This window comes from Larimichthys crocea, chromosome XIII (assembly GCF_000972845.2).
Source record: "Larimichthys crocea isolate SSNF chromosome XIII, L_crocea_2.0, whole genome shotgun sequence".
Lineage (NCBI taxonomy): Eukaryota > Metazoa > Chordata > Actinopteri > Sciaenidae > Larimichthys > Larimichthys crocea.
The window spans coordinates 31,170,489-31,458,846 of NC_040023.1; the positions used below are offsets into that span (position 1 = coordinate 31,170,489).

Consider the following 288,358-nt stretch of genomic DNA (forward strand, 5'->3'; position numbering starts at 1 on the left):
CATGTTCTACGTATAAACTATTAAATATGATGCCATTATCTTTCTCTTTTATGTTTACATTTACATCTTTTCTGATCCCATTCAAGATTTTTTCAAGACTTGGAAGGGAAATTCAAACTTGTCATGTAAATTCTCAAAACCGTATTTTGTTTAGTTTGAAAAAGGGTATAATGTGTAGTTTAAATGATGACTGATAGATTACATGGTTTTAAAATCAGCTCTTTGTGATTTCTTCGGGACGGTGGTGTTATTTTCATTTTTGGATGATGGATATGATGAACATCTGTATATCTTTTTCTGACATTCTCACTGTTCTGCACAGTCACAATGCTGGAGTCATAAACCTATCATTAGTCATCATTAATCCCCGGGTCTCTCTTTAAACTGGCTGCTCTGCAGTCTACCCTGGAGGTATTACATTGCCCATAACTACCCTTGGCTTTTAGGATATGACAGAAATTATGACCTTAATAAAGCCGACTTTGCAATATTTGCATGCATAAGCATCTTAGAATTGATACAAAAAGACTGTCTGGCTCTCTTTTAGGGCTCCCTTGGGCGATCTCTTGGCAGGCGGTGGATGTCTTAACGGGCTGTCAAAGTGACTCAAAAATTCTTCGAGAATAAAGTCCAACCGGTTCAGAAATGCCACTCGTCACTGACCTTTTAATGTAAAAATAGTAGCATTCTCTATGTTCTGTTGCAGTCATCCCCTTTAAAATTGAACAAAAACCCTGTGGGTTTCCTAAGCTCTAAATAAATATTTAGGTCAGAATGAATCAGCTAATTGTAGCCAGGTAAAGCTTGTATTCTTCCACTCAAATAATGTACAAATAAAACAAACTGCCTGTAAGACAGTTCACATTTAAGCTGTGGCTACATCTCTGTTTTTCTTTGATGGCAGATGTCAAACTGCATCACAGGCCGTCATGACGACGAAGTGATGATGTGCTATTTTCAGTGTTCTGGCTCTGTTTATTTCTTGGCGACTAGACATGAAAACAAACAGCCTACAGTGTAACTTAATTCTCATGATAAATCCTTCAGCAGGATAAGTGTAGCTGGATGTGACTGGTGTTTATCCAGTAGTCCTTCTCCTTGTAACATTGTTGATAAATGTCACAGTCACAAAACAAAGATTCCTGGTCTGCATGATCTCCAACAAGTGTTGTTTGTGGCCCCCTATTGGATAATAAGGAAAAAGGAAGGCATTTCTGATATTTAGGCATAACACTTACAACATGTAATATACACTGAATATATATTAGCATGGACAACAGTCCTAAAGGATTGTTATTCAATTGATTTAGGTGTTATATTATTTTACAGGATAAATTAGCGGTATGACCTTATTTATATGAGTGAATCAAAAAGATTTCTTCCATCTTTTTCCATCTCGGAGGTATGCTGACAGAAACGAGTGTTGCATTTCCAGGAATATTGAGAAACCATATGGGTTCAAAAATCAAAGCGAAAGTCTGGAGTAAATAAGTGCCTTTTGTACGCTACAGAGTGATCTCCTGAGCTGTGTCTCTGCTGCCAGGTTTAGGCATTTTTAAGTTCAGTGTGGTTTACCTGGTTGAATAAATGTTGTATAAATGAAATAAATGTGAGTCCAATGTGTTGTCAGATGACTTATTGCTTCAATTTGCATAATGCAAAGTGAGATTATCACTTCATTCAGAGACTTACCTGTGTTTATCTTATATGATGGAATGAAATAATGACTTTATTTTATGTTCTATTTTTTATTTTATTTTATTTTCTCTCCCGTATAAAGGCCCAGTAGAGGAAGAGCAATCTTTATCAAACCACCTCATATGTGAGACCATGTGAATTTGTATACAATATTAGCTGTTTAACAGCAACACTACTCAAGTCCACCGCAGGTTTTTCATCTCTCAGTGAGCATTTGAGGGGTGGGGCCTGTAATGCCCGCTGGCAGTGCTGGGGTTTGGATGCAAATATCACGGCTTTGTAACTACTTGCCTGAGTTGGATGCAGTTCGACGCTCCAAAGTGGATTTAAAAAAAACGCAAGAACGCAAAAACGCAGGAGCTTCAGTGTAAACACGTGTTCTGACTTATTAAGAAGACCAAATAAAAAGTCTGAGTGACTAATGTCATCGGAATATGTTTTTTTTATGCATATAATCTTTGACTGGAGGAATTTATTTTTAATGCAATGCACATTTTCTGTCTTGTGCATCCTCTGCACAGTCTTTTGAGAAGTTGCCTCGAAATTGTGACAGATGTGAAAGAAATGAACTCATATGTCTTTTTAAATGATGACAGAGAAAGGTTGCATGGGGGTATCCTGTAGGAGGAGTTCTTTGTGACCAAACAAGTAACGGATTTTCCCTTATAAAAAAGGAAATTGAGTCCGGACCGCTCAATGAACAGCATTTTTCGGCGACTCCGATGTATACAGGTGGGTTGATTCTGATTTTACATTTTATTTTTTTCGGATTAACTGATTACATTTTGATTTGATTTATTGTAAATAAATATCTTGATTTGGGTTTAAAGTTTGTTAGAACGAATCTATACATTTGTTACTTTATTGTACCCTTAACAAATGTCATGTTGAATATGTTAAATGTTCATTATTATAATAATAATTATTGTTATTATTATTATTATCATTATTATTGTGACGACCCTAATTCATTTTATTTTGTTATCAATATTATTTTCCCTGTTGAAGGGTTTAAATTTGAAACCCATTTTCAGCCATAACAAGTGCTGATCTTTTGCTTCTGCTGAACTTTTTCCTGAAATGCATTTTCAGACGTACCCAATATTTGTCCAATTCACTGTAATAATACTGCTAATTAATTCTGGCACGTCACATTTTGGCAGTTCTTTATAGTGGCTAAACCGAACTGAAGTAGGATAGAGTGTACATGGTGTTTGTACAGTATTTATCCATACACTCACACCACATCAGTTCATCGTCATCCCCTGGAACTGCATAAATGTCAAGCTCCCTAAGTGCTTCAGAGTGACAGTGATTTATTAAAACAACAGATTGGTGACGTGACAGCGAAGATGCTGGACTTGGGACAGGTGGAGATCTGCATCTGATTTTCATTTTCCCTGAAGAGCAGTGCAATGCAAACAGCTGTGATCCAGCATGGTGTGCAAGCCTGCGAGACAAAGCTGAAATGTGCTCAGCTGAGCTGTACAAGATCAATCCTTTGACGGCTCGAGATGAAAAGAGAAAAGAGAAAGTCTGGTGGTGGTTTTTGTTGGGAGGAAGAGTGCAATGATGCTCCTCTACGCTTTGAGCGTCGAGTGTGTTTCAACTGCTGCAGATTTGATGTCTCGCTGTCTGAACTAACTCTGCAAAGAGCAGAGGAAATGATTAACAAAATGGTTGAGGCTTCTGTGGGTGCTAGTGGTGCAGCCAGGTGTTTCTCCACACTTTGCAGATAGCCGAGCTGGACAGGCTACTTATCATCTCCAGATTTAGATTACAAGGTGTTGAGAGCATTGGTGCATGCATTAGGATGATGATGACTCTGGCTTGTCTTTTTCTTACAATAACCACAGTCAGCACCTCTTTTCCCCGCTCCTTTTTTTTCTGTTATATCTCTCTGTCTTGTTTTTCTCCCATTTCTTATTGAGAGCTTTTGGGTTGGATGTACAAGTCTTGGTGTTTACTAACCAAAATAAATTGAACGTTCGCTATGGGTGAAATCATCCACATATTATTAGGTTCTTGTTGCTTTGTTCTCTACACGCAAGCAGCTAAATTAGGGGAGCAAAATGTGTTCGTTTACAAGCCGGATTTTACTGCTAATTCTACTTTCGGAGTCCAAGTCGCAGATGCAACTTAAAAATGATTTCATTTTGAGGTTAGCGAGGGGCCACATGTTGCAGCGGAACAGGGAAAGGTTGACTTGTTGAACAGTTTGGTCATTCCCATGTGAGTAAAAAGATGTAATGACCTCACAACGTAACCCACGAAGGTTGTGCCTTTTTAATCCTTTCTTTGCCTTCTTTGCGGTCTCAGTCTTGCTCCGCTTGCAAATACGGCTATCCGTCCTCCCTTAAGATTTGCAGTTTGTGTGTGTGATTAAGGCTTTTGGACAGATGTTATACATGTTGATGATCTTTGCTCTTAAATACGTGTCAAAAATCCAGTAGGTTCAGACAGGCACAAAGTTCATCGACAGGTTGCATTTGTAACTCTGAGCTCAGAGTTGTGGCACCTTCTCGAGTTCAATAAATTCCCAGTGTGGGAGCTCCCTTTCAGTGCTTGAATAATTGATAGATCAAACTTAGGACTTACAAAGGAGGCAATTTAATCTCCTGACTATTTGATGAGTGGGGCTTAGTTTCACTGGGCTCAGCTGAATGTGGCTGACGGTGAAGAAAGGTACTCAGTTGGGGATGAGGGAGCAGTGACAGAAAACTTTCAAAACATACAGGTGCCACAGTAGTACCACGGTGAAATGACTGCATGTTAAAAAGAAAAAAAAAGGAAAAAAGGCCTTGCAATGCAGACGAGCAAAGACCAAAACAATCAGTCTTCTCAGTAAGTTAACAGCCCCATCCTGTCTCTTATCTCCATGCTGTGTGAGAGCAGACATAGATGGGCTGAGGTGGGCTTTTGGCAGGTTGCACAGAGTCGTGTGGGAGTGCTGCGTTATGAAAGAGTCTCTGGCACATGTCTTGAGTTACTCAGTGCTGGAAAGGTTGTGTTCTGAGTGATCCAGGGACTTAGCATGTCCCATTCTCCAATCATCACTCTCTCAAGTAACCAACAGGTGCTGCAGATGACTGGCTGCGCCACTCTTTTGGCTCTTTCCTGTAAATATGAACTTTAGTTGAGAGGTGTCAGTGACATCGTGAGTCATTATGGGTTCAGAAGTAAATAAACCTACTGGTGGAGAAGAGTGTCAAGTGTTTCCCAATTAGGAGATGAGACAAATATCCATGTCATCTGTTAGGTCTCAAACAACGCTGTGGAATAATGATTAGAAAAGGAACTGAAAATGGGTCTTTCAGAAGAAAAAAATCCTCTATTGTTGTGTCTATTGTTTTATTTTCCGCAGTCATTTATCACCGGCAGATTTGGCAGATACCTCCATTTATCAGCACCTCTACTGAACTCCATTTAGCTCAAGAAATTAATTAAATTGATGTTTAACAGTAAAAAGACACAAATTACTTAGGGACTCCTTTTTCTCTCCACGTCAATGATGGAATTGAGTGCAGCTTGATACAAGACAAAGACAAAGTAGTTATTATGGGAACAGGAAATCAGCCTGCATTTATTTGTGGTCATTTGTTATTAGGAATTAAATGAAAAAAGGATGTGATTGTTATCATTTTAAGGATAGCACATTATTTATGGTGTAAAAGCATATTCAGGATGTTCAGAATATTTTGGGTCAGTCCTGCTAAAAGGAACATGGTGAAATCTGAATCAGATTTTCTCACTTTTGATTTACACTTTAACAAAGAATGTAATGTTGCCTGCAGGAATGTTTAGATGCACCAAATGGCATTGTCCTTAGTGTGATTCAGAGCCACAACCAACTCAACAGCCAAATATGGTCCTATTTTTCTTTATCGAGCTGCGAGGGAGGACCTCCCATTGCTCAGATCCTAACATGTTCTGTGTGTCCTCTTCACACAAGAGCTGTAAATACAGGCAGCGTATGACACTATCTAAAAAAGATCCCAGCAACAAATGTGACAAAGGCCTCCAGTCCAGAGAGAATTGATTTATTGTATTTTCAAAGGACAATATATTCTCAATTTATCATTCAAATCCAAACACTGTACAACTTGAAATACCATGACCCTAAAGTATTTGTGGTTTCTGGTTTTCCTCGTTCCGTGACTGATCATTTGAATTGGCCAGTCGTGAGTTTAGTTCTTCAGATTACAGAGATGTAGAAATGTAAAAGTCATAGTTGAACCGATACCTCCAATGCTAAATCTGTACACAAACTGAAGGCAGAAGGCTACAAATTGTGGTTTAAGCTATTTATTCTATCTTTTATCATAACCATGAGGATGCTGAGCAACTAACAGAGAAGAAGCAAAACTGAAACTGGTCATTTCACACCTCAGTTTTGTACCTATTTAACTAAGAAGATATAACATGTTAATTAGTACACTTTAGAGGTGCTGCTATGTGGATTTTATCATCTTTAATCAGAGACAGGCTGGCTGTTTCCCCTCGTTTCCAGTCTTTCTCCTAAGCTAACAATAAAGATTTATCAAGACATTGGTTCAAGTCTGAATCCCCAAGTCCCAAGTCATTTTTCCTGACTACATCAAGTCAAGTCAAGTCTGGTCAAGTCACTCCCACAAGATACTGCAGTCTTACCTCATTTGTCACGTCAAGTTACAACTCATCAAAACAGTGATTCAAGTCGACTCCAGTTCACATCTCTGGATTTATACACAGACATGCAAGAAGTAAATAGACACCTTCATTCAAATTCAAATGAAAGGTGTCTATTTACTTCTTGCATGTCTGTGTATATCTCATACAGTCATGACAGAGGTATTGAGCTTCTCATCTTAGTCTCATCAAGAGCACAAATAATTATAAAATGTTGAAGTATTCCTTTCATGTTTAACCTGTTATCCTTCAACCACTTCTGACCTACTCTGCATCCTTTTTTTTCTTCTCAGCAGGTTCTTGTCCAAGCAGATGTGTTGTAACACATAGTCAACAACCTGCATCCATATTTTTTCAATCTGCAAGCCCTTATTTTCGTGCCTTCTTAGATCATCTTTACACATGCTTGTGAGTTTAGACACTCACTGACAGCAATCCCTCCTCAAACAGCAGGTCTCCTGCTTCCCTGCCAGCCCACCCCAAGTTTCATGGGTTGAACTACCAGAAGTTTAACAATCTCCTCTCCATTCTCTCCTCCTCTTCATCCTCACACTTACAAACAGGCACAAACCCCTCGACCCCCCCACTCTCCCCTCCCCACCCCCCTTCCACCCTACAACGCTGCTCTGTCTATTCTACTTAGCCAGTACTACCGCCAGCGTGATGGCTCGTTGTGCCTCAGGCTTGTTTGGACTTGCAACCGCAGCATCACCCTCCACTACACAGACTAGCCGACGCAGCAGCCACTAAAGTGACAGAGACAGAGAGACAGAGGGGGGGAAAGGGAGAGACAAACAGAGAAAGAGAGCAGTGGCGCAGGAGAGAGGAGGGATCACCCGTCCCAATAGCAGAGGGATTCACCTGTCCCACAGAGCAAGGGGCCCCCCCCCTCACCTGATCCATCTGGTCGCAGGGGGGGACCCTGCGTGACCAGGAACGCAACAGGGACTATGCAGCTGGGACTGGTGGCGCTGGCAATGGTCTTCCTCAGCTCCATGGGTCACAGCGATGCTCTAAAGCTCTCCAAGGCGAGAAGGCAGAGACGGGGTGAGTTCACTCTTTCTCAGCTTGTTTTGATCCTCGTTTTTTTTTTTTTTCCCCCTCCGCTTCCCTTTCAGCACTGCTGCCTTTCGTTTCTGTGGTCTGAGTCACAGTGGTGGCTGTCTTGTAAAATTTAACAAGAAAAGTATAGATAACATTTTGTTTATTTTCTCATCATTCTTATTTGTTTTTCTAGGCGGGTTATGTTAGGTTCAGTGTTTCCCCTGAATGGCTCTTCTTTCTTCCTGCTTTTAAGATTATGCCTTTCTCAGTTTATGTAAAACTTTTATGGGTATTAGGGTTGTTTATAGAAGGGGTTTTGATGGATTCACCCTTAAAGCTATCACTCTTTTTGTGTCTGGCTCCGTGGCCACATAATGAAATGAGTACCTGACAGTTCTAAGCTCTCAATTGGACCGTGCTGCCGGTGTTGTTGTAAGCATTTTTCTGACCTCACGCAACCACAAAGATGGTGCTCAGGCCGACACGCAGTATATCTCTGGCCTCAGAGCCTCAGTGCTGGTGTTACTGTCAGCTTTGAAATAATTCTTCCTTTACACACAAGGAGCTTTCAGCCAAATGCCAGCCTCAAACTCAACCTCAGTGAACCAGAATTCACACAATACCATGACTGGCCACAGTAACAGATGTGGTGATATTGAGATAGCACATACTGGAGAGGTAGAGTTATTTGTGACTGTTGTTTGTGTCATGAAAACAGTGTTTTCACAGTAGATACGCTCATTTATGCAAGCACAATGACCTTACACGCAGTCACAGTGTGTCATGTGCCAATACAACGAGGACAGAAGCATTAAGGTCACTCATTATATATGAACACCATCTATCGCGTCACACTCAGTTGAAGGCTTCAGCCCTCCAGATATGGAAAGGGTTTGCAGGTTACACCTTTGATTTAGAGCTTTTTAGAGTTTTCTTCAACCTTTCCCTCCTTGTAGGCAAATAACCATGTTGGGTTTCTCCTCTAAATTCATACAGAGATCCAACTGAAACCATCAGAGAGGAGAGAAGCTCATATAGCTTGTGATGCTTCAGGCAGTTTACAGTTTACAACACCACATTCTCCCTCCCCTCTGCTATGGTTACTCCCCAGGGCTATTATTACTTTTTTATTATTATTAGTGATAGTGGGCAATAAGACCTGGCTGTAATTGCTGCATTTGAGGTTACAGTGACTCACACATGGTGTAATCTGTTCATGGGAGAACCCTTTTAACACTTTTACCATCCGATTTATCTCTGGGAGGCAGGACGGCAGATGGATTGCTGCGTTAGAGAATGTATATTTAGAGCTGATACAGGACAGGACTGTAAATCAACTCCAACGACTGTGGTTTTATCTTTGAATGGCTCCCAGAAAAAGGATGTGCATTTTGACATCCTTTTCCTAAAAATGATTTAGGTTACTGCTTATGTGCCTTTTTTTCTTTTTGGAAGCTGGGGGAATTGGATTAATGCCTAAGTCTGGGATTACAAGGATTTGAAGTGTACATGCGTTTTCAGATTTAGGATGGAGGACATGGTCTACTTTTTTGGTACTGCCATCAAAAATCCCTGGCAGTATTTGATTCTCAGCTATGTCCATCACGTTTGCAGTTTTCTAATGCCCAGGTCATTTCTGACCAACCCCAGGGGAGGCCTTGTGTGATGTTAGTTGACTGATTTTGACTGGCTCTCCTCTGTCGACCCAAATTACCCGGGTTTCTCCAAATGAAAATCTGTTAAGGATCTCCGGCAAGCAGTTTGAAGTAAACAGTGAGTAAACGTTCAAACAAAGATGTCTGGCCTGGCCCCTGGCTAGATTAAGCTGCAAGCATTAACCCCTGCTTGTGGGAGTGATAAAGTGCTGACAGGTTTATGGCTGGATCTGTGGAGATGTCAGTAAAATATTAGGTCCCTGATGTTGTTCTCACATGCAGAATGTTGACAAATCCCCTTTTTACTTCCTCTTTAAATTCATATCTGTCTGGAAACAATTTATGTTCTTTTGTGTGAAGGTATGCCATCTTGTTCCTACCTCAACCTGGCTGATCCTTTCTCTCTGTTTATGTTTCCACAGTTAGTACTGAGGGGCCACCATCTTGCCCCAAAGGCTGTGAACGATGCTCTGAGTATAATGGCTGCATTAAATGTAAGCCCAAGCTCTTCATCTTCCTGGAGCGCAATGATATCCGTCAGATAGGCGTGTGCCTCGCCTCCTGCCCCATGGGATACTTTGGCATGAGGAACCCAGAAGGCAACAACAGATGCACACGTGAGTTTTGCTTTGTGTTGTAGAGTCAGTTGGCACATTAGATTTGTAGATACATCTGGAATATTCCAAATACATGCAGGCTCGAGTGAAACTTGCTGCCAACCGCCCACTCTTAAAAAAAAATAAAAAAAAAACCCAGCTGATGTCAAATCAAGCCTGCAGAAGTGTAAACGATCTGTTTATCTTTGGCTCATAATCTCCTGTTTATGTACAATATGAGGCAATTTGGAGGAGCAAAGGGATATCCTCCTAGTTTCTATGTCTTGTGTAGTTTGTATGCTTAACAAAGACCTAAAATATTGAAGAACATAGGGATTCTACCTTAATCAGTATTGTCAATATGCCCCACCCTCCGTTCTCCTATGTCATTCCAATGCTGCCTCATCTTTTTAAAACCAATCTGTGCTACTATTTTTCATGCCTGTAAGTGAATAATATGCAACCGCATTACTGAGTGCACATTAACAAGACACAAATGTCCAACAATAAGTAAATGTTGGTTGCCACTTGATTTAATCCTTCTGTTATTGATTTTTATCCCTGTGGAAAAGGGCACAAAAATAGCCACCATATCCAGCGAGGTATTTACTGAACTGGTAAACTGGATTTTTTATTTTTTTTTTTAAATCAAACTGGTCTTGATTATGGTTACAGGCAGGTTTGGCTCATTTGGAAGTTGGGTGGCCACACTCACGCTACTTATCAAACCTACTTACTTGGTTCTGGTGGCACCAGTCCCGAACTGTTAGCCGAGCAGTGCCAGCACCTCCGTCTGTTGTCTGTTTCCTCTTATGTGTGGGCAGAAAACAGGATTGGAACAAAATCCCAACAAAAACATTTCTAATGCATTGTTGTTTGTCTGTTTTTCTGGGAGGACGTCTGTGTTTTTTATTTGGCCCTTATGTGCAGGGTTCATGCCAGGCCACAATCCATGTTAGTTATTCTTTCACTTTTACACATATTTCTATTCTTACTAACTGTATCATATACAGTCTGTTTATATCGTCTCTGACCATGGAAAAGGTTGATTTCAATGTGAGCCAGAGTGAAAGGACTACTGATTGTTCTTTGCAGAGTAAAACATGTATCACCTAATTAATTAACTCAAATTCTTACCTCAGGTTTAATAACATTAAATGACATTGGCTTCAAGTTAGTTGAAAGTGTAGATATTTGGTGAGCAGCCACAATGCTCACAGCCTGTAGTGATTTTCTTCTACAGGAAGAAAAATGCAGGCTATTCTTTTCTTAAGATGTTTTGGTTGACTGCCCATTCCGACATCACATAATATCTGTCAGATGTGCAAAATAATTTTTTATCTCAAGTTTACATAACCCCAAGGCAGATAAAATACACCTAACTGATGCAATATTTTTTAGATTTTGATATTTGTTTGAGCCATGTGTTTTTCAGAGTTCATCTTTACAGGTAGACATATTATAGAGAACATGTATAGACAACAGCTTTTGGAGTCTTTCAAGACGTCTGGTTTATATCGACCTGTGTTTGTAATTATCCAGATTTCAAGAAGTTGTTTGTTTGACTCGAACTTGTGAAGTTTGTTGCAAAAGTGCAAATGAGATTTTTACAGTTGTATTACAAGATTTGATGATTTTCAACTAAATTTAACCCCATATGTTGCAGCTTTCCATAGCAAACCCAGGCCCCCAGTGGCTAACCTGACTTATTATCCAGTCATCTAACTTTATACATGTCATCCCAGAATGTCTTGTTAGCAACATTTGTCTTACATTATATGGCTGAAAAAGTCAGTACTGTCAAATTTAGCTGTCAGAGGCTTCAAAAGAGTAATTGGGAGCAGGAGGCAAGAACATTAAAATCCCAGTGAGGATTCAGCGTTAGATCATGTCTGACCTTGGCATCGGACCAGCTGCAGAGTAGATTCTTAAGTTTAGTACACATGAATACAGTGAGTCTAGATCTGAATACATTTCCTGTATAAAACTATTGACACAGGACAAACGCTGTTTTTCATGAGAACAAGGAAGTGCCTTTCAAGATGAAACCAAAGCTTTTTGGAGTCTTTCAAGATGTCTGGTTTATATCGACCTGTGTTTGTAATTATCCAGATTTCAAGAAGTTGTTTGTTTGACTCCAGAGTTTAAGATTTTAATGAGTCTGAGGTGTGGAGAAACCTACTCTTGAGAAAACCCACTGAACTGATATAGTGGCTGTACTCATTCGTGCACACTTTCCAAAAAAACAAGGCCTGTGGTGCATGTGTTTTTAAGGAAAGAGTGCTACTCCCACTAAATAGACCACGTGTTGTTTAATCAGTAATAAATCTCTTAGAGGAAACAAAATACAAGTTTCTCATGTCCTCTCCCTTGAGAACCAGAGACAAAAAATATGAATATGAATATTCCAATAAAAGAACATAGATTTATGCGATTTCACAAGACTAGAACAAGAACACAAGACAATAACATGAACATTCACCAGCACCAGACTCAATGTGACTTTAAATGATTTGATCCTTTCATTTGATCCTGTGTTTTTGTCTCTCCTGTGTCTTTCAGAATGTAAAATAGAAAATTGTGAAGAGTGTTTCAATCGCAATTTTTGCACAAAATGTAAGGAGGGCTTGTATTCACACAGTGGGCGATGTTATGTCAGCTGCCCTCCAGACCAGCGCACCGTCAATGATACCATGGAGTGTGTCGGTGAGTGACCTGTAACCTTTAACCTTAACTGTTTATTCACCAGCAAGGACCACACCATCAACAAGACACATTAAAATGATTTATTAACAAAACGAAAAGATTATGAGTGAAACGCGAACTCTTGGTACTTTTCTGGTCTGTTGCTGCGTTATGAAGTAGCATCCACTGTAGCACCAGGGCACAACAGATACCCAACACCTCCAGTTACTTGAGACAAGACGGGGCAAGATCTTTCTATCTTTCTATCAACCATCCATGATTTGTATTAAGTGCTCTGGGATGCTATTGAGATTGAGATGCCGAGGTGACAACTCTGTTTCTAACCTAACTGACTGCAGGAGTAGACAGGAGAAAGCAGAGAACATGCAGAAGAGCTGATGGAACCAGAATCAAGTAGCAACTTTTCTTGAGTCAGATGAAGATTCAGCTGTGATTGGACTTCGAAGATGACCAGATTTATCGATTTGGTTCACTTTAAAAAGAATGCAGTGGTGTTGTCTAAGACCAGTCAGAAATACAGTCTTGATGAAGTGCAGGGTAGAAGCTGTGAATTTGGAGCAACAACGGAAACGAAAAATAAATAAATAAGAACATATTCGAGCAAGTTGGGGGTGCTATTTTCACAGTGGATGGTCTGGACGTACAGCAAGTCCGTAGTAAGAGGGAGACAGCAAGCTGGCTCCTGCATGTAGACTTACTTCCAGAAGTGAATTTATCTGAGGGTGGTTGGTTGCCAGTTGTTTGTCTTATAAGAAGGTCATCCTGTTCCAGTCAGTAGGAAGCTGACCCAAAGACAGAGTAGGGCACGGCTTGGACCTCCTTCAATTGCTTGAAGTGGATGGCTTTCAGCACTAGCATCCCAGTGCCAGGAGCTGGGGCTAGAACAAGCTCCTGTGGTTTATGGCATAGCAGTGCCTGGAGCTCCGTTAAGAGCAAGCTACTGTGATTGGTGGAAGCAGTCGGCAAGGGTGCCAACATCCCGGTGCTGTAGATTCCGGCTGACATGAGCTGCTGGGAATGGTGAACCTGTGAGATGGATGGTCCTGGCATCCTTACTAAAAGCCTGCTGATATGGTTGTTGGGATTGGAGAGCAGTGAGGCTGGCAGGAGGTAGTGCCCTGCTTGAGTGAACTGCTGCAGTTCTTGGAAGTGGGCGGTGGGGGACAGAGGTGACCTGGGAGACATGACATGATTCAACAGGTAAATTAAAGTTGTCTTGCATATTGAGGAGAGATTATTCAAAACATGGAAGAGACATGTGTAGAGGGCTGATTTGCTTCCTTGAATGCTTTTGGATTATGAAAAGCGTGGCCTAAGCCACAGAGGCAGCAAAATAGTTTTCAGCTTCTGTTCTGCTGGGCCTGCTGGCGTTGGTCGATAGAAACTTTGAACGTGGTCACTTTGAAATGGCCTAAATAAATCATTGTCCGCTGGGCATAGTAAGATTTTCAAAATTAGATGAGTGGATGGATGAATTTGTTGCTTGATGTTTGGTGATTATGTATGATTTGGCGCAGAATGCGAGAGTCACGGTTGAGGTGTGGTCCTGCTCCTGAAACTTTTCTGATGGCTTTAAATAATTTCAAACTGTAACCATAGCATCTCTTAAAAGACCAGTGTGTAGGAATTAGTGGCATCCAGTGGTGTAGTTGTTGATTGCAGCTACCTTGTCTTTCCAAGAGGAAACTACGGTGCTGCGAAACATCCTATCTAGAGCCAGTGTTTAGTTTGTACATTCTGGGGTACAATAGAAACATGGTGGTTCAGTGCGGTGGACCTGCACCTAAGGTAACAAAAACAATAACAGTTCTTATTTTCAGGTTATTATACACTAGTGGAAATATAGTTATGAATAAAATATTCCATTTCTGACATATTCTGTAAATAGTGCCCCCCTACATCTAACACACTGGACCTTTAAAGCTCATGTAATGAACCGTAATATATTACTGAAGTGCCTTTCACTTTCTGAAGTAGCTCATAGGTAGGAGCTCAGCCCTTATTATCACTTCATCTAAACAGCCAAATATGTTCGATTGTGTGGCTTGGAAATGGGGAAGTGAATTCTTCTGAGCTCTCTTGAGCTTTCCTTTCTGTTCTTTTTTCTTTTCTTCTTTGATTTGTTGTTAATTCTGTTAGAAGTTAAAATCAACAGCATTGAAAGGGAAGCCCAAGCATCTTGGCTCAGCGTGGCAAACACCTGGAGAACGGACTTTTTTTTAATCAGTTATTGTTTATTGGTCTTACTTGACCAGCCTGGTCTCTTGTGACTAAACTAACACTGCCATGAGCAGTTTACAGTATACTATAGCCAAATGCTTTGGTATACTCTATTTTCATAGCAACCTTCTCCATCTGTCTCTCGCTAGTCAAAAAACAAAAAAGATAAAATTGCTTTCAGATTTGGAATCACTTAAACTCATTACTCTGAGCTAAAACTGCTGAGCTGTAAAAAGCAAACAGGAAGGCTGTAAAACAAATGTAAGATGTTGGAGCTGTGGACCATTCACTCATTACCCCAGTCTGTCACATTTCTGTACCCAGGTCAGCGCCCTGCAGAGTGCGAACTGGGCGAGTGGAGCCAATGGGTTTCCTGTATGAAGAAGAACAAAACATGTGGATTTAAGAAAGGCTCGCAGTCTCGGGTTCGTGTGCCACTTCCACAGATCCACAGCCCAGACACCTCCCCGGCCTTTGTACCCTCACAGACCTGTGTTCCACAGACAGAGAGAAGGAAGTGCATTGTGACCAAGACACCCTGCGTGAGAGGTAATGCACATAAAGTACAGAAAACACATACATATGGCACACTTATAGTAGTTATGATAAGATGATATTACTCCGATTACAGATGAACAAACAATAAAGTTCATGTACTTCATGAAATGCCTCTACCAGTTAATATGATGACTGATCGAACCATTACTCAACATCCGAAGGTCTTATTCCCGCCAGTGTGTCTGTGACCCGCAGCGTGTTGATTGGGTTTGGTTTGGCTGAGCTCACAGAAGGATACAGAATCTCTTGACTTCTCAGCATGTAAACAATAAACTCCATCTATGAGCCAAGCAGATGAAGGGCGTGCATTACGCACTGCAAAGCTGGACAAGGATCAGAGCTCGAAAGAGCTATTTGTTCTGAGGAACCATTGAAGCGTGAGGTTTACACGTCCATGACATGTTTGCTTGGGCTCTTATCATCCACACAGCAGCTTGCCCTCCAGCAGGTTAACAGTCATTCTCACCAGTCAATGGCCATTATTAACCTTCATAACAGCCTATTAATCGCTCTTGGACTCATTTACAGATAAAGCTAAGAAATGACGAATCCTGCCAGTTGGTCCAGAGTTTTTTTGGATGGAAATTGCAAACAAAAGCACAATGATCTTGGTTATCTGCTTTGAAACCTTTTTGTCCTTAGTTGTGAGACAAATAAATTAAATATTTACCAGCAGTGCTGGGATGATAAAACTTATGCAACTCAGAAATAAAACCAGAGCTGTTGTTTAAGAGGTAATTTGAGCTTTTTGCGTTTGTTCTCTTGAATTGCAGAGGAATTGTTGCTAAAAGATTCATTAGCAAATCTCTTTTGCATAATGTGCCAATTTTAACAAGAGTTGAGCACTTATACCTATTTACAAGGACTTAGAGAACTGTAAAAAACAAAATAAACAACAGTATTTAAAGCCTTTATTATACGGTGGCACGCTTAGGGGCAGCATTGCGTAACAATATCCGCACGGTGTTGGCAACCATAAAGATGTTGCAACATGTAACAGATGATATGCCTGGATATATGTGAGTAAACATGGAGGAAGCCTGCATATTCAAGCACTATCCTCTAATCTGTAGCAGTTCCTTTCTGGCTATGAGTCTAAACAACAGAACATGATCTGGCATTGTCTTATATAGATCTGTGGTCAATGTCTAGAGGGAAGGAGCCGGGGATGGCATATTAAAGCTTAGTGAAGAGTGGGCTCTTCGTTAGACAGGCTGTAACAGCAAAATATGAGAAATGAGAAGCAAATTTACGCTGTCTGACGCCTGTGTTCTGGAAAGAATTTTAGTCATGGGTTTCCAAAGAATAATTAACAGTGAAATATTATAAACTGCCCTATGAAAACTGCTATGTTAGACTGCCAAATCTCTAAACTTGGAGCAAAGGTAGGTCATATCAGAAAGGCAGGAATGACATGTGAGGTATCAGCTGACGAGTGATGAGTCATAGAAGCTTCATGGATTGTGAAATGGTCCACTGTTGTTGATGTTAAGAATACTTTTAGTCCAGTTTTTCTTCTACTCTGTTGCTAAATACTTTCGTATGAAAATAAGACACATGCTGTACTACTGCCAAAATGCACAGGCATGAATTTTCCTCTGTGAGGTAATTCATGGGTGATGGTACCATGGCTCTGGTGAACCAGTTCATGTGGGTAAACTCACTCTCTGCAAAAAGAGCGCAGCTGTCGATTCATCTGTGGGAGTTGGCTGGCAGACTGGCTATATAAAACACAGGGGGCAGACCTTGTATAACATTAGTGATTTAGAGGTCTGCAGATCTCACGCTTTGTGTTGATTTGGCCGCAAATTTTTTCCCCCTTTTTTTTCCTGAAGCTCCACAAAAGGGTCTCACGCGAAAACAGAATTTTCTGGATGTGTTATTGCATTTGTCAGGCAAAATTGTTTAGCTTGGATGGAGAGGAGGTACAATCAAGCCTGTCATAAACTGATGGAGTCCCCCTCTCTTGGCTCCATTAGTGATTTGTTAGAAAAGTAATTAAGTCTTTAAACAATAACCACATCAGCTCAGATGCTGCGGAGTGTGTGTGAGTACTCAGAGTACTTTACTCAGGCTCTCGTTCGTCGTGTCTCATTCATATAAATTGAAACTATAACCGCCCGTTATTAAGTGCTTGTTGAACGGTGGTCATAAAAGCTTTGAATTATGTTTATTAATTCAAGAGAATACATACTTGTTACACATAAAATCATCTTATGTGATTTGATCCAACTGGCCAAATGATGTTAGCAGTGATGTTTTCATGATTGTGGCACTAATGGCTCTTTTGTGTACTACTGTGTGGGACTGAGCCTTTTAGTTTTCAGTTGAGAGTAAAGCAATTGTGACTCTGCATGGGTCTGCGGTGAATAAATGTTTTTGTGTTAGGTCTCCCCGCATTCAAATACACTGAATCTACTTCACCGTATAATGATTTTCACTGACTGGTGTAGAAACATGTTTTTGGTGAAATTTGAGAAATACTGTACCTTTGGACTTGGACTTTTAACTTTGCACTTAAACCAACGAATCATAACTGTTTGTATGACAAGTTTCTGGTAGGAAAAATAAACACAGACCTACAGTTATTACTGGACAGCAGTAGACAAACATGATGGCGCCATAAGCCCTGCTGTTGTCAACTGTGTAGTGAACACTGTCCAGCCCTTGGCATGTGTTCACTCAGTTTCCAGGATGTGCAGAGACTCTCAACGCACAAGTTCATAACAAACATCCTCGAGCGTAACTACACTCACTCAGATATACAAAAACGAATACTTTTGAGTGCTGCTTAAACAATAGCCATCTGACACTGGACACAGTCCATTTTAACTTTATGACAACTCTTCGTGGGCCATTATTGAGTCCTTGACGATGTTTAGCTCATTATGCCCGAAGTGATTAGTGATCTACGTGACAGAAAATGGTGTCACTCGACTGTCCTGAGTGCACTTGTAGTCTATGCATGTGCTGCGTTTTTTAAATTAGCAGCAGAGCTATAAGCTCTCTCCTCTCCTGATTGGGCTGTGTGTGGACATTAACCACACCGCGATGGATGTTTGTATTTAGAGAGCTCATAAACGCGGGGCAGGTGTTAATTCTAGTGCCAACAGAGAAGATAAGTGTTCTGTGTGAGTGTGAACTGAAAAGCTGTTGAAATAGAAATTAACAAGACTGAAGCCGTATTCACACAATATTACCAGGAGACCTCATGTGTTTTAGAAATTACATTTGCACAGGACAGCAGAGTCTGTTTTTTCTCTGTATTATCCCCTGGATATGATGTCAAAGCTCTGCATAACGTAACATAACATATAATAACCGTTGAGCCTATTGAAAGATATACCTTAATATTTATATACCGAAATATTTACCTTACCACATGCTGCCATGTACGTCATCCATCTCAGCATTTCCTAATTCATTTTTCTGATGTATTTAAGCTTGCTCTCTCTGCAAACGGGTCTCCATGCTGTGTAAAGAGATGAGCCACCTGAATTTCCACCCACAATGCTGCCAAAACTTGAATTTATTATTGCCAGTATTACAAACACAAAGTACAGCTGACATTAATGGGTCAGTAGTTTTTCACGTATTTGCTTATAAAGTATCTGACAAGTTAAAGTTGTGAACTGAAGCTTTCCTCTAGTGCCACCACACTAGAGGAAAGTTTAAGGGATCACCAAAGTCATTAAAATTCATCCTGAGGGGGACACGAATATCTGCACTAAATTTCACGGTTATCCATCCAAATATTTGCCAAGATATTTCACTCAAAACCACAAATTTGAACCTCATGGTGTTGCTACGAGGAAAAAAAAAAAATCAGCATTCAGCCTCTGGAAATTGAGCCAACAGTTGTTGAGATATTTCAGTCCAGACCAGAGTGGTAGACCAACTGATCATCCGACTGACCGTATTATTAACATGGCTAAAAACAATTGTTTTGCAAATGTTTAGTATTATTTTGTCTTATTAGGTTTTCTTATTATTTGTCAACCACATGTGGCACACTGGTCGCTGCTGTGCATATCCTGCCAGCATGGCTAAACATAGCATTATAATCCTGGTCTGAATGTGCATGATGTACACTTGTTTTGCCTGTATTAAAAACCACACAACCACAACCACAAGTCTTGATCCAACACACATCCCTTATCATCCACTCTCATCCCCCAAGAATCCATGTCTTTAATTGTGTTTAGCCGAGCAGAGGCACTTCCACAGTCAACATCCGATGATGACAGATCTCTTACAAGAGTTTATTTGAGTAGTTGTGTAAACTATTAATCATCACATTTTCTATGTATGCTCATTTCAGAGAGGAGAAAGGGAGACGGACAAGATGATACAAACAGGAGAGAGAATGCACGCGGGCGAGGACGAGAAGGCAAAGGAGGAGGAGGCGGGGGAGGAGGAGGAGGAGGAGGTGGAGGAGGAGGAGGAGGAGGGGGAGGAGGAAGAGGAGGCGGTGGAGGAGGTGGAGGGGGAGACGGAGGAGGAGGAGGGGGAGGTGGGAAGAGGAGAAAAGGCCAGAGCAGGACCACCACTGTTCCCAGCATCACAACCAGCTCTGTCTCCTAAACTCCACCGCCTGCTGGATGAGGCCGAGAGAAAACAAAGACAATGCCTCACCCAGCAGCACCGGCCATAGACAAAGATCAAAGTGATGAAAGAATTGATTAATGCTGCTATGCATTGTAGAAGATGCAAAGAGAACTGGAAGATTGCTGCAACACAAAAGGCTCCTCTGAGCCTTTTTGAATAGATTAACATATCTGGAAGATACTGGTTTCTTAGTGATACTCAGAAAAGGATCTTTGAACTGTGAGGGATCACTGTTGGACTGCAAAGCCACGTTGAAGATTGTGGTTGGACATGGTCCGCGCCATGAACTAAGAACAGATTCCTGTGTTTCAAAGGCAGCATTCAAGCTGGAAGTTTTGATATTGAATGAAGGGTCTCTTCAGTCTCCCCTGGTCTATGATGTATTTTGTTCCAGTCCGGTTTTAATCGCAATCTGTTCTCCATTTGTTTTTATGTTTGTGAGAGGTGGCAGATGGATTTTCTCAACAGCCGCTGTACGTGATGTTAAGACAGTGAATAGTATTAAGTCTTTGTACCTTTATTTCTTATTGTGAGATGAAACAAAAAAGAAAGGCACTGGAAATCATTTGTGGTTGTTGAGGACAGAAGGTCTTCGATGTATTATTTTGAGGAGGGAATCTATTACAGAACAAGAAGAGGTAGAGGAGGATTATCGGGAGCTCAGCTCATATCCTTCTCTGGCGTCATGACACAAACCTTTGCCATTTGATAGCTTAGTTATTTGTCTCTATCAGAAAATAACTCAGCACAGAAAACGAGGAATAAAAACATGAGTATTTGCATGTGTACATGGTTGCATGTGCGTGCCTTTGTGCATGCAAACGTGTGTGTGCGTGTATGTGTGTGTGTTTGTCTCTACCTAAAGTCTGGGTGTTTGTGTACTTTGTATGCATTTCTGCACGGAATCAAGTTGTCGACGGAACTTAAATGTTTGTACATGTGTGTTTACATTTGCACATATGTGTTACTATTAGTCTCATAGATTGAAGGAATATGGTCTGGAAAACAAGAGGAAGGAAATGTAAATGCACAGTGATATATCAAATATGCAGTAACTACAAGCCACTGATTATTATATAAGCCATCAAATCATCAGCTGCTCAGTAATCATGTCTGTTTGCAACAGGGTCTGAAGATTTTGCACAACTATAATGTTTCCTACTGCTAAGTTTCAGAACAATCATAGCATTTTACACATTTATACTCCAAAATCTGGCTTCATGACATTGCAGATACAGGGAAATGTTTTTTTTTTGTCCGAGAATGTTTTCCATGCATCTGTTCGCTTTACACAAAATATTAGTTTCAGGAGAAGTTACATGCTACATTATTCATTCATACTATGGATTGTGATACCATAAACTGTGTTTATCATCAAACAAGAAGTATTAGTATCATCATGTATAGCTTATTCTGTGAAAGCCTAAATAAAGTTCAGATGAAGCTGATGAAACTTCAGTCATACACTGATTTTGCTATTAGTTTGTTTGATTTCAGTTAGAATGACTTTCATGATTTTGTCTAAAAACGATCCACGATCATTTTTTATTCAGATTCGTCTTATGATATTCAGTCTATACTAGTGCTACATATACACTGCATGTCTTCATACTGTATATGAAACACTGTATATGAACAAATTCTTATAAAGACTATATATTTTGTGGACAATTATATTTTACAATTTTAGATGTATTTTTTATATATATTTTTTACAATATTCTTATTATTTTAACATTGTACTTGCAATCTTAACTTTTGTAGTTGCTGACTGCAACTCCCTCACCTCACCCTCGTATTCCTACCATGAAGAAGAAACTAAGGCCCAGTCTAGAGCTAGTGTTTTATTCAGCCGTTCGGGGCCCATGGCATTCATGCATAACAAAAACATAACAAATCTTATTTTCAGGTGATTATACACGAATGAAAACATAGTTAAACTAACATATTAAGTCTCACACACTGGAATAAATCTGGAAATCCAGTCTGATGTTGCAAGAAACCCCGAAAAAGTTACACAATCATACAGGTTTTAAACAACCCCCCAGGTTAGCCAGACTGTTTGGAAGAAAAACAAAACAAAAGCAAAAAAAAAAAGGTCAAAACATAAATGTTAGTTAGCTAATTAGTTGGTTTGTTACTTTATTGTGGAATCCACCACATAGCATTAACAACACAGGACAAGGATGAGGGACACAGTCATCAAACAACAGGATATATGAACATGCAAAGATATAAATAAAATGAAGTGAAATGAAACAAACATACAATTAAAATAAAAACTCTGAGAATGAGGGATTATTACCGACGTTTTAAGTGCACTCCCTTGTGGGTTCGCTTCTAAATAAAATGATTCAGATCATCTGGATAAACTTGTTTACAGCGTGTCTGATTTGACCACTCGTGTTTTTGCCAGGGTCAGATTCCATTGTAGCAATGCCGCCATGTTCTCAGATGTCTGCAATTACTTCACCAATTGTACAATTACGTAAATATATTACGCAGAATATGAGACTTAAGTCCCAAATTGCAATTAATTATCAATCTGTTACTGATGAAACAATAACAGTACTCATTTTTCATATAACAAACTGAGCAGACACGTGCAAGGGCGCTTAGTCTCAATTAATTAATTAAATCCTGACAATTTCATGGCAGGATTCTTCACAGCAGATCTGCCTTCATAATTCTGTGAAGAAAGCTTGTAATGCTAAATATAAATCTCGTATTCGCTGTCCTGATCTCTTTAAAGCATGAGCTGTTGGGAGTACAATATCTATATCCAATCTATAGCCCTCACTAGATATGGTATGGCCTTCCTCGGACAACAGGAGGCCATCTTGGGAGGTGGAAGAGCTTATGGTGTGATGGTCCCGATCACTGGCCAAATGCTGGCGCCTGGGCAGGGGTCGTAAAAGCAGAGACAGAAATAAAAACTAATGGTGTGTCATAGCCAGAAGGGAGGGGGTATACCATGCCTTGGCCCTACAACAAAACAGCCGTTTCTCATTACCAAAAGGGAGGGCAGGGGGAATGGTAGAGTATGCACCGTAAATTACACATTCATCGCTCTTCCTGACCATAAATTCTTGCCCTGGCTCCATTGGACAGAGCTCTCCCTCACCTCCCACTCTCTCTTTTTCACTCTCTTGTTCGCAACTCCCATGTTTTCCAAGAGAAATGAATGGTAAATCTTTGGAGTATATGGGTACCCTTGATTTGCCAAGATCCATAACACTGAATGATTTCATTACTTTAGTTTGGCCTTTAAGCCAGACCCCAGGGAGTGCATCACGTCAATGGAGAACACCAAGTCCATGTCTGCTTGACTTAAATGCACAATTCCCGATCCAAATGTAAACAAAGAGATATCACTCCAATATCGACTGACAGGTCTTTAAATGCTAATAGACTACAATTAAATCTAACTAATTCATGTTTTCTAATTCTGTTAATGGATTGTGAAGTGTCCTCATCTGCCTCTCCCAGTCTTCATTAGAGAACAGAGGTGCTGTGGTGGAACACTGACTGAAAGATGCAGTTGAAGGTCTTTGAGTTGACATTTTCACCATCGACGGAAAAAAAAAAGGATATTGTCCAAGACTAAAAGAATTGCAGCAGTGCGTCACAAAAAACTTACACCTACACAAAAGTAAATACAGAAGTGTTGTTTTCTCACACATACTGTTCCCAAGGTCAAGAATGAGCTCGATGCTCTTGTATATTGTTTGTTTGTTGCACCGGTTATTATTTTAAACAGAAGAAGAAAGCCAATTATATATTTTCAATAATGATCATTTAAAAGACACACCAAATTCAGATTATGCTCAGCAAAGTACTCAGCTTTAAAACTTCAGCTGCATAATAGATTTACAGAAATGTATATATACCTCTGGATAATCGACAGAAAAGGAACTATTTCCTTTTAAATGTAGCGAATGTCTACAGGAAGGTATATAAATTATCTAAGATGATGTTACGGCTGAGATATTCAAATACATTTGCTCAATGCTGTGAGATGCACAAATAATAATTCATATTCATAATTCTAAATCCATTCACCTCCATTGACCTGTATTGGTATGTAAGTAAATATGCAAATATCTCCGTAAATCTCTCATTTTGGGTGACCTGACCCTTGAAACTCTTGCTCTGGTTTCTATTCATTATTTCAGTGTTGTCTTACTCAAAGCAGCAGCATTTTGAAAACTTTTCAGTTCCATTATAATGCACAGCATCAATGACATAACTCTCCATAAGATGTTCTGTCATCATCCGGGTGAATAAGAGGTCTGGGGTACATGAGGCCACTGGATTCTCCAACTGAGTCACCAGTGACTGCCAGCAGTATCTACTGGACTCATCCCTCCCAGTATAGTGGCTTCCAGCTCTTTAAAGATTAGCCTTTGGAGATATCCTGTCAGCAATCCCGCTGAGCCATTATAATTTCCATCTTTAAAGCTTCACAACCACACTCTCTCTGTGGCTCAAGATCTGAGAGGTTGAATCTGGACATCTACAAAGAGAAAATGTCTTCTTCGATTCGAAAAAATATTCCAAAGAATTGTACATCAACACTGACAGCCTGGCATGTTTGCTCAGCAACAGATATCTATAAAAGTAGGGCTGCTAAATCAAAATAATAAAAGTATTTCTTGTTTTGAGGAAGCCAACACTCTTGTTTTGGGGAAGCCAACACTCTTTTAGAGGGACAAATCTACATCTGATGATAGTTAAAAGACATAATTCACTTGAAGTGGAAATCATAACCGAGGCATGAGGGTGGTGTAGTGAGTGCAAATTTGGCAAACATGGGCTCAATGTTCCTTGTCAACGCCAGATGTTCAACTGTCCTTAAGAGATTCATTGAACTTCTACAGCATCATCTGTAGGGTCTGTAGCTCACTCTATGCTCGACACTTAGTGCAGAAAGAAAAGAGAAGCAGTAGGATTTCCCAGGGAGAAACAATGACGTATCAAGCCATTTTTATAATAAGCAAGTAGAAAATCCGGGGTATGCATGGGACAAGCACACTTAATGAGATTTAGTTACTATTTACAAAGCTTAATTTATCCCAAATGTGTCCTAGGCTGAGAAAGGGGTCAGAAACTCCTGATACAGGAGAAGAAAAGTTGAGAGGATGGTGTAAGAATGGTAGATGATACTTGACATGTACTGCCACCTTTTGGAATCACTCAGCACTGCATGGAAAGAAAAAGGCAAACGAGGAAATCTGCTGTTACAATAATCACACCCCCTTTTCACATGAGTCTATTCATAAAACATATAAAAATGCAAAGAGTTTATTTATATATGCGGTATCATTGTTTGCACAGTGATGAAGTTCATCCCTGTGGAGGATTTTGGTGTATCACAATCAAAATCAAGTTTATTGCCAAATAAGTTTTCACATAATGCCTCAGAGTTTTGATGCATAATGAAAATATAAGGTAGAAAATAAATGTATATAATACATTTAATATATAAAAAAGATTTTAAAAAATCAAGTATTAATATGTCAAGAAGCATAAGCAGGTATAGGCTACAAAGTACAAGTGTTTAGTATAAACCATAGGTTTACGAGCCAGTCCATGGAAAAGGACCAGTTTGGTGGACCAAGGCCTAAAAACTGTAACAATAAAAACAATAAGATGTTCAAAGTAAATTAAAGTCCATTATGTGAATAAACACAGGATAAGAAATATCAGAGAGGATTGATTGATTGAGGCTTAATAACTCAGCGGTAAATGATGAGGCACTGTAAATAAAGCCAGGCTAAAAATAGTTTTTTCTTTTTTAATGTGGATCTGATGGTGAAGTCCCTCAGATCAACAGGAGGAGCACTGAGCTCTAGAACCACTGGATGTAAACTCATGGATCACAACTTTACACTGTTATGACATTATTAGTTCATGGTTAAGAGTCTTGAGGTAGAGATAGGTGCAATTTCATGTCATGCTTTTCATTTTTCTTTTTCTTTTTATCTCGTAGATTGTGGTGCACTTAATGATGAGTATATGTTTGCAATGAAACAAAGAGCCACAAGAGGGAGCCATGAAAACATATTACAGAGTTTACAGTTATATATGTAGAGACAGGCATTAACTTGAATTGATGCTTGGTGTCCCATAACATTTTAAGATTATGTAAAGAGGACTAACAATGAATGAGAATTTTGTTGTTAGAGTCAATCACTCATTTTTTATGATTAGTCTCTGTATTTTAAAGAATCTATTTTTTCCCTATATTAAACAAAAATCTGCCACAAAAAGCCAAATTTATGCCTGCATATTAAACAAAAATCTGCCACAAAAAGCCAAATTTATGCCTGCATGTTTTCTCACTGTGACAGCTGGCTTTTACTGGTGTCCTTGCCGAACCTTTGATGACAGATGTGTGACTTCTGCCCTGACCATTGTTCTGCGCGTGCCTTTGTGGCAGTGTTTTATGGCAAAAACTTAGTTTGGAAGAAAAATACTTTGTTGATCAGGACTTTGAAGAAAATAATGAAGCTGGTGCAGACATATGCATTCTATTCATCCATTAATTACAACGTCAATAAATTATACATTTATCATCTCGATAGTTTGTCTGTCAAAGCAAATCCTCAGATGCCTCATATCAACTGTATCACACATCCAGACACGTATACAAATTCTCTTTTTTAGACTTAACAGACGCAGGAATCAGATCACTCCTTCACAAAGAGTTGGGGAGCTTCACTGTTTGTTTGTTTTTCAATGCTAAACTTTCCTGACGTTTTGAATTATACAGTCAATCATGGTCAATCCACTCCTCAAACGTTTTACATTCCAAACATCTTATCTCCAGACAACTGTTCCAAAAGAGCTGCCAAGCTGCCAACAGTAGAGGACTTTAGTTACACTGGGCTGGTCCAAGATATAATGCCACAGCAGGAATATCAATTTAACCCGGCTTTAAAAAAAACGGTATTCTACTTTTAATCACATCTGTTTGAAAATCCAATGCAGATTCAAACACATCCTGCAGAAATACAATGTTTTCATGGACAACCTTCAATCCTGTTGAAGCGGAAAAGTAATCAGGAGACTTCTCATTTCATGTCAACAGCTTTGCCTCATTTGAGCCATCTTTCATCTTCCTCACTGTGAGCCTGATTGTGACTGCTGTATTCCTTTAGCAATCACTCGAGAACCACTGAACTGTGAACCGTGCTCAGCCGTTGTCATGACAAGTTGATTCTTCAAACACCACTCAACCTGAGAGATTAAAACTCTTTGACTCTTTTTGACAGAAACAAAAATATCTTTATTTGTTTTACTTGCCGAATACTGACTTTACTCATGCCAGACTTTTGTTTTGAGTCTCCAAATTTTCTTGCCTCAAAATCAGCGTCACTGACTTCATCACCGACCTTTGAAACATAATTAAACAAATCCATCCTCTACTACAGCTCTCCAACTGGACAGAAATAGCAGGAGAAAAAATATTGTAAGCTAATAATCTGCTGACACAAATTGCTTTTCTCTTCAGCAGCAGAGAAGACACTTTTATTGCATACTGTATATTTCAGGGACTATATTTTTTATGGTTTTCGCCAGAGCAATTGCCAAGAAGGGCAAAGCTCCAAACCACAATCAGACAATAGATGTGACTAATACCCTTTTGTCCCAAAGATGTCCTTGTTTTATAGGAATTCATCAAATTCCTGCACTCCCACATTAATAAACTGTTTTTGTTCCAAAACCACACCAAACCATTAAAAGTGTAAAAATGTATGAGGAGGGATTAAATGGCAACAAAACAAACTATTTGTCCGACTCCTAACACATTTTGCACTACAGAATGTGTGACATACAGTGTGGGAAGTGAAATCTAAGCACAGACTGTACACAAAACATGTACTGGTGTCAGGTATGCCTTATACAAATATTAAACAGTACACAGAGTAGGATGCCATCCAGAGTTGTAGTTGTCATCAGTCATCCTCAGGAAAGGAGGGATTTTAGCAGAGGTTGGATCAGAGCGGTGGACACATCCGACCCTGAACTCTGGAAAAACAAGGCCTTGTTTTCCTGCTGAGATCGCTCATTACAAGACAGCATAAGAGCTTCCCACAAGCAAGTACAACTCCTTGACCTCAGATGGGAGTGAATGGAGAGGACGAGAGCTCGGGCCAAGCCGCAGAGGCAGACTCCAAACCTCACCAACAAGCACCAGCCCCGTGAGTGTCAGCTTGGGACACAGATGTATGTTGTTTTTTTTCTCTTTCTCCATCCACAGCACATAGGCCTTCAGTACACAGACAGCTGGTCTGCCGTGGAGACTTACTATATGTTGTGGTGCAGTACTTCAGCTAAAGGAACACAAAACAAAATTTTTTTGACAAAAATATAACTAGTAGATGAAGAGTCTCTTTTGTGTACACATCAGTGCTCTGGGAATTGCCCAAATGGAAATGACATGGTAACTTAAGTACTTATTCTTTTGCCAGGTCTCTGGAAAGCTGCAGGTGGTGAACAGAATATCCATCGACCTTCACATAAATGATAAATGTGAAGTCATGGCAGGTTAGAATACAAAGTATCGGATACAATGAAATTCTTACCTGATGATATTGATGAAAGAAAAGTTTGTCTGTTAGTCTGTGCAAATTCCATGGCAATAAATCAAATATTTGTTGAGAAATTCCACAACAAAACCACAAATATTTCATGGTGGAGCCAGAAGAAAAGTCAGGGTACACTAGAGTCATAGGAATTTATCCTCTGGGGACCATGAATTTCTGTGCAATGAGTCAGAAAGAGACTTACTCAAAAACTATTTTTAGCCAAAGATTTTTTTTTCTCATTGTTTGAGTACACACAGTACAAAGAGTTCATATTTAATCATTTCAGTATATAATTATTTGACTTATAGCGCAAAGGAGAAACAGCGGTTGCCATAAAACGTGGAAAAGGCTTTATCTAGAGTCTTCTGAAACATGGAGTCCATGAAAGAGGACCTGTGGTGTCTTTACTTTTGAAAATATATACAGTTGGCATACATTTTTCATTAATTTCTAGAAGGAAATTAGCAAAAGGGGTTTAGTTACATCAATGGCCTGTATTCGCACCATACACCAACACTAAAAATATTGCAATATAAAGGAGAAATAACTAGTAATCAAAAAGACACATGGAGATGATTGCATACAAAATGTTGAAGGAAAAAGCTACACTGCATGCCCCAGTGCTAATACGACTACATTTCAGCGTTTGACTTCAACTGTAAACTGACGTACTTTATAACTTAATTTCATTCTGACTCTGCATCACGCCATTCTCCAGCCTCTCCAGTAGCAAACGTACAGTTAAGTAGTCACTGAGGTATGCTGAATTACCAATGAGAGTATAATCTCTCAGACATTTGGGGTTAACCTACGTCTGCTGAGGTTACATAGTACAGACATGATTGCGGTGGACCAGTGCACTTTGTCAAGTGAACACCTAACGCTAAACTGAGTAATGACACAGGCCAGGGGAGCGCAGGAAGAAACCTTGGAAATGTATGGCCCTGGTTTAACTTTCTGTCTTTTGACAGCTGTGGCAGCCTCGATGTTCCACGATGGAAAATTTTCTGTCAAAACTCATAGCCTGTCTCTTAAACTGCACACAGTAAACACCACATATAACGTGTTTCTGATTAATTCACGTTTAAACTCTTTTGAGCTACTGTCTTGTTAATTCATAGCTCTTTTATAGTCACAAAAATGTCTTTGCTTGACCTATAATCATACATTGTGTGGTCAAAAGGCTACCACCCTTAATGTGATTCTTCAGTTTTTTCATTAAATGAAAATCCCAGATAGTGGAATTCAAGGTAATCCCCTTTACAATGCAGTGAACAACAACAAACGACCACAATTTTGATTCCCACATAAATCAAACTTGTCTCTACAATGTTCATGTTTTTTTTTTATTACATTGAGAGTGACTCACACAACCAGAGAACAGAAACTTAGTGCTGTGTCTGGTGTGAAAAGCGAGCTGTTCCCTCCCTCGCTGCCTGTTTTTCAGCTTTTGTTATGCGTCACTGCTGATAACTGGGCTGTAGACTCACACACTTCCAGTTATACTCTTTGCGGTTGGATTAATAAAGATTTTGTATGACACTCCACCTGACGGAGCTTCCAATAGACCTCTCTCAAAATGCCCCTCCGACTTTAATCCTTCATGAGGAATCCAAGTTTCAACATTTCTAGTGACGCATCACATTTTGAGATGTTTCCCCCTTTGAATGAAATTTCCAAAACTGCTCTAACTCCATTGTTAAAACTCCATCAAGGTCAAGGGACCGCTACTGTTTGTTCAGAGAACAATTAATTCACAGTAACATTTAAATTTCACTGAACTCCTTCAAGCGGTTTAAAACACACAGACAAAACAAGTAACACATCTATACGCATCATATCACTCAGACAAGCGTGTTTCCCAATCAGTAATCAGGTGTGTCAGTTGCTACTATTCAGTCATAGTGAAACTAAAAACAATGTTTTAAATAATAATCATTCTGAATCGAACAGACAACATTTTAAGGGACTAATGTTGCCATGTGTTTTGATACAAGGGGTCATACTGATTGATCAAATCAAATGGATGATTGATGGTGTATTGGCTGAAGTACTTGGGATATAACAGGCTACGATGTGAACAGCATAACTGACTCATTCCCTGTTGTGCTTGTCTAGACATCGAACAGTACGTGACCTCAAGTTACCGCAACACAGCTAGTTCAAGCTTGATCACGTTTCTTTAATTACGTCTGGCTCGATGATTGGCAAATGAAAAACAGCGTTCATTTAATCTTTTATTCATTCATTAACTCACTCAGTGTGTTTGCCACAATTCAGAGTCATGGGGTGTGAAGATGGATACATTCAAAGAAACACACTAAGTAGGTTACCATAAAAGGTAGCGTAGATAAACAATCACATTTGCACCAGTGGAAAATCAAATATCTCATCATTAGAACTGACAAGGGAAGAGGTGTTTTATTTTAAAACCACGTCAGCCAAGTTCGCTTACCTTCTCACCTCTCTCGAACCTTAAATATACTAAAGAATAATATGCCTCCATTTATAATCAATGGGACGGTTCATGTATAAAACTAAAACTGGACTAAAATGACCTTGAATTACAGCTTAGTTTGACACTTTGGGAATCTATTTTCTGACATTTTGGGACATTTTGTGTTAATACAATACCCAGCTTGCTGTGCAATTAATACACAAAGGTTTCTTAGCTTATTCAGAAACATTACCTTCCAGCTGCTTTAAAGGCCATACACACTGACACAGGTGTTTCCACTTAATGCAGCTTATTGGTAACTTTGCTTGGCAGCTGCACTTGCAAGATCCCAAAATCATGCAAGAATCCATCTTGCCAGGCTTTAAGCTATGCCTGAACACAGATGTTTGGACCAGTCAGTGTCCTATGAGGAACTACTGGCAGCTACAGCTTGCGCTACGGGAGTGGTTTTTGTCACAACGTGTTTGAGAAGTGACTGTGAGGGTGGCGTAGATGGTGCTAGCATCAGTTGAGAGTATTTCTTCATGGTTTGTTGATCTCATAGACTTTAAGTATTTTTTTTAAAAGTGTCTGCCCTTTTCCAAACAGTTTCCAATTATGACTTCCCAGATGGTTCTATGCAACAAACCATTTGTTGCAGTAGGTTAATTTATTAGGCATCTGCTCAGTTTTCATATTGATGCCAAGCTCTGCATGGGAAAAAACTGCAGGACCAGAACATTATCTTTTTTCATTGGTTTATACACACATCGATTCAGTTTGAATGAACACGACCAAGAACATGAATGACATGGATTAAGTAAACTGCTTTCTCATATCACATCAGGCATCAGTTCATTTAGGCTCCACACAGTTTAATAGACACTGAAACTAGTTTTTGTTTTCAGACAGCTGCTCAAAAAAGTTTTTATGAAAATGTTTTATTGTTTTATAAACAATTGTTATAAGGCTTCTGTGATTTAACTTAATCGAAACATATAAACGTAGATTTTAAATTAAACGCAAATCCCAGGAGTTATGTAAGACAGGAGCCATAAATGAGCAGTAATAACTCTTAGAGGGCTAAGATTTGTTAAGCTCACTGCTATTTACAGATGAAATAACACTTTATCCCATCACCTTTACCTTCTGAGGATTTCCTTCCCTCTGAAACTGTGATAAGTGGTTCTGATTTTAGGCTGAAAAGTGATCCAGCTGGGTGAAAACAGGGCAGAGCAGACATCTGGGAATGATACGGACAGGGTCTGTGCTAATCATCCCTCACTGCTGTTTTTATGGAGCCAACTTTCTATAAACCTTTGGGATCTGAGCCTGTATTAACATGATTGTATCAGCCTCACTCCCCTTCTGAGCTTCTTTGGTTCAGGCTACCTTATAAGTAGCTATTCAGGAGCACTGATTCACACTATACTGTGTTGTCATATACAGTATAACTGTAATCTGTTACTTTTTAAAGTCATGGTGATACATGGCGTGGTAAGACTCAGAGAAATGTTTGTTTATATTCTAATAGGGTATTAATTCACTACTTTAAAACATATGTATGAACTTTATATACTGCGTTTTTGATTCACTCGACCTTTAAGTATAGGTTTTGTTTAATCTGTTTATCAAAAAGCTGCACCAAGCAATGCTACATACTGTACCGGGTACCAAATGACCAATAGAAGTAACTAATATTTGACTTGACCTTAAACCTATACCCAATCCTGTAACATTCCAAACTCTAACTTTATATACAATCTATAGTATGAACTGTGCCAGTCTGTACTCACTTCATACAAGAAAACACATATACTACTACACATAAATACACTCATAGAAGAAAACTAAGTTGAAGTGTCTCAGTTGAAGTGTCCTTCAGGAGTGATGTTCCACTTTGTGATTTAAGATGATAACGCAAGTTCAGTTTTACACACCATATAAACTTTCACATGTGCAGCTTTGCTTAAAATAAACTGAGCTGTGTTTTGGGGGGAATTGTAAATGACATTACTGGCAGATAGATAGATTGGTTGATGGAGGGCTACTTGTGTTAATCTAGTCATATCCAGAGCCTACAAGTCACACTGTTTGTTTTTGCATGAAGGGTTGACGTTTTAGTGAAATGTTAGGCCTAGCAGCGAAATTGTGTGTCTAATATATTTTGTGTGAAGTGAGCAGCCTCTTGTAAGAGAGTGAGAAGCCGGCTGTGCAGCTGTTTGAAGCCAAGCGAAAGGCCATACTTTCTCAGACATGTCCTGCATTTGAGGGACTTCTATTGGGTAAAACTTGATTCTGGGCGACGGTGACGACAAAGACATGAGACAAATTCAAGAGTGTGACATTGTTGCTGAAAATCTGAAAAGACCACAAGACAGACGGCAGCTTTTCAAACCAATAAGCACATTTCCCCCTCTCACTAGTAATAGCTGTTAAAATTGGTCCCCGGGTGCATGTACCATATGATACAGTTAACATCTCCACAGCTCTTCCTCTGACCCTTCCTGCTAGCCGTCACCTCCCCGCTCGCCTCCTCCCTCCAATAAATCCAAAAGGGGCCGTGTGTGGAGTCTAACCCCCCAGTGAAAGTGCCATGGAGTAACTCCAGATGTGAACATCCTCTTTCTCTCTCTCTCTCTCTCTCTCTCTCTCTCTCTCTCCCACACTCTTTTCTCTCCCACTTCCACCACCAGTCAACCCCCCCTCCTCCTCCTCCTCCTCCCTCCCTCCCTCCCCCATGCAGCTACGAGTTTTCCATTTCCTTTTTTGGTGAAAAAATTTCAAACGGAGGCAGGGAGGAGGACATTTCACCAATGCCGACAGGAGAGTGTATTTGGCAGTCTGTGTACGTGCGCTTCATCAAGGCGATGAAACAGTCGACTCAGCATAAACAACAGTATATATATACATACATATATACACAGATATGTCCCAACCCACCCCTCCCTTTTACTCTCAAACAGACAATCACAAACATATCTTAAACCTACAGACACACAAACACTCTTTTTTTTTTATTACACACACATGGTTTCTCTCTCTAACACTTTCTCACACTCACACACTTTCATGCCCTTCCCCCCGTGCACTCACTCAGTCACACACTGAACTTTCCTAGAAAGACTTAAATACACCAGATGGGTTTTCTCTGGCTTAGACAGTAAACACAAGTCCACAGAAAGTTATGACTTCATTAATAAGTAATGGATAGTTCAGTATAACCACAAACACACACAGAGAACAGCAATGATCGGTCAGTGTACATTTCTTTAATAAGCCTTCACAAATAAAACTAAACATGTAGCATTTAGCCATATCAATTTTCTTTTTTTTCTTTTTTTTTTTACAGTAAGTTCATACTGTTAGTGCCTCAATGGCATATTTTCCATCCTAAAATGTATATTTGCAAACTCTGACTCACCAGCATCAAAGCTGAAATAATGAAATACAAGTTGTTTTTTTTGTTTGTTTGTTTGTTTTTTTAGAATTTTTCACATACATGTAACTAACAGTGAAAAACAGAAACACTAACAGCGGTAACAGCAACAAAATAATTATTTAGGCGACTCATGGCAGATGAAGACATGCATACTCCTGCAATACACAACGATATTAGATTTCATTTCAGCTTCTTTAGGGTTATAAATGCAGGCTCTTTGAGCAATGGTGATTAAAAAACAAACGGGAAAAAAAAAGATTCATTACAACAGATGAAAAAAGACAGAAGTAAGAAGAAACTTTATGTCAAAATAAGTGTCATCGCAAAGTTCAACAAAAGCAGATACATGACAAAAAAAAAGTGGTCTGTGTGCTGTTTTTTTTTACTTTTTAAAATGTGTTATTATGTGCACATAACATGGTAGCAAGAGAATATCTTCAAAGTGCAAATGACTTTATTGATCATAACTACCATAAACTGACTATAGTTTTTTTTCTAAATTATCTTCTTACTTTTACTTTCTGGCATATTGTAATTAAAATGCTTAAAAAATGCAGTAATAAGAGCATTACAACAGTACCTCCACCATACGTACACACTGTAAGGTTTACATATTATACTGTATCAGTGTTCTGTGTCCTCTCTTCTAACCTCTGCCTGAAGTGGCAATTTTTCTTTCTATATAAAAAATATGAAGGAATTTTTTGCAAAGTGACTCGCATTTTGCATTTCTTTGGTTCAATAATGCATTACATACAAGTAATGTGTATTATTAAGGCACTCCATTAACTTTGTTTCACAAAACTTTTTGGTTAAAGAGGAAATCTTTGTGGTCGATCATTTAAGCAATGCAGCATCAAAAGAAGGATTTTGCACACTAGCTCCTTGATGAAAACATGACCCGGAAAGGGACCACGAGGAACTGATCTCTTAATATAAAAACAACCTGAGAGGCAGCATTTGTTAGCCTGCGTTACCTTCCTCGGTAATGACTCGGGGTTCTTGAAATGCTGTGACGGAGAGTGGAAGGTAAGTCAAGTGAAGGGTGAGAACGTGGTTGAATGACTGCTCTATAGGTTGCTGTTGCAGTCACGGCACAAGATCCTGTCACCGTCAGGGAAAAAGCCCGCTCCCACCAGTGAAACGGAGCACTGGGAGCAGGTGAAGCATGGCTGATGCCACTGGCGATCCTCAAATGAGATGTACTTTCCTCCTCCAAAACCTAGCACAAGAAGAGCGATGAGATGGAGATTATTAAAAGTTTGGGTGTGACATAGTAAGAGGCTGATCAAGAAGTTTTCAGGACATTTCATGAAGATATTTTTCTTATTCTGGAGGGTATCAACCTTTATTTGACTTTGCACTGTAAAGCAATCTTTCGAGATTTATTTAAATCTATTAAGAGTATTTATACAGTATCCATTTTGTCGCGTAGGACACGGCGATGTAATCTTGCCTGTGATTGGTTTGCTGCAGGCCTCACACTTCTTGGCGTACAGGCTGCCAAAGCACTTGAGGCAGTAAGGGCTTTCGTCTCGGGAGGTGAAGTGTTGACCTGCCAGCTGTGTCTTACAGCTGGTGCACACAAAACACTCCTTATGCCACGGCTCATCCCGATAGGTCACACCACCTTTAGCCAGGGTCTGAAAATGAGACAGGTCAAAGGTCATGTGGAGATCACCATAATTTCACTTCCCAAAATCCATCTCCATGTATGTTTCTTTTGATTATTTGATCATCTTACTGACCTTTTTACAGCGCGTGCAGCGTGGAGCGAACTTGTCCTCATAGCAGGAAACACAGTAGTGTTCATCCTTGTCAGGGATAAAGGACTTGGAGCCAATGGGCTGTTCACAGCTGTGACAGATGAAGCAGCCCTCGTGCCATGTAGAGCCTGCGTACTCCAACTTCCTTGTACCTAGCAGAGAGGATGACAGATGACAAGAGGAAGGGAGAAAGGAGGATGGAAAGAATGACAGAGCAGAGGGAGAGTTAACTTTTTTGTGTAGAATGAATCTTTTTACCATCCTCGTTATGGCCATTTTGGTGTTTTTTGGTGGTAATTTTATTGAACTATGAAATAATACACTCGATTCGCATGAAGGCATATAAAACTAATTTTGTTTTACTAAGATTTATTTTATTTTAAATCATAATACCACAGGCCCCACACTTCTTTCCTACTGTTGGAAACTGGCGGCAGGCCTTACAGAAAGGGATAATGCCATTTTTCCCTCCGTGTCCCCAACCAATCCATCTTCTATCCCTTGGCTGTTGAGTTTTTTATTATACTGGTTGGTTTATTCTATGGTGACGCAGTGGTTTGTGTGTGGCCGACATTTTGCACTACTGCTGTCTGCACTGCTGCTTGCTAACGCTCAGGCTGTGTGCTGCGGTGTTCTCTTAAAAAAAAAAAAAACATTCCAGGTTATAAGCTTACAGGAATTACAGTGACTCAAGGAGGACAATAGCAGCATTTAGTTATGAGTATTATAGTACAAGTAGAATGAAAGTGAATGGCTAAATGCAGTACAGCTATTTCAGTTTAAAGAGCTTTGAAAGTGTTTTCATATGATTAAATAGATGTAATATATAGTAAGACGCCAACAAAACACAAACACTCTGCACAGAAAACAGCACACAATAGATAATGCAATTTTTATTAGTATTTTATCTAATTAATCTACTCAATTACAGTCTTTTCGTCCTCTTGTCCTTGCACTATCCATGCATGTATTGTAGGTTTGTCTTTTCATCAGTGGATTGCCTGTATATATTCTTGATAAATAAATAGTTTGAAGCCCTCCCAAAAATTGCTTGGTCTCAGTGGATGGTGACAAACACGGAAATGTTTCAAACTCAGTGACAAGAGAAGAGAGCACAATAAATCGGCAATGTCGTTTTATCAGAGAAATCTATTTACATGGTGTTAAGTTTCTTCTTCCACAACATAAAACAGCCAAACATCCAGTTGTTAAACAAAGATAAGTGTGCAGTCTTCATAAGAAGACATGAGAATGTCTACTGTAGAAATACTAGGGAAAGTCATACTCTTCCTGGAATCATTTTCCGCTTTATGAGGGCTGTGTAAGCTGCTACAGGGGCGCTGAAATAACTGACTTGCTTATCTCTTCATATCATCAGTCTGTTGGCAGCCCACCAGCCCTGGGGATCTGGCTTACACACAACAAGTCAAGCAGACTGGCAATTACTCTGTCACATTCAGCCCTGGCTGCCGCTCAATCGCGGACCCTCGCCTTCGTCTTTTTTCTCCTTTTTTTTTCTAAAAACTCTTTCCTTCTCTATCTGCTTGATCTGTTACTTCATATTTTTCATTTGTCCCTGCTTCCTGGAGTTTGCCATGTCATCATTTTCCAAAGTCATGTGCCTATCTATCTTGAAATTTGAATTTGTACACTACATGGAAAATATAGTGTGGGGGCAATGAGACCAATGCTTAGTGGGTGAGTGAAGTACCATAATATATGGCACTGTCAACTGTAAGCTATTTCACAAGTCACTCCATGTTTATTTTATTTCATTTTAGTCAAATCTCTATCCCTGGATTTTAAACTAAGCTAGTTCATTCTTCAAAAAAAGCTGAAGCACAAAAAATAAAAGGTTGGGAAAAGAGTCGTTCAGAGAGCAACACCCAAATCTCTCGACGCACAAATGCTTTGCACCTTTACCTGGCATGACGATCTTGTCACAGGCTACACACTTGGAGGAGAACTCATTACAGTAGCAGTCATTGCAGAGCAACGCGTCATCCTGGCTGGTGAAAGGCTCATCTGCCAACGAGCGATCACAGCGGAAACAGCGGAAGCAGTGCTCATGATAATGCCGGTCCTCATAGAAGAGCTCCTGGCAACAGAACAAGAGGAAACAACAATGAATTAAAGATAATTTCATAAATACATTACAGAGAAGAAATTCCCTCTGTGTTACTGTTTCAGAATTGGAGAATTAGAGCTGCGGCTATTAGTACTGATTAGTTGTGAACTGTGAAATTAATTAGCAACTTCTTTGATAATTAATTCATCCTTTTAATTTATTTTTGATGAAAAAAAAGTCCAAATCCTGATTTTAGCTTCTCAAATGTGAATATTAGTCCTTTAAGACAATAAACTGAAAAACATTCAGGTTCTGGACAAAACAGGATATTTTAAAATGTCAGGTATCTATCTTCGTGATCAAACAGTAATCAACATCTTTCATAATTTCCCTACATGTTCTGCACAAAATAACTAATTGATTCATTGAAACACCAGCAAAGATTGTTGTTATTTTGTTTTGGTTTTTCGTTACAACTGTAGCCAAGAGCAGAGCTGGACTGGTCTGGGTCAAACTGACACATGCAATGTCTGCTAGAGAGTAAGAGGTATGTGTTTACTCTGTGTACGTGTAGATACAGTGCTGTACTTGCGTGCATACTTTTGTTTAAATAACGTCTCACATGGATGTTGAATTGAGTATCCAAGGGGCACAGAGCCAAGAAAATACTGGCTTTATTTATCATCCACTGCCCACGAGGGTGCTGACAAGTCATTCGCCTTCTTAGCTAAGCAAACTAATAAGCACTGTAGCATGCCCCATTCTGTAAGTAGCGTATGTCAGTCTTAAATGATCCGCTTCATGTTAGTGTTTTCCATTAAGGGAAGATTAAATTTTAACTTGATTGTGGGGGAGACATTCCCTCATGCTACATTTTTACAATCTTAGACAAAATTAGCTGTTGGCTTATGTGGACTTGGTGGAAATTGCCTGTATAATTGTATGTTAAATTAGCCTTTACCACGTCTTCCCACAGATGATATATAGAACATGCCTCATTGAGCATGGATTCTGCATCATTTGCATGACATAACTTCTGGTTAAGCTATCCAAGACCATGTCAAGACATGGTGAAAAATGTCTTAAAGCTAATTAGGGCAGATGTTTAATGTGCTTTATCTATGTTTAAACTGTTAATATGTGGCCCACAGTGTGGAAAGACTACATGTGGGATTCATTCTAGTGCAGGTATTAAAGAAAACAAATGCTCACAGAAATATTTAGGTATGTTTTTTTTCTTTGAATAAAATCTATCAATTGAAATCCTTCTTTATGTAATGCAGTAGTTACTGTTGTGCAGCAGATAGCTGATTGCATGCCTGATCATGTTAAAATGGATGCCTCACCCTTGCGTCATGGCCGATCAACTCTTTGCACTCATCACATGTGTTTGAGAACAGGCTGTCGTAACAGGGGATGCAGTAAGGTCTGTCTTTTGACTCGATGTACTTGCGGCCATACAAGGACTCCGTGCAGTTGTGACAGTCAAAACGGGTAGCCATGGTAATATTCTGTAAGCCTAGAACACAGAAAGGAGAAACTCAGGTCAGCAACAAAACATCAGCGAATCCACAAGAGTTGAAGACAAGAACAGAGGGCTGAGACAATAGGGGAAAGAAAAAAAAAAGGAGGTAGACTCATGAAAAATGATTCTGTCACCTTTTCCGGCACAGCAGTTGGACATCACTATAGACTTTCACTGCCAATATTTATGCTGTAAATACTTCGGCTTGTACCAGCAATGAAGCTGAGCTCAAACAAAACACGCAGTGCAAGTGGGAGCAAGTGGAAAAAGAAAAAGAGACGGGGAAAAAGAGAGAGAGAGAGAGACAGCATGACAAGAGAGGCAGTACAAAATGCCTATTAACTTTTATTGCTTTGTGATGAAAGTGCGGTGGATGCGGAGGGAGGGGACAAGAGAGGGAGCTGTCACTGTGCTTTCTCTTTATAACTACCGATCTCATCCGCTCAAAACCTGCAACCTTAAGATTAAAGCGCCACTGCAAACCCGAGCTGCCTGGCTCATGACTAAGCGTACACAGTGTATCTTTGCATGTGTAGCTCGCACATCATACACACTGGTAAATATTTATGAGGCAAGAATCTATTTGTGAATAGAGCGCGGACCACCAACAGATACAGAAACCCCATGAAGCATTTGTGAGAGTTTGTGTGTGCACAGACACTTGAAGCTGTTTGAACATGACTCCCTAACAAGTGGCTTCCTTTCAGCGTGTAGACGTAACTACAGTAACATGCATATACAGATACAGTATACATGGCTTTTACTGTGCGATGGGCCCCTTGATCATGACTGAGCACACAACAAAGTGACAGAATAATATTGTGAGAGCATTGTGGCAACAATATCAGATTGCCAAAGCATTACAGCATGGCTGGAGAAAAGCCCAGTGATAAGCGATACAGCCCTCTGGCAGGGTACACTGCTGGCTATTCATTCCCACCACCCAGTAATAATAATCACCACTGATATAGAAAATCAATCAAACTTTAAACTGGCCCTCTGCTGCCTGTCTTACACCCCCAAACACAGGCAAAAAAAGTGTGCCCAAACAGTAAATACACAAAGCATGTAGGATGTATGCAAAAACACAGAGCGACACAGAGAAAGGAACAAAGACTAAAAGCCAAATCACACAGAATCCATCATCAAAGAAAACATTATTCTCAGACTCTCATGTTTCCTCTGTCTCAGCCCTTTGCCAGACAAAAGCTCTTAATGAGTCGGGGTGAGAAAGTCAAGATCCAACAGACCTCACCTGCTAACAGTCCTCATATTTAACCCAGTGACAGGCCTTTTGCTAACACAACACCACTTCCCCAGACTAGAGAGAGACACTCTCAGCCTCTTTTAGATGACCTTAACACATATATTAGAATGTGTTAATGCTTAACAGCCCTGCAGCCATGGCTCACACCGCCAGTCTTATCGCCATATCTTTATCTACTCACTGAATGGATACATCTTTAGTATCTGATGTCTCATATTATAGTATCCATCTGGAGGTCATAGCTAAACATCAGAGTAAGCTACTGTGGTAGGTATGTGTTGTGCATCAAGGTGCTGAACAGTGATTTCTGTACATGTGACACACAATCCTTCAGAAAATTCCAGCAACCTCGTCATCAGCCCACATAACCGCAACGTCAAGATTAGATCAGCAGAGCATTAAGCTAGAAATGAGCTCTGTGACTTTAATGTTATCAGCATTGCCAGGTAGGTATGTGCTGCCTTTGCTTGCCAGGTAAGAGAACTAGACGAGGCAAGATCCACAAAGCCAAGAAGCAAGAGCTATGACGTCTGTTGTCAACATTAATTTCCAAAGCAAATCAGGCAGCTGCCAATTACCCTCCCCGAATTCGTATGTATCAGCCGTGTATAAACATACTAAAAGACTGCAGAAAGTAGGTCATGGACTTTTTTCAGATACTACAAATGTCAAACAAACGTTGCTGTACCTGAGATGGACCATCAGGGTGTTCCTGGTCACAGTATTTCCCCACTAGTCCCATGCAGGCTAGTTTCCCTATCCAAGTGTTTTTGTTTCAGAAAGATGTGTTTTTGAGCCAGAATAACTAGTTTGCCAGCAATCAGGTTAAGATAAAGTAACAGCGAACTCACTAAAGCACAGATGGGAACGCTACACTCAACTGCAAAGATTCCAAAGCCTGATAAATAAAATATGTAAATCCAAAGAAAGGCTTGTTTTGTAGTGTTTCCATTTCAGAGAGATCCACTTTGAGTATCATTGTCTGAGTGGCCAATGTAGAGCCTGAAATGAACTCCTGATGGCATAGCTTCTCACAGAGCCGGGCATGACGTCAGTGCACTGACCCCTGGGGGCGATGGACTAAGACGTGACTGCATGCAGAAACTGCACTGACCCAAAACCCACTTTCTGAAATTGAAGAGAAGAGAAGAGAAGAGAAGAGAAGAGAAGAGAAGAGAAGAGAAGAGAAGAGAAGAGAAGAGAAGAGAAGAGAAGAGAAGAGTTGGATCTGGGTCACAATGAACTCCGGTCCAGGAGGTCAGTTCTCACAGCGCTTTATATCGACTACTGTGCACGCTAACTTCCCAGCAGAGGTCCATCTCCTTCATGTCCAGGACCCAATGACTAAGAACCCCACTCTGGGTTAATAGTGTTCCAAAATACCAGAGCTGTGACTGAATTCAACCCCCCGGGAAAAAGTGTGGGCTTCAAGGAAATCACTACTGCCTCCACACAGGACAATGGTCCAGAAATATTTCACTGAGTTTAATTATAGTATTTCAGCACAAAGTAGGGATCTGTGTTTAATATAGTGCATACAGTCCATTTCATTCACTATGATGATTCAGAGGAAGTTCATCTGAGAGAGAGACTAAAATATATATATAAAATGCAGTTATTTGGGTCAGCGTGGATGACTCTGCAGAACTGTCTGGTTTCCTTAACCCCTTGTGTATCCACCAACAGCAACTGAAAAACTGGACAAAGAGCTTCTCAGTGAGAATCAAGCGAACTTAATTTAAGGCTTTCAAGTTTGTGTGAGTCTGTCCAGTGGTCAGAGCAGGAAAGGGAGGACTTTTAAAATGACATAAGCCACGGTGAAGCAGAAGTTATGAGAGGAAGTTAAGGTCCCTGATGGCGTGTGATGGAAAAGAGAGAAATTTAAAAGCTGGGGAACTATATTCTATGATTTAACAAATAAAAAGCGAGACTGTGACATCCATTCAAATCATGAAACATACAACTTGTTGGGTTTTATACCTTACTTATTATTGTGGGGTGTGATGAACTTTGCCTCTTCCCCGGGCTGCAAAGTTTTATTTGTTTTAACACATCTGTCTATAAGATAGCAGAGGAATGCCGAGGCTACCTTCTATTAGTCATCACATTCCCTGATTGGCATAAAGGGGTGAAGTTCAGGGCCAACTGTGAGACACCACAGAGCAGACCGTATGCTGTTGCCAGGCAACACAGTCATGGTTGGTTACTGGAGGGCTAGCAGACACCCAGTCCAGTCCAGTCCCACAGGCCGGCCTGTTAATCCCCAGCCCAAACTTTGCTTACGCTCTGGTTGATTCCAAATGAACAGTCCGCACAGCCTGCTGGGAACAAGTCTGCCAGTTCTTTCCCCCGTTCCCTGCTGTGTATTAGTAGAATCTGCTTGTAAAATATCTGTTTTACTACAGGGTAGACAAAGCACTTGACATCATGTTACATCAACAGAGGAGAAAAGATCAGCGTGACCGCAGCAGCAGATGGCTGTGTATTGCACAAGCAAAATGACACCATAACTACAAAATGTCTGCTTATCTAATGTCTCTAAAGTTCTGTGACTCAGGGAGGAAAAAGATTAAACTAATGAGAAAGAGTTGTATTATAAAATGCAAATAATGAATTGTCATGGTATAAGTCATGAAAAACAGACTTACTTTAGAAGCTGTATTATCTCTTAATGTCTAGTTCAAGGTCTGAAGACACAGCGTGGCTCGAGGCTACCTAACAATGAAAACACAGCCTTGGGACAAGAGCTTATCTCAGTGAAATCACACCAATTATACAGATTAGTCAACTGGTGTTCAGTGCTATTCAGTATACAGACATGCCATTATGTACAGTATAAGCGTCATGTAAGTTCACATACACGTATTGCTGACTCTAAGAATTGTAACCGGCAATATATAAATATGTTTGTTCTAAATCAATTTAATGTCTACTGGATATATACTGTATGTAAACGTCACTGATGTACGATTTTTATATTGTGATATTATATATAGCAACAGTGGGCACATTTCCATTATGTAATGTTCATTATTTTTTATGTACAATAAAATGAATACCTATTTATTGGGTAATTTGGATATTGGAGTCAATAAAATTAATTTGAATGGAGCAGCTGTTACAGTAGCTGCCAGTTGTTGACATTATGTCAATAAGGGAGAACGGTGAAGTCTGTTTTTTTTCCTTCTTTGCAACAAAAAAAAAAAACATTTTGTGGCTAAGATATTGCAGAGCCAATGTAAAAAAAAACAACTAAATGTCTAACATTAAAAAAAGTACGGAAGTGGTGCAATTGTATCCACCCTGATAAGACAACATGACCACTGGTGGAAATAGCATCAGAGTCTGCCAATGCCTTGGCAGACGTTTTTTAAAGGTTTACTTTATTGCCAAGTGGGAAACGATACAAAAGTTGCGGCTATGCTGTAGTACTGTATGAGGTCTGCAAGCAATACAGTTAAGAAGGAACTTTTCAATAGCAGGGCAACTGCTCTATTTGTTAGGCCTGTGTTTATAGGTCCACTGTGACTAGTGTGCTTTTATGTCCAAGTGGATACTTTAGAAAGTGTGGATTTTACTGTGCATAGCAAGGTTTGATTTACTTTAAAAAAGTAGAGGCTACAAAAGCCACTCAGTCACCTTCAACTATCTGATCTTTTGGCAGCAAATACATTTACACGAGTACACGACTCTGTTTCTTTTTATATAGGTCGCAGAGAGAGTGATGAAGGAACAGAAGAGAAATAAAACAGCGGGAAAAACAACATTTGAATAAGGAGACATATAGAGCCAAATGAATGCTGGAGCAGGGACTTAAACCTAGGACAATTCTTAAATCAAATTTGGGGAAAAGTGAAACGGCTGCGTTTGGATAAACACATACCATCACATTGCCCTTTGTCTGGTGCATGGACATCTTCCAGACACAGTAAAGCTTCTTGGCTGGGTTTGAAATGGGGGGGAAGGAAAGCACAGCACTGGACACTTAAGTATATCATTTGAAGGCCTGGTTGAGCATATCAAAAATAAAGCACAATGTCAAAAGCACACTTCAGAAAAGATCGTTTGTGTCACTTGAAAGCAGTCTGATGAGGAGATGTCTGATCTTATTTATTCCAGCGCCTCATGACCATGGAAGACTTTCCATTTGATGACTAATGCGAAAAGGCAAAGGCATGAATTGCACAAGCCTTTTTTTAATGGTTCAGAACTTATGTTTATGACACAATGTCAGAGGGATTACATTCACGTTTTTCTTCAAGGGACTGGAAACCGAGGTCAGGTCCTTTGGGAGAGGCTTCCAAATCCACATACTTTGTGATACTAGTCACTCCACAAGCTAAATGACATGAGCAAAACTAATTGTGTGCATAAACATCATTTAAAGTGAACAGAGAGCAGAAAAGTTGGACAGTGGAAATATATTTGTTATATTAGTTTGGTGTGCTGGTCCTGCTGGCTTTCACTACATCAGATAAATGAAGTCCAGTAATCGAAAGGACACGCCGAGGCAATGAAACTTATCACAGGAAGAGGAGGAAATTGCTCATGAAGGAGAGATAATGCTGCAGCCCTATACATAAACAGATGTGCTTATTTAAACAAGCTTACAGGTCATGCTTATGGAAATAGAAAAAACATTTTAATTCTGATGCTGAGACAGAATTTTTGCTTACTCCAAAGGTAAGAAAGAAAAAAGCTACTACAATGGCAGTTTAGTAAAGCATCATGCTGTTTAGCGTAGCTGTGACACTGATTCAAAGCCAGAAAACCAAAACTGCAATCATCATCATGACATTTAAGACACTGAGCAATCTGCGGTCATCGAAGTTTATAGGATGGGATTGGCACTTAGCCACTGTTAAGATGCTGTTGGTAAACAACCAGTGGCTCTACTATGAGTGCTGTCATCTTTCTGTCCTGCATTAGAGGAGAACCTTGGACCACCCACGTTCTCAAGCCACTACACGAGGCCATAAGGAGGAAGCTACTGAGAGCAGTTTCATTTACTGAGTTTCTTTGAACAACATCAACGAATAAGCTGTGGCAAGGCGGTGGGGTGTAAAGGGGGAGGGCACCTGAGACCGCTCCTCTGTGGGAGCCTGGGTCAGCCTTGACGATAAGAGTACAGGGTGCAGGACCAGACACTGGAACGCAAACCTGTTATTGTCCCTGAGCGTTTAAACACCGCCTGGTGTGGAGTGGGAGGCAACACGGGGCCAACATCATAAACATAAAGGAGGAAAATGACTACCTGCAGCAGAAAATGTCACCACGGCCTTTGTAATTTGTCCTTTCTTGGCAACTTTTAATGACTATGCAAGTGTAGGGATATGGCTTGATGTCTTTTAATATTAGCCTTGATTCTGTTGTGCAGCACACACTGCAGCATTAGAGCAAAGCTTCAAGTGAATAGCAGCTGGCCTGACAGAACTGTACGTCAATCCTTCTGGGCACAATTATTACAAGGATTTGATATGGCGATTTAAATGTGTACAAAAGATAAACAAAAAGCACAGCACAAGACCTGCACTGACGTGTGTTTAGTTATACTTAAAACATACATTTGTCATAATCTGACAGCCACTTGGCACACGCGAGCCGCTGAGAACTCCATGTGCATACGGATGACAACATTTTCTGAAAAAAAAAAAGCACAGCTGAAAATGCAATTGTCACATCTCATCTGTCACCTTTCACAATCCAGTCTCAATGCCGATGTCCCACAATTCTCAACCATCACCAAACAATAACATTGTAATTATTCTAAATCATACAGTGCTGTCCCAACCAACCACGAGGGAAAGTTTGGAACTCAGGAATGAATCTAAATTTATTTTTATATCACTGTGAGCGGATGGCCAAAAGACTGCATTTTTGGCCTACATTTGTCTCCCTTTGAAGAAAAAAAAAAAAAACGCTGCCATACATTAGTGCTTCACATCTGGTTTGCATTGGGGAAACTATGCAGTCAACTCCTGTGTGCCAATGGAGGTTTTGAGGAGTCACTGCCTGGAGAATGCAAGAAAGGTTGTCTTTTTTTCTGTGTGTGTGTGTGTGTGTGTGTGTGTGTGTGTGTGTGTGTGTGAGTGTGCCGGTATTTGCCGGTAAATGTTTGGATGGCAGAGAGAAAACTGGAGCGAGAGTGAGAAAGGAGAAAGCAAATCTTGAAAGCAAGCAAGAAAAGAAAAAAAAAAGAGTCTTGACAGTCTGCTAGCTGATCTTTGGATAAACTTTGAGATGGTAAACAGAGTGGTGAGAAGAGAGGAAAGGTAAGGGATGAAGATACAGCGGGGTTAAAGAAAAACGTGAGATCAATAATAATTCTACAAAAGGATTAAAGGCTGATGCCTGCTGAACAAAACTGTGCCGTCACGCAGATAAACATAAAGGAAAACTGAGAAAAGTGCTGAAAGATCGCAGGGTAACAGTTACAGTTTCTGGGGGTCGCACTCTGTGCTTTGGTGTGGCTGCTGGTTTTGAGTCAGGTTGTTCTGCAGACTCTGTACTGTACAGCCGTATGAAAGGAAGAGTGTATTATTTCTCTTTGAACAAACATAGCCATTTATCCCTGGAACCTCTTTACTCCAAAGTTTCCCAGGGCAGATTTGTGCCCAAAAATGGCTATCCTACTCACTGTCCTGATATCTTCACATCCTCTCTGTCATTCTCTACCCTGTGATCCAAGGGATAGGGCATCCCTTTGAAATCTGAAGCCTTCACTGTTCACTGGAGATCTCCATTTTGACACCTGCTTTGTTTTTTATTCCTGAGGACTGTGGACCTGCACACTGTTTAAATAAACACACTGTATTTTAAAGCACCCTGCCTTACACACATACTGTACTTAACATGTGTAACGCAGCCCGGTCTCCATTCAAATCGACGCAGAATGAGAAGCATGCATAGTGAGGTCAGGGTACTCTCGCTTGCAAGCTGGGTGATTCAGTTACTGGTTTGCAAGCCCCTGGAGAGGATGTTGTTTTCACAAGACCAACCTCTAGAGGGGGAACAAAAAGAGCCCTTCTGAGGCAATATTTTCAGTGGCAAAGCAGAAATATTAACTTTTGTCTTTGCTGCAGGCCAGGCAGACGCAGCAAATGTCTTGCATGTCACCACAATGGAAAATTACCTCTGGTCTGCTCTGATAAAAAAAAAAAAACTTCTTTAAACTGCTGAAGCCAAGAGATTTAGGGGCCAATCTGGCCTTCTTTGATTTATGAAGCTCCTAATATGGATTTGAGGCACGTGCCTTTGAGCTCTTGCTATGGAGACCATGAAATCCGATCATAGAGGATATCAAGACGCTTTGACTTTGTTGTAGCTCCTTTTTGATACGATAGAAAATCGCTCACGGACTCTCTTTTTCCTGTCTTACTGCTATGGCTAAATGCCTTTTGTGTATGGCCAAGTGTTTGTTTTACAGGTTTGTGGCCTTGATGTAAGCCAAAATACTGTCAGTTGTTTCTGTGCTGCATCAGTGGAAAGTTTTAACATCAGGTCAGACAAATACAAAAAAAATAAAGTAAAATAAAAAAAAACAGGACTAAAGCAGATTCTTATTTTGTCCTCTGAACGCAAATTCGGGTTAATGTGTGATATGTTTCCAACACAAATTCATACTTACAAGATGACGATAATAACTGCATCGTCATTATGACTTAAACATGTCCTGACCACTGCTGTTTACCAAGCAGCTTCACGAGTAACCCACAGGAACCGAACACCAAGGCTCACTGTGAACCAAAAGACACAAAATGGCTCCCATGGACTGGTCATTCCCAGGTGGTCTCCTAATGTTGCTGAGTCAGCGCGACTAGCTCGGACTTCAAGGAACTGGTCTAAGGTTTCACAGGCCGCACACTCAGCAATCTAAGCATGCCACACACACAACTGTGCGGTAACACACCCACAACTGCTAGCAATTATTTATAACTCATTCAGACTTGCGGCTCGTGGCTGCAGTGTTGGCACCTGACCCTGAGGTTAATGCCCAGACAAGAAGGGTATTTTTTTAAGCATACATCCCAACATCCCCAGACATGAATATTCAGCATGTTGTTACAAGCAGGTGGATGTTCCCGATCACTGGGTGCAGAGGGCTTTCATGGGTATTATACATTCTGAGCAGTAAGAAGAATCTACATTCTTGACAACAGCTGCACGAATTATCTCCCACAACCACAACAGACAGAAATACTCACCTCTCCCTCTGGCCGACTGTGTAACCCTGAGAAGATGGGTTCATATGAATAAGAAGAAGAAGAAAAAGCATTACGTTAGCTCAGAAAACTGAGGGCTGCTTGCCAAATGTGAAACGACTGGGATGAATATCTAAGAAGTCATTTCCAGTATATGCAGCCATTTTTTCCCTTCACAGGCACATCTCCCTGGCAACACGTAAACAGTGCCCTCATTCCCCAGGACCATAAACCTCCTGGCAGTGAGGTTTTAGCTCTCGTTTCATCCTGCGCAGCGTTGACTGAGGGCACAACCCAGCGTTTTATTAGGGCAATGTGAAAATTGATGTGTCTCGCCATAAAAAAATATTGAACCCATCAGGGAACTCGCTATATTAATACAACCCAAACTTAGATTATTCAGAGAGATTTTCTTTTAGTGAATGTGGCTGTAAAAAGTCAGGTCAATTGTACCTAAAATAAATTTGACAACTCACCAGTGCATACAAGTTAAATGCATACCATTATATGTGTTTTAAATCACCACACAGCATAAAACCAAGAGTCTAAAAATAGATGTGAGAATGTGGGCTGACCTCTGAAACATCCATTTGCACCATTTTCCTGTCATAAAAAAAAATAATGTCTTCTTCCTTTGCTTTGGTATGTGCTGTGAGAACGAAACGCCAGTTCATTTCCTACTGGACAACAACCCCTTTCGCCAGTGTGGGCTTGATAACAATGAGGAGTCCAAGCCGGTCTGCAGACACACACTGTGCTTCTTCCTGTTACCCCAAACAGAGACAGCTCTGGGACTTCTCAGAAATGCGGTCACACACATTTGCAAACACACAGTCACAATGAAAAACAGGCATTATTATGTCTTAACACACTGACACAGTCCCGCAGAAGGACAAAGTCGCAGAGACGCGGACACACCTGCAGCCACGTGCATGCGTAGTCACACACATACAGTGGTACATATGTGAACACACAACGCAGAGGGTAGATAGAGGGATCAAACAAAAAAATAAACAGCAGTCAAACTGGGATACAATGGGTGACTTGTGCAGGAAGTGCAGACAGTGAGCAGTGTGTTTAAGTATCTTTGTGGGGACTTCCCGTGGAGTGTAATTACCGCTCATATTCACAATCCCCGGCTTTTCTGCTCACATAAATGGAGCTGATAAGATCAAACAATTTGATGTATTTAGGAAATGAGTTTCAAACAAAGTGGGAAGATATTGGTTATAGCAATCCAAACACATCGGCTAGATGATGGATTCAAACCAGACTGAAGCACTGGGGCTGACTACTGCCAAGCCACCATCCATAGTCTTCAGTCTTCACCAGCAGAACAGATGATGGAAGCTTTACTTCTTCAAACAATGATGTCATCACTGGAGAGAGGGAGAGAGATTTAAATACGGCAAAGGATGATAAAAAAAAATCAGTTTCCATTCAGACTCTACTGGAGATACTATAAATTTCCCCTGATAATTCTGCACACTGCAGCAAGAAAAAAAAAGAAGAGAAAACTAGCTGGACTCTGTAGGAACATATCTCTGTTGACCCAATTTTTATGATCCCAGAGAAGTACCACCTCCTTTTCCTCTTTGTCATTCTCCCTGTTCGCTTTGACCTCTAAGTAGGTTACTGAGGAGTGAGTCACGTGTCCGTTGGATGCTCTGGCAGCTCATTTCTGCTTGTTGGAAACCAAACACACGCTGATGAATTGCCACATAATCAGGAAGTGCATATGTGAGTGGTACACTAGTGGAGGTTAGTGACCTGAGGGTCATTTATCCCCTTCTGCCGTGCCGCCAGGAGAATGTCCCTGCTCTGAAATGCAGCAGGCAGGCCGTGTGGCTGGAATGAGCTCACTTCAAAGGTGTCCATAAATCATGCTGCCATGCATCCCAGGACTGCCTCCACCTTCCACACCCCTTACCTCCCCCACCCACAGTCACTCATCCACCTACCCTTTTCTCTTTTTCTCTGCTGTCCTCCAATCTAGGTTCAGACCTTTGTGCGTTGCTAGTTCTTACTTGTTATTTGTGATTTGAGCTTTTTGTATCCGCCCATACTGCCTAGGTAGTTGAATTTGATTGTGTTGTAACCTGGCAGCGTGCAGGTCAAGTAGAAATCAATCATAGCAGAAGAACAGGGGAGTGGAAGGGTGGCAGCGGTAGATGTAGACGTGTACCAACCCAAAGCTGATTAGCATTGGTATCAAAAAGCAATACTCCTTTTTAGTAGACAATGGATTTATCTGAGGTTTATATAAGCATCAAGAAGAGCTGCAAGTTCAGAAATCCTATAGCTAGTTTCTCGACTTTGCCAGAAGAGCGCTGCAATCCGTCAGGTTCTTATCTCCCAGTGTCACACACTGGGATCTCTTTATCATGCAGCCATGCAAAACGCCATTCATCTTCCCCACCTAATTCATTATCAGTGATAAAATGCAAAGTCCTAGCTGCAGTTGTTAAATGGAGAGACGACGTGAAAACAGGTGCTTTGGTAAACACTGATAGCGTGGTTGAATTATGTTGCTTCCCAAGCAGACCTGTCTATCTCTTTCAATCTATTAACCAACAACACTCGCCCGGCTCTTGTCCGACCTCATTCTGCTTTTACCCTGCCTCTCTTTCCTATATAGGAGTATTCTTGGCTTCGGGAACGGCGCTGAACACAAAACAGACACAAACAAAGTGAGAAGCTCGTTGAAGGCTCAAGGTTCTCGTCACGGCTCCACAGCCTCTTCATCGATCAAGCGACGTGTAAATGTGTGTCTCCCGTCGTGTAAATTAACAGAATATATGGCTCTGCCTTGATTATTGGACTAGCTGAATCTAGTGGCGCTGGTAGATAAATGTTAAAAGCCACATGGAGTACACACAGTGCAGTACAGAGGCACTCTAATACTCCCATGACAGATCACCACAAGCATGACATGGTATGACCAATGACTATCATCTCGTATGACTTCTCAAACTATAGGACACTTTTTCTTCAGCAATCATTAAACCTTAAACAGTTTCCACTCACCACTTCTCGAGAAAGCGTGCGATGGGATGAGGGATGGGGTTTTTTAAGGGGGGTTGAATACTTCCACAGTGAAGTCATGGTGCTTGTGTCATTGGCCCTCTGCTGTGCTTTGCTCACCGTCTGGCCCCCATTTTACCCATTGATTTAATTTCCATTGCCAACATTGGATGTGGTTCTGTTTGAAGCTGAATGTTTCGGCCCATTAAAGCACTGACAGAATTGCAAACGTATGGTGGACCTTAGGAAAAAGTAAAGAAGAAAACAACTTAGTGATGCTTGCCAGACTCTTGAGAGGATTTGGATAAACACAATGTACAGTTCTGAGCAGCGTTCAGTGAGGTGGGAAAATCAACGACCCTATTTACACCTGGTGTTAACGAGCATCTTGCATCCTAGCTCTGACCTGGTTTTAATAAATGTTTGGCATGAAAATGTAACAAAATCTGAACTCTCTTTCCCCCGTGAGATAACAAATACAGCATTGCCTCTTCTTATTACAGTCAAAATTAAGAGTTCATCTGTGTGCTCTTCTTGTTGGGTCAGCATGTCGCAGTTTATATCCACTTATATATCACATATATGTAGATTGCTGGCAGAAATGTGTTACATTTGCACTTTGCTGCTGCTAACGCGGTCAAGCGCCCTCTCTGTAGGTGGTTTGGCTGGCTGCCCGAGACATGTACACTACATCAAGCTGCCAGTTGTAATAGGAGTCTCTATCTGTCACATAATTCCTCCAAAATACCAGTGAGACGGCTTCATTTCTATGCGAAACTGCAGAGAATTATGCAGGCATTAATGCTCAGAAAAGACAAAATACACCAAACTATTGTTAACTTCAACCTGACTGATGGCTTTATTAAGTGCAGAGTGTCTGTTGTTGCTTTAGTGATGTTCCAGAAGAAGAAGACGGTTTTAAATAGCAGGATGAATTTTCCATTGACACAAAAATATATTTCTTTTTTAAAGCTGGAGCTAACATTGGCGACAATGAGGTCCAGACATCTGTAATTTTTCCCCATCGAATGAAATGAAATTGCTACAAAAGCAGACCAAGTCACTGTTCTTCTACTTCACTGTACCGTATGTATTACTGTACCACATGCACGGCTCATGTGTGTACCCATCTATGCTTTTCCATCTGTGGAAGAGACACGGGAGGCTATGGTTTGGATTTTTTCATATACTTTTAGGATTGTGCGTGTGTATTTTTGTAATCTCTGTGAACTATGGTGACAACTGAACCAGAGAACTGTAGCATCCCAGGACTGCATTTCATATGTAGCTAAAAACACTGAATCTATCTTAAAAATATAATAAAACAAATGTTAAAATTCTTTATTGGATTCTGTATTTAGTAAATTCAATAGAGAATAGGTTTATATGCACAATTTTGGGTAAATACATCTATTATAAGACTTCAGATATTTCCCAGATGCATATACATAGTAAAAATATATCAGAGAAATGCAGGGGATAGACTTAAAATGCAAGAATAGTGTTTTTTTTTTTATCTTCGAGGGTCTACCAACACCAGATGATTACACTAAATAAGACTCAAAGCAAAGCAACAACAACAGTATTCTCTGGCATGGAGGTCTGTGAATCATTTGGTAATTATGCTGAATGTAAAAGCTCTGATCTCCCTCTGGACCGAGTTATGCCCGATTACTACAAACATCCTGGGTTCAGTATGATCTGTTGGTTGTGAACGCGCTGTCAAACAAAGCACTACTTCACTGTAATGATCTCACAGCATCACTTTCGAGAACTTTAATTACATAAGGTGAATGAGAGCTGACGCTGGATACTTTGGGGGAGTCACAACATGTTCTTTAAGGATAAATAGTTCTTGCACACTAATAGATAGAGAAGTGGTAAGCACAGAGTAAACTATACACAGTTGGGACTTAATTTGTCTTTGATTACACATTTCTGTGGCAGTAATAGTGTGCTCCGGCCACTCCTCTCTTCATCTCATCCTCTCATTCTCTCTTTTAACTTTAACTGAAGAAGCCAAGAAATCCCTCCTTAGATCTCTGTTACTTGTCGCTGTCGTAAATTACTGTCATCTTCTCGTCGAGGGGCTGACGTCCTTTTATAGCCACACCAAGGACACTTTCTGCCATTTATGGCTCCTCCAAAGGAACCTTAAGAGGGCCGGTCAGTATCCCATGAAGGTGAGAGAACACAGGGAAGCAATGGAGGCCAAGAAACATCTTCCCCACTTCCTACTCCTCCTCAAGGCACCTTTGACAGCTTTACAAATTAGTGCCAAAGTGTGCCCGAACAGTGCCAAGTGCACTCTTCTTTGTGACTGACATAAATCCACAACTCAGTGTATGTAGCAAGTCTGGCTTGTCTCAGCCTGTCTCCTACACTATTGTCCCTCCAACAGAGCCATAGAGACGAAAGTGAGAGGGTGAGACAAAGTGTGCATGTGTGTAAGTGAGCAAAAATATATAGAGGAAGAACAATGATGGGAGAGAGATGGTGTAAGATATTCTGGGTAAGGAGTCACATTCTTGTACGCTCACTAGTTTCATCATGCAGAGCAGGCATTTTAACAGTGTTTACTTACAGCGAGGGGAATGCTCTCGCTCGCAGCTGCACTCCAAATAAACAGTCATGTATTTATCAGTGACAAGATAATACACATCTAATCTGAACAAGCAACAGCTTTTCATGCAGTCCCAACAAGTCAGGTCATTGTGGTTCATCCCCGGAGGACAGTTGTGCAATACTCAAGAACATTCACACACACATTTGAATAATAATGTGCACATACTAAACGCAGACACCTTGACATACACCCACACTCTCATGACTGCATTTCCTCTGCCATGATGTCACAGTCTGGGTTCATTCTTTGCAGATGTGGGAGCCAAACCTATTAAGTGTTTGGGAAGCAATCAACACTAATGCAGTTGGCATTGTGGCAAACTGAAGTTACAAGCCATATAAAGACAGAACTACCCCAGCAGCAGGGGGTGAATGTGAGGATACAGTAGTGGCATGGTGGAACAAACAACGCACGTACACAGTGCCAAGGCTAAATTACGTCTCCAAGACATCTGTTATGGGAACAGAGTCCTGCTAGGATGTTGTTGCGGAGAAACACTTTGTTAACAGCCCAGTCTCTCTGGGTTTACAGTGTTTTGAAAGGTGACATTTTGAGCCCCGGGCATTGTTGCCTTGTTTGAGGCCTGCTGTGTATCACTGCGTGGTTAAGGACTGTTTGCCACATGGTCTCAAATTATTGCCCAATTAAGCCAGTGTGCAAGAGCATCCGAATGGGAAGGATGACGACATTGCTACTCCCATAGACATAAAACCACTCTGTCAGTCATATGTAGGCGGATGGTTTCCTAGTAGATTATTGTAAAATGAAACTAAAGATGCCATGGTAGGAGTGTAGGGGTGCCAGTCAGAGTCAAAGATCAAATAATTTGTTACTGAATCTACAATAAGTAAAGCACACAAATTAATAGTGTTCCACATCTCACAGAGTCCATGTGAATCCTTCCAGAAGAAGATGCCAGATATGAAGATGTGGTGTCACAGTATAAGGTTTAAGCCATGGCTCTTTACTGTACTTAAGAGTACTGTACTGTCATCGCTCTTCGCAGAGATCCATCAGGGTGAAATAACATTTATTACCTTGCGTGCTGGAGACATTTTCCTCACCCAACATTCTTCTTCTCAAGTGCCTCCATTAACTATAGGTTATCCTATGATTTAGCCATTAGCCACAGCCCAACATACCCATTAGTTATACGAATTCATAATACATATCGCATTACCAGTTGTACAAAAACCACTGCAATTTGTCCACAGTCTTTAAATTTGTGCTCCCCTCTCAGTCCTCCCCTCTCCCCGCTGCTTGATGTGACTTTCTTAGTTGGTTTTGGAGACCAGTTTGCTGACAAAATATATCCAACTGTCATGCTTATTTATGGACTTTTGCGACGTTTACTCTGTGTAGAAATGTACATTTTTTATGCATATTTTAATAGGAGCTGGTTTACTATTGAATAAACAGTAACATTAAGCAATTATAGATGGATTAGCACACTTTTTGGCAAAGAGTCTTTCACCCCACAGCAAAGGTGGGGGAGTTCCAAGGAAATGCAAACAGGTTTAACTGATCCAGATCCCAAGAGCAAATCGAGGCAGGTTAGGCACATGTAGGAGAATTTGGTAACTGTTGCACGTTTTGCATCATCAAGTTCTGTGAATCTGTACATGTACTATACCCTTGTGTTGGTGCCTTCCTCTCGTACCTCTAGGCAAGGGTGCAGGGGAACAGTCATGGCTGACTCACACGTTTCTCTCACTCATGTTTATAACATGGCACAATGTGATGACGCAGAAGTGAATCCACAGGTTTCCTGCACCCAAACAACATCTGTTTAAGGTGAGACATGCAAAGGAAACCCTGATAAGGACGAGGTGCCATTACTTCAATGTGGCAATGAAAAATAACAGATGGAAGAAGCTAAAAGGAATAGACCGAGTAAAAGGTTTGTGGCAGGAGGAGACCCATTCTTCCATAACATATAATTAGTTTGTATTAAACCAGTAAGTGTGTAGTTATGAGGCATCTGCAATTCTGTGCTTAGAATTTGGTATTTCCTTTGAAAACAGCACTTCCTTTGAGAGTAGCAGGTAAGTGCTAGGTATAGACCTGTAATTGTATGCCTAGAAGAATGTAATTACCCCATTAGCACAGAGTCAGTTACCTTTTACACTCCTTAGCCGCCTATATAAAGTTTACATTCTTTTTACATAAAATCTCAAATGGAGTGGACACCGTGGCAGAGAGTGTACAGAGAGTGAGAAAGAAGAGACGGAAAGAAAGCGAGGCAGGATGACTGGATTGTGAGGAGGGGGGGCGGCATATTACCTCCCACAGGGGCCCTGACTCAAAGGATCAAGTTTCAGACGTTTACCAACAAAGCATCCATGGAGGAAGTCTTGCGCCCCTCACAATAACACCACAGCACCTGGCCATCCCCACACAGGAAACCTGAGGTCACTTCCCCCCTTTCAGGGAATTCAGACACACTCCTGCTGCCAGCCACGCGCCCCCACAGCCTCTTCAATAAGTTCTGGGGGCGCCAAACCCCCCACCAAAAGGACTAACAAAAGGAAAGACAATGAGACACACATACAACAACCTAAAAAGAACATCTGATTTCTGAGAAAATATACAGCCAAAACCATGAGATTTCCCAGGTTTTCTCTGACACAGTTCACAAATGTGCATGGGAGTTGGATGCCAGGCAGGTTCTGTTAACACTAAAGCAGAAACAGCTTCAATTTCTCTTTTTCGGGTCTCACATGTACCACAGATGTGATGTTTTTTAATCAGTCCGAACAGCTAAAAAGCTGGATCAAGCGAACCACATCAATACGGAGTTGAAAATAAGGTATGTGCCCTAATAGCTGTGCTGGAATGTCCAGATTGTCAAAATCTAAGCAAAAAATGACGACATCAAGACACAACAAAGAAGCGAGCAAGCAGTTGATGATTAGAGAGAGAAGGCAATTCTTTTAGACTTTGACAAAACAGGCTTTGACTAAATGTGTTTGAAATAAGCCGAGGAATTATTATAGTATGAAGAAAACTCAGATATGAACATCAGATATGACCAGAAGTTTGGACTCCAGCAGGAAAACTTCCTGACTGAACACAGCCTTACGCAGAAATGTGACAGAAAGTAGCATAAACAACACAAACTGTGTCCCGCTTCCTCTGAAACACCACAGAGGGACAAACAGCTGCAGAACGCACAAAAGGGAACTGCTTCAACACAAATCTAAATTCTGCTCCCTAACCACCTGCAACCACTTGACCACCGATTCTCCATCATTATCGTTGGCCCGGTTTCAAACGATGCCAACCCATGAAACCAGCCACAGCCAGTCCGAGTCATTTAGTTGCAGTCCCACTGCAGTTTAGAGCTGGCCAGGGTCCAACCACCACGCGGGGCTAACCTTTGGAAAACACTGAGACCTCTGAAGAATGTGACCATGGTCAATGAAACAGAGAGAGAGAGGGAGGAAGAGGAAGAAAGCAAACAAATACATTATACAGCCCGTGGGCTCTGTCAAGGCAAACTTCCCAGATGCTAAATGGGACCGAATGACTGGCTTTTAGGCTGCTATGGGATTATTTCTGCTCGTTACTGACAAACAGTTTGTGTAAAAATAACCTGTCAGTCGTGAAAGCACAGCGTGATGCCTAAGAGACCAAATTCCTCCAAGGTGTAATTTCTGTAGTGACAGGCAGGAAAGAGAGGTGCGGGAGCAAATTCTCCCAATGTGACTTCATATTTGCATTGTTCAAGTCATAGCTTTAGAAATGGCCATGGCATACAGCTGAAGGAACATCCTAAATCAAAACTGCCTGAATCTCTGAATGTTAAAGATCAATTAAGCTTCACTAATTAATGTTTTGCATTAACAATGGAGGCAAGTGGTTAAACCGGCTGCTCACAGAGAATTATCACCCAACTTTCAACTGTCTTTCAACTGATTGTTCTGTTTATGTTTGTCAACCTCATTTCCAACAGCAGCACACAGCTGATGCTCTAATAAATCCACTATATGCTACCACTGAACCCTGAGGTTTGGAGAGACTAAATTAAGCACTAGCTGGTGAGCATAGTGGCGTGCTCATAAGCTAAAGAGTCAGATATTCCCCTATAGGAATGGTAGAGACCAAAAAGAGAGCTAAAAGGAGTGACTATTAGTTCAGAAACATGACTCCAAATGAATTATAATAATGATTCATAACTGCTAGGTGTATAAATAAGCAAACGCTTGCTTAAAAGGTTATGATATGTCAGTGTTGTGCGTACAGCTTCTTTCCGAAAGTGGCCAAAAGAAAGGTTATTGCAGCTTCAGTATCTCAGACCTTGAATGTTGATATATTGTCAGCATAACTGGTAATGTGTGCTTAAAAATGAACTGTAAACTGTAAAATCTGAATACTTACTTTTGTTTTCTGACAAAATATTCTATTTGGGTCAGGACAGATGACATCAAAAGTACTTTGAACTGGAATCAAGACAAAACACATGACAGTCTTTGAGAGAACTCTCTAGGCTAAGGAACAACTTCTCTATCCTTTAATCCTCCTCTAAGGTATTGCAAAATAACCCATAAGGTAATATTTTCCCAAGAAAACATGTGAGATCTTGATCATTTTGTCCCTTTTTGGCAATCCCAGACACTTTCCACCGGATGACGCAACAGGTGAAACACCAAACAGTCGTCATGAGGATGACACTGCTACTACTATGCGCTTGTGATGTGATGATGTACGCCCAAAACAAACCTAGAAGCAGCGGCGCAGACACACCCATCCCAGACACACACTGCCATATCCCACTTCCTGCTGCCGGAGAAAAAGACAAGTTTAGCCCGAGGGACTTTGCTCTCTGAGGCCTTCACACACTGCTCAGCTGGGAGCTTCTGTGACCCAACAGTTGTTCCTTAATCCTTCCTTCGCACAGATCAATGGGTCACACAGTCCAATGCAGTCTGTTCCTTCACTGATGAGATGTTATTTGTTGTTTTTTTTTGCCCTTACTTATGTTAGTTTGGTTTACATTACAGAGGGACATGAGTGCAGACTGATTAGCAGAAAAGTTAAAAAGCAGAAAGCAGAAAAAAAAAAAACACACAGGTAGACAGAAAATGTCCAGACCCCCTCGCTCGTCACAGGAAGTGGTTCCTCTTTTGTCAGGGTTTTACTTTGCAGGCTTCTCCCCAGGCGGTGTGTTTGACTAAGGTGTGAAGTATTAAGGCTTGTCATGATGTCAAGCCCACGCCTGCTTTCATCTTCACACTCACAGATTTTTACTAAACAATCAAAACTCTTACAATGAAAAGTATAGAGTAAATATGATCTTAGGTGTTAAATGATACGTGTATAGATCATAATTATCTGGAAACTACCCGTACTACGCCTACTAAGCCTACTACTACTACTACTACTACTACTAGTACTACTACTACTACTACTACTGGGCTACTACAATAGTAATAATAATAATAATAATATAGTCTCAAAATGATATTATTACTTTTAAACTTTTGATTTAAGTCTAAAGAAACAAAGTTTCCTCTGAAGACTCTTTCCAGTAATTATAGATAAATACTTAACACTTACCATAACTAACTAACAACAGACGTCTTTATGTCATTCATTTCCATTTGAAACCCTACAATCACTATAAAGCTCTGAATGACACACTAGTTCATTTCCCCATCAAATAAAAAACACTTTCCTTTCTTAATATTCGAGTCAGAATAAAGTATTTCCGTCGCCTTGTGAAGCCACAGGTGAACAATGAAAACGTGAAAAAAAAAAAAAAAAAGTCTGGATAGGTGTATATAAAAAAAAAAAGTGCAGTCCTACCAGGAGTAATGTCTGAAGTCTGGAGTCGGTAACCCGCCTCTCTCTCTCTGTCAGCAGGCTCGTTCAGGTCGCTAAAGTCCGGGAGCGTTCAGGAGCGTCGCCTCTCCAGCCAGTAAAACTTTTTTTTTTTTTTTGCGTTTTCTTCTGACAGTAGTCAGATCTCTGCGGCGGAGAGTGATGCAGCTTGCCGGCTACATTTGTCCTTACTACTGAGGAAGTTGCCTGTGAGTCACAAGATCCCGCCCCCCCCCCAAAAAAAGCATTCCTCCCTCCTTCTTTCCAGTGACTTCAAACGAGAGAAGTCCAGGCAGATAGGAGCTCCCAGCAGGGCCCTGTGGCTATGGGCTCTTATTTACAGGCTTTTCTAATAGAATTATGTTTTATCAGTGGGTGTTGGTAGATAGGCCAAGCCTGCTTTTCATAAAGCTACTGATTAAGGGAGTGTTGATCACGTAAAACTAGATTTCAACTTGGATTGATAATCTGTTTGAATTCAGGTATCTTTTATGGTGGTGGAGCTTACTCCGCCCTGATCCAACAGTGGAAATGGTGCAATCATTATTGTTATGTGTGGGTGATTGATGATGAGAGCAACTAATCACCCATAATTGGTCACAATCATTTACTATCAAGTGATTAATCAATGCCAGTAAAATGTAAAGCGTCAGGGATTGGCTTTATGATTATAAATAGGTTTAGGTTTTAAGTTCAGTACAAGTTAAGGTTGGGGTTTAATGTTTAATGTCCTTTAGTTTAAATGGTTTTGAAACTAGATAAATATTAATGTAAACCGAGCATTAAATTGAGCTAACATCTAAGACATATCAGCATTCAAACTTCCATATCACTTGTGTCTCTCTGTGTCTGTATGGTTTGCCCTTAAATGACTTCAGCTGACTATCCTTTGTACGGTCTGACATTACCAAACAGGGTAAACCCAACCCTAAATTTCACTTCCCCATATTTTACAGTGTGGATCCTTTCTCCAGTGTGGATGTTTCATTTTGTCATGACTCAACATGCGCTTGCGACCTTTATCCTGGATGCAGTTGGCTGATGTTTTGTCACACATGGAATGATTCTTACATATGATCATTTGAGTCAGAACTGTTAATCACTCTGTGCAAACACAGCAATGTTGAGAAGAAACAACATTGTTCTACTGCTTCCCATGACATTATGAATTCAGAGTGGTTGCCGGTATTTCACTAGTCACCATGTACTCTGTGGTTTGTCTTTCCAGTCTTATCTGCTGTAATTCAAACAGAACAACAATAGCGTTTGACCAGTATGAGACTTGGTAAGCTGATGCCAAGACTGTAGTCACCCAGAGGAAAGAATTCAATGCTGAACAAATAATCGTGTTCATGGATGAGTAACAAAACATCTACAACCCACTGGACTATGTTCCTACAAATATAAATGCCCAGTGTGTAAGACTTTTAAGATTTAGGAGTCTCTAAAAACAGAATATGGCAAAAATGTATTATGATATTCACAAGTGTATAATCACTGTTTGTTACCATAGAATAAGCCCTTTATATCCACAGAGGGAGCGCTCAATGGGCAAAACCAAACACTGGCTTAAGATAGGGCCTTTTGCATTTTTCACAAGTTTCACCCAAAGTTTCTCCTACACAGTGGTTGGAATCCACAGCCCCACAACTAGATGTCTTTAAATCCTACACAACAGACGACCACCAGGCAAAAGTGTTTATAGATTGTTCAGGATGGACGTAAAGGAAAGCCAGGTGAGAAATGAAAAGTCATTCATAATGTTGCACTTGTTTCTACACATGAAAAGTGCCAGAAACAGCTGTGTGAAAAATGAAAATTTCTTGCTAGGCACCCCAATAGCTCACCCAGTAGAGCATGTCAAGGCTGAGTCCTTACCACATCCGCCCAGCTTTTAGTATAGCGAGATGACATACATCTGCGTCATCCCCTCTCCCTCCTGTACACCAAACGGAAATAGATTAAGCAATTCAACTACTTTTGCCTACACCTTCGTACACCTGGCCATGAAGTGAAAATGAATATCATACGCCGTCTTTCAAAAAGCACTCTGTTTATACCACATCACCTCTGCATGAGCTGTTTTGTTGTGTTTTAGGAAATGAAGAAACAGCTGCAACATGTTACACATGAAATATCTTATTAAACACTGACCTTTTTTTCTTTTCTTTTTTTAAACACAACTGCCTGAACATGTGACTCTTATCTGTCATGGTCCTGTGACATCTGAAAGAGTACTGCTGTGACCCCTGTGTTTCCCACAACCCCCTAATTATAAATTCTAAATTTACACTCTGAGGCGTGGTCCTGTCAAACTGCGTGCAACAAATTAGAGGAAAGACGCCTGTCGATTTATCATGACAGAAATGGCCTAATGACTCTCTCACTGTTTCTTTCAGCTTAAAAAGGTTAAGCCTCTTTTTTTACCTACTACACACGCCTGCAATTAGTCTTGTTTTAGTCTTCGAAAACAAGTTAAAAAGTTAATAGGGGTTAAGTGAGTAATCGGTTTAAAGCATACAAATTTACACTGAAGAAAACACATAAAAATGAACAAAAAAACAAAAACAAGAGCCAAAATAGCAACTGTAAAAGATTTCTAAATGGAAAAGCTAGTGAAATGTAACTTTGTTAGATATTTTTACCTGAAGTGAAGCACACAATACATTTAAAACACAAACTTTACCTTATGAAGCAGCATGGTGATGATGACGTCTCAGATAAGGGTCGTGCTCTGTTAAATGAAATTAAAATTAGTGCTACGCATTAAACCTTAAACTCTTTTCTTGAGCATGTGGTTTTTAAAATTAACTCTAATGAGCATCATGGCCCTGAGCAGCAAACTAATGAGGCAATTAAATTGTTAAAAGACCCACTTAAGTGATCTGTAGGTATGACTTCTAACTCAATGTCTATTTTCACCACCTACTTGAGGGTGAGAGAAAATTGTGGCATGCTGCTATTATGTAACAAAAACATTATTTTAGAAATCAAAGGGTGTATGAATAGAGAGCGTGCATTTACCGTGCATATGTGCCTTTAAGCATATAAAGATGATACAGACGGACATGCTGAATCATGTGCTGGCTTTGAAAGATAAGCTCAAAACAAACCCATCAAAAGACCATCGACTGTAAGATCCATTTGATTATATTGGTGTTAATAGTTTTTTTTTTTCTTCCCCAGAGCACTTGAAATATATTTTCCTCATCGGAAAGCCATCCACTTCTCGCCACTTCACCGCTGTGATTGTCTAAGAGTATAAAACAGGTCATGCTACAATATACACTTCAAAACTCAAGCAGGGAAAATAAGCTCCGTATTGGCACTTAATTGTAGACAATTTTTGTTTTACAAGAGTTTGTGGTTAAGGGACTATGGTGAGAATCCCACCCAGGAGTGCACCTACTGTATGGCTCGGGCACTCAGAAGCAGAGGGGAATATTTGGAGGTAAGGCTGGGGATAGTATTCAGATCCTTCACTTATGTAAAAGTAGCAATAGCACAATATTAAAATACTTATAGACAGTACCATATACTACGACAGTGTTTGCAGTGGTTTCCAGTCTAGGAGTCTTCCTTCCTCCAAAGGGTCACATAACAATTAGGCAGTTTTCTCAAATCTCTTTTTATGAAATCGTGGATCCTTTCACCTGTTTGGGACTTCAGCAATTATTAATTACCATTAAGTTTAGAGTGAAAAACACTCTTGGTGGTACTGCTAATACTGGACAACACACATGTAAAATATGACACATGGTCTATGGAGACACTGCTAGTGGAGTCACAAGCCAAAGATGCTGAGAGGCTTGTTCTGTTTCTTTATGTAGGTTCTTAATCTGAAAAGTAACAAGTAGCTGTAGTTGTTAAATAAATGTAGTAAAGTGAAAAGGATAATATGTCACTGCTGTCAATAATGAGGTATTTAATAGGTGGACTGATGTTGTTTTTCTTCCTTGTGTTAATTTTAGGGGATGCAACTAAATAATCATACAGGAGGAACTTCTGGCTCATGCATTTTTCAACTGGGCTGGCCTAGCGGCTCGCTGCATATGAGGACCAACCATGGTCAGGGGAGACATACCAAAGTCCTGAGATCAGCCCAAGTGCAGCAGTCGTACAATATGTCAGCAGTGTTATTTTTACAGGGTCATATTAGAAAACCAAACGGATCTGCATCTGCCCCACAAGGGCATTCCTCCACTGCTGACCCTGAGCAAACCCGCAACCTCTTGTCGTCCTGCTCTTGCATCAGCTTGTTACAAGCCCCTGATTTCCAAAGTAGTATTTACCCCTGTGGCGGCTCACCAGGCATTTCACTTGTAATGATAAATACTCCTATGAATTAAACAGCAAGGAGCCAACTAAGGCAGAACGCAGACATTTAACCCGTAAATCCTGGTTGCCTTCCGCGTCTGCCTAGTTAAACACATTCGTGGGTGAGTGGATCAGTCGGGCCTTGGGCTGAAACCTTCACAGGAATCGGGGTCATTAGCCATCAGACTGATAAACAAGCCTGTGACATAATGTGGAAACACTGATCCCATTCATAGGTCTAATCACCCGCAAAACATTCTGCATGCCGTGCAAATCTCACACATATAAAACAAATTCCTTGCGGTTGGTGGGGGGATAGTGAGCTGCCACGGGGGGAAAATGGCTGTTTAGTGGAATATCACTCTCTGTCCTACAGGCTTCTTCTCACATCCACAAAGAGTTGGGAGTCTGGGTGAGATTAGGGGTCTGGTGCCGTTGTGGCTTTGTCTTTGTCTACCCTCTACCCAAAATATCATGTCAGGAAGTGGATAGTCTTTTCCCCCAGAGTGATGACCCCATCATCTTCCAAGTTCCTGTAGCCCTTTTTTCCTCCCAAAGTGGAGGGAAAAAAAACTGCACATTCACATTCACTGCACTGAAATCACAGTCGGCGAGGATACAAACAACAAAACATTTAAATGAGAGGGTTGGTTTATCTTCTCTTTGCATGTGTGCAAATGTCTCAAGAAATATCACAAAGTTTCTGTAATCTCTTTTAGGTCTATTGGTCTGGACATAAATCAAAACAGGGGTCTGGAACCCCAACGGAAACATGCAATAAATGTCCATGTTGGAAAAACATGAACTTGTTACCAATTAGTGTTAACTGTGCACCCTGGCAAATGCAGGCCCTCATTATAATGACCAAAATCATTTAGTGTATGAACAGTGAAGCCAAAACATATTAAGTCAGCAGCACTGTGATAACCCTCACTTTTTAAGTGGTTACTGTGCCAAGCCCAGCTTGTATACAACTTGAAAATTGCATTGGTCTTCTACTTGGATAAACATAATTAAACCCATTTTCCTTTGCCAGTAAGCATTATATCTCAACGTTTGTGGTCTTGATTATTAAAAGCCAAATGAAATATTACAGGGCTATGAACTACATTGACATGAGGTTATTCAATGAGAGATATTATTAAGGAAATGGGGTGATTAAGTTGTTCAAATGTTATCTTATTTCCATCCATTTATTCATTCATAAACCCTTAACTCTTCCCAAATGCCGCTGACCTCATCAACAAGGCCTCTGAGACAGACTGACTCTCACCGTGCACCCCAGAGCCTACATGTTACATTAACACATAACATCTTTTACGTTTAATAAATACGATGCACATTTCATTATTCTGCATATACTGTGAACTTTTGCACATTACCTGGTGAATATTTTGCACATCCCTGCATAAAACTGTAACAACTCTTGTCATTGTAAAAGCATATTGTATGCACATTTATATCTTCTAGCACTTGATATTTTTATCTTTATTAGATTTTTTACTACTTACTCGGCAATAAACCTGTGTCTGACTTCTGAAGGTGATAGATAGATAGATAGATAGATAGATAGATAGATAGATAGATAGATAGATAGATAGATAGATAGATAGATAGATAGATAGATAGATAGATAGAGTGCAGCAGCAGCATTACACACAGTGACTTAGACTTAATTTACATTGCACATAAGAATAAAAATATAAAGAACTAACTATACATAATAAAATATCAAAATAGCACTGGTAAATAAAATATATTGTACAAAAGTATATACAGCAAATATACAAAAGGTAAAGTAGCATAAAACAATAAAACACAATGCAAGTAAAGGTACAAGAAAAGCTGCAAATGTGCTCAGTTACTACTTACAACTGCATATTACTTCTTACTTTGATCCTATAATCATACAGCTCGTACAGCTCACAGGGGTAAATAAGATTTTTAAAAACGTGTGCAACAGCACCACCTACCGTTTGTTACGCGCTTCTACAACACGTATCACGAAAAGAAACTCGCTTTATTACATGGAGAAAATTAAGTCTTATTGTTTCTGTTTGTTGTCGAATAACAATGAGTAGTTAGTTGTATTTTTTATTGTTAATAAATTATTATTATTATAACTCATTCTTTGATTACTCCTGTGAGTTGCGAATCTGCCGTCCGGAAATGGAAACAAGCTGAACCCACGTGTTCAGCTACCAGGAAAGCAGCAGCAGCAGCAGCAGCAGCAGGGAGGTTTCAGCTTAGATTAATCTCACATATATCTGCTTTCACTGATCTGTTTGGCTGTATTTACACTTCACGACACCTTTCCGAGATGTCTTCGTTCAGGAAAGCGTTGAAATCCCGGCAGAAAAACCACCAGGAGAGATCTCAGGTGAGCAATTCAATGTTTTGCTGCTTTAGCTTGTTAGCCAGGCTGTGTGACACACACACACACACACACACAGTTATGAATACTCATATTTAATGCCACACACACACACACACAGTTATGAATACTCATATTTAATGCTGTCATTTTGTTCGACCAGCCTGGGTTCAGGAAACATTTGGGATTGCTGGAGAAGAAGAAGGACTACAAACTTCGTGCAGAGTGAGTTGGAGACATGTTTTGTGTGTGCATATAATGTCAGACATGTTTGAGGAATAAGTCTTATTATAAGCTTTTATTGTTTTACAGTGACTACCACAAGAAACAAAACACACTCGCTGCTCTGCGGAAGAAAGCTCTGGAGAAGAACCCGGACGAGTTTTACTTTAAGATGATCAACTCTCAGCTGCAGGTAAGTATCAGCTTCATCATTTAGAGGAACAAGATCTCGATCCCAAAAGTTGCTGCTTACCTTGTGGCTTGTTTTGTGGCATGTTGACAGGATGGAGCCCATGCACCAAAGAAAGCCAAAGACGAGGTGGTGGAGGTGACGGAGGAGCAGAAGAAAATGATGAGGACGCAGGACATCAAATATGTGGAGATGAAAAGGGTTGCAGAGGCTAAGGTGAGTTTATATTCTCTGAGAGATCATGAACCTCTTGTACCAGACTGAGTTAAAGGTCCAGTGTGTGAGATTTACAGTCAGAAATGTAATATAATATTCATACGTATATTGTGTAATCACCTGAAAATAAGACTTGTTATGTTTTTGTTACCTTAGATGAACATTTTATATCCACAAATGCCATAAGTCCTCTTCCATGTTGAACCATCATGTTTCTGCGGTAGCCCAAAACACTGAATCTATAAGTTTTGCAGCCGTAGTTTCTCCCCTCTATGCTTGGAAGGAGAGAGTGAGACAAAAGGCAAAACGGCAACTAAACCGCTAGATGTCACTAAAGGTCCTTTTTTTTAAGACATTGTTTAAAGACCACAACAAATCTGGACTTGGATAATTAGCTGCAAAACATTTATGGTATGAATTGTTGGTCATTGAATTTCGTTTAGAGATGTAATAATCTAACCTTCTACTATGAAATGACTCCTTTTGTGTGTTAATCTTTTTGTTTGCAGAAAATTGAGAGGATGAAAGGAGAGCTCCATCTTCTGGATGCAGACAGCAAACAAAAAAACAGCCACACGTTTTTTGTGGATTCTAAAAAAGAAGGTAAACATGAACGTACGGTAGCTGGTCGCTTGATGTAAACAGACATCATTAGTTATTAGTTTCCCCGCGAAGCTGAGAAGGTTTAATCAAAGTTTTTCCTGTGTCCTCCTCAGTGCAGTCATTTGACCTGGCACGCCACCTCAAAACAGCCCCTGAGCTGGTGGACCGAGTGTACAACAGACCAACTCTGGAAACTCTAGAGACTAAGAGCATCCAGGGAGCTGTAAGGGCTCGTAGTATGAAGGTCTGTGTCTGATGTAGATATGAATTGGACTTAATGATAAAAGTGCATCTGTCATATTGTGACTTAAAGGTTCCAGTTTCAGATGCGTTTCAGTCCACTGATGGTTCATGTTTTTCCTCACTCTAACTGTAGACGATGGCCAAGCAGAGGAAGCACCAGTATACAATCCTTTCCCAGAGGATTGACAGAGAAAAGAAATTGTTTGTAATCAGCCAGAAGATTCAGACTCGTAAGGACCTGCAGGTGAGGAGAAGACATCTTCAATCACAATAAGCGCTTTGTTTTCAGTTTCAAGTGACTGCGCTGTATGAACTTTTAAATCGACATCGTTTTTATGCTGTGCATCCAGGATAAGAACAAGAAAGTGAAGGTAAAAAAGGAGACGCCCAACGCTCCTGCTATCTACAAGTTTGAGGCCAAGAGGAAACGGTGAGAGAGGAGAAATCGTCAGGCCGAGAAGAGATCACCAACATTTCCACTGAGATACTGGTGAAATAATGGACTTCACACCTAGACCATACACATGGAATAACTTTCTTTCCCTCAAATATAAATGCAGACGTGCAGTTTTGTACATATTTAAGACTTTTTTGGTTTCTATCAAATAAATATCAGAAGAACATGAACATTTATGTGGTTTCTTCACTTACATGTATCTTGTGGTTGACTTCTTTTGGGAATAGATTGAAAGTTTTCTCATGGTTTTATTGTCAATCAAGGACTCATTGATTTGAGGACGTTGTGAGCTCCAGTCAGCCGAGCCGTTAAAATTGTGGCAGTAGATTGTATTTTGGTCTCGTACCAGTAGGTGGCATTAGTGTTCTTTATCACACTATTTGAAAACGGCACAGGAACACACATCGAGAGTAGACTTAAAGCTTAAAGTCAGCCAGTTGTATGACCCAATATGTAGACTTTTAATTGTGCTTTTGATGTTTTCTGTATGATGTCACTGATGTAATATGTCTTTGCGTGTGTCACAAACGGCTCCTCGGTTTAGTAGGTTGTGAATTGAGGAGCTGAACTCCTCATTCACATTTCAAACCCGTCATGATGGACGGCATTTCAAAGGCTTCTCCAAAAAGCAGCTAGGAAATGCATTCTTCTTCAGCCAGAATTTGAAGTACACTACTTCAACTCCATCCAATTCACATCCTCATCTCATAGGACCAGGTCCACACCATATTCATATGTGGTCATCTGGTAAAAGACATGATGGGGAGCCACTCCGAGGTGTAAATAGTTGAAACCAGCTTGTTGGTCATTTAAAGGTAACTTCCTCAAGATAAACCTGAAAATGTTTGACTTGACATTTGATATGGAACCCTCAAATACACTGTTAGCTCAAGTGTCTGTGTGGCTGGACCATCTTCAACTTAAGTTCACCTTTGCTGCAGCCCCTGATGTTCTGTAGGATGTAGCACACACCTCCATCAGACCCTTTTCACATGTCACAGCAGGGTAGACACAGCTGCAGCTAATAAAATTAAGTGTCAGTTAGAAAGCATTGATAATAATAGTATTGTCTGCTTACTCATTAGCTCACTTTAATCAAAATTACCCATTATTAATTTTATTAGCTGCAGCTGTGCTTACGCCAAAACACCTCCGTTTAAAAAAAGGTAACGTAACTTGTTATAGCTCCATCCATTTCTACAGTTTATTCTCATTCACCGAGCTATCTCATCGACTTGATGCTTCCTTTTAGATTTGTCACATTGTTTATGAACTAAATTAGGAACCGAACTCAAGTTCACTATGTGGGGGATCGGCCTTTAGAGCAAACGTTTTCACACCTCAGCTGGAAATGCAAAGGTGCCGCTAATAACGTTAATGACGGCTCTGTTCTATGCAGGTGTCTCATCACGCACGATATCAGGAAACAAGAGAATGAAGCAGCTAAATGGAATTCAGTCATCTTTCATTTCATTAATTAACACCTGTGATTTTCCCACTGTGACATGTCAAAATGGATCCCATGATAAAGACACTTTGTGTGTCTCACTCACGTCTTTCTGCTTTCACAAGACTCTCCAGCTCACATAGATTTGTGGTCTTTGGTTAATTAGACTTGTCAGGAAAGTGTGTGTGCTGATCAGCTTGCCTGAGTGCTATGGTGGAGCAGGGATTAGCTTAGATTCCTCATTGTAAGATCTTGACTGTAACTAAGGCCAGCTCCTCTGCTGATTCTTCTGCCATCAATCGTCACCAAAATCCAGAAGTCAAGACTTCACATTTCAGGTGAGTTTAAGCACACTCAAATTCTCTTGCATCCCTTTCTAGTTATTTATAGTGCCGTAGAGCTCCATCTATGTGGCCATGTATGGCCATGTGTAGTAAGTACAAACAAACTGTATGTGTGGTTCCTCCAGCCGATAGCGTGAAATAGACTGAAGACCTGGCACCCAGCAGCAGATCACAGTGACCCAGGTTTGATTGATCACTGTGGTGGCAGCAGCTTCATAAACAGGGCCCATCCATCAGTCTCTCCTGGGAACCACTGGAAGGCAAGAGGGGAAAGAGAGGAAGCCAGGCAGAAATGTCACCAGCCACAGTGAGAGGTGGAGGGGCTTGAGGAGAGAGACCAGAGGCCTTGGCCCAAACACTGCTGACCAGAGCAAAGGTGAGCCAACACCTCAGGCTGGGCCAATACAGGGGAAAGAGTGATGGTCGGTGTCCACTTCGACTGGTTGCTCTCATTTAAAACACAGTGTCAAGCTAAGCGCAGTTTCCTAATGGCAAGAAATGTTGAGGAAATGTTTTTAAATATATATAAGATTATGTGGATACAGAAGTAGTACACAGAATATGCATGCATGTGTGGATTCCACTGTACACCACACAAGTACGCACGAGACCCGGCAAGGTCCTTCAGTGGCATTTCAGTGTTGACCATTCATGTCAGAATTGCGTGGTGCCCAGTAAAAGAGTGATTGACGTCCTCCGCCAACTCTCCTTCCCTCCTTCCTCACGCCTTCCTCTGCCCTCTGCTACTGCGTCACAAAGCTGAGAGAGCGTGCGTGTACTGGGACCCTCGGGGCCCAGCGTCCATAAGCGGAGGGGGTGGAGGTCGCTGAGGAGAGCCCAGGGGTCAAAACACTATGTGCGCAGTTCCGGGACCCCTATCAGACTGTGCGACCCAAACACAGACAAGCCACTGTTCCTCCTCAAGCTCTCCTTTCATTCCCCCCAGCAACGGGACTCTTACGCCGGGGTGCAGTGGCAGCGCTCAGGGGTGGGCAGTGGGCGACCTTCTGATTTTAAAGATATAGACAGGCATTTCTCTATTGTCAAAAAGCCTCGTAATTCATTTGACGACTCGCACAGGCCATCCTGCCACCACCCTCCCACCCCAAATGGCATCTCTAAAGTTAATGACCCTGGAGGTTTGCAAACGAATAGTCATTTTTGGAATGGTGGTGGCGGGGGGGAGCTGGAAGTGGAGTGTTATGTGGTAGTCACACAGCTGCAGGGTATGACATTGACCCCAATATATAGTAACTGTTTGAGAGTAAAAGTGTAGCCTGGTTAAGAAGGGGTGCAGTACAATAGGTCTTTGTTCTACAAGTTTAGTTATAAAACATATTATGGAAAATGGCCACTCCTTTTAAATAAGGGGGAACCTTTTGTTATCAGTTTTATTCAAGTGTATTTAATGCTGTATACGGTACAATTTAAAATGAACTCACATTGTTCCAGCTTGTTAAAACGAGCAACATCAAGTGTTAGTCATAGCGAAAGCAAGAGAAGAGTTTAATACTGGACACTGAATTTATTTTCAAACATATAAAACATATTATTCTCACTTCAACATGCATGTAATTGACCAACACATGGGTTTTAAGATTTATAGTCGATGTGAGCAACATTTTCTTGCTTGCAAAAGATTCGAAGTTATTCTAGATAATCTACAGACCTTGTTGTGGACTGTTTTCATTGGAACTACTTTCTATTGAAGAAAAAATCCCCATGAAAGCTGTTAACAGTATGTTCTGTGCAGTATCCAGAGTGACAGGGACACTGTTTCTGGAAAGTGATATAGCTGTTAAATGTTTTAAACGTAATATTTCAGTGTTTACTTCGTTTGGATTAGGGTGGCAAAAATCTCAGAGACAGTTTTATTGTAATTTTGGTGACCTTATTTTTTTTTTAAGCAACAGCAGGTGATCTCATCATTTTCAAGATGATACAGAATACAAATTACTATCACCCCCTCCCCCCTTCCCTGCATGGTTTTAACCTGGCACTTGATCTTTGCTAACCACAAATGCGGCACCTCCACCCACCTTGTTCACCAACATGGCTCCGCCATTCTCCAAAGCCGGCGTACAGAGCCGAGGTTAAGGATGGTTAAGGACAATACTAATCGATCCCCCAATTACGGAGAGCTGGAGAGCGAGAGGTGGGGAGAAGAGAGTGAGAGAGGTGGCCTGGGGATTGAGTGTTGGGGAGGGTGTCTCTAGAATGTGAGGGGTGGGGGGATGAGAGGTAGTCTTTATCTTCGGATCCCTCTCTCCTTTAACTTGAAGCTGGGTGTCATGGGGCTTTTGAAGTAGTGGATAGAGAGGAGGGACAGAAAGGGGGGAGGACGAGGGGAGGAAGAGGGGGGTTCGGTTGGCGTGCAGGCAGGGTCTCTCTCTATGCCAGGGGGAAGGCGTCTGAAGGAAAATCTTTACAGCCTTGACAGTGCCCCTGACGTGTGCGCATTTTTGTGTATTTGTGTGTGAGTATTCGGATACATGTGTGTATCTTAGCATGTTTGTGTGTGTGTGTGTGTGTGTGTGCATGTGTGCCTGAGTTGAATGTCTGGCTCATGCAATGAGGTGGGGATCACAGAGCCCCCTTTTTAAATTGCCGCTAATGAGCCCTGGCTGGCGAGAGGTACTCGAATTGATTAAATTTGCATGGGAGCCTAAATCATGACGGGGGCCTCATACTTGTGCCCCCCACCTCTAGGTGCACACACACACACACACACACACACACACACATACACAGCACCTCTGGCCCCCTCCCACACCCCCATACCCCCAACCTCCACATCAGACCTACAGGGGGTATCTCTCTGCAGGAGAGAGGGGACAGGATAGAACAGGGGGAGGGTGTGTACATGTGTGTGCGGTGTTGAACGGGGCGTGGAGGGCACCCATCTGCCCCGGTATTACTGTCAGTCCATCATTCAGGGGAATGCCAGGCGCGCGCCTCGGGGACGTGTTCATTACGCTTTAACTACCGGATCTGTCCTTGTCTCGCAGTCTCCCCGTGTCATTGTCTGCCTGAGATTGCGTGTGTGTGTGTATATTTATGCATGTGTCTGCTTGCATCACAATTGAACGCACCCACTTCTTGTGTATGGGGGGTGGGGGGGTGGGCACGGTTGTTTGTGTGTTTTGAAATTGAGTCAATATTTTGGCAATGCACACACTGGACACTGTACTTGATTTGGCACTGTAGGTGTGTAAGTTTTTTGAAAATGACTAATTATATTAGTTTTCTTTCTTCCGTCAGCCTCTTTTCTCTTCATTACAATATCCTCACTATCTTCATTTCTACTTCTGTCTGTCACGCGAACACACTCTGCTCCCGACATGCACGTTTTTGTCTCCCAAATGTGTTTAGTGTGTTGCTTCTCTAATGGTTACCTCTCTAATAGCAACTGTGTGATGAGAGGCACTTTTTGTGTACTAGTGCGCCTCGTATCTGTTCAGCGGCGTTGAGTGTGCACGTGTGTGTGTGAGTGTGTGTGTGTGCTGGTCGGGGACAGTGCTTGTGCGTGGTTAGCCTGGGTGATTGCAGTAATCAGATGGGGGTGTTAATCAGAGTTTGTTCGTCAGTGGCCTGATGAGGGGCGATGAGGGCCGCTGATTGTAATGCGATGCTTCAATCGGTCTCTCTGACGACTACAGAGACAAACCACCAAGAAAATCATTATCATACCGTGCACTTTCTCTCCCCCCCTACTTTCGGAACACCACGACAGTGTAAACAAACAAGCAAAACACCACACTTCTACGTGCATGGAAGTATGTCACTGGGAAGATGCGGACTCAATTATTATTATTATACAGGATGTTTTCATTCCAGTGGACACAGTGAAGCACTGTGACATGATAGGTTATATATCACTATTTAGGTGTCAGTGTCACCCCTATTGAATAACAAGAGCAGGGGGAAGGGATGCGTTGGGGTTAGAGGGGAGAAAAGACATAGTTGAGAGAAAGGTTGGGGGTGGGGGAGGTAAATGTGACCCCGTGGTTTATAGTCCTGTCTTGTCACAGAGAGGCTTGCATCAGATCTTTTTTCCCCCTTTTCTTTTTCTTTTTCTTTTTTTTTTTTGCAAGGTGGGGGTGCAATCGCTGATGCTATTATGGCTGCCTCATCAGCCAAGTCCCTACAAGGGCTGATACAAATTAATTAACCTAATTAGGGGCTGCGATTGCGGGTGTGATTATAGGGGCTGGAAGGGGAGGGATGGAGGGATGAGGCAGAGAAGGGATGGTTCATGGAGGTGGGGGTGTGCTGGCAGTCAGGGCCCAGGCGATGATGAGCTGGGAGGTGTGGGAGAGGAGCCAAGATGCTCTGCATGGCTAATGAGGAAAGCTAGCTCGCTTCAGCCTTCTCTCCCCTTCGTCTCCTTTCAGTTCTCCAACTTCTTTTTACTTCCGTTTTTTACAAATATATTTTACTTCTGTTATGTAATTTCCTCCTCCTTTGCTTAATTGTAATTTTATATAACTGTAATCTTTACTCTTTCTCATCTTCTGGTGTTTGTTTTGAATTAAGTAGGTTTTTATATATATATATATATTTTAGTTTTTGATGACTGACTTAGGCTATAGAAACTATCTTGTGCACCTGTTGCAGAGCACAGTTGTCTTTTCCAAGTAGAGGGTCAAAACCATTGGCCAACCTCATCCAACTACAGGACCTTGTTTTTAGGTTAAACATTTTGGAGCATTTCCAAAAGTAAAAGAAGGATTCCAGATTCCTCTACAAAGCTGTAGTCTGCCTTTTGTTGATGTTCTGTAGTATCACACTACATAGGGTGCAGTGCAGCACTGCCTATTGTTCACTTTAACTGTACTCCACACAAGGAACAGAAATACCCTCTGGGAACACACATAGTGTCACGCACACACACACACACACACACACACACATATGCAAGCTCACACAATTTCTCATCCTTTCGTATGCACAACCAATCGCGACTCAACACACAGATGCACACGGTACACTCTCTCTCTTACTGCCTCCCTCTCTCTTACACAGCCACACAGGCACACTCCAGAGGAGCAATATTTAAATCTCCTTCTATTTGTATTGGAAACAGAACAAAGATATTCTTCAGACCGAAGCAAAATGTGTTTTCTTGCCGGCATCAGCAATTCTAATGTTTCTAATGAGTTGGAGGAGTAGAAGACGAGCGGCTGGAAGCGGTTAGGTATCAGTAAATAAAAAAAGAAAATCAAAGGAAAAGAAAAGAAACACCAGCAAAAGTTCCTCAGGAGTGCAGTTTTGGGGCTTCTACCTTCCTGAAAGTAGAGGAACCCGTGCCAGTATTGTCCACTGATTGCAATGTCACCTTTGAATGTTGTCGCTGCATCGGTGCCATACTAAGCATGCAGTGGATTGTGGTATTTGATTTCCAAGATTGTGCCTTTAGCTGCCTCACTCTCTCTTTCGCTATCTCTCCTTTCTCTTCTTCTTGCTCACCCTCCTTCTCACGTTCTGTTTCTGCCTCAGTATCAGTTGCAGGGATGTGATTAGGAAGCCACTACGAGACAGTGATAGGGAGGTGTTCATATCACCGTTCTAATCTGGAGCCCCAGGAATAAAAGGCCCCTTCTGTTTTCCTCTCCCAAGGATTCTGCATTGTAAATGGCTGCGAGGCTCCTCTTCATATATGGAAAAAATGCAAGACAGATTTTTATCAAGCATAAAGGTTAAAAATAAAAGCGAAAATAGAACATGTACGATTTAAAGCTGCCATAATCAATATATTTATATTGGAATAGGATAATATTAATATGAAAGGGGAACAGTAATGAACCCACAGCGAATTCACCCTAGCCTGCAGTTTTAGTGTCTTTCAGCTCATTGTTTCGGTACTGCTGCAAAGGAGTACATTTTTTATTCACTCCCACCCTCTCCAGAGAACTGATTCCAGACATTTCTAACTGTTCTCAAGGAAAAACGCAACTTTGCAACAACCTGGTGATCATGGTGGAACATTTAGCGGCTAAAGAGCCAGATGTTTCTCTCAGTCGAAGAGGCGAAAGGAGTGTGATTATAGGACTTCATCAGCCATTTCAAACATTCCAGGTTTGATCTAAAACAAAAGCTAGAAAGCTAAATATCTTCATCAGGACAATGTTTAATTTCTATGGTGTGTACGATCGGTTAATTTTCCAACTTTTCCAGCAGTTTATTTCAACTCTGTTCTGCCCTATCTAGCACATCCCAGCCAGTCTTGCCAGTTTCATGCAAAATTGACCATATCAAATTCCACAACACTTTCATTAAATCTTTTTTGCATTGTCCTTCCTTTTACTGTTCTGTGTAGAACAACAATTGATACTTGGTTTGATGAGTTTTTACACTCCTTGTTCTAAACACCTACGTGTCAATTACATCTTTCCAGGGAAAAGTCCTCTGGCACACAGAAAGTGAAATGTTCCAGCAACTGTAAAAAAAGACTTTGTTTGTTTGGAATTAATGGCAGCGTAATTAGCATGAATCTCTACAGCCACATGACTGAACATAAGAAATTCCCCTTTCATGCACTGTTATGTTGTTTTGTTTTGTCTTAATGAGGTGTTGCGAATGTTGATTTAGTTAAACTCTTTGTACTTACTGTATGTTTCATTAGATAATTTAAATTCCTGAAATTGAGAACTATGCATTTGTATTCCATATGCATGCAAACAGTTTCGAGTGGCATCACGAGATTGGTGACGTTCACATCGAGGAAGCGTGTGTGTGTGTGTGTATGCACATGTGTTGAGGTAGAGGGACCCGAGCTATTACTCAGGCCTTTGAGAAGTCCCTGTCTCTTGGCTCCGCTACTCTCACCTCACTGATAAGCATGAGCCCTGTCAGAGGGAAGGTAAATACGGCACTTAAGGATTCCTCTCTCATTTTGTAGTCACACTTACGCTTTAATTAAAGCCAGAGCGAGAGAATGAGAGAGAGCGATAGCCCTGCAATGAGCTTGATGCTATCAGGGGGCCAGGCAGGTAGAACCACCAGGAGATGTAGAGCAGATACCTGGCCTCTGACCAGTGCATGTATGTGTTTAAAAGGGAGAACAATACAGTACATATTTAAGTATGTGTGTATATTTATATGATATCTATATATATATATTTATCTGTGCACATGCATACACAACCCACTCAAAATGTTTGTTTGTGTGTATGTGCAAGGCTCTTTACGTTGCTCTCCCAGCTAAACAGCTGTAGCGAGGCTGCTATCAGATATTTATAAGCGGCTCATGAATATGGATGGGCGGCAAGATGGGACTGATGTTTGTCCTCTAAGAGGGGATGAAAGGAGAATGCGCTCCCTTCCCTGAGAGACCCAGTCAGGGCCGCTCATAGAGCAGAGGATGGGAGCTCTGGATTGGGAGTAAGATGAGGTTTGGGGTGGGTGCTGGTAGTTCAGGACAGATGGTAAAATTTAATGAAATGTGATTTGGATGCTCAAGGCAAAGCATTTCCCTCGTGGATTTCTAAATTAAAAACTTCTAGTGAAGTATTTACACTATCATCAGTATGAGTTCTTGCTACCTTATTCTCATGCCATACATTTAAGATTTTGAGATATTTGCATTCTTATTGATGAAATGCAATTGTCAATACGATACCAGAAATTTGACAGTGTTGATCAGCTCTAATGGCCTAATAATTACATATCTAAGATGTTTGGCCTTTTCAAATATTTTTGGCATGTCTGTCTACTTTAAGTGTGTTGTATCAGAGGATCAGAGCCCAGGATGTACAATTTCTACATTTACATGCACATCCTACGTCCATTTACGTAGCATAGGTGGAATAAAACATGCCTTCCCCTGTTTCAAACCACAATCATGTCCTTCCGGCCAAATGGAAATTAAGTATATTTTTAAGCCTTCCAAGAAAAAAAAAAAGTCAAATTTCTTTGTCATTGTCACAGTAAATAACGAATGTCCTTGTCCTTAGCGGTCACTCTGATTCCCAGCAGCAAACATTTGGTCAGGGACATGCATAACTGACCAAAGTGTCCACAGTAGAGGTCACCACATTGAGAGACGGGATCAGAGGACGGCAAGCACGGGGCAAGCGGCAGTGCTGTACTACAATGTACCTTTCAATGCTAATCACTGAGTCATCTATCAGAGCTAATACATGGGCGCTAAGCAACCTGTACATGCATTAGACCTCCCCAATTACCATAATGGGTTGGTTTTTAATATGGCTAATAGGCTGGCACGACCTTGCCCATTCACTCAGCAGGTACATGCACCCAGCCGATGTGAAATGGACATATTTACAGACTAAATGACCATTAGGGACTTTTACCTGTTATGGGTGCATAGCTGCATCTGAAAAGGGAAAGATGGATAGATGACAAACAGGAACATTTGTAGGCAAAAGATAATAAAATGAGAGCAGAAAAAAGCTAAAGTGGTGATGTGTGTAGAAGAGAATGGATATTATTGTTGGTTTTGCTCTTTGGGAGTACAAAACACAAAATGACTATTTTATGGGCCAGCATTTTGACCAAGCAGCCTTTCTCATCTCTGAATGCGCTGGTGTAGAAGTGCCCGTGGGCACCGCTGGGAAGTGCGTCAGTGTGGGTGCGATGTGGTACCGGGAGGGCGGATGGGTAGAGAGGAGGAGAAGGGGCAGAATCTGAAATATGTGCCTCCGCAAAACCCCGGGGGGTTAACATTTTGATTTTCTCTGAGCCTTTGTGGTAGTGGACAAATGATCCCAGGAGTCGGACAATAATGTTTTTATGGGACTCTAAATGTTGAGCTCAACAAGGTCATTGTGGGAGTGTAATGGCCAACACGTGGCCAGGCTTGAACTCCAGCAGTCTCGCAGTTGGTCCGGGGGCCAGAGGGGAGGAGAAGAGGTGGGAGGAGAGCAGGGACTCACCCCTTCAACAAGCCCGCACTTTGTTCTAATGGGAGACAAGAGCCACTCAGAACATAAAGTACCTAGATGACCAAACTGTGCCTGGCCAGGCCAGACTGGGTCTTGTAAACTGGCCCAGAGAGATAATGTTTCCCTGTAGCTAATCTGTGCCTGGATGCCCACGCCCTGGCATCTAGTGAACAATAACCCCTTCCTGCTTCAAACAAGAATCCTTTTCTTAGTCTCTCTTGGGACATGTTGGACTTTTACTGTCTGTCGCTCCCCTGTGTGTGAGTGTGTGGGTAAGAGCTGAGTGATTTATCTGTTACTCAGGATAAAGGACTTCACTGTAGTCTGGTTGTCCACTTCACTGTCACTAAAAAAAGAAGCAGATGGGAGCTGTGTGAACCTCGATTGAAACTCAGGTTTAGACACAGAACTTTTAAAAGATCGGCTCTCATGTAACTACTAACAAAGACGTGTTCTTTCTCTCAAGTGTTTGAGTGCTCTGTGAGTTGGTGTCATCTCACATGGTATGGCTGTTGTTGAGTCATGTTTGTTGTCCTGTTTTCCTATTGGTATTGACAGTAAGTGAGGACATCCCCACACCCGTGGATTGATCCTGTAGACTGGCGGTATATCTTTATTTGTATGTGTGCTCTCGTTTACGTCTAACGTCGACAGTACTGTAAAGTAAATCTAGGGCAAACTGATTCACTCAAGTCACATCAGTTGATCTGAAAAATGCTGATTTGTGACGATAATTTCTGAATCCTCTGAGTCACAAAATGCGCTCGGCCAAGCATCGACGTCTTAGATTGATCGAACAGATGTTTAATAGGACAGAACTTGAAAAGGCAGCCTCATCTTGTCTCTTCTTTGTCTCATAGTCCTGATCGCTGCATGGCAAATAGATGGACCTGTCAGTCCCTCCGAGGCCCAAGCTTCACAGTCCCCTGAGTGAAGCTGTATGTCTGCTGTTAAAAAGGGCAGGAGCACCAGACGGAAAATCAATAGATCAATCATAACATTTCCACTTCTAATCAATTATCCCATGACTTACTATCCATCTTTGTTCCTTTGTGTCAATAGATTGTGGTTCGTCCTTTTAAGAATTATGTGATTTACAATTAAAAATGACTCATTTTGTTTTTTATATCTATCTATACAGTAAGTTTTGATGCTCAACAACAATTTTAAAGGTACTATAAAACGTTTGCGTCACAATGAAACTGTCAACACAATGAAAAATTACAGCTACATTTACAGAGGGGTTATGATTCAAAGCCAAAGAAGAAAGAGTGAGAGTGATAGAGGGAGATAGAGAAAAAGTAATAAAGAGGGCACATTGTTTCCAGTCTGCACGCATGAGCTTGTCTTTTCGACCATGTTGAATTCCAGCCATTCAGATGACTGGAGTGCGTAGGCCAGGCCTCCAACGCGTTTCCCCGTCACCATCACAACAGTTGCCATTCATGAGGCTCCACTGGCTGTGGGGACATCTGCACCACAACTCTTGTCACCTCAGCCCCCCCCCTCTCCGTCCTTCCCTTCTGCACACAGCCCCACTGAAACAAACACACATACACTGACACACGTATATACGCATACACACACACACTAAACTTCTTCAGCTAAATGCCAACGGAGAGAATCAGAAGGGCATCAGAGATGGCTGTTGTCTGCGTACGCCCATGTGTGGGTTTGTGTGAATGGGACCCAAGGGTGGGGAGGTCTCTGATACCACGGGGTGCACATTGCTTGGCCCGCTCGGGTGTGTCACGATGGTTGGAGGGTTGAGCGGGTGACAAACCCAAGGTTTTCAACCAGAACGACCCCCCTGGCATTCCACACTGGCTTGTTACACCACAGTGACGTGGGTGGGCCAGGTGACCTTTGAGCCTATGGAGCTCTCTCATATGTGTCCATTGTGCCATGGATTCTGTATCAATTTCACACATCTACACAATATGGATCACAGTGGGTTCCTATTCAAAACTTAGAGTTCAGACACAGTACTGAACACTCTGGATACAGCCAAAACTAAAAGTTGTTCAGATGACTCGTGACTTCATTTCTCGATATGTTCAACAATAAATACAGCCAGTCATCCCTGTTCAGTAATTGTTTTTAGTGTGTAGAGTTAAAATCACTGAAATATGCCTCAATACAGGAAAGCATTCTATAAAGTCCCCATTCATGATATTCCCAAGCTGGCTCTTCTGCTGGTATTTCACACCATTGGGTACTGGGCGTCAACACAGGGGTTTGTTGGATAAACATCCAACGCTGAGTAGGAGCGCCAAGCATCACTGTTATTGTTACTGCTTAATGCCATGCACCAGCATTGTTGTTTTGCAGCAATCAACACATACATATGTAATAAAGCTGAGAGGCAGTGGGACAATACAAGCTATTGTAACACCAAACTCAGATCAGCACAAAAGGCCCCCACCAGTCTAGGTCGAAAGCTGACACTAGCTTTGCATAACTGTTTTCCAGGACTGGAAATAACAGTTTTCTCGTTGGGAACGCAGACTAACGCGATTGGTCTCTGTTGGGAGTTACCTGGCATTTGTCGTTATATTGGTTTAGAGCCATCTGTTGAGCGTGTTGGCATTTTTGTGAATGATGAGGTTTGATGGATGGTGATGAGTGTTCAATGGAGGGAAGGACAAGAGGTGACGGGACATTTTGGAGTGACTGCAAGGATGTGGATTGTCTATATGTGTCTTTGTATATGTGAGTTTGTGTGTGTGTGTGTGCGCGTCTAAGGGCAAACAACGTCGATGACTGTGTCAGGGGTGAGTGATAACCGTGGTCTTTTCAGCACTGCAGGGCGGGTCAGACGGATGTGATGGATGGTTAGCAGTCTGGCCCCCTTCTTCACGCCTCTCTCCAGCCCCAGTGTCTGGGCTTGGGTGGAGGGCTGTATGGGCTGGGCTGCTGGGTAGTTGGGGGTGAACACGTCTGGCCCTTGTTAGACAAAGGTTGCCTGCACTCAAAAAAAAAAAAAGAGGCTAGGCTAAATTGTGTTTAATAGAACGACTGCTCTCAGCTAAACCACTTGAATTTCAGCTGTCAGTTATTCAATATAGCACCTGGAATTGCTCTCAGTTTTGACGTTGACAGCTAGCAGACAAAAACGTTGTTGTATGGAGAGGTGCTTTTCCTACCTCTTTTGGTTTTACCCCTACTTATAACCTGTGAATTGCTACGTCTTAAACATGTCAATATATGATAAACAAAAACTGGTAAAGAGAGTAAAGGTAGTGAATTTGTCACAGCTGATATGGAATATTTAATATACTTTCAAACGTTTTTTATATATTTTTTCCAGAGATACATTTGCAGAATGTGCTTTAGGAACAATTGCAAAAAATGTTCCCTGTTGTTTATAAGAACTGTCTGATATAAGCATAGTGTTGGGAAAACAGCTGTTTAGCCTGATCCACATGAGGTAAAGTTCAAAATAAAAGTAGAAAAATAATGACAACGCTTTTTTCTTTGTTCTCCACGTCTACTTTTTCTGTGCCTTCATTTCCTTTCCCCTTCCTTTTTCTTCCACCTCCTTGTCTCCATCATCATCCTCATCTACCTCCCTTGCCTTTCTTGTACTACAGTCTTAGGATTTCTCCCCTTCCTTTCCCTCCTTCACTGACATACTCTACAAACACCACACAATATACATAGACTGTATGTACACATCTCAGGGGTCATCTGTCTTTCTGCACTGGTAGAGGTGACGGTGTATCTGACACAGCCATCCTTTTTACTGACGAAGGTTGGCTTTCCATGGCCAGGCTTGTGTTTGAAGGCTCTGTGGACACTGTGGTCTGCTGCTTCAGGCCCAGGCAGGCTTACAGAAGGGCAGACAGCAACCAACACCCCAGAGAGGCACTACAGTAACCTGCCTTGTGTCTTTTTCTCAATATTCAAACATGGGGGAGGGAGGGAGAGAGAGAGAAAGTGAAAGAGAAGCAACAAAGGCTCATGTGAAAGAGCACAAGGCCTTCGCACATCCAGGCTCACTAATTGACGGCTGCAGGGAGTGGGAGAGACAGTGGGAGAGATAAGAAAGCCACCAAACCCTGCTTACACTCTGCACATAATGCATTCAAATGTCCATACTGGAAAAACATGGACACATATACAGAAACACATGCACATAGCACACATTTTAAAGAAGGTATGTTTTAAAATCTTCAGTCTCATCGTTCACTTTCCTTAAGTCTTTGATCCTGCCATCCGTGTAGTCCTTCCTCCCAGTATTCACACCTCATAAAACAACCTCTGCAGACACGTGCAAAATTTGTTTCATCTCTATGGCATATGCACTCATATGTGGGCACAAGTATGGAGAGAAAGGCCCAATTTGCTGCTTTGTCACTGGTTTAGTAATAGCAAACTGAAGGCCTAGGGCCACTATTTAATTGCTTTGGCCATGTGCACCAAAGAGGTGCCACACCAATTAATCCCCTTGATGGCGCAGTGTCCTGTCCCATGCCTGCACCCCCTGGTAGAGTTGTCCCGCAGGGGAGAGGTGGGTGGGGTAGAGTGGGTGGAGAGGCACATGGGAACCCCCTACCAACAATGGGTACCAAATCCATACCCTGTGCTCCACTTCACTATCACCACCACCCCCTCAACATCAATGGATCACCTTTCATCTATATATATATGCAAGTAACGCAAGCTCATTGCACCACCAGTTCACACATTACGGTGCTGCATCAATCATATTTGAATTGTTGAATTGGGGCGAAGGTGGAAGCTTTAGAACAAAGATTTGACTATTTGTATTTATTGCTAACAATTCATTGCTTCTTAAGTTTAAAGGGGCAAGGGCACCAGGTAAAAATACTTCAGTACTGCATTCACAGTTTTACTTGTGTGAAAGTATGTTAGTAAGTAAAATGATTCATTATGCAGAATGGTACCTGTCATTGTTACATGATGCTTTAACCTATAACCAGCAGTCTTTAACACAGCTTCGTACTTTATGAGCTCATAGGTATACGAGTAACTATTCATGGTTGTGATCCATCACTGGCTAACTAAAGTGACAAGTGACAAAATTACCTCCAATAATACATCATGCGTGCAATGTGAAGGGACTGGATTTCCCCTACCCCTTCCTTTACCTACGTACCCATGGGTCATGAGTCTTTACCCCGACAAAGGACCTGTCACCTCTGCCCATCATCCTCATTCCCAGGCCCCTTGACTGTGACTGAGGAGGATAACCTAACTTAGCCTCACCACTGCGGGGAGAGCAGCAGGTGGACAGGCAGATTTGAGGGAGAGAGACAATTGTGTGTTTGCCTCTCTACATAGAGGGGAAAGCATAGGGAAGCAGCATAGGGGGGATGGAGAGGGGAAGAAAGGGCTGAAGAGAAGACGAGGGGGGGGGGGCAATGGGTGGATGCAGCATCTGGCTGATATGCAGCCGTGTACTGAGGCGATGAGGCGCCTCCAGCCCAGGAGGAGGTAGGGGAGTTTGTATGAAGCCAACACAGATAGCCGAATAGATAGACAGTGACAACAATAGCCTCCTGTAGCCCACAGCACCAGCCATTTGCGCCACTTGACAAACCCTCTCGACCATATCATCCTGTGAACTTCCCTTTACATCTTATCTTAAACTTTGCTCATCCTTCATTCAGTTTGCGGCAACAAGACAGAAATTAGGATCCATCACGAATAAAGAAAAACCATCACGTACATGGAGGGAGATCACTACGAAGAGGGGTCAAGACACAGACTGACCTTTTCTCTTATTTAAAAATCAAAGGGGTGCCACTACCTGCCCGTAGGGAAATAGAGGTGGGTTGACTGGAGAAACCAGGGTTAGCGGGGGTGTCTGGGTGTTAATCCATGGGACCATCAATGACCCTTGACCCCTGGAGGCATGGGATTGGGGTCTGCCAAAATGCGTCTGTGAAACTCAGGCCTTCCCCTCTGCGCTTCAGGCAAGCCAGATCCTCCAAGTAATGATTTATGGGGCAGGGTGCGATCGACACACGCTCAGCCCAAGGGATGGTCCTAAATGGTAGTTTTGACACCACTGAGAGACGGGGTTAAAGGTGATCAATAACAAGCCACTGGAGGAGGAGAGACAGAAGGACAGATAGAGCGAGAAGGAGAAGGGGAGGTGGTTGATGAGAAGGAGGAGGGAGCAGCTCTGTTTTTAATTGGCCTCTGCTCATTACTTGGGTCTTTGTAGACCATCGCCTCTTTTGTGCATGTCCCAGCCTCTAGCTCCAGGGCACATATGTGTTGGGGTTTTAGGTGTTTTTGTTCAATTCTTCTTGAGCTGACCTCAAATGCAGCTCTCTCAAAACACTGGTTTGAAGTTTGACCTGAAAGCGACTGAGGGAGAAAACAGTGAAAAAATGTTCTTTCATGATATTCTCGAATCCTACTTCCAGTCAAGTAGCCTATATTATTACCCACTAACTGTATGATAGGGGCTCCTGCTCTATTTCTCTTTTCATTCTCCCCCTTTATCTTATCCTTCATCATGGCAGTCTGTCAGTCCAATACTTTCTATACTGTACCCTCTGTTCCCCACATTCGCCATGTGTTTTCATTATTAAGTCTTTGACACTGGCACAGCAGCGAGGGTTCATAACACATGCAGTACATGCGGTTTTAGCTTCATCTTCTCTCAATGGTGGCCTTAATTCTCATCATGAACAGATCTTGCATATGTGTTTGCATGTTTAAAATTAAATGTGTGCTCATATCCATTCCTATGTGTTCTCTCTAACTTTATGTGCATTGCTGTCTGTATGGCAGTTTTTTTCTACTGTACCCTCCCAGAGCTTCTAGAGAGGGGAGAGATGCCTAGTAGTGTGTTACACCCCTTCTACTTCTACTAGACACACACACACACACACACACACACACACACACACACACACACACACACACACACACACACCAGCAGTCTTGGAGCTCTCAGAAGTGAGCTGATTATGCCTAAGACTGGGGACTGCTTTGCCTAATCATATCGCTGCATCCAAATCATCTGTGTACATTTCTAATTACATCGTGGCACGCGGTGTCCTTGAGCACAGTGGCAGGTCTCCATTTCATCTCTTTGCTGCGTCTACCCCTCCCGCTTGCCTTATTTTTTTTTCTCCATCTCCTCTCTCTTCTGTCCTTATTTATTTATTTCCTTTAGCCTTATCTTTGTTGTTTCAGTTGACTGTGTGCTGAGCAACAGCACTCATTTGCCCACCGATCTTCATTCTTTGAACTCAGCATCGCAGGGCAAAGTCGACTGTCATGGGCAGCGGGATCATCTTTGATGATATGTTTATTGTCCTGCACCAATTTGCAGGGGTGCACAATATAATATCCATTCCGGCATGCATAAAACGAAGGATCAGTCATGGGTAAAGGACAACAACAGCAAAGAATATTGTTTGGGTTTCGTTTGTAGGACTGACACACAAACAGTGTAGAGCAGAGCTGGAAATTCCTTGGTTACTATTTACTAGTACTGCCAATATCTCTGCGAGAATCCTTGCTATCCTTTCCTATATTTGTCCATAAATCTTCTTAAAGAAACAACTGAGATGCTCAGTGTATGCAGAAAGATGATCATTCAGCTGCTCTGCCTATACACTTGTGAACTCTGTATAGCCATTTTTTTTTTCTTGTTGAATATCCTTGATGAAGGAAGGCCATGAACATCTGAGCGTGCTCTAGGGTTAGATGGCCTTCCTATTGTTTCTCAGTGTCTGTCTCTCTACTGCAAGGCCTTGTATTTTCTTTTCTTCCCCTCTCTTCACTGCACTGAACCTTGTTATTGAAGCCAGGAGACATCGCAAAGCCATACGGTTGACAAAAGCCAGGTTTGAAGGTGAAGAGAGGTGACTACCTTTAACATGGGAACGTCATGTACTTTAAGGCGTGACAATTAACTTTGCAACCTTGTGCTGTAGTTTAAAAGGCCTCCTCAGCAGCTGTGCCGTCTTGAAAAGGGGAAAAAAAAAAGAATTATTATTATTACTGCTTTGTTTGGTTAGTGTACTACCCCTAATATGTTTCCTTGGGCTATTTGCAACCTTTTGTCAGACATCCTACAAACTGAAGGCACCTTGTGCAGTACAGATGATTGCATTTATCTTGCCTTTCGCACTGTGTTATTATCACCTGCCACAGCTATATCAACCAGCTCACTGAATCAGTAGTAATTGCTGCTGCTGAATGCCTCTTAAGAATAAAAGTATGACTTTCTTCTCATTGTATGGCACCAACAGTAACATCTATGCGCTGCCGCCCGGAGGCAAGTTCCTGAGATATTAGTTCTCCACTCTCAGAACTGTTAGTCACACTGACAGACACCTGAGGCGATATAAAATGTCCCTCAAAGCCATGAAAGAGGAAGACGGGCTACTTCTCTTCTTCAAAACCTGTGAGTGAGGAGCAAAGGGATGCAGTGGGGAGGGGAGAGTAACTTTCTAAAGCTGCACTTAAACCCCTTCGCATATGGGGGCCATACCTTGGAGTAGACATGAAGAGGGAACCCATATAGCTACAAGGCCCAGTATCATAAATAACACAAGACTTCTCCTCTGCCGTCTCCGTCTCCTCCAGTTCACTGCTGGAGTGTTTCATATGGTAACTAGGTGTTCACTGTGTGGCCACATTGTTGCCCATCTTTCAAGTGGCTCAGAGGAGGAAACCTCGAGGTAGAGGAAGAGAAGGAATTTTTGATGAAAAAATGCATTATTCTGTTCTTTTTTTCCAGTCTCCATCCCCCCTTTCTCTGCCACTCACTGTGGGAGGGGAGTATTTATTACATAAACGGTAAAAAGAGGAGAGGAGAGCTCGGCTGGAGGAAGAGGGTAGTAATAGAGAGTAAGAAAGCTACAGGCTCTTTCACATGTCAGGTTAAAAATGTGGGTTAGATGGAGGAAAGAGCACTTTTTCCCCTCCTCTACACTCTATCTATAGAGCAATATGTGGCTCTGCAGTGATGTTTATTATAATTACTGTCTCTGTGCAATCTTATCCATGTCAATCATATCTTTGTATTGATCCAATAGAACCTCGACGTTACCTTCCATAAAATGAAAAGAATGCAAAGGAGAAACTGCATTTAGCTGTGATTGATGGCTGCTATGATTTATTAACAGTGCAAATGATGCGTCATATTTTTTTAGGGTGAGCTTGCCATCTGTCGAGCTAATCAGCACTTGATGAGGAACAAATCATTTATTAATATCTTACAGATCAAGCAATTAAAAGGAACAATTATTGGGTTTCCAGGTTATGAAAGCTGCACACTTTTTGGGTTTCACTATGATAATCTAATAAATCTGGAGATGTTAATGAGGTGACTTTTGGTCCTGATGCACTTTTTCCTCCATAGTGCAACAGATCAAATATCCATTGGCAGGTGGAGGAGAATACACACCAACCAAAGTATTTCACAGGTTTACCACCCAAAACTTGTTCTTCAAAATGGCTTATTAGTAATCTATAAAACAAAACCTTAACAAAGCCATTAACGATATACAGTATAAACCTCTTAAAGCATGCCTCATTAGAAAGTGGTACCCAGAATACTTCTCTCCCTACCAGCTTGGCTCTCAGCATCACCTCACATCTCTGTACATGAAGATGATCTGCAATCCCAAGAATCCAAACCAAGTAAATTATTCAGCCGCTCCCGTTATTTCCATAATTGCGAGCATTGTAGTGGTGTTTGTAATGTCATTAATAACAGGCGTTGGCGTATAATATGCTTAATGTTATTTATCTGTTGGCAGATAGCTTGATGCTGCTAATCCTCATTCATTTGCTGTGGATCAATGCAAATCCGCTGGCATGAGTGAAATCCCCCCTCCCCCTCTCAGAGCCGATGGTTCCTAATGTATTTTCCCACCATTAACCAGCCATAATCCCTGCTAATCATCACTAATCCACATCTCCTGTGTGTGACGATACTTCCCTGATGAAGGGAGGCATCAGTGTTCACGAGCGCCTGGGCACTGCTGAGGCTGGCTCTCCTCTGCAAACGCTGCCGAGGGCCCACTCAGTGTAGGAGAGCAGACTGCTGAGAGGGGGGACGAGGAGGATATGAGGACAGAGTGAACTGTGGTGATTCGTAGGTCAAATAGCTGGGTTTTGCTGTTTTGTGATGAGTTCTCCTCATGTATTATTGATTTATTGGCATAATGGAGGTTGTGTCCCTCCATACGGCACAGAATAAAAATTGCATATCATCAAAAAATAACAGTTGGTAGCAGTCACCACAATCTCTCTTGTCTGGCCGGACTGTGGACTCCTTCTGTCGCTGTAGTCCTCTGTGCTTTGCACTGCATCTCAACCCATTTCTAGTGGTCACTTACAAACCCTCTGTGGCTTGTCCTCCTGATGGTCTGTGGCTGTCCTGATACTGTGAGAGGTTTGATGGTTGATCCCTGACTAAAACTGGACAGGGGAAAAGTTCACATAAACAACAGGTTACCTCCAACAATGTCATACAAATTAAATGTATGTATTAACTTGATATTCGATAAAGGGGAACTTCAGTACAGGTGCCAAATATAGTAATTACGCAAGTGGAGCTACTTGTTATGCATGTTTTTGAGCTCTGTGTGTTTACACATGCTGATGATGACATTATTTCTAATACTATATTATTGTTTTTGTTATTATTATTCCTTTCTATTAAACTTTGAGATAGTTTGATGTTGCAGTACCCCTGTCTTGACAGCAGGGGGTGCCTGTGACCCGCTGTTCTCTGGCAATTGGTTTGCTCCTTGGTGTTGGCCTCTTCTCCCACAGTTTGACCACCGCAGCCAGTGCAAAGACACTTTTTTTCCCCCCTCACTTGCACCACAGCAGCACAAAGGGCCGATTTCGGCAGGCTTATGTTGTGTCTTCTAGTTAGGCTTATATTGTGTTACTTACAGTTTTTTATTTCAACGCATGGCACAGCTGTACAAACGGCGCGCACACACACAAATAAAGAATATTTAAAAAAAAAAAATCGCATTACGCAAAATGAAGTTTGAAAATATTCGTGGATATTTGCTGTCAGAGATGTTTAAATGGAATAAAAATGAATGACAGGCGGGTAAATGTATGTCTCCATAATCTGAGCTGAGTTTTCTCTCTGGAAACTGAACGCTGCTTCAAACTTTATATTGCGTATTCATGTTTAATAACGGCACACTTCAAGTGAGAAAGTAACCTAATACAACACAAATGCGCACAAACTGTGAACCATCTTAAATAACTTGCCTCTGATAATAATAAAAATAATGTCCAAAAATCTGGACAAGTTTACGCATCTTCAACAACGCAAGACTTCAAAACTGGTAAGCTTCGTTAATGTGGAAATGTAATGCTTCTGTAGGCCTGCAACTTTTTTATTTTTTTCATTTTTAACTTTTCACGCTTAAATACAAACACAATAAAGAAGAATGTGTTGGAGGGATTTAAAAAATGATCAGCGCCTGCAGTGAATCGCTCCATGGAGCTCAATTGTATCCAGGTCTACATGTGTATGAATACAGAAACAATGCGCACTGCCGCTGTGGCCCGTGATTACACGGATGACATAAGGGCCTAACTTTAAGATTATAATAATATATGATTTGGATGAATGAAATATTTATTTAGGTGCTAAATAAAATGAAAAAATGTTGCCTTTTAAATCTGAGCCTGTCTTCGCTCCTATTAAACTTTAGGGCCTGCCGTTTTCGTTTATCCCATATGTCTTTTTTCCCTCCTCTTTCTCTCTCCATCTTTGGAAAAGAGGCAGATTTTTTGCCTGAAGGCACTTCTGTCTCAGATCAAAGATTCGTCACAATTCGTCTTTCAAAAGCTTAAAACATGACAAGTGATGGTTTATGGTTCATGTAAGGAAAACAGCTCAAATTTCAGTATGATTGAAGAAGGGCCTTTTCAGGCTATACTCTGTATAAATAAGACTAATAATACTGATGATAATCATGATGATAATACAAAAATAACCACCACTCAATGAAAAGACAATAATGCCGTATTAATATTGCACAATTTAATACTGCGATTATTACACAAAGATGTGAACAACGTCAGAGACTGTGTGGACTTAGCAGGGAATGCCTGAGGTAAAATACTGTTGTCTATTCCCTTTAACAGCACATGTACACAGCTTCTGATTTAAACGACCCCCTGTTACATAACGAATCACTGCTATTTAAACTGAACACATGGTGTGCTGACCACTTCCCGATGCTCAGCACACTGCACAGCATTCAACTTTATGCTCATGTTTATCTTGTTTGCCTGGTGATGCTACAATAGACAGCAACAAAGGACGAGTGGTTTAGATCTTAATGAAGACAAAAGACCATTTCTTGTATATATGTTTTATGTAAGTAATAAAATATTACTATAACATAAATATAAATGTGACTTTGCAGTCTACATTTAGCAATCAACATACAACCAATGTAGTAAACAAAAAGAAAAACATACTGAAATCCACTGCAACATAACCATTAACAGAGCTAAACAAAAAAGCTCCAAACACGTTTAAGAAATAAATATATATATATAAATGGTCAGATTCATAAATGAAATCATATTAAAATATCTTCTTGGAATTAGTAAGTGTACAAAACTGCCCGGAAAGAAACAAAAACAAAACAATATCTCAGAACAAATACAAGTTTACATATTGGACATATTTACATATCGGAAATAATCCTGGCAACATTTTTCTCTAAAATCTTTTTTTTATTATTATTCTTTTTTCTTGAAAAAAAAAAATCTTTTTTCCCTCATCTGTATTGAATAGCACTGCTGTAGGCTTTTGGACTGGTCCAGCATTGAGAAATGACACACAACGCATGAGATTTGTCAGATTTCCTTTTCAGGTCAGAAAAAAAATAAATATATCTAAAGTTAAGTCCCTTCAACGCTTACCCTTAAGAAATTATTATTTTCTGTACTCCGAATCCAGCGTTTTAATATATAATACAATGGATATATGGGACAAAGAAAAAAAAACGGTGTGGTTGTAACCAGATTAAAACACAGGAACAAAAAAGAAAAAAAAATCATGTACAGGCGTGATATTCCGACATGGGGCACTGAAGTTACCTGAGTTATTATTACTTTTCATTTCGTATTTGACCAATCTCTCTTAAAATGTTTTGGAATACAACTGGATAACAGGCAGTAAGCAGTGTGAGCTGACAGCGCTCTGTGGTGATAACCAGGAACCTGTAAACATGGGATTTATTGTGTTTTTTAAGCCTATGGAGATTAGCTCCACTCACAATTTTATTCACAACTATAAAATTGCAATAATAATAATAATAATGATACCAACGAAAGAATAAGTGCTACATGCAAAGGAAACAATAATTTGAAAACAATCACCCCCCTCCCAATTAAAAGAAAATGCGTTTGTTGTTGTTTTTTTTTTAGACTTGCCCTTTTAGCGTCTGGTGCTGTTTGCAAATGTCGACGTGGTCAGCTGCAAAGCTTTAAATATCTTTTTTAAGGCATGCAGAGCAGGACTTAGGCGTCCTGTTGCATTTGGACATTTTCTGAAATGTGTCTGACCTTTTTTTAAAATTATGAGTTGTTGTTTTTTTTTTTTCGGGTGCCATAATTTCCACCATCAACTCCCACTGAGTAAACAGAAAAAGAAAGAGAAAAGAAAACAGAGGCTGCTCTGATGAGTTACAGTACCTATAGCAACAAAAAAATAAAATAATAATAATGAAAGAAATCATAAGACAATCTGCAGAAAGAGAGACACTGAAGTTAAAGTATTTTTCCAAACCAAAACATCACACTTAATATAACAAAGAAAGTATACACTAATATTCAGAAATCTGGTTAATCAGTTTAAGCCTGAAAAAGCAAAATGTTCATTCAGTGTAGGCTATTCATCTCCAGTGTTGATCATTTTCAGGCAGCCACCTCATTCTGGTGAGCGCAAAACAGTTCATGGTACACCAGGAGGAGATGGCCTCAGTTGCCACATTTAATTACTCCCCCATTAGAAACAGCCATGGGATTTCAAATTTACTTTATATGCATGTCTCCTCCATATAATTTTGGTAAATAAAGATCTTTGTTTCACTTTAAATGCGCACGGAATCAGTAATAGCGAATATTTTTTTTTTTTTCAGTTTTTCTTGATTTTTTTTTCTTTCTTAACATTTTCCCTCTTGTCATCTATTTGTTGGACATGACGATCTCCGAATACTAAGGGCAAAAAACTCATCTGTTCAACTTTTCCATGTCTCTTTTCTCTCAGGAAAACAAAAGCCAAACTTAAATACTGTAAACTCCATAGTCCCTTTCCCTTTTTCTATCCCCCCGCGGAAATGCTGGGATTGTTCATGAAAACAGTCACTGCACAGGACTCTGTAGTGTGCGGTGTAGAGGAGGGGTCTCTGCTTGGGAATATACGTCCTCCATATTCGGGTGAGGGACCCCCACTGGTGTCATTCTTTTCTCTTTTTGTCTTCTGTTGCAAAACCAAACACGCACAACCTCTTTTTCCAACTGCAGAGTGCCGGCTAAAGTGCTGATTTCATGAGCAGACGGCTTTGGGCATTTTAAGAAATGATTTTCCAGCGCCCCTTTCACCCCCACTTCAATGGAGGTCCTCTTCTTTCTTTTCCTGCCCTGCGCAGCAATCTTGTCCAAATTGGTGGGACTGCCCGTGTTTGAGTCTGTCTCCTCCAGCCACTTGTTTAGGAGCGGCTTAAGTTTGCACATGTTCTTGAAGCTGAGCTGCAGCGCCTCAAACCTGCAGATTGTGGTTTGAGAAAAGACGTTTCCATACAGGGTGCCTAAGGCCAAGCCCACGTCCGCCTGCGTAAAGCCCAGTTTGATCCGCCGCTGTTTGAACTGCTTGGCGAACTGCTCCAGGTCGTCGGAGCTGGGCGCGTCCTCGTCCGAGTGGTCCTGGTGGTGACTGAACGCCTGCTGGGGCGACTCCATTTGGTTGTCGTGGCTGCCCGAATCGTCGTGGAGCGGGTCCCGCATGCCATGGTGCAGGGAGCCGGGCTGGGGACTCAGCATTGCGTTGAGATTTGTGTATCCAGGCTGGGAGTAGACCAGTGACTGGTGGCCGTTGGATGCTGGGGACAGCGGGGACAAGTGGTGGGTCGTGGTAGGCGCCCACGAACCATGGTGACCACTCTGCGTTTGCTGGTGCACCAGGTGAGATCTGTGGTGGAAGCCGCTGCTCAGGTCCTCTCGGGTCGCCTGAACGGTGGCTTTGTGCTCCTGCTGTCCGATGTGGGTGCCGCTGGACCAGTCGGTGTTGGAGGTGGGCAGCCACTGGTGGTGCGTCAGGCTCATCGGGTGTCCCGTGTTGGTAGCCGCAAGCCCTTGCAAGTACTCGTGGTGCATCATTTTCTGCACCTCTCTGTAGGTCGTCCCCTGGTGCATCCTATCCGAATCCGGATGCATGAGCGGGTTAGACGGTAAGGAGTTATTCCTCGGAATATACTGAGCTGTTGTCGCCATGGCTCCTACTTCGAAAACTGACGATCACTTCGGAGGTCTCCAGGCTTTAGAGCCAGCACGCACAACCTGCTCTGGGAGGTCTTGGAAGAGCGAAGACACGCCTCCCTTCCGCTTGTATTGGCTCCTCTCCGATTCAAGCCCACTAGGGACATATTCAATAGGCGCAGGGTTTCAGAGCATGGTACAGCGCATTTTTCACACAGGACGGATAGAGCTCCGATCTTACATATGTTATAGAAAAACATATGTTCTATTTATTAAATGTCTCTTTGGGTTTTTTTAAACAGTAGGACTCTGGTTTTCGTATACCTGCGCACAGATAACCTCCCGTCTGTCTGTTACATTCTCCCTTTCCTCTCCAAGGAAGGTGAACGGGGGCTGCAGCAGCGGGGTTTGATTAGGTTTCCCTGAGTTTAGATCGGTTGTTTTGCAAATAACCACGTGGGGGAGTACGGTGATCTTTTTGAAGGGTCCCCCCCATCACCAGCACCAGCACCACCTCCTCCCAACAGACACACATGCACTTCCAAACACACACCCCGTGCACCTTCTTCCTTCTTTTTTTATAATAGGTCACTGATGATTATAGCGCTCCTCATTTTAAATAGATTATAAGGCGCCGTGCTCCAGCTCTGCAGCCACCCACACACAACGAGAGGCGTGTAAATAAGCGTGTGTGTGTGTGTGTGTGTGTGTGTGTGTGTGAACGCTGCTGTAAATGTGTGACAAATTTGAAAGCATTTGCTCTATTTCAAAGCCTGCGCGTATGTCATTTATTTGTATTGTCTCGGTAATTTTCAATGTTGTATGATCTCATCATCACCACCCACTTAGTTATGATAGGCCAAGAGACTCTCTCTCCCTCCCTCTCTCTCTCTCTCTCCCTCTCTCTCTCCCCCTTACACACACACACACACACACACACACACACACGCACGTATAGTGCAGGTGACACATTACAATCAATTTATTCACATCATCCCGTATCTATTTTGAAATCCTGATCACAGTCATGCAGCTTCAGTGCCACATCCGATAATAATCATTCATAATTTATCATAAAACAATCTAATTCCATCTTTATGTGACATTGCATCCTCTCTGCCAGGCTGCTGCACTTGTGTTCTGGATCTTCCAGCAGCCCCCCTTTTGGAAATTTCGATTTAACCGATTCAAGAAAATAAAAACAAAAAATTGGCCATATTCTTATATCATTTACCTCTCGGAGCATTTTTTTTTTTTTACTAAGCAGCAACTTGGAGAGAGAAACCTTGTGTTTCTTCCTCCTGGCTCCTTCCTCACTACCTCTCCCGGTTGATCTGATTATTTTTCCCTTCACGTTTTGTCCCAATAGCAAATTACCAATTCTATGAATTGCAAAGCAGCCTCAGAGACGCTGAGGGGTAGAGAGAGAAGAGGGGTGGGGTGGTGGTGGTGGTGGTGGTGGTGGTGGGGGGAGATGCGAAGATTGAAAGGGATCTTTGCAAACACAATCACGTTCTTAAATGGAAATGCGGGGCTTTAAACAAATCTTACATCTCTCCCGTTCCATTCGCCTAAAACTCTGCAATCAGGCGCATGTTCCACTCCTTCTAAAACAGGAGCTTTTGGAAGGTTTTTCCAGGCGCAACAGTCCCATTTTAATCATTTACCTGAAAGCAATGTTTTGCCTTTTTTTTTTTTTTCTCTCTCTCTGCCGCGTGTTTGTTTGTTGTCATCTTCCCCAACACATGCGACTATTTTCTTTTTTTTCTATTTACAGGACGACTCAACTCCAGTGTTCATTTTAATCCGGGACTACATGACTAAAAGGTAAGTTGTCTCCTTTCTGGCTGTGACCGCGTCCTTGCTGTACTCTTGTCTCCAGCGTTAACAATGTAGCGTGTGTGTGTGTGTGTGTGTGTGTGTGTGTGTGTGTGTGTGTGTGTGTGTGTGAGTGTGGAAAATGTTGTCGGGGTCACAGGTGCTCGTCATCATCTCTTGAAAGGCGTGGTTTTTGTCCACCCATCCTTTATATATTTATTTTGGGATGAGTGGGAGACGATCTGCGCGAGTTATCTGTGTGTCATTTTGGGAGGCAATTCATTAGGAACAAAGTCAGATTTTAAGATATGTGATGATTTTTTTTTTAATGCTGTGCAACTTTTATGGGCGGTATACGCAAAATATTTAACACTTTTAATGATTTATACGTTGGATTTTGCGAACATATTTTTCTTTTATTCTCTAAAATGAATACATTTGAACATGGAATAAATTGAACTATAATAACACCATCTACCAATACATATATTTATGGACCTAAACATTATTTATGCGTAATTAATGTTTGATTGAATGACCCAGGAGAAGTCGTATAAAATGTAAAAATAACACCTAAGACAATGATGGACAATGCTTCTCTAACGCGACTCGTTAATGGGAAGTCCCAGTCAGGACATTTCTTATTGTCACTGTCTTTTCTCTGCGCCTTAAACTCCTGAGAGACCTCAGTGGCTGTGTGTCACTGCTATAAGGGACCGGAGCTCCATGCAGCTCTCAGTTAATGAAGATGCGTTAGCCATTCAGTCATTCTTGTCTCCCAGTCTATAAAAAGCAGTGGTTTCTGCCACACAGACCCAGTCTTGTGCTTTTTTTTTTTCTTTCGCCATGCCAGCGAGGAGCTGCTTGGAAAAGAAAGATCCAGATGCTTTGGCCCTTTTGTAAAGAATATGGCCTTGTGTGCGCTGAGGTGCATTTTTGCCAGGACGCACTACGTTTCCATGGTGCGCTCGATGAAAGGGATCACACAGAACTTAGTGGTGAATGACAGGCCGTACAGGAAAAAGCGGCTGGAAATGAGCACGATATGATGGATATAAAAAAAAAATAGAATGGAAAAAAAAAGAAATTGCGACGCACACTCAGCATGAACCGCAGAGATGAGTGTGGAGGAAGTTGGGTGACCCCTTTTTACCAGAAATAAGTGTGTGCACAAGTCTCGCCTTTGTCGCCTTCACCCTGAAAACGCAATTCTTTGATTTATTCTTCACTTTCACGCGAGTTTCTTTCCTGTGATGTCTTTAGAAAGAGAATGGAGAGACACTTTAAAACTTTAAAAACACATCTAAACATGGACAGACCAACAAACACCTGACCAAACATAATTCACTTACTTTATTTTATGGAAATGTTTCACTAAATGCAGCGAATTTATTTCTGTGCTGCTGTAATTAAGGAGTTTATTTATTAGAATAAAGGGCTTTTTTTTTTCTTTTTCCAGCCAGTCACGTGATAATCTCCCCTCCAGTCTACTTAATATGCAGCAGTTATTGTCAGGACGCACCTCAACCAATAGGACCCCATCGCCTCTTCAATTAACCAACTTTCTCTCTTCCCCTCTCTCTCTCTCTCTCTCTCTCGGGTAGCTACAGTAAGGATGCAGTGTAAACAATAAATAATGATCCATGACAAATAGTTTAGAGGAGATTGCGAAATTATGTCACAGCATTTTCTTTAACTTTTAGATGAGATGGTAAAAAAATAAATAAATTAATAAATAATGCAGAGAAGAAAAAAAAAGATAAATTGTGTTATTAACCAGAAAACCTGTTTTACATAATTTACCATCTATTTTAAAAGATGAATTAGTCGTGCAGGGTATTTGAGTCCTCATTCTGTATGCAAATGTGAAATTTCAAAATAAAGTTTCGGGTCATCGAGGTTTTATTTCCACAGGTACACCTGAAATAACACACTTACTGTCTTAAAACGGCCTCGGCCTCATATTAGATGTTAAATACAAGTCTCCCTCAATTCCAGTGGGAATATGTCGACCTGCCACAAGCTCTGTTTAGATTTTAAAATTCATGTGATGTACCCCCAACTACAGCGAGTAGAATAATATCCACCAACTCATTCAATCAGATAATTGTATTTCGTTTCCTTTTTTTTTTTTTTTTTTTTTTTTTGATAGACATGCGTAATAGGCACTAAATATGCAATAGAGAAAAAAAACTGTTTGCCCATCCATTTTGAAGACCAAATCGTCCCGTGCTTTTCAGGTAACTTTTTTCCCTTTCTTTTTTTGGCTAATGAACTTGGGCTATTCTGCCAGCATCCCCCTGAGAATGCGACGGAGGGGAAACGCTTCTCTTGTGGTAAAAGGTGCGAGTTTCTCCCTCTATCTCTCAGCTAATTAGGCGGGGTCTGAAACACACCAGAATGAATATTCATGAAAGGCACCAGCGCGCAATTAGTAGTGGAGAGAGTTCCCAACTTCAATCCCCAAACAACGCAGCTTGCAGAGGAACGGGGTACCGGTTCCCCCCTACTCCATGTGTCTCTGCTTCTGCTCAAGCACTCTTTGAGCCCTCACTTATACTCTCAATTCTTATCAGCCAGTCTCCTGCTTCCATTTCCAAAAGCAGTCACCAACATAAGTGATTTGTCCACTTCATGTAAATCTCCATGTTGGGAATAGTAGCTAATCCAATTAGATTTCTCAATAACTTCTGAAAATAGTCAAAAGAGATATTTCCCGTGTCAGCTGATGTTATTCTTTCACTTTCAAAATGTCTATACCCGTAAAGTAATCCGATATGTCTAACACTCACTCCATGAGGTTGAAGATCTGCATTTGTGGCATGAGGCTGACACACAAATAAATGCATGCACATGCAGAAACACAACCTGCACGTGCACCCACCACCTAATGACGCATATCATGTAACACCGCACAATTTCATAAGCATCACACCTCACTATTCCAAATCCCCTGAATTGCCAATGGCCCCTGGTGCACACATCTGCTCCCATCCCCTAAAGCCTCCCTCTACCTGTCTCGTGGTTTGTGTGTCACGCCGGCGTGAGCCTTAGCCTGTGTGGCTGGCTGCCTGTCCATCCGCCCGCCGAGGACCCACAATCCTCTGCTTTGAATTCAAGGTGATTCTTATCCCCGACCCCCTCCTGCCCCAGTGCGTTTGCCTCTTGCCTCCATAAAGACGTGTTTATGTATGTATGTATGTGCAGAGGGGAACACGGGGAGGTTTTTCAAGGGTTGGGGGGAGATAAGCAGAGGAATTTGAGGCCGGTGAATATGGATGGGGTCTCTGCTTTTAGAGAGCACCGCTGATAGAGAGGTAAACAGCTCCTGGCCAGGAGAAGGAAGAAGGGGGAGAGGTGGCAGAGGTGGTTGATGCATGCACTGGCATACATTTGGGGCCTAACTCCATATCCCTCGCTCTCTGTTATTCACTCACCATCTCTGAGGACTATCTATCATTATTTCTTCACCTTATTCTGTTGTTATATCGTCGAGCTTTTTGCTTTTGGACAATCTTGTGGGTTTCGACAATGAAGTTCCATTATCAACGCGCAGAGAGCGAGGGCGTCTGCAAACCTGATTTCGGGCTCAGAAGTTTTTCGGTTTCTCATCGCTGATGTGACATTTTTAAGAACGGTAAATTCAGGCTGTTTTTGTGCATGCGAGCTGTCAGCTATTAGTGCCCGTCGTTATCGTTATGATTGTCGCCATCCTCATCCGGCATCAGTCGTATCTCTGGTAATCCTACTAACAACTCCACGCTCTTCTCCTTTCTTGACGACAAGACTGGTATCACGATGATCTCAGACGTCTGACCATCTCTTGTTTTCTCTCTCTCTGCTCTGCTCTCCTTTCTTCTCCCAACAGATTCTACGAGGCTCGCCATCACCAAGGCCTCGACCCAAATGGGACACAGCAGGAGTGAGTCCACGTGTCTCACATGTTGTCACAATGTGTGTGTTTGTGTGTGCAAACGTGCAAACATGCTGCCTGGTGTGTCGTTGTTCACGACTCTGCTTAGCTCCATTCCAGCATCTTCACCTTTTTTCATTTTAGTGTTTAAACTAAAGTTTTGGTGAAACCTTTCCTATATGAAGGATTACTGGGCCACTTGTTGTTTTAATAAAAAACATCCTTCAATGTTGAGTTCATGGATTTTAAAGGACTGTTTTCTAAACCAGAGATGCATGTTCACGTAGCAAAGAAAAAAAAAAGTCCTGAGTGTTCCATCACTCTGGCGGTTCTCGTGGTTTTTAAGACACGTTTTCATCAGTATGAACACATTTCTATTTTGTTTGAAGGTTTTTTTCATGCTTTCATAGCAGTAGAGAGATGACAGGAAACAAGGGGAAAGGGGGAAGAGATGGAAAATGACTCCAAAACAGCCCCAGTCTGATTTGAACCCAGGAAGGTGCAGTTAATGGTTGGCACCTCAACCACAAAACCTCTAAACCACAGAGGTTTTCTGATTATCGTTTGGTTGTTTCACAGATTTTGCTGTTGCAGAATTAAACAGCGAATTAAAGTTAACTTTATTTGGCGAATAACATCTTTGCATTTGGCTAATTCGGGGGTAGTTGTGTTATTCCACAGGTAAAGCCCTCTCAGGCCCCGACTTTCCTTTGGGGCAGCTGCTTAGTTTTATCCCACTTGATTGCTCTCTTGGCCACGACACAACACAGCTACTCTCTCTCCCTCTTACACACAGACACACACACTCCTGAGAACTTCCACACTAAGGCCCCACCGCAAAGTTATTAATGAGCTGTTTAATTTTAATTAGATAGTAATTCATGTTAATGCCTGCTTAATGGAGCCAAATAATTCCCCTCGGTCACTCTGGGTCTTTATGCTTCGTTTACCAGCCCCTGCAGTTATTCTCCGGCTTTTGTTTTTATATTACATTTCCAAGTCTTTTTTTTTTTTTTTTCCAAGCAATGAGTGAATGATGAAACAGTAAACGCAGGAAATCTATGGAGTGAGTGATGCATGTGAGTGTATGAAAAAAAAAAAGTGTCTGTGTGTATCAGAGAGAATGAAAACTAGCATTCGCACTTCTGTCTATTTATATTTCATTTTCATTTAATTGATTATTTCACTGTGTTTTTTTTCCCACAAATGTATGTCTGCATGTGGGAAAAGTTGAAATACTTTGCCACAGACACCGACTGACTTAATGCACAGGCCACTACAGTAAATGCCTTAAGTCAGACCAAAGAAAGGTCAAACTCAGTATTGAACACTAAGCAGGGTTAAACCCTCAGGTTGAAGTGCAGGTACCAAGACATTTGCAAGAGAGAGGTCATGACCTCTGTGTCCAGGCCAGGCCTCGAGGTAAATTGCCGTTGCCTCTTGTCACGTGTGCATCCACTGTGCTGCTGCTTACCTCGGGGAAGCATTTGTTTGAGACCCCCCCCTCTTGAGGTTCAAACATCGGTAAGGCTGTGTAGGAGTGACCACGCCAGCTCAGACCACCGTATGTGTGTGTGAGAAGGAGCGGAGGGGTCAATGCTGTTGAGTCTGTCTCGGTTCTGTCTGGGTGCCTCGGCTCTAACGGAGCACTAAGCTGAGTGGTTGAATTGAGTTAGTGGCTACAGACAGGCTTTTAATTGTTGATTGACCAGTCTGAGTGCTTCCTGGGCTGGGGTCATTGCAGAGAGCAGGCGAGGAGGTCCCCAGGCCCCAGCAGCAATTTCAGCCACGCACACCTAAGCGCCGCGGAGGGGCGGAACGAGAGAGACGGAGAGCAGGATGGTGCAAAGGTACTTAGGACACGATTGAGAAGTGCTGAGAGACTTCAGAAAGTTTGAAAAAAAAAATGTTGTGCCTTATTCTTTTTTTTTTTTTTCTCCACGTGAAGTTTGATCTCGGGATTTACAGTGGCCGTGCGATTCAATCAAACAGAAACACATATTGGCGACAGCGTTGCAGTCGCTGTGAGCAGAGCAGGCTTTGAGGTCCATAGATTAGCAAGTTCAATGTTTACTCCTCTACAAAATCTCCTTCATCTGTTTGACAATTACAAATTTACTTTGTGCCCGTTCCATTCACTTCTTTGCCCCTGCGCTCCCTCCCTCTTTATCCTCTCTTCTCTCTCCCCCTCTCAGCCCTCTTTCCTCTAATTCTGCACGGGGCCACAAAAGCCCATTCTGCGGGTTAGTTCTTCTCTCCTCTCCTCCTCCTCCTCCTTCTCCTCCACCTCCTCCTCCTCCTCCTCCCAGCTCACAGCAGGTGCCGGTCCTCGGCTAACATTTGTTATCTCTAATCCTGCAGGTTCGGCGCACAAAAAGAGCGTAGTAAACTCTCTCTCAGACCTAATCCCACCACTCCTTTTTTGATGGCGCTCCCCTCGCCCTCCTCTCCTCTTTTCTCCCTTCACTATCTCTCTTTTAGGCTGCTGGGGGGACACTCCACTTCTCTGATTGCCACATAGCTTTTTATCACCATGGCCTTCAATTTGGGGGGCAGCTGTTGGTGGTGGGGGTGTCCTTTTTCCCCTCCGTTTCTTTATACCTTCAATTCCAACTCTTTCCTTTCTCTCTCCCTCTGTCTCCTATTTTTTTGCCCCCTTCTCCCTCTCTCTCTGTATCATTTACAGTCATTTTCTGGCAATTAAAATGGAGCGCTGCTGCAGGATTTTCGCCTGCAGTGCAACACTACAGTGCTGATGAATAATTCTTCACCCTGCAAACTGGAAAGCTAGCCTTTCTTTCATGTCGGCCCTTTGTTGATTTACCATTAAAACTTACTGCACCGTGCTATGAGTGGAGGGCCTGGCTCTGCGGGAACTAACAAAAAGCAAAAATGAGGATGAAGCAGATATGTACATATGCTTTGGGGTCTTTTTTTTCTTCTCTCCAGCCTAGGATGAGGAAGTGGAGTTACGTATGTGAGTCATATATATTTGTGTTTATGGTTTAGATTTACGGTGCAAGAGCCTTTTCATTTATGTCCACTGTCTCGTTCTGTAGCACTTAGGTTTTATGTTAATTTTTCTTATCAACGGTTTTCATTATGGGGCTTAGCTGTATTGTATGAGTGATGTGACGGTCATTCATCTCTGTTCCTCTTTCTCGCACACACTGACACACGCTCACGCAAACAGCATGCTGTGACTGATGTGTGGATGGAGTGTGTGGGGTGGTAAAGCTGCAGAGGTGGGGTGGTGTTGGCACTATGTTAAATGATGTGGGTCTTCAGGCCAGCCCAGTTTTCCACTGTTTTCTGTTAGCAACCTGGTGCGGACTATTCTCTGCTCTGAGTATATTAGTTTAGAAGAACAAGTTTATTGTCCCAGTAGGGGAAAATAAAAGCTTATATTTGCCTTATTAAGTGTCACAATAATAAATAAAAAGACAATAAAATAAATGGAGTAGATCTAAGGAAATAAAACATGCAAGATAAAGAGGACAGTGATCAATCATCACAAATTCTTGAATTCAATGGGCCTATATCCTGGACTTTATTGACCCTGCTTTAAATAGTTTGACAAATAAGTCAATATGGAGTATTTGAATCTCTTTCTGTAGAGAATCTGGGTTATTTATTCAATCGACATAAACAACACAACGTGACCACTTGCAATTTAGCAAATGGGATTTTTATTTTTCTTTCTGAACAGCTTAAAACAAACTATATTTGTATTGTTGGGTTCTTAAATGTCCGCAAAGAGAGTTTGACACTAAGCTTTGCGTCCCATCTTTTACCAACAATCAACGCTTTTTTAAAAATAACAAAGCATTAACGCGATCTGCCTCTGCCTGAAGTTGAATTAAAAAAAAGTGGTGCTGCAGTGTCTTCGTCCTACCACTGGGGGTGCCAACAAAATGCTCATTTCACTAAATCTGATCGGAGCCCAGAATCACAAATATCGAGGTGAAGGCATCATTAATGAGCTACTTCTAAAAACATTTTACATTTACCACTCAGGGATTTGCCAAATATCAGGAATTTATTTGTACTATTATTTACTTAATTAGATGCATGTTCAAATGAAAGACGGTGGCGCTTAACAAACTTTAACCAAGTGCAAACATGATCTTATGTGAGACAGATCCACTTTGTTTTGGTACAGATGCTATGAACAAAAAAGACTTGGTGTCAGTAAAAGTACTGACACTAAGTCTTTCTAAGTCTGATACTTTTTTAGGTATTAATCTGCCTATCTGCAACCTGCAGTGTGCTGTTTCAGCTGTTGGCTCTTCTGTCCTCATAGAGCAGCAGGTTCAATTCATTTTTACAAGAGACGAGTGTAGCTGGATAGAAGTTCGTCGACATTAATAATTATAATAAATGAACCAGTCGTCCAAGAGAGAAAAACAGAGAAGTTTAAGCAGCCTTAACCCTGGCTGGAGGGGTTGAATTAGGGCCTTCCCGCCATGTCATCTGGCTCAGTAGTTATCTCCCAGTCAGTTATATGGGCTTCAGCATATTGAACAGCAAATATGAACACACGCTCACTTGGATCCACTGACAGGCACACACATGAGCAAGCAAACACTCGCGCACACACACACACACAGTAAGTAAACAAACAAACACTCTATTTTTCACACTGTCACACTCACATGGACACAGTCACGCGCTGAAGAGATAATGGTGGCCAGAGGCAGTCTTAGTGCTCTGCCTCTCTCTCTCTCCCTCAGTGTCTCTGAGGCAGAAAGCGTGCTCCGGTCCTCACTGTCTGTTAGATTTGATCACCATCACCCAGCTGCAACGGACAGTGCACTGCTCAGCTCAGCTGACGGCTCATTGGCACACACACACACACACACACACACACACAGCTACTGTGCCAGAGAATATTACATGCAGTGTCTGACACCTCTAAATAACTGTTTACTGTGTGTGTGTGTGTGTGTGTGTGTGTGTGTGTGTTAGAGTGTGTGTGTATCTGTGCATGTGTATTTGCCTCTGCATCTATAACTGTGTGTGTGTGTGTGTGTGTGTGTGTCAGGCAACAACAGGCCTATGAAATGTATCCTAAATGATCATCACCCCATTCCCTGCCTCTACATGGCTGTCTCCATCATTAACAGAGGCAGCATGTAACTCCTTGAAGTACAACTGCTCATTTGAATTGACAATGTCCTCATCATATGTATAAGAAAGTGAAATATAATTCTACTGTGTAATGATTAAGCAAAGTGATCTAAATAAAAAAAAAAATGTGAATGAATTTCTCTCTGATGTGTTTTTTTTTTTCTAGGTCTGGCGTCACATTTCTTTAAACATGATGTGTTTGGTGTGAATGTAAACACATTAATTTATCGTTCATCTGCATATTTTTCTGTCTGTTGGCCCCCCTCCCCCCACACACACACACACACACACACACACACACACACACACACACACACACACACACACACACACACACACACACACAGCAAACTGTATATGCATGCGTGTGTCTGCACACGTACACACGTGCATGCATGTATCTCTGTCTGTTTGCAAAGAGGTTTTAATAAGACAAAAAAAAAGAAGGGGTACAGTAAATCCCAAATCTGAGCACGCCCATCTCAGAGACCCGAGGGTGCCATGCTATGATTGACAGGCCTCCTTTCACTGGCGCTGTCGGACGGGGAACGGATTAGGACCGTCTCGCCCTAAAGGGCCATTGTAGCTCCACGTCTCCCAGCTGCTTCACTATGCACCCCTCTCCACGACCAAGGAGGGGGCCCTTGTGAGTGTGTCTGTGCGTCTGTGTACGTGGGTGATGGGTGGTGCGTTGCATGGGTGCGCTTGACCTTCGGTCTTAATTCTCTGTGCTGTTAAAATAGCAGGATGTTACCCATTTAGTCAAACATTTTGTTTTATTGCTGAATATGTCTCGATTTTTTTTCAAGACTTTCAAGAAAATGTACTACATGACTTTCAAATCCTGACAGACCAAATGATTTTTAAATTTAACTTCAATGAGGGAATCTTCTAAAATAAATTCACCCCTAAACCATGAAAACTCATTTTTTAACATGTTGTTTAATAATGTCAATTCTCTTTTCAAGATTTCAGCCAAATTTCAAAGAAGAAAAACCCAAAACATCTCACTCTAGACTTCTCTTAAAGTCGTGATAATCTGCTGAGAAGACTTTAAACCTTGTTGAGTTAGTAATTTTTTAACAGTTTTGAGAATTGGAAACAAATATTATGAACATTATAATCACTGCACACTCTCACATAGACTTTAGAGTCAAACTACAGTTTGCAGAGATTTTTAACCCACTTGCACAGATTAGAGACCCATCTCTGGGTATGTTTTTGACTCACCTACTTCAGCAGCTACAGATTTTATAGAACAGGTCCCCGTGCTATGACATGAGTCATTGATATAATGCATGTGGGGACAGGAGACGCTCAACTAGCCATAAAAACCAGGTGTGCTTCTATAGTCGCCTGCAGCTCTGACTCAATCTACTCAGGTATGGATTGGAGGGCTGTTAAATCTTAAACTGGTTTTGTTCCCTCTTAAAAAGAAGAAAAACATTTTGCTGATTTGTCTACTGACTCTGCTCTTCTCTCCTTGTTCTTGTGTATGACTTGATTTTTATATTGGCACCATTTTTTATTCATCATAAATCATGTTTGATATAATATTGAAGATGAAAATACAGTACGGAATAGTATTTTTTTATTATTATTAAAAAGAAACAAAGTCCTAACACTGATTATAGCTATATTATGCTGTGTGTGTGTGTGTGACTATGAGAGAGAGAGAGAAAAGGAGAGAGTGCACTACACGCGTATACATGCCACTAATACGACCTTTTCAACCTTTCTGCTGCTTCCCTGGGGTTTCCCATCCGTTTCCAAAGAGGCCTTATGGGGAGTGCCCATCATGGGGGATCCTTTTGGGTCATGAGACCCCTGGCGTGGATGCAGGGCAGGGCGGGCTGGCACTGCGGCAGTACTGGCACACAGCTTTGCCAGGAATGGGAATGCCAGAGGCCTGCCACACTCCTGCTGAGAACCTCCCCGGCAATTAGACTGCTGCGGTTATGAGCTGCCGTCTGAACTGTAACGCGGAGGAAGAGCGAACAAGACCAACGATTAGCAATATATGACAGTTTGTGTCGACACTGTGTTGATATGAGCTAATAGACTGAGTGTAAACAGACACATTGTTTCAGGTTAAAGTGAGCATATTTTTAACATGCACCCCGAGCTATACTTGTAAGCATTTTGCTCTCAAAGTGTGCGCAACATGATAAGTCCTTGAAAGAAGAGGCTTGATTTGATATGTACAAAGGGTGAAAAAAGTTGCCCTCCTTCTATCCATGTCCCTGTCACCCCAGCGGAAAAAGGAGTGTATCGCTCTCACTCTCACTGTCTCTTCCTTTCTCTCTTCTCCATTTCTCTGTCTGATGAAAGAGGAGCTATGATCGCTTCGACAACAAAGGGCCCAGCCGCCTGTGTTTGGATGAGGCTCTCCTTTCTTCTCTCCTTCCTCCTCCTCTATCTATCTCTTCTAACCCCCTCTGATCTCACTTACTCTCTCTTTCCTCTATGCTGCCCTCCACACCCCCCTCCCTCCACATCCCTCTTTTCCCTTCACCCTCTCCCTCCCTTCCTGCTCTATCTCTTGCTGCCTGATGCCACTCACTGGCGGTGTTCCTCCGTTCTTCGTTAGGGCCTCAGCGATACAATCAGGGGACGGAATTAAAAATCAGAAAGTGTCCTTGTCGAAGAGACACCCCGGATGGTGCACTTTGATGTCTCCTCGGAAATTTGAAATTCATATGTTGTCACACTTCATTTTATTCCCCTCTCTCTCTCTCTCTCTCTCTCTCTCTCTTACACACTCACACACACTTTCTCCTTCTGCTTCCTCCCTTTCTTCGTCTTCCTCCTCCTCCTCTTCTCCGTCAAGTGCCATCATGTACTATTCAGTTAGAAAGATAGAAACGAGGGGAATGGAGACGAACGTAAAATGCATTGAACAAGTGTTTCTGAAAGCCCTTTCTTGTCTTTTATTTTTCATGTTTCTACTTTGTGAAGAAGGCGGGAAGATATAATGAATCATTTACTTTTCTTTTGATTGTATGGTACTGGGTTGCGTGGGCTTAGAGGTAGATGACAGGGAGTAAGGGACGACAGGACGGGATGGAAATGTGGCAGCGGGCCACTTTGATGCCATTTCAGAACCTGCCGCCAAGTCAAAGCTGTTTGACAGAGTGAGGAAAGTGTGGCTGCCACACACTCTGTAGTACACACACACACTCAGACAGGCACATAAACTCTCTGGCAGAAACCCTAGCCTGGTCCCCAGTGAAAACAAATAAATGCACATGCCACACAGTTTCTCTCCGCCCATGATTTCCCCAAACCTTCAAAATGAAAGACGGGACTTTGGACGTAATCCTGTTAGGGTTTCAATATGGGAAACATCAAAACATGTTAATTTTACACTGAATAGCGTGTGAGTCACTGTATGAGTGTGTTTGAACACATTGTTGAGGCTTCTTATAAGAAGTGTAGAAGGCTAATTAGTTTTGAGCCAATGACATTAATAAACAGTAGCCATCCAAAAGACATCTCAAGAGCTGGATTTGGAAAATGACACATTTCTGGACACATTTCTCATTCATGAAAATAAGGGGGCACATCACCGGGTCCTTGATGGCCCCCTCCCAAGACAGTTACAAATGGGCATGAAGGTGGGGTGGCGAGGGCTGGGGATTGGGTAAAGGGGTGGGGGGAAGGTGGTGGATGAAGGAGTGGGATGGAGACGGGGATGGGGAGTCCCTCTGGTCCACTATACCCCAGATTCATCATTAATCACTCCTGCTGAGCCCCTCAGACCCTCCCACTGCTCCTTACCACCCCTGTCTTCCACCTATAAGACCCACTCCCCAAGGTGGTGGCAACCCGTCCCTCCTGCTCCCCCCTCCCACCATCAACACCACCCACAACACTTGCCCCTCCTCAAAACAACAATTTCTGATATCTAGCACCTCAGAAAATTCACCCTTCTTTGTCTCCACATCTCTTTCTCTCTGTTTATGTCTCTCTCTCCCCCCCTTCTCCCTTACCCCCTCTCTCACTCTACATCTGTGTCCCCCCACCCCGACACCCACCCCACTACTTTTTTCTCTCTCCTTTTCGTTTTCTCCCTCTCTCTTTGTGACAAATGGGTTTTAATAAAAGCTGACAGAGCGATGAAATTAAAGGAGTGCATCCCATGGCCAGCTATAGCTCCAGCCTGAGCGTGGCACTGACATATTTAAAACAGGGCCTTAATTCAGTAGCCCGCCTGTGTCTTACATCACCGGGGCTCCTCTGTGTTATCAGCATCATTATTACTGCCTGACACTGTATTGTTGTTGTAAAAAAAAAAAAAAAATCATATAGCTACAATTGGCACCAGAGGAGGAAAGCATTTAGCAGCCTCTTTGTCCTTGTGCCAACAGTGACCCCTATAAAATAGTTTATTCCATTGACCCTATTAGCAGATATTAGGCCCCATCTCCCATGTTGCCTCATTACAGCCCTGCATCATAAAAAAGGCGGTTAGGATGGAGGAGGTGGTTGGAGACAGAAAGCGAGTGTGCGTCTTTTCTGAGGGAACCCTTCCATAAGGAATAACTGACATGAAGGACTTACCCACGCCTCGGGAGCTCTCACTCAATGGTAGAAAGCATTGTTTTGTTGGATTACAGGGTTAGGAGGGGAACCTAATCCCCTAATTTTTAATCTCTCCTGATTCCAGAAGGATGCATAAGAGACTGGGGGGGCTTCCCTGACACAGCTTGGGTAGGTGGGTTACAGAGAAAGGGGGTTATGGGAGGGGTGAGGGGATAAAAGAAAAAGGGAGGTTTCTTAACAAAGAGGCTATATGATATTCTTGGTGGGGCATGACTCTTTAAGAAACTGTGAGGACAACATGAGAAATATTTAAATGTACCAACACAGGCCATGTTTAGTCACTTGAAAGAGAAACTTAAAATCATACGATGATAACAAAACAAAAAAAAATAAAGTACAAGAACAGTTTAAAAACTGAAAATATCAAAAATAAAATCAAGAGTAAAAAGACGTAACAGAAATAATTCCAATCCTATTTGTAGGCTGTGCACTACACAACGTTTAAAATCTTTCTGTGACAGTGATAACATATCCTTCTCCCAAAACATTTCTGCTTTGTCATTTCATACCCTCACCACCATGTGTCTGGCTGTGTGGATAATTTCTCAGACAGCTTACAGTGACAGGCTTTTGGGACGGAGGGATAAGTTGTCTGGGAGCTCATCCCTATAATCTGTGAAGGATATACAGGGTCTCCCCAGGCGGGATACAGGGACTGTTCACCTGCAGCATTAGCCAAATAAGATTAGGAGCTGGACTGGAACCCAAACACTCGCTGTGGGCGGAAATATATATATATGTACAGTATATAAAAAATCTGAAAGAAATTTGTTAGAAATTTCTGAGCTAGAAAACACAGTTTACACATTTTGCAATGGGAGTTTCAAAATCCAGTTGATGCACAAAAACATATGAGGAGAAAGTAGGGACATCAAACCGCCAACTGGGTTCAACTGAAGGCCTCTTTCAAATGTAAAGTTAGCTACGGAGCTCGCGGGAAACGGAGCAGGAGGGATGGAAACAGGGATGGAGAAGGGAGGGTGGTCGGCGGACACAGGGAGTTAGAAATCATTGCGTCCATTGACGAAGTAACCTTGGGCGGCTTCCAGCATGACTGAGAGAGTGAGTGAGCGACGGGGTCTTGGAGACGGGCCAAGCAGAGCCTTTTGTGCCAGCAGCCGCCACATTCCAATCAGCCACGGATATTTATACTCTGGGCCTAATTGAAAGGTTGGCTTGTGAACCATCTGCATGCACCCACACTCCAGCTCCCCCTTCAACACACACACACATACACCCACACACAGAGACAGACACTCTCCTTAGTGCTTTACTACCACAGACACAGCCAGCTTTGACCCAGAGAAGTGGGAGGCCAGACACGCTGCATCTGTGATGGCTTGCATCCCAAGAGGCCAAAAATGCAAAGGGTGACTTATGGCAAAAGCATTTCTGCCAAAGGTTAAATTCAGAATTTGTTTGTTGTTCTTGATATTTACTCCTCCTTATGAGAATTATGTGAGAAGATGCTGGTAGAAGAAATGGGTCATTGCCCTGAGCCACTGGGCCACATATGACATTTATTAGCTTTAAAAACGCAGCTGAAACAAACAAATATCTTAAAACGGAGTTAATCTGTCAAGTGGCTATAAATAATAAGCCCAACACTGCATTTCAAATATCCTATGTTCCTTTCAGCAGGATTACATTTTTCATTATAGCAACATACAGCAGAGAGACATGGGAACTTGACTTTTTATCTCGTGGTAATTTCTACAAAGTGAGCCAAAAAACCTGTAGTCAGTAATACTGTGCAGCTGAGGGAGTCTGGCAGTTGATAAAAGGAACTCAGCACCAGTGTGAGATAAATGACTTGATGATTGATTACTGCCTAAAGCAGAAAAAATGAGCAAACACAAAACCAGTCACCATCGTTGTCTCACAGCACCTTCTCTACATAACAGGGTACTTAGGGTGACTACTGTATTTCAGGTCATGTTTTTAATTAAAAGGTATCTTTTTACTGTATATATTGAATGGCTTTACACACATTCTTTGAGTATATTCTGTCTATACTCATATTAGTTATTTTTTGACTTTACTCTCTAGTCTGAATCTTGCAACTTCATGTGGCTGAAAAGTTGTAAATCCACTTGTAGTCAATGTAGTTGGCTGAAACAAATTATGTAAACAAGATCTGAATTGATGTGTGAATGAATCCAGTACTCATCTGACACACTTTTAATAGCATAATTGGTTTTGAATCTAGCCAGCATTCACCTTACCCCTAATCCTCACTTTAAATCTAATCTGAAAATCTCAACGACTACAGGTTTAACCGACTGCCTAACCACACGCCAGACAGCAAGCCAAAATTGGGACTCTGGGGAACCGCGGAACAGTGAAACACAAATATCAGACTTCTGTTTCACAACCACTGAAATGCACCACAGGCTCATGGGATCGGGTAACTAAACCCACTGATTAATGCACAATTAGTGTTGTGTTGTGTCAGTTAACAGGATGGGCTGATGGAGTTTGCAGCAATGGTGAAGAGTGTGTTAAAGCTCTCGGCGGGCATCCAGCTGGCCCCTCGCTCATCTCTGGGACGTGCTAAGTTTTCTCTGCCAGCTGGCACTGGAACACACCGTCATGTTCATTCATGACAGGCATCTCCAAAAAACCTCATGATTCCTGAATGCTCCTTTCACAAGATCCTTTCAAAAAGGGAGAAAAAATCCAAAAAAAGAAAGAAAGAAAGAAAGAAAGAAAGAACACCTTTTCATGTCTTCTAAGCCAAGGACATTTGGGGTAACTCAGAAAAGTTTTTTCAATATGCTGGCCAGAACATTATTTATGTGTGTTGTGTATGATGCCTCTCACATTTACACTGCCATAAAAAGGCAGTCAAGACAGAAAAGCTTTGCCACGTACCCAGAGTCTCTATCATGTGGAACCATGTATGCTAATTCGATCCGTGTTCGGGGTATGTTAGGTATGTATGTTTTCCTAAAATGCCTGAATTACACACACGACACACATACTAAAATAGTTCAGTTTTTTTAATTAAATTTTTTTTTTTTTTTTTTGAGAAATGCCTTAAAATTAAAAATAAGTGTTGTACTGTATGTGACATGTGATATTACCAAACCTGAAATGAATAGATTTTTGAGTTGGACTTGAATTGACTGTCAACGCACGCCTTTTATCATCCCGGTCAGAAGAAAGTGGTACACTTTAATGTTCTTGCTAGTAAAAAAGCTTTTAAAAAGCGAGAGATAATCTAAAACATTCAGAAGTATGAAAATTTAAGTTCTTTTAATGGAGAACAACCCATTTGAAAATAGAGAATGAGAATATTTTAGTGTTTTAAAGGTCCAGTGTGTAAGATTTAGGGGAAACGTTCACAGAATATGGCAGAAATTGATGTAAATATATGCATAACTATGTTTTCATTTGTGTATAATAACCCAAACATAAGAATTATTATGTTTTTGTTACCTTAGAATGAGGCTTTTATATTTACATACAGTATGGGTTCTCCATATTTCTACAGTAACTGAGAACAGAGAACAAAATAAAAACAACAAAAATTGAAATATTCAAGTCAAGTCTAAGTTCTTGAATAAACGTTCTTAGTTACAGATCAAAATAGTGCACTGTCAACATTAGTACGCAGTATACACTTTGGAGTATTTGTTTACAGTTTGGAAAAAGGACAGGGTGATGCAGCATGTGGACAGAACAGGCGGCTCTATCCAAGGTACTGAATCACTGAATTCACCAGGAAACAGACCCATTGGCATGCTGCTGCGGAACGGGGACAGCCTGCCAAATGCAAAATCATCCTCTGTTCTCCCTTGGCTTGCGCCTGTGATAAATCAAAATGCCGAACAACAATTAGCACTCTGTTGACACTCTATTCACATCCAACAGTTGAGACAGGAAGTGGGCCAAATGATGTAGAACACATCTTATTGTCTTGCCAAGTGCATCTGCTATCATCAGCAGTGGAAATCCATCCACTTGTTATATGAGCTTGTGAAAACAGGTCTACAGATTCCACTTAGTGCCAATGTAAACTGTGTTATACAATAGATTACTGCTACTGCAAATTTACACTACATACATACGGTAGTAAAGCACAAGGGACAATTAATCCCCAACTGATTATATCACTCCAAGTATATGAACTCGCTGTATATGCCTTACAGGTCAAACATACAGAGGCATGTCCCCCTTCTTTACATTCAATAGGAAATCATTCGCTCAAAGCAATCATAATATACTTCAATAACAACAGAGAAAAACAACACTCATCCGGTCTAATCTCTCTGCGGACCACCCAGCTCAATCAATTAATTACCTACTCTCTGTGTTTTACTTCGGGGCATTTGTAATAATGTTTAAATATTAATTTGGCTTTGTCCAGGGACTGATAGAAGGGCCCTGTTGTTGTCTTCTGGATTTCTAGCTGTCGAGTGAGTGTCGCTCTTCTGAAGGAAGTAAACCTGAATAGCCAGAGGAGAGTTTAGGATGTTTGGCCAGCATGTGCAAAGAGAAACTACACAACTGGGACAAGTATTTTTTTTTTCTTGAATTCTGAAAGATTTCATTTTTAAGATTCATTTTTTTTAGAGACAAAAGTTTTGATTTGTGGTGATTGTTTTGTGTTTTTTTGTTGTTGTGGGTGGCTCATGTTGTGCTGAGTAAGAGAGTGCGCCCGCTATAAATTGTTCAAAGGCCTGAAGTCTGAACTGAGAAAGACCCAATTCAACTATATCCTTTGATCCATTTTATTAGTGTTGTCATGTGTTCGCAGTTAATTTTGAATGCGTGTTCTAGACTTGGATGCAGGTGGAATAAGTTTTGTTTCTTTGCACAATAACCTGCTCATGATTATGTCAGCTTTGACTATCTTTCTAACCTCTAATCTAACTTTTCATTTGTCTGAACTAAATAGATAAAACAGAATAGGATAATTACGATGAACTGTCTAAAATGATATAATGAAGACATGAACACTTACAGTATGTGTCTCCTGACCACCAGTGAGGCAAACAAACAGGAATCACAACAACATCTGAGTTAAGAACAGACTTGTGGAACCACCAGATCTTCAGAGGATAGTATCTATCTTCGTTTAGGCTGTATTTAATAATTAATCCAATACATTTATTTATTACTCTCTACCACTGAGATACCCAGGTGAGTTGAGTTTCTCTCGGGATGAATGCTCAAGGGAGGGGAGAGAGTGGAAGATTCCTCTCCTTTTTTCTCTTCTATCTCTTGCTCTGCATCAATGTTTGTAGCCCAGAGCAGAGGAAGCCAGGAAAAAACCCAGATTTGGCCTCTGTCCACCTTACCTGCAAAATATCCTACATCAGCATATTTCCCAGAGTTCCAATGGGCCAAAAGCAAAGAACGGTGGGGGAAACTGGAGAGATGGCGGCTCAGAAGCTAATTGGCTGATGTATTCTAAGTAGCCTAATTCCTGTTTTCGTTTAAATGGCACATGGATATGAAATCTTTGTACGGTATATTTCTCTAAAATGATTCATTTTCTCAGCGTAAGAGTCAAGTCAGGTAGTAAAGCTGAGGAGGGGCCCGGTGCATGATAGCTCTGCTCAGTTTCAATATTTGTTAGATCGTAGATCTTCAATCCCACCACATGCTGTGATCAAAGACTCCTTTCAACTCCAACCTATACTGAACAGCACAGCATTTGCAGAGACATATGCATAAGTTTTTAAGTATGTGATCTTGGTGTAAAAAGATATGGGTCAAAAGGTGTTGTAAATACAAATGCATATACAGTATCACTGGAAATATTTTTGATGCATTCATCCCTGCTTTGTTAAGATATCCCCTGAACCAAATTCAAGGTGCGGTATATGCAATTTTCTGTGATCTTGGTATATCTGGTGCTCATCTTGACATCCAACCGCAACTTGACCACGTGCCAAGTTAGGGGTGAAACCGGCACAAACAGGGAACAGCTTAACAAATTACCACTCTGCTGCCAAGTCCTGGGAGGGAGGAAGCGGCACAGCGGCTTAAAGAACTAACTAAAACCCCCTGCTACAGAGACAGAGAAACCCCAGAGGGCAATGGGTGAGGAGGAAGAGAGAAAGAAGAGCGAAGGTGGGTAAAAGCATATCAAGAGAGGAAGTGGAGGGTTAAGAACAAGTGAGATAAAGAGGCAGAGGGAGATGGAAAGAGTGAGAGGCAGAGCAGAGTACAAAAATGAGGGAACAGAAGAGGCTTGATATGATTTCAATGGAATGTTTGTTGACAGTGCTCCGTGGCCCGGGGCCTTGGGATAAATGATTGAACACTGCGCCTGTCAAAGCCAGAGGATTTCTGTGGGTTTGTGTTTCTCGCTGCGCTCTTTTGCTGGAGGGAAGGTAGCAGTCAACTAATTGACACAGAATTAAGCATGAAACGCACTAAGCGCAGCCCTCTTCTGCCATGGCTGGCCTCTCCACCAAAGAGGGGGTTTCCAGCCAGTTAAAGGCTACAGATGAAACACACACACACACACACGTGCACACACAAATACACCAATACGCCAATATCAAGATGAAATCAGACGTGTAAATATACAAGCGTGAATACATCTGCAAAAAGAAAAAGGAACAAAAATGAAGATAAACATCTGAGCAGATGGCCCACTGTTCAATTACACTAAATCAGTAATTCAACATTTTAACACCCACACATAAGCAAGCGCACGCAAGCACATAAGCAGAGGCAAAGAAAGGCAGAGTGCAAGGGGATATGCACAGAGTACATAAGCAAACAGTATAGACTTTTCCTGTGACAAATTGCTCCATGAGAAAGTAATCCGTCAAGATTAACAGTGTCATTCTCTGCCACACCTTGCATATTATGCTCAGGGGGCTGCGGTCTCAGCCGCAGGCTTCTTGTAAATGGCTTACCAGGTGTGTACTTGTACTAACTGTTTAAACAAAAAAGAGAGACTAAACTGAAAGGAGGACAGAGCTAACAATCAAAAATAAATTGTGAAAGAAGAGGGAAAGCGGTGCAAGGAGAGAACAAACAACAAAAATGTCAAAGAAAATCTGTGTGGGTGGATTGGAAAGGTAATCCACGGCACTGTGCGCAGGTATACAGGTGGGCCTTTTGTTTTCCATACACTCGCCTGTGATTGAGCGATGCATGGGTCGATTAAGGTTGAACGGCGTAGACCTTCAGCTGTAAATAAACAGCACCGCCTGCTGAAGCCCAGCCAGTAACACGGTGGTAAACAAGGAGTCTCACCTCATTAAAACTTGGAGCTGCGACAATAAAAACAACATGACTAAGCAGCGGGTGTGTGGGGTGGGGCACTTACAAAAACAGAAAGAGAGTGGAGGAGGGTTTGTGCACCTCCCACAAAGGTTGCGGTAATGGTCTCCGCTCATCTCCACTGGCCGCATCGCCACGTGGATGCCCTTGTGAAGTAGCTGGAGACAGGAAGAGGAAGGGAGAGGCACTGAAGAAGGGAAGGGAGGCTGCAGGGTCAAAGGGCCAACACCATCCTGCTGACTACCACCCAATCAGGAGGTGTCCTGCGCTGTCTTGAAGGTAACAGGAGGGGGGGAAGAGAGGAGGAGGTAAAGAATAGGAGAGAAGCAAGGAAAGGAGGGTGGGTGGACTGCAAGGCGGATCCCCAGGGTCAATTATCCCCGGGAAGGAGGTACTGTAACCAACACTCTGCATCTCATTTGCAAGGCAGCAGCAAAGGTGCACCTGAGCACGGCTAGTGAGCGTCCTGCCAAAGCACCAAGGCAATTAATGTCTCCTTTCAATGACATGTGCTTCTCAGTGTGACAGTGGCTGGGCAGCTGTGGGCTGGGCCAACTGGCTAAAAGAGAAGGCCTTAGCAATGCCTCTTGTCTTCCCACAGAGACTAATTTCATGTAGAGATCCCCGCCTCTGTTTCACCGACAGTCTGAGTTGGAGGGTTAAGGGTTCGAGTCAAAACACACATACACACACATGAATAAGCGCACACATGCAAAGATATGTACTGTATGTCTAAATCAACCACAAAGCTACATATAGGCAATTTCTTTTATCCGTTTTTCATACATTTTTATTTAACACTAATACAGTACTGGATTTTCCTAAATTGAAATTTAAAAACTAACAAGGCCTAAGTATATTCTAGCTCACTCTATTCACACACACCCAAACACTGAGACAGTCATTCACCTAAGAAGCAGGTTCAACGACTTGCCAGACGATTTTGATATTCTTAGAACCTCACCACTACTGTGGCCAAAAAAAAAAATGTAAATTTTGTCCTGAGGATGATGCTGGAAGAAAGCTGGGTTCAAAATAGAAAGAGGCTGTCCTCTCGGGAGAACAAATGTGCTCAGTCAATATCATACATATTTGTTGTGTACAAGTAAAACTTTTGGCCTGATGGTTGTACTGGAAGAAAGGTCAGGGGTCGCCAGAAGGATATCATCCTCAATGGGCTATCGATACCAAATTTCATGGAAAGAAGTGCTAAGATATCTTTCCTCAGGCTAAAGTGTTGGACGGACATCAGCATCCTTAGGCCGTACCATCAACGGGGCAAAAACAATCGTACCAACACAAGCTGAATTTGGATATCTTGTGCTTTGATATTAAAAGAAGAACATGCAATAAAAAAAAGTGGCTATAAAATTAGCACAACAGCACAGAAAGCAATAGGAACAAAAATGAATGTTGATGACAGAGAGCACAGCGTACCCTCAGGCTCTTTTGTCTTTTATACCCACATCATTAAATTAAAGACAAAAGACTGAAGAACACTTCAGATGTGGAAAAGATGTGTCATTTAAATAAAATAAATTCTCTGCATCTTCTTTTAATATAGTACTGTATGCATTATGTTTCATATGTTAGTAAAACGAACATTTAAAGTGTACTATCGGTAAACTCTTTTTTCAAGCGTTTTTCAAGTATTGATAAGGCAAATAATAAAAACACGATGAGTTCATAATCCATTAGAAATTACAACGTTTCCAACGTATTTTGCTCCGTTAGCAGTATTGAAACTGTACGGAAGATATTTGCTGCTTACACACCGATGTCAGCAAGTGCATTACCATGTAATCAAGTCATGACCTTGTATGTGACCCCATTGCCGCAGGGCATTGCAGCTAGCAAGGCTAACATGAGGCTAATGAGTGTCATTCATTGCATTTGGGAGCAAAGGAGACACGGAAGCTCGCTCACGCGCACACACACACACACAAACACACAGAGACACGTATTCAACAGATCCAACCTTCCGATCACTGCTCCCTATAGCCCTGAAGCTCACAATGAAACCCAGTGTCTCCCTCAGTGGGCAGTCTGTGCTCTCCTCCCTGACCATTCCCACTCATCCGAGACAGAAATAGACATCGCTTTGCTTCCCTGCTCATTCTCCTAGTCAACTTGTGGTTGACACACACTGGATGAATGACTACTTCCTCCTGCTCGCCTCAGCCAACTACTGAGGTGCAGTTCCGAGTTGTCGAGCTTGCCACCGAGAGAGAAAAAAGAACAAGGGGAGTTGGATTCAGCTCGCGATGCAGAGCGGGGGGGTTGAGAGAAACAGAGAGAGAGAGAGAGAGAGAGAGAGACTTAGCTGTGCTAGTTTCAGCAGACACGTCCTGCACACACACACAAACACACACACTCGCACACACACACTCACAGCAAAGCTAGCTGGCTTTTGACAGTGGCAGAATTATTATGGCGAGGTGAATATTACCCCCGTGGGACTTCATTTACCTCCAGCATATTCACTGAGTTTCTCTGTGTTTTACTGCTCCTCATAATCCGAGCCAACCACACACATGCATACGCACACATACTTGCACTCATATCACCATATCACACACTATTTTTATGTCCATGAGTGTTGTCAGGGTTATTATTGAGATCATTATGGGATGTGGATAGTATTCAGATGCCCCCCCCCTTCTCCCTCAAACCCCACCCTTTTTGTTGCAGCTTTGAATCTTGGAGACCTCTCATGAAAGGTTACCAAAGCTTTCCTATTCCAGCTTATATTTATCAATAAAGCATTATATAGTCAATCATAAACACACACACACACACATACATACACTCACAGAGGCAGTTTTGCATTTTGCAGCTTGTATTATTGTAATTCTCCTCTTAGTATTAAGCTGCTAAAGGTCACTGATGGACTTCTTTTGTTGTGCTGTTTGAGGTCTCTTTTGCTCATTGTGTTAACAAGTCATTAAAAATTGAGGGAAGTAAGGCAGACCAGGAGACATTGCATATGTTTGGAAGCATTATTATTATTAAATAATCATGTTTGTCTCCTAAATTGAGAGTGACTCATGCCACAATATTGGTAATTAGATAAATTATTGATGAGCTAGCGGGTGGGTGAGAGGATGGTCGGTGGTGGAAATGGAATTGCCAAACCCAATTACTGTCTTTTTCTTAGAGTGGCCCCATTAGGGTTGTCACTTCGACCACTAAATGGCGGCACTAATAAAACCACAACTAGCACCCAACCAGCTTAATTAATGGTAAGATGATTAATATTTTAATTGCCGCAAATTAAATACCGCTCGCACCGAGGGGGGAAGCTTTACAAGAACGGGAGCTGACGTCCTGTTCGCTCCGCTTTAAAATGTCGAACATGTCCTGTTTCACAACCAGCTTTCTCTCAGTGACTGGCGACAACCTCAACACAAGAAGAAGCAACAGTATTTCAGGTCAGAGCACTTGATACTTTAGCAATAACAAGAGGACTGGTATGACAGTCCACATTTTAGTCCCACTTACTTTAGTTAATTTTGATGTGCTGACTAGAAAATTGATTTTCTAAAACAACTTGTATCCCTAAAACTACTAGTTAAGAGTAATTACAAGAATTATTGATGACTTTATCTGCTTGCTACCAATCTATGAAAAGGTTGTCTCTTGTTATGTGGCAAATGGCTGCATATATCTTAATAATTTGAGATTGAGATAGTATTCAACTTGCCCTCTGCACTTCAAGAACAGACTGCCCCCAAGCAAACACAATACCCCTGGGTTCATGTATACGATCAGCGCTATGAGGCACCTGCACACACACACACACACACTTGCGCTCACGTATGCCACAATAATAAAAAAAAAAAGCGACTATCCCTCTTCCGCTAATACCCATCAACCCCCTCTCTCAAGAGGGCATGGCGTCTTCCATCCCCAACATGAATAAAACAAGTTGTTATTCTTTTCTAGATAAACACCCTCCAAGTGCCCGCAAACAAGAGGGGGAAACGACGCCAAGCTTTGGTTTTCCTCCAGCGATTGCAATGGAGATGGGCTCCCTAGACACTTGCTGGGCTCTGCAGAGTGGTCCTACACTGTACAAAGTGTCTGCTTTGCCAGAGGCACAGGATGGAACTTCTAAGCACAAACAAAATCTACTAAATACCTAGCATGGCGTGATTGCCATTTGAACAAAGCATATTATTCATTCACTTTGTCGATTCCTTATGTACATGGTATTAATCAAATTCCCCGGTGAGATTTGAACTGTTGTTTGTTCATTTGAATCTACAGAATGACTCCACTTGGTAAGTGAATCATTAAGAAGCATCACTTTGGCCCAGATTTGACAAAGCGGCTGTGAAGGTGTACATTAGCCGACGGAAAAGGTTAAGCATGGTAAAATGAGAGAAGAAATGTGGCGGACAAATTGAGAAATTAGCAATGTGGGTGTGGGGAAAGTCTCGGAGGACCCGACGCTGAGGCGAGACCTATTATGGCACATGGCACCAGGCAGCTGGGTGGGTAATTATCATCATGTGTTTAGCAAGGCGCCCTTATCCAGGGCAACATATATGACTTGTGCTTTAACCACTTAGTTGGCCCATTTAGCTCTGTCCTGTGATGTGTATGTGTGAGCGGAGAGGGGGGGGAGATGAGTGCACATTTTCAGTTGTATGCTGCTTTAACAGTAGGCGGCGTTTCCCCTCGCTGCAGGTGCTGGCAAGTCAGCCGTAGTTGGCACCTTGGACTGTGATGCAGGTGTGTGACCCGTACCGTGGTGACAGGGTGGCTGAGGTGGCCTCGCTGTGAACGGGTGTAGCTTGACGTCCTTGGGGAAGGTGAGAGAGTGACCCCATGAAGATCCAGCTGGGAGCATAGTGAGCAGGGGGCCCAGATGTGTGTGTATGTGTGTGTGTGTGTGAGTCTTTTAGTGTCTCCATGTGTGCCCACTGCCAGCTTGGTACGAAACAGCTGGCTCCCACCATCTGCTACTCCTCTACATCAGCAGCCCCAGAATGTGTATATGTTGTATGTGTGTGTGTGTTTTTCATGTGTTGCAGGCCTTTTTTTTTCTTACTGCAATCCACAATTAGATATGCCCGCCTAAATGTAATATCATCTGATTTAAGAGGTTATATTGTGGAATAAACATGTCATGTTAGTACTAAGGGAATCTTTCAAATACTAGTAAGAAGTCCCTTTTCCATTTATTTTTGGAATGAAAAAAAATCCAGTGGATATACATTTCTTTGAAAGCTGCGCTAAGACTACCTAGTGTATGTAGCTTTTCCCTTTGGTTGTTAATCATTTGCTCCAAGCAAGCTGAGTCTATTGAACAGACTCGGGGAAAAAAAAAGAGAAGGATTGGGAGGTTGGGGAGAGGGTTAGTATGCTAAAATCCACCCAAAACAAGACACATGAGACATACGGTTCTAGTGTTAATTAGGGAGCCAATATTATAAGATAAATCAGAGATGGAGGGAAGGTTGGGAGGAGAGGGAGATGAGGGAGGCGGGCTAGAGGAGGAGGAAAGGGAAGGAAAAGAGAGTGCGAAAGAGAGAGAGAGAGAGAGAGGGACGACAGGGTGTTGATTTGAGCAGGGCCTGGGGGCAGCCTACAAGGCAGAAAGGGGAATGATAGACTGGCTAACCAGGCGTTGAGCAGGCCTGTGCAGCTCTCTTCCTTTCATCAATAGTGAACAACTAAAGTGGGAAGAGAAAGTCTGTTAGCTGCACACTTAGCTGCTTCAAAGTCGGCGTTAAACACCATCAAGTGTCACTCAGGTTTAAGTTAATCGATTATGCATTTTGATCTGCTGATGGCTGAAACTGTATTTCTACGAATCAGTCCTCAGAAAAGGATTTTCTCTTATGAAAACTGATGCCGTCTGCAGTACTTGTGCACACACTGCACACTGCCGTCAAGTATCATGTTGCTCACAGAAGACAGTAATGAAAAATGATGTCCCTCTACCTCCCCAAATTTCAAGTCTAACAGCGGCGGCAAAAGTGAGTAATCTGTAATCGGAGCGATGTGGAGGAGTGCAGCACCGCTAATGCGACTAGACCCCGCTGTTCTCTGAGGAAGACAGCGCTGGAGGGGAGGAAGAAGAGGGAGAAGAAGGGGAGGCAGAGGGATGAGCAGGAGGAAGAACACACACCGAGGGTAGTTGGGGGATCGCTTGCTCCAAACATGGCAGAAGGTACGGAACAAGGCGCTCTGTGTGGGCCCCATTATTTTTACTCCCCATTCTCTTTTCCCCTCTCTCCTTTTGAAGACGGCGGGATTTTTCTCCTCCTCCCTGACATAAAAGTAAACAACGTTGCCTGCAGGCACAATTTTCCAGGCAACACAATAAAATGTGCAGTGAATTTATGATGGTCATCCATTAGCTCTTACCAAGGAAACATCACCCGTATCTGTCGTCCATCATTATAATAGAGGGTTAATGCACTGAATTTACATAAAAAAGTCATATTGTCTGCATGAATTATTTACACCCTCAGCTGTTTTTTCCAATTTCCCTCTCTTTTTTTTCCTCCCTTCTCCGTCCTCTCGTTCGTGGCGAGGGGCTTTTTGGTCCAGATTCTTGTGGAGAAAATCTGACAGTAAATTCCGCCGTGAGGTGGTCCTGTCGCCGCCACCTCGCTGTCCCAATATTTCTCTCTGTTCCTCCCTCCTTTCACCCCTCCTGCCCTCCCTCTCGTACTCGTCTTCTGTCTATGTCTATGAGGGACAGTGAGAGCTAGGGCCATTGTGATGCGCTTGTTTATGGCTCAATGGTTGTTATCGAATCACTGAAAAAACACTGAAAATCTACCGAATTCGGAGTAGGTTTCACTTATGATCAAGTAATCAATATGCAGCATTTGACTGTAATTATTTAGATGAACAACCCTGTAATGTGAATATAAACAAGGAACTTATTAAACATATAACACACAAAAAAGATTGGCCAATCCATTGTTCACAAATGTATCTAAAAAATGAGCTAATCCATTAAATCAAATGCTACAGTTAGGATGATTTCACCCTAATTCTTTTGTGGCTTAATCCGGTAATGCACATAAAATGATCACAGAGCTAGTCATCCTACTGTAAATGAATTATCCTAATATCACACCCCTGTAATGAAGGCTTGTACGGCGTTAACAGTTGCCTTTCAGACCCCAGGGAAAGGCTCAGTGATTGAGCAATTATGACAAGCTCAATTACTGTCATCATATTATCATAGCTAATCCAACTCCGCCATGCTGCGCCTTCCACTGCACTGATCACAGCGCCTTTTTCACTGTCACTGAGGTGAGAAAGTGCTGTCACTGACACCGCTTGTGCTCCCATGAACACGCTCAAATGAATATGTGGCAAATATGTCAATCTACTGGTGCCTGTCTCTCTTTCTATCTCTTCTACTGGATGTCTCCGGGATGGATGTCTTAATTTTTTCTAATTCCGCCTGGCAGTGCCACAGGCGCCCTGCGCTAAATTCGTGACGTGCCTTGACAGACTGCAGGTTTTGTGAGTTATCCTCTTCCCTGATATGGCTAACATGCTTCTAAGCAATGATCACAGGCAGGCAGAGATGCGCTGCTGTCTCGACTCGTCCGGGCTGTGCAGTGAAGCGAGTGGAGGCACACAGGGGGCTGGGAGAAGTGAGAGGGGTTCAGGAGTAGGAACCTATACAAATCAGTGACCTCACAACCCTTCAGATAATCCTCCAGCAGTGGGAGTGACACAGGTCAGTCAAACAGATGTAGATGAGCAGGCCAGTGTTGAGGAAAGTCAAAGACAAAACTTGCACATGGCAGGTGTTTTGCAGAGACAGTAGGAGTGATGCCAGAGGAGTGCGGAAAGGTGAATGGATCAATTGGAGCTGAGCCTCAGGTATAACCCATTCTCATCCATATAACATCCCTTTATACCACCTCTCCCTCCCCTCCACACTGCTAACGTTGTGTGTTTTCTTCTCTCTGCAGTCTTGTTTATTCCACTCACTGGTACACTTCTCCTAAGGGGCCTGATCCCTGCTTGCCTCCAGGCCTGTTTCTCAGTCCTGTTAAGGAGGTGGGGATTAGAGGTCAGAAACACGGCCACCTTCTCAGCCTGCATCGATCGCTGTCCACATGTTTCAGGAAGTCGTGAAGGCAAGAAACGACCTGTTGAGGTGTAAGATTAGGTTTGTGACCTAATGACTTCCTCTGTGGTCTTTCTTGTCCGTCAGACAGTCATCTTACAAAACTCAAGTGGTTCTTGTTTTGAGTTCTTAAAGACTTTTTATCAAATATGTGGGTCCACAGCTTTTTCTGATCACAACATAAATATACTATATGTTTCTTTGAATGCTGGACTTATATCAAATAAATTGCCGAAATGACTTATTTTAGATTTAACGATTTGATGAAGATGTCATAATAAAAGTTTTTTGTAGACTTTGGTCAGCCAACCAGCTTCTCCTCACTTAACACAAGTACACCTACTGACTGACATCCTAAAAAGACTTCTTTCAGTTTTAATTATTTAGACAATCATCCATGACAAAAAGCAGCAACACTAACTCTAATCTAAATATTCCATATTCGAAATATGTGTACAAGAAAATATACAAACACATTATGCTATATCTCGGGTGTGTCTGCGTTAAAAGTATGTAGATTAATATGATGACACTACAATATTTGACTTGAAAATATGTTGTTTTATTAGTTTTGTGGAAAGTCATATTGTTTTCACAGTTGTTAAATGCTGTAAATTTGTGTGGTCATATTGTTTTCACAGTTGTTAAATGCTGTAAATTTGTGTGAAATTCAGTTTTTGTGACATTTTTGTTTCATTAATTATGATTGATTGATTAATCAATTTTGTTAATTTACATAACGAAATGATAAATTATAAAATAATAAATGCAATATTTTGTACTACTAGAAAACTTTTGCCTTTAAATGTATTATAAATTTTAACCATAGAAGGCCTTGGAATAGTTACATATTCACGCAGGCCGCTGTCCAAATAGCGAAGTCAATAGATTTTTTTTTTTTTTGTTAGGATAAAATTCAAGTCATGTCAAGCTTAAAATCCTTTTTTTTTTTTTACAAATAGGAAAAAGCAAAGCACAGCTACCACTGGACTCATACTTTCACACAACTTGCCAGGAAAGTAAACTAATCACTCACTTTGAAACAAAGTATCCCATGATGCTGAGAAGTGCTGAGAAGAACGCAAGCAGGTCAGCTTACTGTACAAATAGGGTTGCAAACAAATTTGCATGTCAAAATTAAAAATCAATGTGTTCCACCTCACCTAATGACCAATCTCCCTACTGCTGCTCTTGGGCTCTGATTAACATTCAGGGGGGTTCAGGAGAAAATGTTAGAGCAAAGCATTAATCTCTCTCAGCAAAAAAGCTTGTATCTTCTGACAGGTGGGTCAAAGTTGCCGTTTAATCTAGCCCATAATTTCGGAAATGTGCTGACAGAGTGTATTTTAATACATTAAAACCTGCCCGTGTTTGAGAAAGCTCAAAGCGCGACACCTCAGCAGGAAGTCTGTGTCCCCGGCTCGGAGTTACGGCATGTTGGGAAAGATGGGAGGAATGCAGCATAATCCAGAATCTGAGAGTGGGAAAAGGGTTCATTGAAGATGTTTGGTGGGTGATGTCAGAGTTGCCTGGTCTTACATACAAATATAAATCTAAATAATTTGGATTTGAAAAAACTCTTACTTGTTACTTTTAATACCACCCATGGATAAATGTTCTCTAACATATAAAATACAGATCAGCCTAAGGCAGCATTACAGATTAGTAATAATAAAATACTATAATCACTAAATTTTAGAACTCCATTACTAATTCATAAATGAAGTTATGATTTTTAGTTTGCAGAAACTGAGAGTGTGAGATATTCACTTGTGCTGAAATTTCAACTCCACAACTTTTTTTTAAAACCAACAGTAAAAGTGCCTGGATTTTTATCAAGCCCTTAAAGACCCTAAACCTGCCACAACTATTTATTTGTTCGATGGCCTGCACTTGACTTTATTGGCCATTGGCAGGAAGGTGCCTTCAGAGGTGTCCTGCTTGCCGATTGAAAAATGTGTCTCTTACCTCTTGCCCAACCTAGTGGAAATAATATCACTCACACTGAGAGATCATGGTGTCAGGGTCAATTGTCCTGCAAAAGATGGGGGAGATGGTAGACATGTATTGATTTTTCATTTTGTTGGGGTAAGCAAGCATGTTGTAGCTGGGCGCGGGTGCAATGAGGCAGACACAATGTGCTAGACTGCTCTTGCAGCTTGTCACCCGTGAGCTGTGACGGCTGAGAGACACCTTGAAAACAATTATCACCAAAAACTATGAAAATGCTATCAGTGTGTGCTTTTTTACATTTAAAAATGTATTTTTTTTACCTCTTCTCATTCAAGACAGCGTGCATGCTTGGGGTAATACCGCAATTGATTAAATTATTCAAAGCAAAGAGAGCTGGTGGAGAAAATTTGGCTGAGGATCCAAAGAGGAAACTCAGCCAGCATCACCCCAGACAGGGATGAACGAGAGCTGGCAATCATACACCATGCTGGGCCTTGCAGGTCGGAAATGCTTGTCAAACACATTACATGATGCCACAGGTCAAAGACGCATCCCAGCAGTCCAGCCCCTGCCTAACAGCTACAAACAATGAATGAATGCCAAATCCAACAACCTCTATGAACCTTACTTGGTGAGTTCAGCTCAAACCATATGAAGTGTTTCATCACTACACAGAAGATGAGGTTTGATAAAGAAAGCAAGTGATTCCTATCAACTCCTCCATGTTTCTGTTCTCTTTGACTTTGCAGCAGAGGACACTGATCTCATTTTGGGTCATAACCCACAATGTATCTTTGTAAATGTTCCTGTTGTGGTGGGACACAACAAAATGTCTACAACTCATTCTGGAACATGGCAGGGTTCAGACGCCCTTAGAGTCAGTTCAGTTCCTGAATAAACATCACCTGTTCGGAGGCTGTTTTGTGCTTCTCCATCTCTGTATTCCACTACTTCTCACGCTCCCTTCGCAGCTCATGCATTTTGTCCATCGTCTCCCTGCTCCTCATTTGCAAAGGCTACGGTCTCGACGGTGGTCAGAGGCGTTACGACATGCAAGGTGGAGAGCACAGCGGTCATCTGCTGCCCTCTCTGCGCTCCAGTCACCTTGATGACTGGCGGTCGAGAGCTCGCCACCCCTCTACTGTGCACCACCTTCTCTGCTGTCTGTGATGTGAGGGGTCAGAGTTGAATGCTGACAATATGAGCTCATCAGTATACCTAACACTTCCTGTTAAGGTGCTGGCTAGGTCCTAAATATTAATGCAATCCATCCCTTGGTTAACAACAAACAACAAACATTGGGTGCAGAGAAGACACATGTGTGACACTTGTGGACTGTCTGTCATTTCTGCAGGTCAAAGAGGAATATATCAGGAAATGCACCTAGAAACTAGCCACTCACATAGAAAAGACAAACTTTTGTCCTGTATGAAGGCCGTGTACACAACACTACATTTGAGAACCTCTCAAATCAAACAAAATAGGCAATGACAGAAATAAAAACAACATTTGTCTTATTTTAATTGTTCCATCATAACACTTTATTGACCAAGTTAATCGCTGACATGTTGGGATGCAGCACTTTAACAGCCCAATGGGAAGATAAAAAGCCATGATCATAAATGTTGTAAACAAACTACAAGATCACTCAAAGAGGCTAACATCAAGGATTTGACCATTCATGGCAAATGGGTACTCAGCTAGATCTGACGGAAAATGCTCTGCTCTTTGAAGAAGCTTAAAAGCAATGAGGATTCTGTTTGGAGAAGAAATCTTCCTTATTAACACATAAATGAACATTAGATCTTCGTCAGATCAACAACACCAGAAATGTGGTGCAAAAAAAACATTAAGTTAGAAATGCGAGGTTATAATGACCACGCTGTATACGGATATGATTTTACTTTACCAAGCAGCAGGAACATGAGGCCACATTGTGAATGAAACAGCTGATGTCGATAAACAGTCTGTGCAGACTTTGCTGCTCGGCCTGAACTAAGACTATTCTCCAGCCGTATCCTCACCAGGGTCACGGTGGGGCTGGAGCCTATCCCAGCTGACTTTGGGCTCTGAGATGTGGGGTACCTCATCACAGGGCGCATAGAGACAGTCAACCATTCACACTCACATTCACACCTATGTGCAATTTAGAGCCACAAATTAACCCACTGAGTCTTTGGACTTTGGACTGGAGGAAGCCAGAGTACCAACACAAGTGTCCAGGTGGCAGTGACTACAGTAGGTAAGTTTCCCTTCGCTTTCTCTTCCAAACAACACAATGTGTCTGACCTTAAATGTTCCTTGTCCTGCTGAACTACAGATGCACCCGTTTTTGCGTCCTCCAATTTCAGCCACGTCAAAGTCTGTGAATTATGTGTCAGTCTAACTAATGGGAATGATGAGTGAAACTACAAAAACATGCGTGAAGGAAATTTTCCTTTCATTAATATTTAAGTGGCCTTTCAGTCTACTTTGTCGAAACTCTTATGTAAGGATGGGTGCAAAGGCTTCCTCCCAGCTGATGTAAAACTCCACCAGTTTTAGCTATAAATCAAATTCCAATCACAGCGTTTCAGACTTTGAAAAGTCTCCAAGATCATACAAGCTTCCTTACACACCTGCTAGGCATGTCAATGTTTGGGTGAGGCTGGGTATGTTATCACACACTATCCCACAAATACACACATGCACCTGTGGTACTTCCTGCCACTAACGCTGTAAGTGTTCCAGTTTCTTTCAGTCAGAGCGGGTGAGAGAGGTGAGAGAGGGGGCGACCCAACAGCTGGTTACCTTGGCTGACTCTCACACCTGTTAAGGAAGGAGGCACATATCACACTATATTACAGTGTTAACGGCCTGTAATAAATGGCTGATGCAAGCCTGCAGTAATGGCCAGCACAGCCTTGGTTTCTTGTGTACTTATTCTGCCATTAGTGGAAAATTTATCAACCGTTTAATCCAAAGGCAGTGACCAGAGCATGTCGGTGTCACAAGAATTTCTGCTCCGCACGCTGCATTTCATTTATGAAGACCCCCTTGTGTGCCATACATGTCAAAATCTTACCATTTGATAGATTCTTGCTTGTGTTTGGGAACAAAGGATTCTCTCTTTTTTTTATTCCATAGCAGAGACTGGAAGTGAAAATTCTTTAAGAAGTAGTTCAGATCCAAAGCTCAGTGTACCAAACACTCCATTTGTCAAATTCACTTTCTGCAGAGTGACAGGGCATATTACCCCGGTGAGCGGCCAGGCTCAGCACAGAGGCTGAAAGTGTGTGTTTCTTTTGTGTGTGCTTTTATGTGTATATGTAAAGATCTATAAAGGTTTTGTGACATAAAGCAGCCATGTGCTCTTTTATAGGAAACTGCTCATGCCATGTGTCACCCGCATTGATCCAGATGTTTTCCTTAAGTAGAAACAGCAACAACAACAATATTAGTCATGCTTAATGAAGTGCATAAGTATCAACTAAATGTACTCAGTGTTAAATTAATGAATGAACTAAATTCTGTGTCTCACAGACGACCATACAAACACAAATGTTTTCCAATACAAAATGAGCAATATAGATTTTAGTATACATTATTACTAATTATGCAATAATGTGTAAGTGCCATTTTAATGTTGTGGCTGGTTGAGCTGGTCGAGGGGGGGTAATTTTAACTACTTCATACACTGTTGGGTAGGTTAATCGTTCACAGTTGGTCATTTTTCATAACTTGATGTGTTTTGCATGTAGAACATTAGTCTACACAACGACTAGCAACAGTTGTGATATAAATGGACTTGAGCAAAGAATGCACATTAAGTATAAAGTAGCATAAAACGGAAAAACTCATGATTTTAGTATCTCAGAGCTCTACCTAAGTACATTACTTAAGCGAATGTACTTATTTTTTCCACGATACCTCCTTGCATGATGCCGCCATGTGCTTTCTGCAAAGCCTGTGTTCATTTTATACTGTATGTACATGTTTGCGTACGAGTGTGTGCTAAAGTTTGTGTAGATTTCTGAATAAGCTCCAGTGGCGTCTGCCCTCTATCACCAGGTCTGTGGTGTTTGCAAATACTGCAGTGTGTGTGTGTGTGTGTGTACCTGTCCGGCTAGGCCCTGCAACAAGCCCTTTACTAGTTAGTGTGTGTGTGTGCATGTGTGTGTGTGTGTGGTGCTTGTGTTTAATAATGCATGGCCCCAAGCCCAGGACGGGCCTTTTGATAAAGTACAGCTCCGCGGCACATGCATAAGCAGCTCCAGCCATATGCAGAAAGGAGAAATTGATGGGGGAGATAAAGTCTGTGCTGCTGCTGTTTGTGTGTATGTGTGTGTGTGTGTGTGTGTGTGTGTGTGTGTGTGTGTGTGTGTGTGTGTGTGTGTGTGTGTGTAAAAAGGAAAGAGAATGAGACAGAGAAAGATTTATGGATTGTATCAATGTCTGTATGCGAGTGTTTGATCAGGTGGCAATTTGAAGCCTTTTAGGATGAGTCTTTGTGCTGTGTGAACATGTTTGAAAATTGGTACTTTTTTTGTAATGTTTGATTGGCTGATACTGAACAAGCAAGCAAATATGGAAATGTGCATAAAGAACTGAGGCCATGCTATGTGTGTGTGTGTGTGTGTGTGTGTTTGAGAGACGGAAAACCGTGCAAGTGAAAGAAGATGAGTGTGTCTGTATCTCTGTGTCATGATCAGTCTTGTAGATACTCTGTTAGCGTGTGTGTATGTACCTCTGTGCAGGTGTGTGTTTGTGAACGTATTCTCTCAGACTTACTGTACAAGTGTGATGAGGTGCCAGTCGAAGTCGAAGGGGTCAGGGGCCAGTATGGCGGTCCAAGGTCGCTGCCACCCTCTCTCCCGCCTCACCACGGACCTATATTACAGGCAGGAGGGCAAAAATAAGGACGAACATTCACAAACAAGCTGGAAAGGTATGCATGTACATGCAAACAAGTCAGTGTCTATTCATTCACTTTCTCAATAGCATGCATGACCCCAGACCCTTTTAAAATACTGATCTGACTCATGTCCTTTCTTTGACTTCTCTCTCAACTTCTTCCTTGTGTTTCCCTCCAAGTGTTTTCTTTCTTCATACCATGATTTTCATGTCTACACTCTCTTATTCATGCGTCCTATCAACTTTCCTTATCTCACCTAGCTCTGTGTGAGTTGTAAAATTGTCTGGCTCAACGCCATGACCCAAAGCTGTGACGGCACAAACCTCTCTTTGCCCCGAGTCATTAGACATGTCACCCTGTCTTTATGTGCCACCCACCTTCCTCACCTCCTCCCCATCTCTATTCATCCACCCACTCCCTCTCTTTTTCCTCCCCTTGCACCTACTGCCACCCCCTCACCCAGTCATAAAACATAGACAGTCAGATATACAGGAAGAGACGGAGAAAACCCTATCTCTTTTTGTTGCAGCTTTAATTTACTTTGTGCATTAATATTTCAGGGCCGTCTGCAGGCTTGGTGCGGGAGCCAGTGGGAGCTACTGTGTGTGTTGATGCAAGTGTGTGTGTGTGTGTGTGTGTCACATTCCAGCTGTAGGAGGGGAAAGGATTAATATTTTAACGGGCCTTATTGGAGACCCCTGTACTGGCTCCACCAAACCACCATGGCATGGGTGCACGGCAGTACAACAGCTCACCTTACTGCTCCAACCTTCGTGTCTTTGTGTCTCTACTCCTGTTCTTTTTCCCCCACTCTTTCCTCTATCTTCATTTCTCATGTTTGTACATGTGGCATGTCACTTTAACATAAGCTTTACTTTCCAAAATTAGTGTTAACCTTAACTTAGTCTTATAAAATAACTGATAATCCAAGGTTAAACCAAATGTCAAATATCAAGGTGAACGCGTAACTTAAGTTCTCTGGCAAACTGGTGGATGATTTCTCTTTCAAATTCTCTGTAATCATCTGCTTTACTTTACTTTAGACTGTTAGCGCCATATTCAATACAAATTTTGCCAGAAAACAGCACAATAAGCAAAGTAGTTTTAAATACATGAAATGTATTTAATTACATTAATTTCCAAGCTAAAAAGTCTATTAATCCATCAGTCGATTGAAAGGAAAATTAACTGGTAAACTCGTATCAGCAAGCAAGTGTACGAGTACAGTTTTATTATTACTAACAAGAACAGGCAAACAACAGAAATATGCTAAAAAACAAACAAACTACAATAATAAGAATACTACCCTTTTTCAGGTGCATTTAAAGAAGCAAATATCAGGCAAAATATGACCTCAAACAAATGTGTCCTAGTACATGAAGGTGCAGTGCACCAAGAGGAAAAAAAAAAGACCACTAAGCAATTTGGAGGAGTTGGAATTGGATTTTGAAGTTGGAAGAGGATGATGAGGATGCAGGGGCAGCTTTTATCACAGATCAGTGGGTCTCTGAGCGGGGGTCTCCCGGTCGCTGCATCAGGGGCGCCCGGCAGGATGCCATATTGAAATGAGGTGCCTTCCCCCAGGCTCTTAGCCACCCCTGACATTTGGGCGTTTGTGTGCGTGCGCGTGCATATCTGTGTGTATGTGTGTGGAGTATTTCGGGTGAAGGGTGGGGGGCTTGTATTTCCGCCCAGAGACCCGATTGCCTCCGCTCCCCTGCTACTTGTTTCCCCCTCTTCTACCCCTACCCTCCGTCGCCCTCCTTCGATTGGACCCTCTTTCTCATTTGCCTATTCATTTAAAAGCAGAAAATGCCTACTGAGATCCAATATGGGGTTGAGGCAGGGGGGCCCGAGTGGGCCCTCAGCAGGGGTGGAAAACACAGCAACAACACGATGAAGAGAAGGAGGAGGTGGAGAGCGAAAGAGAGAGGTGGAGGATGCCCAGACCTCCGACAGGAGATGGCTTCAAATGGCTTCCTGGCTCCCTCTCTTCTTTCCATTCCTCATCGTCTCTTCATCTCTCTCTCTCTCTGTGTGCATTCACTCTTTTTGTTCCCTTTTTTCTGTTATTTCTCTGTTTTTCCTCACTGATGCTCTGCTCACCAGGATAGTGCTCAGATTGGGAAGTGCAGCCCGCTTGACCCTGCTGCTGAGACGAAGCAGGGGTTCAAACCAGGCCCAGTGTGTGTGTGGGGATGGTCTGCTTTTAAAGGAACCACCCTCTGTCCACCTCTCTGTCATTATTTCACACTTTGTCTTTCGTTTCTCTGGCCCACCTGAGAGACTACCGAAAGCACAAAAAATCCAAAGCAGAGCCGAACTTCTGAAAGTTATTTCTGTGGGTTTGAAAAGTCAAAGAAGATCGCACTTTGTATAAATGCTAAAGGAAAACGTGGTTAGCCCTGAGTAGCAGCGCGAGCACTGTATGACATGTTTTATGCATGGCCGCCGGGTCTCTCAGGTCGGGGAGTTTCACATCAACAAAGTGCGGAGGGTGGCTAAAGGTGAGGAGGCATACTGGCAGAGGGCATTGGAGGGGGGATGGAGGAAAGGAAATGAGGAATGGGTCGAGATGAAGACGACTCTGAGTAAAAAGTTGTAGATTCAAACAGTAAGTGAGGGAGAGAACATCTTTTTCTGAAAGAAAGGTCATTTAACTGACATACAGAGCAAAGAAAATGTGAGTAAGTAAGTTTAGACATTTACATTAAGAAAATTAACATCAAACTCCACTCCATTACTGACTATGTAACAAGACCGTCATAGTGTCTGATTATAGTGACTAGCACCACTTACCCACCATTCATTTAATATATGAGAGGAATTATTTGACGACCACGTGGGTGCTGAATTATGGCCGATATGTCAAGTGGCTGACCAATCAGTGCAAGCAAAAATGACACTGTACAGAACTGTGTCAAGCACAAGTGAAAATCAGCAGCCTAACGTCATAAGAGTAATGTGCCAGGAGTTCTTCTGGACACTTAGGAACTAAAACACAGAACTAAAAACAACTGGTGACCTCTGATGCTGCAGTGTTGGTGGAATACCAAGAAGGGCAAACGGCCAGACCGTCCAATGAAGGAACTGGTCTAGTGCTGAATGTCCTATTTAAATAGTATGAGGAGGATTCAAGACAGTGAAGAAACTGAATGTTTGCTCGGTAAATGCTACAAATCTGTGTGATTAAATGAAGTTCAAGGCATGTTAGAAACCCATGATAAACTCACTGTTTGTTGTTGCCAAGCACCAACTAAAAATATAGTTCAAGCTGCTCTTCAATGTCCTTTCCTGAAAAAATGTGGCAATCTCAGTAGACAATGGTTGTGGTGGTGAAAGTTTCTGATGAAAACATTGGAGAACGGAACGAAGATGGAAGCCTCGGGCCGGGTAGCGGCTGCGCCTAACGATGCTGCGAACACTTAAACGCCCTCTTCTCTGATCTCTCACCTTATTCTTTTATCTGTTGAAGTACACATAAACACAGGCTCGCACACTGCACCAGGCTAATTGCAAAGGCGAAGCAATTTCCAGAACATAAACAAAATCAAAGGGAGCAGCACTTTCTCCTTTCCACATTCCCTCTTTAATGTTATTCAGTGAGTGGATTCGGGTCCACTTCACAGAAACGCGTCTTCCAAAAAAACACAAATTATCATTAACCAGCTTTCATTGTAGCTCGACCAAAGATGGCAGATCCAGCAACCAATCCTAAAAAGTTACTGTTTAAATGACGATCTAATTGCTTCACTAAATCACATCCATTTCGACAGTGAAAGTTCACCACGGCATTTCATGCTTCCTTCATTCCTCCCCTGCAATGTGTGGTTGCTCATTTCGGGTGCTTTCGCTGATGTCGTGTGTGGTGTTTATATTCCATGTGAATATTTAAAGTGTCAAAATGGCGAAAGCGCAGCGTTTAGAACTACATTGTCCCAAAACACTGCAATCAAGAGATGATCTCACATATGCAAAAAAGGAAATACAAGCGGACCCCCTCGCTTTCACGTTTGACAGAGTACCTTTCCCTGTTGAATACATTAGAGGACCCGTAGAATGAGAGCAAATGAATGCCCGCTCACTTCTCCAGCGCCCAGCCTCATGGCAGCCGGGATGGAAAACAACGATTCGTCCCCATTACATTTTTCATCATACCTGCGTGAGCGGATATCCACCTCCCCACCCACCATGAAACAATGCTCAACACATATCTGCTACCTATAGTAGCTTCCTACACACCGCATTTGCGCCTACACATAACAATATTGATGAATAGCCACTGGTTTTTAAGATTCAAAGCCTTGCACGTAACGGGATCATCAGGAGCAAAAAGAAGAAAAAGAATGACAGACAGACAGAAACAAACACAAGGAGAGGTGATGGAGGTGAGGGGCGAGTGGAGGGGGCAAGAAGGACATCTATCCTCCTTTAAGCCCACCTTATTGGCGAGTGGTGACCCTGGACGTGGGGCTATTGTCTAGGCTCCTTATCATAATGTAGGCTGTGTTGTCTTCTCCATTACACCTCAGCCATTCAATTAGCCCCCATTACCATAGTAATAGAGCGCTGCGTTGCTAGGGTCAGGACTGACAAGGGGAGGAGGAGAGCGGTCAGAGGCAGAGAGAGAGGCACTGAGAAAGAGATGTCAGTATACCTGTAGGCAAACCAATGTCAGCCTCTATTATGGCCAAAAAAAGGTGATGGGAGGTGAAATCATACAGGTCTTACAGGGGGGGGACCGTGAAGGACACTGACAAAAGTGACAGATCTCACTGAAAAAACACTTAACAGCATTTTAAGATAACCGAGACTCACTCAGGGCCAAACTGGGCTGAGTAGTCTCTGGAAGGGAAGTCCCTTGATGTCACCTTGGGATGCAGACATTTTGATGGATGCAATGACCTTGTAAGACATTGCGCATTTTGACAAAGCAATGAATTTATCATGGAAATTGAAGGAGAAAACAAAAGACAAACGGCCAACATGATGCAGCCGTTTTCCAAGAAGTCAATAGTGACTTATAATGACTGGCACTACGTGGTAGCGATTACCGATAATGAGTGTTGCAAAACAAACGGTGCCACGAGAAGACTCCTGTTGATAGAGCATTTTTCAGAAGGGGAGGAAAGACGAAAAGGGCAAATGAAGACGATGACATCTTTCTTGCTTGTTTGTTTATTCGGTTGCATTCCCTTTTCTTTTAGAAAGTAAGGATAAGTAAGGAAAAGCAGATGGCAGACGAGAGGTTCCAGGTGAAGAGATCTATGCTAGCTCAGCAAAGATATTAAGAAAAGGAAACAACTTAAAATACTGATTGACTCGTCAGTGGGTGCCACAGCTCTTTCCCTCTCACTATCTCTCCTGCATTTCGCCGCTCTATCACCATTGTTTGTCCTGTTATCTGTTTCTTCTCCATCATCAGTCTGTCTAAAACTCAATAATGTTTCTCACTAGGTCATCCTTCATGCCCTCATTTACTTGTTTTGTCTCATCATCTCCAAGATCCCTTCACCCACAAACTCTTTCAAACTTTCACTCTTCCTTTTGCCTCATTTTCTCCCTGTCGGTGCCCGTGCCAGGGCGCGTGCCAAGCAACCAGTGCCTGCCTCTTGTCCCTGTCTGCATGTTGCCCTGTTGTCGCTGCCACTTTCTGGCATTGTACCCATGTGTGTGTGTGAGAGAGAGAGAGAGAGAGTGAGAGAGGAGGGGGGAAGAGAGATGGTGAGAGAGAGAAAGAGACAGCGAGAAAGGCGAGGGGCAAAGAAGAAAGGCAAGGAAACAAGGGAATGCATGCAGATGCAGAGCCCATCTCGTTTACAAATATGCAAATGCTGTTGCCTTTGTGATATGCAAATGAGAGATTACAGAGCGCTAATTAGGGTCAAAAGAACTGTTCACGTCAATTAGGGGAGAATGAAAAAACGATCCCCACTCTTGCTGGCCCCCAGCCCCCAACCCCTGCCACGGATATCCTCAGCTTTTGTCTTAAAAAATGGAGACATGAAAAAGACAAATAATGAGAGACATGTGTACAAGGGGCAGAGCACCAGCATTTGGATAACCAGCATGCATCCCGAAAGGGCAGAGGTCCAGGTTTGTTTCCGTGGAAGGACATGGTTGGCTTTTTAGTATAAACATAATAGGCACACATGACAAATCCATCTTGGTTTTGTCACCAAAGAAATGTGGTTCGGATATTCCTATGTATCTGGATTTTAACTCCTCAGTTCTTCGTCTCCAAACTAATGTTTAAAATTAGATTCCAAAACTGTACATACTTCTTTAAAACAAACAAACAAACAGGCTAATAAATTCCATCACATATTTAAGAGTACAGGGCTCAACAATGACACTTGGGGTGATGTCCAGAAGCTACAGCTCCTTGCCAGTACGTAGTGCAGCACATAACCCCCTGTAAACCTGCAAGATGTCATTTTTACATTTTCATTTATGCAAAACGCAGTTGTTTAGGGTGAAAATGTGATTGCAGGTATGTCCTGTCAGCAAAGGCCAACTGTTCTGTCTCTGACTGATATGACATAATTGCTAAGCTTTGTCCTTGAACCAAAAAGCCCCTGTTAACATGCTCCATGTTTGGCTTCCTTTCCAAGCCTCTTCTTGTCTTTAGCCAATGCTTGTTGTCAGACAGTTACAGGGGATGAGTCAGCCTCGAGGTTTAAAATTTTCGTTACTGAATATGGGTGAAACTCATTGCACACTTTGCCACAGGTTTAAAAGCAAGGCAGAAAAAAACCTTTTTTCAAAAACATCAAGTTTGCAAAATATGTTGTCATTAGTGATAACCACTCAGAATTAAACAAAATAATTTGTAAAGAGGCAAATAAAAGTTGACTTTGGGATCAGATCAAGTAAAGAAAGTTAAAAAAAAAAGTTAATCCTGCATGTATGAATGTATTCAAAAAGTTTGGTGTCACATTTGTTATGTCCAAATATAATATTCACGACATATCATAATCCTCCACCACCTGCATGCTATTCTTTTTCATTTGAACATTCCTATGAACACTGGCGAATATCCAGATTCACAAATTGAGATTTTAATACACAACCTGATTCCAGTCAATTCATTTAAGGGTATGAGGCCTACGTAATGCAAAAAAAATATTTAAAATCAAAATGCAACAAGACCTTGACAGTATAACGACATTAGAATATTCACATGTAATGCCATAACTGCTAATCTCGTAGTCCTTGGATCCCAACACCTGTCTATTGTATCTTAATAAAATATATCTCCTCGGTTTAGTGTGAGCAAGAATCTCTTGATCTGGTCAAGGCAGCGGCATATTTAGATTAGAACAATAGAAAAGCCTACATTAGATTATACAGTAAGTAATACACAATAAGGGCGACAAAAAAGATCAGAAGGTGAATGCCAGAAAGAGGCAGACTCTTTCTATCAGTCCCTCCTTTGTCTGTCTAGTGAGTGCAGGAGGAACACACCGTTATATTTGCATCCTAATGACCCCTCCAGTGGCCCCCGAGGCTGGGCCCTCTGCATTACCCAGAGATCAATTAGGGCCAGGGCCCGGCGTCTGCTGTGCCCCATTATAAACCCCTACCAACTTTCTCTCTCGCTGTCGCTTGCCTCTTTCTCCCACACGTGTCCTTCATCTCCACCTCTACCTTCACACATCCCCTACATGTCTACCACAGTTTACGCATGCACAAGCATAGACACACACATCGGCTTGTTATACAAACCAATTCCCCATCACACACACACACATTGTTAAAAATACACACAAAATCTACCCTCGCATATGCACACACATGCACATAGCTGCTGTCACTCTCTCTATGAGCCTCTGTGGTGTAGTGGTGAGGTGAAGGATGAGTAGGATCGGTCCGCGGAGTTTTCTCCCTGTGCGATTCCATCTTACCCATGTTGCCGGGCAAAGCCGCACAAAGACCAGGTTGTGAAATGTACATCATTTTGACAGAGCTGGGTGTTCATAAGGCTCTCGTGGCTGCCAATCACACTGATATAAAAGCACGGTGATTCAACTGGGGGATGAAGAACTTGACTGAGGATGTACAGCACTACAATTCTCCTTGGTTCTCCACGTGTTGAATGTGAGCTACAGCCAAGACGAAGACATAGAGCTGTTTGATCTTTCCAAGAACTGTAAACTCATGCTGTTCCAGCAGATAACATGTTTAGATGTTTGACAAGTTCTGTCTGACCACAATACAGCTGATAAAATCATACAAATATATCACACAAGTATGTTTGCACAGACACTGATCGCTCTCACCCAATGCATTACAGGGTTGTAGAGCTTTGGAGTTGAGGCCAAGGTCCATGGATCTGAAAGTAAGACCGAGGTCTGGATCTTTGACCCCAAACTGCAACACAGATTCTACACATACAGTGCTACTTATACATTTCTCGATAGATACAATCTCTGAACTCCCAGAAAAACACTGTAAAGCTCTATTCTGTATAGTGTGTAAATGTTTTTACACTTCTAAGCCCCATACCCCTGCACCACAGTGTAGTATAGAGAAGACAAATGCATTATAAACACTGCATGTGTAGAATAACCAAGATCATTACTTAATTTATGAGCTCTCTCAGCAGGGCTTACACAGGTCCCAATTCCCACCTCCTATGTCAAATTCACCAGGAGACAAACACAAGTATTTACAGGCACAAACATCTTCTAAAGCGACTAATTCTTTGTGTAGCTCTTGCCATACTTTTCTTTTCGAAATGCTTTATTTGTCTTATGATCTGATTTATTGCTATTCTCTACTTATACCACCACAAACTGACTACATTTACCATTATGTAGGTCAGACTCAGCCAGCAAAACTACATTATCCACATATACAACAATCTTTTTACATCCAATTTAATATCATACAAAGATATGCCTAATTATTTTAATCCTGTAGAGAAGGTATTCCTAAATATTGTAATTTGTGCTTCTCGGTGATATTTGTTATTTTCCCCAAAGACCTAGTAAAAAGTTGTATTTGTTATTTAGAAATCAACTTTGTGTGTTGGATTGGATGATTTCTTGGCAAGGTGCAGTAACCACTTGGAGTGATGTCCAGAAGCTACAGCTCCTTGCCAATACATAGTTCAGCACATAACCCCTGTAAACCTGCAATATGTCATATACAGTTGTTTGGGGGGAAAATGTGATTGTATGTCTTGTCCTCAAAGGCCAACTGTCCTGCCTCTGACAATGACATAATTGCTAAGCTTTGTACTTGAACCAAAGAGCCCCTGGTGTGCACTGTTAAAATGCTCCATGTTTGGCTGCCTCTTCAAGCCTCTTCCGTCTTTAGCCAATTGCTTGTTGTCAGACAGTTACAGGGGATGCAGGCAGCCATAACCGGTGAGTCAGCCTTCTCAGGTTTCATTTGACTGGCCTGGCGTCTGGCAGGAAGAACGCCAAACACTTCCCTCTGCTGCATTGTTAGCCCTCGAGAGTTTGGAGCTAAAGATGGCATCCATCCTAGGAAAAAAAGCTTCAGGAAATGCAACATCTCCCACCACTGTGTGTTGCATTCTACCTGGTTCCATTGCTCCAGGAGAAACATGCACCTGCATGGTTTTGTTATCCATCTCTCTATCTGCCTCTTCACTTGGGTCATAAAACAAGTGTGATAGAAGCTCAGACACTCCCATCACCTGCCCTTCAAATTGTACAGCAGTAAACTTGTAGTTCATATGAGCAAATGCAAGCAGCAAAACAGAACAGACCCTTCATAATTCACATTGTGACTTTCAGATTTTACTGGTTTCCTTATTGTTATGGTATGTGCTTGTCATCTATCACTCTAATCAAATTTTAAACTTATTCCAAAACTCATGACTAATTTTCCCCCATGATTTTTCCTTTGTATGAGTGGATGGCTTTCCTCTCATTTGCCCTGCAGATGTCCATAACACATGCACATACATAACAATGTCTGCTCTACAAGGCATCAGCAGTTGGATAAGCTAATCAGTCTTTATATGTCATGCACTCTTCAATAGTCTCACCCCTTGGTCTGATAGAAGACAACAGAAAGAATAGAAATGTTTCAAGATCTTGTGTTGAGTTCATCCATGCACCTTGCAGAGGTGAGTCGTAATGCAAAGTCTTATAGTGTTTGTCTATATTATGCTACATTTGGGGGACTATCTGTAATTTGATCTTTGCAAGTTATGAACAATGCAAAAGTGAAATAGCTGTGCCAGCAAAGGCAGAAACAAAACTAAACAAACAAAAAAAAAGACCTAACAATGCTTTTTCAATGTACTTTGCAATCGCAGTACAGTTGCACTGGTATAAAGTAAAATAGATAAACTTGATTATTTCTCTTTATTATGCAGACAGTCCAAATGCTGATAACATGCAATTATTTGTGTTGCATGAGAGTGACTGAGTGGCATGTCGGTGAGAAACAACAAAGAAGACAAAACTCAGAACTCTATGACCAACTAATCCCACCAAGGGTTACGATTTAAAGGTGTTAAAGAGGTAGGAGAACCCATGGTGGCTGGAAAACTTGCAAAAAAAGCAAAACACCCAATCTGTATTTGGTTTGGACACAACAATATTTTACCTAAATAAAAAAAAGCCCACCTCAAATAAAGGTAGATAGGTAAAACACTGACCTCATACAAACCCACTTCAAAATACCCAAACTATCCCTTTAAAGTGTGCCTTTTGTAACTATCACACTAAATCTTTCTATGACAGAGATAAAGTGTGCTACATACAAGAACGCCTGTGTTGTTTACCACTATGTCACAGCTAGTAACTGTTATTGCTCGCCTCCTCAGATCTTCATCCATGGCTGAGAGGACCTGTTCCATCTGACGTGGATGCATTCAGAGGCAGTTAAGGTAATGACTTTTTATCCAGTTGTTTCACCAGGTGGTGAAAAGTCCCCTTGTTATTTCCTCCTGAGATTAACTGGGTGTGCACAGATTCTGTACTGCTGCCTCAGCTGCAATGCAACCACCCTCCTGCAATATTCATGCACATATCTGGGCCCCGCTGATACAAGATTACACCTCTTAGGGAATAATACTGTTTTCTATAGCCAGTTTCAAGAGTCACAAAAGGAAAGTAATAGATGTCAAGTTTAGAAAGAAATGTTTAATTGTGCTGCAGTTGTATTGTATTGAGATGTACATGTTCATGTATGTACATGACATGTACAGGGTGTTTTCTTTCAGATATTTGAAGACTGCAATTATAGTGCGAAAAAAAGCTGTTATTTTAATTTTGCTGAGTTGATTCAAAATGTTTAAGGTGTTTCTGAGTTGTTGATGAACCTGCTATCATCAATGCAACTGTAAAAGGTCAACAACAGTGACATTTAACATGCACGGATAATAAAACAGCATGTTACAGCTTTTGCCTACGGTACATTTTCAAGTAGAGTCTCTTTATTACTTTCTCTTTGCATTCGCTGCATTGCTGCCAAAGGAAAAAAAAAACACAGTTTCCTCACTTCACCAGGCAAGTGTGTTTGTGTGTGGCAAAGAAAAGACACAAAAGCAATGATATTCTGTTGAAAGATGCTCTGGGATTTTGCAATACCTGTGATGACATTGAACTGACTTGTGTGGACTCTAAAGCTGGGTTTAATAAAAAGATTTTCTCATTCAAATTGATGAATACGAATGATCCAAATCTTAATTTGAAAGATCCTTTATCAATTCATAAAATTCAGATAACAAACTCACTGCTAGATGCCACTAAATCCTACACACTAGACCTGTGAGTCAAGTCAAGTCCAGTTTATCGTCATACACACAATCACACTCAGTATAATGTATAGCGAAATTTGTTTTCTGCATTTAACCTGTAATGCTAGATAGTATTAGGAACAGTGGGCAGACACTGTGCAGCACCTGAGGGCCGACTCCTCCTGGGCCAGAGCCTTGGGTCAAGGGCACTGACATGTTTTAATGGTGAGAGGTTAAGAGGAAAACCAAAGCAAACACGGAGAGAACTTCCAAACTCCACACAGAAAGGCCCAGAAACTGGAATTGCACCTGAAATATCCCTAACTGAATTGATATTGAATCAGAAATGAAATTGAACTTTGGACTTTGTGAATCACAATCGAATCAATTCAGGAAATCACTGGCGAGAACCAGCTTTCAATTCCTTTTAAGCCTGATCTGATCAATAACTACTAATCCTGAACTTATTCTAACTCTTCCTAAAGACAAACATTAAACATATTGTGACTACATCAGACAACTCAGTGTATTCTCCAGAAAATCATCCCCTAAAAGTCTTGTCTTTGACTGCAGACAGCTCTGTTTGAGCTGAGGGACAGACTGGCAGTAATACAGTGGTTTGTATTGTGTGTGTTTATCTGAGTGTGAATGCCTCTGTGCTCATGTGTCTCATGCAAATCTAGTGCACAGACACACTGATGCACCATGAGTATATTTGCCAAAAGACATTTGTATGTGTGTGTGTCACTTACACTTCCCACAACATGTCACAACACTATTTGACTTTTAGCTCTGACATATGAGGGCCCCACAGACAAAAAGATTTCCAATCAGCATTTCTCGGCCTCCGCACGGGCCCCTCAGCCTGAACTAGAGGCGGAGGAGGAGGAGGCAGGCCCCCAGGACCCGGGGACTCGACCCCTGCAGCCTGCCTTCTCATCTCTGCACTGAAGGTCCCTTTCCACTTCTTACCAGCTGTCAATCAGAAGCCACAGATGGAAAGTGTAGAGACAGACGGAAAAGCTAGACAGCGGTTTAAATGTGTTTTAAGATGGTTTAAAATATATACCTGTTGCCTCACATTTTTATGTGAAACCTAGAAAAGAAATGAGGGTCGATGCAAATGCAAATGTGAGATGATGAAAAGTTCCCATATCAAGGATAACCCAGTTCAAGTGTCAGTATAATAAGATTTTTAAATCGATTGCGGGTACGTATTTGTATCTGCATTAAAGTCACGGTAACAAAAAAGAAACGAGGCTGTGCTTGTGCTTGTGTGAGGTTTATTTCATTAAGTTTAAGCTTAGAATTAGAAGTGTTTTAGCGTAATGGAATTTTGCACTGGGTCACAAATTACTCCCTAATCGAATAAAGTGTTTGTCCATACTAAATGTTGTTTCATTGTAGTTGCAGTGAGGTCGAACCAGTGCCTTCAGTAAGTGCTAAAAAGACCAACATCTGGTTAGCCAGAGAAGTTAAGTCATTGTGCAAATTATTGGACTTCGGGGGCCCGCTGATCACTGGCATTGATTCCTGCCTCTGCAGTCAATTAGATCAATGGGGCATCTTTAGACCCTGCTTAGCCATGTGTCAACTGTCACACCCTACTATTCCCTTCATTTGTACTCCGGCACATGCTGCCAGTGCACAGATGGTAACCTACACAGTCCACTACAGCCTGTAGAACAATGATCTGAAACTGATGAACAAAGAAGGTATTGAGAATTGAATTAAACTACTTAAAAAGGGAATTTTATTTCTAGTATGAATGTAAATAATATTTTTTAAGTACTTATCAGTTGGTAATAATAACAAAAGTTTAAAATTAAAATAATACAATCAGTAAAATGTAATATTTTAACGTAATTTTGTTGAGCCACATCAAATTTGCACATTTTTATATATTTTAATACCACCAAAAGACAAGCCAAATAAAAAGTCTCAATGTGTGTTAAAACAGGGAATATGTTAAAAGGGCACTTAAATAACTACTGACAACTACTGCCCTTGCAGCTGTGTGCAAGGGCAAATTGTGTTGTCAATTCTTGCCCTTGAGCAAGGCCACAACATCCAACCCCTTCAATAAAGCTATTCACGTTTTATAAAGGACATTGCAACTCTTTGATTTTCTGAGAGTACATTTTGTCGAGGAATATCCATATGATTTCTGTAACTGGAAAGCAAAATTTCCAGGTTTTATATGAGCATAGGCTTGTAGATTTGTCATGATTTAGTTGTGGTTACAGTGCTTGATGTGGGAAATTTGTTACATATCTGTTAACAGAAAATATGTCCAGATACGTCTTATAATAAAAACCAGCGGGCTGAAGCATTGTTCCAGTAATGAATTTCCAAAACACAAACTTGCAAATGTAGACCACATGCCAACACTGGAGTGCTGCTACCTTGTGACCTCTTTGCCCCTCAGCAGCCAACCTGTGTGCACTCACACCCCCCGCACACACACACACACACACACACACACACACAAACACACATTTCGGCCCCCTCCCAACAGTGGCCTGCGTCAATACCCTGGGAGACTGACCCCCCCCCTGCACACCCCTTTCCCCTCTTCCATCTCCACTCCCACTGACCCCCTCAGCGACGGACCATTGTTTACTTTCACTCTCCTCCACGGCCCTGCTGGTCTGGGGGGCCGGCCGAATCGTTACATTATTGTCTGGTCCTCCCTTGCAACCCCCTCCCCTCCCGACCCGGCCTGACCCCATTCACAGTCCTCAAAAGCACCATCTGTATCACCCAACAGTCAGGGAGTGAGAGAGGGAGAGATGGGGCAAGAAGGGGAAAGAAAACAAGGCGGGGAGAAAGGAGATGACGGCTGGGGACGGAGGGGAGGAAAGGGAGAGAAAGGGAGAGAGAACGTGAGGCATCTGAATGGGTGTTGCGCTGTCTGTCGGAAAGTATCTGTCAAATAGTTTTCACAGTGTGAAGGCTTCCCTGCTGCTTTCCTTTCTTCAAACATGGTGCTTATTGATTTTTTTTTTTTACTGCCTCCTTTTATATCTTCCTTCAATTCCGACTTTCCACCATTTTCTAATCCTCCATGCTTTTTCCCACTCTGCGCATTTCCTCCCTTAAAGTTTTCTCAGACTATCCTATATCACTGTTCCCTTGACCCGCTTCTCTGCTTTCCTCCCTCCTGTCTCCATCCTTCTCTCCACCACCACCCCCCCTCCTCCTCGGAGTACATCCTTCATCTTGCTGTAGTGTTGCACAAGCATTCCAGGGCCTCTTGTATAGCTGCATGTGTGAGGAAGGCGGATTTTTCCCATGGGGCCGCAGGTGAAAACTGGGACTCACTCTGTCCGCTGAGGGACGCCATCTGTCCCTGTCGCCGCACTTGCTAGAGGGGAGCCCTGTCACCCCTCCTCCTCCTCCTTTCCCCTCCATCCATCCATCCCACCCTCTGTCCATCCACTCGCCGTCCCTCCCTCATGCTGGTCTACCATGCTGAATCACCCAGGAATGTGCTCCCTCTTTCCCTACCCCCCCCCTTCTCCTTTCTTCCCTCTCGTTCTCCCTCCGTCCCGTCACTAATTCATCCCTCGCTCCCCCTTCATTTCCCTCCCACCTTTCCTCCCACTCTTGCCTGCTTTCGACTCACTTCCACCCACGTCTCCCTCCTTTTTCTCCATCTCTAATCAATCATCCATATATGACACCAGTGGCAAAATTATTAAATTATCATACATTTGTGATGAGCCTAGTGAGAACAAGGGATACTCTTTTAATTGCCAGCCCATGACCCCTAATTATGCGTATCAGTGTATTAGTTTAATATTTAGAGAGAATCAAGTCAACCGAGTTTGACATTTTCCAGTAGATAAAGCAATAACATGCAAACAAATTGCACAACAATAGCATGGCATCACACTAAGCTGGGAGACTGTCTGAAATGTTAAGGAAAGGTGTTACCCATTTGCCTTATTAAAATAAAAATTAAAGATGATGAAGATTAAATATATGTAGAGCAGCGTTTGTGGGATAATTCAAAGCCTCAAACGTGTTTTAAAAATAGATTTTTTTTTCCCTTTTTGATTATGCTGTGTGCACAAAATGGCATGCGGTGTAATTAGTGCGTCAGACTCAAGTAAACAAACCCATGAGGTCACCAATTGGGCTGCTAGCATGGGAACCAGAGGGAGTCCCTGCGAGGTGCTGTATGCCCTGCGTCTGCAGACCTGGGCCCAGCTGTCAGCGTCTGTGTGTGTGTGTGTGTGTGTCCGTCTCAGCTCCGGTTCTGGACTGCTGTGATGCCCAACGGTTATTGGTCAAGTGCAAGAGGACAGTGAGAGCGCACTTTCACGTGGGAACCTGGTCGAGGCGCGCGGACAAACAAACGCGGGGCAGCTAAGTGTGAAACCTCCAAACTGTCACGGAGAGGGTGAGAGAATAAGTGGATGAGCCCCCCTGCCCCCAACCCCAACCCCTTCCTCTTCACCCTCACACTTCTTCCCCTCGACTCTCCCATCCTAACATCAACCCTCCTCCCTCTCCCACCCACTTTGGTCCTGAAAAACTCCCACCACCTCTTCTCCCCCCCACAAAGCATCCAGACAGACATGCACAGGGGCACACAGTCACTTTGCCCCCCCTCCCACCTCCTGAACACACAGACACACACGCACACATACACCTTCCACGCCCCCCTGTCAATCAGACAGCTGAGTGTCACGCAGTCACAGACACCGTCACAGAGAAAGGGAAGATGAAAAAAAATGGCCCGTCAGTCACTTTTTCACTCTTTGCCACCTCTGTTCTCCTCTCCAGCAGACAGTACAAAGAGGGGCGAGAAAAGAGTGTGAGGAGAGCAAATGAGAAGGTGATAGGTAAGGAAAGGAGAGTGGAGGGGTTGGTGGAGAGAGGTGGACGCAGAGGAGAGTTAAAGTGTCCCAATTTTCTCACTGGCCGACTGCAACAAAGAGCCAGGCGGGACACTCCACTGGGGTGGCGGTTTTTTGCCTGGGCCTCCCTTCGATCCCTACCCCCCAAGCCTCTGAGGTCACCCACTGACCCCGCCTCGATTGTCTCCCATCGCTCTGTCAGCTCTGATTGTTGCTGACTGGTTAAATGGCTGAAAACCAAAAATGGAGGAGAGCTGGGGGTGGAGAAAAAAAAGTGGAAAAGAAAGAGAAGGAGGGTGAGGATTTGGGAAAAGGGATGGCAGGGGTGGAAGACGCCCCCTCTTCTTTTCCCTGAGATAACTGACTATTTGACCCAAATAAACAATCTCTCTCAACCAAAAGAAGTGGCAGGAGGAGGAGGAGGAAGAGGGTTCAGAGGGTTTGAGGTTCTAGTTGTTAGGTGAAGATGGAGAGATAGCGCCCCCTCTGTAATAACAATTATAAGGGGGAGAGGGGTGACCAGGGAGAGGAAGAGTCAGTCAGGGGCTAGAGGAGTCCAGCAGGTTTTTTGGAACAAATATTCAGAGGGATTACGGAAATCCTAGAAACTGAACATAGGCTAAAGCGTCACTGAGCTGATTAAATTAGACCAATAGAAAAAACAAAAAAACAATTTTGCTTGAGGCATTGCACATGACACCCCTATAGAGGATGTCATAATTTGTCTGTCATTGTTGGAAAATCTGTTTTATGATCTGACACTGCTAAAGGGGGAAATGGTTTAATTAGGTTTTTGATGGAAGGTGGTGGTAGTGAGGGATTGTTAATGGGGGGATTGTTAAAAGAAACAAATATTGGTAGGTAACTATTGGTAGGAAATTGCAAGTGAACAGTCCCTCTTACCAAGTGCAGTTTTATTGACTCATCCAACCGCCCCAACCTCCTCCCTATTTATAATTTCTACGACTGCTTGAAGGAAAACAAAGACGAATGGCAGGACTATACAGTAAATATTAAAAACTGAAAGTGAAACCTATTGCAATGTTTTAAAGCTGATATATTAACATATATTTGGTACGTCCTGTGGTACCTTTCAAACACCATTAGTGATTTTCACTCTTTACACACGCAACAGCTGACTTTTTAAGAGATACATACCCACGGGACAGCAAATGTGTGATGATGTTATAGATTATGATGCATTGTGGTAGATTAAACCACCCAACAGTATATAAAAGAGGTCAAAATTTGCAACCTTCTACTGTTTACAGCAGCAAAATGCAACATACACATGAACACAGCAGCAATATTAATCCAAAAACATTATATATGATAACAAAATTAAGTTTTCCTGAAACAAAGGGTCTAAATACTTTTTCCACCACTGCCCTTGAAATGCTTTTCCCTGCAACGTTACTGCTTTCATTCACAACACAGCTACACAGGCTTTTACCGTGAAATGTTACGAAGTCTTGAGGTGGGAAACTAAAAATACAGATTTCCCCTGAATATGAATACCTGTTTTCCATTCACACATGAGCCCCATGTACAAAATAGTCCGACTGCATGTTTGAAAGGGGATTACAAGTACAGCAAAGTGTCTAGCAAAAGCCTTAGGATCTATATATAAAAAAAAAACCTTTCCATTCTAGGCAACAAATTTCCTTAATAGCAACCTGAATAGCCTAACTATCTGACTTGGATGAGATAAGTGTTTAAAGACCTGGTCCTGATCAATTATGCAAGCATATCCATTCCCTCCGCTTCCTTCCAATCAAACAGCTAAATAAGCCGCGGTCTGGATGGACCTTTTGCTCTAATTGGACAAATGGCTTGCTTAATTGATCATTGATTGATGATCAATAAGGAACATGTGTTCTTGTTCTTTACAAGGCAGGTGATTGAAAGCTAGCTATAAAATCAGTCAGATAGTTTGACAGAAGCCAATGAGCTCTCATCACCTTACTGTAAGGGGGAGAAAACAGAGCGTGAGGGAGGTTGCCTTTTCTTTTGCAAGCTTAGTTGAGATGTTCCTGCCTGTGAACGAACAGAACAAAAGCATTCACTTAATGCTGTGAGTAAAAGAGATATGAGATGAGAGGGTGAACCACGGATTGAATATCTTGTATGGGAAGAAGAGCAGAGATGAAGACAAAAGAGAGGATTTGGACTCATTTTTTGTTTCCGTTTGCCACTCCATATATGTGTATCACTTATCAGTCAAGACACCTGTTTGGAAGTGGGCAAGTGTATGTGCATGGAGAGAGGAAAGGGGGGCGGGGGGGGTCTCAACAATCGTGCTGTCCTGCTGACAGAATAGGGGGACATCATTGTGGATCCCTTTGATCTGCTACTCGTAGATTCTCTTGAAAGGATCATGGGAGAGAGAGAGAGAGAGAGAGAGAGAGAGAGAGAGAGAGAGAGAGAGATGCAGACAGACACAGAGAGAGAGGAGACACTTCAGCCAGGCATCAGTAGGCCTTCGTCCTCAGCCTCAGGTACCTATCCTTGCTCTGTTTCTGAGCCAGCTCTATTAAATATGAAACGCTAAGACAAAAGGAGGGAGAGTGAAAAGGGAGGGAGCGGAGGCCACAAAGGGCACCACTCAATGCCTTTGAAGAGGCACTGAGACGAGGGGTGTCGTGAGCGCAAATGTATGCACCTCGCACACACGCCGTACACAGACACATACACCGACCCTCCAAACGATGTGGGTGGATAGGATAGCGAATATCCACATTTGCATCTTGTGTTTTTCAGATCACTTTTCACAGATATACCACAAAAGGAGCATCGTCAGTGAAATTAGACCTAAAAGCCTAGTTTAGCAGATGATAATACATGCATACGTGTTTAGAGCGGTGTATGTGTTTTAATGGATATTACAACAGCGGAGATTAAAGCGTCTTTAAAGGTTGGAAGAGGATGGGATGTGTAGCAACAAAGATTGGAGTTTTTCCATGGCAACAAATAAAGAATCTAATTGCACAGGGGACAGACTGTTGGTTTTCATATATTTGAAGGGTTAATTGGTCATGGCATTATCTGTATAGCAGAACGTGAAGCTGAAATTCTAATTTAAAGACTCTTTCATGCAGTTTTTGTTTTGTTTATCACTTCTTTTTGTTAAATCAACTTTTCGCCATTTGATGCGTTTTCGCCTAATTATTCATTTTTAACCAAAGAACAACCTTTTAATTTCAAGGTCTTGAATGCTTTTGTGCTTATTGTATTATAGATGTGAAATGATCAGAATATCATCTCATTTTAAGTGAAGAACGGTGGACTACATCTACACTGGTGAGTAAGTTAAAAACATACACACGTTCTTCACGAACGAAAAACAAGATGGTCCATTATACCACTGTGGTTTGAATATGTAGAAAGTAACTGATGTTGTTGTTTTACTTTCATATTTCTACTTTCTTAATAAATATGGCACTAGGATTGTTGCTGTTGTTTCTTTCCATATTTAATTTTTACTGATAATAAATGCATAATAAAGTATGCAGACATCTTAAAAAATAATAAAAAAAGTTCATGTTAATATAAACAATTATGAAAACTGAAGCAGTCTATGTATTGTTAACACATTTCTGACATGACATAAGACCCTTGGTACCTAATACCTTAATATGAAGTGTTACCTTATTACATGACAGTGTTATGTCTTTCAATGTTCAACTGCAAAGTTATTGCGTGCTGACACATCAGCAAGATATCATCGCCTCTATGGCATTATTCAATCAATTTGACAGGGAGGAATCATCTTTCAGTGACACTTAAACACCATGATTTGCTTTTAATTCTGATAGCAGTTTACATGAATTAAGTCATTACGAATCCCAAAAAAGGTTGAAGTTAAATTTAGCAAAAGGCTAGGCCATAAATCCCTCATTTTCAAACAATCAACACTGTTAGAGGAGGGAGCATCAGTGACACAGACTGATAACTTAGCCTCTGAGCATGTCTTAAACTAAATGACCCCTATCAGACAAACTTCAATGGGCTGTCTTTGGAAAACAATCAGCAATGTGCTCCTCCCTGACCTTTAGCGACTCAGCAGGCTCAGTCCAATCACGGAGTATTGACATTATCCACCACACGCCATTTATAACGTCAGCCGCTGTCCGCCTCAAAGGTCCGGTTGAAATACCAGCACAGTCATGTTGTGTTTTGCTTGTGTTGAGTTTGAAGGAGAAAGGTGGTGTGTGCGGGCGATTCGGGTAATTTTATGGGCCCAACATAGGTGATTAGAAGTTCAGTTCCATGTTTAGCTTCATAGTTTGCGCTCTCTATCTTGAGCAGATAAACACACATTCATTCAAAATAAGGTACATATACACACATAGGATATGCATACATAAACCCAAGTCCGATGCACAAACTCATGTACCACAAACTCTTTCTCATCCACCCCAAGCCCTGTGATACCATCCAAAACAATGCCCCATTACCTATCATCCACCCAGTCCACATAACTTACATCAAATGCAGACTTATGAGGAAGCTTGGAGGTTTGGGTGTCTAACTTTGGTCACCAGATCCTCTAAAAGCACCTCAAGGCCTCGTCAATCCTGCCAGATCACCCATTTCATCCCCATCTGGGGGTGATCCATCTCAGCGGGTCCAGCCAGGCTCCATTACCCCCAGACGAGCTGTGAAATGGCCATTATGTGTGTGCAGGCATGTGCGTGGAATGGGCTTCTATGCCGGCCGTCAGCCTTTACCAGCCAACAAAGGGTCTCATATATGTGGTTGAATACCCTGCTAAGGCCACTAAATACAAATACATTGATATAGCTTTGGCATGACAGCAGTGTTGAAGGTTGAATTTCATCAGATTCAAGGAATGTAACTCCTTGACTAATATGTTTGTATTTATAGATAGCTTATACAAACATATATTTTGTATTGTAATTAATTCAGATCACTTTTTAGAGATCCATATCACCCACACCAAGATCACTAACTATAATGACAACAATGCGAGCGTCCACACTGATGAACAATAACAGTCTGTAAACAAACAAAACCGTTACTCCTGTACGTTGTGCAGAGAAACAAAAAGAAATCTGGAATGTGCATGAAATTCTTTAAAGGCAGGTCTAACCATCATCTTTCATCTGAGTCAACACCAATCTGACTGTAACCTGGCGATCAGTCAAACTTCCCCAGACTACATCAGTGCCAAAGTATTGCCTCAGGTAAAATGAACTGCTTTTATGTGTAATTTGCAACCTACTATTAAGTTATATAAGCATTTACAAAGTTGTACAGAACAATAGTGTGTACAACTAGCCAAAAGTGATTAGAGTAGACCTAAACGAACTTGTAAATTTGAATGGATTTTGATTGCCCTGATAATGATTCCAACAATATAGTTCGCCACTCTCGTCGTTATAGTTGTGGTGTGGACGACCATTCACTTGACTGAGAAGAATATATTTATAGTTATTAGTTATATAGTTATCGTACTTGGTGTGAACAGCCTTTAAATCAACTTTGATTCAGTGTTGTAAGACAGTAAAACATTAAAACTGTCAAGGGGGTGAATAATTTTTATAGACTCTGTAATTCACGGGTATAGGGATTCAAATTAGTATACTGCATTAGCAGAGCAACTAACAATTATTTTCATTATTGATTAATATGTCTATTTTTGTTCAACAGTAGTCAATTTTTCAACAGAAACCACCCAATCCACCGAGAGTTCATCAACTCTACACTCCCTTGTCTAACGTCTCGGGGATGGCATATCATTACCGAGTCACAGTATCAAGGATTACATGACACCAATAACATGAAGGAGGTGATAAAGACAAAGACAGGGGAGAAGACAAGAAGAAGAGAGCCACTTCCCCTGAGAGCTCTCTCGTTAGCACTGAAACAATGTAGGCTTAATGCCGAGACCAAGGGCTTGCTTGTCACACCTAAAGTGCTTTGCATTAATTACACCCCATATACACTCTATTAATAAGACTTCCATAAGGTCGCAGCACGTGGTCTGTGAGTGCCTTTGTGCAAATTGTGGATCTCGTAGTGTTTGTTCTGATGTCAAATGTCCTTTATCAGAGGGGCAGAGCAGATGTCACACTAGAAATTAGAATAACACGAGGTTTGATGGTTCAACATAATCCTGTACTTTCTGCAATTGCATTGAGTTGGCTGTACAATCTGCAGAGCATGCCTTACACCTAGAACATGCAAGTGCGTTGTTAAAAACGAAGAGCACCCGGTTGTCCCAAGCAGCAGCATGCAACCAAGTGAATCAGACCTGCAAGAGGATAGGAGAGGACTGAGCACATGAGCAAGAAGTTGTCTAACTCAAAAAATATAAGTTACATTTCTGATATCCTTGTGAGTGTTCTGTCTACTGTGGATCATCAGTAACAGAAAATAAATCAACAACACCAATCATACCTGATAATCAGTTATTGGTCTGAGGCTGCATTTTTATTATCAATTAATCCACCAATTAATAATAAGTAATTTTCTTGATTATTTGACAAATTGTTTTGTCAGAAAATAGTCGAAAATGTCTGTTACACTTTCCCAAAGCTCTCGTTAAAGTCTTCAGATTGCTTGTCTTGCCTGATCAACAGCCCACAACCCCAAAAATGATAGAATGAATGATGAAATAAAGCAACTTTGATAAGAAAAACAAAACAATTAATTCAAAAGACAACTGACTAATTATTCCATTATTAAAATAATCACTAGTTGCAGTTCTAGTTCAATCCATCTGGCACTCACTGAGATGACCTGCGATAGAAAGATTTATTTTTAATTTAAAATTCTTTGTGCGTGTATTTATCCATGCCTGCGAATGTGTTTGAGTGACAAGCAGAACGAAAGCACGTGAGCATGCAGCATCATTTAAATTTATTAGCACATATGTAGCTATCTCCATCCTTGCATATGGATGTGAATCTGTGTGTGTGTGCCTGTGTGCAGTGTGATGTATCTTTTAACTGTGGATAGATAAACAGTGGAGACAAACATACGCTGCATCAGTTTAATGACCCATCCCTGTAGAGTCCCTCTACATTCAATTAGCAGGAAGATAATTAATCGGGCCAAGTCTCTGGCTGCTGAGCTGGCTGGCGGACTGGCAGCGGGAAGCCAGGTGGTCTTATAGGAAAAGTGTGTGTGCGCGCGTGTACGTGCATGTGTATGTGTGTGTATCCTTGTATGTGATGCTGCACAAAGGGATGAAAAACTACGACAGAGTCAGTGATAGACTCTTCGTCTCACTCTCTCTCTTTCTCCCAAGACAAAGGCCAAAAACAAACATTGGTACATAAAACAGCTAAACAAAGGGGCTTTACATATGAACAACATGAGACCATAAACACATGCACACCTCATCATTTGTGTGCAGACACACACTCACAGGTACATTGTAACACGAATCCATGTTGACTGACATACACATATCTCTTGGACTCTGTCTATCTGTCTGTCTGTCTGTCTTTCTCTCTATCCCTACTGGTCTGTCAGTCTTTCTCTCTCACTTTCTCTCTCCTGCACACAGACACACACACACACACACACACACAGACAATACTGTGATCAGTAAGCCCCTGGTGGCCACATGCTATCACTACACAACGGCCAGTGTGCTGAGGGAGCATGTGGCTCTCCCATCAATCTTCTGCTGACTGATGGACAAGTCTGAGGTAAACACACCATAGGGGTTTTTTGCTGTGGCATCAAACACCTGTACCCTCTAACAGGGTAAACAGCATGTCAGGTTTCTATAGCTTTCTGTTCTTATGTTAATTAAAAACATTTGATTTTTCTTTAGCCAATTGTTTGTATCCACAGGGAGCAGAAACCGAACCTTCAGAGCACAAAGGGCGTCTAATCATCTATTAATTACAGTTGAAAAATAGAAATAGTGGGGATGGAAAAAAATGAGTAAATACAAGTTTAAGGAAAATTAGGCGAACACCATATTTTATTTTAAAAGTAATGACTAAAGCAGAAAATTGTTTTTACCTTCCGTTTTAATCTGCAGGGGGACTGCAGGTGGGTGTGGTTTAATGCACGGGCGCAACTTAAGTATTTCTGTTGAGCTATCAATCACACCGAAATGAATTATATTGACTTTCAAATATTTTCTTGTGATTGATGAAACATTGTGGGACTGATTTTTTTTTTTTTTGTTGGCACCTACAGTTTATAGTTTAAAACAAACCATAATGTACTGTAAGTGTTTTGCACTTTTTTTCTCTGCTGACATAATCACTTCCACCAAGTTTGGTTGTTCAAAAAAAAAAAAAAAAAAAAAAAAAAATCCATCTACGTTAGCATGCTTGGACCCGATGATATATCATATTTGGCGATCGTTAAAATATGTGCAAATTTTCATGAAAAAAAAAAAGAAACACTTAAAGTCTTTTGTGTCCCTTGTTGAGCAGTCTCTGTATTTTTATTTTCTTTTAGATTTCAGGAGAATCTCCAGTTTGTTCCATTAAATCAGGTCTAAGAATTACGTGTGCAGTATTTTATCATTTACCAGCAGTCTTGGTTTGTCTTACCTGCCCCCTCAAACACACACATACACTCACACAGACTCTCCTCTCTTCAGAACACCGTCTTCCTCTCTCTCATACTCTTCTTCCCTTCTCCTCCTTTCTTTCCCAGCTTGTTATGCAGATTCCCAGATTTGCCTCCTTCAACACTCACACACACACACACATACACATACACACATGACACACACACACACACACAGTTCTGTCTGTACCTCCCCAGGGGCACCGGGGAAGGGCAGAGCGAAGATGGAAATGAATTCAGCCATGTTGCAAGTGGCAACACAAATCTGCATCTGTAATTACCCCCAGAAATACACGGGGAGCTTTCTTTCTCTCTCCTCCTCATGACTTCTGCCCTCCCTCTCTTTCCCTCGTCCCGATCTCCTCCTTCTCTCCAAGACCCTATTGCTTTCCTTTTTCTGTCTGTATCTGTGAACTCCCCCTTCTCCTCCTCCATGTCTATCTCACACTCTCTCTGTCTCAAAGGCTTCTTAAGTGATGCTTGGCGGGCCAATTAAGGTGAGTAGAAGTATGGGGCTGCATGTTTGTGTGTGTGTCTGTGTGTGTGTGTGTGTGTGTGTGTGTGCATGTGTTCACACATGCATGAGTGTATTTATGCATGCATCAAACACGTTGCACAGTCTTGCTTATGTCCACACTGTCTGTGTTTGTGTCTGTCTTTCCACACATATCTGTGTGTGTGTGTGTGCATGTGTGTGAGTGTGTGTTTATGTATGGTGTCATCTCTTTGTGTCTGGGTCGGGGCATATTCATGTGTTTATAAGTGTCCCCTCAGGCCAAATACAGCAAAGCTGTCTCTTGCAAAGGGACAATAGTCCAAATACTAAACTAAAAACAACCGTCTGTATCTGCAATTCAGGACACAGACCCACAACCAACAGCTCTGACTCAGAATAGAGAAAAGGAAATATGACATATTTTCACTTATTCAATACTTACATATTAACCGTGATAAAATGAAGAGTGGTCAAAGGGCAAGCACATGGTGACACACAACTAGGTGGCTTGAGAACAATCTGATCACAAAGGCCAAACTGCAGCTTTGCGGCAGTTTCACATTCATCACTAATATGTGATATTCATGTGATTTATTTCTGATTCCTGCTGCAAGCTCTTCTGCTGTTGCTGTCATTAAAGGAAAACACCTGAGCTTGTAGGCAGCTCACTGTTTTCAAATAGCTGAAAAGCCTTTTGCAAAAAATAAAAAATAAAAAATTATACTGATGGCTTCAGTGTGCTGATGAGGAGGAGCGGGGAACACGCCAAGGCCCTCTGAAAGAGGGTGGGCAGGCATGGGTAAGTGTAAAGAGTGGAGGTGAGGCAGCAGAGGAAAAGAAGGAGGGAAGGAAGCGAGAGAAAGAGAGACACACCCTGTGTCTCAATGGCAGGGCTCCGATGCAAAAGAGCCAATTAGGGGAAGGCAGGACACACAGGGCTAAGCACACAAACCCTACTGCAACTGGGCCCGTGTGTGAGTGTTTGTGTGTGTATGTGTGTGTGTGTGTGTACATACGTTTTAACCTATCATTATTTTCATGCCAAGTCAAGGGCACACATACATACTGATCACAACATTATGCTTGTTGTTTTCCATTAGTTGTCATGTTTGTTACTAATTTGGCATTTAATACATTTGGGCAAAAATAGCAAATTATCAATTCACCATACAGCATAAAATGTCAAACGCCACATATAGGAACCTGGATAAATGTGTTTTTCTGATGTGGAGTTGTGTCTTTAAAGAAAGGCCTTTGTGTGATTGGTGATGTTAATTCACATTGAAGAAAGGAATCAGCACTAAAATAAAATAGCAGAATAATTTAGTGTCTTTTCTCTGTCAAACACTTGAGTCTGTCGTCCTCTTCATTGTTTCAGTTCATCAGATTATTTACTAATAGCCCTGTTAATGAATATTTAATCTGGCTGTAATTAGTATATCGGACACTATGTGGTGATGGAGTGTATTTAAGTGTGAGATACAGATAGCGGACAAAGAGACATGCACGAACACAAAAAAACCTTCTGCTATCATGCTATCATGTCATGTCAGAAAGTCCACACATGTCTTCCATACAGAGATTTCAAATCAATCTATTTTATTAAAGATGAAAATATGACAAAACCTCCACATTATCAGGAACATTAATAAATACAAAGAGACTAAAAACATTCTCCTACTGGATGCCAGAAAAATGTTTTTGTCAAAAGCTATTTGAAAAATATATCAGAAGAAAAAAAAAATAGAATGTGGGAATGTAGTTTTGACCACAGAGATCATTCAATTATCTGAAGTGTGCTAATTCAATCAAAACAGAGATACACATCAATTATTTGAATTACAACAAAATCCCATCTGACTGGTTTGTAGGGCCTATATAGAGCCAGCAGTGAGTGTGTGTGTGTGCACTTTGTACACAAACGTTAGAACAAATGAGCCTGTGTGTGTGTGTGTGTGTGTATGTGAACATTGCTGAGGTTGTGTGATATGAAAAAAAGGAACTCTGAATAATGCATGAGTCTTTTGGTCAATGCATTGTGATTTGCTTTAAGGAGGCCTTCTCTCAGCCATTATAAGATTAAACCCAACCTTGGTTTGTCTAGAGTGGCCAGGACATGCAAGAGACCTGTCAACACTACAGGAACTTGGACCTCTCTCTCTCACACACACACATACATCTCTAGTACATATAACAACTATATATATCCACGACACACACACACACACCAGCACATTCAAACCACACAAACACGTATAGAGTTAACATAACGTATAAAAGGTGCTAGACACACAATATGGTTAAAATAAAGTGAGAGGAGGATAATGAGGAAAAAAAAGGGGAAGGAAAAAGCAAGTTGGGGAAAAGGAGTTTAAAAAATGAAAAAGAAACATATGGAAAGAAGGAAGAAAGGGATGAAAGCAGGAGTGAGAGCAATCTGTCAGTTCCAGCAGGGTTGTAGGTAAACCGTGGTCCCTCTCTGCTTCGATTCCTGTCCAGCCGATACGCCTGCTGTGTGACATGCTTCAATCATTCTTTATTGAGCCCTCAGTCACTTGTGTTCTTTCTCTCCACCCTCAAACAATTCTGTTGTTGTTCCCAATCAATAATCAATTTCCTTGAGATATAATGGGCCACTGCTGTTTTGGGTTTTGCCCATAGGCCTTGACCTTATAGGCTAAAGGCAAATTCAAGGAGACTGGGATGAAGGATTGGTCCTGGCCCATTAAGAATCATGACCCTGGAACATGGGAAATCAGGGGATGAAGGGAAAAGCTGGGTGAAAATGAGTCCCACTGTCTTTCTGAGATGTACAGTTGAATGGAGAACACATTCAGGATTGTGTATGTCCACCTAGGTAAGGGGAAATACTTGATAGACAAAGACACTAACACAACAGACTTGAAGTAATACGGCGCTGTACATGTTGGTGTGTATTTCCCCACTTAAAAATCAAGTTACAGAAAAGACTGTCAATTATACGCACAGCACAGAAGCAGCTTCTTCAGGATTTTGAATTTAAATCAAAACCGCAAACAAAAAAAGATGCTTCAGAGACCTAAAGAAAAAAAAAACTTTGTAAAAATAACAAAGAACGTGCAGAGCAAAGAGTCTCCTGTGTGAAGCGAAAGGTAATGAGAGCAACAGAGCAAAATGTAGGGAGCGAAAGGAGAACAGAGAGAAGGATAAGCACATACAGTTTAGCAGGACATTTAAGACTCCTCGCCACTTGTTCTCCGCTTGTTGGCGTGTTGCATGAAAACACCATCCCATGGGACCTCTTCTGCATGAGATGAGGGAGGGACGGATAGAAGAAGGAGAAGACATGAGGAGCAGAGCAGGAGGAAGGAGGGAAAGGTGGGGGGTGTAATGGCTGAGAGATAGGGAAAACCTAGTTAGAGGAGAAGATGGAAAGCAGGTTCTCGATGAGAGAGAAACACAGGAATTATATATTTCAATACGTTACGACAGTTTATAAAGTTATGTTCCTAAAATTGCACAGTGCACAGCCTTCTGGGATATTTTTTGTATCACTTGATGATTATCATTCTTGTCAACTGGCCTAGTATCCTACCACACTCTACAATTCAGCTCACATTTCACTCTGCCCATGCATATTTCATTTTGCAATGATATATAGTATATGTTTGTAAACATGTGAAGAAACCGGTGTTCCCTGTTTCAAATACAATAATCAGCTAAGCTCAGATGACGTGTTTAATACAGTATATTATTTTTTCACCTCAAGATTTGTTTATTCAGGCACATTTGAGGAAAATGTCTTTTGCTTTCCAAAAACTAAAATCATTTTTCGAAACAACTGTGTCGTAAGCTGGTTAATGTACACCTTCCCAAAAAGCCAGGTTGATGATCATTTAAAATGAAACTTAAATTGGGGGAATTTTCTTACAATTAAGGCTAGGCGACTATTCATCTACAAATTGTTTTCTTGGTTAATTAATCAAATCTTTTAGTTTAGTAAAAAAAGAAAAAGCCCATTATAATTACCCAGAGCGCATGACTGCATGTCTTATCATTCCCGAACCCAAAGATATTCAGTTTGTGATCATATATGTCAGAGAAAGGCATCAAATCCTCACAATCTGAACAGTAGAGAAATGTGGATTGTGTATATATTTCCCTTGAAAAATGCCTGAAGCATTAAATTGATTACTGAAATCGTTTCAAATTAATTTTCTGTTTGTTTCCTGATTTTGTCAGCTCTACGCACAATGATAGAACAATCGCCTTTGTTTACAGTTTTATGATAAATGTAGCATCCATTTTTAAAAAACATATTAACAGGAGACGAGAGCTGTTCTGTCTGAACCATTTTTTGTGTGATTTGACGATTACATCTAGATCATTTAAACTGCTATGTGTAGCACCTTTAAAGAGGAAAAGAAAACCAAGCAGGGGAAGAGAGAGAGAGAAATGTGACTGACATTAGCTCGAGCTCAGCTAATCAGTGGCACGGCCTTTTTAATCTGCCCCCCCACCACCTCTGTAGCAACGTTAGCCGCAGCCCGACACAGAAAGTTAAATATTCACGATACAAGGCGAGCTGCTCAGTGTTCAAACAAAGTGCTCTGCCAAGTTCGCCCATGTATATAGAGGTGCTGTGACGGGAGAGAGTGTGGCAAGGAGAGAGAGGGCTAGAAGAGAGAGAGAGAGTTAGAGGAATAGAGAGATGACGGAGAGAGAGAGAGAGAGAGAGAGAGAGAGAGAGAGAGAGAGAGGGGTATTTTATTATTCACACAAGGCATAATAAACCAGGCACGCTCGGTTAGCAACACTTAAACTCCCCGTGCTGTAGTGGTTAGCTGCTAATGCGACAGCAGTGATTTGGACATGTCCTATTAATAGTGCAGAGGAGGTTTCCATGCATGCTAATGGCAGTGTGTATTAGCTATTAATAGAATCACATAGGGGGTCCTGAGATGGGAAAACGTTAGTGTGGATTTCTTTTCAGTGTGTGTGTATGTGTGTGTGTGTGTGTGTGTGTGTGTGTGTGTGTGTTAGGGAAAAGGATACACCCCGTATCTTTCGAGTAGTTAGCAGTGATGCAAACTCAGTATTTGTGAGTCAATTCAGAGGGAGGGGCTGCAGAGAAACCCAGGATGGAGTGTGTGCGATTTTGTGGTTGCGCAGGTATATGTGTGTTTTTGTCAGTGTGTCTGTGTGTGTGTGCATTCCTGCCTGTGTGAGTCTCTTGAGGTTGTAAACAGCGTGTGTGTGTGTGTGTGTGAGAGAGAGAGTGAGAGCAGGGAAAGAAGGGAAGGGAAGGGAAAGCAGGGAGGAGTGATGCAGCTGGAAGTTTTGGAAGTGTTGAGCGCTCCTCCTCAGCATGGATATTTAATGACCTGAGACCCCAACCAGGCCCTGAGATTCTTCCTCTCCACCCCACATCCTTCTGGTTCTCCTCCCCACTACATTGCAATGAGGAAAGGGAGCTTCCCTATAGTCAATGTATGTGGCAAGAGCTTAAAAGCATCAAGGAGAATAGAGAGGAGAAGCACTCAATCATGAATCAAAAGATTTTTTATCTGATTTCTGGTTAATCAAAAGACTGCGTATGCACTTTGTCTTATCATTACCTCATATTAGAAACACTGAAATCATTATTCAGAATTGTTTGAACTGTAAAATTGTTGGTTTACAACAAAATAAATGAAGTATTATTATTATTATTATTTTTAATAAGAACATATAAAACTCCTTTTACCATTATATTGTACTTCGTCTTATAATCACACATTTGTGTAAATACGGTTTTGCAGAGCCTAATTATACAGCCTGATATATGGTAATTTGAATACTAGGACAGTTTGAGAATTTGATAAATATGCTATTGTCACCTCTGCGGTATATTTCAAGTTAGGCAAATTTGAATAGACCTGAGCATGTGGTCATACTAAAAAAAGATGTGTAGGAGCATAATGTCAAAGCATATTGGATTAAAATGCAAAACAAGAGGATGTTTAGTCCAGCCAACCTTTTTTTTCCCTGCTTGAGAAAGGAAGTATTTAAACGTGCTGATAAAATGCATTATGCACCCTGCCCTCCCCTCCTCACACACACACACACACACACACACAGACTGTATATGTTTAGTGAAACACTAGTCAATGTGAAACTTTCCAAGGACATCAAAACAATCACACTTCTGGAAACAGAGAGAATATACTTGAGCTCATCACAGCACTTTCTAACATTCATACATGCGTGAACAATGTAAACAAGGTTACTCAATACAGTCTGAACCCAAACAAAAATGGAAAACACTGTACTGTTTCATTCTAAAAAAGGAATTGTAAGAAAAGAAACCATTTAACATGAAGTAGTGAACAGGCATATACAAGTATCATTCGCCTCTCGTACACCGCTGCTTATATTTTTTTGTATTATTTACTACGTGTTTGCTTTATCTTATTCAAAAACAACACGGTCATATGTAAGAAAAAACATATATTTGCGACAAGAGGATTCGGTGCAAAAATACACAACATCAGGACTGGCACATCAGTTAGACCTTAATACCTAACCTTGTAGAAGTGAATTTGTAATATTTTCATTTTCTCTTCTCCGGGGAAGATAAAGAAATTTAGCCAACCAGCTTTTCTTGAGCAGAGGTTGTACATAATGTTGTGATATCAATGTCTTCACAAAGAGCCTCGTGGCAGTGAGAGAGGGTGGGGGGGTTCATGTGTGTATCTGTGTTTACGTGTGTATATGTTTGTGTGCGTGAGAATGCATGCACTGGGCAGGTGTGTGTTGACAGAGGTGACTGTTTTCTCTCTCCATATTTTTACACATAACCATGTCACTCTCACATTAAAAACAGACACATACATGTGGAACACATGGAACACACACACATACAAACACTCTTCCTCTCTCTTTATTTCATCTTTGGATCCTGAAATCACTGCAGCTCTGACATCCCAAATAGCCAATACTTAATAAAGTGTGTGTGTATGTGTTTGTGCACGTGTCTGTGAACATGTTCATGCATGTGCACGTGTGCATCATGCTGCTGAATAGGTATTGTTTTCCCCTGCGCTTCTGATCGGGCAATTTGGCAGCGGGCTCAGGGAAGGGAAGCTAATGCGGATCTAATGAGTCGGCGGACCGGCAGGATTGAGAAGTGTATCGGCGCAGTAATGTGAGGAGATGGGCCCATGTCGCCTTGAGGGATTAGGGTTTTGAGCTGCAGTGGATGGGGGGGGACCCCAGCAAGGCCACATCCTTCCACCTCATTCCTCCTCCTCCCACCTCATTCCTTTCCTTCTCTCTCCTAAACAACTCCCCTAGTGGATGTATGAGCTCTCGCCCAAAGCCCGACACACACCCGCCCTGAGAGTAATTGATTTCTTCAGCGTTCCATGTTGTGGTGGAGGTGTCGGTGGTGGCAACGGTGGAAGAAGCTCTTAGTCTTTGTGTGTTGTGAGCGCACACGTACGTGGCACTGATGCATGGAAGAATAAAAACCTAGGATTGACGGATTGTGTTGCCAGTGAGCTAGTGCCTGTTAGCCACAGCGTGCAATCACTGTTTTTACTGGTAGTGGTTGGAAAATGGAGAGAGAAGAAGGGCTTACAGGCTGAATGTAGTGTGATTCACCTCATGTGCTGTACATCGAGCAAAAGTCTTTCAGAAGACAAAAAAATAAGAAAGAAAGAAAAAAAGAAAGAAAGAAAAGGTTTTGAGATATGGATTCAAAAATATGTGTCCACCCTTAGACAGCGGAGGTGAATGGTATTTCATTTGCTCAGAGTACTGAAAATTACATAAAAAAAAAGAAACATCTTTTTTTCAGGAGTACCCCTGTCACTCTAGATAATCCACAAAACTGTCAAAGTTCATATGCACCATTCCTGCAGTAGAGTAGTAGGTGTGCACATTTGACAGATGACTGATGTGTGTTTGATCATTGCTCTTCCCCTTGTAGTCTACCTCTAAGGGCCCGCTGGTGGTCTGTGTGCTTGTGGGGTGGGAGCGTTGGTGAGTGTGCGTGCATGTGTGTGTGTGTGTGTGTGGTCAGGCTGTGCTAGTGGGGTGATCATGTCTCAGCATTGATATTCAAATATGCCCTGAAAATACAAACCCTTATGTCAGGGATCAAGGACTCACCTGGTTTCAACACAATCACTTCACTGTGTATGCTTCTCTCATAAATAAAGGAGCAGCGCTCTACTTCATAGCACTGTGTTTTAATTATTAAAATAGAAGCACAGAGGTTATCTCACTGTTCACTGCCAGCAACTAGAGAGACGGGGGAAAAAAATTTGAATTTTTGCCAGCACAGTGCTTAGAGAGCAACACTGTGAGGTGGCACAATTGAAGGACAATAGGATTCAAATATTGAACTCAGTTGAATCTCAGTAAAAGAGTAAAAAAAAGACAATAAAAACAAAATACAGAGGAGCAAGGACAATAAATACACAGAAAGGCATGATGCTTAGACTTTACAGCTTATTTAACAGCCAAAACTATTAGCTAATAATATTGGGCTTTGACTACAACTAGTGTGGCATCTGCTAAAATATTTTTTTTCTCCTTAGGGTTGCCATATTGAAGAAATACACCAGTGAAACCATGAGCCACAGGTGACTTGATAGATTCATCTTGATGCGCGAGGCTACATGAAGTGAATTATCATTATGGTGAACACCCACATACATACTGTAAAGCCGGTCAGCATTATAAAAAACGAACGTTAGGCGAGGCACATTTCCTCGCTCATTAATTTAACCGGAGGACCATTATTTGTTTCCCCAGTGTTCATTAGTCAGGTGAGGCTGACATGGCAGGCCACCACAGTTGGGAGGCGAGGACATTTCCTCCGTTTGTAACCATGCAGACAGGAGGTGTGTCTTTGTGTTTAGAAGTGCATTACATATTGCCTGTTTCCAAAGAGGGGAGGTAGTTGGGAGAAATGGTAAAGGGTAGGAGGAGAAGGGGTTTAAAAGGCAGGGAGGGGGGGGCAGCGTAGAAAAAGGGCGAGGTGGTTATGTGGTAGTTTCACCCGCATCGATTGCCTGTTTTTAATCGGGCATAACAAATATAACTTCCCTTGAATCAAATTCCCTGGGTAAACCGTTATAAAACTAACCTTGTTATATTTATTGACAGGACATTCAAATAAATATTAGAGCCATATGGAAGAAGGGGGAAGGTTCCAATCCATTGATTTCTGTGAAAAAAAATAAAATACCACAGTAGTCATCTAACAAAGCGCACCTCTCCAGCGCCTCTCCCTCCCTCCGTCTTCTTTTCCATCCCCCCTACACACACTCCTTAGCATATTAGGTGGAGAATAATGTGAAAAAATGCTTAGCACACGGGAACGAGGCCGGTGAGTGCAGACGTGGGAGTGGGTCCCCCGAGGGTGCGGTGGAGCCCCTATCCCATAAATCCCGGCTCTGGTGCAAACAATCAATTTTCAATTTTAATTATTTACCATGGCCTGCCGGACAGAGGCATTTATTTTCCCGCTCTGTCCGGATTAAAAATTAAAAATTAGGAGATTAATATTTGGTAGACTGGGCAGAAAACGAAAAAGAGCCTCTCAAAAAATTCTTTATTATCTTTCTCCCCTTTCCCTCGTGATGGGCGAAGGTTAGTGATAGCCGAACGAGTCAATCAATAACTTCATAAATTTTCACGGACCTCCCTCGCCTGGCCCCTGCCACCCCTTGCACCCATTGCTTTTTTAGCCGGGCTCCATCTGTCGGGGGCCAGTAACATTAAGTCTGCGTGAGGGGAAGAAACTGGCAAAATGTGCTGCTCAGCACTTTCTGTCTGAGCTCTCCAGGTTTTGGCCTCCACTCTCGCAGCCTTTCCGATATTTCATCTGTAAATTTAATTACAGAACCTGGAGCAACACAGCCAAGGTATCCCCTGTCAAGCTCTCATTCACACAGAACTGGTATTACAAGTGGCAACCTGCAATAAACTGCAATGTGAAAACACTCTGCAGGCAAACACAGGAGGCCCCGCATCATCATCTTCAGACAAAACAAATGGAATTGTTGAAGGTTTACAACGGAACATGTCTGTTTAAATAACACATGACCATACGCAAATAACATTTTTCATGTCTGTAAAGATTTTCTGACAGTGTACCTTCTTACGGCCTGGCATAAACAAGCAAAAACACCTCTCAACAAAGCCACCAAGCTTCGAATAAAAGTCCTACACATCATCAATTAACAAACAACAATTAAGGCTCTATAGCTCACATCTTTAGTTCCCGTTGTACAGAAGTGAAAAGCAACACACCGACACTTTATTGTCACACTTTTCACCGTGATGTATCCAGTGGTCTATAGGAGGGGGCTCTAATGTGTCCATAAATTTCAGCGACTGAGTATACCGGCTTCTCTGGAGTGAAGGCTTTAATGCCGATCAATGTTGCTGAAGGGTGCTGCTGATGATCTCATGCACACGCTTGGAAATTAGGGTGAACGTTTTTGTGTTTTAAAACATTTACCTCGTATGACTTTGTTAGCTGTCAACCTCCGTATTTGCTATCATCTAATTGCACTGTTTTGTGATGCAGTAAAAGGAGGCGTATCACCGTGCGGGTTTGTGGGAAGAGATCTAGGGGTCCAACAGCAGTTACAGAATGTAAGGTCAAGCTATCTTTGGCAAGTCGTGACAAGTTGTGTTTGTTGTCAGATTGAAGCATTAAAAACTAAAAGCGAAGGTTAAAACATGCTCATGCTATCACTTTTTAAAATCAATTATTCGTTTTTACTATGTCCCCATTTAACCACTGTGAGCTTTATGCATGCATTAATTCAAAAATATTCAGACGTATTTGAATAGGAACAAGATTTCATTGACAAAACAATGTTTTGTTAAGGCCTTGAGAACGATGTGTAGATGAAGTCATACGATAACTGATCTGATAATAGCAAGTTAAAGCCACAGGAATTTTTTAGAAGGCAAACAGGACGCACTGGGAGACAGGCTTATCATCTTCTCTGGCCAGAATAATCTTTCAACTACAGAAACAATAAATCTCTAAGAATCAATTTTTGACAAAACTGAATATCAAACTTGGTTTCTTCATAACAAGGTAATCAGGATACAACTTGGGGGCATTTGATAGGTATCACGCTGTCACACCTGAGTCTGTATCCCAGCTATGTATTCTTTCAAAATCTGTCACCTTGTCAGAGAAATAAGAGTGCAAAAAAAAAAAAAAAAAAAAGAGGAAGAGGGCCAAAAGAGACATATTAACACAAATAGTACTTTTCTGCTGTTGTTGAAAAATAAGCATGTGACTGCAATTCTAGGTTTTCTAAGCAGTCTTAGAGTTGAAACTCGCATGGTTATTTACATATTATCTTACTATTTTTTTTTTGTAATTCTTGAAAAACACCAATTTTGCAGATATGCCGTTCCCATACGACACAAGTAAGTCAGAAAAGACAGCAAAACCGAGTGAGGGGGAGATATTACAATTCATAGAGGAGGGAAGAAACAGCTAGCCTCTGGCTGTGTGAGTAGCTGCAGACAGGTAGATGTAGAGAGCAACAAAGATACAAATAACTGTCAAGGCGCAGAAAGAGACAAAGCGAGCGATGGAGGCGGTGGAGGGAAAGGGAGATCTGAGCAGGAAAGAGACCAAGAGACAGAGGGAGACAGAGAGTGTTTTAGTTCAGAGCAGAATGTTGTTATTTATCTGGTGTCTGCTAAACAAATAAGGAGACTCCCAGTTCTGTGATTGTCTCAGTGGGGTGCTGTCAGATTTAGGCGCATCTTCCCTCAGCATGCAACAACTCTCAACGCTCCAGCTGTGCTTCTCTCTGCTCGCTCAACATGTTCGCCAAACATTCACCAAAAATTTTGTGTTTTTTTTTGGTACGTCTGTTTTAACATTCCTCGACGTCCTTCACAATGTTCCTCAAGTATTCCTTTGAAATTTGCCTTGTGTGTTCTCTAGGCAAACGCCAAAAACAGCAGCTGATAGATGACAAAGACCCTTCAATGTCAATCACCACTTCAATCTGCATTTTTAAATTCAAGGTTCTATAGTTCTGTATACAGAGGGCAGGAGAAATAGTTAGCATAGAGAGAATTGAAGTCTTTAACACTGAGTAAAGGGCAAGCTTTCTCCAGAGACGTAATCTGGATTTAACAGAACTTCATCCACAATGTTAAAGACTTGAGCCATATGATGAAGACCCCGTGGCTTGGTGATAATGAGGATTCAACTTTCAGGAGATCAGTAAAACTTTTGTGCCTACAGCTCCGGCACCTGCTACCTCTGCGTCGATACTGCCTGCTGTAGCAGCCCATCATGGCCTGATCCAACCTATTAAAGTGGACCCCCCTATTGCACCGAGACCTTTGACCTTTAGCTAGGACTGGGGCCTCTGACACCTGTGTGGCCAGAGGAAGCGGAGGTGAAAGCGGAGGTGGAGAAGGCTTGACCTCTTCTCCGGCCTCTCTCTGAAGTGTCCGGCAGCAGCTGAGGTCAAGGATTTGACCTCTGAGCCAGTGAGGCTATTCAGGACTGTTGACCCCTGCGACAGGCCACTTGACCCTGCTTACCCTTGAGCTCAGGGAGCTTTTCCTTGGTCCAGGACCCTGTGGCTGTAGTCCACCCTTCAACCACAAGCCCAGAGTAAGAAATGGTCAGGGCCGAACAAACAAGGTCAGGGCAGGAGTGCAGGGAGATTTATGTCCCTCTGCAGCTCCGATAGCCTTCTGGCTGGGAGGCTAAAGCTCAAAGCTTTGTATGCTTGTGATGGATGATGAATTTGAACAGCCTTGCCATGTTGTTTTTGTACTTTGCCATGTTACTGACATCGTTGCAAAGAAGAGGCTAAACTATGGAATGGGACGGAAATAACCTTGTCAGCTGCTGTATATGCCGAACATTGAGTTATCACTTTTTGTGGTAAACTGAATTTTCTCTTGTGGCACTAGAAAGAGTTACCTGCACTTGTCTTGACATGACACTACCTACAGGATAAACAAGCCGTGAGAGCAAGTGCTCAGTTCAGGGTGTTAAAAATGTAGAAGTTTATGATTTAGAGCTTGAGGGCATCTGATGTAACTGTTGAGACACAGCAGAGGAGATGTGGACAGGAGCAGAAACCACAAACTGGGTGAAAAAATATAACAATTTTTGAGTTCTTTCTCTAATTGTTGCCTTGAACCGTCCTTTCCGTTCATTGTTTTTAGGTCACTCGGAAGTAAGAATAGCAGGCAAAGATAATAACCTCGCAATGCTGATCACACCAACTCTCCACAAGCAATAAAGTCACCCTGCAACACTAAAACTTACTAATTCTCTCTCATTCTTCCTTGAGCCCCCATAACATATAAATAAATAAGTGCAGAACACACATATCAATCTATCTCCCTTTCCCTGTGCACAGCCCTCTTTTAAAGCGGTGCTGTGGGCTTTTACCCAAATGGCGTCAGGGCCACCGGTATCATTTATAACGGGACGGCAGCGCTAATGCAGCGCGCGGTTCAGCCAGGATGTTTTATTCATGCTGTTTTATTATTAGGGCCCCACTTAAAAAGGTGAGGCGCTCTCCTCTCCTCTCCTCTGGCCGCCTCTTGCCGGGGCTGACTGAGACGCGAGCTTTATCTATCACCCTGACAAGAGCGTCTTCCCTGGGAAGTCTTTCAGAAAACTTCAAACACCCTCACTATTGATTTCTCCCCCTCTCCACCTGGGCACCGGCATACATCTTCCCCCCACCGTGCAGAGAGAGACAGAGAGGCTGGAGGGAGGTGGTAGTGGAAGTAGAAAGAGGAGTAAGGAAGAAAAAAAAAAGGATGGAAAGTAAAAGAGACTCCGAGAGATAAAAGTAAAAGAGAAGAAGCCTGGCCACTGCATAACAATATGGGTGACCTCACTTTGCTTCACTGCTCCAATTCTTGTTAGCTTCAGATAACCGTGGCTGGCAAGCAGACAAGCACAGTGATTACAGCATCCACAGTATGCTAATTATACATTCAAACAAGGCTTTGTGACACATGATTGATTCAAACAGAAAGATCATATGCACATTGTACATCCTATGCCAAGTGATTGTTGGCAAAGCCTTTGTAGACAATCAAAGATTCTTGGCCATGAACACCTTGAAAGGAGACAACAGTCCTTGAATTCTGGACACAATAGTTGTGCTGTCATTTCCCTACAACAAGATGAAACATGGAGAGGTTGCAATTAAACCTTGAATTAATACCGCCACCTCGGCAATTGCCCATTGATACCTTTTTCAAGACACTTCTTTAAAATAACTGTCTCGTGTGTTGCTATCTCAAATGCCAGAAACAGAGGCAGGGGGGAGAGAGAGGAAACTAGAGCAGATACTGTGCAGTTGTATGGTAAGAAAGATAATTCTTGTCTCTATTATATCCCTTTGTTCCAATTTCAAGAGGCTATACAAAAATGAAAGGAATAAAAAAAAACCTTATTATTCCCTCTAATCAACATCTCTCCTTGATAACAAACAGACACCACAGTAACTACAATTTGAGGTCGTCTGATGATGGGATTTATTACCTTGGCCATTTGTTGGCAGAAGAGAAGGCTCACTGATACGGAAGGAGATATGATTTAATGAGTTGTTAATGATTTGTCCTCAGATGGTTAATGAGAAACGGTGCGCCTATGAACTATTTGAAAGAGCAGCCATATTTAAGGATTGTTTTAGAGCCCTGCACTCACTCAAAGGGGCACACATAAATTAAATAATAGACTTGAGCTGATAAGCAAGCAATTAACAAAATAAAGTAGTAAGCCAAACACAAAGGAAGATTAGAAAAGCATGAGATAAATTAAACCGCTGGCATGTCATTGGGCATCCTTTTTGATGGACACATTTGCAAGATGTTTTAGCTCTATAAACATATTTCAACTGTAGTGTTTTTTGTTTTTGTTTAATAGTCTGCAACTACACCGATAATCCATTCATTTACTTGGGTGGTGAAGAGCTTACAGTGTATGTTCGGAAGATCTTTTTTTCAGTGGTGTGAATCTTCTGCGAGGTTGTAAAGACCCCCTGGCACTCTAACACACTCTGAAATCAATAGCACAAGGCCCCATAGGAGAAGCAGGGAGGAAGCCATTGATTGACACGTTACTCTCATGTCAAACAGTAGAACATGGCATGGCAGCAACCACCTGCCGTCTGCTCCACCTGCCGCTCTCACCTCCCTATCAGACTTTGCTAGATACACGATGCATTCTTTCAAAAAAAAAGAAAAAAAAAGGAGTGTACGCTCGTTGTGTGTATTTAAAAAGTAGATGAATTGAATTTAAAAACCTACTGTGTGATGTTTGTATTTCTGTTTTTTTCAGAACTGTCAAGTTTAATTGTTCCGTTTCAGGCTCACATCCTGATCACGGATGAAGAATGTCTCACAGCAAACAAACTGTCACTAAATCTGACTTGTAGCAAACGTCTTTATCGCCTCAAAGTATTTCTGGATCCCCGACGGACCCATCTAAGCAGCGCTGTTCCGCTGGAGGTGAGGTGGAGAAAAATTACATACTCTGTGTTTTTTGTTGTGTTAGCTCTGACATTCACCCCTCTCCACCATCCATGGTGTAGGATAGCCTCCGGCCATCTCACCCCGACCTAGGTGGCTTGTTTTTCTTTTCAGCAGGGCTCATGTCTCTCTTTAATTCCATTGATTCTCGTTTGCACTTTGGTTTGGAAGAGAGAGAGAGAGAGACAGAGAGGGAGGAAGTGCACCTGAGTGTTTACCCATGCTGCGATGTTTGCAGTGCCTGGTGTTGGGCGCCCTGAAAGAAGCATAAATTAGCGCCCTCTACAATGGCACCCTGAAGCAACCTCCTGGTGCGCGACATCAATATGGAGCGAGAAGCAAGCTGCGAGCGCGTACTATCAGAGGCCAAATGGTTGGGAGGAGATGTCACTATTCAGCAGATGCTCGACAGTTGCCCAACTCTCACACATATTCACTGAAGTAGATTCCAGATATGGACACATAGGCATTAATACATGCATGTAGAAATACATACAATTAAATCGGTCGGTATAAATAGGTACAATTAACTACATCACGTAAGTCTTCCTAGATAGTGGCGAAGGTGCAAACACACTTGCACATGCACACCTATTTACCTATTTTCCTTTGACACGCCTTTTTCCATCAACCACCAATTGACATATTAGGCACATGCAAGTGATGCGGAAATGTGAGACTGGCAGTTCAATGAAAGATGAAAAACAAACAGGATCAAATTAATATTTCATCATCAGTGAAATATTCATATGTTATTGTCAGACTATGACCTATCAGCCATTTGTGTTGCATTTGTGTGCATCTGAGTGTAGATGGTGAGCAAGAGGAGGGGGCATCTGGGCATTGGAACATGTCCCACAAATGTGATGAACACCAGGACAGGAGACAAAAAAGACTCCTGAGCATTTATTAGTGGCACTCTTACACATGATAGGTGACACATGGTATGGCAATATAATATTTTAAGTCTGTCTTCACACAAAAACGTACATTTTTTTCGTCTCTTTTCTCTGTGAATTTATGTGTATTAGAAATAAGAGAGCCTTTTTCCAGCCTTATTTGAGTGTGGGATATCTACAGACATTTCATGATTGTGACAGCAATGTCCAAAACATTTTCAGATGTCAAAGAAGCAGACGTGCTCCATGTGGTCCACACCACGTGTGAAACTAATAATAATATAAAATAAATGAGAAACGTGTGTAATCTTGAAATTCAGTTTTTCTGTTTGTGTGCGTAGAAAACATCATGAAAATTTAGGCGGTGTTGAGATTTCATGCTACAACAAAACAGAGTGCATCAAAGTGTAAACTGTGTATTCAATAGGTCTATAGCATGAGACTTGAAAATCTTTCAAATCTGACATGACTGTATTGCGTTTGTCAGAAATTGGAGATACCCAGCACGCACAAACTGAGCAACGCTCCACAAAAACGGTGGTTGAGCTATCATGCCAACAGCGCGCTCTCTAGAGTGAGTGAACTCCGCCGTATGAGGTAAACGCTCACCGTCGTCTTGAAAATCAATTCCACCTCTCTTCCTTTAAGTGGTCAATATTTTTTGTTTCTCGCTGTGAGCCCCACCGTGGCCCCTTTAATTCAATGGGCCAATTAGAGATACCGTCATGTCTAATTCTGACTGCTGGGGATGCTTGTTTGTGTTGTTACCTCATCCCTGGTGAGAGAGTCGGGAGGGGCAGGGTGGAGGGAGTGAATCGGTACACTCTGTCCAGTTTAACCCTGGCACCCGCGTATCCGCACGGCCCATCCCCCTCTTTTATTTCTTCTTCACCCCTCCTTCTTTCTCTGTTCTTCCCGGAGTCAAGGACGAAAGCAATTGATGCGAAACTTTCAAAAATGAATTTGGCCACGTGTGTCACTTACGGAGCGGGAAGGAGGGGTGGGCTGGGGCCAGGCCGCCACTACTCTACCGGGATCATTTGTTACTCAGCCCTGATTGGCCCTGACAAAACAATACCCTAAAAACTCACCAAAGTAAATTATGGTCCCGGTAAATGGCCAGTGAGGGTGGGGTGGAGAGGAAGGAAGGAAACGGCCGTCGGTCGGTACAGGGCCCTCGAGCTGCCTTGGCCAACTGCCAGACGCAAAACAAAGTAATGCGCTTTTGATATTAATAACGGAGATGATATTGATCCGTGCTGGGGCCAGAGCCACTCTGCCTTCCTCCAGGGTGGGCCCCCATCGAGAGTGGGGGATGGAGGGAGGGATGTAACGAGGAGGGGTGCTCCTTGAAGAACCAATACTCCACTCCCAGCTCACTGCCTCTCATCCACCTCCTCCTCCACAACCTCCTCCTTGCTGAAAGCCACTTTTCCTGAGGGTCCATTTCATTTGAGTGTCTTTAATTATGTGAAATGGATTCCATGGGAAAAAGAGAAATGGTGGTGGTGGTGGGCACTGACAGAAGGAGAGGTAAGAGAGAGAGAGAGAGAGAGAGAGAGCGGTAAACAGGTGGCTGGTGGCTGTGCGCTCCCATTTTCTGTGTCAGATTCACAATTCTGTCAGCAGCCGTGTCTGTTTCATCCGCTTCTTTTTTTTTTCTTTTTTTGTTGCGATGGATTTTCTTTCTCTGTGCTCAATAAGTTCATGTGTGTGTGTCCTGCGCTTTCAGGACAAATGCATCAAGTGCGGAGGAAGAGAAGCAGGGCTGAACATAAAAATAGAAAACGGGCAACGTATTGAGGTGAAATAAAAACAGTTTAAGGAATTCGGTCAAGCAGACAGATGACTGGAAGGTTACTGAATTCTCCAAATTGTGCTGGACATTTTTTGGGGAGATAATGAAAGAGTGCGGCTCCTCTCTCACTTAGCTACCTGAGCTCAATCGCCCTTGAGTAACCTTCTGAAACTACTACTGAATTGGAGTTTGGCGGCTTGTAATAAAAGTGTGACCCTCCACACCGATGTAAGGATATTACTGTCAGTGAGAATGTGTTTGTTGGTCTCCTAAAAACACAGTATTTTCAGCGGCAGATGTCTGGTTTTGTTTTGTTCATTTCTGCCTCTTGTCCTGCAAATCACTTAGATTTAATTTAGTGGAAAGAAATTGCTTGACTGGCTTTACAATGGCATGTCTTGCACGGGAGAAAAAAAATACAAAGCCTTATTTTTCTCAGATTTACTTTTTTCTTTAGATTTGCATGGTAGAGCAAAGAGACACTCAAGCATATGCTGTGTGTGTGTGACAGATAAGACAGTTAAAGAAGTATGAAAAAAAAATCTCCTCTAGGTTACTGTACAGCTTTGTTCAACATGGAAACAATATAAACAAATAAGACAGTGCATTAAATAATTAGTGGGTCCACACTAACAGCTTTGACTCCGCCGGCAACAGTGTTGTTGGGAGCAGAGGAACAGCCAAGCACTAACACACTGAAGTCATAAATTCCCACCAAACGCAAACATGCACACACAAACAAACAGAATGGCCACGCAATGCTCGAGGCTGGCTTAATTTTTTAATGGAGTCCCCCACCCTCTCCCTTTGTTTTTGTTTTTTTTGTTTGTCTCTGGTGACAGCCATCAGTTTTGTCAATTTATAAAAGCAGCACGATTTCTTGTAGGGGGGGGGGAGGGTTCTTCTGACAGAAAGCGAAGATTCACACAAGTTGAAAAAGAAACGGTGCCCATGAAGTCATATTATATCTCCTCCTAGAAACGGGAACCCAGGGAGCTGTACAAGTGGAGCTGGTCAGACAGCGTTTATCTAGGTAATTTATATCACCGCTGACAAAGTGATTTTAACACAACCTGAAAAATGACACTGCCTGAGGGGCTTTTTCACAAAGTGAAACAACTTGATTCCGTAAGAGCGACGCTTTGCCGTTATACCGTCTCACGAATGACAAGAAAAGTTGAGCAACGTTGTGAAAAGTGTGAGAACAGACAGAACATGCAGGGAGGAAAGGTATGAAATGAAATAAAAACATAAAAGAACGGGAATATGCCAAGGCAAGAAATGTACAGGATGGAGGGAGGGAATGAGTGACTGACTGATTGAGTGATTTAACAAGAAGCAGTGAGGTACACACAGTGAAACTGAGCATCATTTGCATCTGGGTTCCTTGTGGATGGTTCCTGAGCATTATTTACATTGGCTAGTGGTTTTCCCACAGGAGTCCACTGGCAAACCAGAGAACAAGCCTGCCTCGCTCTCCTTCGTTCTTTCTCCACATCTCCCTCTCTGCATCACTCTCTCTGTTTCCTTGCTCCTTCTGTTGTCACAGGGACAGAGGTGAGCCCTGACAAACCAGTGCCAAGTATTTGCATATAAAGAGTCTGCGTTCTTTCTCTACATGTGAGCATCGCGGGTATGGTATGGTGTACTCTACAAATATTTTCACATGCTTATATTGTTTTTTTAGGAATATGTGCACATGTGTGGACAGGCGCACAAACTTTTGCTTGCAGTTAAGTGCAAATGTATAATTATGTATTAATGTGTTAAAGACACTTAAAAAGGTGCAAATTTCCTTCTTCTTGTTGATTATTTGCTGGCGTAGGCAACGTTTTCTCCCAACCTGTTAACCACCACGCAGCATTCTCACCAAAACAAACCTCGCACACACCTTTTTATTGATTTGTTTTGTTATGCTATCTCAGTTTGCTAACAAATGAGTATGTTAATAATCCTCTGCTGGTAAGGAAGGAACAATAGCATCATTTAGCTGCTTTCGATAACAAAACAATAGATATTAGGAGTTCATGTGATAAGAAGAAGGAGGGCAGCAATTCTCCAGAAACCCAGAAAGAAGAGGGCGTAACAAAATGACATAATTAAAAAAGGACCAGAGAAAAACGTGATGAAAATATGACATTTCTGGTTGCAGTCACACCAGATCTGTGTAGAGTGATCATATATAATATATTATAGACCCAAGGGAGCGATGAGGAGAAGTGTAAACAGCTGATCAGTCAGGTGTGTTAAATGTTCACTACATCAGAACATATTCAAAAAAACTTTTTAGCTCCCATTAAATGCATTAACTTTGTCATTCCCATCAGAATTTTCTAATACTTCAAAATGTGCATGAAATACTTCCATGGAAACATGGCTAATATAGCACTTGAAATTGTTTTAATTGCAACAGTCATTTCTTAAAGCGAAGAGAATAAAGGCAAAGACAATAGAGGATATAAACTAAATTTAAATTTACAAGGCAATCAGGGATCATATTACATTTAAAGAGAAGCTTTGCAGCTTTGTATCATTACATGTTGCCAGATCTCCCCACTCATTTGCCAACAAATTATCATTTTTTTTGCCTCTCTCAATCCAAGTACCCATGTTCATGGAGGTGGGCAGACAGAAAATGCAAAAGTACAATCTGTACAGCCCTAGAGCCGGCAAAAGGGGAGGGAGCTCTGGGTGCAGACAACATGGAGTTAAATTCATTGATTTGCATATAGTACCCACATTGTAATGTTTCAACTAAGCCGGGTGAAAATAAGCATAGTTTCCCTTTGAATTTAAGTCACTATATTATGGAAAAAGATAGAATCACCTAAAATAGTACTGTACATGTATCTTATAGGAGATTCATGTCATGCAAGCAGAACAAAATCATCATTTTCTGTAGCACTATGTACTGTAAACATATGTTTTAAGGTTTTATGGCCTACTTCTTCCAGATCTGCCAGAGGAACTGTAAAGTAACAGAGATATATACTGTATGTACTACACAGTGCGGTGCAAAGACTCTGATACTGGCCAACATTGCTTTCTCTTTGTTTGGATGAATGAGTTTCATCTTTGACCCCTTTGAAAGATATTTCTATGACAGACAAAAAGGAGCGTGATGTTGGGGTGAGAGGCCACTGGTCCCAGCATGCCATGTTACCAAACCAAACCTCACACTGTTCTGTCCATCCGTGCCAAGTACCTTGGCTTACAACTACAGCTACCCCCACCACCACATACATGCAACCTCCAACCCCTCAATCCATTCACATGAACACCTCTCGTCTGTTTCCTTCACATGCAACCCGGCAGAACAAAAGAGAAGAGGAGGTCAAGACGAGGACCTGCAGATATTCCTGTATGTTTATGAACTCTCTCTCTATTCCTGTGATCCCATCTACATATCACCCTCCAACTCCTCCAACACACACATACACACAGATGTTCATCCATTTTTCACTTTTTCTTAGGTCCCTGCATGTCCACAAATACGTCTATGCGCTTTCTTTTTTCATTAGGCCATAATACAAACTAACAGTGAAAAATCAAGTGGGTGTGAGTATTAGAGAACGCCCTCCCTCTCCCACTGCTATATTAAATATTGAGTCAGAAATGAGCTGGAAGGTGTCTGTAAATGCTAAATAATGGAGAGGCTGCATTCGTCTGGGTCAGAGCTCTCTCTCTCCCTCTGTCTTCTCTCTGATACATTATTAAATGAGGATGCACTTCCCCATCGCAGCAGGAGAGAACAAGGGGCAGGGGGGCACCCTGTCTTCTCCACAGGAATGGTGGAGGGGGGGAGCAGAGGAGAAGGAGTGGGGATGGCGAGGGATAGGTGCAGATTCACAGACTAGGTGTGTGTGTGTGTGTGTGTGTGTGTGTGGAGAGAGAGAGAGGATTAGGTGGGCACGCCAAACAACGGGCAGGAGAGACATGAGCATCCTCCAGCTTTGTCCCCCCTCCCCACCTACATCCCCATTACACACACTCACACACACATACACACACACAGCCTCCTTGCAGAAGTACCTTGAGCCCATTTGTACTAATGACTCTCCGTGCCTAATGCACTTTATGGAGGACGGGGCTGGATATTCATTTGGAGGGAGGGAAGGGGTGGGGGAAGTGTCGGGACGAAGTGCTCTGCCATACGGCTTCCCGTCCGCCTGTTTTAGCTGGCCGATTTTTCAGCAAGGGGCTCGGCCGGCACTTGGTCCAGCAGTAATGCGATTCATCACAGGTAAAGTAGGTAGGAGCCCTGATTGTCTGAAGCCTTTCTGAGCTCTCGAGCAGCCCATATGCACAACCAGAGGAAGTGCCCGGTCGATAACTAATCAAAGAATTGCAAATACAAGTCTGCTGCACAGGGAAAGGCAGAGTAAACTAAAGAAGATGTTCAAGTTTGACACGTGTGTACCTAATGTATCCAGCTACTCTTCACCGTGAGTGATTTTCTTTTTCTTTTACCTTGATTTGATGTTACATTTTCAATCTTAGCTGTAAATAGAAATCTAATGTTTCATTTTAAATGTTAAATTGCAGCAACCCCTAAAACACAAGGACAACAGAGTAAAATTTAATAAATGAGGAGGTATGAATTTTTGCTTTGGATGTCGGTGCCATGTCCACTAACCTTGGAGGATTTTTTCTTATCTTATTTGCCTTTGTTCTGTGACTTCTGTATGTTCAACACCGGTGGGTGTTTCACATGTGAAGCGTTCCCGGGGTGCGTGGCATGAAGCCAGTTTGGGAATCACACTCATACGAGGTGACAGCGCCAATAAACGTCTCTCTTCCTCAGTTTTATGTGTTCCAGTGTATCTGCCTGCTCTGGGATGGCAGTTGCGGTAGATGAGGGAGGTTCCCATATCCTTTGAACACAGTGGAGGCTGGAGCAAAGAGACTGGTGGGGTTCCCAAAGTTGGAGTTACAGGGACCCCCCACTCTCCCTCGGCTCCTTTGCTCGCCACCAGGGAGGACGCTGCTGCAACCGGTGGTGGCGTATGAGGACAGAATGAAAACAAACTGGCACAGATGACAAATGCACACAAGTCTGTTCAAGTACAAACTAACACTCTCTCTTTTTCTCTTTCCTACACACACACATGCACACACACGCACGACACGCACATATAAAGTCAGTATAATAAATAAATATAAAGAGAGGAATCGTTTGATGTTACCTTGTGCAGCCTGGGGCCAACACTACGCTAGGGAGCATTGCCACCCCTAGCAAATACACACTGACACACACGCACAACCACACACACTCCCAGGAGAGGTAACTAATGCATGGGGTGGAGGGAAAGGAGCAGGCTCTCTGCCCAAGAGGCTCAACGGACCACCTTTAGATCCGAGGGGGGGGAGCTTCAATACAGATTGGAGGCTAAAGTGTGGGAGTGCAAGAACAGGTGTGGTACCTGCTCTGACGTCCTGAATGTATTGGGGAAAGCACTGGTACGGTACAAATGCACACAGTATATAAACTGTTGGGAAAAGTCACAGGAAAAAGTGCATATTACTTTTAAGACACACAGAGAGCCTATGGGGAAAACAATCTGGATAAACTATTGTATTTGTAGATTTATTAATAGAAAGATAGATACAGGGGATCCAAATTAACATTTTAAAAAGTGAAAATAATGAGCCCATAATATTTGACACTGAAAAAAACAGCAGCAAAAACCCACTAGATGTAACATCTGACAGTGATTTGATGCAGTAGACTTGTATCTGGCTACACCTGTTTTGCTGCTTGCTGGTTTTAAGTATTGGCAGGTGAAGCACAGCATACTGGGTCACACTCACTTTAAATCAATGTTTGTAAGAATATATATAATATATTTTTTTTTTTTGGTCTATTTTCAGCAATGCACTTCACTGCATTTTTAAGATGATAATTAGAATTTATGAACATTTGGCTCATAAGGAATCACTGTAAAGATTAACTGCTTTAAATTAAGAAGGTAGGAGTAGGTAAGTAGTTCAGTCTGGTTTGATTAATCCTGTAGCACCTCAGTATTGCGCAGCACACTTTTTCCCTCTTGCTTTTCCTTTTTTTTTCTCCTCCCCTCCTCCTCCTCCTCCTCCTCCTCCTCCTCCTCTCTGCAGAGCAGTCATCCAACTGTTGGCCTGGACTGAGTTATTTTGGCACCTCTCCCTCTCAGTAGAAAAGCACTCTTTCCTGGGGCACTGACAACCACCTGCACCACATCGTGGGGCTTTCTCTGAGTTAGTGTGTATGTTTTTGCATCAGCTGCATATACGTGTCAGTGCATGGTATATATTTTTTAATGGGAACGTACTCTTACAACAGGATATTAGCAGGGATTTTTGTTGGTTTTTTTTTTGCATTGGCCACAATAGAAGATGCTACTGATCACATCACACATACTTTATCAGGCACTTGCCTGCTGCCTGGCTCTGATAAGCATTTCTTCAACATACAGAAGGAGAGTCAATCAGATGAGCAAGACAAGTTGATAAGCACCTGCAGGACAAAGCTGTGATGTGCAATCTAGAGGCATCATCAGAAAAGAACTTCATGGGGGGATAAAATATGTATGGATGTACTCTGGTTAAGACTTAAAATAGAATGGATATGTTGATACTATTAAGTTTCAAGTTTTGATTAGTTAAAGCTACAAGGAACTTTCTTTGGTGTTGGTTCTGGTGGTCCCCTTGGACTGAAGTTGTGTTGTGTTTCATCGCCTTGTTTCGTCTATTTCAAGGACTGAATCTGACCCTGTAGCAGGCATTAAGAAAAAACGATATGGAAATAGCAAATCTTGCTGCTAATGGTTGCTTGTTAGTCTTAAAGAGGCATCGGTATCAAATTGAGACTGTTTCATAGCCAGTTAAAATCTACTTAGTAGTATGTTTAAGTTTAAGGTGAATGACTAATATCAAAAAAGACTAAAATAGAGAAAAATAAATCTACAAGTAGTTCTCTGTGCTGCAAATCACCACATGTAAGCCGATAAACCTGCATCAAGGCTGCAAAGAAACATGGTAGATGAGCTGCCAAAGTCTGACCTTAAGTTACTTTCTTTTGAATTAACATGGCAAATCAGGAAGGTGCTAATTAGGTTGCATTAAGTGGAAAAAACTAAAATCAATAAAATTATGTCAGGGCTAATGATCAAACCCTGTCGACGATGCAAGCTTTCTCCAAGCATCATGGGAAGTTTATTCTTACAGCATTTAAACAGAATTATTGGTAATGAAGCAAAACTGCAGCAGCAGAGACACAGGAAGCACAGAAATGAGCTCTCGACAGCCGATGATCATAAATACTTGAGCCATGTTTACAAGCTTGTTGAATGTCCACACATCAGGTGAGTTTCTGTGCCACTCGGCTCCACAGGAAACGAATGGACTTCTAGTGATTTACTGACTGTGTTGCTTGAATTGTCAACATGGGGTAAATTAATTCATCAAAATGGCTAGTTATGTTGAGAGGTGTTTGCTTGTTGAATCTGTTCATTAATAAAACATTGTTCTGTGATATTTCAGGGCAAAATGGAGATACCACCTTCGACAACAGAAAATAAATGCTTGGCTTGAAATAACTTCTAAGATCAGTAGAGAACGCTGGGTAGAGATTAAGTTAACCAACTCTCAACTATATAAAAAAGGGTAGAGAGAATAACAGACACACAACAGTTTAACAGCCTCACAACATGCAGCGTCAAAAAAGACCACACTTCTCTAAAAATATTCATGAAGGTAGATGGACATGCTTGGCCAGATGTTTTAATGTTAAGACCATATTATCAACATTATGCTATTGCAGCTGTTTACATTACCCCAGACCCAAAAGCTGTACAGAATGATGTATATAGAGTAAATAACAAATATATATTGTTTTGTTTTTTGTTCTGTTCTAAATGAAGATACTTGTATATCCTCTATGTTCTATGAGTGTGGTGTTCTATGACTACAATTCCTTGATTCTTCATTGGTTTTAGCTACGTGGACCTAATTAACTTGCAACTGAATGTGTGGCGTTAAGTTATGTTAACTTGAGTGTGAGTGAGTTCAGGTTGCTGTATTTTTTTTTTAACCTCTGATTGGCTCAATTGAGTTCATATTCATGTTTGTTTTATATTTTCTAATTTTAGGAATTAACAAAAGCCCATATTTTTTTCTGATCTAAAACCTACTGTCTACTGTCTGCCTGCTCAGTCCACTTTATCTACACTATTACAATCAAAGACTAAGTGTCCAACTCAAATCATATTTAGTCAGGTGTAATATCACTGTGTTATTTAAATGTATTGTTATTAGACTTTTTTTTTATTATTAAAATGAAGAATAACTTTGGGGAAAAATGAGAAATGGTTTCTTTTCTTCTCAGCTGACTGGAGGGGTATGTCAGTCTTGGTGTTTGATTGACAGCAGCTGACAGGCCAGACTGCTGGAGTTACACTGCAGGGAACAAGAGGCAAAGTAAACAAACTTGCACTATAACTACATGTCATGGGCAGACAGCATGTTGTTAGTGGTATTGAAGACTAAGGACCACAGCAGCATCTAACTGGACCAAAGTGACATTTGCAGATACGTTTAAATGCCGTTTAATGTGTTGCAGCCGAGCAGCTCATTAGCAATCGAGCCTTCAAACTGACGTTGGTGAAGCACTTTTCCCCAGTGAATGTTTGTTTGGTTCCTCATTCAACAAGCTACGTCGCAGGGCAACATGTGTGCTCATGTTTGTAAGACAGATAAAGAAGGAGGCTCGGCAGGCAAGATGTCAACTGTCTGTCAAAGTCTACAATAAACTGACATTACTTTCTTTATGTAACTTTGGATTGTGATAAAACAAGATAGTTTTGGTTTCATTTCTCTTAAAAGAGAACACAGAACCAGTGATTTGCATCGCACATGTGTGTTACAGCAAACAAAAGAAAATGCAATTTAATTTTTAGTTGGACACTAGAAGACTGTGCCTTAAATGAAGTTGTTAAACATTTTTCAAGCAATTATTCTTGCTTTGTTTGCTGAGAATTTACTGTAGCTGCATATGCATGTATAAACATTTTTTTAAAAATCTTCTTTTCAACTAAAAAAGAAAAAAATAAAGACTGTGAAAAAACATTCAAATTGTTAATGTGCTGGTTCTCTGGCTAGTGTTGCAGGCCACACACAAACCCAAGGATAATGTATTCAATTCTAAGACCATTAACTATATTTTTTTTTTTTAGCCAGTACGTAATGGATTGACTTTGAGTAGTGAAGTTTGGCCTGTGGCAGACCTATAGCTGCAACATTTGATCACTAAATGTTAATCAGTGTTAGGCTTGATCTTCTCAAAGGGTTAGAAAAGTATCATGACGTACATGGGGGCTGCTTAACTGCCGTTGTTTTAGTCTGTTTTTGCCCGGTGGCACTGGCCCACATCAGTGTTAAAGTCTTTTAGTTGGCATATGTTAGAATGTGGGGGGATTTAATCCTCCATGCCTCACAGCTGGAGCCTCGTTGAATAATGAAAGACACACAGGGGCAGTCTGTGGCTCGATTTTACTTTTGCCCTCTTCAAATACTTGCTCTTTGCCAGTGGCGTTTGCAGAGAGTTTTGTGGGCAAATAACAGAAAAGAGATGATGGAATGAAGGAACGTTGCAGAACTGCAGGATGTTATCTCTGTTCCTTATTGAAACAGGCATAATCATAATATATTTACACACTGAATGGTGTAATTAAATAGGAGAGCAATCTCAAGACTGAAGGATCGGAGATGAAAATGCGTTTGTAGAAATAAACAATTAACAATACTGTGTGCACTGAGAACCTCTAAGCACGATTTCTTCTTATTTTGAATGGAAATGATGAACCGTGATTTACTCCTGCCGCTGCTGTGAATGTGTTTTGAATACAAAGTGAAACACTACATATAAGAAAAGATAGTTGACTTAAAGCCTTAAGTGCACACTCTGGCTCAGATGTATAAACACGTATAATTTGCAATTAATGTTCTGAAACACCATTGATTTATAATAAAGTCTTGCTATTTAATGCCACACAAATATGGGCAAATATGTTTTCTTTTTCTACCGGTTTTCATTGTATGTATGTAATTTTTCTATCAGCATAGTCTCAACCTGGTTGACCTCACTAAGGTTCTTTCTTCAAATGCACCGATTTGGTATCTTGGTGACTCGTTGTGTGCCCGAGTAGGAGGAGAGGCACAGAATGTGCAGTGATCCAGCTGTGCACTGCGATCTCGGAGCCAAGAGTAAGTGTGTCTTACGTTTAGAACCTTTTATACATGTTTTGTTTGTCTTTCCACTTTTAGTAGACATTTTTTTAAGCCAGCTGACATGTCATCACGCGGCAAAAAAACTGTTCTGTATTTCACAATGGCCATCTGAAGGCCAATGCTTAGTTGTCTTTTCCATCTGTAGTCTCTTACTGAGTGATGTTACGCACAGTCAAGCCACAACTACACACAGCAGATGTGCAGGTAAAAGAAACCACAGAATCCTCGAAGCTTATGTGCACATCAAAACGGTCATTTTGATTAATTATTGCAAAGCAAGAGGCATGTTGGATACTGACACATTGAAAACAGTTTCATAAAAAATGTAGATCGATTCAAACTTCTCTATTATAAACACCCTCACTCCTCTTAACAAAAATAGAGCCCTGAGTGTGGAAAAGCATGATGGAAAGCAGCCAGGTGATGCTTAACACCTCCAAACGTTCATGACCCCAACACTGCACAGCCAACGAGGGCAGCCCACATGCAGGTCACCGAGAATCACGGGAATATTAATAGTGTGATTACTCAGATCCTCACAAACACCAAAAAGCATCGATGAACTGTACAAAACATGCATTTTTTATGCTTTAAAGTGAAGTCTGTCTTTGCATACAACCTTGCAAAATCGTCAGCCACTTCATCTTACTCTACAGAAACTCTCTCATGTCGTGGGGACAGCAGCATTTTTTGAATAATCCCTCAGTTTGTTTACATGTAATGAGTGGCCGTCAACTGATGTGCTGTGCTGATAGCTGGAGGAAAACGAATGGGCCTTCCATGTTTAAACAGGAGCATTAGGGTAAAGAGGTTGTTGGGATTTGCATGGATTTCATCCTTGTGTGTCAGTCAGCCCATGACCAGCCATAGAGATTGGGTTAAATTCCAAACAAACACAAATACAGACAGGAGTAATGGGGTCTAGTCTGGGATAGGATGTCTGGCTGGAAGCCTTGGTTTTTGGGATAGCTTGAGTAGGAATGTGTGTTTATGTATGCACGTTTGCAAGTTGTGTGTACATTTCATCGTTGCATCTATATGTGTGAATGATTGTGTTTGCATGCACGTGCGTGTCCTCGTGGATGTGTACGTCCAACATGTGTGAGACTGTGTTTGTGCATGTGTACCATGTGTCCATCTGATGAGGGCCAAAACACACAAGTGGGAAGCTGCCCAAGGGGTGATTGAAGTTGCTGACATTTTAAGGCTATTGAAAACAAAAGCTAATAGGCAGCACCACGTGCCGGAATCGTGTCTGGTTCATGTTTAACAAAACAAGGTCACGGAGGTTGTCGGGCCATGAATTCCATAAATAACTTGATAATGGGATTTTAAAACAAGCAGTCCACCAGTCATCTCCCCTCCTCTCGCACCCTCCCTCTTGCCCGTAACGGGCCCTGTGTGTGTGTGTATGTGTGTGTCTTTCAGAATAGAGGGAATATTAGAATGCAAATGGATTCACACCGCATCCTCATAAACAACGGTGTTCATTTAACCCCCGACCCCTGCATTTAACTGCCCATCAAGTCATTTGTGTTGGGCAAGACACGTGGAAGTAGGCTGAGGGAGGCCAGCAAGGGTGTGCTTGCATGTGTGTGTGTGTGTGCAAGCGAGCACACTGGTGTGCATACTTGTGGGCATGTGCAGACTAATGTGGGTTTATGAACACAATATGTAGGCGTCTGCATGTATATTTGTGTTTGGCTGTGTTTAAGCCTGTTTGTGTGGGTATGTGCATCACATCAATGTGTCGACACCTGCATCCGTGTGTATCTGTGTGCATATGAGCCTGGTTTTTTTTGAGGTGTGGGTTTCAGAGTTTACCATTTGCAATGCTCAATTAATCTTGTCAGCATGCATTTACAGGGGAACTAAACACCTCTTAAAGCAGCCCTGGCTTTGTCACTCTCTCCTTCTCTATCCATTACAGAGACACAGTCCTCTGGAAGACCTCGTGCAGAACGTGGCTGATTAAAACACATTAGAGGGTCCTTTACCACACAGCGGCAGCAGGAATAAAAGTCACCCATGTTTTAAGCCTCAGTTTTTCTGTCCCTGTTAAAATATAACACGGACTTTCTTCGCATTCTTATCTCTGTGCATCATTCCTATTCTTCAGTTCACAAAGGGACAGCTTTTGGGCATCGCTAAAGGTTTATTCATCTTACCCTGAGACCTTTAACCCAAAGGCAAACAGCCATCGGACCCTTTTCAAAGTTCGGCTGTAAGAGCTAGGCAGTGAGTTGTGGAAAGTGGACAAAAGCATAAAAGGGAGAGCAGCTTATGGTCTAGAAACAACGCATGGGAGGGTAGGTAAAAAAAGAAGAATAAATAGAGACTGGACAGGTGGAGGGGACACAGACAGAGCTGCTCACTAGAGAGAGTGAGAAAAATTGTAGTGAAGATCAGTGGAGAAATAGGTTGACTCCTCAGGGGGAGAAAATGTCAGGTTTAGTGAGAAGAGTACATGTATCCCAGCTGGTAAGGCCTGAACGCCCCCATCCACCGGCAGTCCCTGTCCCAGAGAGACTTCTTAGACTGAAATCTTTCCTCTGCCTTGGAAACAAATATTATACATATAGAAAGTAAGAGAGAGAGAGAGGCAACGGTGAATTACAGAAGAAAGGTTGGCAGTCAAGTTGTCAGACCAAGAGAGACAGATGATAGAAACAATGCAGTTAGTCATGCTGTTAAAGGGAGGATATAAGGAGAGAGTCAGTCAGAGTGAGAGCAAACAGGCCCCCATTTTAAGAGGGCACACTATGTTCGGCCCCCTGTCTCTTAATCCTGGGCGTTTGTCGTGGCTAATTATGGTGGACAAGCCTCTTTATCGAACCTGCTCCTGCCATCGGCATTAGGATGCATGAGCTGCGCCTGTTGTTTTAAACGCTCTCATTAACCACACAAATCAGTGCTGTTGACAGAGTGCTTTTGAATTAAGCGTCTCGCCCCCACCACTGCGCGCCAATGCGTGCAGGGCCCAGGACAAGGAGCAATTTATAACACCATTAGCCACACTCGCCGAGGTTACAGGCATCAAAATTGTTCCCGTCTAATTATTCTTAATGGATACAGGGAGGGAGCGACGCTCAGGACAGCTTTTTCATTAGCCCTCAATCAAGAGGGTCGGGGGAGAGAAGGGTGGGCCAAATGTACTGCTCAGGCAAACGGGAAATCAAAAATAATCGTGTTTGCTTTTTTCATAATACAACGCGAACGCATAGATGGAGGGAGAGAGAGAGAGAGAGGGTTGAGGCGAGGGCGAGTGAGGAGATGCAGAGAGAGGAAAAAAAGAAACGGCTCTCGATATTTGAAGCATTCTTACTGTTGTCTAGTGAAAACACTCGCATATTGAGAAGTGACAGCTCATTTGCTTTTACCGCCTTGCAGACTAATAACAAGAGTAAACTTATGCCGCCTAATAGACTTCTAAGACACGGTTATTGGTTAATGAATGCAGAAGCGAAGTTCAAAAGGAGACATTTAATTGTTAAGATGGGAAGTTGCTGATGAGGTGTGCGCACATGTCATTGGTCATTGTTAATGATTATGGAATAACTGTGGTAAAACTGTATTTTATTAATGAAGCTGCCTGGTCTGATGCATAATTTAGTAAAGGACAACTTGTAATTTCTTAGCTCATATATCTATTTAGCCTGTGGCTGGCCAGACAACACTCACCCTAATGAGTCACCCATAACCATATTGTGACTATGGCTGGTTTAACAATATAACATATAGCCAAGGGGCCAATCATTTACCTTCTCTCAACTATCTCACTTCAAACACCAAGGTACTCGCTGCCTGCAATTAACTTCCCCCAAAGAGTGCTCGATCATACTGTATCTGTCATCTAACTGTGGCGGCGAGGAGAAAAAAGGAGGGAAGCCAAATAGTGAGTGTTAACCATCTTTTTACAAGCCATTAAACGGGAGGACATTACCGTACGGCACAGTCCCTTAACGAGGACTGACATATGCGAGGGAGGCAGTTAGCACCTAACATTAAGACGCGTCGGCCCACTGATGAGATGGGACATTGTCCATGGGGGAGGTATCAGCGTTAATTAGGGGATAATCGGCTGCGCTCTACATCTCCCCTCACCACCATAACCACCACCCTCTCCCCCCTCCCCCCGCCTGCAAGATGATATGGTAAAGGAAGTGGGGGGCGCATAGTTCATTTGTAGACGATGTAATTTGCTGCTGTTATTATAGTGGAGATTGTTACCCCTACTCTCTGCAGGAAGGAAGGAGAACCAGCTGGCATTACCTACCGGAGGACGCATCGTGCCAGGATGTGGTATAGGAACTGCAGTACATTAATCACTTTCCTGCTGCGCTCTACGCCAGTCCTTCTCTTATTACTGATATCAGAGACAGGAAGTTTCACGATGTAAAAAACAAAACAAAACAAAATCAGCTAGGAATATTACTTATACTGTATTTCGCTGAATGGATTACTCAATGCAAAGTAGTGCACGAAAGACGTTTTTGAGTGAAACCTAGTTTGAAATAGAAAAACAGCATCAGTGAAACAACAGGATTCCTGGTTCACTGGCAATTCATTGCTCAAGAAAAACCTCACTGGAGCTCAAACATTGGATACCATTAGTAAAGCCATAAAGCATTTAATTGATCTATTTTTACAGTGACAGACAGTGCACCATAGTTTTGCAGTGCTAAGGGAGTGGACTGGTCATATATGATGAAAGCAGGGCACATGGCGAAATCTCCCAGGCCATCTTCTCTAGCCTGCAGGGCATCCGAGGGCACTGAAATAGACAGAATCGGGCTAAGCATCCCTTGCGCTCCCCGGTTTGGCCCATAGCACTTTGTGTCACAATTGAGAAACAAAAGAGGAGCACATGCTAGAGCGCACACCGTTTGCACATATGTGTACGTGAGCATGTAAAGGCCTGAAGAGGAAACCGTGTGAGAGAGCAAGACAGAAGAAAGTAGCCATACAATACGAACATGAAAGAGAAAAGTCCCTGAATGAGCACCAACATCTAGGTATGCTAGAGTTTTTCCACAAAAAAAAACATTTAGATTTGTTTCAACCAATAGAATTTTCCTTCCGCTAAGTCACCGGTGTTAACTGGACCAGGATAACACGCTCCTCCCCACTTCCCACGATGCCCCTGGGCCACAGTAATGTACGATTCTGGACAGGCCAGAATCATGCCTTCCAGCAGAGCTAGCCAATCAGGTTGAATTATATTCTCTAGGCGCTGGAGCGACATGTCAGGGGATATTCGGGTTGGATACAGCAAAGCTTCGTTCGTGTGGTCAGTCAGTGCCCTGGAGACATTTGTCTAAGCTTCCACATGTGATAGGTTGGCAAAAATGTCCATCTCTCCTAATAGCCACAGGTAATGAGAGTGCAACTTACCTACGCTGTAAATCTAAGTTAAGAAGAAATGTAAACTATTCAGGTTGGCTTAGATTTATGTTGTTTAAAAGTCATTACATTCATCACATGTGAAACCCTGAGGTACAGTGCGCCAACAGATCAATGTGGAAATACAGTACTTTTATTTTAAACATTATCATCCACAGTGCATTCATTCACAGGAGAGACCGTCTATATTTTGGAAATGCTTTAATGTATAGTAATGCGAGAAATATGCATTCACAGTCTCACCAATCCATCATAAAACATGGTTTTGATGGAGTAAAAAATAGATGGATATAAAAGATAATAAGTGTATTAGAAATAAAAGCAGTGATTCAGCCATGCAGAACGCTAACCGTTTTATCTATGCACACCCCAGAAAACAGGAAAAAGAGAGAGGTGAAAAGCGGAAAGGAATGGTAATTAAGTGTGACTAAAAGATAACGATAAGCAGTGATTAATATTCGATTAAAGCCAGAGGAATTTCCTTTTAAAGTAATTAAGCGTTTATTAATCCGATTTGTAACCCCTGAAGTGTCGCGGAATATGCTGAATGCCAAAGTGCAATTTGCTCCACACTCGAGCCATCAAAAGAAATGTTCTACTTCGGCGCCGTTTCCCCAACGCCTCATTCAACAGTGATACTGCAGACGTGCCAGATTAAGACTTTCGCCCACATGTATGTAAGGATCCCAATGTAAAGGTGTGACCGCGTCTGTCAGCTAAACCACCGACTTTTCACATCAAGGTTTTTGCACCATGCAGCACAATGGAGTATCGGACTGAAGGTTGAATGACATTCTGTAGCACCTTGAAGCAGACAAAGCAGGTGCGACAGAATCAGTGGAAAGAGACAGAAGATAAGAGGACAAAAAAAAAATTAGCAAGGACATATTATGTGTCTCAATACAGTGTGACAACACTTTCCGTGGAGTCCTTTGTTTAAAAAAAGAAAAGAAAAAGAAAAGCAAGTGAATTTGAAATTCTTTAAGCATATTCATTAATACTTCTTATACAAGTGACTTTGCAAGCACATTGAAGGTAGCCTGGGTGACATTTTAAATATAAAAATACATCTAACTCATGGGCATAATCGCAAAGTACAGCTGCATCCAATCTGCCCAACTAATACCAGTAGACTGGCTGTATTTAGTCAAATGCAGTTTCGGGGTCACTTGTCAACCACAGAATACAACAGCTTTGTCCAAGTTTAGTGTTCATCTGCTTGTGTCAAGAGTACAGTGCTTAACAAAGATGCTGTCATCAGAAAATAAATACAAGTATTAACCAGAGTGTTCCACTGGGATCTCAGTTCCTATCACTGACGGCAACTGGACCAGATTTGATGAGTTTTAATAACTTGATGAATGATTTTACCCAGAGGTAAATGAGAAGAAAACACCTGCTTTGGGTTCAGACAGCCGACACTGTTAATGCATGTTAATGCTTATTGCTAGGTTTAATGAGTAGTGCAACAGTTTGTCGGGCTCTATGATCAATGCTTGGCTGATCGATAAGCCGAGTGTGGTATACGGAGTTTCAGTGTGGGACTTGTGGTGGCAGCTGCAAGATGGCTGTAATTCAGGTTGGAATAGGGTGACAGATTTATCGAGATATAAACATTCAATTTAGATTTAATGTCGAGAGAAAATTTCAAACACATGTATGATTAAAAAAATGATTCACTTGTTAACACAGAGCATGGTTAAGTTACCTTTACTGTCAGGTGGCTGGTAAATAAAAACACACATTTATTACTGACATTTAAACCTCTAAACTTCAGCCATCTGATATGTCTGTTAACCAGTTAAAATATTCCAGTATCTTCAGTCTCTATACTGAGTGCATATATTGACAATCTAAAACAAAAACACTATTAACGTTTTATTGGTGCGAATATGTGTACTGCAGTAGCGAGTACAAGAAATAGTCAGAGAAACAGAAAGAGTTTAAAGTGTGCAAAACTCCAGAGGTTAATGTGAAAGGAGATAGAGTCCATGGTTCTCTTTCCCTTGTGTGCCCTTTAATCTCTCTTCTTCCACTGTAGTGTGTGTGTGTGTGTGTGTGTGTGTGTGTGTGTGTGCGTGAGGGCGTCTGTATGTTGTTGCACAATGCGGTCATGAGGCCTGACAGGGCACTCCGGGGGGCACAAACCAGTGCCACGTCCATCCACTGCTCTCTCCACAACGCCACACCATGTCCTGACAGGGTCCCGCTATCTCCTTCTGCGTAATTTAACACTACTTTCCCAGGCTCCCCAGACGAGTGGAGTCCAGACACACAACGACACGTTAAACACTGCTCATATGTCTTGTCGAGTCTACTCTGAGATTTTCACTGCCTGACCCTTTATGTCTTCTTACTCAAATGGCTTTCGGTTTAATGTGGCAGCTGATTTCAGGAACTGTTTCCACACAGTTGTCTCCTGCAAACGTTGAAGTGCCCCGTTCATAATATAAATTAAGCCAAAATTGAGTTTAACCCAGTTTCTTAATCTGATCTTTGTGGGAATTATTTTGTGTTACACTTTCCATTTCTTCACCTCATTGATTCTCTAGTCACACGCTATCTCAGCTCCCTTTCTCTCCCTACCTTTGACAGTTTCCTGTAAAACAACCCTGATCCTCAGCCTAAGCTCTCTGTCTCTGCTATCCGCTGAGCTTCCCTGCCTGGCCTCCATCTCCAAGCTCCCTCTCCCCATGGCTCTCTCATCTCACTGCCCTGCTTGACAGCTTCATCTGATCCACAGGACTTTCAGCTAGAATATCTGGCATTCTGCCCTACCCACAGGACTCTAAATCCCACGGTTCATCCTCTTAGGGCTACCTTCCTACAGCTTCCTGCTCCCCCTGGCTCTCAATGTGTGGTAAAGAGTTGTCGTTTCACTCCTGACTAGAGCACAGGTAAGACTCTCAGGGGTTAGCTCGCCTGTTCTCGCAATCCTGTGATACTTGGACACATAAGACGAGGCAGAGATTGCATCCTTCGTATGCAGGAAATGGTGTGTCTCCATGTAAAGCGACAGAGGCTTTTCCTAGCGGCTTCTTGATGTGACACAGTGCCTCACGCAGTGCCACATCTATCCATGAAAGAACAGCGGTTCTGTGAGAGACAAAAGCCATATGTACTTTGTCACTATGGAGAGAAATAGGAGGTGAAGGGGATCTTGCTATACTGGATAAGTTTTTCACATTTGAAAGTATCCAGGCTGATCATAAATCCTGGGACAAAACTGGTACGGCTTGTCATAGTTCACACACACAGTAACACACATTAATTATTATCTTTTAAACATGACAACAATATGTCATGATCATCAAAGCCTCCAAAAGATCCTTTAAGTGTAGAGAGACCGCTTTGGATACTACGATATCGGTTTGTGATTGTTTGAAATCAAGTAAAGTCAAGTTCAGAAATATATATTTTCCAAAATTACAGGATCTCAGAGGGACATACAATCTGCATACCACATTTTCTATTCTGAGGCCTTGATTAAGATCAGGGAAAAAACAAACAAACACAGGAACAACGGCAAAAGGAAAAAGCACTCTTGCAAGAGACCAGTACATGGATAGAAGTGGTAAAATTGGCCACCGCCATACTGCTTCTTCTGCCTCCCGTCTAATCTAACTATCGGCAAAGACGTGAATCATCGGTGGATCTAAGGTGGGCCAAATGACGCCATGGTGCTTGAATAGGCCATCTGTAATGGCACTTGACCTGTCAATCAAGTGGTCACGCTGTGAATTATGTGCAACTTTAAGCCTTGATATCATCTGACACAGTTGTCATGAACGGGGAAATAAGCTTAAGGGACCAAAACGGTTGCCTGAACAAGGCTGTAAACATGTTTATGTCTGCTTTTAATATGGCATTTTAATACGGTCGGAGACTGACTCACTTCTGCAGCCTGTCTCAAGCGAGCACTCGAGGAATTTTTAGAGTTAGAGTTTTTTTAGCACTTCCACATTGGCTTTATTTCCCAAAGCCGGAGGTTGCTGCTTGATCAAGAGGTCCAAATTCATCCGATATGGACATAATTCCAAGGGACACTGGGCTGACATCAGTACTTTGTCATCACGGTGAGAAAGTGAGGACGGAACAGAGCTGGTAGTGGAATCGCAATATACCACAGAGGAGTTCATGCTCGAAATGCAGCATAGAGACAATTCTGCAGAGCACCTTTAGTCTACCGAGAGAAATCCTACAAGTTTGTGAGCAGCAGTAGCATCCGGGCTGTCCTGTCTGAGGTACACAGATCACATTACTAGGTCTGGGCTGGCAAACTCCTCCCCCTTCTGGTCAGCTAGACATACCCCCCTCCCATCCAAATACATGCAGACACACTCTCTCCATCTCTCTCACGTACAGACAACACCCCCAGCAGCTCCCCCCCGCCCGCCCTCCTCTTTCTCCCTGCCAGACAACGAGGGTCCCAACTGCCCCTAAGCCCCTGTTAAAACCACTCCTCACCTCCCATGTCACTAGGCCATGTCTGTCATTTTGAATCCGCCCATCCTTTCCCGCTCTCGCACAGAGGGGCAAGAGGTTAATAGGGACCGAAACAATGGTCCAGTGCAGACACAACAAACAATGGCCCGTGGGAGCAGTTTGCCTGTGGGCTGCATCATCTCCCACCATTCCCTGCATGTTTCTCTTTCTGCCACCCTCCCCTCCCCTCTCTTTATCCCCATCTATCCCTATTCCTCTTTTTTCTTTCTCTCCCTCCCTCGCTCTGACAGTCCCCGTCAATACCCATGTCTCCTGGACAGTCATTTATACCTATTTGCAAGGTTAATTGCAAATTTATTGTCTGCTATTTATATTTTAAAAAGCCTTGTTAGGAGACTAATAAAGTGACTGTGAAGATGCTGCAGAAAGGTAATTACCACATACGGTTAACAGTCGGGTGGTGTAAAGTGAAGAGGATGTCGCATTGTCATTTCAGTGGCAGGGTTGAGCGTAATTGTTTCTCTCTGCTGGTGTTGGGAAGGTGATAGGGAAGGGGAAAAGCTGTTAAATATCCCGTTAGACAGGTGTGTGAAGCAATGAGGAGGAAGGTACAAGGTCCTGGAGGTGCAGTGTTGTATATGTGATGTGCGTGTTTGAGACAGAGTTAGACTTGGAGAGTTTCCTCTGTCTAAATCTATTTTACCCCATTTGATTTCACTCGTATTTAATTCAGTTAAAAGGTTTACAGTTCCTGACAAAATTTCAGTCAATGATTTTATGGCATCAGTTACTGATAACAGTACATTACTTATGTAAAACATCTAAATGTCCCTAGAGACTACAGTTTTTAATTTCTGTAGTTTCCTGTCTATAATGAAGCACAAATAGTATAAAAAACAACCAGCTTGGCTTCTACAAAACAAATCAAACTTCAATTTATCTCACGTTTTCATTAAATAATAGATGAATCTATCTTACATATTGTTTATTCTGTGAGAAAAGGTAACGTCTTTACCGTCTAAGGATGGTAAAACTGTGTAAAATTCAACTTGTCAACATGCAGATGTGTAGCCTTTCTATGACCACACTGCTTTTATATTTACGTGGACCAGACAGAGCCCAGACATAGTGTGAGAACAGCGAAAGACAGAGAGAGGGGAGAGGTGAGAGAGGGAAGATGGAGAAGAATACAATGAAGTGGCTTAGCAGGCTGAGGCTTCCCAAATCCTTCCATGCGCCCATACGGCGAGCTGAGGCAGAGAAAGAGTCGACTCTTTGCCTTCTGTTTGCTCAGCAACCTAACCCGGCAGGGAAGAGAACGGGAAGAGAAAAGGGGCAAAAGTGTGGGGCGGGTGGGTGGGACGGGATAGAAGCCTGGTGTAGGGATACAGATGGGGTCGGAGGAGGTCACATTGTTGATTTCATTCTCTATTTTTCGTCTGCTCCGCTTTTTCCGAACACCCACTGTCCACCGTCTACCGCTCAGCCCTCCCCCCCCCCGCACACAAACTTGTTCTGCACACGCTGACACACACACAACTACAAAAATACACATATACACCGATTCTCTGGAACCCCCAGAGAGAAATGATCAGGGGGTGTCCCCTCCAAACACAACCCCCCCCCCCTCACTTATTCTGCTCTTCCATCGCGTTTTGTCAGAGTCAGCAACAAAACGGACAGTCAAGAAAAAAGATAGGGGAGGGAGGGAAAAAAAAAAGAGGAAAAAAGTATCGATTAGCCTTCAGAGCTCCACGTGGGCCACTTTCATCGATTAGGAACGAGAGAGCAGCAAAGCACCAGCCATGTTCCTTCTCTCTCTCTCTCTCTCTCTCTCTCTCTCTCTCTCTCTTTCTCCCCCCTTCCCCTCCCTCCGTCTCTCCAGGGTCCTTTGTCCATGAAGAGAGCGATATAATGGCCCTTTGAGAGGGAGTGAAGGAGGGAGGCAGAAGACGGAGGAGAGAGGCAAGGGACAAGATGGAGCAGGAGGGAGGAGATGGGGAGGAGGTGAGGGGGGGGCGGGTGATGGCTGTGGCGTCTAGGGCAGGATTGGAGAGTTCAGGCCTTGCGGCATGGGGGGAAGTGTATGGAGCGATGGTGGATGGGGGGGGGGGTAAAGAAAGACACCAAGGCGAGAAGAGAAAGTCTCAATGACAAAAGGTCGGGGCAGCTGGGCTTAGGGCGACAGGGACCAAAGGGAGCAGCGGGATAATCTGCTAAAGCCCAGAAAGGAGAGATTCAGCATGCGCGCCACCCTCGTAGGGCCTAAGAGCAAATTTGCACATAAATAAGGAGCCAACTTTGCTTTGAACGGGAGGTCGAGGGAGAAAGCATCAGAAAGGGAGAGAGAGAGCCAGAGATACAGAGCGAAGTGTCGGAGCCACAGCTGCCTGCTGGCTGGTAGCAACCGGACCTAGACAAAGTTCAGTATTTCAAAAATCCGCAAGAAGGCCTTCTCATGTTTGAAAAAAAAAAAAAAAGTAAGCAAAGATATTTATCATTTATTCACCCCCCTCCACCTTAGTTTTTCTTCTTTCGTTACTGGCCCTGAGCATTCTTAGTTTGGCCCTCAAAGACTCCTCTGTCTTCTCTGTCGACACCCCTGGACTCGGGGGACGGAAGTGTGTGTGTTTTTGAGAGCTGCGGGCTTTATTGTGACTGAACTACACCTCTCAGATGCCAAGCCATTAACGGCCACATACAAGCACAGCGCTGGCATAGAGCGATGAACACTAACAAACATGAAAAAAAGAATGAATGTGTGGAAAAAAAAAAAGAATAGTGACACATACAAATTCAAGCTCATACAGAATGTGTGCAAACACCTATAAAAGCAGTCAAACACACAGTCTGCATGTACTGAATATTACTTTCAGCTGACTTGTATTGAGTAGCGCAGAATCAATATCTCAGTTGTTGACTCAATACTTAAAAATCCCATTTAACTGCGTCCCCTTCATCTGCATCTTCCCTTCACGACTCAACCGTGGATTTACAGGATCAAAGACTTCATCTGAGTTCACCTGATAAGTCGACACCATGTAAAGTGCGGCTGCTTCATTTCTTTCACAGCACTCACAACACACACCCTCACAAACGCAGAGCACCTGCACAAAAACCACTTGTGTATCACCTGCTAAAAAGGTCAAATATAAATAATTGCTCCTTTCCGTTAAAGTGCTTACTGTATCATTCATTATCCTAGAGAACATATTACAGTCTTCTCATGATGGGTTAACATCAAACATTTTCCAAATACATTATAGCTTGCTTTTCAATCAAGCATGACGTGCTTGAAAAGATGGTTCTTGAGGATGAGTTCTTAGAGATGGGAGTGATTCAGGAATTAGCTGAGCTACTGCAGGTACTTATCGATCAGCCTTGGAAGTTATGAACTAGCTGTCATTTCCCTTTCATGAACAGCTCAATAGGTATTGACTTCGGATGAAAGGCGCGTGTAAGTATGGCAGGCCTTAAGGACGGGACAAAAAGGGGAGACGACTCATTGAGGACAGCATATGGGCCCTTGACATGCACAGTCATCAGTGCACACAGATGGACACACAAAGACTGAGCTCAGACAATAAATTCACACCCATGCACCACGCTACATTATTTTATGTAAGGGCCAGGCTTGACATGGACACACCCCTGCAAACACACAGCACATCGAGTTGCACATACATCTGGCTAAGTGGCCTAGCGCGGTCCGAGACGTGATGAGATCACAGTAAGAACACATAGTTATGTGGAGAGGTAAGAGGAGGGGAGATAAGACAGGGATTGAAAGTAGAGGGTGAGGACGGGGGTGAGGATGGGGGGAGGGCTTGACGGACAGAGGTGTATAGATGAGCGGCACTGTGGGAGAGTGGGGGATTTGCGGAGGTGGCGTGTGGCCACGTCACTGTGTGCAAGACCTCGAGTCGCTGCATGTGGAGCCAGTGGACATTGACAGGCATGTGTCGCCCACTGAGCACCATCCAGATCACAGACGCCCTACAAGGCGCAGATGAAGGGAGGGCTTTGGGCCTCCCTAATCCTGGCTCATCCGTGTTCCATGTTCTGCGGCTCCCAACCATGCTTAGCAGAATTTCACGCTGGAATCTTTCTGCAAACCTAAAACCAGCACGCTACACTAAAGGGATAAGGCCAGGGTGGCAATAGGATGAGCAACCTTTTGTCACTCACAGACAACACTTGGTCTCTTTTGGCTGTGGTGTACACTCTATGCCTTTGCTAGCCTCTTTCCATCCCCCTTTTCACTTCTAGTCTTTGATTCCATTTTAGCCTTATGTTTTTGTTTTGGATTATAGAGACGTCTATATTTTATTTTGTATGTTTTATCCAACCTTACTTCTCTATATCCATTACTCATTCTCTAATGCCAGCAACCTAGTTCGCTGAAGAGAAACAAGCTCATCGGCCATCCCTGAGTGTAGCAAGCAGAATGATGTTTGTGCAGGGATGAGGCGCAGACACAGGGTGGGTTTAAAGAATGGAATTAAAGAAAATCAAAAAAGGAAGATGAAATAAAAGGAAAGGAAGGTATAGCAACCTCCCCCAGCAATCTACTTTGCTGAACAGGAGCGCCCACAGAAAAGGAACCATGGTTTGAATTGCTGCCATCCGATGCCAGCTGATGCCATCCCTCTCCCAGAGACACAGGCACACTGCTGCGGGGCGCAAAGGGAGCAAATCCACACCAGAACTAAGTCATCCCTGAAGAATGCTAAAGCAGGAAAACAACAACTAAGCATGTTAGTTTCACCTCCACGAATATGCATGTGTGTTGGCAGGGAAATGAAAGATGAGTGGCCCTTTGCAAAACATAGACAATTACAACGGAGCAGCACTGTTATGTGGCGCACAAATAACGCCTCCCCAGGAATCACCAGTGATGGGAAGCAAATGTGAAAGCCGCCATTGGATTTTTTTGTGATGAGCAGAAGAATGCGGGTATTTACTGCATGTTATCTCAAAACCCAAACACATTAGGGGCTATTCAACACATAGAGGGTTGAATCTTTCAGCATATTCATTCTGGGCATTTTCATCATTCTGTTTGTCTTTAGGGCAATTTATCCTCTTTAGATTGGTTTTGATTCTACATAGTCTGAGAATCTGCATGATGAAATACTTAACAATAGTCAAAATCCTATAAGGAATGCACCATTAGTTTGAAATCACCCTGTATATCATGTTCTGTGTGTGCACAGCAAACATACACTTTACAGTACACTGCAAGGCCCCAAATAAGGTTGTTCTTATCAAGAACATGTTGTTGTTTGTGAGCCTGAAGTTACCTCCCTGTAGCCTACTCACACATCCTAATTACAAGATGGATAGGCTTATCCTAGCAGTATAGTGTGATCGCTTGCCTGTGCCCGTCTCTGTGCTTAGGCATACAGCCGACTGCTGAGCAGTTTACTTCAGCTTTGATAGCAACAGCATCAACAGCAGGACCTAATGGGGTGCATGACCGAGAGATCTGAGCACAGGCCTTCCATATGCATCTCCCCACTGCATCACAAATCTCATGCAGCATTACCATGGGCCTGGGAGAGAAGGGTAAGCTACGCTACGCTAGCAAAGTTCAGTCACGTAGCATCACAGTAAATGGGATTTTTCAAATTTGTGTGTGCGTGTGCATTCTTATGTGTGTGTGTGTGTGTGTGTGTGTACAAAATGTGAGCACAGCCTCTTTGGGTTTGTAATTTGCAAGGACCGTGCGGAAGCTTCGCTAGTGTGTGTTTGAATTTCCTCTGTTGTGAATGTGGGACTCAGTGCGTGTGTGTAGAATATCATTATGCTTATGCGTGTTTGTAACCGCCTCTGTGCGAGTACATGGTGAGATGTTGTTTACTGCCTCTTCGGCGGCTAGACTGCATGACGGCAGCCAACACGGAGAGAAGGGGGGGGGGGGGGTAAAATAGCGAATGGGTGAAGAGGAGACAGCGCCAGGGTTATATAGCGGCTAACTGGGGAGCTGTTAAGTTTTATGTTAATTGAAGGGGCTTACACAGAACTCTATTGACAGTTAACATGCCCTTCAAGGTGTTCTTTGTGGTTCAGCACTTCTGTCAAGACAGAGGCAGTCATTTTGCTTCACCTTTATTTATATGCTTGACTACTCAGAACATTATGGAACACTGTGGGGCCCAGTAATGGATGTAGGAGGGGGGCAGGTGCGTGTATGGGAGGTCAGATGCCTCGCAGACGACCCAACCAGGTGTCTGGACCCTTTGTGAGTTATCCAATGGGGAAGGCTATCCAAGATGGGGTAACTAGGGGTAAAGGAAGAATAGAAAATAATAAATGAATAGCTATCAGAGTATTTCTGGATATTATGCTAACTTGACAAGGTGAAAAGACAAGTATGAGAGGTTAAGGTAGATATTTTTGTGTAAGTTTGTATGTCTTAAAAGGGTAATACATGAAATGGAGGATTTTTTGACCTCTGCAACAATCGTTATACATGTTGACCTAGATACAAATAATACGGACTGAATTCCACATGACCCTGTCTGCATGTTTGAAGCAAAGACGCATATTCCATTTGAATTCATGAACACACTTGAAGACTGTTTTGATAAGTGGGGTGTGAGTGTCACTGCCATTTCATGTCTAATTGGTTGGGCATACATCTCTAGACAGGACCAGACAGGGTTTCCCACTTGAAGATCAGAGGGCTCAAATACCAGCCAAGTCTTCCATCACGCCACCAAGGTCACCTGTCACTTAACACCCCTCGACCACTGTGCATGTTTGATTTGGTTGACACATTAACAGACAACTGTGACATTTAGTTGTGGATGCTAAGGAGACTATGCCCTTTAAACTCCATCTTCACACTCAACAACCCCGTGATTCTGCAGGAGCAGCAACGGGGCATGTTTTAAAAGTGTAATCGCCAATTAGTAAGTGATTAAAAATGCATTGGAATCAATTAGTATTTAACATAAGGTGAAGTTAAACCACATACCACAGTAGCCTCTGTTGCTGTACCGCCACCCTACACCCTATTAATCAAACACATGTAAAACTCATTATGCAACCACCAAATTAGCGTCAGCACTTTTGTGCTAAATGGAAATAACGAGGCTCTGATTCTCCAAACATTGTCATTTTCGGTCAATAAGACACAAAGACCTCCCGGTAAAAGGACAGTGATGAAGTACAACAGGATAGAATGGAGTCACTATGCTAATATTAGCTTGGTTGAGAAATGTCAAGCTAGTGAGGTGCGCTACATGGCTACAGCTAATCATTTAGGTTAATTGAGGTTTCCAGGAACCTGGGTCCTGTAGATTCTCCATCAGTGCTTCATGTGACTGCTCCCCCACAAAGTCTCCCCGTGCCAGTAGTGAAAGGGAGGTGCCCACTCTAATTATGTAACCCGCTATTATCACGGCATGACCTACCACTAATTGGAGGAGATGCCAATTGATGGTAGAGGCTAAGGCGGGCAAGGTTAAACATTTTTTCACCCGCCCCTCCTATGTGGATAAAATAGCTTCATAAACCTGACTTTAATTTTGGACTGGTAAACTTGTCGATGGGACAGCAAAGTCCGCCTAATCACTGCACCTCTTCAGTCTATTTTGCTACCATCTTGCTCACCTTTGTGCCCTGGTCAGGTTGGCAAATCAATGACACAGAGGTCAGAATGTGTGTGCCTATAACCCCAGGGTGGCTGACCATAAGCACATAACATACACTCCACTCCACCGTGGCACTGGACCCCGAGCACATGCACAAACCTGCTCATCGAGCAATAAAGATGATTTAGCACTGTAACTCTACCTGCCCGCCACCACTCTTAGGTTTGTGTGCCTTTTGATTAATCATGGGCCAAGAGGGATTTATTGTATGGGGGATATTTGCCTCAGCGATTTAATAATGGTGGAGGAGGAACACAATTAATCAGAGGGGCTCCACACATGCCCCCCTTCTAAAAAAATGTGTAAAATTAATGACTATGAATATGTATATTTGTTTGCGAGATACAGTCTACAGTATGTGCATGCTTGTATTTCAGCTGCATTAGTGCATACAGTGCTCAGTAGTAGTCCTGTGCTCAGTGAATAACATTGCCCATTGTGTGCTATGAATATATATCTATCTCATGGGTGGCCGGATATCATTGCACTAGCATGGGACTGTGGAACTGCTTATTATTGTGTTTTGATTCGGCATCTACGGGTCCATCAAATATCTCAACTCCTTGTGCTTGCACATGTACACTCACTGACAAATTGAGAGAAGAGACACACACACACACACACACACACACACACACACACACACCTTCCTCTTCCCTTCCCCTGTGCAGCGAATACGCTCTCAGGCTCTTGCAGGTATGGGAACCTCCCTCCCACTCTTATAATCATGTATGAGCAGGCTGGCACTATAGAAAAATAATGATGTGCCGTCCTGTTGGCTCATTTATCAGCATGTTTTACAACAGGCGCCGGGTGGAAGTAATTAAACTCTGCCATCATTACAATGAGCCAGGCCCCCCTCTTAATAGACACCCAATGAGACACTAGAGGCCTGCCTGGTAATTGTAGCTCCAACTATCTCTATCGCTCTCTCTTACTGTGTGTGTGTGCATGTGTTTGTCTGTCTACAATCCCCTTGTTTAATGTGTGGTTTTAATTAGTGAAGAAACAGAGCTGATAAGCAATTGAGAAAAAGGGAACGAGCAAGTGAATTAGAGAAAGAAGGTTATGGTCTTTGCTCTGCTGAGACTTTCTTCGACCCCCTTCATTTAACAATAGACAAAGTCAAATGAATCAAATGAATTCAGCAGAAAATGTGGACTATAACCTGACACTAAGAACTATATCAGTGAACCGACATTACTTCATACAATATCTGATCATTTGTTGGACTGCAGGCTATTGATCCAAAAGAATATTTTTCAACATCTACATGTACATTAACATAGCTGCTCGAAAGAACAGAAGAGAAGAGAGAGGTTATGAGCCGAGCCATTTGATAAACAGATAAATACCTACCATGGCTAATCCGGCACTTATAAAATTTCCGTAATAATCTAATAAAAACATAAATTTATCTTCTCAGGGGACCGTGCAATCCTAGAGCGATATATAATGCATGTACTCTGTACAATGTGGAGTCTTCTCTGTACATGTTCATGCCATTGTAAAACTAACATCCCAGGCTCAACACTGTAAAGCCTTCTTGCTTGCATAAGAAAGAAGCACTGCAAATAAAGTGAATTAAATCTATTTGGTCTATCGAATGACTCAGCTGGGTTGGGTTGGTGGCACGGCGATATTTCAAGCTCATCAGTCATATTGAAACAATTATGGGTGCTTTTCTCAAGGATACATCAGCTATTAAGATGCCTGATTGGAGATTTACATTAGATCACTTGCTAGCTCACTATATGCAGTAGTTCCTTTACCATACCTGCACCATTTAGTATCACTTACAGCTCTAATGGCACAATTACCCTTCACCACCAGCACTAATAGTGCTCTAAGAGAACCTTTTGACGTAGGGCTGATGTTATGACCCTCGTACATACCCCTTCAAACCCCCATCTAGCTCCCACTCCAATGTCTGCACTCAGCCCCTCCAAAGCCCCTGATCTCTAGATATTGATTAGGCCTGTGACCCCAACTGCAACTCCCACTCTCTAACACCAATCCTCCCCCTACTTATCTGGCTCCTTCCTTTACCATGCTCTCTCCACCCATCCTAATCCCATGATAATCAAATAGGCCCAGACTGGTTCTTCAGCGTTGTACCAATTAGTCGGTGAACGGGTCTGGGGCTAGTGATAGTGGTACCGGCAGAGGTGGCTGCAAACACAGTAGTATCCAGGGAGGCTGTAAACATCCATTAGTGGTTAACCGTCCCTACTCATTTTTCCTCCCCAAAGCTCTCTCATTAGTGCAGTGAGCCCTGACAGGTAAACAGCACTAATGGGAATGGCCTATCAATAAACGCCTCGTGTGTTAACAGGAAGTGCTAGCAAGGGGACCGCAGATACGGACCAACAGCAATAAAGAGGGGGAAGGGGTGAATTCTCTGATATAAATAGCTATAAACATGGGGAGCTGGTAGGTTATTAGTGAGATGTTGCATAGTGTACTCTGATACGGTTCCTGGGCGCTTTGCTTAGAGGTGGGATGAATGTTCTGTTGCAGAAACGGCTAGGTGAGAGAAGAAGTAGCAATTTTGGCCAAGAAAAGATCTAAGACATCACCTTATAAAATATGATCTGAAGTCTTTTGAAAGTCACTTTGATGTGACTGTGGCAATGTTGGCATATAGTTGCTGAGTGCCAATGAGGGTACTTCAAGGCACGACCTCAGGTGTTTCCAAGACAAAGTTTATGTGTGAGTATTGCAAGCTGCAACATCCCTTTGTTTTAATAGTTTGCACGTTGGCGCCCACATGAAAGAAAGCGAGAGAAACTGGAAGGAAGGAATGGGGAGGGACTTGAGAGAAAGGAGGAGAGGAAAAAGAGAGTGAGGGTAGGAAGAAGGACTGAGGGGGCTAGGGAGAGATGAGAGAGATATGTTATTTATGTTTGGAGCAGGTTCACTCCGAGTTCACCTTACCATGAGACGTCCCCGGGCGGTGACAACCACACTGCTGCTGATGTGTGTGTCTGTGAGCGTGTGGGTGTGCAAGCTCATGCGACTGCTTGTGAGTTACATCCGTGCTTGTGTGTTGCTTTATCTTTACATAAACATGTGCACAGGAGTGTGTGCATATGTGTGTCTGAACTTAGGGTCAATCAGTGAGCAGTAACATCTTAGAGAGGACAATGTATGTGGGGTGGATGCACTACATGGTGTGCTGTGTGTGCTCTATGTATGTGTGTGTCAGGGGCCCATTACTAAGGCTGTGGAGCACTAAATCAGCAGTGCTACTGCAGTGGATAAAGCCAATGATACACGGATTACAGCCACACTCAGTCTCCACTGCCCGCATTTATCCACAGCCAGACAGATAAAGAGACAGCACATGCATGCGTGTGTGTCTGTGGGTGTGTGCAGGGCTGCATATGAGCCTGTGTTCATATGGACGTCTGTCTATGTGTGTGCCCATTTGCGCGTAAATGCTTGGGAATGTAGCAATGTTCATCCGTGTGTGTGTGTGTGTGTGTGATTGTACAGTAGACATCACATTTAGATTCAGGTGTGTATTTACACTACTAACTTGGAGATAGACTGACAGATAGATAGGGAGAGAGTTTGTAGGGCCAAGAATTAACTGCCATCATCAAGCAAAACCCTGTTTGAGCAGTGTCTGTAGCCCGAGGTTGTATGAACTCTAATCCATTGCCAGCCCTCCCTAATAAACAGCACCTTATCCATGTCGCACTGAGCCCACATTTACCACTTCAACTCCCACAACACAAACCCACTGGCAAAGCACTTTTTTTTTTTTGATAGAAAAAAAATATTTTTATAGCTTACCAAGGTAAAAACACCAGAAATTCTTAATAGGAGAACACAGGGGGGACTCAGGGATTTCTGAAATTCTGAAAGCAAAAGTTGCATGAAGAGATTAACAGAAATTGTAGATGGCAGTTGGGGAGAAATTGTCACACAGAATTAAGCATTTGTAATCATCTTAAAACTGTTTTTATGGACACTGTGAACATCTAAAGTCCAAGTACGATACTGTATACACAGCATCCTTCCTACCTCCAGCCTTCTCCTCTAACACCAGCCCCATCCCCAGTTCAGCATTAGACCTCTACTGGTCTAATTACGCAGGCTGACCTCCCACAGGTCGCCTAAGTAAAGGCCCCCTAAAGATCAATATTCATTCTTTTAGATCTGTCATCCGCTTTTGACACTATCGACCATGCGCTCTCCCCCTCTCTGTTTTTTATTCATCTATTTACCACCCCCCACGTTCAAACCCAGTGCTTGTACTGGACCTATACTCACTGGTGTGAGGAAGTGCCTGGTACTTTTGAATTTTGTCCACTTATATACTGTTACTTTTAACTCTGTTCTGCCAGTAGTTACAAACTGTAGTTATATTATTGTAGCTCTCTCTCAGACAGGGAATGTTTTTTTGTTCTTCCAGGCATCTAGTGGAAAAAAAGCATATGTTTTTCTTAAACACCACAGTGCTGTAGAAGTAAATGGACAACCACACAAGCTGTTCTAAGGTGAGTGTGGGCTGGTCGCCTTGCATCAAATGAGAAACAAATAAAATGATCATTCCTCTTAAGTCATACAAAAGCTACATATGATTCAGATGCTTAATATGAGTAAAAACACCTTTGTCATTCCAATTTGAACTTGAAATTGAAAAAAAATACTGCATGCATAAATACTGATGCAAGTATGCAAACCAAGGTATGCACAAAACTGTTATGCGTGCACTCCTTCCCACTTCTTTTATCACTCTCTTCAAGAGGCTTATGATGTTGACTTGTAACGTTTATTAAGTTAATCTCATTTTATGTACTGTTTGCACTTGAAATAACTTTTTATTTTTTTCAGAGATAGGGGTGGAAACTGTGAAAGGGTAAAAGTCCAGCAACCTAAGCCAAATTCAGACACTCATCTTTCCACCTGTAGTGGAAAGATGATGACTTTGGCTGGGCCTGTTGGCCTCATATTCTCCTCAGCAGTGTTATTGTAGATAAGCACCACGTGGCTAATGAACAGAGAGAGGGCTTGTTGAAGGTCAGCCTCTTCATTTAGGGGCCCTCCAATGGGCTGGCCCACTCTGCATGGCTAAACGCATCATCATAATAATGCCAAGGACCCACCGTTTTAAAACTCTTGCATCTTTTTTCTCCACCACATCACCCCCCACCCACCCCCAATATTGCCTGGCATACTTTACTTTACATCTCCGATACTCCCCTTCATCTGAATTATGTTGATTTTCCCATTTCTTTCTGAAAGGCTTTTAAAGGTCTTGGCAATTATCCTTTTTCTGGATGTGCTTAGAGAAGGATGCTGTCCATCCAGTGTCTGCTGATGATAGGGAAACATGATTTAACACAATCAGAGATGCAAAGCTAGGCCGGATAAGGGTGCTGATGTGACCAGGTGCCAAGGCCGGCCAAGGTCATGTTCATCTGCATGATTAAGGGAGATGAATTCTGCCCTGACCTCTGGATTATGCCAGAAGGAAGTACTAGAGTGTGTATGAGTGTGTTTATGTGTGTGTCTATGCGTGACACACTAGGTCTATGTTTTTGAAATTTGGAAATATCGTTTAAGATTTAAGAGATTTTCTTTTCCCCACATTTTTTCCCTTTCTTTTCTTTTTTAATTAATAAATTCCTGTTGCATGTATTTAATATATTCCTCCGATTTATACTAAATTATCTGCTTCCTTAATTCTTAGGGGATATTGTGAGGATTTTTATGTTCATGTTCTTCCTCCCTTCTCTTCTCCTGCTAGGTAAAGAGGAGGCAGATGTGGTCTCCCTGCTCTCTACTGTCCCCTCCTGGAGGGACCAGGCAGCTGGTCTCCACACACTGACACCTGCCCATCACACTCACGATGCTGAGAAAAGTCATCCATTAGGACCCTGTACTTCTGTAAATTATTATTTAATGCTGCCTGTTCTTAGATACACAATCAATATTTAAAATACCTTGCTTTGCTTTGTTCAAGGGTCTCGGTGAAGGAAATGTCACTGCAGGAAACCAGAGTTTATATCTGGCAATCAAAAAACAATAAAACTTCAGCATACTTCTTACCACTATCTATTAATGTAAACTCAGAGGTGAGCTGTATATTTGTTCACACTGTGTGCTGTTTTAATGGATCTGCTTTCTTGTCCTTCAAATAATGAAATGTGAGTACCATACTGTGGATCTTTACTGAAAGCATTCATTTAAGGGATCATTTTGTGTCTGTAATCAGAAGAAGTGTGACAGTGTCTCCTTTTTAGCATAACTGTACAGTTAAGTATGCTGTGTACAGTAAGGTAAAGGTTTTTTTTCCTGTTGAAACTAAAACATTGAACCATTTTACTGTAATTCTTGCTCCAGCCCTTGTTTCTTCCCAGTACCCACTCCTTGTTTCTGTAAGTGTCCAGTCCGGCTCTACAGCCAGCCCTAGTATGCCAGCTGGCTGGGGAAACAGCCAGAAGCCTTATTTACCCCCCCCCCCCTACAGAGTCCCCCCTATGAATACTAATGTAGCAATGCTACTGGGGGCCGCAGTGGAGGAGAAGATGGGAACAAGGAAAAGGAAAGATGGACAGAGAGAAAGAGATAGAGGAGTGCAGAGTGTGTGTGTTCATGTGTATGTGTGTGTGTGCGGGGGGGCTCTTGAGATTTCACATGCCTCCACACAGTCATACACACAAACACACAGCACCCCTCTTCGCCCTCTTCGCACTACCTTCCCAGATAACGAGATGCAGGGATCATGTCGTGTGAGAAAAAGGGACTCCTTTAGCTTTGCCCGCTGAATTAGAATGCTCATTTGGTATCATTGTTTCTAAAAGAGCATGGAAAGGAGTAAAATATCGCCAAATTATCTTAGGTAAATCTTCAGCCACCGCTTCCCTTTCCCCACCCCTCCACTTTTCTTCCCTGCCTTACTTTCCTTCCTCCAAACTCCCAGAGACTTGTACTGTTCTTCCAATGCCCCAACGGACACAAGAACAATGGCTGGAGAAGGGAAGGAGGGGGTGAGGTGATGGGAAAGGAGGAAAACAGGAGTGAGAGGCCTCCACAGCAGAGGGCCAGGTGTCAATCACCTCCTCAGGTGGGCTTCAGAGACACACACACACATGCATGTACCGTGCACCACCAATATCTAGGGGAATTAAAAATACACTGGCAGAGAGCAGAGAGGAGAAAGAGAGAGGAGAGACAGTGAGATGGTAAAAGAGGGAAATGGGGGGGGAAAAAAAGTAGGAGAGCAAATGGGACAAAGGGGATGTGCAGCGAGATGGGCCTGGATGATGCAAAGGTCGGAAAAAGAATTCAAAGAGCGCAAAGTAGATTCACTGAAAGTCATTACCTGCCACAAATTACCTGGGCAACACGCTTAAAATAAATAAATAAATCAGTTTGCATCAACAACAGAGGAGAGCGGGAGAGACTGGGGAGATGCAGACGAAGAGTTGGGGGGGGGGGGGGGAGAGAGGAGGGAGGAGGACGGGAAGGAGGCGGAGGGGAGAGCAGCGGCTGGAGAGGGATGAAAAATCGATGGACAAACAAGTGAGAGGGCGCTTGCAAAAAGGAAGCCAAAGGGGGGAAAAATTAAGCATTTAAAGAAATTCTGTTTTGGTGGTGTGGAGGAGGATGAGAAAAGGAGAGAGGAGGGGGAGGAGGTGGGAAGCTGGGAGCACAAAAGCGCCTGAGGGTGGAGGGGGGCGAGTGTGGCAGAGACGGACGGACCACAATGCCCTGCAGCTTGATAGGGTTGAGTGACCACATCAGGTCTAGAGGCGAGCGGCGAGACATGGGCGAAACCTGATGGCTTTAAGTCAAGAGGATTAGAATCAGGGTCTCTCTCCCTCTCTCTTTAACCCCCTTTTTTCCCTCCACCTCTCAACCTTGTCTCTCCCCTCTCTTCATGTCTGTTAGGTGGACTGCCCCAGTGTGGGTCTTCCAATCAGCAAAGAGAAGGACCAAAGTATTACTAATAGTTTGGTTTTAATGTTTCAAGTGGTAAACCAGAGAGCTGGCCCCGTATGCTCGGCACCAAGGTAAACAGGTCAATAGTATTGATCCTGTTTCTGACTCTCTCGCTCACACACACACACACACACACACACACACACACACACACATACAGCTTCTCGGCTCAGAAACATGGAATGCATTAAGAAGCATTCTGCATTGCACCGAAGTTGAGGATGGGGAGTTGACACAATGCATACACACAGACACGCAGACACTGGAAACGCACGGACACCTTTTTTCAATATTCACACATGTAAAGCAGCGAAACACACCCTAATACTGAAATCCCACAGGCTTCGACACACTTAGATGTGAAACAAAACAGGTACGCACAAACACATATCGACTCGCCCGTATCGTCATGTCTAATTTCACCCTGTTTAACAACACAATAAAAATATGTGGTAGGTGGCGGTCTACACGCAGCAGCAGCAGCTGCACCCAAACACGAGGGCAGAGCAAGTCATTTGAATACAGATTCCTATTGTCCTTCTTATGTCAATAAAACTCAGCAGTGCTAAGGAACTAGCGTGGTCAGCAACATTATGGGACTAATTAGCATTTTCTTCTTTCTTCTGCTGGTTGATCTGTTTAAACAAGCCTGGGGGGTCTGCTGTACTTACTGTAATTAAAGCAAAAAGGAGCGACTCTTGCTCGAGAGAAGGCACACATAAAGACTTCCTCACTAGAGGGGCCTGGAAACTGCACAACTAAGTATCCCAGAGTGGCTTTTGTACATTGAAAAACAAGGGGCTATACAATAGGTAAAAGTTGGCAGGTTAGTGCAGTGAGATTTTCACCCACCGGGACTGAGATTTGTCCCTCAATATGACCATACGTGTGGAAGCATCCCTGAATGATACTTACTTAACCCCTAGCCACTCCGGGAGCACAGCAAAAGTTGCTGAAGCTGCACTCTAGTTAGGCTAAAGGAAAATTCCTCTTGGGCAATGCATAAAGAATATCAAAAGTGATAATGAAAGGAGCCGCAATAAATACACAGTATGAGTTGTAAAAAATACTGAGGAAGGATTTCTTGCTTGCTTTTTTTCTTTGTCTGTACTGAGAAAAAAAAGGAGGTGAAATAAAAAAAATATATAGAAAGAAATCTTGAAGAAAAGTTCTTTGGGAGAAACAGTGTCGGGGTTTAAAATCAGAACAGACAACTCCTCTCCTGTGATGCCACTCTGTCTTTTCTGGCTGTGGGCCATGTTAGCAGTAGCGGTGATCACTGAGGCATTAACAGCACAGCAATGACACCAATGTAATACAGCCACTCTGCTCCAGATTATGACACTTAGCATGGATTGAATAACCCTTATTATGGCGTTCATTTAAGCTAACATGAGGTAAATTATAGGCTGTCGTGACACTGATACTATGGCTGTTTAGACAAGAGCTGACACCGAGGAACTGCTGTTGCGTGATTCGGCCTGATGTGATTGATGCAACAATTTCTCTGATGTGATGTCTGATCTGAAGTCTGTAATTATTTTATAAGTGTATAATTATTTCTGAAAAGCCTTATTTTGAAATGAATTGTCCTCAAACTTCATGTTTTTTTTTGTTATTTTTTTCAGACTCATTAAATAATTTTGAATATAAGCATGCCCTGTCATGCACACACACACACATGGACTGCCATCCAGGAGCAAATGTCTTCTCTTTCTAACGGCTCAGTGCTCTCAGGGGTCGCTTCCTGCTTGTTACAGCTCTGTTCCTCAAACAGGAAAAAGTTACTGCCACTGCCGGTTGGGCACAAATATGCACAGAAACACAGATTGTTCGCTTTCCATCTGCAAAGCCTTTTTTCCTTGTCCGGCAATCCAAGTCTTTAGGAAATCCCGGACACTGCAGCCTCAAATCCACAACAAATTAGATAGTGTAAATTCACCGATCCAGCTGATGATCTCATAAACCCAACGCAAGCAATATAAATATTGTTTATCATAGGTTTACTCAGTTGATTGTTATATTATTGAACAGGCCCTATAATCACAAAACATTATGCTTATTTTCTATCGTGTATTTGGTGGATAAAAAGTGAATAAAATACTGTATATTAACAAAGGATGGGTCTGATCTCAACAAACTTGCACAGAAGTATTTGACGACAACACACAAGCTGGAATATTTAACACCTAGAAAGTGTTCCGTTCAGAGAGTAAGGTGTAAACAGTTTGATAAATTGGTTTAATGAAAAAAAGGCTCTGAACTGTTCAGTCGTTTGCATCATCAACTTAATTACAGCAATGAAATGCCTCTTAGATACGAAGGAATGAAAAACGTGTGTGTAACTTTTTTAAACAGAATCTGATGTTTGTCATTGAATATTTTCTCGAGTAGTCCAGATTAGACAGGTTGCACAGTATTTGTAAATGACTTGTGACAGAGGCAATGCAGCAACAATCGCATGTTACAAACAGTCTGTGTGTGTACTACAAGTCCTTCTGTCATTCAAAGCAGTTCATACAGTATGCACTGGCATGTAAACAGTATGTGTGTGTGTGTGTGTGCGCGTGTGTGTGTGTTGTGACGTGTTTGTACACATGTGTGTGTACATTGTTGTCTGTTTCCAGATTGTTTCCACATGCTTACATGATGCATAATGTGTGTGCATGCAAGTCGTGTCTTCTTGTATGTGTGTGTGTGTGTGTGTGTGTGTGTGTGTGTGTGTGTGTGTGTGTGTGTGTGTGTGTATAAGCCCTGGGGAGAAACCCCGTCTTAAGTTGTGTGTGACAGCCAGCCATCCTGCCAGATCAAGACCTGTCAGCCATACAACCCAGCCCCAGCCACATCCCCTCTGTTCCTCCTCCTCCTCCTCTTCTTCCATACTTCCATCTCTCTCTCCCTCTCTCTCCATCCCATCCCTCCATCCATGTTGCAGCCTTAAACAAGCACCAGCACTTATCAGCCAGAAAAATAATTGGGAGGTCTGCCGCCTGCAATACGCTGGTCCTCCCGTCCGTCCACCCGGGTCGCTTCAGCAGTGTCAGCTCCCATTAGGGGAAACGCTGGGCGCCAGGGCAAAGTCTAACTATCTCTATCACAGATTTCTCTTTCTCCGACTGTCTTCCTTTCTCGTTTTTTTTTCTCATTATAAGTCACTAATGCTGCCTGTCCAATCTATCTAGCCTACATAACTATCTATATGTCCATGCAGCTATTAGTAAAAGTGTAATTAATTTTGATGATCTTCGTCATGCAAATGAGAGAGTCATATACAGTATGATATACGAGAGGCATGAACTCTCCGAACTTAAATCTTGCAAACTCCAAATAACTAAAAATTTTTAATTTTGCTGTGTATCTGCCTTTGGTGAGAAACAAGGGGTGAGAGAGGGAAACATAGATCTTCTCCCTTAAAGGGTCAACAGAGAGAAAGGGAGGAGGAGGGTGTGGGGTGAAGTAGATGGCGTTGCGGGTGCTCTCCGGAGCATCAGTACGTTGTCACTGTCATGTCACAAGGCCGCCTGAGCGTCTCGTGCGGTTGAGCTGCCTGGCAAGCAGGGAGACAGAGCGATAGATCCAAGGGGCCAGCGGGAGTTGATGTTGATGTTGATGTTGCACTGCTGTTGTGGTGGATATGTGTGTTTGTGTGCATGTGTGTGTGTGTGTGTTTCTACATTGAGGAGCCATGACAGGGACAGTGGTTCAGCTGTCATTCCGGGCTCTACGATGCGATTGGCCGGGGCTGACAGGTCATGGGGGCTTGTGTTGGACAGAGCATGTGTGTGGGTGCTGCTGTGAGCTGTAGTACAGAAGGGGACGCCAGGGTATTACCTCCCAAACGTCACAATCACTGAGCTGTGTCGCTCTACCTCTCCACATAAGCATGACATGCTGTGACCTTACCCAGCCCACTGGTACTTGGGTGTAATAACCCTTCATTGATACACAGGGGTGAATGGCATAATGTAAAAGCAGCTCCCACACACTGAAATCAAATCTATTTACCTATGATACCCAGGGGTAACTGACTGCATGCGACCATCTATAGCTACACAAAAAGCCTTTAGGCAGTGTGAACTCTATGACCCTCTATTTATACTTTTTACTACACTGGTACTCAATGATGTCCTATAGGACCCCTTAGATGGTCATCCAGTGCGTCACAATGAACCCCTCGCAGTTGACTCGTGCATAAGCGAGGGCAGTTACTAAACCTCTGACCCGTTTCTGAATACATTACACACCTAACTACTACTCCCACGCACATGTCCTCCAACGCCTAGACACCATTTTGCCCTTGAGCCACTCTCTGCCTAAGCTTTCCTGGTGCAGGTCCAAGAGGCCGAAACTGCCTCCCACAATGCGCGAGGTGACATTGAGAGGCCCCCCGAGTCTCTGCGGATTTGGGGTATCCATCCGGCTGCCTGCGCACAAATAAATAATGCAATGGCCGGCTAATGCAGTGGGCCCTGACGCAGTGGCTGACGTTGCCTGCAGCTACCTTTGGGCTGGAAAATAATTACCATGCAAAAGAGGGGGGAAAAAGGCCCCTATACATAGTGTAATGGGCTAAAATGGGGTGATACAATGCAGCTGCCCTCCACGCTTCGATGCCTCTCTCTCTCTCTCTTTCTCTCTCCTGCTCCTTCTTTTTCTCCATCTCTGTCACTCTCTTAACTCTCTCTCTTTTCTCTGCTGTACACAGTAGCCACTGCCTAGCCAACCAGTGTTGTCCATTCCTCTGAGGAGCTCAGATGAGAGGCTGTTAGTGGCACCAGCCTGATATTCATGGAGCTGGGGTTTCCACTGACACACTGTCACACTTATTATTGTAGATGCTCACTACAGGAGTCGGACAAGCAAAGGAGAGATTTGGATTGTCTGTTGTCTGTGAGGAGTGTCTTAACAATTTGGGAAGTATCATTAGCAGTAGGTTTATATGCTTAAAGGCATCTGAATCTTTATTACGTGTATTACTTTGTGCAACTATTTAAGAGAAAATTGTATTCATTTTGAGATTACATTATATCTTTTGGAAGAAAAAGTTCTACCAGTCCCTAGTTTTCATGAAACTAAGCCCCGGCAGTGTGTAGTATTCCAATTAGGCTTTGGCATTGACATTGGCCTCAGTTTACAGTGGAGCAAACAGATGGGTCGGTATGTTGACTAATCCAGTGCAGGCAGAGACGTGCTGACCATGAATAGAGGGCTGATCAATGTACTGCTGTTTACACAGACCTAACAGTGTTTACTGAGACACATTTAAACACAGCCCTCCTGCTCTCATCTATCAACCCGGGTGTAGGACCGGGAACAATGGTGTCATTTATCTTGGCCCCCGAAACAGACATTTACTGTACAGCGGTTATGATGCACTCTCAGAAATACTGTGACAAGGGGAATACATTTTTGCACTCAAGAGTACAGTGCTCATAGATTTTACCACCACGGGTACGTCTCCAGCCATCATGGAACCTTCTTGGTATTTAATGTCAGTACAAAATCGACTACTGAGGGTCCTATTTTTGGCACAGCCCCAGCGATAAGCTTTGTTTTCACAAAAGACGCATTTCTGCTATTTTTCTCTGAGAGAGTGAAGGGAAAAAATCCTCTTGCACAATAAATGAGGTGTCAAGTGACAAAAACGAGGATTAAGTGCACTTTTTCTGATGCTAGATTCATGAGAAACCGTATTGGCACAGCAGTTTTGGCCTTGAATTTGAAAAAGAAGTCACGACGGTTAAATTTGATTTGCTTAAAAGATGGTGATTTCTGGCAACAGTGTAAGAGTCATCATGTCCTTCACACTCTTGGTCCAAGGGAAATACACCATGAAATACTGAGCCGTGATCTACTGCAACCCTTCCATGCGTCTTGACCCTCATGATCTGCAACCCCACTTTCTGATGAATATGGTGGGGTGGGGTGGGGTGGGTGCCATGGAGACCACAGGGCATCCTGGGATCGGGGCATGCCGCCTGCCACCAGGTCCCCTTCACTCTAGGGGCCTGTCAGTCAAAGCAGAAAACTTCCCTTTGAAGCTCTGTAAACTCTCTCTGGAGTGTCTATGCCCCCAGCCCCCACCACCTACTCCCAACCCCTTCCGGGCTCCTCACCTCCATCCTCCCCCTTATCCTCCAATGTGCTCTTCTCCTCTCCCTCTGTTCCTCCCCCTAGTGACCCCCTCTTGAAATTCGCCGTCCACTTTCCCCAAAAGTGATCCCCATATCCCCCCCTTATCTCCGTCTCAAGCTATGCAATCCAAAAATTGAACTTGGAAAAAAAAAAGGAGTGGCGCAGAAAGAGCTTAGTTTCACTTTTGCAAACCAAATAAGGTTTAAAATGGTAAGGCGTCATGAGAGAGTAACTCTTAAGCTCTGAGACAGACATGCAGGGTGAATCCCTACGGCTCGCTTGGTTCAATCGTGAGTGACACTGACGGCTCTGGCGTGTTTTCCCGTTCCAAAAAATAGGAAGAAATAAAGGAAAATGAAGCTGCATTCACAATTCTGGCACATGCTGCTTGATAATCGCTGATTAAGACACAATTTTCACACGGATCAGGTGCCAGCCACAGAAAACTGTGGCAGCTGTTGGTGTTATCAATTAGGGCATTGTTGGTTTTATAAATCCGGATCGCAAAAAAAATGATAAATTTGACTTATCAGCAGCACCGCTTACAGTAGATGTATGATGCCGAGGTGTGGGGAGGATGTGCTAAGTGCTGATGTTTAAGAAAGTGCTTTGAAGGCACATGTATCATAGAGTGCTGCTCTCCATACCAGAGCATTAGACTTGCTGATGGCTTGTTTAAGAAGTGATGAAATGTGTATTAGATTTGTTGTGACTCAAACAGCTGTGTTCACACCTCACACCGGCTTATTAGTGTTGCCAGTGGATTTCAGATAAGTGCTCATTGACTTTCTAGTTACCCATGCTAAACGCTGTAATGTGTGTGTGAGAAGGCACACATAAACATGTTTTTTTCCAAGCGTGTGTGTGCTTATGTGGGATGTTTTGCACATGTGATTTGAGTACATCTGAGAAAGTGTATTAAAGCATATAGTGTGTCACACTTTTAAAAGAATTAATTTAAAAAAGGGGGAGCGAGATAGCTCAAGCCCGGGGCTGCTGAATATGAAGTCTGAGGCTTAAAGAAAAGTCAGGGGGGACAAAGATAAAGGTGGAAGACTCAACAGTTTTCTCTCCGAGAAGTCTCGAGCCCTGTTCATTGAGCCAAGAGCATAAATGAGGTGTTGTTCTCTATTACCTCAACTAGCCAAGACTGACCAATTAACCAACGCTAGCTGTTAATTACTTGGATTTTAATTAACACCACAGGCATCACTACTGGCATCACCAGTTTTCCAGATCCATGCAGGAGCTTCTGATTCATTCTTACATCAACCTCTGGTGCAACTTTATAATCTAATATCTGCTCCCAGTGATGTCAGCGGCATCCATAATCGATTTGGGGGTCTTGGACACCCAGGCCATTAGACAAACTACAAGCATCCATCAACCAAGTGGATCTATGGGGCACACAGCAAGGCGTTGTACGTCTGACCCTGGGAGCACATCGGACTACACGGCTTCTCTCCCTCTCCCCCGTCCTCGGTGACAGTGCCCCCTCATTGCCGGCACGTGGCTGGTAGGCCAACTCATGGCCATGGGGCCTGGTCCTTTGAATAACGGCAGGTTAAGACATAATCATCTTCAGCGAGGAGAAGATTCACTTTGACCTCATCACCTCCCTCTCCCCATTCCTAAGCCCTGAGAGAGAGATGGAGGGAGAGACAGAGACAAAGAGAGAGAAAGACAAAGAGAGAGAGAGAGAGAGCAAATTACAGTGTGAACCCAGAGGCCAAAAAGAGACAGAGGGAGCGATTGAGGGTGAGGATAGTTAGTTCTCGCCTTTGATGCTTAACTCTTGTCGACAGTGCAAAGACTGAGAATCATAGAGATGTGCGGCGAAGAAAAAGAAAAAAACCTCTCTGTGGGTTGCTGCACTACAACCCCAAGGCTGCACAATCATTCTCACATGTTAATGGGCTGCCATTTGGCTCCTAAATCAACTGAGGGCAGGAGACTGAAGTGAGCAATATCCAGTTCATTATAGGAAGTCAGCGGAGTTAAAGTATGAAAACATTAAACAAAAAAAAAATTACATCTGTAAAACTTTTCTCTAACAAATAGACATTTCAACAGACAACATGGTGCATGAATCTAGGCACACGGAGTTCACAAAAAACACTCATACTCATACATGTGGTATTAAGGGTTACACAGTAGGGAGTACCATCGCAATTGATGAAGAAAATTCTTCTCATGTACCCCGTCCCAGTTTTAGACTTGAGATTCTATCTCTCTCTCCCATTCTCTCTCCATCTATCTATCTCTCTCTCTTTCTCTCTCTCTCTCTCTCTTCCTCTCTGGTCCACTAACCCAGTTTAAAAGCAAGCAGCCAGACACCTCCTCCTGCAGTTTGTCTGGGACAGTAGACAGCCCTGTTAGTAGGACTAGGCTTCTAATGACTACATTCTGACAGTGTGTATGTGTGTGTGTGTCTGTGTGTGTGTGTGTGCACCAGTGTAAAGCTCCTATAACTACTTACGGATTGAGACCTCACTTCACACACACACACATGTCTGTAAACACAGCCATCTCTATGTTACTGCACAGTAAATTCTATCTGATGCAGCTCTATCTAGGAATGTCCCGGTCGAACTGTGTTGGGCCCGGTCCTAATAATAACTGCTGATACAGACTCCAATTTACACACAATAAATGTTGATTGAATATGTAACGGACATATTCAGTCCTGACTCAAAACTATTAAAGGTGACGAGTTTAAATTATTGATATAACATGGGTGAAAGTTTAACCAGGAGAATGCGACTCCTGAAATTGGCATGACGCACTCGAAAGATCATACACTGAGAAGCACTGCACAGAAGTGTAGCGGAGTGATGCTTCTTTTAGCTCTAAGCGATCTTCGACAGCTCACAGGGAGCCCAGATAACAGCCAAGTTTTAGTTTTAGTGACTGTCATCCTGCATCATCGGTGCAGCACAAGGACCCACGTGGGGGAAATTAAACTTCAGCGACTGACAGAGCTCACAAAGAAATAACCAATTACAAGCATTATTATTAGACTGCAAATCAGCTGTGTGTTATGAATAATGACATAGAGACAGGACAAAAAAGGAGGCATCTTGTACAGTAAAGATTCAGGGCTTATTACTGTAGGATCACACACTTTTGTTTTTTTTTAATGAACTGACAAAGTACACTGGATACAAGGACAGCAGCTTTAACAACTTTTGACCTAATATTCGGGCAAAATACCTACGCTGACATGCATGTGTGGTCATCAGATGATAGACATGAATATATAAATGCAGAACAGATTTCACAGTCAGCAGATTTACTACCATTTCTTTTGAAATCGTGTAAAAATCACATAGCTCATATACTATCATAGAATCCGGTGCTTGATCAGGGTTCGATTGGCAGCTTTCACAGTAGCCTGAAAGAATGCGCCATTGTCCATTATCATCCGACCAAAAGGATGTTTCGTTAAAGTTGGAGCTTAGCTTAAAGTAAATCTCTATATTTTGTCAACTCTGGTGTCTTAAGTAATATAATTTTCACTCACATATGGAGCAAAATGCGACCAGTGTAAAGGCAAACTGTCATTACAGTGCGCATAAAAGACAGTAAAGAAAGGGTCGGATATTAATCAGCTTTTTTCCAGGTGATAGTGATCCATTAAAATATACCCAATAGGGATCTGCTTGGTACATCCCTAAATGTAACACATTCATAGTGAAGGTTTGCCAAACTCAAACTGCGGACTACCAAAAACAATTGACCAAAATTAAAGTATTTTTATATTCACATACCAAAGTTGAAGGTGATGCCAACCTAATTGTTTGAATAGCAAATCGTAAGGCAGTATTAGGATTCTCCTGGTTAAACGAGTCTTCACCATTCACAGAGAGTAGTAGTAGATTCCACTCATGAATATACACCAGCCAAGCAGTGTTTAGGATTCAAGTGACTTGACTTGGCATTTTATGTTTTAATTGTCTGCGAGCAGGAGGTCAATCCACCCAAAACACACTGCTGCCCATCGCTGAGTAGTTACTGTAGATGAATGCATTATAGCACAGGCTCAGATATATGAAGGGAGATACAACACATTCACACACGCATACATGTGGTTAGCCACTGATGAGGAACATTTTTTAAGTTAATTGATTTTTATCCCCTTATTAATTTCCTGAGCTTTCTCTCTCTCTCTTTCTCTCTCGCCGTCTCCGCCTCTCAGCCTCTCCCTCCCTCCCGCTCTCTCTCCGGCTTCATCAGCAGTCTGTCAATAGGCTTCGTGGCCACGCTCGATCCTTTATCGCCTAAGAAACGCCTCAATCAAATCCCAATCAGTCACTCATGCAGCCCCATCAGCTCAGGCCAAAGTCTACACACAAACAAACACACACACACACACACACACGCAGAGATACACGAAGATGATAGATGAAGAATGTAAAACGCAAACACATTTACACTCATATGCACCTTTGTTATCATTGAAGTCCCTCTGGTTAATCAATATGTCTAGCGATCTTATACTCATTAGTCCTAATTACAGTAAAAGGATTAGTTCCCGTTTTGATAGAGTGGAGAAAGATGGCAGAAGATTTATCGCGTAGGATGTAAAATACTTTAAAATCGCTCCAAAAACATCCGACGTTTGCAGTTTATAATTTAATAACTTAAACACTTTATAAGTGTGCTGTTTGAAGGATAACATAAAATAAAATTGAGTATAATGGCTTTCTAATGTACATGAGTAGTTTTACCTCAACATGAAACGATTTGGTATCATGATTGTCAGCGTCATCATGTTTTATTCAAATACTTCTTTTTTAATCTTCCTCAATGCAACAGGATCCATTTTTGTATAATTCATAAGTTCAATCGATACTTTACTTCCATACCATGCGTGTAAAAATGTACAAACCCCAGAAACGCTGAATGTCACACTTCCTCTACATGCTCATCATATTTTATGTGCCCTTATCACAGGTACTTTTAAAGATAAAAGACTAAAGCTGAAAATTGTTTGTTGATTGCAACTTTGACACGAAATCACCTTTCTGGTCAACTCTTAAAACGTAAAGCAGACCTTAAGATTTTTAATATATATTGTAAATTAAACAAAATACTGTTATTCTCCCTAAAGAATCATATGTAAATACATCCTGCAGACATAAGGGCATCCACCCATCCCTCTCTAGCTCCCACCTTCCCTCCCTCCTTTCACCCCTCCTCCCTCTTGACATGTACCAGACATAGTGTCTTCCCCAGTATGCAGCCCCACCCATGTCCACCTCACAGTCCCAGCCAGCATCCACCAGCCCTGTTTTGTCATCATTAAACCTCCCCTGCTCGCCCTGCTTTCCTTACTATATGTCACCTGCATGGGGTTGCCACCGCCGGCAGTGGAGGGGTTAACTCTATTTTGTCCGGGACCTCATGCCTGTGTGTGTGTGTGTGTGTGTGAATATGTGAGTGTGCCTATGTGTTTGTGTGAGTGTACCAGTCCACTTTGTGTACATGTCCACGCGGGCATGTGTTCCTGTCCGTGCATGCCTGTTTGTTCCCTTGTTTATGTGTGTGTGTCCACGCAGGGCCGTGGTCTGCTCTGTGTGTGTGTGTGTGTGTGTGTGTGTGTGCGTGGTCTGCTCTGTGTGTGTGTGTGTGTGTGTGTGTGTGTGTAAGTGTGTGTGTGTGAGTGTGTGAGTGTGTGTGTATGTAAAGGAGAAATTTGCCTGTCCTTGCCTAAGTGAATGGCTAGGATTAAGCTGACAGCCCACCTTAGTGATGGCGAAATAATTGGTTGTTCAGCTCTGTCCTTGTCAGAGCGCTGACAGTTCTGCAGATGTCCTGTGCGGTTCTCCAAAGGTTAGGCTCAGCTGGGGCCGCCATTCATTAATCATTCCGCTCTGACAGTGCACCGAGCAGCCTGCAGCTGCCACCCCGTCCCCCTCAATTTCTGTCACCGCCTTGCACCACCACCACCACCGCCGATACCCCCCCACACTCCCCCCTTCTAGGTCTCCCTCCACCCCCGTGTGTGTATGTGTGTGTGTGTATATGTGTTTGTGTTCCCCCGTCGTACACACAAACAAGTATGCTTAAACATAAATTTGCATGAAAAGTCAAGGGATGTATACAAGCAACAGCATGACCCGTACATGAGAAGTGTGAACTGGACAAGCGGCTAAGGTAAGGATGTAAACAAAACACACAAGCTAAGAGGGAAGTCTTCTCTGCTAATGATCTAACTTGCTCTTCTCTCAAATGTATCGCTCAGCACTACAGCCAGTAAATGATCAACTCTCCTGTGTGCATGTATGTAAAGTATGTAAATCCTCCTGTACTATGTAAATACAAGCACGCCTGCTTTTCTCGTGCTCCTTACGTCACTAATACATTACACAGTGCAGGACTCCACTAAGCAATATTAACCCTTATGGACTATTAACCCAGTGATTCATCATGTATAATGCTCCTGAAGCAAGTCTGCCTATGGGTTGTATAGTGACACTCTAGCACAAGACTCTATGGCAACTGACGTATTATGAAATATAAATAAGGGCCTCGTATATTTAACGTGCATGTGAACTTATTCAATTTCAAAGACCCGGCTGAAAATTACTGTTATGATCTATGTGAGGTCAGACACACACACTAAAATTACCTCTCATGTGCGCTAACAGTTCTGACCATGTCAGCAACATTGTTCTGACCCCTTCCCCTGGCTCACTATCTAACGACCCTCTCAACCTATTTTGTCCCTCATTCCAACCCATTCTCCTCCGCCTCCACAACTCTCTCAGGAGTGGTGTTTCCATCACAGCCTTTGGTACGGAGGGGGGGGTGGAGGCTGAAGGGATGGCGGGGAGGCGAGTGAAGGGAAAATGTAAGAAGGTACAGAGAGGACGTGGTATGAAGGTGTTCACTGGGCACTAAGTGGTGTGAAGAACTGAAATAAATCCTCCATTAGACTCTACCTGCTCCCCAGCATTGATTAACAGTTATAGCTGGAGACACGTGGCGAGCAGCCTCAAGGAAAAAAGTCTGAACTGTTCTGGTCATCTAACAAACAAAAAACAAAACTGACATCGTGTTAGCTAGGGCGTGTGAGGAAGCAAGCGCCATAAAAAAAAGTATTCACGACAGAATAGCACAGTGAAAATGTGCTAGTTAAAGTGATATTTCGTAAAGCAGTGAGTACGTATTGAAAGCCGGTGGTTGAACTTTCATTTTACTTCACTACAAATCAGAGGGAAATACTACACTTCTTACTTCACTACATTTATTTAACAGCTTGAGCTGTTCAGATTTAAATTTTACATGAAAAAAACCCACAAGATTATACAATATAACAGATTGTTAAAGATTAACAATCTAACCCAGACCTATGTCGTCTGCTATGTGAGCAGTCTCATTCCTTCTAAACTTGTCACATGGCTGCATTTAACAGCAACATTTAACATCATCATCCAAAACATCATAAAATTTATGTTTTTTTTCTTTTGTTCCACTCCCATTTATCATCACATAACCCCTCAGATTTATCTTGCGACCCTTCAGAGGCGCCTGACCTCTAGGCTGGGAACCACTGAATTGAACTAGTACACCTGTGTAAAGTAGTTAAAAAGTAGCTCCAATCAGCTACAACAATAAAATGCTGCTCAGACATAAATGCATCAGACATAAATGCATCAGCATTAATAATGTAAATTGTTATATCAGTTTGTTTTTCTGCTGAACCAGTACTTTTAAATTCAGCTTACAATACTAGTACATTGCAATACTGGTACTTTTAAGTAAATGATCTGAGTACTTCTTCCTCCACTGTTGAATGCAATATATTTTAAACATTAATCATAAATGTTCTCATAAATTGTTCATACTACTTTCCGAAGCTATAGGTGATACAGTATATGTGCAACAGCCTAGCGAGCTAAATGTAGTGTTAAAGAAAAGGCAGAGGTATTTTCAGTGGCTGGGCAGCAGAAGGTCAGATCAATAAATGAAAAAATGGGTGCTTACAGAATATGCTATTGCAGCCTCCCCTTTCTAATGCTTACTTAAATGTTAAAGTAACACTATAAATGCCTTGAGAACTCCAGTATGTGAGCCTTTAAATTGTGCATTGGCCTTTAGATAAATACAGGTGTATGCCCTTACACTTAAACTTAGAAGACAGATAAATGAGTTTCTACTGGCCCCTTACATATCTCTGAACTTCTGAAAAAGTTCATGATGACTTTGAGCAAAACAAACTGAGCCTATGTGAATGCATAGAAAAGCCTGACCTCTGAAATGCTACTTCCTGGTGTTCAAGTATACTGTAAAAATGTTGCCTGGTCATAATACAGCCCACTGAGTGATGCTAATTACTGAATATGAAACTGTCTACGGGCACCGCAACGCCTAACACAAAACCCATCACTGACACAAAGTATTCTATCGTTTATTCTAAAAACCAAAGGGGATAATTTCAAAAGCCCATATTGACCCTCCACCTACACATCTATTTACTCTTTGAATAGCAATTGTGGTCCCAGAACCATGGTGGCCAATGTGCTGACATCAGCAGAGAGAGAGAGGAGGAGAGGGCTGGTTGCTAGAAAGAGGAGGTGGGTGGGGTGCCCCGTTGTGCAACTCTGAGGAAATTCCCTCTCTTAGTCCGTCAAAACAGTATTTCTCCCTGGAGACAAAGGCAGCTACAGCACATATGCATGCACAACAAAGCAGATGTGGATAAAAATGGCTCTCAGTATACAGGAAGAGTAGACCAGTGACAGGAGACGCCACCATTTTATTGCCTCTCATCCAAAAGTTCATTTTTCATTAATATGCAATGATATTGGCTATACTGTTGCCGCCCTGAATGCAAGAGGAATGGAGATTTATAGTATTAATATTCTATACATTATGACCATGCCAATGGGTAATATTCTGGCAATTACACTAATGAACTCTCAGCATACAGTGCCCCATGTTAACATCACAGCTTGAGGGTGGACATTCTTTTAAGCGCTAATCTATCTATCCAAGTCTACAACTCCACATCCATCCATATCAGTCATTGGTTAGCACATTATATTAAAGGACCCCTATCCAGGCGCAAGGACATCTAAAACTGGAAGACGTATCACCTCTTCCAATAATGGGCATGCAAAAATGACGGATTCTTCTCGAATTCAAAGGGAAACATAGCAGGTAGTATCATTGATTTGCCCCTCGGAGATTACCTATGTATCATAAGTGTATGTAGATCATCCATTTTAGCCCCCCCCTTCTCCACCCCCGGTGACTATAGTATTGGAATAGGAGCGCAAAGGGGAGGCACATACAGTAGATGACGAGCTCCAGTCACATGGCAAAGCCCACGGAGGATCTCATCAGCCTCTATGTAGATGTGTATGCTGAGTGAGTGATTGCCCATGGCTGGAAATTGGTGTAGAGGGCTTCACGGGGGAATTGGAGGGACGAGTTTTCTCTCTCAATCTCGCTCTCTCTCTCTCTGTCATACACACATAGGCACACGGCAGCGAGAACACACTTGCACAGACGCACACAAATATACACACTTATTGGAAAACACCCACTGCAGGACGTGCACGCGTGACCTGCTCACATACAAATCTCCCTATATGCACATGCACTCCGAGCCGGGATGATTAAGGTCCTATGCAGAGGAGATTCTGAGTGGTACTGTGCCTTGGCTGCCTGTTTTCCCTGCTGAATACAAGCCACTAGCTCAGTATTCTCCAATGGGGAGGAAACCCGTCATCACAAATGCAAGATCAGGGGTAATTACGTTGTAATATGCCACATGAAATATTTCTTTGTAGCAGGAATGGGATTCCCTTTGCTTCAAATTTAGAAAAAGATATATTCCACACAGCTTGGCTGCTATTTTTGTGAGCATTTATTTAAATTTGCTCCTTGTATTTTTGTCGTACGCCGCTCATTTGCAGATCTTTTACACGTCTGCAAACGTTCCTGTGTCACTGTCATCCAATCCGGCTGGCATGGAAGATCAATCCTGCTATAGTGTTGATCAATGATTCTGATCAGGTGAGATTATAGGTATTGCAGAGATATCAATGCGATGATGGATGATTGATAATGCAACCACAGCGATCGATCAGCGGGATATTGCTGATAAGACTCTTTGCTGTACAGCCTTGCATGGCAATTTGCATTTATCGCAGCAGTCTGTAGGTCTAATCTAATGATCTAATATGTATGTACAGTATGAACCAAATTAATATTAAGATACTTATTATTTGTAGTGAGTACAACACTACAGTAACATCACAACATCTGAAAGAGTATTATGGTCTGATTTGTTTTTAAATCCCACATGAGCCCACATATTTGATTTGTCAAACCCATGCATCTCTACAGTCACATATTGCGACCACTGGTCCATCAAGTTCCCCCATGGTGGATTAGGGCAAGGAGGGTGATTTGTTACCCTTTTGGGAAGCTGTCTTGGACGCTCATTTCCCCCTGCTGCATATTCTGCCCCCTCTGCCGCCATCCCCCACACCACCCACCCATCCATTTTGATGAATAGCCGGCCGCATGAAGGCGAGCAGCCGATCTCACCACCAAGGTTACGGTAACCTGGGCCCCGCATCTGGGGGCTACCTGCCTCCAATGAGCACCGCGGAGAGAAGGAGGGAAAAAGGTAGGAGGGGAGTAAAGGTCTGCTGTGTGTTGGATCGGCAGTGGGGAGAAGGAGCAGTCCAGGAATCCTACTTTATAGGCTTTAAATCTGCATGGCAATTTCTGGAGGCTGGGGCTGGATGGGATTCTGATTACTCCTCCTCCTCCTCCAACACCACGCATCCTGCCAGCCACCCCTCCTTCTCCCCAACTCTCCTCCTCCAGCAGGTTGACGTCTCCCTGCCTAGCTTTTGTCACTGATCACCCAGCCCCTATATGCCCTGATTACAGGATGAGCAGCATTATGGATTGCTCTGAAGGACAGGAGGGACTTATCCCAATGAATCGTTCTCCCCTCTTTGGAGTGCACAGGAGTCTGGATTTCACAAATCAGAATATGAATGGATTTATTTGTCTGTTGATTTGATGGATTGAAGATTGGATTATCTGCACATTTTGAGCCATATCTATGTGCAGACTGAAATATCTGAGGGAGAGAATGGGGCAATTAGTGTAAATGAACTCTGTAAATACATTGAGATATTCATAAAATATCTACTTTGATTCATAACACATAGTAAAAAGTTCTGAATCATTTCATAAGAATATACTGTACATGTATTGAAAGCCTGAGAACACGTACAGAAACCCATTTGCCAATTACAAGTACAACTCTCACATTTCTCATGCCCTTCTGTGACCATCTTTTCCAACAGCCGGTGAACCTTTTGGCTTTCCACGACACCCCAACCTACTTTCTTCACAGCCCACAGTCTGCAGGCTCCACTTTCTCACAGCCACCAAGTCCCTCCCTCCCAACAAGTGGCCAACAAATAACCCCCATATTAAAAAAAATATAATCCATATCTAGAGCTGGAGAGTAAAAACATTCTAACTCTGACACTATCTCAGGCTCCCGCTTTTGTATGCTTTTATATTTGCACACAAAGCCTGAACGCAGCAGTTTTCTTTCTCTTTGTGGGGATGTCGGGTTTTCATCGCAGTCCGGCTCCACTAGAGAACATTGTCTCTGCCAGCGATTAAAACCTGAGGTACAAGAGGGCCACTTCACCTCCAAGATTAGAATGAAACAAAGACTGAAGTCTTCACATTGTGCCAAGAATGGTAACAGACAGGAGAGGAGAATGGTAGGAGCCAAATACAAACTTGCTGGAGAGCTGAGTGGAGTGACTTGTCCAGGGGGGAAAAAAAAAAAGATTTCAATGCCTTTCTAACGAGGCAATTTACACACAAAAGAACCCAATAATGATAACTCAATCTTAGTAAATATGGAATAAGATATGATCTCTATGCAAAAAGAAACCACCCTTTATTTTTGCCTTTTTTGCTGAGAAATTGCGCTTCACGCCCTCTGAGATTCTATCTACCATATCAAGTGTAAGTTGAGCATACAGATCACACTGCTACACCTATGGCCTTTGTTACCTTCTACCAGTATTGTAGATTCAAAGCACTCCGCCAGCAGGGTCAAGGCCTCACTGTGTGAAGAGGTGAAGGCAACATGACCCGCCTCTGCCTCTTCTACTACTCTCCATCGCTGCCCGCCTACTGCTTGGCTCCATCCTATTTATTCCTGGATGCTGTAACTGTATGTGTGTGTCTGCATGTCCGTGTTCCTATTTTTTCCCCTCTCACATCTTTCGCTTGCTCAGTCAACAGGCCCTTGGCTGCCCACCACTGGTTGCTAATTGCTGCTGACATTGTTTGGCCTCTCGCTGCTTAGTTTAGGACAAACCCCTCATTCATGTGCTGTGGACAGCTCGTTAGGGTCGACCCCCACCTTTTTACATCTCCCTCTCTCTCTCTCCCCCTCTGTCTCTCTGCAACTCTCTCTCTCCCTCTTTCACTGACCTCCTTAATTAACTGGTAAGGCGCTGCTGGGAAATTTGCACACAAAGGCCTGGTGTCTAGCCTGTTAGCCTCCCACTACCCAAACACCCCCTTCCGCCTCCACCTCCCTCTCTTCATCCCACCACTGTCTTCATCCCAGGCCCAAACAGAGGTCATTGTACAGTCGCAGAAAAACAAAGATAAAGTGATTCAGTACACACACACGGCATTCGCACACGTTCACCCATTCGCTCATTCTTTTCCTTGTCCGCCACCAGCCCCTCCTGCTTTTTGCTTTCCCCTCTTTTGCTTTTCTCTCCGTTCCTTTTCTCTATTAATAGTGGACCTCATTAAAAGGGCTTGTTTGGAAGAGGTTCACTAGTGATACACTCTTTTAAGTTGTCTGTTTGCTTGCTTTTCTCCATTTAGTTTTATTGCCATTATTCTTGCTCTATCTTGCCTATTCGTCATGCCCTCGCCCACCCCCGCAATCCTCCCTCTCCCTTTTCAGGAAGCCCTTCGAGGCTTCAGCTGTTTTTGTGGTCCCTGCGGAGGGCTCCCCAAGAGCAGTTAGCTGGCTGTCGGGAACGAGGGCCCTCTAAAAAGGGGCCCGCTCAAGAATGCTGGGGGCAAAGAAGTGTAAACAGGTGGAGCCTCTCCATTATATAGGACCCCCACTACACTTACACACTCCTCCACCTCCAACTGTCTATTTCTATGTCAATGTCTCTTACACACATACAGTCTCACACACACAGTCTCCTACATTCCACCACCACTTTTCTGTTGAGAGTGTGTGTTTTGCAAAAGCTACCTCTCCTGTCATCTGTGATGCTGTTGGACCACAAGCTTCCAAACAGCATCCCACATCTCCCCAGGGTGCCTTTTTTTTTTTTTCACCAAATACTTTGTGAAGTGGTCTGTCCATGGGATCTGTGTGTGTGAGAGAGAGAGTATGCATGCATGTGTGTGTCTGTAGAGAAGGTTTTGAAGGAACGTCAACAGGATCCATATTATATCCATTTTCTACCTGCTCTTCATTTTCCTACCATTACTTCCTGTCTGCGATTTTGTTCTTTCAATCTCTCTCTCTTTCTTTCCCTTGTTCCTTCCATCTTTCACACTGCGTTGAGAGGAAGCAGTGAGCATTCAAACTCAATCCTTTTTTTTTTCTTTCAACTAAAAAAAAATAAATTGTATAGCCTGACACATCCCAAGTTTCCAGAACTCACTCTCTTTCTTTCGCTTTCTTTCTTCACCACCAAGTTAGAAAAAGAAATTCTCCCTGACCTACTTGGCCACATTTTGTGTTTGTCATCCTTCCTACAAAGTCCATACAGTGCCGTTTGTATGTGCGAGTGTGTATGCATGCATGTATATGTGCGTGACGTGCACTTAAATTCGCCTGCAACAAAGTGTCGATGATGGAATCCTTTAAGGCAGAGGAGGGGTACAGAGGCGACAGTAAGAGAAGAAAGAGAGAAACTAACTTCTGTTCGCCTGGGGAGTACTCTGCAGCCCATCTGTTGAAATTGTTCCACATATTGTGACCTAGATAAAGAAAAAAACTTCACTCTTATAGGTAGCGCTGCCTTCGTCTGTGTTTGACACTTGTCTATTCATTTTATTGGTCTAGTTGTCTCAAAATAGGGGACTTCTGCATAATTTTCACCTTTACATATGTATGATTTCAATAAATTGGTATTAGAAGAATGATATGGTATAAAACTAAATCAATTTAAATAAAAAATATATTACACCTTTTTTTCTTTTTTTTTAAAAAAAAAAACAAGGAGCCGCTCTTTATGTGTCCGAAGTTTAAATTTAAACATTTCACAATGAGAAAAGAATAACAGACCAAAAAGTAATCTGCATTTTACGGAGATGAATAGTACAGGCTGCACTCAACCAGTCAACCTCTAGCAAGCCTGGACTGCATTGCTGTCTCTCTTCATTCATTTAAAAGTGTGTTGCTATTCTTTTTTCTGTCTTTTTCTCTCTTTCCAATGACCCCTGTCATTGTCAAAGGAAGATGCTCTGGGTTTTTGTAATTGACGGGAGGATGGAGAGGCAGGGGGAAAGGTTAAAAGAGATATCCTTTGCTTGAATAAGGAGGTAAAATTGACTGGGAGAGTGTCTTTCAGAAACTCCAGACTGACCTTGAAGGAGGACCAGGAGGAGGTTCCTACTCGCTTATGGACCAAGGTAGGTGGGTTAAGTGGGACCTTCATGGCCACACATTTACAAATACACACACACACATATACTGTAAATGCACACACTCACACAGAAGGAAACACTGGTGAGAGGCTCCTATTGTGCACCTCTCTGACAATATTATGTTTGGGCAAGAAGAACATTAATTTGCCTTCTTTGAAGGGAAGTGCACTTCTCAGCCATCTTCAGCCCACTTGAGCTAGAATTGGAGTGGGCCCCCACCCCACCCATTCCTCACCCTCAATCCTTCCCGCCACCACCCACCCACTGATTGTCTCTGCTGCCTTCCCAAATGAGGCCCCCCAATGCCCCATGCGCTCTCACCGGGGGTGGGAGGGGGCTTCAATACTACATGTAAGCTTTTAGGTCGACTAGTGGGTGACGGAGTTGTTCCATTTTGTACTGTCCTTTCTTTACTGTCAAATGAGGAAAACCTTTACTTGTTTAAGGATGAAGTTGGCATGAACAGTGAGGAGCAAAAAGTAGCAGAGTGAGTGAGGAGTGAAGTTTGTCACTGGGGCAGAATACAGTAGAGGTGACGGTGTACTGCAAATACAACTTGGATAACAGTTCATATATATTACATTTAATTATATACATTAAAAATAATTGTACTTTATTGATTCAAGTACAACCGGGAGCTACTGGGCATGATGTATACTTTGAAAAATAAATAAACTACTATTATTAATATCCTTAGAAGGTGGATTAGCAATCACAAAATAAAAGTCAACTCATTTTCATCTACGTACCCCAAAATTTGACTCAAAGGGTTTTATATTTTTACAGCAAACAAACACCCTTTGCCTTAAACCCTCAATTCAGATAATGAAAAACTCACAAAAAACTTTAAAAGGGAAAAAGGGAGTCAGGAAGAAACACCAGATCTGGACAGACACATGCTAAAAAAGATTTTACGTGAGATACCTTCCACTACACTTGTGATACAGACTTCTAAAAGAGTCAGTATGGTCTATGTAGTCATTTAAGCTAATTGCAACAATCAGACTACATGACCTGCCCCTGGTTTCCCTTGAATCAGAAAGCACTTCCAGAGGCCATGCGAAGGCGTCACCTCAAAGTAGGAAGTACAGGAGACATGGTCATAATTACGGCGCCCTATGCCGCCTTCTCTTTGTCAGCCGCAGCGTACCAACATTAAATTTTAAGTGTGAATGTGATTATCGTGTGGCATTCATTTTTAATGGGCTTTGCCTCTATGTGTTTTAGCATGCGGCAAGGCCCGGCAAACGGCTGACTCAGGCCCTTTTCTGCTGATGGCGCATATATTTCGCATATATACATGCACTGCTTATTCCTCCTTCTCGCCAAGCCCTCTTCTTCCTCCTCCTCCTCCTGCTGCTCCTTTCCTCCTCTCCTTCATCTCCATCCCTTTATCATTCTGGTAGTAGGAGATGGGCCAAGGGTATTGGGGGCGAGGCGGTGCCCTCAGAGGTCTGACTATCCAATAGGGTTGGCCTAGTGAGGCGGACCGTCTCTGTTGTCCTCTGTGTAGATGAACTAGTAAGGAAGTCAAGTTCAGAATTTGGATGAACTATTAATGACTTACAGCTAATTACACCAAGGTCAGTATATACAGTACATTGCACTGTATCAAAAAGCAGGCCATGTCTGTGAAAATATCTTTGTTAAATCTATTCTTTTCTATTTCATGCCATTCTAATTTGTCAGCATCTAAATCGAGGCACACTACCTGACCCAATCTGCCCTTGATCCAATCTGTCAAAGAAAGGATGAAGACCGACTTGGGGAAGATGTGGGCCTGTAATGACTATAGCTCCCTCACACAAAGTAACCAGTCAGACTGTAAAAAAAAACATGTTACCTATACTCCTACACAGACTTAATAATGCCTGTAGGAAGAAAAAAAAAGAAAGAAAAAAGAAAAAGAAATAAAGGACGGGTTCTCGTGAATCACACAGGGAGCGATAAGGCCTTGAAATTAAAACAGATATATAGCCAGTCCGGTATGGAAATCAATAACATATTATTAACCGAGAGGCCACCCGGAGAGATAGGTGAGGCTTAAATGCATATATATTCATAATAACAATATTGAGATATATTATAAATAAAAGGAAAAGGGGAGTAAATACCAGGCTGGCTTTTATTAGCTGCCAGTCTCCCTGCCAATATGTGCCGTGACTCTACTGTCCAAAACGGTAACTGTCCAACGCCAGATCAAATTAGAGAGACTGACAGGCAATAAGAAATTGGTGAAGTTAAACGTGATTCCCGCAGCCGCGCACCCGGAGCTCTTTGAATATTAGAGTCAGGGTGTCACGGGGGTAGTGGAGGAGGATGGGAGGGGGTTGGCGTGGCATAGAGGAGGGAGACAGAGCTCAAGTTACTCCTGATAAAGTTTTATTAAAGCCATGTGCATTTCTTTTTTTTCTTTTTTTTTGCCCCGCTTTTTCCTCCCTCCCTCCGCTCATTCTTTGCCCCTAGATTCTGATAAGCCTTGACAATGACACTGGCAGCCCAAGGACATACAAACAGCTCACTGTCACTCGGTTTCTCTATTTGTTGTGCTGTGTCCACAAGAAATACAAAATACCTGGGCTCTTTAATTTAGTTCCACATGATCGATATTTATCCAAATGAAATCTGTTATAAAATAATTAAACCAACTTTAGATGAAAAAGATGAGAAACTGTAGGTGTAAGCGTGCTTTAAAGCAAATGTCATTTACTATTACAGTGTGACATCATTAACAGTGTATACCTTGTTCACTCTCACTTCCTTTCCCACCAACTCTGTTGCTTGTTTCTTCACTTCCCTCCTTATTTCCCCGTTTTTCCCGCTTTCGCCACTCAGACTATTTCATCCATCTGCTTCATCGGCTTGACTTTTAGCACAAGGCCACACATGGAGCATGGGCCCTGTATTTTTCTTTTTTTTTCTTTTTTTCTGGAGGACCAAAACAAAATCCACTCCACACACAGATGCAGTTTGACTGCGCCTGCCTGTGCCGCACAGTTTGTTTTCAAATGAATAGCTGAGAAAACTCTGTGGCCTTTTGCCCAGAATATATACCAGTCTCGCCCCCCTGCTACTACGACGACTATACTTCCCAGCAGGTCCATCATTTCCATTCTGCCTTTCGCTCTCTTCCACTTTCTGTATTTCTGACTGGTTCTTTGAACCAAGCATGGGGCCCGGTGCCATTGTAAGACATGCCTTCTTCCTTCCCAAGTTTTGTCTGTGTGTTCTTCAGCCCCATTGAGGGCTCCCCAGCCCTTTTCCAGTGTACAGCTCCTTTGTAGCCTCCAGAAAGGCCTTCATCTCGCACTTGTTTTCAAGCCCCCCCACCCCACACACACACACATACACGGACACACACACACACACACAAAAAGACAGGAAGTGAATGCAGATGTCGGACCCACCTGAGCTCATTGCTCATTCTCTCTTTCTCTTTTCTCTCTCCCACGCGTTCTCTTTTCCTTGCTCACTCTTTTTTTTTTTTTCCTGCAGACCCCCGTGGCTGAAGCAGTTGCTACATCACACACCGAACACATTGACATACTGAACCTCACAGTGGAGGCTGTCCATCACAATAGCAGCATGCTTATTTGTTGTCTCTCTCTCGGTTGCCTTGCTGTCTAAACCTGTACTTGTCTATAATGCTACAGTACGCAGACAAGTAAACGGTCTTTGTCTTCAGTCAGTGCCTTCAAGTCGTTGTCAGAGAGGGGGAAATATGGATTTGCTTTTGTGGATAAACTAATATTATCTGATCTGTCAGTTCCACGAGCATGCAGGCTTATGTTTGAATCTTGAATATCTCTTTACAGTTTTATATTCGTATGATATAAAAACAATGTAGAAGAGGTGAGGCAATCAGATATATAGAAGCCTCTACTTCAATCAGCGCCTGTCTACAGCTGCTGATTAAAAATCCACCAGTAGGAGAGAGGATGCCCACAGCAGAGCCATTACTGGAGGACAAAAAAAAAAAAACGAGAAACAACCCCTCTGCCAGAATAATTCCCTGTTGAGTTGGCACTGCCGTGCAACCACTGGGCCTCCTCAAAGCCCATCAGAGTGTGTGTGTGTACTGCAGGACATATCCGCTGCCTGGCACCACCCACGATCCTTGGCATCTTCCAGGGAAAAGTACGGGACAGTACCCGCACTGCTCCAGGGAGCAGGGCAAGAGGGCATGCTGCCTGGTGCAGACACATGATGGGCGTCTGGCTTCTGTCACAGTGCCCAGTGCCTGGGCAGGGCACAGGAGAGAAGGGGGAGGAGGGCTGGCACAGGGCACCGGCAACTGGTAAAGTTGGCACAAGGGGCACATAGCATTCTTTCACATGCCATTGTGGCATTCAGACAGGGCGATTTTTTGGCAGGAGCCCGTGGTCCTGCTTCTGTTGTTGTTTCAGGCAGTCCCCGGTTCCCCAAACTGCAAATGAGCCTGGAATTTAGTAGGCTGTCTTTCAGCAATGTGTTGCCATGACTTCTAATGGAGGGCAGGACAGAAGGGTCAACAAGACTTTTGTATTACAGAGCTTTAATTGAAGGGCAAAGTCAACAGAATTTCACTGCTAATTGCCATCTCTGTACCCCTATACACCCCTGCCCCCCAACGCACTGGCAGCAGATATGAGCCATGTGTGTGTTCCTCAGTGACAAAACAAGATCAATCAATCAGCCTGATTTTGGCGCCCTGAAATACAAAGACAGACAAGCTGCAGAGCAGTGTGGAAAGCCTCCAAAAAATGTCATGGAGCGCTTATAAACAGCATTCAGATACACTTCTAAACACACTATACCCTCTGAATCATTGCATGTTTGTGCCTCCTTTTACCACAGCACCTGAGCAATCCCATGAGGCATTGCTGCTGCTGCTGCTGCTGCTGTAAAGGTAAGCATTGTGCTGTCTGGGGTGTAAAATAAATAAAGGCAGTGGACAGCAAGATGAGGTGGGGGTTGCAGAATGCCAAGGATGGGTGTGAGGGGAGAGAAAGGAGGGTGTTTATGAAAGACAGAGAGAAAAGGAGAGAAAGAAAGATTGTGTACGTGTGTGTGTGTGTGTGTGTGTGTGTGTGTGTGTGTGTGTGTGTGTGTGTCAGAAAAAGAGAGAGAGAGTGAGGAAAAAAATAGAGAAGGAGTGTGTGTGTGTGTGTGTGTGTGTGTGTGATTGTGTAAGTGTGTGTGTGTGCACTGGTACAGAGATGGATCACCAGTGCTTGTATCTTCTCCGCGGCCATGCCTAGCAGCACGTCAGCGGCAGCCTCCATTTACATTAGGGAGATTTAAGCTGTCTCAGGCAATGGTGACAAGTCAAGGTGTTTCACTTTAATTACACTGGGCAAGGTCACCCCCTAGCTGGCTCACCCTCACACAGGAGGAAAAGGAGGAGAACGACTACGAGGAGGTGATGGTGGTGGTGGTGGGCTGGGCGGGAAGCAGGGGTGGTGGTGGTGGAGGGGGGGTTTGCTGGGTGAGCTCACGCCTGTATTTACATTCTCATTTTTAGACCCCCCCCCCTCCAAAGCCCCGGCAACCCACCATCCTTTAATACACCGCTACTCACACACCATGCAAAGTATGCACCATATTCACACTGGAGGCACACATGAAAATAAGGTGGCCATGGATTTAAAAAGAAAAAAAATATTCAGAGGATAATATACATCAAGGCGCACACACACTGTACACATACAATAGGTTTCACAAACAGAATACAAGCATACACAAAAACAACCACACACTCCCGGGCAAGCCCGTTTGTTCCAAATAATCCCTAGTGACAAAATAAACGCCACAGTGTATGAGGTTATAGCCTTAATGGGCCATACGCCATTGAGGTGACATAGTGTATTACACACCCTTAATATGACACCTATTGCCTACTGTGCTTTTAGCCAGGTCTCTCTGCCTTTTTTCTCTACCTCTCTACTCTAGCTTGTCTGTCCCGGGGCCATGGTGTTGTACAGTGGAACTGACAGGTTGGGAGTTCACAGAGTGCCTTTATGGTGTGAGTTAACCCTGTCCTGAGAGGGCCCACCGAGGCTGAGAGGAAGGAAGAAGAATCGCAGTCAAGTAGGGCAAAAAAAAAAAAAAAAAAAGGATGCAGTCTTTCGAGGTTTGCTTCTCACCCCCTAACACCCTACCTGTCCATGTCTTACTTTTGAGTTGTTGTACTGAAATGTTGGCTGGTTGTTGCATAAGTTAAACAAGAAATGAACATTTCACCTTGTAGAAAACTACTGTCTGTTATGTCTACATAATAATAATAGTATAGTAATAATATACTAAGTAAAAAAGTAAGTAAATATATGAGATTTAAAGTTACAGGAGCATGCTTTATTCTTTCTTTGATCTTAGAAATGTCTTATTTTAAAATGTATTAAAAGTTGCACAACTTTCCTACTATTATTTATTTCCCAAGGTTTCTGGGCATCTTACATAAAATATTATATTTTGCAAAAACAAAAAGATATTCTGAAGAGATGCTGACTTAATACATTTCCTTTGGTAAAGTCAGTGTTGAGTTGATGGATTGTATACAAAGAACAACACGTACAGTATGTATCCCACTGATTAAGGAAAGAGAAGTGTAAATGTTTTGTGAATAAAGCTTGGCAAAACGAACAGACGTGTGCGACTTAATGGACTTGTACTGAAGATTTTCATAAATTAACAAAAAAATAAATAAAAAAAAGACAAAAAATCCACTCAACATTGACGTTAAGTGGATTTTTAATACAATTTAGAAAAATCAACAGAATCTTATTCAAGAAAACACACTCTAAGCCTCTGTATGTGAGTCCACACAGTCTTCCTAACCGTCTACTCATTTGCGTGTGTTTTCCACAGAGATTTGATGTCAGGCTGTCAGTTAAAAGCAGCCTTACCTTTCTTATCAGCATCACAGCTTTACCCGTGAAAACTGCAGTCTTTTAAAAAAAATAGAAGAGGCACGAGGGGTGGGAGTGAATGAGAGAAAGGGGAAGAGGAAAAAAAAAAGACGAGAGAGAGAGGAGGGAGAGGGAGAGAAAAAGAAGGAAGTGCCTTCGGGGGAAGTTATTAAAGAAGGTGCAAGCTGGCTGGCTTGGCAGCAGTTCAAAGGGGGTGGATCCCCTTGCCTCCCTGCACCCAAATGGCAGTTTCTGGCACCATCGCTAAACACACAATGCCTTGTGGCAAAACTGTGTCTTTCATTGACAGATGAGTGGGGCAAGGAAAGGAAGGAGGGAGGAGGAGGGAACACAAAATGCTGCTATTCGCTCTCTTTTTTGAGGTAGAAAAAAAAAAAAAGACTTAACCTGAAAGAGGTGTTAGCCCCCTAACCAGTAGTGAAAGGCACATACATCCACACACACACAAAGAAAGTGTGGTTGTAGCCATCGGTGGAAGCAAGAGTGTGGGAAGGTGTGAAGAATTGTGAGAGGGAACAGTCAGTTTTGTCACAATTATAGCTGGCTAGGGATACAAGGAATCAAAAATAATTACAAACGATAATGAAGGAAAGAAGGCTGCAGCTTTCATCGTTACAGGGATTTGCCTGAGCTTGTGTGTCAAAATCAACAGAGATAAAAATAAAACTTACCGAATCCTTGGTTTGTCTTTCCATTGTTCCAACAACAGCCAGCAGAGGGAAACTCGTAGAGCTGGAATAAATAAAAAATGAAGAGTTGTGATGTTACAGGGTAAAATGATTGTTTTGGTCAATGTCCGGTGGCATATTACATACTCATTCGCAATAAAGTCATATCTTTGTAGGGATCCTTTCCATAATGTCGTCAACACTTACAATAATCTGAAGCTATCAGTGGAAAAAACAAGTATTTTTAGTGGACATGTACAATTGCCTCAAGGTTTACGTAGCAGCCAGTTTCACGGCTGGCGTCTGCAGTGCTCTCATCAATACTGGACCAATTTCATGAAATAAAAATATGTCCAGGTGGAAAAACACTGAAGTTCCCCTTTTAAATTGCACTGTTTGAAGGTGATTCTAAAATAAAAACAGAATATTTCTTATTCATTGAACACGTAAGAAAACATGCATTTGCTTGTTTTTATGTTTTTTCCCCCTCTGCTTCTTCCAATAGGTTTGACTCCACACTTCTTTGCAGGCACAAGGTTAACAGATTTTATTGGATACAGGCCCTTGAGCTTCAGTCAATACTGCTGGTCAATACTTCTTATTAATACATGGATTTCAAAGGATTAATTTTATTCACCTGAACGTAAAACATGCAGTCGAAGCGTGCCACTAAGCCCGGGCAATGTTATTAGTATATGAGCATACTGCGCATGAGTGGCACAGGGCTTTTGGTTCTGCCACGTGAGAGATGTAAAATACAGGAGTGCACCCTTTGGAGGACGAGGTGTGATCATCTACTCTATGCATCAGAATACAGAAAGCCACAGAGGTGTGTATGTAACCTCCATGTAACCACACAACATTACACGCCTGCACAAGTAGCTTCACCATCTCTCACACATGGCCGCACAAACACGTATTGAGAACACATGTATGACCAACTGCACACACCGTCAGGACAGCTTATAGTTAGATTTATGCATACATATATAATCAAGCAGCCTATATGGGTAGCCCTGACCCTGCAGGTCTAGAGCAAGGCCAGAGAGATGCATCTGAAAAATCTAAAATCTAAAAAGGCATTAATAACAGCCTGTCCCATCAACCAGTGACGGAGCTCAGGCAAAGTTGAATGTGGTTGGATGAGAGATGGATAGATGGATGACTGATGGTCTTGTAACATGCTAACAATCAGCCATTTCAACATACTGTAGGAGCAATGACGCTGTGTTCAAGGATCAAGAATTTGGTGTGGTTATGTCGTCCAGTTTTGTAGTAATTATTAATCCTTTTAATAATGGTCACTTAAAGTGTGCTTGAAATTAGATGATTTTATTTCTTACTTGTTACCACTCTCTAAGAATAGCTGTGAGGAAAAATCAGGAATCAAAGCAGGACCCGGAAGGGCATTTTCAAATTTTCAAAGACCCTCTTTACAGACGTTAGTGCTGCTACGTTTAATCAACTTTTCTTCAGAGCCTGCAGATGACAACATGGTGTCAGGTAGACTAAGTTTCTGCTCTTTCTGTGCCAGCTCAGTCACAAGAGTCGATCCCTATCTGCAGATTTTACATCCCTCAGCGCGGACCTTGTTGCTGCCACCGTTCCAAGACTTTCAGAGTGTGCTTATCGCAAAACAGTAAGCCTTATTCCAGCTTCCCCTCAAATGGAGTACTGCTGTGATGGCACGTATGACAGTGATTTTGCAGAGCGCCTGCATGAGAACTACTGTTTCTGCTCCGGCAATGCAAGTTTACCTATTTCCTCATAATGTCTTAGTGTTGCTAAGAAAGCTGATTACTCACTGGAACTGGAAATGTTCTCTTATTTATTTTATATATGAGCAGATTTCAGCTTCACAGCGAGCCATATTTTGTTTTCATATTGGACACATGATACACGTGATAAAAATGTCTGTAAACAACTCGTACAGTAGTCAGGAGCTGGGCCATGAAGCCAGTCTCAGCATTTATTGGCCATTGCACTGGAGTGTCAAAGAGGCTTAGGAGAGGCTGTATAGCTGTGGCTCACCAGCTGCCTCCACAGTACTCCTTGTAGAGTACTATCAGGTTTGGCATCAGGAAGATGTTCAAGATCCCCCACTGTGCACTGTGGTTTTCTGTACAGATTCATCAAAATTATCCATCTCTAGGGGTGAATGAATCTGCTACAAGTGATACAAGTCAGCTAGACGGGTTATTTTCATTCTTGATTGATCAATTAATTAGAAAATATTGACATTTGAGAGGCTGAAATCAAAGAATATGGACAAAAAGACCAAGATTAATTGATAAATTAAAATAATAATTTAATAATTGCAAATTAAATCAATGAATTGACTAATTTCAGCTCTAATCACAAAGCATAGTGCTGGCCTCTACTGCTTTTCAGGTTTGACAGGTAGCAAGTAAGTCTCTGCCTAGTCTGTCTCAGAGGAAGTGAGTACTGACCGTCAGAATTATCCTCTTCCGCTATCTTCGACGCTATTTTGCAGCTTAGTGATGAAGATTGTTGGAATTTCTTTAAACCAATCACAAACAAGCCAGCATTTTTCCCCCCCACCTATAACAGAACGAGCTAAACCTTTCTCCAGTGCTGGTACAGGGCTTAAATAAAATGTGGCGATCTGGTCTTGCTATACAAAACTGGGCCCTGCTTTGTAAGCTGATAAAACAAAACAGCAGATATATATTGCAATTATAGCTCTATGATCAAAAGGCGGAGGAATTCGTAACAACCTCTTATGTGTATCATCTCACCTCGGTCATCATTACAATAGGACACTGTCCTATTCCTTCACTAAGATGATCCAGTTATGTAAGCTGTATGTATACCTTCATGGTTTACTTTGTTTTGATTTAGATTATGTGTCATGCGATGATTCTGTGTGGTTCATGGTTCTGTGTCCAAGGTAAGTGAAAAGACAAATACTGCACTTGTGTGGACAATAAAACTGATTTATAATGCAATACAACATGACACCACGCCATCTGTTGCCCGGAAGGAAATTCTGTTTGTAAGGTTGTAAGGCAACAGAGTAAACATCATAGATGATATGTTGAAAAAACATGCATGACAGCAGGCAAACATACAATATAACGGTATCCACACTTTGGTTGTTATAGCACACGAAAAAAGCCAGAGCAGAAAATACACTGTGATCTACTGTATTCAATATTTCTGGACAACATCTTAGTCCTAATTTGGGAAACTGAACTAGGCCACAATGGCACACAGATTCTTCCCTGTGAGTGTTGAGGGTGTCTGCATATTCTCTCCCTTGTCTGTGTGAAACAGAGACAGTTGTCAAGCTGTGGCCAACTCAGTCACGCTGCCACTGAGCTCCAAACAATGACCTGAATGTAATGACAGATGACACATAGGGTGTGTGTGGATGCAGCACAGGACAGAGCCCAAACTCCATCTGTTACTCTGCCATATTAGAGAAAGATGGACCTTTTTTTTCTTTCCTTTATTCTTTTTTTTTTTTGAAAAGATACACACTGTTTAAATCTGTGGGGACGCATACAACACTTTCAATTAAAAAAACAATTTTTCAAATGATGGAGGTTTTAATACAGTGACCTTAATGACAGATTGCATGCTCCGACGGTGTGTGGGTTGAAAAATGATTTCACTTTTGAATTCATGAAACCTTCACAAACCAACAAGGTGAACAACAAAAAATGCAAGGCTGTGAAACAACAAAGGTGAATTTCTAAGTTAAGTGGTTTTCGTCGAACAACAGAGTCGTGTGTACATGCATGCGTACAGACATGCATACAGTCAGAAGTCGAACTCTGACCAACCTGAATTAAGAACATTTAAGCTCTATCTGTTAACTTGTTAGTCAATTAGTTGATGAACACATCATCAGAAACTATTGACAATTTATTCATTATTTTTTAAACAAAAAAAGGAAAAAATGTATTTGTTCCAGATATTAAAATGAAATACTTGCTACTTTTCTTCATATTCTAGGATAAACACAAGACAAAATAAGCTATTTCAAGATGCAACCTTCACTTAAACTTAACTGCAATGTACATGTTATACTGTCTACAATGAATTAAAATATTAAATTGCAGTAAGTGAAATATCAAATCACAGAAGCTGTGTTTTCTTGATCAAGGTAAAAATGTGTTACAAAACATTATTACAGTGAGGTTCTGTAATGCTGCAGAGACGCCGTAACTACAAATTGTGTTCTCATTTTGTAAGAAAACGTGTTGGTTTGGTACAGAATTCTAGTAATTGTGACTCTTACTGTATGTCAATCAAAATATGTCAACATTATTATTATTACTGTGTCATTTATGCAGACCTAGTTTCTACTGTCATTTTATAGACTAAAAGATGAAGTGACTGATCGAGAAAGTTGTGAGTTGCTACCTTGACATACAGGTAATGGATGTGAGCCAGACCATCCTAACATTCTCTTTATGAAGAGGTTGAGCTTAGACAAAAGCCATGTGAATATGTACCTGAGTGTGTGTGTGTGTGTGCATGTACTTGCATTTGTATAGGTCCTGCCCTAAAAGACCTGTCATGAGTGAGGAATTTTAGCCAAATCGGCCACGATGAGAAGCTTTTCACAGTAGGCACGGCTGCCAGTGCAAGAGGCTGGTGGGGGGGAGGGTAACAGTGGCTGTTCTAAATGTATTTTCTACAACACTTTCTCAATTAAAGGCCCTTTTTACACATAGCACTCTGCTAATAACATAATGGCGAGTAGAATGTCATTGAGTGGTGTAATGTACCTAAATCCTTCACCAGCATTTTTAATGCTTTCATAATTGGAGCCCACTTTGGAACATAGTGGCACACGGGAGGCAGTGGTGGAAAGGCAAAGAGAAATGATTTGTAAAGATGTCCGCGCTGGAAATAATAACTAGCCTTGGTGCTAATGTAGGGCTCTTTGCAAAAGGCAGGGGAAAAAAAAAAACATGTTGCTAATTGAGTTTGCCTGAAAAAAGACATTTAAAACTCATCATTTCATTTTACAAGCCTTTTTGTGACACATTGTTTTTAGAAAGGGGAAGGGGAACACTAGTGGTGTTTCACATCCATTTGAAGGTTAATGGTCAAGTTTCAGGCTTTTAAATATGTTTAAAAAAAAAAAAGGATTTACTTTAATTAATTGCAAAGTGTGATTTTTTTTCTAACCCCCAATACTTGTGAACTCTCGCCATTCAAAACTTCACTCTGCTTATGCAAGATAAATACCAGTTTGAGTCCTTTTTGCTTGCAATCAGAGTAATATGATAATTTTGCCAAAACATTTTGCCTGCATTTAAAGTTTTTTTTTGAATAATCAACACATAATTATCGGCTAAATGAGTTCTGAAATGTACCTAAAATCACTTTCTCAACTTGCATGCAACTTGCAACAGATTCATCTTACTTTTTTTTTTAGTCGTCATTGCTTTGTTTTCCTCAAATAAAAAAAAAGGGTGTTTTGGAGTGGACTGCCTCTGATTTGTGAGTTCACTCTGAGACTATACATTACCGTCCACCACAATGACCCCTAGCCCTGTCTAAACACACACCTTAATGACTCATGGTTGGTGGGTACACTCCATGGTTATAGGGGCTCCGCAGGCTGCGGCCGGGGCAAGGAGAGGACACTAGGCACCAGGATTGAGTGGACTCCACACAGACATTAGTACTCTTGCTTCTGGGATGTATTGCATCAATGTCAATGGGTAAAAACATGTCCTCCATCTTCAAAACCACACCCTGAGGGATGAGAAAAGCACCTGCAGACCTCTTATCTATCAAAAGATAATGGCCAAAGTCAAATCAGTCTTTCTCTGAAAGCACTCAGCTGTTGCGCCGCAGCAGGATATGGCAAGTTGTACAAATTAGCCGAGGCACCGTTACTCGTAGATAAGATATTGTCCTCAAACAGCACTACATCCTTTTTAGCAATCCCTGCTTTCTCCACTAAAAAATGGGAGGTCTCCTACAAAAACATCCCCTTTATAAAATGAAATGGGGGGGAAAGGGAGCTCGGGGTGAGAGAGCAGGGAAATCATTTACGGTAGCATGATGAAGTGTCCGTTTCTCCTGGCAACAAACAACTTAACAGGTGCCTTAAGAGAAGGAGTTGTCCTATAATTGTAAAAGCTTTTTTGATCATTTAACCTGCACAACCAATCAATCAACAGAGGAAGCAGACATACAAGCACACATACACAGAAACCGTGCAGTACATGGGGAAGTATATTACACAAAAGGTTAATAGCTCAGAGAGAAACTGGGGAAGGTCGAAAAATAAGTGGAGAAGATGTATAGTAGATATATCGGCAGCAATGTTTCACAGTGACTTGGGCTCTATATACAGTAACAATCCTGTCCTGTTCATTGAGAGTAAATCTATTTTGAGATGTAAATTCAGTATAAAAAATATTTTAAACAACCAGCATTTGATTTGATTTTGCTGCACAACACAGACTCTCTCCACCAACTGGTTTTAAATCAAGGTTTCTATGGGTGATTTAAGCTTACTCAAAGTAGGCACTTTGATTAAATACACATAGGAGGAGGTGGAGTCATAGGAGTTTTGACAGATGAACCTGATGGCACTGAGAATGGCACAGAACCTCACCAGCTGGTAATGGACCTGGCGCCAACTGCCCATCTAGGCTGGCAGCTTGCTCTAACATGCCAGTCGAGACCTGTGAGGGCTCAGCTCATGACCAGTATAATGCCAGAGGGTATCAGATGCCAAACTTTCACAGTCGGCTCTCTGATGGAGCAACTGAGGCATTAAATCTAATGAGAAGGAAATAAAAGACAATTTCACAGGCAGTAATATAAATGAGTACGAGCAGTTTGTACCGTTTTAAGATGGAAGTAAAAGAAGATTACCCTGTGAAACCTGTAAATGTTGAAAATGTAACTGTAAATACTAATAATTTGTAAAAATCCATTTAAGTCTCCAACATTTCCTCACTGCTCTAGTGAAATGTATAAATAGATCTCCAGTCTTTTCTGAAGTGAACTGAAGGTCTAAACAAATCTTTCCAAGTTCCCCACTCTCCTGTCTCTACAGTAAACATTTAGCAATTTCTCCTAGAAACCCCTAGAGTACATCCGACACAACTCTTAGAAAACAGTCTGCCTGTTGCATCATGGCGTGTCCAAACATTAGTGGGAGCTGAAAGACGTGGCATATGATTGCATGTTTGCACGGTGTAAATTGAAGACCATGGGAAGACAGCCTTTTTGTTGCAGTTGTGTGATATCAGCAAGAGGCATCAATCAATCAAATGAATTTATATGACTTATCTTAAATATGCAAATGCGAACATCATGCGTTGGACAGACTTTTGGAGGATTTGCACTCGTGGGAAGATAACAAAATAGAAGGAGCATAGTGAAGGATTTCTAAAACAGAAGCAAACAACACAAAAGGCCACAATTTGAAAAGGTTTTGTGATTTGAGGCCAACTTAATGTCTTACACACCACAATATTATTTTCGATGAACTTAAAATGTTTTTGGTAGAGCGGTGGTACCATGTGGAAATCTGAGAACGGTTGTTTTCTTTTCATTTGTTGACAGACAAATGCGATACTGGAAGTAGAGGTCAATGTTAAGCATAAAAGTATGTACAGGAAGTTTGTGAATTGAACTAACTTATAGGCCTTTCATCAGATAATTATGATTGATGAGTTTTAGGAAATCAAAGATGAGCCATATCAAATCCTTCACAATAATACCAGTATAATTTTTAACATGATTTCAAAAAGGCATATCGTAATGATGGCCATATTCCAACACGTTAATGTTATGACGTCATACTGTCCTTACAACGAGAAGCATGACTGCCCCCCAGCGCAACCATAGACCCTTAAGCCATCAAATGATCACATTTTGTTGATGAAGAAACAAACCCATGACCAAAAAGCCAATTAAGTAAAATGTCTAGGTTGAAATGAGTTACTGAAATAAACTAGTAAGTTCTACTTTAACAGGAATTTTTGGAAAGTCAACAGCAGGCATTTTTAGACTTTTTAAAAGGAGCTGCAGACATCCTGCGAAAAGATAGGCTCACGCTGACACACGCTGGCAGAGTTTCCAACTGAACTCCAGCTACACATGGAAAAGACAGACAGATCAAGAATATCGAGGGGGGGGGGGGGTGGAGAACAGCAGAGAAAAACAGAGACATAGAAAAAGAGAATGGGAGATCCAGAGACTTGTCAGTCATGGCAATGAACACTGACAAGCCAACTCTGTGGATAATGTTTCTGTCACTGAGCGCTCTAATCACAGTGTTCTTAGTCAAAACCAATCCCCTCGTATCTGTTCACTTGCAAAGTGCCAGGATGTTTATAGCAAACAGCTGAAAGAAACGTACAAAGAGAGGGTGTCAAGGCAGGCAGACCCAGTCACATCTCTACTATTGTCACCCTCTGTGAGTCGCGCACGGAGTAGAAAATGCAAGAGAGGAGCAGAAATAGAGAGAAGAGGTAGAGAGTGTATAGCAAGACAGAATGAAAGAAATAAAGAAAAAGAGAAAAGATGGCAGTTTTAAACACACCCCACCAGGTAGTGCCTGTCAGAACACATTGCCATCCTCTAATTGGGTCATTTTTGATACCCCCTACCACACGGTGCCAGCGTATTGATGGGGAGGTGTCAGGGTGCCAAGAGCCTGCGAGGCCTCACTGGCACCGAATCAAAGCAGGCACAAACGCTGCCCGCAGACAATCTGGCAAGCCCAAGCACACACAGGCGCAAGAACATCCAAAAACATGGCCCCATAGCTCCCGCCTGTACCACCGGGGCGTAATTGGTACATGGGCATTCCAGAGCGTTTTCAAAGGAGGGAACTTAATCCACATGTGTACTATGAAATTGGCTATTTTGTACCCAGCACCCCCGCCCTCTTTCTCGCCCTCCCCCAGCTTGCAACCCTACCACTGATTTAGCACTCAGAATACGTCTTGTTTCTCTCACATCCTCTCCATCAGCTATCAACTGCCACTCGATCTTTCTCTCTGAAATCGCCCCAGGTTTGACCACGACGTCTGAGGCTGTGAAGGCGGACAAGGATGCCTAATCTTTACTCGGCGCTCAGCTTGACAAGATTTCGACTCGTTTGAGTTTTTCTTGTTTGTGGCTATGTTTGCACTTGTGTGCGTGTTGGTATGTTTGTCTGAACTGTAAGTATGCAGATCTGGAGAGCCTAAAACAAATTAAATTAGTTTGTCATGTGCTTGCACATAATGCTGTGGAGTTGGGTTTAAGGGTGTGGGTTGTGGATTGATGCTTACAGTAGGATGTGGGTGAGCCAAAGCCAAGCACATCCCACTCGTGTCCTTAGATTGAAATCTTTAAATCTTAAACTCGCCCAAACAGTAACATCTTCTCATGTGTTTCTTGTACATTCCTACGTTGAAGAACGGTGTCGCATCTCCTCTTCCTTTGTGCGTGGAGTGTGCCTTCAAGCCAGCCTGGCACTGACTGGCACATGGAGTAAACCGACTCCAGCTGCTTTCTGACCGAGGGGAACTTGTTTAATTAACCACGCTCTGGTTCCAATGAAAGGGTTGGTTTCGCTCCCAGCTGTTGACCAGTCTGTGGCACCCCGGGGCCCTGATGGGGACTGGCATATCACCCCTGGTCCGGTCCGATCCACGTTTCCCAAGACAAAGATGGACTCTGCCTCTCATGCCAGGATGTATCACGGCTGAGCCCTTCTTCATAAATTAAACATGAGATCTGGAGGAGTTCTTTTAAAAAAGGAAAAAGACCCAGAGGATGTTTCTCTGCTCAGATTCACCCACGCTGTTTTTCTTTCCTTTTTTTTTTTTTTTCCTATGACTCGGACTCACTCAGACATGGAAAAAAGGAAGAATGGGGAGAAGGTATAAACAGGTGCAGAGGTGAATTAGAAAACAGTGCCCTCAAAGACTTTCTCAAGTGTGTGTTTGTGAGTACGTGTGTGTGGGCAATCCATGGTGGCCTGAAAGAGCACTTCAAAGAGCCTTCTGATGGTTGTCTGGCCCTTTCCATGCGCTTTTGGGGACGCACTCATATGTACGAAATGAACTCAGCTTTTAAGCATTACTCATCCTGTGTGTAAAGACCAGCCTTGGTGCAGGTGGATTAGTAAACTCAAAGTTTCACCATATTATTATCGCCATATTATTATCAACTAGAATTAAATACTTCAAATGTCCTATTGCAGATCGACTGCTCCATTGTCTAAAATCTGTTTTATTAAACACAGAGTGTTAGAGCACGCGCAGAGCACAGAGAATTTGACCCTTAAGGGTAAATACATGCAGACGCATGTAAACACCACATCACAACAACACCATCTCTTCATCTGAGGCATAGTATAACCCAGCCCCCACCTTCGACTTTTACTACAGCCATGAATCACAGCACCGGTCTCTACCAAATCCATCAGGCGCTGAGGTTTACGACTGTGTTTGCCTTTGTTTATCCAATGTGTGTTGTGAAATCATGCCCTGATTGAATTCAGAATCCAACACCGACTAAGTATATTGGGTTGGCGTGAACAAGATGGACCAAAAGAACAAATTTTAGTCACTGGCCTGAAAAAAAGCGAGTTGTGCACTGGCAGTGCAACTCACTTAAAAAACAGCTAGTTTGAAATGATCTCAAACTAAATGTCATGATGTTATTCAGACAAGGCTAACACATTAAACTGATGTTTTCTAATGATATTCCTCATTATATCCACTTTGTTCTGCTACTCCTCAGTGCAGAATCTCGACAGTGCTAATTGTTCTGTCAGTGGGTTTCCACTCTGTTCCCACTCTCGTCCTAAATAAATCAGACTCTACAAGAGAAGACGAATGCCAAAGTGACATTCTGAAAGGTAATGTCACCACCGAGCCATAGTAGAAGTCTCTCTACATCTAGTGAGTGCTGGAGTGCCACCAAGAGAGCTCATTTCACCAGCATCTGGATGACAGGTCGTACCATCACCAAGCACAATTGTCACCTTTACAAGTTGTCATGCATCTTGTGTCCTTGATGCCGTGATAAAGCACACTGGAAGGGTGTCATGTCATCACCAGCACCCCTCAACGAATAAAGTGTGAACACGGCAAGGAAGTAGCAAAGACACGAAGCATATCAACACCCAAAAACATATGAAAGCAATGAATCTCTTTTCATGTATATATGGTTTAAGTTTTTCTTACATCTACACAACTCCCACAAGAACACTACGGTTTTTAAAGATGAATTTAAGCTGAACTGGCTCTACCCTATTGCCCAACTCATGCAGCCTACAACCCTCATCCCCTATCCACCTCCCCGTGTCATTTTTTTTCCCTGCAAGTCCATGGCAGAGTCCACGGGAGCCCCATTTGCCGTGACATATGGCGAACAAGGCAGGCACTGCGAGCGAGTGGCCCTGTCTGGAGCTGTGACTTAGTGTCGTCCCTCAGTGCCTCTGGCAGCACAGGGACAGAGGGATGAAGGGGATGGAGGAAGAGGGAGAGAGGAGGTACAGAGACAGAGGAAGGGTGGGAGTTGGGGCAGAGGGGGGGATTCATGCCGGAGTTTTCGCCCTGGAGACACACTGGCAGTCCTAAGATTAGAGGGGTAATCAATCTCAGTGTGGAGCTGGCCAATCCCACCGCCCCATGGCCTGGCAACCTGGCCTCCTCAGGTGGGGGCAGGGCTGCGGGGAGCAAAAAGAACACTGACAGGAGGGACAGAGAGGAGAGAGAGCGAGATGAGGGAAAAGAATATGCTTTATTAAGAGTCATTTGTCCTTTAACAAGCCTTGGTGCTGGACAGGTGATGAAGCATAGCACCACAAACACATATGATTACTGTCATCGTTGTTTACTGGCTTAGCTGCCTCTGTCACCTCACTAGGGAAACCTTGTTTTGGGTGCTCCTAACACACATATACACACACACACACACACACACACACACACATATGCCCCAAGCAGTGCAGCACTACTCCTGGTCATAGTTAGGGCTGTGCTAATCCAAAAGTCAGCATCTGTGTCTGTCCAATACCAGTAAAAAAAAAAAAAAAACACTGGATCGGTTATCAGAAAAAAAAACAAGGCCAGAATAACATACCAACTTCTGGAAAATCTATACTTAAACATCATCTTAGTACGTCTATAGGCACGCTTTGTGCAAATAACGTCAATCAGAAGTGGCAACATGTCAGGTGTTAACAACAGTAGCCACACCAGCTGCCTGCTGTCATTATGTCAGCTATGTTATTTTATGCTAAAGGAGGGGAAAACCAAAGCAACAAGAGTACCAAGAGTGAAATATGAGTATTTGAAGAGTGCAATCAGTGTTGTTTGGCTTTAAGACCAAAAACTGTTGAAGAAGCATCATGCAAGGGAATGTGATTTGGTTTTTACAAACAAAAAGCAATGTATTTTCTCGTTTGAAGCAGTGAAGAAGCATGAAAAAAAACACTCTTCTTCTGGGTGGTTCAAAATTGTGGAACTTGTGGTGGATGACCAATCTCTTTTTCATTGTTGAAAATGTGAGTTAACATCTCAAGCATCACAGCATGTCGCAAAACCAAAACATGGAAAACACTAGAGCGGTGAGCTTTACCAACATCTAGACCTTAAATATGTCCCTTATAACTGAGTCTGACAGCACACTAAACAACATAAACCAGTGCTCTTCCAGGCTGGTTTCCAGTTAGGAAAATACTGCTTAACATCATTTTGAGAAAGTTTAGTTTAATTTAAAAAAAGCAGCAGTATTGTGTCTCTTTGATTTACTAACGGGTTGTAACATAGATTTTAAGCAAACTGTATGTTAATGTAGAAATATTAGACGATAATTATCTTGAATCGGTATATAATCTATGTGAAAACAATAGACAGGCATGAGATACACTGCTGAATGGTGCGGTATCTGTAGTGGAAACAAAAACACAGTACTGAGCTCTCTATAGTCATTTCACAAGTGTCAGGACAGAATAAGCCTGCAGTCATTTTGAGCCATCACAGTTCGTTAGGGTCAGGTGTCAGAAAAGGTAAGTGCCATTTAATTTATAACAAACAACATGGTGCAAATTATTTATTTTAATTATTTATGTGTGATCAAGAGGAGAAATGCCAGTGGTTTTAGAAAAGTTCTATACAGCATGCCTCCTGTTAATGAGTCATAGAGGACTATGGACTAGTTTGAACAACTCACATTCACCTTAACCAATTATCATCAGTGTCCAATGATCCAGCTATTGCATGTGTATCAATTCTTGTCCTAAATATGTACTCCACTAGAGATAAAGTAGAGAAGGAAATGTAACATAACGCAATAAGGAGAAGAATGCTAAAGGTGTAAAAAAGAGAATACAAATTAAAATAAAGGAAGGAATCATTCTCACGAGGCCTTTTACAGAAAAATGAAATAATTAGACACAACTCCCCAGTGGCCGTTACCGTTTTATTTTATTTCTAGGGAAATAATTAAAGTTTTTTTTTTCTTTTGCAAAGCCTCTTTTTTTCCCCATCTTTAATCTTTAATCAGTGTAGAAGATTTCCCTTTGGGTAACAAGGTGCTTTATGTAAAGATGTAATATTCTGTGGTAATTCACAGTTGCTTTGCATCACGAGGATGCAGGCGTCATGTATCAACCGGTGTAAATGCTTTACCGCTGTAAACCTCTTTATCAAAATGATGCATTTATATATGTAACAAAGCAGGTGGTAGTGAGGTAGGAAAGCTTGTTTTAATTGGGCCAAGAGGTCTGAATCCGAGTCCCATCTGTGGTGTGGTAGGGACTTAATTATAAGCAAACATGGCTACCTATCGATACACCACAAAACCGCAGCGAGGAAGAGGGTTAAGAATAATCTTGACGCCCCGCGGGTCATCGCACACTGTAAACAACATGGATTTATCCAAAAACAAGACGGAGAAGAAACAGAACATAAGTTGTATGAAATCGATATGAGCCAAAGCAAGAATCAAAGCCGGAATAAGGGAAATCAGGCTAAATTGGACTTTTTGTTGTGCTTGGTCAAATATCATTCAACTGGAGATGAACCATCGGGAGAGGACGGCAATAACAGAGTAATACTTAAGACGAGAAGGAGGGCCCATATCTACACAAAGTCTATTCAGGTCATTATGACCCTACGCAGTGGATGGCAAGGCATAAATTTGAGGCACACTCTCATGTCCCTCTCGTGAGCCCATAAAGCCATTTTAAAGTGGAGATAGCCATGACTGCTAAGCCAAGGGATTGTGGGAGTAATTCAGTGTCTTAGTGTGTTGTTCGCCTCCAGTTGTGGTCCACAACATCTAAGGCTAGCTGCATGGCTCATCTGTGATCCGTGCTTCCAGGCACTTGCATTAATTGAGCTCATAATTGAATAGTTGTCTTCATTAGTTCCAGTTCCCTGCTTGCGAGTCTCGGTTACGGATTACTGGGGAAATGTTTGCGCTAACGTTCTCTTGGAAAGCTTACAGGAGGAGACTCTTGTCCTTCTGTGCTCATCGTTGTGTCGTTATGTCACTGATGAGAAACAACTGTCACTCATGGCTGACCAGTGACACAATGGGTGTTCCCGTGGCAACCGTTGCTCTTCAAAAACACCAAAGAGAGACACACACAACAGCCATGGGGAAACAGCTTGTTGAATGGGAACAATCGACTGCAGTCATTAATATTCTCGTGGAAGTTCAAGCTGTAACACAAAAGATTTACCTGCAGGAAGGCTCTTTCAGCGAACGCATGTAACGTTAATCTCATCACCAAATAATCCTAAAGAGCTAAAGTCAATGCTACACGAGATTTGAATTCAATAACAACAACATGTTCTGCTCATACAGCTTAGAGAGGCACGAAAAATGATCCAAATATCTTGGAGGCATGGGCCAAGTTCTAGCGAGAAAACTCCATTCTGTTTGATTGAGAAGAAAAACAGGTACACAAATAAACAGCATGCATAGAGACAGGCCAGACATCAGCACTGTGATGTGCTTGGGGTCGTGCAGCATGCTAGAGAAGATAAAGGGAAATTAAAGGAAAGGTCTCTGACCCTCTCCGATAGCTCTAAATGCCTTGCAATTTTCCACAGGAGACGAAAATCCTCCTCCACAAATGAAGGGCTGTGTCTGACCTCTTCCAAGAGCGCAGGAAGTTTAAGAGAGGTTGACAAAAAAAAAGGAAAGACTCAAAGAGAGGCGAAATGGTAATTTGACTTGCGAACAGACCCCTTTAAGGTGCATTTTAATAAATCCTCAGCAATTTGCATCTCCTGCGCCCAGCCAATTATTATGGCATGCGTCAGATTGAGGCAACATCTATAGCAAGTCTGACACTGTCAAACGGGCAAACAAAATGAAGCCTAAAAAGGTGGCGTCACAGCAAGCAGGCCCAGCTCTCACGCAAAGACTTAACGACAGTTGTTCCCCTCATTAGAGCATCATTTGGCAATAATTATTTTTAAGTGCTCTCAAACATCTTGGAGAGGTGAAACAAACTGTGCAGAGCTGCAAGGAAAAATTATGACGGGTAACTAGAAAGAGCCACAAAAAGTGGTCGTCAGACATGCACTGCATTGACTGTCAGAGGAAATCAACATCGCCATGGCGCCGGCACTGAATGACATATTAAACATACTTAATCAAATGAATTTTAGGTGCAATTTGGGTAGGAGTGGGGTTGATCATCAAGACACACTTTAAATATCTTCCACAGTCTGCCACAGACACCTCACATGTGTCTACCTTGGAGCACAGACACCTTTCTCCTCTCACCAAAACAGATTTACCCATTTCTTAGTACCTAACAGCTTCACAAATAGGAAGTGACTCCACCGCCCTGGAACAAACAACGCCCGAAAGCATCAAAAATTGATTTTTATATGAATATTCAACAAGGGAGCACAACAAACTGGATTCCTCATTTTCACCTTCCTTCCTCTCCACCATTGCAGCTTTTTCTCTAACTGCATAATTAATGTGTGAACGGCAAAGTGTGAATTTGTTTGTGTTGCAAAATAAAGAACAGTGGGAATTTATAAAAAGAAGACAACTCCATTCCTTTGTAATCTTTAGAAGAGCATTAGGGTAATCAGAGAATGAGGGGGTGGATTTGTAATCCATTGAGGCTTAAATTATAGGATATATACATATATATATTTCTGTAATTCCTCGATTTATTAATTTGTAATTTTACTAAACTAGTAAATTGAACTCTTCTCTTCCCTCTCTGGTTGGATTTTTTCTTAGAAATATAAAAGTAGCTTTTTTTCTATATTTTGTAAAACCACAAATAGATACAGTATGTATATTTATATTTTTGCCAAACAATATCCTAACTTTTTATAATACTTGTTAATAAAGTTAGAGCTTGACTGGGGAGTAAACGCCTAACACTGCGCTCCATCCCTTGTTTTGTCAGGCTCAGCACGTGTAGTGTGACGTAGACTCAGCAAGACATACAGCACGCGCACACACACACACACACACACACACACACTGTGTCCACCCACCAACATTATCTCCTCTGCTTGTTAATGGGGACAGCTCACACAAACGCCCTAGCAGAAGTGAAAAATCTCCAGCCCCTTGCTCAGATTTGTTCCCCTGACATCAATCGTTGATCCTGTAATTTCTCCCACCTTTCGGGGGTTTTTGCCCCAGTCGTTGATGTGCTTTTAAAATGTATGTGTGCCATTTGCCTTCGAGTATACAATTGGGTATACACACATAAAAACAGGAGAAAAACGGGTAGTAGTGAGGGGTTTTGCAAGCTAAAGGGATTTTTTTTATTTTTTTGCAAAGGTACACAGATACCCCGAGGAATAGATTTACTGGCCTAGAATCGTCTGTCAAGAAGTGATACATTCAGAAGTTTTGCAGAGATGAATCTAGACAAATTAATGCATTTTGTGATTCCTTCCCATATGTGTGTGTGTATGTGTGTGTAGGGGGGTGGGTAGGTTGTGTGTGTGTCTGTAAGAGGGGAGGAGGGAACTGGAGGGAGTTAGTATGCTGAAGGTAAGTCAGTGGGCCGGCAGGTAAGTAGGAGACAGAGCAGAGTAATCAGGCTGCCCGCAGCCCAGTGGCACAGAAATCACACACAAGCACACACACAAGCACACACACACACACACACACAGCCCTCCAATCGTTCATTTTCCTAATGATCCGCAGAGCAGCAGGAGGCAGGGAGCCGTGTTGACTGGGAGACCTCTGCCTTAACCCTCACTCAGAGCAGCATTAATAATGATACCGTGTCAGTCTTACTCTGTTGAATCTGTTTGTAAACTTCTTTTTTCTTATTTGAAGCACAAGCTGAAACTTTATAGTGTGAACCGCTTTTACCTCAAAGTCATGGAAAGTTCACAATTTGTCCGATTGGCTTTTGCTAGAACTCTTTGCATTTCAAAATAAAACTAAAACATTGTTAAATGTGCCCTAATCTATCATTCGACCAATTACCACCACATTAACCTTTGCCAGCAAGAGGTTCCAGTACATCTAATACCACATACACCTTCGTGACCCTCACTTCAACCTTTCGCTGGTCTCACCTCATTTCTGCTGACCACAATTTCTCGGTAAATATTTCTGGGATGGGTAAAAAAAAAAAAAAAAAAAACTTTCACCCACGCGTTTAGGCAAATATCAGGACGGCCGTGGAGGCGAGGTGGCCCTGGGTGGCCATTAGGATGCAGCAAGCGGCGTTTCCATGCAGACACCATCTCCACATGGAAAGGTCACCTCTCTCCCTTCGCGGGTAAATACGCAGACGTATACAAATGCGGTTGCGTGCTGAAATGGCTCACCTTAAGAAGGCATTAGGCTCTCTTGCACTGAACTTTACATCCCTCTCTTCCATTATCTTAACCAATGGCATTTCAACGTCTTCCAAAAGTAGAGGACTGCTCCCAAACTAAGCAAAGCCATTAAGTCTGCGTCATTTAGCTGAATTAAAAGAAACATGTTAAACTGTTTTATGGTAATATCATGTTGGGGATTGCCTTTTTCCACAGTTTTACTCTATTAACATTATTTTGAAAACGTCAATTTGAAAACAAATGTTTAGGGAAAGTACGCACGGTCTACAAAGCTGTCTGTTGTTATCATTATGAAACAGCAGAGCAATAGGGAGTGACGCTGACTTGAACAACAGTTCATCCTGTTCGACTTGAGATGTGACTCAGTGCTGCTCTGTGCACTTTTTCCCCTCTTTGAGTCCTGTGTGCTTCAGGTTTGCTAAAAGGCCCTTAGCGCCTAACCTGCCTACTGGGCCCTGCGAGCCTCACTGCTGTCAAGTCACATCTGGCCAGAAGACTAACCCGTCCTGTCAGTGCCCTGCATCCACTACCGACACACCTGAGCTGGGGCACGCCTTCTACTCCAGCCCCAGGCATACCGGGCCTGCAGTCAGCACTGACTGTTGTGCAGACGTGCAGGACGATTAGGTCATGCTACAGGACGCTTCGCTTTAGAAATGATGAGTTTGGGAGAGGGAGTGGAATATTTTAAAATATGGGTTTGACTTCTCTTCAAATTCTGATGTGTGTCTCTCTCTTGCTTCACTATTCCTGTCCCATGCTGGCATTAGTTTAGTTCTTTAGTTGCATCTGTTTTTTTATTTATTCTGTATCTGCTCATGTAGCTCCTGGGTTATTTCCTCGGCTTTTGTTTCTCGTACTTCTCGTACTACGTCTGAGGGTTTTTCTTACCTTTTAAATTCTCATTCCTCTATTTTTGTCTTCTACTTTCATCCATTGTCTGCTCCCCCTTTTTTTTTTTTTTTTTTGTCTCCATCTTGCCATCTCTGCCGGTCCCTCGGGATGGCCATCTTACCCCTGGCATCAGATCCCAGTGGATGTATGGAAGCCCAGCCAATGCTGCACTAGCAGCTCTGCGGTTAGCTTCCACTCTATGTCGAGCCTCGTTCCCGTGGCGCTCTCTCCCAAAGGGAATTCCCACCAGAGACAATGGGCAGCTTACCAGGGTAAACAACAGTCCTCTTCATGCCAGTCTGCCACAAAGGCACAGACAGAGAAAAAGGGAAGAAGTGCAAATATTGTACAATACTGCATGGTAGCAGAAAATCCAGCCACAATACACAAAGCCAAGTCAGACGTATCCCTCTCAGTGCTTTAGACATTTAGAATCAATGGCAACACAATCACACTCACAATATGTAATTGTGGCTCCAGCTGCCTCTTTGATTTAGTCAAACAATTGCTTTAGTTTGCAGGGAAAATCTATAAGAACTAATTTTCAGTGTCACCAATAGGAAGGGGGGGAAAAAAAAGTCTCATCAAGAAAATGCAATGAATTATGGTTCGGTTGGAACCCAAGTGCAGTGAAAAAAAGTAAGCCTGTCTGATGTCACGATTATGTCAAAGCGTTTGTGAGAGGAGGCTGATATAAAAGGATGGTTTGGTTTGAAATTCATATCCACTTACTGCCAGAGCAAGCCTGTATACCTCTCCAAGTAATGGCTGTTTACAATATAAAAGAAGAGGAAAAATAGCCACTTTTCCCTGCTCAGACATGAAATCCTCTTATGAAATTAGGCTGATAAAAGGGCCTTGTGACGTCGGCCATTTTTCCAACCTTGCCTGTGAGCATTATTAATGGCATCCTTGTGGCATGTCATTTTTCTACATCTCCAACACGCTCGTAACAACAACAGGAGAGGGCTGGGCCTGCTAGGCGCTTTGTCGGAACAACAGTGGAGTCACTGTAAAGCCCTGTCAAGTTCCCCTGAAGCAGGTACAACCTGGGAAGAGCCACAAAACACACTTTAGCGTGTGTATAAGAGCCAAGGGTTAATTTTTGTTGGTTCCTGGTTGCCTTCAGAGGGGGGGGAAGAGTGGAAAAATGAAGCGGGGTTGAAACAAATAGCAGCGTCGGGAGAGACGTGTGGCCTTCGCTTAAACAGAGCCATAAATCAGCAGACTGACATGGAGAGAGGGAGGCAGAGAGAGAGAGAGAGAGACAGAGAGAGGAAAAGAGGGAGACAAAAGTGAGACAACAACAGCATAACATTACCAATGTTTAGCCCCAGCAACCTATGGGATTAACTCCTCATATAACCCGTATACTTCTTTTATACTATTCTATCTTTTCCTTCATGTTATTATTACAGTGAGCATGTCTCACTCCATCTCTTGCACTCTTGTGAGGTCATACACGAGTGTAACCCCTCATTCCTGTGGCCATGTTGACCCCCCCTACCCTTTACCTTTATTTATTCAAACATGTACCTCCAGCATTGTGTTTAAGATGCTCATGGGACTTTTATACAGAAGAAAAGCAGGAGAAAAAAAAAACGAATCATAAAGACACACCATGTACATTTGTCCTTAAAATGTTTCTCACATCAAAAACTGGGCTTAAATGTGAATGTATTTGTGTAAACATACATGTCTGCACACACACACACATGCTAGTGTGTTGATACAGCATGTGTGCGCTCACCTGGCTGTGCATTTCAGCATCTACCTCAAGACAGCCGAGGATTAACAAGCCTCTTCGGAGTTGCAAAGCAGAAGGGGGTGAACATGCATGTGGATTACATATAGCGAGTATCATCTCGCAGTGATGCTTTTAATGAAGTCCTGTGTGTTTAAACCTGCGTGTGTGGAAAAAGTCCACACCTCGTAAGATCCTAGCATGCCAGGCCATAAGGCTTGCCAAATCACTAATACATTCTGGGTCTGCCCGTAAGCCCGGGTAGGGGCAGAATCTAGGAGATATCTTATGCACGGCTGTGTGTGTTCCAGCTGCGACCCACCCTGTGTCACTCATTTTGTCCTGACTTGTGAGGGATTACCGCAGTGTGGGCTTGTGCTGAGGTGGCAAAATAGAAAGGGATAAGAGGAGGAGAGGAAGCTATACCAGGCTGAATGTGTCTGTGTTTTACATACAGGCCGAGTCTCCAGGAAAACCTCAAGCAGTTTGATTGGATCCTGCTCAGGGAGACGTTAATGTATGTCATCTATTGCTATTACGGAGTATAGAAAAGAAGTGAATGGAAAGATGGAGCGTGGGTTTTATAGAAAGTAACATAGTAGATCTGGTTTAGGTAAAGCTGGATAAATCAAATAGGATTGTCAAAAGTATTCCAACTGCACGCTTTGAAAGTGAGCCTAATAGTGTGTTTTCAACAACAGACTAACAGACGAAAAAAAAGAAGATTTGGTGTGTTTGTGTGATATAGCAAAGCATGCAATTGCCTCCTGGATTTCGACAGTTTAGGCGCAAAGTATGTGCAAATTATTTCATTCACCTGACACCAAAGAACAGCGGTCGCCTGGCACTTTCAGAGAAAATTAAATTAAGCGCCCAGGAAAATGTTAGAGAAAAAACTTGGGAGGATATGGAATGGATTTATGGCTGTAAATCTGATGGAGCTTGATACTAATACGGTATAAATCCTCGCCTTTCATTATAGTATTATATGAAATGCATTGGAATGGAGCGATGGATCCTATTTGACATTCCGTTACCAGAGCAGTTGTGCACAGCTTCACACTTAAGCCCTTTAAAGCTAATACATAAATGTAACATTACATATAGCTGCAGCGCTCAACAGCAGGTTTTTTTTTTTTTTTTTTTTTCCTCCTGACTGAATCAGCAAACACATGAGATGATTCTCCCAAATGGTTTAATTACTCAAACAGATTGAGGAGCGTAATGATGTTTTGCCTCTCCAATGGCAACAATGCTGCTAATCGGCTCAGCTATTATTCTGACAATGAAAATGAATCATAAGACGCTTGTTCCTTCTTTACAATATGTTAATGTCGCACACTGTAATCGACTGGGCTCGTATTATAACGATTTAGAGGCGAGCACTGTGCGGTGAGTGTGTGTTCACAGCATTTTCATATGCGACTTCGAGATCAAAGAATGGATGCCACAATTTGTCTTTTGAGGAACTTCAGATTTTGGAGAGTCCCGTTGTCTCTCGTTGTCATTCGCACACAAACATTAGAAATTAAAAATACTGATTACAAGACTCTGTTTAGAAGAGAGACTTTTTGGCGGGTTTCAACAGACAAACAAGAGGTTCCTCCAAGGAAAACACAAAGAGGGTCTCAGATGTATCTGGAGAATTTCACTTTGTCTTTTTCTAGTGCAGGTTAGCATTAATGAATCTGATTCCTATTCAGTCCACAGTGAAGAGGACTGGGCCTTCGCTGGCCTCCTTGTACTGCAGGTGGTGGATGCTAGATGGGGTCCATTTTGTCCAGTGTCATTTGGTGTGGGAGGGGGGGCGGCGCAGATGCATTGTGCCCTATGGCGTGGCTGTGGCGGCGGCACGTATGGGCTCCATTGTGCTGCGATTATGTAGGACGAGCACGCCGCCTGCTAATCCGCCTGTGGGAGGGTGCATGCCTGTGAATTATTGCACTTTGGGAGAGAAAAAAAAAGAAGAAGGAGGAAGACAGAGAGAGAGAGGGAGGTGAGGAGCACAGGAAGAAGAAGAAGACGAAGAAGAAGAAGAGGAGGAGGAAGAGGAGGAGGAGGAGCGAGAGACAGAAAGAGAGAGGGAGAGAGAAAAGCCCCCTTGGCTGTGATTATGAAATGGTCTGTCACAGATTAAGGCTACAGGGATGCAGGCTGAGATGAGCCAGAGCCTCCCACAGACACTCTGGCTAGTCAGGCTGCTTCATTGAGCTTACCTGAGGTGATACACGCCACACATCCATCGATGGATGTACAGCGCACACACACACACACACACACACACACACATATATATACACTGTGAGGGAAAAGAGGGAGGAGGGGGAAGGCAAGAGAAAATGAGAGGGAGGGAGAGATTGAGAACGAGAGGAGAAAGCGTGAAAACAAACATGCTCCAAATAGGCTTGCAATTGAAAGAGAAGGGAAGAAAGCGGAAGAGAGGGAGAGAGAACTGTGCCCAAGGAAAAACACAAGAAAATAAAAGGGAAAAGGGAGAGAGGGAGCTTGAGAAGGCTGGCAGCCACAGAAGGCAGTGACTAAAATAAGACCTGTGTGGCTATTGTCTGTTTCCAGGAGGGCTTTGGTGATAAAAAGCCCACGCTATTTGTCTTTCTCTTGCCTTGCCCTCCTCGAGAGCACAGATACCTGGAGATGTTGTTTTTTTCAACCAGAGATAGAGGAGTGAGTATGTCAGGAGAGAACTGAGTGCACTATGTGTTCACAAAGTGGAGGACTGGGTGTCTTCTGCAGGTTTGTATAATTATACTGGGAGTCTTTATCCTAAGTATCTATTATTTTCACGCCTGGCAGCCTCAGAGGTGCGCAGCGTTGTGAAAAGGGTAAGAAATACTCAACTCTTCACTGATTGATTGACAACTACAGCCTGCACAGTTCTGTCCAATCACACGCTCCACTGTCAGGTTGATTCTTCCACTGGCTTCAAGTGGGAAAGAAAAGCCGTTGCCAGAGTTTGTTACCGCAGAAACATCCGCATTTGATTGGCAGGCCGGCCTTCTTTCAGGACAGACGGGGCCAATCAGCTTAATTAGCCCGATGGTATTTCCAGGTTTTGTATCTACAAGGCTAGGATTTGTGAGTAAGGATTTAAGTTTCAACCTTTTGTTTAAGGATTCACTGGGGCTTGCAAGTCTCTTCCACTGTAAGTCAGACAGGAAGCAGATATGCATCAGACAAGTATTCGTAGGAGTTTTATACAGGTGTAGACAGGTGTTTGTTTTTTTTCCTGCAGGTGTGGTGGTAACTCGTCTTCTACAGTATGTGTTGAGAAGAGAATAAAAATGAGTCATATGGTTCTCTGTCTACAAGAAGACTTATCTCAGGTCTCATTTTCATTTTGCGATTTTCTGGAAATTTAGTTACATTTGTTTTACACGAGATGAAAACTTATGTCAACAGCCCTTGCCAGACTTTGAGTGTGCCCATTCAGAACAGTTATAAATGCCTATGCCTTTTTTTTTAAAGATATTTTTGGGTCTTTTCAAGCTTTATTTTTGAGACAGAAATGTGGCACGACATGCCGCAAAGGGCCCCAGGTCGGATTCGAACCCTGGGCCACTGCTGAGCCTTCGTACATGGGGCGGATGCTCTACTAACTGAGCTAATCGACACCGCTCACTAATGCCTTCTGACATAATCAGATGACAGTTATTCAGTTCAAATATACCCCATTAATGCCTTAACACAAGTGAAGTTAAGAATATCCACCTCCCCAGTTTAATGCTGCATACACGTTATGTATACATTTATTTTAAATGCTACAGTATGAATAAAAACATCCTCAATGTGGCATATATTACTAATGATTGGTAATCCACTGATCATCAATTTAATAAAATGTCCAAACCATGAATACATATACTGTATGGTGTGACGGGGTTACCTTGGGAAACAAATAGTCATCTTTTGTTAGATTTCTATAACAACGTGGCCTGTGTGTCTCTTATGGAGATGTTGGGGAAGCAAATGACATTCATTTGCATTTTCAGTGTATTTATGAGTACTCCTATACACAAGGCTGCTCACTGGATTTTTGTAGAGACTCAAGGACACAGGGCAGCACTTTAAACAGCATATCAACCATGTGACCCTATTGTGGCCATACTGTGACTAACATACTAATCCTTACTCAGCAGACCGTATTAGATGAGCGGCAATAATCCTTTAAAATTGGTGAGTTATTATAAAATCTTGGCCTGACATGCCTGTGACAACCCAAGCTGATGCCAGATAATTGCCCTCATGCTCGCCACTTAATGAACATAATTACCACGTTCTTCGGTGTTCACCCCATGATTAATTGTTACAACATTTCTTTGTTGGGTTCCGACAAATTACCCCCTCGTACCACCGTTGCCATTTTCACATCAGGCAATCATAAAGTACGCAAGCAGGCACTCATAAAGACAGCCTAGAGCCACTTGAGAGCCATGTTGGGATTATTGAAGGAGGCAGAGGAAGTTAAGGACTCACCAATCAGTCAATTATAATCATTCGGGGAAGGTTTTTGAAGCTGTCATTCCTCCAGGAGAGGAGAAGAGAGAGAGGGGTAGGGGGGGATCTCATGAGCGCTGTATCCGGTGAAAGCATGTGTCAGTTAGCTGTGCACGCACATGCACGTATCTTCAGACACACACACAAATAACATCAAAGGGAGGGTCTAAATAACTACAAATGCCTCAGCAATCGTAGGCACGCACAATCACTTTGAGCTCCATGACACCTGTGAACATACAAGTCAAAAGGGAAGAAGTTCTAATCTAATTCATGAGCTTGTGTTTGGGGGCAATTATCTTGGGCATATTTCACAGACGACCTAATTGAGAAGCTGTCACCCAGTTAAGCAAGGCTTGTCTTAAGAGCATTTGCTTAATAAGCCATGGCCTAATGCAATAAGGTGCCTATTCCCAATCAGCCATGACAAAGTCTAATTTATGCTGGGCCAAATGAGCAAGAGGAGAGGGAGTCTAGGGGCCGAGTAATGATCATGACCGTTGGAAAGTGCGATTTAAAAGAGTTTGGAGAGATGAGACCCGTCCCAACCAAAACACAGTTCCTTTGCCTGGTGTGAGAAGGATGAAGTGTGTTTAGCGTGGCATCCTATTGAGACGGACGTGCTTCTTTTCTTGGCTTTGCAACTCCGCGCGCATATATTCATGTATGTATACGCACAAACACCGTTTTGTGTTCAGACACACACACGGACACATGTATACAGTACACACAACCCACAGCGCTTTCGCGTGATTGATTCAGTGGAGCATCAGATCGCTCACTGTGACAAATAGCTGGCTGACAGCCGAACACAAAAAAGCCCACACCCTAACACCTAACCTGTGAGGGGGACAGGGGCATGGGAGGGGGGCTGACCTAGCAGCAGGCCTCTGCAGCTGTCCCCATCATACCTCCTTTTGTCTTTCCCTCTGACTAGCCTCTTCTGTCTGATTCACTTCTTCTTTATCAGTCCCCCCCCCCTCGTCTTTTTTTATCCAGGTTGCCTTTCTTACTTTTTACCTTTTTCCTTCCCTTTCCTACTTCTGTATCCTCATCAGTATCTCTGTAAGGTATTCTGTCCCTCCCTCTATCTCTCTCTCCCTTTTCTTCTTGGGGAGTGATAGATTCCCCCTCAGTTCATTTATCCTGGAAGCGGAGGAGACGGCAGTGTGATGTGATCCATCTCGCCGGCGATGGAGGGAGCGCGGCGTCCCTGATCACAGGCCCTATCAATCTCACTCATAGGGGCCGGATCAGCGCTGCTGTCAGACAGCAGACACACATGGCCTGTTTGCCTGCCTAGGACTTCCTACTGTACCTCGTGCACTAGCACTCACTGGGGATCTGACTGTAGTTGAGATAGGGAGACCCACAGAGGGGATGTTGCTGTTTCTGAACTCCACAGAGGGTGATACTTTAGTCCTATTCATATATATGTTCTTGGCAGGACTTGAACAGGGGTAAAATAAGTTGAAGCCAAAATCTTTCCATTTGTTTTACTTGCAAGATGTTCGCAAAGTTCAAATATGTTTCTCATTTTAGGCCACTAGAAAGTGTAGGCAATGCCAGTGGTTTATAGCGACATTTTCAAATGTTCAGAATTTGAACCAAACCATTTGTTTGTGTGTTGCTGTGAAGTTTTAGATCGGTGTGGTTTCCACTCAACATTTCAGTGCTGATATAATCAGTCCATTTGTCAATAGAGACATTTACTTAATCTTTTTTTTTGTTTAGGCCACAATATTTGATTGTTTTAGCTTCTCAAATATAAAGATTTGATATTTTATACATTAAATTTTGCACAAAAAAAAAAAGTTTGAATCCGTGTGCACTTTGTCTACTTGAAATGAGACATTTTAGTTTCAGACTGTCGTCAAACATAAAACTTGTAATATGAAACGACACTAGAGCCACAGGCAGCATACAGTCATATCACAGACATCTGAGACAATTACACCATCGATGTTCAATTAAAAAACAATAAAATCAGTAGAACGATGTGACAGAATAAAACAGAATAAAGGATTTTATAAACCAAAACAACGGAGGAGGGGAGGATGATCAGACAATAATCAGTACAAGTGACTTATTCAAACTGGAAATAATCTTGTTAACCTTAACGCAAAACAATTCATTTAGAATTTCAAAAGTCTATTAATAAAGAACAGATTGAATTTATCAGCTTTGCAGGAGTGAATCATTCACCCACGAGCCATATTGAGAGAACTGCACAATTTGAATCCGTTTCCTGCAATAAAACCAACTTTATGGTACCGTTTTCATCCCATGCGCTGCACATTTGTTTGTTGAGTTTTGTCAAATATTGGCAGTATGAGGATTACTATTTGACCAGCAGCATTTCAAGCCATGTCAGACCATATTTCCCAACACACTTGCCATATGCTGTATCAAAACACATTAAACTCTCCTTGACACTGAAGTACACAAAAATCACCCTTGCCCATGACATAAACCACCATTTACACACACTCCCCTTTACACACTCTGACACCCCTCAAAAAACACTTCCCCGCTGACGTGTAACACTCTCATGCACTCATCCACAGACACTTCATAACCTGACATGCATCACCCTGACACGCACACACATGCACACATCCACGCACATCAAAAGCAGCGGGCTGTAAAGCGCTGTCCCTATCCACCCCAGACAGCGTCGACCAATCAAATTAGGCCTGATCAAAACATGCCATTCAAAGCGAGGGGCTGGTGCGGAGGGAGGGAGGGGAGGCGGAGGGGTGTTTGGGGGGAGCACAGCCGACGCTCTGACCTTGGGAGCAATTAGCATGACCAGAGAGGGAGAGAGACAGAAACAGAGACTGGGAGAGAGAGTGTGGGGGGGGGGGCTGAGGAGAATAAAGAAGGAGGTAATGCAAAAGCACCCCCATCTCACTAGATCTGCAAATACAGGATGAAGCCCTCTGAGGGCCCACTCAGCACAAGGCCCTGGTCTTACCAACCACCTCCTCCTCCCTCACAGCCTCTTCACCCGAGCTCCTCCAACTCCCCCGCCGCCTCCCAGAGTTTCCCCAGTGCGAGCCCTGGGCCCAGGTCTCCCCCTGAGTAAGCAGAGGCCTCATCTCTGCGTCTTCTTCAGATTTGCTCTCATTAGATCCCGCATGTCATATTTGATTTTGCAGGTCATTAGGTTCTATAAGGTCGCTATGTGTTTGAGCTAAAATAATACTGTGTGGTGGAGGTTTTTTTTATATATCGGAGAGTTCTTTTGCTCATTTCAAACAGAGGATGAATTAAACAGAATAAAATCAATAATGACATTGAACTCCCTCAACGGTACACACGCTCCCTCCACATGTTCATTAATTATCCAGTAATTTATCAGAACATTTTGCAGTGAATCAGTATCTTTAATCCGTCAATCTATCTTTGATAATAAAATACTGCCTATCAGTGAACACCTCTGTTTCTTTTCAAAGGCTGCAGCATTTGTCCACTGTGTTTACACAACCATGTATTCCTCCAGCGTAGGAACGCCACTCCTGACACTCCACCCCAATCCCTCCAACTCCCCCCCTGCCCCATCTACCTGGGAATCTAATTTCAATTGACTGCCAAACAGAGGAGGCTTGAGGTTAGAACCATACAGTAAAAAGGCTGGGCAAGACCGACTAAGCGAGCAGCGCAGGTTCAAATTGTTTTCTATAAGTCACCTCTGCGGGGGATTTGTGTTTATCCCTGGCCATTGATTTGTTGCTGGGGTTCATTGGGTAAGAGGGAGAGAAGGGGAAGGAAGGTAGACCATAGAGGGGAATTCAAGAGAGGCCAAAGGAGGGTCTTCGTCCTTCTCTTGCACCTCCAGAGAGAGGTGAGTTGAGGGGGGGAGAGAGAAAAACACAGGACTGTAGATAGAAAACATGTTCATTATTTTTCATGGGATTGTATGTGGTAGGTTTCAACACGTGTTACTACTGAAACCATTATGTGACTTGTGTAGATTCATTCAAACAAACATAAGATGTCATTTATTAAGGGAAAACAGCTTCTCAAGTGTCAATCACTAACAAAAATAATCGCTAGTTGTAGCTGTAATTAGGTGCACAGTAGACAAAAGTCTTTCAATGATATGATACGCCATATTATGAACATAACTATATAGTTATTTTACATCTTTTTCTCTTCCTTGTATCTGTTTCACCTACAAACCTCCCACACAGGTTTAGATCTGTCTATAATATCCATACACATATGCACAAACAAATGTCATGCTTTCATTATGTTATGCTAAACACTTTGGCAGCAATCCGACATCGTGGTATTATATTCTCCCTTTCTTTTTGTCTATTCTAGTTTTGTCTCTCTGTTACAATAGGATATTCCTGATGGGGGGGATTTCCATTTCCATGCATTGTTCTACCGAGCTCTTGTCATTCTGCTTCTGTTGTTCTCATAATGCTGCTGTGGCACTCGCCCCATGACTCGCCTGTTTCAGTTTCACTTAGTGGCTTAATTACCGCTGAGCGTCTTCAATGCAAACGATGAGAGACAAATGGAAAACAAATACAATCAGCATACTGTCTTATTAACCAGGTTGTCTGATCCTCCCCTACACCTCTTCAGCTAGACAGTGCACTCTCTCCATGTGTGTTCTGTACACTACGACGTGCTGATGGAGCGACTGTGAAGTGAATGTAAATACCGGTTTGCATAAACACACAATACAACATTGGTTTGTAATTGGGAAAAGGTAAGGGGATATAGAGACTATGATGCAAAGTATTATTAGGTCCATAACTTAGTTGGAACAAAGCAAACAGAGGAGCAGCCAAATGTAAAATGAAGGTGCTTCAGTCTAATGCTCAGTCTCTGTATTGAGTTTGTTAAAAAAAAAAAAAAAAAACTTTTTATATAGCAACTAAGGTGCAAAATTAGAATAGTAGTGTTTCATGAAGACATCATTAAGATCCAATTTAACAAAACAATGATAAAGATATACAAGAAATCCAATATAAAAGAATACATTGATTACTTGAAAAGGTACATTATTATGTTTTTTTTACCTCAGGTAACTAACAACTAGTTTTAGTATTGATTAATCTGCTAATTATTTTCTTTGTTTATAAACAACTGGTTCATTAAATGTCAGAACACAAAGAAACATGCACATCCTCCTCGCTCGTTTCCTGAAGCCCAAGCTGACATTCAATTTTCTCCTTTTGTCTGGTGATTATCTATTCACATCTGCTTCTTATAAATCTAAAATAGATCACTAAAGTAATCCCTGAGCAAAATGAAAAAAGTAGTGTCATCACAAGTAGCAACATTCGTACTTTAAACCCCGACTGCTGAGAAGTTACAGTGGTGAAGCATGTATGGATGTGTTTTGGTATATGCTTGATCACTCATGCATGTTGTGGATTTCATCAAGGAGTATGTATTCATTTCTGTTTGTTTAGTTTGGGGAGCGAGCCTCAGCTTGACAGTCATCTTGAGGGGCCGGCTTGCTATACCCACAAACAAGACGGGTCCAAATTAGCCGCTCAGAAAGCCTGTGGCCTTGAGTGGTGCTGTCCTACCCCCCAGCTACATTATTGAGCAATGCTAATGATCCAGCCTCTACTCATTTACTCTCTCTTCAACACCATTTCGCTGGCTCTCGTATCAGATTTTTGCCAGGCTGACTTTGCAGCAAGGTTTATCATTTTAGATTTCAACCCTTAAAAAAAAAAAAAAAAAAAAAAAAAAAAAAAAAAAAAAAAATACCCAGTGGGAGCGGGACTCTTCACTCTGACTCTTGCTGACTGACTCTCTCTCTCTCTCAAGGTTCTGGTAAGCACTGCTGCTCCTCCAGGTTTTAATAAGCAGCGGAGCAGAGGGTTTGTGTGTGTGTGTGTGTGTGTGGTTTGTGTACATGCGTGGCTGTTTGTATGTGTGTGAGTTTGAACGGTGAGCCGGTAACGAGACATACGCCCCCTCTCCCACCACCACCACCACCACCACCCACCAATACCACCACAACCGGTGCCGCACCACTGTTTACTCTAGCAAATCCTGAACGAGGCCGCGGTGCTCCGAAGAGAGCTTTGCTTCTGTTAATTGGTCATTAAAAGTAGTGGTTTGTGGGCCTCACTAAATCTTTAAACAGGCCATGAAATAATAAAAGGGGAGGTTTGTCACCGCTGTTAGCTCCCCAGAGCAGGCAGAGAGGGAGAGAGGAGAAAGAAAGAAGAGCAGGACTCGGCTTTTGATCATTATCTGCAGAATTAACATGACTGATAATAATTGCTCTGTTCATTTCAGGCCTTGTAAATACATCGTGGATGTGGGGCTGCACGCCGGCAGATGAAAGGAGGTTGTCATTGATGTGTGAGGGGGTAGAAAGAGGTGGGCTGGAGGGGAAGATTGTGGCAGTAATCATGATTAGTGAGAAAAACACAAAGTCTTGTTAGACACAGGTTCAGGCAGCAATATCTTGTTGTTCCTCGCACAGAACCTACAGTACTGCACATGTTTGACACCGGGTGCTAAGAAGTGTAGGGTTGCATTGTTGTATTCGGCTGTGTGAGAGGAATCGCGACTGAAGATGCTACGGAACCAACGATGAATATGCACGCTGACAATCCTCTCCTCTTAACACTAATGATCTCAAAGAAAGTCCACTTAAAAAAAAATGACTCCAGCAGGATGGAGACAACAGGTGTCAGAGCACACACACACACTTTCTCTCTCTCACACACACACACAAACCATACTGTGTATTGTACCTTCCTAAGCCCTGTGAGAGTAATGATTCTGTTATACTTGCATGGCTTCTCATTTATTGATTTGGACCAGGAGGAGGCCTCTCCCGCAGGGGCCCCATTCCTCGACTCCCCACCCGGCTCCTATTGTGCCTGCGTGTGCATGTGTGCAAAATACCAGCAGTTGGTGTGTCAACAGAGGCTGTGTGTGTGTGTGTGTGTGTGTGTGTGTGTGTGTGTGTGTGTGTGTGTGTGTGTGTGGAGAAGAGAAAAAAAAAAAAGAAATAAAGAGGAGTCTGGATCTCCCTGACATCTGTAAGATTGCCGTCCAATCCCCCTCACCCTCACACAAGCGCACATACAAAAGCATGTGCGCATACATGCAGGGACACAAGAGCACGCAACACATGACCGTGCACACCCTCATTGTTGGGGTATCAGTTCAAGCCGTCAATAATGGCGCAGTGGACTATGAAGAGACAGGCATGACCCAGACGGCCCATGGTGTAGAGTTTGTGTGTGTGTGTGTGTGTGTGTGTGTGTGTGTGTGCGTGTGTAAAGATCCAACCAATCCTGCAAGCTCACACCAAAAGACACACACATGCAGATAAAGAGAGCCTGATCACTAACCTATATGACCTTTCCCTCCTCGCCACCCTCCTTCTGTCTGTGAGTTGGCCTGTGTGTGTGTGTGTGTGTGCATGCACTCTCCTCTGTGTGTGCATATGTGTGTCCTATACAGACCCTTTTCCTCCCCTAACCCCCTCTGTCCCTCCCCTCTCCTCACTCGTCCACCCAAATCTCCCATTGTTTCCTCTCCTCCCCTCCATTGTCTCAGCTGAGAATGGAGGGATGAGCAGCCGGTGAAAGCAGGATGCTGATGTAGAGAACTGTCTGCTGGAAGGTTCATCATACAGACTGTGGCATTAAAAAAAAAATGGTTTGCTGATGTGTTCTTTGCCAACACTCAACTTAGAAAAGTGAGACTGTAACAGTGGGTAAAATCCATCTGGGAGCAAATTACTTCCATCACTACCATTCATTCCTTCTTTTTAATTGAAAACAAATTCACACTTTATTTAATTAGAAATTAGCATAGTTATTTTGCCATTTCGTTTAATGCACACAGACCTCGAGTAATTTTCACATTTTAAGTTGCTTCGCTCTCACAAGTTTTACATTTTCAGTGCCGAAAGTGTTGATAAAACAGCAGACATCCTCGATTTATTTTCTGCCCAATCATACGAATTTTCTCTCTTCATTGTAACAACTACTATACTATGTGTTCTGAGTGTCATCCATCAAGCTTAACCTCTCTTTTATTGCAGAACACTGAAATGAATCTCACTTAAAAAAGAGTAACAAAGCTTAAATTTGTCTTATTGCAGCTTTGACTACTGTATTTTAAGTGAAACGAACACATGCAGGTAAAACATGATTCTACACAGAAGATACATTTGACCTATGAAGTAATATTAGGAAAATGGGCCTGTAAATTCACATGGCAGCTTACTAGGTTTTGGCTGCCATCTTCAGGCTGTTGTGAGTATTACCCTCCCAACACACAGATAGGATTTACAAGCCCTGGAGCTAAACATGGTGATTGTTCCTTCATGAAAATTAGACATCCCCACCCCTAATCTCTTCTAATTTCATTCAAGGTTTTGTAGAAGCCATAACCCTAAGACTTATGTTACACATAATCATTAACTGTGGCATCTGTTTACATAAATGCACATCATCAGCTCGATTTCTTACAGATTTATACACAGCTTAATCATTTTCCTCAAAAGCATGAATGGTTTATGTGTGGGAAATGAACAGCAGAAGAGTCATATAAATATATGGCATGCTGAAGGCAAAATAATCACTGTGGTTTAAACCATCGCAGAGATATTCACAGAAATAATGTCTCAATTTCCAGGTACCTTTCAGACCAATTCTGCCAAGTTTACTATTGAAACCGCTGAACATATTTTTTTTTATGTACAAATCTATCTGGAGCATTAGGTACAGTGAAGAGATGTGTGCTTCAAATCATGCTCTGCACCCTCGGGGAGTTGTGGTATTAAATAAGACCTACCTTTGGAGCATTAGTGGAATTCAATATGTGCAATGTAATTATTCTGCTCAATAAGCCACTGGAGGAGGATATTCCATTTACTACACGCTCTAAAGCAGGTAGATTCAGCTGCTTTTTTTATGTTCACACAATATCAGCAAGCATGCTACTGGTTAAGGGGGAAAAATTACACATGCATTTTTAAACGGGTTTGCTGTTAGTTCACAATCGAGATGGGGTACCGTTGACGGATTTTAGAGCTGCTGGTATAGATGGAGGCAATGATAAGTTGCAAATCATCAAATTACAGATGTTTTAATGTTATACAGGTGTCAAAGCACCACTGCTGAAATGATTGGTCGATAGTTTAACGACTGAAAATTAGCAGACGATAATTCTGATAACCAACTTAAGTGATTTATAATCGAAACTGTCAAGAATGCGCTGGTTCCAACTTCTCAAATGAGAAGACTTGCCTCTTTTTTCTGTTTTATGAACACCAGAATTGAACATTGTTGAGTTTCTGTTGGTCGTACAAAACTTTAACTTGGGCTCTATGAAATTGTGATGGCCAGTTTTACACAATTTTCCAACATTTAACAAACTAAACACTAATTTAATAATCTGCAGACTAATCAATAATGAAAATAACCGTGACTCGCAGAATCACCATCTCCAAAAAACAGAATACAACAACACGGATCAAAGTATATCTACGTTATTTTAATGCAACATGAGAAATTTTTTTTACAATATATACGAGAGCTACAGCGCTGTAGCTTATCTGCAGTATCACCAATTCAAAACATAAACAGCACAAGTTTGAAAAGAGAAGGAGAGGGTGGGGAGGGGGTTTCAAGGGGGGTTCTGCGTTTCATGCTGTCCCAGTTGCCTAAAGTGATTCTCTCAATAATGTATTAGAGCACTTGTTTATTATTTACTGTTTACACAGCTCAACTCATGCTGCTTTTGTGGAGTGACATTCTCACCCGCGCCGTCTGCGCAGAGCAGGCGAAACAACACGAGGCGCAGACAGACAAGCCAGCCCCGCCAGCCGAAGCAGGCAGCCAACCAAACCGGGCAGCCACGCGCTGCACGCCACGCTCAGTTGATGCAAAAGCACTGGACTGAGAAATAAAAGACATCTCGGTTCATAGGAGCCGTTGTACATGCATCCTGAGGTTGTCAAAGAAAAACACACACATGCACAGAGGGGGTTGGAAAAGGGTGGGAGTGGGAGGGACACTGAAGGGGGTGCTGATATTAATATGTATGCAGACACCTAACTGGCCCCCACTCATTTGTTTCTTGATTTTCATTTTATTTTCTTTTAAAGTGGTCCTTGTGTGAATTAAGGAAGGCTAGTTCAGGAGTGTGTATCCTGCATGATAACAGGTGCACAGTGTGTGAAAGGCTTGTTTTCTGTATTGAAGTACTGCATGTCATGTGACATCAGAGTGTGCTCTTAGCCTGAGACTAAAGTAAGAATGACATAAAAGTGCTTTTGTTTTTCTAAGGTGATGCTCAGCTAATAAAAGAATATGAGGAAATCCCCTTCTTCTACTAAATGAATGAGAATTATTTAAATTCCCCCTTACGCAGGATGGTTTTATAGCTGAAAGCAACATGATTCAAAGTCCTAATCTAAGATCCAGTGTTAACAAAATGTTCACCACACCACTAAAATTCAAAACACAGGATTGAAATCTCCATAAAATCAAACTTACTAATGTGTTTTAGATCCTTCTTAAGGTGTTTAAATCCAGCAGAAAAAAAAACATGACATTTTGTATTATGAGTTGTGGAAAAACATGCAAATGATAATATTTAATCTGTACTATGAATATACCTGTAAGTGATAGGATCTAAAAAATTATGGGAGTAGTACCAAGAAGAAATAACATGATTGCCATCGGCATTGAGAAAGCTAAATGTTTCGATGATTACCTGCCTCTGGGGTTGAAGTTTCTTGATGTTAGATTTAAAATAGAAATTATCCTCTAATTATGCTCCCATACATGTGTAGCAGACTTCTCATCACAGCATCGCACAGTGTTTATTGGGTGAGGAAGCACACCAATATGAGTCTGGTAATTACAAATAAAAAAAAAACTATCTCTGGTCATAGCAGACAATAATTACATCCTCTTGTGTAGACATTAAAGTAAATCCGTTCCCAGGCCAATTTCTTAGAAAAAAATCTAGAGGTAGACACTTGCGCACACACACATACACACACACACACAAACACCAGACACATACTGTACCCCAAAAACAAAAACAACCATACACACGCACACACACATGCAGTATTTTTCAAAGTCATAAAACGAAGGGACTTCAAATGCAGCTATTTGTTTGGGGCCTGTTGTCGTGGGAATAGTCAGTGCGACTGTGCTGGTTCATTAGAATTCCTTTCAAGTTGTGGAGTGCGGCCTCCCTGTGTTCCTCTCCCCATATTCCCTGACCCCGATGCATCTCCATGGGGCTGAGGTAGGGCGGGGCACAGGGAGGGGAGGGGGAGGTAGGGGTTGGAAGTAAAGCACAGTACATTACACTGCAAACACACACACACACACAAACACACTTTGGGATGCACACATACAGTGGGACACCAAACTGCACACATGCTCTATTGTAAACACACACCGGAAAGAGTACTTGAACTGGATGTGAAGTCACCAGAACTCACACAGTAAGGAAGAGCGAAAAACATACACTTGCTGCAGCAGACACACACACACACACACAATTATATTTAATGCAGATAAACAAACACACACACACATACCCAGAGCTCTCCTCCCTAACGGTGTCACCTCGCTGCATCACCCTCTCAGGGATGCAGGGGGGAGGTTCGCCTCAGCAGGCACAGCTCAACGCTCGGTCACAGGAGAGACTCCGATGTTGTGTTTTTGCCACCAGAGATGGTGGCAGGGAAATTGTTTGTGTAATGCACCTGGATCTTTTCTGGCACACTTATAATTACTCCCCTCATCTGCTGCAAGAGCAGCTAAATCTTGCCTCGAAAGTCCTCAAAATTAATATGAATTCAGGAGTGTCTCCGTCAGATGATGATTGAAAATGAGTGAGTGGCATTTCAAACCTAAGACTAGATCACTTGTAAAATATCGCTGACATCCATTCATTAGAGCATTGATGGATCAAAATACAATTTTCTGTAAATGCGTGACAAAATGTGTCAGTAGATGAGGTAATTTCATTTGTTTCCATTTCAAAATTTAACATCATTATCATGACTAATTTCAAGATGTTGACTAGAACATTGGCAGAAGAATTCCTTGAATGAAAAAATATTTTAAAGCTTCACAAATGTTCTTACAAGACAGCAGACAGCACAGAATAATCATCTTTTATAAGACTGACAAAATGACAATGCACTTCTGCAGTTAGAGAGTAATGAACTTCAGATTACTCATTATCTTTTCAGAGGAATACAGAATTGGTTATATGGTGTTTTTTTGGATAAGCTGTGATAAGGATCAGAAAGTTTTAACAAAGTTTAAAATGATTGTTTTGTAAAAGCACAAACACCTATATGATCTTTTTGGACTAAAATCAGTGATGGGAAACCAGTAAAAGACTGAATCAACAGCAATGTGTATAAAAATAAATAAAGTTAAATCCTCTAGGAAGATGAGACAGCATGTAACAGCACTTAATATTGTGAGTATAAATTTATATCGTGAAGTAACCAGAGCGGGTTCACTTGTTTGCAGTGTTGTCCAGCTTTCAGAGTGAAAATGGCATGAGCCGCGGCCTGTATGAGTTTTTTTGTTTTTTTTCCTCTCAGTTGGAGTGAGGTCACTTTGGCAGGCTGAGCTCCCGGACGAGACCCCAGCGGGCGCCAGACTGCAGGGAGAGGGACGCGGAGCTGCTGCCCGTCACAGCCCACTGGTCGCCTGACGGGCCCCAAGGCCTGCCAGACTGACACCACCCCCGGCCGGGCAGGAGGTAGAGAGGGGGTAGGGGAGGGGGCCACGGAAGGGGTGTATGGAGGTGGAGGTTGGCATAGGGGACAATCAGTATCCAATGCATTTATCTATTTCATATATTGGGGTGGAGGGGTAGAAGACACTGAGAGAAAGGACAGTCAGTGGTGTGCCACTGTTGGCGTGTGAATGGGGTTGTTTCAGGTGACAGAGTGAGCGAAATCGCAATAGACAGTTATTACTCAGCATATAATAGATACGCAACTACAATAGCACTGTAGTTGAGTCAGTTAAAATGATAAAAAAAAGTCATGAGAAGCCAAAGAATGAGATAGGGCAGAAAAAAAAGGATAAAAGGAGAGTGAAAAACTAGTTGTGTGTGTCCCAGCATGTGTCTGAGGCTGGCGTGGAGGAGGGAGGAGGGCAACACTCACAGAGTCTCTCAGGCGTGTCCAGAGCATGAGCCAAGTACCTCTACTACATTCAAGCACACACACAAACACACACACGCTCTCCTATACATGCACACCTACTGTCTCCCTCCCTCACCCAACGCACAGTAATCTACTGTACATGCTTGCAGTTCATTGCACGGACACACACACTCAAACTTTTACCGTACATTTATCAAGTTCACGCAAAGTCATACTGGTCATGTACATTTTACCCCAGTTGTTCCAGTAGGAACGGCAACATGGAAATGGTTTCCTCCTACTCTTTTTCCCTCTTTCAGCAGCTCCCCTTCAGCCTCTAACAAGATGTCTTATTTCACAGAGGTAAGAGAAAACACAAAGATGTCTCTATTGTCTGTGTGTATCATTGTGATATTTTCCAAAAGCTGCCCTGCACTTATGTAAACATGACAGTTTTTGCATTCAGAGACGTACTATTCCTTCAAATGCAAGTTTGCAGTGCGCACTGCTTTTAATACAGAGTAGCTCCAGTACTGGGGGATGGGACATCACATACTGCGAACTGCAACATATATTTTACATGTAATGTGTAAATGCATGAGTGTAACGCTTACCTTGAAGATATTCAAATTAAATACACACTTTTCATGTACGCTCTTGCAGGTACACGTTATAAACACACACGCTGAAAACCGGCAGACATCCACGCACATGGAATAAAGCAGTAGCTGATGAGGGGAGCAGATTGAATCTTGTCAAAGAGGGGTTCGTGGAGCGTACACTGTAACTTTGCAATTAAATAGTAAATGGATCAATGTTTGTATATGTTTGTGTGTGCATGTGTGTGTTTGGGGGGCCTCAGGGGCCCGTCCTAATGAGCTATCTGTGTGCATTTCTAACAAGAGCTCGGTGCAGCGCCCACGGCACTGTCATCCTGGGCCGCGGCTGACCTTGCTCGGCTGCTAGGCTGTGTCGTTTGCTATATTTATGGCACCACCACCATCTTGCTGTGTTTCTGTGTGTGTGTGTGTGTGTGTGTGTGTGTGTGTGTGTCTCTGTGAGTGTGTACATTCACCAGTGTGAGCATTCCAGGAGGGCGGGAGTGCAGGGGGGCTCACTCAGGAAGCAAATACTGTGTATATCAGCATAATGAATCAAGTGAGAGAGAGAAATAGAGAGAGGGAGAGAGAGAGGAGGAGAACGAGGGAGGGTGGAAGGGATGGAGAAAGCCATTTTCCCTCTGCTGTTTTCTCCCCTCTCTGCAACCAACCCCTGTGGTGTCTATTCCCTCTATTCTGCATTTGCCTTTTTACCTTGTTTCCCCTACTTTCCCTTTTGCCCCCTTTTATTTCTGTGCTTCGCCCGATCAGAGACTGCTCCCCCCTTCAGCAAAGCATTAACAACAACAACAACCGATCAGCCATTGCAAGTTGGACTGGACACAACTGTTTATTTGATGCTCTGTATGTGTTTAATGCCGTTGTCTGTGTCCGCTTCGAGCATTTACACGATGTACACACAGCGAAATGGAAGCTAGTAGCATGCATCGGTTCATGTTGAGCCACCGTACATGCATGCACGCAGCTGTGTGAGTTTGGCACCAACCAAGCCAGCTGAATCACCAATGGAATAATAACAATGCATGTGCATGGAATCAACTGGACCCCCTGTTCATTTCTGGGCAGGGGAGACAGGCATGCACACAAACACACACAGACACACACACTAAGATACATACACGGTCTCAATATGCAAAGCTCCCCTGTGCTGGGTTAAGGGAGAGGGGCGTGCTGCTGTGAATACTCATCTGAGCCTGGCAGAGGGAGCTGTGTGTATCCCCCCATAACCTCAGGGCGAGGGGCAGGGGAGGGCGCTCCATTTGCGTGGGACACACATACACAAGTGGAAACACACACATCTGAAAACACATTTGCGCACACACGCACAGACACAAACAGAAAAGTCAGACACATACATGCCCATACGCCAACACACCAACACAATATAACCCCATGCATACACACATTTGCCCATGCAGGCGATAAGCGAAGGAGGACTATGGGGAGGGGGCGCCGTGACCAAAAGTAAAGTTTTAATTCGGTCCTCGGGGACACTGCTTACTCATCCAACTCCCCCAAGGACTGACTTCCTCTGAAATCTATTCAAATCACATCTCTCCTCCGCCTTTTATTGCATTTCTCATATCCCCCCATCACAAAGTGACAAATCACCACACACTTCACAGAGCCAACATCACTTTCTCTCCATTTTGGGGGACAGATAGATTTGGGGGGATTTTTACTTTTAAAGTGATTAGAGAAACTCACTTCTTGCTGGATTTTCCGATATTTTCCATGAGCAATACTGTAAACGAGTTGTCACATTAGGAGACCAGAGAAACCTTTACCTGACAAAAACATGCAGCTGAAATACCTGGAATTATTTTTTATTTACCTGACAAATCTGTAACTGAACCTCCCTCACACACACAGATGTACAATTTTGCAGTATTTCAAGTCCCACCTCAACTGTCAATGAAGCTCACACACTTTGGGTCTCCCTCTCAAATGCACATCAAACACTAATTCCATCGCACGCTCCCTCCCAGATATACAAACACACAAGTGTAGGAACACACTCTTGCTACTCGAGTCCCACACTTCCTGCCAGTGTTCTCCCCTCCATTCTCAATAAAGCAGGTGATGAGAGCGTCAAGGTCTAATTAGTTTATGCAGACGTATGAAGCTGGTGGGACAGGCAGCATTGTTATTATTTCTCTGCCAGCCCACTGCAGACACACACACACACACCGCTACAGTGACACTTACAACGTCGCCTGCCGCATCCCCGACCACGCTCATTGAAGATGGTTGAGGGGGTTGAAATGGTGGGGCGGGTGAGGCTGGATGAGAAAGGGGGTGTCAGGATGAGGAGAGCTGGTGTGCGAGCGTGAGACGAGAGGGAGAGAAGCGCCACTTGATATATTCGTAATGTTCCTTAATATTTTCATTTTGATGTAATTTGTGGCCCCGGTTTTTTAAATATCCGCTCTGTAATAATGTTTAATTTCAAGGGTCAGTCTGCCAAGGAGTATATTAAAGCTGATAAAACTCATTTTCCACAGGCCCAATATCGCGCCCAGATCAGGTTAGGAGGCCAGCCTCCCTGAATATTTCATCTTTTATCATGCCGATAATGGGAAGATGACAGAGGCGCATTATTACAATGAGAGAATTGCTCATTTTCCTGACGGGGAGGGCTGCCTGGCTGCTTGGCTGCCTACTTCCCTGACTGCCTGCATCAATGACTGGCTAGGGCTGCCGAAAGCCGAGGGCTCCACAGAGTGTTTGTCGCAATAAAAGAAATTCTTCCCTAGGAGAGGAGAGGTGACGAGTGGAGAGGAGGAGCAGAGGCGCAGGGAGGGGATGGAGGTAGAGAGAATGAGAGAGAGGTAAGAAAGAAAGTGAGAGAGAGAAAAGCAACTTTCTTCAACCACCTCACTTATTTGATTGCGATGAATAATAAATGTGTGGGCTTGCGTTGGGGGGGGGGGCTATGGAGCAATAGCAGTGAGCATGCGTGTGTGTGCTGCTGGTGGTGATGTGGCAGGGTAGGGGGCTAGGTGATAATCACAGTTTTGAAGAGGGTCCCCATTCTGAATTAACCCATTTAATTGAGCCATTAGAAAAGAACAAAGCTCAGGCTATGGGGCGAGACGAGGGTACAGAGTGTGAGGGGGGGGGGGCTCTAGTCCATCAACAGCCTTGGGAATGGAACCTGCCCCGCACACAAATGACTAACCGAACCATCTCTGGCGCCAGAGCAGCTTAATAAATGGACCCAATCAAGGCTGTTCTGGGGACCACCTGTGTCCCGTACAGGTCAGAACCATTAGACCCACATTAGAGGGCCATGATAGACGCAGGCGCCACTCCAGCCACCCCAATAATGAGGATAATAAGAGTACCATAATGGCATATTTATGGGCTGGCTAGGAAAAGGAGAGACTGGCTGCAGTGTTTTGGGTTATTCAATGTGGTAGGCAAGGAGAGGAAAGAGGTCTGATTCATAGACAGGTGACTGTGAGACTGTATGGCTTGAAGCGATGCACAATATCAAAGCCTGCAATTTCAATTACCAACATGATTACAGGACTTAATCCTTCATATGAAAAGCCTGTAATAAAAAAGAAGCCGCAAACGAGTAAACCAGGAGTGATCAGAATAAAATTACTCACAGGAGACCTAGTTATGATACATTTCCATTTCCAGTGGCTGCGCTGTGAAAGATCTGTCACACACCAGGTGGGCCTATCCTGGCATTTAATATGTTAATCTGTAATCTTCCTCTTCATTCAACTATTCCAGTACAGGCACCGCATTGAAGGAATGTTCTCCTTTTCTTCAGTACTCTAATCTTGACACTTCTCACTGTGCCACAGGCACTGGATGCAAGAATGAATGCTGGGAACGAACCACTCATTTAAAGACGGTGGTTGATCTCAAAAAACACAAATCATTTCAAGTAAACTTTGTGTAGGCTCAGCATAAAAAAAAAGCACTTATCAACTGAACTCTGTCTACAAATTAGCAAAGATCTGTGTGTGTGTGGTGGAGGAGGGGAGGCTCTCTCATCCCTGAAGCTATAGCAGCTGGGCAGGCATCATCTGTGCAACAAGCCTGTTCCCCATCTGTGTGGAAACTGCAATGAAAAGTAACAAATAAAGTTTCAATTCAGTTCGCTCATTTCGACTTTCCCTCTTGGTTGCCCACTTGCACTCTCTCTCTCTGGGTCTCTTTAAAAGCAAAGGAACATTCAGAAACAATATGAAGCTAATGTGTTCATTGCTTTTGTAGTTCATGTTTACTGCTCACAGACAGCCACATGTTCATTTCTAGGTATCATCCTCATCATCACCACCACCACTGTGAGTGACACAGCTAGTTAGGATGCTGTCCTGTACCTGTGCTCGTCTGAGCAAGAAGATCCTTCCTGCATATCATCATCCTGCAGCACATGCAATGACAACATCCTTGCAGTTACTGTTCAATATGTGCGTGGCTGCTTGCTTTGCTGTTCAGGTGATCAGCCCGTCTGCTGATCTAAGAGAAAAACTACAGGCGATTTAAGTTTGTCCTGCCTTCTTTCCACCATGTTCCTGGTGTTAAAGGGGCACTGGCAGGTGTGGGAAAAGTAATATCCACTTCAGAGCAATGAATAATGTATTATGTTGAACTAAAGTTAGAAGAGTCATCCAGATGATGATGTCCTGGCAAATGAACGTTCACTGGTTGCTAAAGAACAGAGTTCAAAGGAAGAACAATGGGGGGGCTCTATGATTTGGCAACGACAGGCTGGACAAAATAACATCTTTACAAGCTTGACAGTGATTTCAAACCAGTGTGTTAGCTATTGTAAAAAAAAACGTAAGGACAACTTATCCCATGCACAACCCACCCATCCTTAGCCACCCTCCAAAAAAGGTGCCAGACACTTTGAGTGCATCCCTGTGGAGAGGAAGAGGAAATGATGAGTACCCCCAAAGGGCAATGGAGGTCACCGCTGACCAGCGTGACTGCCAACGACCCCAGGGAAGGGTTGGATGGAGTCAATGTGTCTGGACCCCCACCCTAATCAAAATAAAAAAAATCTGTCACTGTGTCAGCGGGGTGAGTGGGAGGTAGCGGATTGGGCCGGAGCGGGGGTTAGGGGGAGTGGGTGATGGTGGGTACCAGACTGGGGCACCTCGGGGGACTTTTGGAGAGGAAGAGCCATGCACCATGTCTCCTGCTACCAACCGTAGTTCCCTCATTTGATTGTGAATCCATGAATAATGCATGGCGGATGGGACTGAAGGAGGGGGAAAGATGGAGGGGGGGAGGTGGGGGGACCTCAACCTTAAAGGGGCCCTGCCACAGTGGGAGTCATTACCGATGAACAACCACACTGATGAGCCACGGAGAGCGAGCGGGATAGGAGGAAGAGGGAGAGAGAGAGAGAGAGGTGGGGAATGAATGGGGTACAAAAACAAACAAGATATAAAAAAAAAAGAAAGAAGGATGCCCATGAAACCAGGCTGCTCAAACATTTCAAGCATGCCGCTTATTGAGTGTTTTTCCCTCCTCTGTGTTCATCACTCGGTAGATGTTTGTTGTTGTTTTCATCTGTTCATTCATCTATCCATAATTCAAATCGGGAAAATACTCAACATATTTTCCTGGTTGTTTGTAGTTTTTTGCCTAGGTTCTTTGTGATAAGTTTTATCTGTACAGGGGACAGTGCTGAGCAGACGCTAAAAATGTAAAAAATAAATAAATCTAAAAGCAACGCATCTACTGGATCACAGACTTAGGGATGTCAATGATTGGTTAAAAAGCTTTAAGAGCGTGCCATATTCATACATCCCCCGGGACATCACTTCCAACCATGTAGGTGTTTAAAATGGCTGAACTGATGCAGAATTTTCCTACAGCTGAAATAACAGCTCCATGAAGAACTGAGATCAGTGTGGCTTTCCAGACAGGAACTGCAAGGTAAAAGTTTATTATCTTCATGACATGTTGAAACTGCAGCAACTGTCTGTCGCCTTGCAGCTCTGTATCTAACCAGTTCACTGTGGCTGCTTTTTCTTTTACAGTTACTTCCTTGCAAACTTCATCTGCCAGATAGATAGAGGGTGTACTCACTATGTAAGTGACTAACTTCTCTTCAGACCGAAACTGCAGTCAGGTAAGTTAAGTTGTCGCATGACTAATGTTTAGTGACAGGAAGAAAGAATGTTACATACTGCCTAGCGCTAGTGTATAATCCCCAGAAATTAAGAATTGTTCTGTTTTTGTTGAGTCTTTATTATCTACAGAGTGCAGGTCCTCTTCCGCAGAGCACTGCCATGTTTCTACAGTAGCTCAGAATGGACAAAACAAAAAGATGCTTTTGAAACATTTTGCAATCACAATAGTTCAGTTAGTGTTAGTTTAATGGCTAGATGGTACTAAAGCCTCCTTTATCTTATATGCTTTAATAGACTGATAACCAATTTTACAATATGTTATCAAAAGTAAGCGCATATTTAATTGTGAAAACAGGACACGGTTACCAAAAAATAACTTAAATTAACTGACAACTATTTTGTTAATTGATTGTTTTTGAAAGAAATCTCCAAATTCTCTAATTATTCAATATTTTTTCTTGTATTCAGTTCTTTATGAGAGTAAACTTAACGACTTTGGGTTGTGGATAAAGACATTCCTTGGGCTTTGGGGAAACTGATCACAGTTTTACCATTTTCTGACATTTTATGGACCAAATAACTAATCAATTATTCAAGAAAATTATCGACAGATCATTTGTTGACAACGTTTCTGACATTTTGAGCAGTATTCAATAAATCAGTCAACAGAATACATAATTTGATGAAAATAACTTAGTTGCAGCCGTATAAAATTTATGAACATAGTTAATTATTTGAACTATGTACAACCACTGATGCAAACACTTACCCACACACTCATCACACTAACACAGAGAACAGAGTTCTCACACTTGGACAATGAATAAAAGTTAAACAAAAAAAAAAAAAGAGACTCATACTTGCAAATCCATAGAAACACAATTTCTTTCCGCATATGCAAGTTGGTGGAGAAGGAGGTGGGTGGGAGAGGGAAATGAGCAGAACCATCCAGCAGTATTGCTGCTGCTAGCAATGTGTTCGTGTGTGTGTGTGTGTGTGTAGGTGTGTATGTTATCTTGTGTGTGTATGTGTGTGTGTGTGTGTGTATGTGTGCTTGAAAGCCATTCCTGCGGCAGCAGCTAAGGCGCTGTAGCAGGACTAGGTGTTATCACTCATTCTGATTCCGTATTACAGCATGACGGATGGGCCCCCGCGGGCCGGCGAGCGTCGCCGCGTGCTTATTACCGCAGCTCTTAAGTGGGAGTTGATTTAGCTTAAATAGGTTGTTTCATAAGGAGAAGACACCAGCGCTGTCACCACTGCTCTGCTCCTCGCTACAGCAAACTGCCACTCTAATTGAATAATGCCTCCTCTACATACCTATTAGGGTGCTTAGGTACATAGTGTGCCCCAATAATTGCTTATACAACCTGGCTAATTTGGCCTTCACCCCCTGCACAAACACACACACAACCCTCCTCTCCTCAATGTGTGATATTCATGTTGCTAATATAATCCACAGTATGTGTGTGCTCTATGTGGGTGAGTATTTTACAGCATGTTTCAAGATCATCGCTATTTCTCCGGCGTATTAGCAAAAACAAAACAAATAGGCCTAGATCTGAGTCATAAATTCAGGATTTGATACTGCATATCTAATTTGATATTTCTTTAACCTGAATCCAATAGAATCACTGGATTCTGAATGCTATAAAAGTGCAAATAGACCCACACTATAAAGGATTAGTGTTTCATTAGCATATCACAGGGAGACATTGAGCGTGCATGTTCCAATAATACAAGTGCCATGGTGTTTTAGCGTGGAGGTGGTTACGATGGGAGGAGGTTCGGATAAAGGCATTTCGATTAACGAAACGCTGATCCTTTTCCCTGTCTCTGTTGGCTTTAAGAGATTATTGCTGATGCAACAGTGCGATGGCATGTGAATTGTGTGCCGCTGTGGAGTGGAACCTGTGCCAACTCTCTGTAAGTGAACAAGGCGCCATGGATTCTTGCCAGCAACAACATACTCCGGGGGAAGCCAAAGTTGGCCGTCAATCATGAGCCCTCAAATGGAAACGCACCCATTTCTCTCTAGCCCCCCTACTTCACTCAGTTTGTCAGACAGACACAGTGATATTCACACACATACAAACACACACACACACACACACACAAAAGGGGCACTGAAAGTGAAAAAAAAGAAATGAGTAAGTACTTTCAGGGGATGATTTGATCAGGGCCCAAAATGTCTTGATTAATCCTGTGCAGCTGCACTAAATTTAACTGTGATTTCACGACTTCATGAACAGCATGGGAATGTCCCCAGCTCACTTGCCTTGGGTCAGAAATGGGCAGGTTAGAATATAATTTTACTCACTGGACAGAATTTAAAGTATATGGAGCTGGTATCTGCTGTACGAAAACATCTTCAGTAAGCCAAGTCCCAGTCATTTGATATCATTAAAGTCTCTTTAAAGAGTTTGTGTATTGCAGAATTATCTTTGTACTGCTCGTACAGTATGTTATCCATATGGTTATCAACCAAAAGTCTTTATTTTGAAATGTAATACAT

At 42.3% G+C, this 288,358-nt stretch overlaps 4 protein-coding genes and 2 long non-coding RNA genes across 11 annotated transcripts; 3 read left to right on the top strand and 3 right to left on the bottom strand.

The window, feature by feature from the left end:
* The first annotated feature begins 1,981 nt into the window (after window positions 1-1,981).
* Window positions 1,982-21,181, top strand: rspo1 (R-spondin 1). Of its 3 annotated transcripts, none has more exons than XM_019267161.2 (6): window positions 1,982-2,430; window positions 6,660-7,413; window positions 9,488-9,682; window positions 12,224-12,367; window positions 14,912-15,136; window positions 19,467-21,181. In XM_019267161.2, exons 2-6 carry the CDS (start codon window positions 7,317-7,319, stop codon window positions 19,727-19,729), a joined length of 924 nt encoding a protein of 307 aa, XP_019122706.1. In that variant the 5' UTR covers window positions 1,982-2,430; window positions 6,660-7,316; the 3' UTR covers window positions 19,730-21,181. The 3 variants fall into 3 exon arrangements, with proteins under 3 accessions (XP_019122706.1, XP_019122705.1, XP_019122707.1); XM_019267160.2 differs by having other exon boundaries at window positions 6,663-7,413; XM_019267162.2 differs by having other exon boundaries at window positions 6,930-7,413.
* Window positions 21,182-34,034: 12,853 nt separating this feature from the next.
* On the bottom strand, window positions 34,035-60,732 carry fhl3a (four and a half LIM domains 3a). Of its 4 annotated transcripts, none has more exons than XM_019267221.2 (7): window positions 60,512-60,732; window positions 52,081-52,318; window positions 39,407-39,579; window positions 37,916-38,090; window positions 35,975-36,144; window positions 35,683-35,869; window positions 34,035-35,448 (listed from the first exon to the last, which is right to left on the bottom strand). In XM_019267221.2, the coding sequence occupies exons 3-7, from the start codon at window positions 39,560-39,562 to the stop codon at window positions 35,297-35,299; spliced, it is 840 nt and encodes a 279-aa protein (XP_019122766.1). In that variant the 5' UTR covers window positions 39,563-39,579; window positions 52,081-52,318; window positions 60,512-60,732; the 3' UTR covers window positions 34,035-35,296. The 4 variants fall into 4 exon arrangements, with proteins under 4 accessions (XP_019122766.1, XP_019122762.1, XP_019122765.1 ...); XM_019267217.2 differs by lacking the exon at window positions 52,081-52,318 and adding an exon at window positions 59,426-59,485; XM_019267220.2 differs by lacking the exon at window positions 52,081-52,318.
* A 6,262-nt stretch (window positions 60,733-66,994) lies between these two features.
* Window positions 66,995-69,318, top strand: utp11 (UTP11 small subunit processome component). Its single transcript, XM_010731647.3, has 8 exons — window positions 66,995-67,223; window positions 67,381-67,442; window positions 67,530-67,632; window positions 67,723-67,845; window positions 68,355-68,448; window positions 68,562-68,692; window positions 68,825-68,935; window positions 69,042-69,318. Exons 1-8 carry the CDS (start codon window positions 67,164-67,166, stop codon window positions 69,123-69,125), a joined length of 768 nt encoding a protein of 255 aa, XP_010729949.1. The 5' UTR covers window positions 66,995-67,163; the 3' UTR covers window positions 69,126-69,318.
* A 1,364-nt stretch (window positions 69,319-70,682) lies between these two features.
* LOC113747488 (uncharacterized) lies at window positions 70,683-104,811 on the top strand. Its single transcript, XR_003463656.1, has 4 exons — window positions 70,683-70,933; window positions 71,065-71,315; window positions 97,091-97,140; window positions 101,000-104,811. It is a non-coding gene; the product is annotated as an uncharacterized LOC113747488 (long non-coding RNA).
* Window positions 91,849-95,916, bottom strand: pou3f1 (POU class 3 homeobox 1). The gene has a single exon (XM_010731648.3). It carries the CDS (start codon window positions 95,326-95,328, stop codon window positions 94,201-94,203), a length of 1,128 nt encoding a protein of 375 aa, XP_010729950.1. The 5' UTR covers window positions 95,329-95,916; the 3' UTR covers window positions 91,849-94,200.
* Window positions 104,812-107,221: 2,410 nt separating the features above from the next.
* LOC113747230 (uncharacterized) lies at window positions 107,222-241,088 on the bottom strand. The gene is made up of 3 exons (XR_003463459.1): window positions 241,016-241,088; window positions 132,867-132,965; window positions 107,222-108,149 (listed from the first exon to the last, which is right to left on the bottom strand). It is a non-coding gene; the product is annotated as an uncharacterized LOC113747230 (long non-coding RNA).
* Window positions 241,089-288,358: the final 47,270 nt, after the last annotated feature.

Coding starts and splice junctions, on each gene's coding strand:
- pou3f1 (XM_010731648.3), bottom strand. CDS start 95,328: ATGGCGACAACAGCTCAGTATATTCCGAGGAATAACTCCTTACCGTCT.
- fhl3a (XM_019267217.2), bottom strand. CDS start 59,453: ATGGGTGTGTCTGCGCCGCTGCTTCTAG. Junction 38,091..39,406: donor TGATCGGCCATGACGCAAGG/GTGAGGCATCCA, acceptor TTCTGTTGCCAG/GAGCTCTTCTATGAGGACCG. Junction 35,449..35,682: donor CTGCAGCAAACCAATCACAG/GCAAGATTACAT, acceptor TTCTTGTGCTAG/GTTTTGGAGGAGGAAAGTAC.
- utp11 (XM_010731647.3), top strand. CDS start 67,164: ATGTCTTCGTTCAGGAAAGCGTTGAAATCCCGGCAGAAAAACCACCAG. Junction 67,224..67,380: donor ACCACCAGGAGAGATCTCAG/GTGAGCAATTCA, acceptor TTGTTCGACCAG/CCTGGGTTCAGGAAACATTT. Junction 68,936..69,041: donor AGACTCGTAAGGACCTGCAG/GTGAGGAGAAGA, acceptor CTGTGCATCCAG/GATAAGAACAAGAAAGTGAA.
- rspo1 (XM_019267161.2), top strand. CDS start 7,317: ATGCAGCTGGGACTGGTGGCGCTGGCAATGGTCTTCCTCAGCTCCATG. Junction 12,368..14,911: donor TGATACCATGGAGTGTGTCG/GTGAGTGACCTG, acceptor TTCTGTACCCAG/GTCAGCGCCCTGCAGAGTGC. Junction 15,137..19,466: donor CAAGACACCCTGCGTGAGAG/GTAATGCACATA, acceptor TGCTCATTTCAG/AGAGGAGAAAGGGAGACGGA.